The sequence below is a fragment of the Platalea leucorodia genome (assembly GCF_965183815.1).
Source record: "Platalea leucorodia genome assembly, chromosome: 6".
Taxonomy (NCBI): Eukaryota; Metazoa; Chordata; class Aves; order Pelecaniformes; family Threskiornithidae; genus Platalea; species Platalea leucorodia.
The window spans coordinates 16,455,030-16,743,387 of NC_138828.1; the positions used below are offsets into that span (position 1 = coordinate 16,455,030).

The window sequence follows — 288,358 nt, forward strand, 5'->3', positions numbered from 1 at the left end:
AGCCGGTCCCGGCGGGCGACGCGGCCCCGGCGGGCGCGGGGCTGAGCGGGGGCGGCGGGGGCGTGCGCGCTGTTTTGGTACATTACAACGCCTGCGTGACGCCCGGCGTTTGACGCGCGGGAGGGCGGGCGCCGAGCGAGCTGGCGGTTGCGGCCGTTGGGCGCGCGCGGCGGGCTGGAGGGGGGCGGGGGCGGGCGCTCCCCGTCGCGCGGGCTCCCCCGCCGCGGGCAGTGGGGCTGTTGACGGCACAGTCCCGCAGCCCGTATGGCGGAGGCGAGGCGCCGCGGGCAGAGGGTGGCTGCCGCGTCACACGCGTGTCACCTGCGTAGACGCACGCAGGCACGCATCCGCGGGCGCCCCGTCCCGCTCCTGCGCCGAGGCGGCGAATGACGGATGGTTGGTCGTCGCCTCGTTGCCGTAGGAAGGCACCCGCCTGTCCGGTCTGAGCCGACCCGAGGGCTGCAGGAAAAGAAACGCCTGTCGCGACCCGCCGACATCGTGTCCCGCGCCTGCTGAGCGAGCCGGCTTCCCAGCTGGAGGCGACGCCCCGCGCGGAGGTCGGTGGGTTCGTCTCCGTGTTAAATACGTCTCCGTTAACACCGAGCGTCATGAAAACCTCGCGCGGGCGCTCGGCCGGCGCTTCCCCGTCCCCCCCCGCCGCCCCGACGGGTCCGTTCGCGACCCCTTGCTCTAAATCACGTTAACGAGGAAATGATGACGACATTCATCACGAAACGCTCCGCCGTCACAGCTGCTCACGCCGGCACTGCCGCGGCCGCCTCGTTCCGGCGGGTTTCAAGCACACAACGGCTCTGCTGTGCGATTTCTAAATATTTAGGTAAGTTTATACTTCGCAGTCTCCGCGGATGCATTGCGGCTTCAGCGAGCAGCCCTGCCACGCGCTTTCTGCCCTCTGCTCCCGGGTAAATAAATGTTTATGGCTCAGAGCTCAGCTGCGATCTCCGCTCCTTCGGGAAGCGTATCTTGCTGTGTGTCCTGTGAGGTTCGCTTGTGTAAACATGTATACATCATAGCTGAATTTTTTGAATATGGAGGGAATGCGCCTTCTCCCACCCACAAGGCGATCCGAAATGTGCAGTTTAGAATGATGATACATTTTACTGCTTTACGGAAGTTTACTGGACTACACCTTGGTCCTTGCTCCCTTCTCAGATACGACTGCCAAATTGCAAAACCTCACTGCATTTTGCCCGTGCAACCGCTACAGGTTGACTGTTTTGGAAGAAAATAAATGCGTAACAGCTGTTCTTGTACAGCAAGCTGTGATTATAATGAGCATAGGATTTGATTACTGCACAGGAAGGATAAGATGAATACACTAAAGATGTAAAGTTAATGTTTATCATATAAATTACCTTAAATCGCTGTGTGGATACTCATTCACAGGTGAGGTGGCCCTAGTTCTATGACACGGTTTTTATCTGCACCATTCATAGATCAGAGCGCTTACATCTTTTCCCGTGTGGCTCTGAAAGCACACTAGCAGGAGCATAGGCCCTCTGATCTGAACACAGCAGAAGACCAGTCAGATGTCCAGTGTTTCCCAGGTCATTTTAGGTCCTAACAGAGATGGGCAGGAGGCTTTGCACCCTCTGCCTGGCGGTTCTGGCCCGGCTGGTTCATTACACAGTGCAGAGGCCTCAGTCTGCACCGGCAGGGCTAGAAGGCACAATTCAGGAAAGCACTGTTGCCAAGGAAAAGCAAAATGACAATCTATTGAGGCCAAAAGCTAAGCACTCAAAAGTTAGAGGCAGCCAAATTCCACAGTGAATGAAGTTGCTGCGACATCAATTGCTGCAGAAGCTGTAGGCAGATGCAAAGCAGGGGCAGGTGTAGAGGATGCTTGATCTGGCAATAAAATTCAATCCTGCAGTCTCTCCCTGCTTTTGCATCATAGTTTTTACATAGTTTTTCCCACCCCTCACTTTTTGCAGGTGGATACTAGGTATGAGTTTCTAATCTTGCCCACTGCCCAATTCTAGGTTCATTTTCCCAACAAGTTTCAGGTGTTTGCTCACAGCTGATCTAATAATTGGCAAAAGTTAGGAACCTCAGGTCCAGTCCTAGTCTCTGGAAGATTCTTCTCATTTTCCCTTCCAAAGGGTCACTCCTTGTGCGCTGTCCCAAGCCTAGCTCATCCTTCTCTAGAGAAGGAGAGACATCTCACTACATATTAGATTTAGAACAGTTAAGAAATAGAAAAAAAAAAAACAACTAATGTTTGCCAATGGTCATGAGTTATCACAGAAAAAGTTTAACTTTTGTCTATACTCATTAAAGGAAAAAGATAAGCTCTAGTAAGGCTCTGTTGCTTTGAGGCGATGCTTTACCTGAAAATCTGTTTCCAAGAGGTCTGAAGTTTGTAATAAATGTCTTTTGCCAACCGAGTTACAAAAATTCATGTGGCTCTCTTCTTCTGTAATCTTTTAAGATCATATACAGATATTCTAAGCTATGTATCAAAAGACTTGTACAAAGATATTTTAGCTGGTTTTGTTTAAAAGCTGTTCTTCAATTATCATGGTAAGCATATAGGTCTCGTAGATGAAACAGATTAAGTTGTTCCTGCTTTTAAATGAGAGCGCGCTCTGTAAGCCCTGCCCTGCCCCACCAGCGCAGAACAGGAAGGAAGAAAACACTACACGTGTATTGTATAATTGGCAGGACTCTCACGCGTCCTAAGTCTGTTTGCAAGACAGCATTGCTGTTGCTATAAGGCAATTTGTCATCCATATTGAGGCGTTTGGTCAGTGTTAGAGAGGGACAATTCAGTGTCTGTCATCCAAAACGACATCCCGCAACATTTCGCTTTCCTCATCAGGTTCCCATACAGATAATATACATATTCTAATTAACCACTGGGACTTGACCAGATCCCAGAATGGTCTGCCACAGGTGTACGTGTATTCTCCATTACATCGTATAAAACCATTTTGGGATATATTTAGCTGTGGCTTAGACACAGTACAGGAACAAGAATTTAGCTTCTCTCTGATTTCACATGATGAAATTTTCATTTTTGTTCAATTGCAAACATACCTCAGGGCTTCCAGATGCTTTCCTGCCTCTACAGGCCCTCGTGCTTCCTTCTGCATAACATAAAAGCTTCATGACATGTGTAGCTATGTGACACCAAATCTTCATTGCTCACAGGTAATCTGTTGAAATCAACAGGACTGTTTATGTGAGCAGCGACCAGTTTTCATGTCTGCAAAGATGCAGAAGTGGACCGGACATTTCTGGGTTTCACATTACGAACGGTCTTGCGTGGTTTGTAACTGATGCTGAGACGTTGGCTCCTCTTTGTGCCATATGGAGCCTATTTCTTTTGTGTACCCAGCCTCTTATCTGCACAACATACCTTGCTGTCTAATAACTACACAGTGAAGTTATTTTAGGGAATGTGCTGGGATTTTTAAGTTCCATGGTAGCAGATGTCATCTGATTATGCATTTAGACAGGAGAGATTTCAATATAAAGGAGAGGGGATCATGAGATAAAGGGAGCTTAAACGAAAGGAAGAGATAGTATTAAATAATTTAACTTGAAAAGAACAAAGATATTCAGAATGAACAAGATAAAGAGAGGTGTTAATTATAAATAGGAAAGTTGAGGAGAAAAAGTGGAAATATATGGGAGACAGTTTACAACACATTTATATTTCTCACAAGCGCTTAGTGGCATGATCTCAGATTTTCTCAGGCGCTTGAAGAGCTTGCTATACTGATACTATTAGCGGGTTTTCCTTATGGAAACGGGGTTCACAACTCTTACTCTGTCCTGGCCTAGGCGCTTATACTGTTTCAGGATCTTTTGGTTGTTGCTATTGGATATTTTGGTTGTTGCTACTGGATGTTATTAAATGCCTGTGAGCACTTTGGTACTGCCAGCTGCAGGACTTACTACCATTAGCATAATATAGTAGTAGGAATTATGTACAAGTTCGATGCAGAACAGCACTTAATGGGACTTAAACACCTGTATAGGTATGCTTTTCTAAATAGAAGCTATAAGATGATGAAAGGCTTTGTAAATCTTTGGGTTTATTTCTGTAATGGTATGATTTTTTTTTCCCCCCAGAGACTTTAAATGCATAATGCTTTTTTTTTTTTAAAAAAAAACCAAACTTGTAATAAAGGGTCCTCTTATATATTTAGGTATCCAACAAATAAGCAATTTTTCTTTTACTTAGGAGCCCAGTATGAAATTTTCATGCTCTAATCGTAGGCATTAGGAAGAAAATTTAAAAGGCAACAAACAGGGCTTTGCTGATCCCTTTCCTAGAACCTGCTTGTTCTTACAAAGAAATAGAACCTGGCTTAGTGCTGCTTCACTCATGATATTCTCTTGCCGCCTTCTCCTAGACCTCCAAGAGACCATACAGATGGGAGAAATTGTCATGTTTTGCACTTTTTCTGCAAAAATGTGGTTTCTCAGTAGACAGCAAGGCTATAATGCATTCAGAAGGTTGGATTTAAAAAAAAAAAGAAAACCAAGAAGCAATTGGCATAATAAAGCTGTGATTGAAACAAATTATGGGGTTTTTAACTGCAATTTAAAAACAGGAAGAAATTATATTTTTTTTTTAAACCATGAAAAGCTTTACATATTTAAACCTGAAAAATGAAAGCGAGAACATGAAATTACTTCTCTGGATGATTTTACAGTGAAAAACAATTGGATTTAACTTGTTAAATAAGACACTTCAAAGGTAACATCGTGATACTGTTATATCTTTTTCTCCTTACGCTTACAAAAATAGCCTTCTACTATTACAATAATCGTACCGAAACACCAAAAACATGAGCAGTTTCACTATAAAAACCTCTGCTATATTTTTATAGGGGAAAAGCAGCAGATTTGTTCCTGGGTGTGTATGCACATGTGTGCAGATGCAAATGTTTTACAATGGTTTCAGAGTAATTAACCACTCATAATGACAAGCGCATGCAAATCACAGAAAGCAGAAAGAGGAGAGCAATCATCCCAGCTGTGATACCTGTCACAAAGGTCAAGTTTGGAAGGAGCAGCCATCAGAGAAATCAGAAATACATGAGCACATATAGGCTTGAGAAAGAGGCAGTTGCTAGAAGAAGGGTTTGTCCTAAGGTTGCTGAAAGCTGGCTTTTAGAAACTTAAGCTTTCTTTTCTAGAAGAAGGGACAAGCCCTGCTCTTCAAGAGGAAGGACAGCCCATGCTCCAAACTTTGTATTCACTCAGCTGGATGGAAGGTGGGGCCTGATTTCTCCTGTGTCTGTCCCTTTTGATTTTAATATTACCCAAGAACTTAAAGGTTCAGAGAAACAAGGCAAATTGACTAGCTTGCCTGGGGGAGAATGCCAGAGGAGTTGTCTTTAGACTTTCTCTGATTTGTCAGTTTGACTTCATCATGCTACAGCACCTGTTGCTTCATACCTCTCAGATCTTTGCATGTCATTGCCATGTCCCGTCTTCACCACAGGCCAGGATGCAGATCTTCATCAGTCTCAAGAAAAGCCAAATGCATTTCCCAGACAAGAGCCATGATGAACGCTGACCATGGCAAATTTGGTCATTTAGGAGACTGCAGTCTCAGGATCACATGTGATGTGCAGTAGGATGATGCAAGTGTAAACACATCCTTTGTGCTTGGCTTGGCACGTTGACTTCTGCTGACTATCTTGAACGTCGAACCATGTTCATAACTTACAGCCTGACCACTCAGTCCTCACCAGCCACCGTGATTTTCCCCTGCAGAATGGAAACCAAGCAGCTTGTTACACATACTAGGGTACAGGTTTACAAAGGAAGGTTTTGCCTGCCCTCCCCTCAGTAAACCAGACCTATCCAAAAACGCAAGGAAATAGGGGAGCTTGCAGTCATACAACTTGATAGTGCTGTCATTTACCTGCGTTGAAGTAAATTCCATATTATTTGCAAATCAAGTTATTTGATCCCAGTCTCGTCTGATCTTTTGATTTAAAATGACTAGGAGGTGCCCCTGCAGGAACAGAAGTGCTTCTGTCTATGTCAGTCCTGAGAGGAAGGTGCATGTTTCCACCCATCTGTGTGGCACTAGACCCCTTTGCAGTGCTGGAATCGGGGTAATCTATTTCTTTTTTCTTAAATTGTTTATACCAGGGCAGAATTCAGAGATCTTGATCAGACTGCAAGACTTCTTCACACCGAGTACTGTGCAAGCAGAAACCCAGGCACATTTGCACTGCAATCAAGTAACTGTAGTGCATATACACATAATGGACCTCACTTTAATGTAGCCCTCATTAGCACCCACTGCAGTGATTAATACCATTGGTGATTCAGTACGAGTGGGGACCACCAGGCCAAAGCTGTCAGGAGATCCCCACTGGCAGTACTCTGAACTGAGTCAAAATTCAAACTCCTCTTCCACCTCCTGCAGACATCCTTACGAGCCCTCTCCTAGCAAGGCATGACGGCACATTAATAGATGAGGTCTGATATGTCTGATTGTTGATCAGGTTCACTTCTGCCTTGCTCCTCAAAGTTTCACAGTTAAGTAGAAAACTTCTCAAATGTGAAGGCAGACCCCAAAAATAAAAAAAAGTGGAGTCAGGAAGGGAGACAAGCTATTGGGAAATACACTAAATAATTGGAAAAAAAAAAAAACACAAAACAGAGAGGAAGAGATCCTTTAATAGCTATTTAATAACGTATCAGCTATTACATCTGTCAATACAGAAAAAAAAATGAGGGTGCTGACAACTCTTCATCCCATGATCTGCAGCATTAATGAGTAATGAAGTATTAAAAAACTGGGACACTTTGTGCCTAAAACAATATCACATGAGGACAAGGGAATAAAGCTGAACTAAAACAAAGGACGTGATTGTGTGTTGCTGGCAAATAATGACATAAATGAAAAACAAAAACATGGAAACAAATACAGCCCCTCCAACATCAAATACAAGGACAACATGACTGCCTCTTTTTTTTTTTGTCAGTAATCTGATACAAATCATGAAGTCAGCACTGTCTGATGAAAGTTTTGGATGCAGTTGTTATTCCAGAGGGGTCCAGCCCAAACTGCTTATTTAAACAGAGAGAGAGATAGTACGGGAACCAAGGATTAAACTGTCACTGAGATAGGAGTTTTGGTGTACATACCATCCCAAGGTAAACAGCACCGTGAAGGACATAGCCTGAAGGGAAAGTCTTGTCTATCCAAGCCTACTGTCATGTTGCTCTTCTTCCACTGTGAATTCGTGTCCCTTACTACTGCCTCACGAACTGGGAGGCAAGACTTTTGCACCTCTGGCACACCCAATGCTTGATTCGTGTCCCTTACTACTGCCTCACAAACCAGGAGGCAAGACTTTTGCACCTCTGGCACACCCAATGCTTGAACACCCACCGCTTGTTTCTTTGGCACAGCCAACACAGTTGCTAACCCCTCTCACTCCTCCCACACCTTTACCAGGCCATTGCTGAAGAGCTCTACCCCAGGACGCTCTGCCCTCTCTTTCCTATTCCCAAGGAAAGGAAGAGTCATTCTTTTGTGAACTTGAAATATTCCTACAACATAATCAGGTTTCACAAAGATTTCCAAGCAGCACTGTCCTCTGCCTGCCATCTATCCAGCTTATACCACACAAGTCATCTTAGGTCGATTTTGTATTGTTCATTTCACAGGTCTCATCCAATCTCCCCCATTTGCTTCCATGTAAGCGGCTTTAGTGCCAGAGCCTTGTGCTGTAGTAAGTGAGGGAAGGAACTCATTTTTTTGTAGGTGCAAGTCAGCAAGCGCAGTAGGGAAGCTAGAAACAAGAGCAGAGATGGGGAGGGATCATCTGGTTATTTTTTTGCAGCAGAACCTAAGGAGGCTGTATTAGGTAGGGCCTTATATTTCCTTCAGAGGATGTGCATTAAGCAGAGTTCTGCCCTGATCCCTTTAGGAAGTGGGAGAGTTATGATGGTGCCTTTTCCCTCAGAGCATTTCTAAGCTTTCCTCACAGGAAGCTTTCCTTGTGGTGCATTCTTAAGTAGATCAAATGTAAAGGAAAATCCCAATTCAGAATTAATTGGCATACATTTTTTCATGAGCTGGAGGGATTTTGAATTTCTTCCTTTTAGATGAACTTACAACACTCCTGCAATCCCACACTTGAAGTTGTACCTGTCTGTGTGTTGTGGTTTAACCCCCGGGGAGCTGGGGTTAAACCACAACACTGCGGAAGCATGCAAGCACAAGGCCTGCAGCAAAATACATCTTTCCAATTTTACCTCTCTGCCCTGTTACTCAGACAGATGCTTTCCAGTGTGGCGTCCATGGCCCACGTTTACTCCAGCTTGTTCTTGCAGTCTTCGCTGCCTTCGGTGATGTTCTCGCTGTGGACGCAGTAGCACAGAAAGCAAGCCGTGTTTGCAATTAACCATTTCCAGCATCCCTGCACACTCAAGAGGCAGCAACTGAAGCAGATGCTTTGGTGGTGTAAAAAGACTCCTGGTTTAAAGGGGTCCAGAACAATACTTCACAAGGAAATGCTTAGTACCTTTAGCTCCAGGATCATCCACACCGTGTGCGTGACTGCCACTATTTTATAAAAGAAAGCAAAGGCATTTCTACCATGACAGACCACTGTCCCCTTGAGTCATGCTTCTGCTCTGAAAAAATAGCTTACATATAAACATGGACAACCAAATGGCACATCCACTGCCTAAGTACCACCACTTTTTATCCAGACAGGTATTCACTTTTCATCTCCTGTCCAGCAGCTATCTGGTATAGCAAGCTTCATCTGAGTCACACAGTAATAATCACTGCTTATATACAAGATCCCTTGTGTACTGTATATTAATGTCTGGCTGGTAATTTAATGGCACCTCTAGGCATAAACAAAAGTTTATTAAAACAGTAAGTAAAATGTTCCTGAAGACTGGCCTGCATTTTTAATTTTCTATTCAGCATTCCAAAATACAGAGCCAGCCTTCTTATGCAAAAAGAAAGCTACGGAGTTACCACCAAGTAACATCATTTTGCACAAGTTAGACATAGCACGGCCTAGAGCAATAGGATGCTTCATTTATATTCACAAACCCCTTCTTTTCTGATTGTATTGGGTTTGTGTGGCAAGGTTTTGGTAGCGGGGGGGGGGGGGGGCTACAGGGGTGGCTTCTGTGAGAAGCTGCTAGAAGCTTCCCCTACGTCTGATAGAGCCAGTGTCAGCCAGCTCCAAGACGGACCCGCCGCTGGCCAAGGGTGGAAGGGACCCACGCTGGAGCAGCTCATGAAGAACTGCAGCCCATGGGAAGGACTTACATTGGAGAAGTTGATGGAGGACTGTCTGCCATGGGAGGGACCCCACGCTGGAGCAGGCGAAGGGTGTGAGGAATCCTCCCCTGGGGAGGAAGGAGTGGTAGAGACAACGTGTGATGAACTGACCACAACCCCGATTCTCTGTCCCCCTGCGCTGCTGGAGGGGAGGAGGTAGGGAAATCGGGAGTGAAGTTAAGCCCAGGAAGAAGGGAGGGGTGGGGGGAAGGTTTTTTAAGATTTCGTTTTGTTTCTCATTACCCTACTCTGATTTGATTGGTAATAAATAAAGCTAATTTCCCCAAGTCAAGTCTGTTTTGCCCATGATGGTAACTGCTGAGTGATCTCCCTGTCCTTATCTCAACTCACGAGCCTTTCATTCTATTTTCTCTCCCCTGTTCAGCTGAGGAGGGGAGTGATAGAGCGGCTTTGGTGGGCACCTGGCATCCAGCCAGGGTCAACCCACCACACTGATGATCTTTAACAAAGACAGCCAGGCAAAAATTTGGATTGATTATTAGGAAATGTGTACAACTCCAGGAAGCAGCAGCACATTGATTACTACTCAAACTACTTGTCAATTCTTAGATAGGAAGCCACATGACAGCTAAAACCTTAAATTCCTGTCAGTAGTTGGTAGTGCTCTCCTGTAGTAGGCAGAGTCGTACTCTGAACATTGGACATGTAAAAGTGGCACCATTCCTTCCCTACGCTTATCTCTTCAGTTGCACGAGATGCTTATTTTACAAACAATTTAGTGCTTTAAAGACCAGGTTTCATTTGCTTTTATCATAAAAGAATTCCTTGACCTCAGTAAAATGCATATAATACATACCTCAGCTATTACATATGTTATCACACGCTTACAGTGGGCAAGTAGATGGACACATTTTTTGAAAACATTTAAGCAGAAACTTAATCTGAAATGTGAAAATCGGTCTAAGTGATGGAGACATGAAAATTTTCGGTAGAAAATTTGTCCGTGGAGGAAATTCACTGTGGAGACGCTGACGAACAAGCAAGCAGCTCTGCTTTTAGCGGGTCTCATTTCAGTTCCCAGCCACATTTCCAGACTGCAATGACGTTCCCCCTCCACTCCCCCACTGTAATTTAGCATACGCTAAGGACCCTGAAGCACTTTCCAGCTCCCAGGGCACATTACCACCTATCTGCATACTGAAACAAGACCCAGCGGTGCCACTTGGTTTCCACAGAAAGGAAACGGGAGCATTCAGGCTGAAGAGAAGGTAGACAGACGTGCTCCAACAGGTCCCATCCCAGCCACCGGAGCACTAGGACTCTGGGAGCCTAGAGCAAATGCAGATGTTGCCAGCTCTTTGCTCAGAGCCTGGATACTTTTGTCATAACCTACAACATTTGCCTACTTGCCACAATCAAGGGACTTGGGCAGCTGAGAAGTCTCTTGCAAACAGCACCAGCAAGCGTTAGCAAGGAGGAGAAAGACTACAGGTATCTTGGAAGAAAAGCTCCCAGAATAAATCTTTTAATGCCTGTACAGAATAAAAACTTGGCTTGTAAAAGATAAAAGCATTTATGGCACGTCAACTGCTTTTTTGTTGTGTTCTTCAGTGTTATACACGGTTCAGCTTTTTTATTTTTAAAACACGTTTTTCTTATATTTAAGAGAGAGTCTAATATTAACAGATTTGCTACTGCCCTGTTAGCCTTAACCTGCAGAGACTGGTGTCCTTTATTTATAGCAAGATGATTTTAGCTTTAAAAAAACCTGACTCTTGTAGTTTTTACTGTCTTGTTTAAGATTAGATGTCAAAGCTTTGAGCATTCAGCAGTAAGCACAAGATCCTAAGTCTTGCACCAACATCTCGGGGTTTTTTTGTCTGTCAGAAATCGGTGGCACTGCTCATGCGAGAAAAAGCAAAAGGTAAGGGTCAGGCAACAACGCCAGTGTACCTGTGGTGCGCACTTTGTGGTATTTCACATTTCCAGTTAAAACATCAGGGCTGATACATTATCTGTCCTAAAATGCCGCCACAAAAATATTCAGGCATAATGGACTATATATGCAAAGAAGAGCTTGCAGGATCTGGCCCAGAACTTAAAATTAGGCAAATTAACAGTGCCATTGGAGCCTTCAGACCCGATGTGGCAGTAAGTCCCCAAAATCCTCATGGAGGTCAAGGGGTCTTCCACATGGGAGGGGAATTCCTATTCAAACCATTCCCTCACATGGGACATTCATTAGAAGGCTCTCTTTTCTATGCTTTTTTTTTTTTTTCCTAGAGATGAAGATGACTGTTTAGGACCCTCACCATTAAAGGCATGAGTTCCTTGCCATTTTGGTATTTTAATCTCCACAGTTGTGATTTAATACATTTTTAATATTGCGCTGCCTATGCAAGGTCCACTATGCATCACCCTGCATAACAACTGTGAAGACACAAGGGCTGAAATTTTAGCCCCAGTTCAACAGAGCACTTGCACACATTTAAGGTGCTGCAGCTGGTGAAGAGGCTGATTTACTTAAAATGCTATGCTGAGTTAGAGACCTATGACCTTATATCATATGCAACTTTAAATTGAGTTAATAACGGTTATATGTATGCAATGAAATAAACCACTGGCTTTTTCACTCCAGGAATAGAAAAGAGTAAGAAAAATGTTGGTCAGAGTCTGGAAGCTTTGCATATTCATACTTCTCACAGTTGTTAAGTGTTTGAAAATTCAGGTAATGAGCATACAATACTCTGGCTGCCTTTGTATTGCTTGGGGGTTTGCTATTCTAGTAATATCTCTACAGAAACCATTCTATCAAGTCAGGTTTTTTTCCCTCAAATTGAATTAGCACTTGTACATTGAAGTTTTCAACATCACCCATAAGATTTTTTGACTTGTCAAAAGAATCTGCATGGTCTCTAACCATGAATAAAAATGATTTCAGGTATCATCTTTATTTCAAGTTTTATTTCCTGGGATTAATTTAAGTGATTGTGCTGGTGGCTTGTTAAACAGCTGCTGAAATAAACAGACCATTTGTCTTTCTATGTAAACATATGGGTACGTGGTTTAATTATAGTTCATACCAGCCTTGAGAAAAAAAAAAAAAAACAAACAGAAAACAAAAAAATACCCTCTGTTTTCCAAACTGACATCATAGACCTGAAATTGTAAGAACTCTCTCACAGCACCAAAACTTGGCTCATTTTCCTCTTGCTGATTATGATCTTTTATTGTACAGACGAAAAAGAATAAAGTTCGGTAGATTATATATAACCTCATAACTTTTTTTAGTATATCCACGTGCTTACACAAGACATCCATGGTTTTCTCCTTGCCTGATATAACTAGGAGTAGCCCCATAAATCTTTACTTCAATATAATTCTCATTTTATGCTTAGCAGACCTAACCCTGATTTGTGTCTATTATTACAATCACATTAACCCTGTTTTATGGCTGTGTAACAGATCAGGGTCTAAACCAAAAACTGTAGATAAAATACAGTGGAATACACACCCCTTTGGCTTTAACACACATTTTTACTTCCCCCAGACAGCTCTAGTAAAGAAAATACCATTGCCAACAGGAAATAAAAGGAATAAATCATTCCAAATAACGCATCTTGAACTCTTTTGTAAGATTAATTAGTTCTTTTAAGATCCTTAGATATCTTGATTTTCTTAGCTATTCTCATTGTATAATCAAAAAGTCACAGGCTTACACGGAGATAAAGTAAGCAGAAGCAAGCGGAGCCTCTAGCACTGGAGTGGAAGTGGACAAAAAGAATCATTTCTGTAATAAGATTCTGGAAATTCATAGGTACATATAGGATCAGTTATCAATAGCCTTTTTATGCCTAGATAAGCACCATTCCTAGCAGTGTGCATGTGCAAAACAAATGAAATATTAATAAGCAGCACACAGTTGTGTCCAAACAGAAGGAAAGCTGCATAGGTAAGACTTGTTCCATTACATAGAGCCTCAGCTTCTCCCTCTCTACTATCCTACTTCAACCAGACCCCTTCACCAGTTTCCTATCCCAAGCTTTCAATGAAATGAAGCACACATGCTCACGATGCACGGCAGGTCAAGGAGGGGAGCGAAGCTGAGATAGCTGCCATCAAACACCCAACAACAGTGGCGGAGAGCAAGTGACAAAGGGAATACTTTATGACTAGCTCCAGTTTTGAGGCCATCAGACGACCTTGGAAAGAGAACAACGTCAATGTAACTAGGATATGGGACGTGCGAAGAGCCTTTGGGAGCCAGAGCAAAAGAAAAGCAATCATTGTCCCCACACCACCAAATGGACAGGTATTTCAGAGCCAGGAAACCAGGGTCCAGAGTCATCTGTGCACAGCCACTGCTGCTCAGATGACATCGTTTACTGGTGGGAAAGGAGCAGGTCTCCAGCAATGCAACCTAGCCTTGCAACTGCTCTCAAGGGAGAAAGAAAAGAGGGGAGGCAAAAAAAAAAAAAAAAAGAAAAAAGTAGACTAGGAGCCTTACAATTTCATTGCACAGGAAATATCTGGTCACCAACAACCATCCTGAGCTTGAATTCAATAAATATTCACTTTGCCCTACAGGATCCTGGTCCATCATTGCTTTTAAAAACAAAGCCATACCCTAGAGGCTGCACATACGTGTTTCTACCCAGACCTGTTCAGACGGCCAAACTTCAGCCCGGTTTCCTCCCCAAGTTCAAGCTCTGCTCCTTGGGAGAGCTGCAGGGGAAATAAGGATAGCCACATATGTAGTGTCTCTGCTGTTCTCAGTCACATACTAGACTTAGAAAGCAAACCAAAGATTTACTTTTAAATGATACATGGGTGATTATCCTACTTCAAGTAAATAGAATCTGGCATCAGTCAACTTATCACTAAACTGCTAAAAAATTCAGAAAGGCAACAAAAATTCAGAAGAGGCGCAACCATGTCATTGGCGCTAGCTGATGAAAGTAGCCATTCGTTTAACAACAAAAGTAAACTATTCCCATTTTCTCAAATCAGAATATAATTTGGGGGGCTGTCTATCTTGAGATAACCTATTTTTACCCTTAACAGAGGAACATAAAAATTCTAATCAGTTTTCAAACCTCAGGAGTCCAAAGAGAATTTGCATTTCTGCATAAAGAAGGACTCGCTACAGAAGAATAAAATGGGAACAATTTGGATTAGATGAACTCGGGTAGGATGCTGCTGTGGTCAGTTCCTCAACAGGATTTAGCATGGTTGGTAAGACCTAGCGTTTTTCAACCCCTTCTCTGGAATGATGCCAGCTGTAATTATACATTATAATGAGCAAGAATCTTGAATTCACAGTAGAGCAATGAACTTGTTTCTCCTCACCCTCAGTAATGTATTTCTGCCCTCCTTCTTCATCTTTCCTGTGTTGTTTTGTAGTTTATGTCAAACAAGTCTCAGTCTTCTCATTACAGACAAAAATCTCTGCTCGTTGAAGTGCTGAGAGCTAATTCTTGTTGTTCTCACTTGTTACAGAAAACCTCCTGCCAAAGGAACCATTTGGCTTAAAATATTGTAAACAACATCTCCTCCTCTACCTGCCACCACAGCTTGCTTCTAAAAAGTCTGTTTTCATAAACAGAACATCTTGTCTGTTCAAAACAACATAACTAGGAGTTGCCGTATCAAATACATTTATGGAAGATAGCAATAAAGAAATACCGTGACAGACTAATGATGACCTCCCACAAGCCAGGCACTTAAAAGGCTCACTTTCCTGCTTAGCAGATTAAGAAGTAATAGCTGAGCAGCACAGTTTCCTCTCACTTGTCAAGTGTAATACCTGTCCTATGGGCTACTGTGAAAATAAAAATCAGACACACCATAGAGATGGCTACCAAATAAGTCGATCTAACTCCGTGGGACATGAAATAGCCAGGTTAGTGCCAGCTTCCAGTGGACACCAGAAGAGACTGAAGGTAGACAAGAAAAACATGGACCTGCTTCTTCCATTGTTTACCTTGCTGAAACCTATGGATTTCTATAGCATTTCTTCCAGTTTAAAACCGGGGTGGGAAGAACCAGCTTTGTTAAGGAGGAGGGACTGGCTTTGCATCTATCCTGGTATTTTGCCTGGTGCTCAAGCATTAGTCTCTTGTACACAGCTTCCCATTTAAGTGGCAAAGGCAAGTTTAGAGACAGAAATGTAAAAAATGAGAGAGTAGTACACTCGTAGCAAGAGTGGAAGTGAAAATTTAAATAGTAAGAAAGGCTAACTTGGATAGTGCTTTGCAGAGGAGTAGCACCTGGACTGGTGCAGAATTGCAGCTAGGGCTTGGCCACCAAGTTCGCTGGGTTTGTGACAAACTGTCTGTGAGTCCTGCAGAGTTGTTTGGGTGGGCAAACACTGGCCTGCTCGCACCAGTGCCTCTGGCAGGAGGGAGCAGCCATACACCAACTGCACGGCCAGAGTCACGGGCAGTGCCCGCAGCACCCATCGGATCCAGTTTTGCCTCACGGTATTTCTTTAGGAGCTCACGTGCTGCCAAGCTAAGCCCAGGAGGATTAGGGGTGATGCCGTCTCCTTCCACATATCAGCTGTAACTTCTCATTTCACTGTCTTATATTCTGTAGCGATCCCATTGCATTTCACATCACATAGCACACAAATAGAGAACACCGTTCTTAATAATGTAGCATATTCCTTTAAAATTATTTGACAAGCACAATGAACAAATACAACTTATAGCTGGCTAAGTACTAGCCTCTTAAAATACAAATGCACACAAGCATGTGTCATGGTTTAACCCTATCCAGCACCTAAGCCCCACACAGTCACTCGCTCACTCACTCCCCCCCCCGTGGGATGGGGGAGAGAATCAGAAGGGTAAAAGTGAAAAATCTCAGGGGCTGAGTTAAAGACAGTTTAATAGGGAAAGCAAAAGCCACACACGCAAGCAAAGCAAAGCAAGGAATTTGTTCACTACTTCCCATCGGCAGGCAGGCGTTCAGCCATCTGCAGGAAAGCAGGGCTCCATCATGTGTAACGGTTACTTAGGAATACAAACCCCATCACCCCAAATGTCCCCCCCTTCCTCCTTCTTCCCCCAGGTTTATATGCTGAGCATGACATCCTATGGTACAAAATATCCCTTTGGTCGACTGGGGTCAGCTGTCCCAGCCGTGTCCCCTCCCAGCTTCTTGTGCAACCCCAGCCTCCTCGCTGGTGGGGCGGTGGGAGAGGCAGAGAAGGCCTTGACTCTGTGCAAGCACTGCTCAGCAGGAACTAAATCACCCCTGTGTTATCAACACTGTTTTCAGCACAAATCCAAAACATAGCCCCATACTAGCTACTATGAAGAAAACTAACTCTATCCCAGCCCAAACCAGCACAGCATGAAAGCTATTAAAAGAATAACTGTAATCATTATTTAAACAGGTCTATGTAATTCCTAATATAAGTAGGAGGGGTGGAAAATGCCTCATGCCCAAGACTTAGAAATTCACTGGCCTGTGGTCTTGCACTAAGATTACCAGCGTTCAGCCCAAACATTCAAACTAGAGGCAAAATGAAGTTCACTCTTTGAATTTGATTTATTCTTCCAGACTTCAAAGCTGGACAGAAAGCCTTGGTAGAAAAAGGTGAAGACTGAAATCTTTATTCTGTTCAGGTTAATACAGAAAGCGCTCGTGAAGTCCTGACCTCTCTGAAGTCCCATTAGCATTTCTGAAAGTAGCAGAGACCAACACCTTTCTGCTAAAATAACCTCTGCATCTGAGTGTGTGGATTTCTCATAGGGGGTCCCACACCCACCGGCCGACACCAGGTTATGTTGAGGCTGAAATGAATTCTTAGTTGGACAAAACTCATGCTGATGCTCACTGACATCCTCCTCCAGGTGGGAATGAGCAAAGCCATCTACAACAGACAGAGCTGGGGCTTTTCCCCAGAGATCAGGATTAGTGCTTGAAAATGGTAGAGCAGAAGTCTTGCCCTAAAAAGCAAACAGTTTTACCCCACGAACAGGAAAAAAACAGAACTGGAATGATGCTAAATCAAACCATGATTAAGACAGTGTTGTGCTTGGTATCTAAGACACTTGCAATGTCATTAGCTTCCAGGTACCTATATTTTGTTAGCGTGATTTGCATTTGTTGTTTATTAGTAAGAACAAATTTTTTGCTACTTTCTTTTGAGTGAGATACATGGGCAAGTCCTAGAGGGGTTTTTCTTCCTCCCCACTGGAGTGTTTTGAGAAGTTCCCACCTTTGTTTTCTACTTTCCCTGCTATATCTCCCTCCACCTTCTGAAGTTGCATGGGCTACTATCCATTCACCACTTTGATTTATTAAGATGCAGTTCAGGTTTTCACCTGTGTTATATGTTTTGCAACCATGAAATACGGATCTAAGATTCAAAAGCCACAGGAGCGTCAAGAACCTTTCAGACACTTTCTGCTTTCTGAAGAAACCACAGCAGATACTAGAGCAGCTCAGCAGCGCAGAGCTGTTACCTGTGACCTAAAATAGCTTCTAATATACCGAATTATTTTAGATTTCAACATTGTTATGCTGGAATAAATATAGAGCTCTTTCTACATTTTCATCATGTTCTGATAAAATCCCAGGTCTGACAGTGTATCTCGACGAAAGAGTCCACATGAAATACATTGCTAATTATTTATACACCTCTTCAAAGGCTCAGTGCTTCTACTTGTACTTCTCACTACTCTTACCTACCCAGGCCCTAAAGCTGTTTTTCAATCACTGAACTGAAACCCCTTAGAGTAACAAGTTTATAATAGAGGTTCATAAACCTGGCAGTGATTAACAGCACGGGTTAATCAAATTAGTGTAGAACAGGCTTTTCCCCCCTTTTCTTTAAAGGAAACTGGCCCCAAGTGTTTTTCCCTTATTGCTATGTGGAAATAAATTTGCAATTAACTTTTACTTATTGGTGTCGTAGCAGCCTCTGAAGACCCCAGCCAGAAGCAAGCACCGTTGTGCTTTTCAGCACATAAACGCATACCAGAAGACAGCAGCCACTCCGAAGAGCCGACAACCCAGCACCATCCTGTAGCCAAGCCCCAGCAACACCCAGGCACGGGCAGAGCCCGGCTCTGCCAGGACCAACCCCTGCCTGAAAAAGAGCAGGCAGCCTCATGCTTATGTGTCACCCCACTTGCTAAACAAGCTGCTTGATGATTTAAAATCATTAAGAGGAATTATCCTCCACTGACATCGGTTGGTCAGCTTCTTATGAAAATGAAAAGGATCAAGTCCACCTACTGCCAAACCTACTATGTTTAATTTACTCCAAGACCAACAGGACATATGTCTCCAGCATACTCTACACGGGGGATTAGCATCTGAATTCAGCTGTTTGCAATCAAACTCTCACTGAACATGAATTAGCAATGGGAAAGGTGGGTCTGTGGCAGTTACCAGGCTGGATGGCAGCTGGGGCTACGCAGCCTGAACTTCCCAAAACTTGGAGCCAGCAAGAAGCTTCAAAGAGAAAACAGCTTTCGGTGGCTGCTTTCTAAACCCTGAACACATTGTTTGTCAGTCACTAGCCACAGCATTTTTGTTTAGTTTTCTGGAGCATGATCTTGAAATAAATGGGATTAAAATCTTGATTTAATTCAGTTCTGATGGGGAGAAAAAGGAAATTCCTGGACTGAGTTAGCCAAGTGCAGGGATGAAAAGTAACTATTGAGCAAGTACTGAAATGTATGATATTTGCTTCACCTCATTGAGTCGGTGTTTTGTTTTCTTCTGTTAATTGCTTCCAGAAATTACAAACCCAAACCACCCCCAGTCCCTGTGGCTAACAGGCTGAGCCTGAACACCCAACACCTTCTCCTGAGACTCTCGCTGGCCGTTACAAAAACCCATGCTTGCTCAGGATTTCCTCTGTTATCAGCCGAGTTTATGATAATAAACCCATCAAGTTAACCCAGAGTAAACTCATCCTCCTGCTTGACAGCTCACCTTCCTCGCCAGGTCCTGGTGGCACACACCCCTCACCCCCTGCCCGTATTCACAGCCCGGCAGGGACCTCTCCTTTCCCTCCAGTCATCGTACTGGTCCTCAGCACTGGGGCATCCAAGAGCATTGCTTCACATACCCCTGATAGCGGCAAGTAATGACTGCCATGGGGTTACTGTGCTCCCTTACCCTCATCCCAACCACTCAGTATATATTTTTTTTCCTCCTGCCTAGATTTTCACGTTTCTATAGCACTCTGCTCTTTTGTTTCATTTCAGCAGCGGGTATGAGAGGAGATGCTTCAGCTAAACGCACACACACAGACATGTTTGTATCAGCAAGTCAGTTAAGTGTTTGGGACCTGAGGTAGAAGGTAGTGAGCATCAGTCCCCGGTTCGTGGCTGTGTTTGTTCCACACCTTAGACCAGCCCTGAAAGAAGATCTTCCTTTTGCAGAGGCAAGTATTAATGAAAAACAAATAAAAAAACCCCACCTCCTACAACACTAACTTCCACCACACCAGGGAAGCAAAAAACTTCATCCTGAAGATGTAGTGGTCTACTTTTTTCTCTCCAGCACTAAGTCCTTGCTCTCCTCTACTGCTTTTCCTCCAAAACATTGACCTAACTAACAGAAGTTATCCTCAGAAGGCATGTGCTTCCCACTCGCATCCTGCACTGCCATCACCTGTGATCCCACCATCCTCCACCCGCTTTAAAATGCTGTTCCCACTCTTCCCTTCATGACAGATTATAACAATTAGGGGCAGATTTAAAAAAAAAAAAAAAAAGTTATTTGCACATAAGCATAAACTATCAGTAGACTTCAACCAAGTTCTGAACAGCACAATTTTAGCAATCTGAAGTAGACATAGACAACTCGGGCCAAAGTTCCTTCTCTTTCAGCTAATCACAGAATTCATACTAGCAAGTGTTTGGAAACATGGTATAAAAACCATGAGCAGATAAAGACTAAATTTCTCATTTTTGTCCTCTCCAAAACTGTGGGGGTGTTTTATCCAAAAAGTGATGTTCCCCCTTCCTTGCTTCTACTTAGATGGCCTGTCAAACACAGTAAGCAAGCAAACTTGCACCTTTTACACAAGAGGAATTGGCAAGAACACCACAAAACCTAAAATAATTTCTTTGTTGACTTATAGTTGGGGTATTTTTTACTACTGAAAGTGGTTCAAGAATTCACATTATAGCCCTGAACTGAACAATTGCTATAACCTGAAGTCTTAATAATCTGATGCATGCCAGTATAGTATTTAAGGTCCAATTCCTATGTACATTAGCTAACAAACTAGGGAAGTGCAAACATACATAGGAATTTCTGCTTGCATAATACAAAGAGAGATGATGATCTCAAAAGGTAACTGTGTGTATACACTAAGCAACTAAGTTTTTATGGTCTCTGGTTTGTCAGTTACTTCTTTAACTAAAAAAAAAAAAAAAACCCAACAAAATACCCACACACAAAAACACACCACCAAAACAAGACTGCAAATTTCACTTGGCAGTTTTTCAATTTTAGTGGTAGTAGTACAGCCCAAGTCTCTCCTCTGGATTCAGACGAAACTCTTGTTTGACGGCTGGTCTTTGAGCTGGCAGGAGCTTTGCCATAAAGAATAATGCACCAGCCCAGCTTTCGTTTGTCATTTCCATGGCATTTGCTTTGCAGATGCCTGTAGCACCTTAAGTGCACAAAGTCCCCGAGTAAGGTGAAAACCAGCAACTGTTCATACAGATATAGAGATCTGTTGTTCTCCACCACTTCACGTGTAACAGCTTGATTTGTGTGAAGAAAAAAAAAAAAGGTATCGTGATTACAATGAAATAAAGAGATATGGCAATACCACACAGGATCAAGTACTGAATGCAGTCTGTCTTAAAACCAGCTGTAACATTGGGCTGCCTCTTTAAAATAGGCTGTCTTGCCAAACAGCCGTACAGGAGGTGGCGTATCTCAGCTCTCAGAAGAAAGATACCCAGCTCTTCCCAGGTCTGGTTTAGTTTCATAAAAGCATTGAAACATTTGGAGTATTCACATGTGTATTAATTCAGCAAAGATGCTTCCAATTCACCCAGTTATTTCTGACTTAAAGTGGAATAAATAAAAGCAAAATCTAGCCATGTACCTTTGCTGAATGAGTGTTTCTTCCCTCCCTCTTTGTCCAACTTCACTGCTTTCTACATGCATAGTGGTCTTGATACGGTCAGAGTTGACACAGCAGCTCCTACCGCTCCTGATGCACTGTCACCACCTCTCACACCACTATAACACACATGTAAAAACATTATCAAAACATTATCGAAAAAGATATTGTGTAGGCATGGGAGTAAGCCTGCTACCCCCTCAAAGATTATCCATTTTTATTATGCCACATTATAAATCACAATTTTCATCATGTATCTTAGGCATAGAAAATAAACGCACCCGCCCTCTAAAAATAAGATCCCTCGCTAAAACCCTCTATGGAAGATACCAGTCCAGAGCACACATTTACAGTTATATTATAAATATTTGGTAAAACTGGAATTTATAAAGGCTACGCTGACACAGCTTATCTACAAGATTGTGAAAACGACAGCCACGTGTAGAGAGCTCACCCCTGCTAAAACACAACCATATGAATATTGAACAACAAACCCTACACAAGCCTTCTGGCTTTTGCAGCAGGCCCCAAAGTAGCAGGGTTGCAAACCAGCCCTGCCTCCTTCCCTTCCCAAGCCAGGGTTCACCCAGCCCCCAGAGCCCAGGCTCCCTCCCACAGCTGGAGCACAATTCTGACTCAAACAAAACACCACTCTTTTCATCACCTTCCTTCCCTTACTTGCCTGCAAGAAGATATTCTTTCTACCCACCTGTTTTGGGTTTGCTTTTCCCCACCACCACCACCCTTTAGTGTCTAAAGCAGCTGGGTCTTGCTAACCAATGAACTTAAGTTGCTTTGGTCTCCAAGCCCATAACCCTTACTTGTCAGGTTCCTGAGCTTTTCTGGTCTTTCAGTTCATTTTTAAATATTCTGAGCAACTGATGAGTACAGATTGAACCATTTTCTTTCTAGATCAACATGTCTGCTGCCTTTGGGGCATTTTAATTTTTTTAACAAGATAACATGCCCATTATTACATACAAATCACAATATAGGATGCTGCAGCGTACTATGACATGCCATAAGGTGCCATACTGGGGTCATGGAAGGACATCAGGTGTAACAGAGAGACAAAGTAAGAATTAAATCATGTTTTGTTCCAAGACATACCTCTCAAACAGTCCTCACAGCAGGTGGGTCACAGCACTCTGCTGGGAATCTTGAAGAGGGCTTGCTTTTGGCTTTGGTTGAGAAGAGAGAGGAATTTTCCCTATTCCCTGGAAACCAGCATCAGGGAGATGCCTGCCCCGGGGCACCGCACCGCACCGCACCGCACCGCACCGCACTCCTGGCCCAGCCCTTGGGAAGGGGTCATCCCACCCAGAGCAAACTTTCAGTGGCTCCCTAGGACCTGACCCCTGTTTTACCCACAGAAACACGGACGAGCTCCAGCTGTGGCCAGCCCCCCGCCCTAAAGCATCACCTGGGGCCGCTGGGGGTGGAGAGAGGATCCTGGTCCTGAGCCCACCTTCCTGGCCTCTGGGCTGCCCCAGCCTCCCAGGAAAAAACAGGGGAGCAGCCCCTTGCAGCCACACGCTGCCCTTAATTTCCTCTCATGTCCCCCCCAGCATGCCCCGGCTGTATTCATACAGATGGGGCAGCAGTAATTCAGCCACCCGCACCCCTCCGCACCCTGTGGTGGGGACACTTGCGGAGCACCCCCGGCCGGACAGACGGACGAACCACGGGCAGGGCACTGTTGAGTGCATCCCTCCTCATTAAGAGCCATTCCACAGCTGTCAGCACTTAAAGCAGACAAGTTTTAATGGTTGTAAAAGCTTTGTCAGATCCGACCCCCTCATTCAAATATACCCACACACATTATTAAAAACTATATCAAGCTAAAAAAAAAAAAAAATCTCCCCCCCCCAAAAAACCCACAACAACAACAAAAAAGCCAAAAAAACCCTCCACCACTTTGGCATACTGCGGGCTAGAGCGTCTGGACCCAGCAGGAACATTTTCAGAGGCAGGCAAGCACGCTGGGAGCCCAAGTCACTGGGAAAGACAGGGATGCTGGGACCCGTTCAGAAGCGTTGGCTCCATCTCACGGGTGTGCAGCAACAAATTCACTCCCTCCAAGGAAACACGCTGGCCTAAACAAGAAAAACAAAACGCACTTTACACACAAATAAGTTCACTATGTCAGGGTACCTACCAGGCAACATAACTGTTAAGGGGTTAACAAGTTAATACGATTTGATGCTGTATTTGCTATATATACGTAGCAACAGACACATATGCAGGCATATGCATCTTGGTGATGAGACTTGAACGTTTTAAAATGACAGCCTCTCTGTGTTGTCCCAGGTCTCCCCTGTCAAAACAAACAGCAAAGCAGTTAACCACAAGTTTAGTTCATCCCAATTCAGCAAAATATCTAAAGCGGGATGTGTGGATAAGAGTTCTTCTGAGTAAATGCCTCTACCAAAGTTCATGATACAGACTATAAACTGAGTTGTCGGCATTTTAAACTCTGTATTGGGTTGGCTAGATGTCTCAGTTGGTTACTAATATCTCCTGCAGGTTTTTTTCTGGGTATTATTTCTTTTCTTTCTGCATATTGTCTTTATCTTCATAGTCCCGTTTTCTGATCTGACCTCTTTTCCGTGTGTATATTTGCAGTTCTTAACACAGAACCATTTCATCAGGTTTGATGTTACTGGCAAAACTCCCATTGATCGACTTGATTGCCTTTGGTAAGAGATTTCACTGGAATTCGATTGCTGTCTCAGGACTGCGAGAGATACGTGATAACGTAGTCTTAACAGGCTGTTTCCAATAGAAAATGTTGATATGAGCTGCAGAGGCATTTCAAAATTTGATTTCATTATATTAACAGTCTTCAGAACATACGGTATTTCGTTTATAAAAAGGGATAGGAGAACACAGGCAGATACCTGCCCATGCTCTGCGTGTGAAGGGAAGGGCTTTGATGTGTGCCCAGAGGCTGCAGGAAAGGTGGAATGCATTTCTACTGAATTTTAACCAAAAAAAAGAAGGGGGTGGGGGGGAAGTTGAGGATCTGTGATTAGCTTTGACTAAAACGTAGGCAAGCGTCTATGTCCGCATATAAGGTTAAGGTCCTCCCCAAACATTATCATTGCTCTTAGGCACAGATATATCTTTCGAGAATTAAAGCCCAGTTTTCAAGGAGGATGAGCCTGTAGACTAGGTCTGAGCTCAGCCTGCCTGGTCCTGCAGGGACAGATGCTTCAGCACATACCTAATATTTCTAGCAGATGCTGGTCCTAGTGGACCTTCCTCACCAGCCAGGGTCGAGTCCCGTCATGCTCTGATTGTGTGGACATTGAATCAAAGGGAGAAAACAGAATAATTCACAGACATTTTCCGCTACCCGTTCAGGACGCAGGAGGAGCCCACGCAAGACCTCACCAAAACTACGGAGACCAAGGAAAGCACAGAACATGCCACGGCGCACGCCACATACCACAGCTGCACATTATACACCCCTCACGTGGGGCCGCAGCACCCTGCCTACCTAAATAAGTATTTTAGCAAACTATTTAATGGCTCCGAGGTACAAACACCGATCCAGTGACACAACTGTTAAACCATTTTTAAAATTGCATCTATCCGTTGGTGACAGCCTTCTCAGAAACACGAGGTTTTTCATCCCCTTTTTCAATGCTTACCGCCTGTCATAGTTTTTCTTCCTGGCTGAAGAGGGAAGGCTGCTCCGTGGTGCCTGGTGAATCCTGGGGACATATAAAGAGATCAGCCAACACCTTGTGTGGTGGTAGGGGGAGAAAAGGAACTCAGATTTACCTCGAAAACACTGCAGCAGAAGACAGAGAAGACAGATATCCTGAAAGACAGCTGACGTGCAAGCACCACCTTTTGTCGCACCGGCTGCCTGCCACCAGCCTGCGGGCACCGGGCTTGGCTGCGCGGCAGCCACGCGCCGAACACGCGCCTTCTCATTCCTCCATTTCAATGGCATATGGAGGTAGAGAGGAATTTCGTGCTTAATTAGGGGATGTGTTTGGAATATGATTTGTGATAATACGTCTATAACAAGGGAAATTAATGAAAATAATTAATGAAGGGTAATCTAAGATACCAGGGTTTTGTCTAAATCAGCAAGAATAGAGTCCCAAGGACATTCACAGTGTGATTTATAGGATTTTTTTTTTTTAAATGATCCATGAGATCTTAATGTTTTCAGTGCAAGGAGCGGCTGGAGAAGCAGTTAGGAAGGGATCCCACCTGTGAGGCTATTTGTAAGCTAGGTTCCTGTGAGAGTTAAATCTGAATTTCTTACCTGTTTCATATCATCCAATATTTCTTTTCCATTAGAAGCCACTTTATGTCTGTGAATTTCTTTACAATTTTATCTTTATCTGTAAGGAAAAGCAGTGAAGTTTGCCTTGTATCCGGCTGCTTTGGTTTTCCACAGTGTTTGGACAGCAGATGTATCCCAAAAAAACCCCCAAACAAACAGAAACACGGGCAAAATCACGGCCTTGCAGGATGCTCAAGACCCTTGAGCTATAAAGTATACGATGGAAACTTGAATTACAATGGATGCATTAAAAATAACTTTTGTACGGAGCCATGGCAAGGCAAGCAGATGATGTATGGTGCTGGTATCAGCTGTTGTTAAATAGCACGGCACAGCATGGGACAGGAGAGTCACCGTTGCCACGCGTGTTAACCAAGGCTACGGATGGAAAAGGCCTTTCCTGAGGCCTCCAGGGCTGGCAGAGCTTCCTGAGAGCCCGAGGAGGCGTGAGAGCATCCTTGGTCTCCCCCGCCAGACTGGGCCCACCTCAAACAGCAACTCCAGCAAGAAGGAGGGCTTGAAATCTGTGCCGTGCGCCTGCCAAAAAGCAGGACCAAAGGCAGGACCTGCCCTCCACCTCCAGCCAGCTTTCACCCTCCCTCCAGGAAAAGTACTTTTTGGATGGTGCCGTGGGGAACGTGCGACGTACGGGAGCAGAGGAGAGGCAGCGCGAGCCGGACGGCTCCTGCTTAGCAGTCTGCTCACATCTTTCTCCCACGAAGAATATTCTGCTTTCTTTGTCTAAAATGTTGAGTGGTTATGAATAGTAAGGATAGACTATCTGTAATTATTTTTAAATTATTAATGGTTTTGTTAGATCCCTTCACTTTTACATTAGGTTTCTGTTAATGTAAGTTAAATCAAAATGTACTTCAGTTTCCAGGCAGCTCCCAAATGTATTTTTCATTCTTTCATAACATTACTTCAACTTCTCGATGAGGTGTCTATGATAAAGTTTGCTCCCGAGCCGGCAGACTCCCAGTCCTAATGAATTCAGCGAAAGGCTCGCCGAGCGGGCTCTCATCAGCCAGGCTAGATGGCAAATGAGGAGGCCGTCGGTGCATTGCCAGCGAATACCCTACCCCCAGCTAGCAGGTGCCATGCCCTATTCGTAAGAAGGACTGCGGAGGCCACGGGGGTATCGTCAAAGGCAAAGGGAGAGTTTATCAGAATAACTGAGTTAGTTACTTTATTGGCACTTTCCATTACGCTAAGGAGACTCGGGTTGCTACGCCAGACGCTCCTGATCAGAAAATATCTGCCGAGTGCCTGGCTCAGGGCTCAGACCTCGCAGGCGATGAGGAGCGGGTACCGCACGCCGCCCTGCCTGCATCCCTGCCCCAGGAGATGCTCTCGGCTGCGGGGGGGACTTCAGCGCCGGGCCACCCCAAGGCAGAAACGGGGTCTTCTCCGGAGACCCCCTTCTCCTCCCCTCGCCCCTTGGGGGTGCAGGGGGTCTGGCAGGACGATGCGGTGGCCTCTCGCCCGCCCGTCGCCCCACACCTTGCCGAGGGGAGCGGCGTTGGGGAGGGGAGCGTGCGGAGTTAAACGCGTGCATTCAACACAAACGCCACGAAAAATGCCTGGATAAATTATGCAGAGGGATTTCTGGATTTCTTTCAAGTAATTAAGTTTCGATTTCTTGCATTTATTTTAGTGCCAGGAAGCACGAGGCGCCACGGACGGCAAAAGTCTTCATTGATCGTTCCGGGCTTTAAGTTTGACTTCGTGACTTGACTTGGCTGGCGGCGGCGGCGGCGGGGGGGCCCCGGCGAGGCCGAGGGGCCGGCGGGGCCGTCCCGCCTCGGGAGGGTGAACCCCCCGGTGCCCGCCCAGCGCCACGCACCGGCCCCGAAACCGGATTTGGAGCGGGGGGAGAGGGGGAGCAGGAGCCGGGGCAGGCAGCGACGCCGGGCTGGGGCGGGGAGCGAGGGTGCTGGCGGGGAGCGGGGGTGCTGGGGGTGCGGAGGCACTGCCGGGGGTGCGGGGCTGCCCCGACGGGGCGGCCCGGCCCGGTGGCCGCCGCGGCTCCGCGGGTCGCAGCCGTCCGCACCCGCCGTGCCCCCGCGGCGGCGGGGCCAGGCCGCCCCCGGCCCCCGGAGCCCCGGGGGAGCGGCGGGGAGGCGGCGGGGGCCGGGGGCGGTGTGGGGCACCGGGGCCGCCCCTCCGGCGGAGCCGGGGCCGGCGCTGCCCCGCGCTCCAAACAAAGGTAGAGTTTGCTCAAAGTGTAGCCCGCATCTTAATGGATTAAAAATTCATAGGGCGCATTAGGTTCGGTAAAATATGAATGCGCGGCTTTAAATTTTAATCGTAAATCAGAACATGGATACATGAGAGGCGACAGTGATTTCTCCCCAGATGTCTGCGTGGGTCAGGGTGTGGGCGTGGGTAAGGGGCGGGGGGGCTCTGCTTTTATTTAGGCGGCCCGCGGGTGCGCAGAGCCGGCTGCAGGGCCCGCGGCCCCGGCGGGCCGGAGAGCTGCCGGGGGGCGGCGGGGGCTCCGCGCCGGCTGCGGCTCCCCCCGGCGACCCTCACGACACCGGGCGGGGGGGGGGGGGGGGCAGCTGGGCATCGCGGCGTCTCTCTCACAAAACCAAAAAAAACCAACAAAAAAAAAACCCAAAGGAGGGAAATGCAGCGCTTGCCGGGCGGCGGTGCCGCGGGCAGGGACCGCGGGGTACCGCGGCAGCGCGGCGCGGCGCGGAGATCCCGCGCAGAGCCGCGGGCGGGGGCGGCCGCCGCGGGGACCCCCGGGGCCCGCCCGGCTCAGCCCCGGGGCCCGGCACGGAGGGAAGTTTGCGCGGCTCTTCGGGCGCCCTGCTCCGCACCCCGCCGCACCCCCGTGGCGGCCGTTCGGAGCGGCGGGGAGCGCCCGGCGTTTTGGAGATGGGTTGTCAGTTGCTATTAAAATCAAGATTAATTCATATTAACGATATGCATTCTCAATCCTCCCGTGTGACAGCATACATTAGGACAACTATTGCGAGTAATTAAACTCAGTGCGGGAGGGGTTAAATGTATAGCGTGGAGAGGTTTTTTTTTTCTCCTCGCCCTTCTCTCTGGCGAAGTTCAGCCGGAGAGCCGGCGGGCAGAGCCCCCTCCGCGGCTCCGCGCCCCCGGCCGGCTGCGCGCCCCCGGACCTCCCAGCGCCAGCGAGGTATTTTCTTCTTGTTATTTTTATTTTTCCCCCTCCCCAGAAAGTGGGAGATTTTCCTCGTTTGCCCGCCCAGCCCCGTGCCGAAGCGCGCCGGGTGGCGGCCGCCGGCGGGGAGGCGGAGGCGGGAGCGGCGGCGCGGCCGGGCGCGCTGCGGGGAGGCCGGCGGAGGGGAGGCGGAGGGGAGGCGGAGGGGAGGCGGAGGGGAGGCGGAGGGAGGCCCGCTGCCTGCCGGCCGGCCCTGCCGCCCCACGGGCGGGCCGCGCCTCGCCTGGGCTCTGCCCGGCATCGCCTGCGAAGGCGCGAAAATATCACCGGTGGCTTTTTCTGGGGCGTTGGAGATGCTCCATGCTTTAGACTAATTAGACAAGCCAAAAGCCTTTTGAAGATTAAGCAAATTGGACAACCCTTGTTAATTAGAACATAATTTAAAGTTTGAAATTATATCACTCATGAAGTAGCCTAATTAGTATGACGATATGTTGATAGCCTACTGAGACACGAAGCGCGGAGGTTTGGCATGAACTCCTTAAAGGCTTGCAAGAAAATCCTCTTTCCTATGTTGTCATTAATAAAAGATTTCTATAGACTTCAGCCTTTCAACGGTGACATACAATTTATAGTACACACAATGCATTAGCCCATAGTGCTGCTCAATTTTTTTACTATTATGAAAACTAATAAATTCGTCAAGCTGAATTAAGCATACAAATCAGATGAGGCATAACAGATTACATATTGAAGCGCTGTGTCTCCCGAGCCTAAATGAAATTTCAATCTAATAATTCCTTCCTGGCCCGGCCATAATTTGTTTAGAGATGTTGTTCTACTTCTTTCCAAGCGCTATTCGCACCATAATTAAATGATACTCAAGCTTTTAACTTTGATTTATTTCATTTCTCCGAGCTGGCGACAGTGAGAGCTGATACAATGTAATTTTTTTTATTTCCCTTAAAATTACCAAGTCTGCTGTTTAGGTGAGAAATTAAACACCTAAGCACTTATTTTAACCTTCCTGCTGCAAAGTGAAATTCATGGAAATAAACCCGGCCACCTCCAGTAAAACTGACTTTCCCCGATTTCTTTTCTCTTTCCTTTTTTTTTTCCTCCCCCCTTCTTTTTCGAAGAGAGAGGCGGGGGAAGTTGGCGGGACAGCGGTGCGCTTTTGCAGGAGGATCCCTCCGGCTCCCCGCCGATGGGGGACGCCGGGGGGGTCCGACCCCGGCCGCCGCCCGCTGCGTCTCCCCCCGCGGCCCCGGCGCAGCGCCCGGCGACCCCCGCCGCCCCCGCCGCCCCGCCGGAGCGGGGAGCCGGGAGCCGTGCCGGGGCAGCGCCGGGACGCCCCGGGGCTGGGGGCTCCTTGTGAGCCCGGACGGGACTTTTCTCTTCTTCCCCCCCCCCCTTTTTTTTTTTTAATTTTTCATTTAAACGGAGGGTGGATTTGGGGCGGGGGGGGGGTGTCGCTCCCCCCCCCCCTTTTTTTTCTTGCTTTTTTGGCTTTTTCCCTCCCCTTTCCGGGAGGCGGCGGGGCGCGGCGCGGCGGTGAGTGTGGGAGCACGCGTGGGCGTGGGCGCGGGGGCGGCGGGGGGCGGGCAGGGAGCGGCGGAGGAGGGGGCCGGGGCCGAGGAGGCAGGCGCGGAGGGCCCTTCCCGAGGAGTTGGGCTGTAGTGACAGGCGAGAGGGGAGGGGAGGGAGGGGAGAGAGTAAAACCCACCGGCGCGGCGGCGGGGAGGGCACTTCGCGAGAGGCGAGGGCCGGCGCCGGAGCGGAGGCGGCGGCGGACGGCGGCGAGCGCCCGGGCGGGCGGGCCGGAGGCAGCCCGCGCATCCCCCGCGCATCCTCCGCGCATCCCCCGCGCATCCCCGGCTCGCCGGAGCCGCCTCTCCGGCCGCGTCCTCCCCGGCGGGGCTCGGGCAGCCGGCTGGGGGGCGAGTGGGATTTTTTTTTTTTTTTTTTTTTAATTTTTCGGGGGGCGGGGGCACGGGGGGGGCGGTCCGGGGCTCCTGTGGCTTTTCCGGGGGGTCCGGGCCCCCGGCCCCGCGCCCCTGCCCTCCTCCGGCGGCCGCCTGCCGGCGGGCCGGGCCGCGGCGGCGGCGAGCACCATGATGATGTCCCTGAGCAGCAAGCAGCCCTTCGGCCTCCCCCACGGCGGCGGCGGCGGCGGCGGCGGCGGCCTCCACGAAACCAAGTACTCGGCCCTGCACACCGCCTCGCCCTGCCCCTCCGCCGGCGCCGCCGCCCCCGCCGCCAGCTCCCCCAGCAGCACCGGCACCGGCGGCTCCGCCGGACGCGGCTCCGGCTCCGGCCCCGGCTCCGGCCCCGGCAGCGGCGGCTCCGGCTCCGGCTCCGGCTCGGGCTCCGGCCCCGGCGGCGGCGGCGCGGAGGCGATGCGGCGGGCCTGCCTGCCCGCCCCTCCGGTAGGTGCCCGCCGCCCGCCGCCCCGCTTTAAGGGGAGCCCCTCGGCGGCCCCCCGGATCCGCCTGATGATTTTTTCATGGCCGCGCAGCAAATCACCCGGCGCCGCCGGGCGCTCGCCCAACTTATGCATGCGGCGGCTCTTGCCGCCCGTATTAATTTTTATGACCTGGGATGCTGCGCGCGGCTGGTGCGTGTGTCCGTCCGTCCGTCCGTCCGCCCGCCCGCCGCTGGCTGCCTCCCTGCGAGCGGCTGCGCGCCGCGCCCGCTCCCTCGCCCCGCTCGCTCCCTCTTCCTCTCCCCCCCCCGCCCCCCCACCCCCCTTCTCCAGGATTTCTCTTTTAACATGCTGGGAAGGTTTTAGTGGCACGGCGGAGTGCGCGGGGAGGCGAATTCCCTGCTGAGCGTTATGTGTGCCTTCTATTTGCAATTGCAGAGCAATATATTCGGCGGTCTGGACGAGAGCCTGCTGGCCCGCGCCGAAGCCCTGGCAGCGGTGGACATCGTCTCCCCGAGCAAGAGCCACCACCACCACCCGCCGCACCACAGCCCCTTCAAGCCGGACGCCACCTACCACACCATGAACACCATCCCCTGCACCTCGGCCGCCTCCTCCTCCTCCGTGCCCATCTCCCACCCGTCCGCCCTGTCGGGTACCCACCACCACCATCACCACCACCACCACCACCACCACCAGCCCCACCAGGCGCTGGAGGGGGAACTCTTGGAGCACCTGACGCCGGGGCTGGCGCTGGGGGCCATGGCGGCCCCCGACGGCGCCGTGGTCTCCACGCCGGGCCACGCTCCCCACATGGCCGGCATGAACCCCATGCACCCGGCGGCGCTGGGCATGGCCCACGCCCACGGGCTGCCGGCCCACATGGGCTGCATGAGCGACGTGGACGCCGACCCCCGCGACTTGGAGGCCTTCGCCGAGCGCTTCAAGCAGCGCCGCATCAAGCTGGGGGTGACCCAGGCCGACGTGGGCTCGGCGCTCGCCAACCTGAAGATCCCGGGGGTGGGCTCCCTCAGCCAGAGCACCATCTGCCGCTTCGAGTCCCTCACCCTCTCCCACAACAACATGATCGCCCTCAAGCCCATCCTGCAGGCCTGGCTGGAGGAGGCGGAGAAGTCCCACCGCGAAAAGCTGGCCAAGCCCGAGCTCTTCAGCGGCGCGGAGAAGAAGCGCAAGCGGACCTCCATCGCCGCCCCCGAGAAGCGCTCGCTGGAGGCCTACTTCGCCCTCCAGCCCCGGCCCTCCTCCGAGAAGATCGCCGCCATCGCCGAGAAGCTGGACCTCAAGAAGAACGTGGTCCGCGTCTGGTTCTGCAACCAGCGCCAGAAGCAGAAGCGCATGAAGTACTCGGCCGGCATCTGAGCCGCCGGCGGGGGAGCGCCGGCAGCGCCGCCGCCGCCATCAAAAAAATTAAAACTCAATAAACAACAGCAAAAGAAAGGAGGAAAAAAACAAAAACAAAAACAAAAACCAACCCAAACCACCAACCAAACCCAAACCCGCCCCACCGCCCCCAGCCCCCCCCGCCGCCCAGCTTTCGGGGGACGCTGCCCCGCGGAGCCGCCGCCCGGAGCCGCCCCGGCAAGTACCGCTGGTTTCTATTCTTACCGGAGCCCGCCGGGGCCGGCGCCGGCGGTGCCCTTCCCAGCGCTCTGCCCGCCGTGCCGTGCTGTGCTCGGGACCCAAACTTGAACCTAGAGTTGAGGCTTGCGCCGCGAGAGACGTCTCAAAAGTATTTTGATTTAAATAATAATAATAATAATGATTTAAAAAAAAAAAAAAACAGATGGCAGGTTTTTCTGCATTTACACTGCGTATTATAAATATATAAATATATATATATTTTTACTGTGGTTATTATCCTTTTCCTTCTCTGAAGTTATAACGCTTAGGGAAAGAGCTGATCCTGCTGTGTTCACTGGTCTTCAAAAGCTATTATTAGATTACTGCCAAACAACCCCTTGTAAATTATTAATTTATCTCTCTAGCAACTTCATTTTGTGCTCATTCTAATTAATTACACCTCTTTAATCTAAGTCTTGATAAAAGTGAAAAAAAAAAAGGATAGTGAGAATCAAATATTTTGTGTTGGTAGGATTTATGAACGTGAGCTTTTCTCTTCTTCTTCTGAACGTCCCTTTTGGCCATCTGTAAATTGTCACCTGAACCTAAGGTATTTCTCTGGCGAGTATCCTTATTCGTACGGCGTCGGCACCCTATAGTAGATGTCCTACATTATTTGTGTAGCCTGATTCACTGTCCGAGGTATTTGTTTACCGCGTTACATATTTAATGGGGATTCCCATATTGTCCCCACCACACGCTGCTCCCGAAGCCAGAAAGGACGCGGCCGCGTAGGTGACAGCGTGGGGGGGATGTTTGTCGCTTCGGGTTTCTTGCCAGCACAATGTCCGTCTTTCTCGATTTCAAAGCTGTATCGCGACGGTGTTCAGACCGGCTCGGTTATCTATCTATCTATCTATCTATCTATCTATCTATCTATCTATCTATCTATCCGATTGCTTATTTATTTATTTATTTGGTCGGTCGGTCGGTTATTTATTACCTTTAATTGCAATACTTTTCCACGGAGGAAAGTCCCTTTTTGGAGGTCTGTTTGTAGAAAAGCCAAATTTCAATTGGTAGGAAAGGGAGCGAGCGAGCGAGGCTGCACTGCTTGTAAATTCACAAACGGTTTGGTACATTTCTTTTGGAACAACAACAATAAAACGAGGGTACTCGGTTGGGTACCTGTATGTATTGTAAATATTTCATTGGCGTTGACGCACATATAGATATATTCTTACAGATTCCGCTGTACCGCTGTTCTATCCGAGACTGTTTGAAGTCTTAATTTCTGTACATGACCCGATTTCGTTGTTTTTTGGGTTTTGGTTTTTTTTTTGGTTAATAGGAGGTTTATTTATTCTAGTAATGTACTAAGTTATTTTTAAATGTTGTTAAATCGTCTTTCATTAAAAAAAAGGAAAAAAGGATTTTAAACGTTTTATTGGCAAAGCGCGTTTGCTGCTTCTTGTTTTCCAGCCCAAACCCCTGCCCGAGCAAAACGCCGCCTCCGGGTCGCGGAGGGGCGGGGGGGGCCCGGCTGCGGCCCCCCGGGGCGGGCGGGGGGGAACGGGACGGGGACGGCCCGGGGGGGGCGGCGGCGGCAGCAGGGACCCCTCCGCGCCCCTCCGCGGCTGTGGCGGGGGACGGTGTGCGTGGCCGTGATTGTGCGGGGGGCGTTGGGGGGTGCCCCCGCCACCCGAGCCCGGCGGAGGCAAAGGTGCCACCCACCCACCCGCGCAATAAAAAAAGGGGAAAAAAAAAAAAAAAGGAAGGAAAAAAGTAATTTCCCCGCGTGGCGCTCACAAAAGCCGGGGAAACCCGACGGCGGCGGGCGGGGAGGGGGAGCGGAGATCATGCACCAGCCGCTATTAAATATTCATCTTTCCGCCCAGCCACCGGCTCCAGCTGCATCTTCAAAGCCGCCCGGGCACGCCGAGGGTGCCGGCCTGCGGGCACGGCCCGGGCGGTGGCTCCGCGGGCGCGGAAGGGCGCGGAGGCAGCGCCTCGTTCCCCCCGGCCCGGCCGGCGCAGGCGGCCCCCCCCGCCCTCCCACCCCTCCACGGGCCCCGGCGTGGCCAGCGCTTGCCGCTGCCGCTAGCCGTCATCGCCACCGCCGCGGCTCCGTGCAAGCCCGCGGGCGCGGAGCGCGGCTTCCCTTCTCCTCCCGCCGCCGCCGGGGCTGCAGGTGCGGGGCGGCAATTTGGGAAGGGGCGGCGCTGCCCTTGCGCGGAGCCTGCGCGCCCCTGCGCGCCCCGGGCAACCGCCGGGGCTGCGCCCCCCGCGGCGTGGGCAGCGGGGGAAATGCCTCCCTGCCCACCCCCCGCCGCGGGTGGCTGCCGCGCAGCCTCCGCGGGTGCGGAGGTCGTTTCAAGAGGCGGGGGGAGGGCGGAAAGCGGCGGGTCGGGGGGCCGCGGCGAGGCAGCCCGGCGGCGGCGGGGGCCGGCCGGACCCCCGAAAGCAGCGGGGAGCCCCCCCAAACCCGTCGGCAGGCGCAGGCGGCGAGCAGCCCCTGAACCGCCGCTTCGCCCTCTTAAATGAGCCATTCACTTAAAGGCTATTACGGGCGAATTAATAAATTACACAGCGAATTATTAAATCCAGATAATTACAAGGAATAAGTAAGTAATCATTAGTTATCTCAGCTAATTACTGTGGGTCAGAGCGAGCGAGAGTGTGAAATCCTCCTCGGGAATTGAAATTAACTTTGCACAGTGAGTCTCTCTGCTTGACATCCCCAGTCTGTAGGCACATGGCAGCTCCCCTGTGAGCTCGGCTTTCTATTTAACTTGGAGAGAATGGAAATAAAATTAAGTGGCGATGTGATAATAGGAAGCTGCTTAGAAAGCAAACGCGGTGGGTTTTATTTTTTACCTTTTACCGCCTGGAGATAGACTGCTCTCCAGTTGCCCAAATTAAAAACCTGGGGCAGTCGGGCGACTTCTCCTGTCGAAAGAGGAGACCTGCCCGTCCCATGCAGATGAGGAACAAACGAAAAGGCCCGAAAGAGGCGGGGGCGGGGGCGCGGAGGCTCCCTGCGAGCCGGGCCGGGCCCCGGGCCCCCGCTGCCGCCGCCCGGCGCCGCCGCCCGGGCCGCCGAGCTCTCGGCCACCGGCGCGCTTTGTTTTGGGAGACAATGAGCTGCCCAGCCCTGAGGAGGGGGGCTGCCTCCTCCGCTGGGCTTTCGCCAGGTCCCTCCGGGAGCTGATGTGTGTGTGTCCCCCCCCCGACACCCATCTCCCACATCACCTCCCGGCTTTCCTTCATGTGCTCCGGCTGCAAAGAGCGGCTCGGGGGGCGGAGATGCCCGCGCTGCCCGCGCCGGGCTCTGCCCGCGTTAAAACAACAACAACAACAACAACAACAACAACAACAACAACTGCTGCTGCTGCTGCTGCTGCTGCTGCTGCTGTGCGTGCGCGGCGAGAAAAAAAGACCTAGGCTTCTTTGCCTTTATCAATTGCAATTAGGTGGACAGTCTTCCCCCTCTTCCCTCGCTTCAGTCTGGGATGATAATTAAAATTTAATGAAGCCTGGGAGTAGCAGAGCTCTGTCTGGGGACTGTGGAATAGAATATTTTAACTGTACATTTACACCAAGTGTCTGGCTTCAAAGACGTGACTGCTTTTAATCTCGAATTAGAAAACCACAGACCTGAAATTAAATATTAGCCACCCTCGGCTCCCCTTCCTTCCCGCCACACTGTCACGCCTGTGTTTGCCTGCCTTGCCCCACGACACGCACACACCCACGTCTCGGGTCTCCAATTACACGCGCGTTAATAATAGATGGCTTTGATAGGGTGCGGATTTCCCCCCCCCCCCCTTTTTTTTTTTAAATAGGGTTAATGCAATATTAATTGCTCGTAGCTGCTATAAGAATGCGCCGCGTTTTTCCAGGAACAAATCGATGGATCGGGGCAGCGAGCGCGGAGCAGGAGGCGCAGCCCCGGGGCCGCCCGGGTGAGTACGGCCGCCGCCGGGGCCCTCCGCGCAACTCCCGCGCAACTCCCGCGCCCCGCCCCGGCGCAGGGCAGCGCGCAACGGCCCGCGGGTCGCTGCGCGGGGAAGGATGCGGGGCTCGCTGTTTTTTTCTCCCCAAATCCCTTCTCGGGGGCGGGGGGGGAGTGCTGCTGGTCCGGGGGGGGGCGGGGGGGGACCCCGGCCTGCGGGCCCCCCCCTTAGGGCGGCGGTGGCGGAGCCCAGCAGCCGCCCTGCTCCCGGGGAAGCCCAGGTTGGTTTGTGGTCCCGACGCGGTAGCGGGGGAAGGGAGGACGGGGGGACAACACTCCCCTCCCTCCCCCCCTTTATTGTTATTGTTATTTTGGCAGGTGAGACCCCCGGGCCCCCCGGAGGAGGGAGCCCGGAGCCCGGCGGCGCAGGAGGGGAACCTGCCCCGCGGCTGCGGCTGGGCGCGCCCCGCAAAAGGTAAATGCGGGTTTTGGAGGGAGGAGGGCACCCCGCAAGTAAGCGGGGCGGGGAGGCAAGAAAAATAATCCCAACCCACCGGCCAAAAAGATCCCCAAGAAAACTCCGCGGGTTCCCACGGCCGGCCGGGACCCCCGTCCGGCGGCGGGGCCGCTGCCGACCCGCCCGCCCGGCTCCTCGGGGCCGGGGCGTCCCGGGGCCCGGCAGGGCCGGGGGCTGCCGCCGGGTCCCGGGCAGGGGCCGCGCCCGCTGCGCTGGGGTGGGTGACGCCTTCCCTGCCCCAGGGCCGGGCCCCCAGCTGGCACTTGTTGCCAGAAAAATATTAAAAGCAATAAAATAAAATAAAAAAAAAAACAACTGAAAACCTGCCCCAAAACTCATCACAACGCCCAAACCAAAACACGGGAGGAAGAAGAAAGGCGCTTGCAGGAGCGCCGGGCGGCAGCTGGGCCAGCCCCGGGAGCGCCTCTCCGTGTGCCGGGGCCGGCTTCGCAGCTGGGCCCCCGCCTCGGCCCGGCCCCCGCCCCCGCCCTCCGCGGCCGCGGAGCCCGCGGGGCGCAGCGCTGCCCGGCCGGGGCGGGCACAGCCGCCCGCTCCCCTCCGCCCCCAGCCCCGCAGCGGGACGAGCCTTCGGCCTCCTCCTCCTCCTCCTCCTGCCCCCCGGGGGGGGCGGGGGCAGGCGGGGCGCTCCGCGCAGCCCCGCGGTGTTTCCGCGGCGGGCGGGGCCGGGGGCTGCGCGCCCCGTCCGGCTGCGGCCCCGCTCAGCGGCGCGGCGGGGCTGGGCTCGCCTCGCCTCCCCGTTTATACAGAACAGGATCATTTACATAAAGTCCTTAAGGCAAATAACTGTTGGGGCTCTAATTTATATCTGATCGAAAATTAGCCGTCATTATGCGCTCCATTAGCAGCGTCTTTAATGTGCTTCTAAGCACCATTTGTCAAGCGGCTTGTTAATATCCTTCAAGTCTTTAAAGTTGAGAGCTCATTAAAGAGTGCGCTCTGTTATTGATGTAATTTAGATGAGTTTGGAAGAGCAAGCGCGCCGCGGACAACCTGGAGGAGCGGGGAGAGGCTGGGGCTCCCCCCGGGGCCGCCACGGCCCCTCACCGTGGCGCCGGGCCCCGGCCGGGGGCGGCCCGGGGCTCGCCTCCCTGGTCGGGCTGGGCCGCGGGGGATCCCCGGCAGCGGGGGGGCCGGGGGGAGCCTCTTTGGGCTGAGGCGGGGTAAGCCCGCTTAATGATGTGCGGAGGCGATTCCGCCGCCTCTCCCCCGCTCCGTCGGAAGAGCATAAAGGGCAATAAATTACCTCCGCTGCTTCTCTGACACCCCGGCTACTCTGGCGGGCGGGCGGTTTCCTCCGCCGCCGGTGCAGACCGCGCTGGTGCAACGCGATGCAGCCGCCCGGTGAGGGCGGGCGGCCGGGGAGCGCCCCGCCGGCCCCCCCGGGGCTCCCTCGGCCCTGCGGGGAGCCTCCCCGCCCGAAATGCTCCCCGGACCCAGGCGGTGAGGGGGCAGGCCCGGCCGAGCTCTGCGTCCTCCCCCGGGGGCAGCGGGGCGCGGCGGGGGCTTGCGGGGAGGGTCCTCCCCTGCGCCGCCGTCCCCGGGCTTCCCCCGGGCGAAAGCAATAAAGCGGGTAATTAGACTGCTAAAGACGGATGTAAATAACGGGGAGGAGGCGGCGGTGACAGCCGTGCGGCGGGGCCGGTGCTCCCCCCCCCCCCGCCCCGCCCCGGGGAAGGGACGCGGAGCCCCGCAGCGCCCGCCCCGAGGCCGCGGGGATGGGCGCCCGCTGCGCGGCGGCACTCGGGCCGCGGGGGGGAGGGAGCCGGCCATCCCCGCTGCAGGAGGGGACTCTCCCCAGGCGCCCGAAAGGCCCCTTTGCCCCCGGAACCCCCCCGGACCGCACGGGTCAGGGCCCAGGGCAGAGGGGGCTGCGGGGGGGGTGCAGGTATCAGCAGCCTTTCCATCCCCGCTGCAGCCGGCAAACCCCGGCACAAACGCCCCCACAGGGGCTCTGAGCGGCTTTCCACGCAGGCCTGCATCAAAGGGGTATTTACCTCACCGCAGGGTCCCTGGGACACACTGACACCCGTGGGAACGGTCCCAGGGACACATTGACACCCATGGGAACATTTATCTCCTCCCCAGCCAGGAGCGTGGTGTGTGAGCAGCCGCAGGGCCGCGTCCAGCCCTCCCCAGCCCTTGGGCAGCGAGCCCGGGGGTCCCGTCTGCGCGGGGTGGGGTGCGTACAGCCCTGGCCCCCACACGGGAGCGGGCTGCTCCTGAAGAGCTGGACACATCTTCTGCAGATGGCAGGGACATCGCCAGCAACGTGAGCCCCCTCCTAGACCCACCGCCGCTGTGCTGGTCCCAGATGCTCTCTGGGCAGAGGAAGAGAAAAATGCCTTCAGGACAATGAATGAAAGCATTACCCCGGGTAGGCAAACATGAGGCACAAAGAGCCACCGGGAGGCTGATGCCTTGAATCGTACTTGCAGATGTGCTCATCGTTTTTGCCACCAGGACCATACCAGGGATGTAGCACAGCAGCACGTTGCCGTGCACGTGGCTGGCGTGTGTTTTCCTTGCCCGTTTGCATGTGGCATTTGGGGATGGAGTCCTCTCGGGGGGTGTGTGGGCGCACGTGCGTGGCCTGCTGGATTTGAGAAGGGCTCATCGCGTGGTGGAAAGGCCTTTCTTACCCATCTGCTCACGCAAAACCCTCGTAGCTTTTCTCTTGCTTGTGGTGCCACATTATTTTGGAGGGAAAGCTATGGAAGTAGGTGGGACAAACTTAACACTGAGAACATACTTTTTTGGGGGGGGCATTTTACAGGGAGATAGCTCAGTCTGTATTTACCAAAGCCATTAAAAACCATTACGTCAAACATAGCTGGGCCAGTCAGCCCATGCCAGATGGGGAGGGAAAGCCATGGCAAAGTCTCATGTTACAATGATGACAACATTTTATGGCAGCAGTGGTTACAGCTTTTAAGCAAGTGAAAAGCAGCTCAGTTTCTTGCCTCATTTCGTGGGCAGAAATGGTGGGTGTGCAGCAGTGAAGGAGCCGTGTACAGGTCCCAATCCCACCCCAGTAATGGCTGCGACTCTTGGGGGGGCTTCTGGCAGCGACAGGCGTGGCAGCGCCCGCCCAGCAGCAACGTGAAGCCCAACGGGCTGAAGAAGGACGTACTGAGGAGGGCTTGCGCAAACCTTAGCACCATGAAAGCCTCCATCCCACAGGTGCACACACACACAGTTACACACAAGCGATGCTATGCAAAAAAAAAAAAAAAAGCAAAAGATGTCACCTTTTGAAATCGGTTTTACATCCTGAGTTGTAACATTTCTTTCCTGACTGCTCTTCAATTTAAAAACACAGATTCTTTAAGAATACATTCTTAAAATGCAGCATCTTTAAAAATTATTGTGAATGGACATGCCTGGTGCCTTGATAGATAACTCTCCCAAGTTTCTTGTACTTAAATACCTTATGCGAAGATGCCCACAAACCCTTCATACTGGCCCTTCCTCACGGAGAAGTGGCATCGCCGTGGCGGAGGCCCAGCTAGGATCCCCTTGCGAATTGACGCAGCTCACCTGCGACGGCTGGGGTGGCTGCCGGCGCCCCGTTACCCTCCCACCTGATTGCAATTTAAACCACTCTTCTTTCAGCTTCCATCTGTAGGCAGATACGAGGTGGTGTCAGCAGCGGGCTGGGGATGGCGCACAGGCGATGTGTCCGGTCTCGTCCCTCTGCCCAGGTTAATCCCTGTCTGCTCAGGAAGGCTGGGGACATGCTCACCTCCCACGGCCGGGGCGGTTGTGTTCGGAGAGGGGTGACGGCCGGTGCAGCCCGGGCTGCGCGATTGCTGCTGGCCCTGCTGATGACACTTAAAACCCAGTGCTGGGGCTTGTGGCAGCACCTGTGCTACAAGAAGGGTATCGCCATCCTCCCGGTATAGCCAGGGAGACAGGGTCCCGGGAGGCCGTCTAGTGCAGCCCCCCCAGAGCCCAGGCCGGCATCGCAGGTCAGCACCTCCTGGCTGTGCCTACCCCAGGAAACGAAGCGGGACGGGGGCACCAGCCTGGCCACGGACGGCTCTGCCTCTGCCGTGCTGGCTGGAGCCAACAAACACCCTCCCGGGCAACGAGTGGCCATGGGCTGGGGACAGCGTCTGCTCCGAACAGGCAGTTCGGTTGTGCCCACACAGTTTTGAGAAGGGAGGGGAAGAAGAGAGGAGGGGAATTAGCAGTCACGCAGTGCCGCTTGGCCCCAGGGCTGGAGAGCGGTCCCCAGCTGGTTCTGCCGACTGGCAGGGATGCAGCCACCAGAGACCACCCACCACTTACCTAAAGCTTTTTCTTTTCCATAAAGCCTCTTCCCCGCTGGGGAGGTCGGGCTGTGTTTGGCTTGGATATAAAAGCCAGCGCCTCTCCCCTCAACCTGCTGAGCCGCTTTGTCCCCCTGAATTAGCCAGCATTACTTTTAACTCATTGAATAGTCTGGATTAGAGCCAGCCAGCCGACGGGCTCTTGCCCAGGCGCAGGTTTGCAAGTCAATGGCACCAAGACTTGGTGAGGTCCGGACTTTGCCAAGGATCTTACTGCCCGTCCTTTGGATGAGCCCAGAGCAGCCCCGCGTGCCCGGTGGCCCGCGCACGCGTGCCGATGAGCGGAGATGGGGCAGGAGCCAAGCGGCCGCTCCCCGGGGCAGCCCGTGGGGATGGTGTGCCAGGCAGCCTCGGGAAAGTGGGGAGAGGGTTTTACTTTTTTAGACAGCTGTTAAAATGTTTTCATTTAATCAGCCACGTTATGTACGCCTCAGTTAAACAGCTGGCATCTCAGCTGATATGCAGGGATGTGTAATTTTGATTCCTACCTTTCTGTTTCAAAGCTGTCTCGTTTTGAGCACTTTGATCCAAAGACTAAACTTATTGTGGCATATTTATGTATATGACATTTTCCTTCACTCCTTTATTTATTTATTTTTGCAAAACACATTGCTTACGAGGTTTCTAGTGCCACGGTGGCGGTGCTCTGTGAAGGAAAACACAGGGTCCAAACTCCAGCGCTTGCGCGTGCTGCAATAGTCCCCTTTTATACGCGTCGCAGGCTCGAATTGCAAGAGCAGCGGCAACGCGTGGAAGAGCGCATGCAGAAAAGGGGAAACTGTGCTGGGGGTGAGTCACAGCGTATTTAATGCTGCATCCCAATGGACTGGCTGCCTTTTTTCTTTTCCTTAGGATTTTTTTTTTTCCCCTAGAGTTTTACAATTCTTTCTGGGTCTTTATGGCAATTCAGTGCTTTTGCCCCTCTCTCTGGTAGTAGCAGGGTGCCTCATGGTGTTTAGCGTACTCATCCCCCCAACATCCCCAGGAGGCAGGGACGTGCTGCTACCCCATCTTACAGCAGAGGAAAACAGAGAAGTTTGAGATGGATGAGGAACTGTAAAGAAGTCTCCCAAGTCCTAGGAGAGCGCTCAGACCAGGGGACCAACTCTGCCCCATCTGACAGCACCTCCAAAGAGCTGAACCAGCAGCGTCCTTGAATATTGGTCTGGAGCACAAGTCTTATGAGGAGCGGCTGAGGGAGCTGGGGTTGTTTAGCCTGGAGAAGAGGAGGCTGAGGGGTGACCTTATTGCTCTCTACAACTACCTGAAAGGACGTTGTAGTGAAGTAGGGGTCGGTCTCTTCTCCCTAGTAATGAGTGATAGAACGAGAGGGAACGGCCTCAAGCTGTGCCAGGGGAAGTTTAGGTTAGATATTAGGAAAAACTTCTTCACCGAAAGGGTGGTCAAGCATTGGAACAGGCTGCCCAGGGAAGTGGTTGAGTCTCCATCCCTGGAGGTATTTAAAGGACGGATAGATGTGGTGCTCGAGGACATGGTATAGATGGACTTGGCAGCGACAGCTTAACAGTTGGACTCGATGATCTTAAGGGTCTTTTCCCACCTTGACGATTCTATGATTCTATGATTCTATATCTTATTCCCGGGACGCAGGGACTATGACATGCCCAACGAAACACCCGTTCACCTCGAACTACAGCACAAAGTGGTTTATTTCCCCAGCAGCAGCACAGCAGTCGTTTTTAAAGCTCGGCCTCAGGGGTACTGCAACGGGGAGGCAGAGCGGCAGTGGAAGGTCGAAAGCCGACTTCCCTCGCTTACGGATCTTTTGGTGGGTTTCTCTGGTGTCAAATAAGGCACAAACTCCGACTGATGCTTCTCCCGAAGATGGAGCATTAATAAAACCTCTTGCCCGGGGCAGGCTTTCTGGTACATGTGTGATTTTCTGCCTTTTCCCTTGTGTGGGACACACATGGGGCCTGTCCCCTCTGTCAGCTGCTTCGCTGCACAAAATCTGTGGGGATATATCCACAGTTAAGCTCTTTCCCTATCTGTTCCATTGGTTTGAAGCGGGCTTAAAACAGTTTTAAAACCAGTTTGAGGCTGGGGGCGGCACAGAGAGAGGTACAGACAGACAGGGACAGCCATGCGGAGCGTGGTCCCCCGGGCTTCCCTGAGGAAGCCAGGCTCCCGTCCGTGACGGAGGCACCTGAAGAAGAGACGCTGCTGAGGTGAACATTTCAACACCCGGGGTACCTCCTTCACCCTCTCCTGCCCCCCTGACCGCTTCTGTCGCACCAGTCCTCGTCCTCCCAAGGCAGCCGCAGCCTGAATGCAGCTCTGCTGTCGGAGGCCAGCTTTAATGAAGTGGGTCCTCCTGCACACGGACACCTGCGAACACAAACAGCCCCATTTTCCACATGGAAACGGAGGCTTCACTTCTGGAGTAACGTTTCGAACACCCTCACCAATAGTTGTAGAAGATCTTGGACTTCGCACTGAGAGAGCTCTGACTGATGTTAAGATTTAGCTGAGAAAACTCAAAAGGTTAAATTGAAAAAAATGTTACTCCTTAAAAAGCGACAGAGGCATTGCCAGGGCTATTCAGTTCTCACCCTTAGAAAACACTCTAATTCACACACCTCCAAACCCCGAATCCCTGGGAAGGAAACGCTGACACCAACCCTCCCTTCACCCCTCCGGACCCCTTCTTCCCTCCTTTGCCCTGCCAAATACACCTACGGGTGTCTGCGAGCGAGTTTTCTTGCCCAGAGGAAATCAGCAGCTGACCTGGCTGCTGGTGCCGAGCTGCTCCGCTGGGTTTTGTGCCAGGTCTCAGCCAGCGAGGTCTCACCCGGGTCCATGTTTCAGGCAGGACAATCTTTAAACTGTCCTTAGTCAAGTAAAGAAAAAAACAGAAGCCGTTTACCACATAACGGTACCCTGCACGTCTGAAGGAGGAAAAACACCTGCAAGTACGAGAAAAAGGGTCAGCAGAACAATTGATGTGGGTCGTTTTCAGCCCAGGCTTTCTAGGAAGGTGCTGCTCCACCTTTCCTCTCATTTCAAAATTACAAGCCTATCCCTGATCCGGGAAAGCACTGTGCTCAGATTAAGTTCAAATACGATGGACCAACACCTCAGAACATGTGTAGTTCTTTATTTTGAGGTATATGTAGGCATTTTTGGCTGGCGTTTCATCACACCTCAATCTTCTTTCTACTGAGGCAGAATCACTCTCATACGCTGTAAAACAAGGTTGCTACCTTACACTCTAGGCAGTAAGCTCTAACTAAAATGCGCACATGCAGCCCGATCATTTTTGTGTCAAATACCTCTGCAACGCCAGCTGTACAACAGTGTCACACGTATTAGTCACCGCATTGCCCTGCTGACACCCCCAGGTTAGAAGTACTCTGCTTTTCTGAAACTGAAAATACTCCCGGAGTACAAAACTGCCAGAAGAATATCAATTGCAATTACAAATCTAAACCAAATACGCAGTGTTGTGGCCTTTTCAATATTACATTTCTGTGGCAGGTTTTTCCATTGTGCATCATTCAGTCATGTTGGGACAATTTGTTAAATAATATAGAGGCACTTCATCATGCAACAACATTTGAGGTGATTTACAGTTCGGTCTTTTGCAGCACACCTGTAAATTGCTATAAATAATGCTAACCCCTATTAAGGAGACATCAGGGTGCTTCCAGGCTGGGAGAATTAATGGGGAGGCCGTTGTGGATGATACTGGGTAAAAGCACTGGCAGTTTACAACTGATGGGGTTGCTCTGATGTGCAGCTCCGCTAGCGCGCCCCGCGGCCGGGCCTGAAGATGAGGGTCCGAGTTTCTGAAGGGCAGAGTTTGGCAGGCATTTAGCAGCAGGCCGGGGTGCAGAGCACTGATATTGCAGGCTTAAGTACCTTCGTTTTTCTTGAGGGCGTGACGTAACTTTTACAAATCAGCTGTTTGCAGCAAAGTTTAATTAGAAATAGCTCATCATCTTTATTTCTCATCTGTATCAAGTCTTAATTCGGCAGGCATACAAGGTTAACAATGAAGGAAGGCTGCGAAGCAAAGTAGACCAAAATCCCAAGCTATAGTAATACAGGGCAAATCCTGCTATCTCAGAGGTTGCCGACACCTGAAAACTGGAGAAAACCATTGTGAAGTCAAGAATAAAGACAGATAAACAGAACTTTTCATATGCACAAAGCCAATGAGTTTACTCACTTTTCAGCAGTACAGAACCGTTTCATTTTTCCTAGGAACAAACTGGATGGTCACTCCGGAGACGTGACTTACCGTTGCTTAGTACGCGGTTTCAGACAATCGGAGAAAAGAGACGGCGGTTCCTCGTAAAGAAGAAACTGCACACGCCAGCTTTTTGGCAGGTGATGTGAGGGGTGGGTGAAGGAGCTTCTGCAGAACCCAATGCTAATCAAAATTGTGGAGACAGAGGGGAGACTTTGAATGAAGGCGAAGAAGGAAACAAATGAGTACAGGGGAAAGCGGGGAAGAAAGTGCAAATGGGAAAGGAATACAGCAGGCTCAAAATCTCAGTTTTACTATCATTTGTATGTGGGTCTCGACCCAAAGTGAGATTCTGACTTAGTTCTGGTGTGGATATCCATCTACCTGATCAACAGATTATTTTTTTTAATGCTTCAATGCTGCATGTAGAAAAAGGTGAGAAAAGAGGATCAAGCTCCTAACCAAGGAACCGGTCATGGTAAAACAGATAAAATCGTGAAAGTACTTTTCCCCCAAAAGGGTGATCATTATGCAGGGATGCAAAAGAACAGCTAAAAATGGCAGGACCACTTTAAACTATGAAATAAACTTTTTCAGCTCATAGAACCGTTATGAACACTTGTGTCTCAAAGGTGTTGAAGATGATTTACAGGTAGAAATTCAAAAGGCCTGAGTACAACCATCAGGAAGCAAAGGTGTAATTCAGGGCTACCACGTAATTCAGGGCTACCACGCGCAGATTTTTACTTCAGCTTGCAGTATCTGTGGAGGCTTTGAAGCCTTTGCTTCGGAAGTCAAGTGATGACCTGAGAATTGCAGCTTCCACTGCAGGAAAGAGCTTTAGCATACACCCTGAACAAACTTCAAAGGCTCAGAAACCAGTGGAAAAAGTAAAAGGACTTCAGCCTGTCTGCATTGAACACAGCTCTCAGGAGGGCTTCTTGACCTATACAATTGAGACAACGCATATGATGACCATATTTAAAGCAGACTATGTACATGCGCTGGTCTCACAGAAGATGAGAGAAAACCTAACTATTACATGAAACTTTTTGTCCATTCACACAGCTCCATGGAGCCACTGTAGCACTACAAAAGGCAGAAGAAAGCTTTGCTGTGTTGCGGAGGATGAATTCATGCTGCACGCAGCAGAGCCTTGCAGCCAGCGTAGGCCCTCTCCTCTGCGGGAGCGTAGCTGTTACTCGCCAGATGTGGCCACTTCCAGGGGCCAAATGCTCTGAACTACGCTGGGGATTTGGCTGAACCAAACTGGCTCTATTTTAGAGGTATGAAAGCCTCTTTCTGGCTCAGTCGCTACCACGACAGGCTCATCACGTGCAGCCCAGGAGTCTGGCCTTGGTTTCACATGCGCTTTCAGCTGATGAAGACCACTATATATTTCCAGCATCTTTTTCCTTTGAAAAAATAGTTCACTCCACTCTCACTCACAGTCCTGAAGATATTTCACTCATGTCTGATATTAAGAAACGTACAACAGGGACCGCAGAAATGAATCACACCGTCTGATGGTGAGATTAAACCCAGCAGCTTTCAAGGGAAAGTGCATTGTCTCACTGATGGAAATACTGCAGCTCCCTACGGTGGGATGTGGGATCTGGAAGAAACAGAGCGGCTGACTAAGGCAAGCATACTTTTTGCAAATATATTAGTTTAGGTTTTTTATTCTTTTACTTTGCTCACCTTCACAGCCTGTTTTTTATTTACTTTGCATAAACTACCAAATTTTCTGGCACAGATGGTCTCAGAAAGTAATTTTCTAGGCAGGTTCCACTATCCTGCAATTTTCTAATCGGGAAGAAGGAGGGAAAAAACCTAGAACATGACTTATACAAGCGACCCCAACCAGCAACACTGATTGACCACGACCTGCTGCGAGGCGGTTTGGCATGTGTGCATGCACGTGGCTTGTGCCAGCACAGCACTCCTGGTCCCCAGCTGCTGTCCCAAGCCTGCTACGCACAAGTTATCCCAAAGATGGTTCCTCGCTCTAACATCTTACAGCCTAACTGGCTCCTGCTGCACTTAAAATACTCACACTGATCCTGAACGTCTTTCCTCCCCTGCCAGAGTCCCCTTGGCTGGCCCGCAAGTTTGCGTTTTGGGAGATTGAGCTGGCTTGGTCCAGGCCGGTTTCACACAAGGGTTATCAACTCTGGCTAACGAGAACTTCTCCTACAGGCACATCAATAAGGCTTGTTCGTGGTGTTCCCCCTTAATTATACAGAGCACACGGTGCCAACACTGATTGTATTGCTTTTGTAGAGCCCCGAGCTCCGGTGGCGTGGTAGGTACACAGCCGCTTGGCTGACCTACAGCCATCTTTTTAAAAAAAACCACCATTTGCCACATAAGGGAGCTGCTGACTGCCGTTAGAGCCTCCGTACAACCAGCTCAGGAGCAGCTATGTTTTACAAGCCCGCGTGGTGTCCACTCACCGCTGGCTCTGTGCACATGATCTGTAGTTGCTGGCGAGGCCAGATGCAGCCCTCCCCGCCCCCGCACGAAGAGGGCACGCTAGCGCTGGATTTCGGCGTGACAGGAAGAATTCAAAGTGCCATAAATCCTCGCCCCTTTCTGCTTAACTGTCCCCACCTCAAGCAGTTGTTTAAGCCATTTCTGCCAAATGCACGGCAAAACGTGAATGCATCGGTGATGTTGCTCCCCCAGAACAGAGGCTGGGAGAGGTGAAGTAAAAGCAAAGGCTCTAATTCATCAAAATATTCTAATATCACAGAGCTCCTCTGAGAGTATCAGGGCTCAGCAGATGTGAAAGCTCATTGCAATTCAGAATGTAAAAGTTAAAGGGGCTTCTGAGAGAGAGTGGGGCCTGGAGAGTGAAGCCAGGTAATCCTGAACTTCCCTCATCATAAATAAATTGTTTTAATCTGTACTGTGAGCCTGGCATGAGCATGGCCTGCCCAGAAAGCAGACAGCAATGCCAGGGAAACTGATTTTCTGGTACTCACATGGAGAGTGTCTAATTTTCTCAGCCAACCGATGCTGAGGAGCCGGGAGGCAGACAACTCTTATGAAAGAAAACAGGAGAAAATAACAGTGACCACCATGCTTCAGGGAGGGCTCTTTGAAGATGTTTTAGAGGCACCACTGTGGTTAAGTCCAGATTCAAGCCACTTCAATTACAAACAGTGAACTTGTGGCCAGATGGGGCAATGTTTTCTGAAACAGTCCAGGAAGAGCAGGGAGCAATGTTGCCAGGGACAGAAGAGGTCAGTGTAGGAGGCAGCAACCTTTCAGAAGTGATATTCCTTTGTACACGGATACGTATGTCCCAAACGGGGGGCTAAATGTGCCAGTTCCGAAAGCTGGTGTTGAAGGAAGCTGCCTCCCAGAGGCAAGGCTTACCTCTCGTCAGTCTGTCTGGGGTAGGAGATCTCAATCCTAGCTGGGTTCAGAGCTGATGGGGAGCCAGGAGCTGTTGCCACTCCCAGATGCTCCTCCTAGGACGCTCAAGTTCCCAGCCCCTGGGTCTTTCGTGTGCTACTGAAAATCTGCTGTCCACGGGTTTTGTCTACCCATATTGCAGGTGGCCAAGCTACAGAAGTGATCTGGAGAGTGGGTAGCTGCTGGGACAACTTGAGACTTCCCCCCGCCCACCCACGATCCTACAAAGAGCTGAGCAGTTCCTCTGGGGCTGCACACCCTCAGCTCCCAGAGACTTCAGGTGGGGCCATCGCCAGCACTTCAGATCCCAGCCGGCTTAGCTGTGCTTGAAAGCTGCTCTTGTCGCAAAGCTGCTGCCTTTCACGTGGCAACGAAACAAACAGGCAACTTCATTGTTAACCTCGCTGAAACAAACCTACTCATTCAGCAGGGATGGGGACAGGGGATTTTAGTTACTAAATTGCTTTCTCACCCATTGAGATTAATTCCTCCAAGCCAGCATTGCAGCAAGTGGCTATGAATCTGGGACGGGCTTTGTCCATCCCACAGATGAGCCGAGATTAAACAACAGGCTTTCAATTAAAGGCACGCTCGCACCTTTTTCTCTTTCTCCTCCTCTGCTAAACGGGCTTGAGAGTTCACTTGACCAACAGCCATTCAGGACGTTTATTCTGTAGTTTTAAAAACTAAGCCTTAAATGTTTAGAAAGAGAAGTTTCTCTCCTAAGGTTAAACTCCTGGCAATGTGCTTTACCATCACAGCTGCTGGGCTCCTTCATGCTCAGCATCACTCTTCAGCGATAGGCCTGTGTCAAAAGAAGACTCACACAAGGAAATGTTCATTAACATGTTTATTTGTTTATCTTCAAAGACAGCACATACATTCTATCTACTTGTAAGCATAAGTGTGGCAAATATAGAGATACCATGAAGTTATGCTGTCAAGCAAGACACAGTTTTGGAAAAAAAAATCATCCTCGTTCTCTTCTTTGTAGGAGCTGTCTTCAGAAATACCTGACTGAATCGCAGGACAAAGTCCTCGATGTACACCACTTCTGAAGGCTGATGAGTTCTCACCTCATGTGTAATAGCTGAATCTCACATAACTACTTAAGACTTTAACCTGTTTCTTGCATTTTTACAGGTATATTATTGTTTCTTCCAGTTACGTTCTATTTTTTCCTAGCAGGAAACTAAAGTGTGGCTTTAGTAATACCTATCATCAATCTTATTTATTCCATCTATTTCTAGGTAACTATATATAGTGTATTTCTTAGTCTATATTCGGATGGCCTATTTAGAGATGAATGGATTCCTTCCAGAATGGCAATGACCTTTCTGTGACTCAAACATTAATTTTCTAAATGGCTTCACAGGTGAAATACCTTATATATCATCATAATTAACAAGATATACCCTATTAATGGTCAGAAAACATGCTTTTCATAATTATAAACAGAATCCTTTCTGAGATACAACCTTCCCCTCCGCTATGAATTTTTAGTCAATACCATCTGATACATCCACAGTGAAACCTACTAAAACCCTATTCCAAAAGCAGTCTTAGTTGCCAGTCTTGCATACCTTCGGCACCCACAAGACGTAGATTTTAGAGACATCAATATTATCCTTCAGAACTATTCAGAGATTCATCTGCTATAATATGTTTGACAAGTCTGTTTTGAAACAGGCAACTGGCATTCTAGGCTAAATTGATTTACCTGCTTTCCTAACTTCATTAAAGTCAACTATGCCTATAATTTCTCAGAGCACAGAAAAACTTGCAGCTGCAATTCATACTCTCTCATGAGTCCTCCTTTCTGATTGCAAAGTCTTTAGGGTCAGGGGATTAGAGGCTTTCTGGAAAAACTTGGAGGAAGCATTGCAATGATAATGAACCAGGCAGAGCGGAGAATAATTCTGTGCCATATGAGGAGCTCCTTGAAGAAATTAGAGCACCCCTCATGTAAAGACACAAAGGACAAAAGTTCCATTATACTAATTTGAGCTCTGATCTCAGCAGATCTTATGAGCAGGACTATGTCTGACAAGAGATCACCAAAGAAAAGCGATGTTGGATGAAGCGTTGGTCATTCAGAAAGTGGTGATTTTTCTTCCAAAGAAATACTGAGTTGATACTGCGGCCAAGTACCAGTGAGCACTGGGCTTTCAGCTGGATCATGCGAGGCGTTGAACCGAGGCCTGCCCATGACTCATGGAGCTCTGGCTGCTTCTGACAGCCGAGAGGTTTATTCCAGGATCCTGTCCAAAGTACAGCGCATGGAACAACATTCTGCCTGACCTCCTCGCCCCCGTAATTTGAAGGGGGAAGCAGAGCCTTTGTTTTCCCACTGAAAAAGTCTGCAAGGTGCAGAACAACGCCCGCGTTCTGCCAGACAGATAGTTACTCATCAGACAAATTGTTACTGGGATGGGAGGCAGGTACATTTAGCTCAATAAACATAATTTTCTCCTGAAGCTCCCTGACTGATGAACACAACTTGCATTTACATTATTATAGGGTGATAAAAGTCCCCTTATTTTTATTAAAAGCTTTATGACTAAAAACTATCATTAAAAAGTATGGGAGAGCTAATGCTCTAGAGGATTAATTTGTGACCATTTTTTCACAAGCATGCAAAAGTTATCACTTAGTAACGAGTGCAGATTGGCAAAAAATAGTGATGATCATGGATGCTATTTAATATAACTGCATAATAACTTTTGGGACACATACACAGAATGTTCAGTTACTGCAGAAATGTACGTGAGGCTCAAAACCCTTAAGAATTTAGAAACTAGCCCTTGAAAAATTGATAATCGTCTTTTCTACAATGCCTGCTTGGTTTATGTCATTTTATATATATATATTTTTTTTTTTACTATGAAGGATAAATTGAAATATGCCATTTCTTTCAACAATATTCTGACAAAAGAAATTCCAAATATTTAAAAATAGCAACCTCTTACAAGCAGTCCTGCTATACTTGTCAAGATTAGATGAGTTTGCAGATTAATGTGATTTTCAGATATTATTTGCAAAATTGTGCTGTTTTTCTAATGTTTTTTGTATTTCATATCAATAACATTAAAATATAAGGGGTAAACTGGATATTATTGTTTACATTTAATTCGTGGTCCTGTTTCTCTTCCTGGTTTTCATAAAATGTTTACCTCTTTTTAACACTCAGTAAAGAGATTTGTATGCTTATGTGTGCACATAATTGCTTGTAGGAAAATTCCCATGCAACTTTTCAGCCTTGTAAAAACATTCTAAATGAGCATTGTTGTAATAAGCTTGGTGTTCAGACAATAAAGACCTCTAAGTAAAAGAATAAAATTATTGAGGTATTTGTATTTACATTGCATGTACACAGCATCTTGACCAAAAATGTTCTACTAAGAGCCAGTTAATGATACATTCTTACCATACCTCAACAGGGAGAAACCGTATTATCACATGTCAACTAGTTACTCCAATTGCATTCCTGAAGAAAACCAGTGAATTGAGTTATTACTATGGCAAAAGCTACTGCTTGCTCAAAGACTGTCATAAAAACTGATTACAGGTCTAATGGACCTCGCTTCAAACTCTGAATCTGGAAACCTCTGTTTAAAGAAAGGAATGGTCGACTATTGGGATTCATAAAGCTTTGTTTATGTAGTTTGAAAGAGCAGGTTTTCTAATACATGAAATTATGAAAGCTTGCATCAATTTTCCTAAATAAAATTCAAAGGTTCCAAATCCTGCTTTTACATATATTTTGCAAATAACTGCCATCTTCTGTCCTCTCTGTCTTCTTCAGGCCAACAGTGATGGTAGCTGGAAAATGCCCTCTGAGGACTGTGAAGACCACAGGAGTCAGAGTGCTGTGGGTCATGTGGGGAACCCACTGCCAAGAATTTCATCAGCTCAAAATGGGAGACAATTCTCCTCACACACTCCAAAACCAGTGCTTCAGATCATTTATCAAAAAGAATCCAGGAAGAATTTTAGTTTACCTGATTGTGTGAATGAACACAGGCTTTGCTAAAAGGGGAACTTCAGGTTCAATTTTGAAAATGTGACATACAGGTCAGATTCCACCAGATGCACTTTCGTTGTTAAATATAGTTTTTTCAGCTGTGCCTATACATTGATGTCGCACTTGAGACAGTCAATGGCATTTCAAATGCTTTGATTGTACAGGCTTTCAACAGTTTCATCAGTGTGCTCAACCAGATTTTAAACAAACTTAGTTGTGTTTTGGGTCCAACCTGTGTTATAGATTAGATCAAAATTGCACCATAGTGTGCCACCCAGGCTGGAGGTATTCTATTCAAGTTACCGTTGAACCGCAACTGTTAAGCACAGATGCTAAAATCACTGATAGCCCTATGAATAAAGCATCAAGCTTGTAGTTCATTTTTTCTGAAAGGGACGATAATCTGGGATTTAAAGAAAACTCTCCAGACACATTCAGAACATGATCTTACAAGGTATTGAGCATCTTGGATTCCCATTCAGTAGGCATAAAGGATGTTTAATATCTTAACAGGAGGATCTTGACATTTTGGAAGACAATAAGAATTAGGGGCACAAAGTGCAAACTTTCTATTCTATATGACTCTTTTTCTTTTGTATTTATTTCAATGACACCGGCTATTTTTGATAAAAACACGTAACACATACTGAAGTCACACTTCAGTCATAAAAGAACTTAGAGCTCTCAGATATTTATACTGCAACACTGTGCTCCCCTTTAAATGACAAAATTCCTACCGAAATTCCTACTTTGTTGCATGACTCTTCAAGGATCTTCCTGTACTCGTTATACAACTATCAGCTTCTCTGTAAGTAAGCAGGCATTCTCTATAATGAAAAACAGCAAATAAAAAAAAACAGTAAATGTTGTCAGTTTATATAGACACTTTGATATCTACATGTTTTATATTTGGGTTTAGCATCTGGTTAATAGATTCGTTTCTATCTCAAAGGCTTATTTCTGTAAATTAAAAGCAATTATATGATCAAAGGCAATTGAATTCTAAAACTGGGAAAACAAGTAAAAAATCTGAAGGAAGTGTGAATTTGTTCATTTATGAACAGGAAAAATATTGTTATTTGGACAAAGTAAAACAGAGATGATGTGCCATCGCCTGTGAAAATCAGGTTAAATTTTGATTCCAATGACATTTTGCAAAAATCAGCATATTGGTATAAAGACTTTGGATTAAAAGCAAATACTGTACCAGGAAGAATCTAGAACTGGTTTCTTTGGAAGAGGCTCACAGGGGCTTTGAAGCACTTGTTTCTATATCAAGCTCTGTTATTAAAACAAAACAAAACAAAACAAGTGCATTAGTGCTTTAGATTTACAACATTCTTAATAGTAAAAAAGCCTAGAAGGTTTATTTGAAAAACACACAATGCAGTAAAAAGTCACAAGAGAAGGAAATCTAAGACAACACAGAGGTGAGCCCCATAAGATATAATCCTAGAAATACAGAACTGACAGGGGATTTCTGTTCTTATTTCTTGCACTCCCGTACAGCAGTTCTCAAACAGGCTGGTTTTGCAGGACAGGTCCAGGTGGGACCCCAAGGAAGATGCATTTGGGAGAAGATGATGGCAAAGACAGCACTGAAAGGTGGCAGGCAGTCAGAAGACTATTGAGGGGAAGAAGTGAGCAGTGCAGAAAGCAAGAGCAGGGTGTGGAGGTTGGATAAGCGAGGTTGCCTGCCACCTCTCAGCGTGGTCCTCCTAATGGGATGTGATCAAAAGAGCAGGTGGCTGGGATGCAATGGCTTAACTCCGCAGCTTTTGGTAGCCACATGCGTCCTTTGCTCCCGTGAACTGTCATGCTCAGCCTTGTTCCTTCCTTGCTCCATTTCTCCACCAAACTCCCACCTCCTCGCTGGACTTTCTGCTCTGTTCCCAGCGACTCTCCAGCAACATGCCTCCCTCTGCCTGGTCACAGCCACACCATTCCTGGGGGATTGTTTCCTATTTTGGGAACTACTGATCTGGTTCACCTCCTCAAATGAAGAAAGTGCACATATATCTAGTCCATCCCTGACATCTGTTTGTCAAATCTATTCTCAAAGGCTTCCAATGAAGGCTGTTTCACAACATCCCTAATCTCTCTGTTCCAGTGCTTCACAACTGAGCTATAAGCTCAGTTTCTTCCCTAATATGTCAGATAAATATTTATTGCAAATTAAGCTGATTTTATTCTTGTTCTACCTTTGCTAGGCATGAAGAGCAAAGGAACACTGTCCTCTTTTATAACAACTCCTTACAGCTTGAGAGACTGTTTTCCTTCCTCTAATCTTCTCTTTTTGAGGCTAAGCAAATGCAGTCTTTTCAACATTTGAAAGGAGCTCGTGCTTTCTGACCTCTGTATAATCCTTGGCTGGATCCTCTTCAATTTGTCACTACCTCTTGGCACTGTGATGCCTAAAACTGGATTCTGTCTTTCAGTCACAGCAATACCAATTGTGCTTATATGGCATCCCAATTTAATTCATGTCCAAAATCAATACATTAATCCAGTTCTGGTGGAGATGAAAAATAATGTTCAAAGCAGTGTCTCTGCTGGTGCAATGTTTGGAACAGATGCAAACTACTGGACCACTCAAGACTCACTAAAATTTATGTTTCATCATATCATAGGCTTTTATTAGGTATAATTGCTAACTAGGACTTCATCCATAGTTGTACGCAAGTAAGAATGGGATAAGTAAATCTATGAAGAATATCTGAGAGTTAGCGTAAGTTATCATATGAAGTCTCATTTTGTAGGAGGGCAACACGCTAGTGGTTTACTTTGTATTTAGCAATGTAGTTATTCCAGGTAACATTTCCTGAAACCAGGCCTAAAGTACATCAATAGGAATTCCTTTACTAGCAGACCACGTCTAAACAAAAAAATCTAATAAAACCTAATTGAATACAAGGGGCTCTGCTCACGACTGCACAGCCTATAACTTCTCAGTTTGGCTTAGGAACTGTTTCCTAAAAAAATGGTGGGGATGTGTACATGACAGATGGAGAATTACAGCATAAATTGCTTTTCTCATGCACCTTTTGGCCTTTTGCCTTCACACTTGGACACTGAGTTATTATTGTCTGATTAACAGTTCTACCCTCCCAGCAAATATGAAGCATATCAGGGATAACTGATGGAACACTGAGCCATAAATGTTTTCTTGGCATTTGTTTGGCCTGTGTTATTTGGGAACAATAAAAGCATCTCATATTCATAATGATAATACATATATACCACCACAGATCACACCATCAAGCATTCTCCTTCTATCTTATTGTGTTGCGCAAAATGCAGAGATAAACATTAATATGTATTAATAGTATGTAAATATAATTAATCATAACAGGATGTTCCTGACATATTATCACTGCTGTTGATAAAATATAATTAAAATTGTCTCCTCAAATTTTCAGTGCAGCTAGAATTGGCATCTCTATTCTTGCTGTTTACATGTATCTATCTAAAGATCGTCACACTTCTAAAAATCTCGTTATTTCATTACATTCCTGGGAGAAAGCTAGGCAGAGTCGCTAGACCTTTACACAATATAACTAGTGAAAAGTCATACAAAAAAATGAAAGCCACACCTACAAAGACTGAAGCTAAAATAATCACTAAAGTCCAGAGAGGACAGGAATTTTAGGCACCATTCCCTCAAAAGTTTATAAAGAAAATGAAACAGGCAATATCGGTGTTCCTGAGCTTGCATGCCCATGCGATGGGAAAGCATTCAAATCCAAGTTCTGCATTGTTCAGAGACTGTTGGACTTTATTAAACAGGAACTCCACTGAAAAGCTCCACAAACTGATGAATAATCATAAGAGGACTATTGTTTTGGGGAGCTGAAATTGCTTTGAAAAAAAAGAAAGGCGGTATTTTGAGGAGATGACAAAAGTAAGAATGAGAGTAGCATGCAGAATGTGACCCAGAAACCATTTTCCACTGTCTCTTCCAACAAAAGAATGAGGTAGGATATGCTGACAGTAGCAGGTGGTGGGCTTGGAGACAAAGGAAGGGGTTCTTTGTGCATTGCCAACTCGTCCTTGGAACTCCCTGCTGCAGGATGCTGAGGATGCCCTCATCTTCTGCAGGCTCGAGAAGTGACATGGCACACAACTAGGAGAGAAGTCAGTACCCCCTCCTACTCTTCCACTACAGCTAACTTGCTTAAGTGGCATAAACTCCTATAATACCACACCTCAAACACAAGATAGCAACAGTGCTGTTATGTTTTTACATGTATTTAGGTACATGCATGCAAACAAGACCATATCTGCAACTGCTGTTAATGTGAGTGAGCTCTTACTACATTGTACATAGAAAAGTAGTAATATAAGGCAATGCAGTGTTTTCATTACCTCTCTTTTCCTTTAATACAATTAACTCCACATCTTCAGGCTCACTATTAGCCAATACTGTACTTTCGTCACAAAAGGGAGAGAGAGAAAGCAAAACTATCTCACCATATTCTTTATACCTTCCCCATGATTTGGCACGGTATGCTAGATTATCAATTTGGCATAATGCAGCTGATGAGATATAATCCATTATTGTAATTTAAAAATTACTTGCATTTTTAAAGGTCACACAGCTGTTTTCAGTTATATAATCTGTTGAATGATGTAATGGAGTAGGAATAAAGACACAGCAGCAAATGATACGACTGCCGACAACATGCATGTCCCACACTTGTAGAAGATCATCCTATTTCTTTTCTGTCTTGATAAACGAAAATTGATGCAATGCATTTTTAAAAGCAAACCGGGCCTACATGTTTAGCCATGTATCCTGACTAGGTTCACTTGGAATGGAGGCAGTTGTACTTAGAGGTTTTATGAATATAAAGATTAATGAATTTGTACAATTTGGGCATGCAAAGCATTTTTATCAGGCATATTCCATTTAGAATAAGCAGTAAACCATATATAAGGGTTGTGTCAAAGTTTACTGAATGGGGCCCTTGGTAGCTAATGTAACATTTCTCCAACAAATCAAAGGTATTGTTCTATGCTCACATGAATATACAGTAGCCATTACCTTAAATTTAAAACTCACTGTGAGCAGCAAACACACTGTGGGGATATGAAGGCCATATTGTATCAGTGGAGTCTGCAGAGATTTTCTTCATATGGCTTTGCCGGGTTGAAATATATGTTGCAGTTGAAAGCTAAAGGGATTACTTTTGAATAGTCATCACAAAGGTTGATTATATTCGTATATCATTTAGCTGGACCCTGCAGGCTATTATTCCATTAGCTGTGCTGGCCCTGCACTGTCAAAAAGTTGATCATATAATGTAAAAAGGTTACATGCTCTGTTAAGGTATGTGAAGTAACTTGAAACAGTAATCTTTTAAGAGCACTACAGCTTTGTACTTGAAGGTAGATTGCATTTAAAATAAATACCCGCAAAATGGAATAAATACAATAAATCTACCTCTGTTTCCTATTTTTCCTACTTTGAATAGGCCGTATATAATTTGAGTAAGTTAATTGTACCAGGTAAGATATTGGTTATAGAGTATTTTTTCAACATCAAATCCGAAGAACTATACCTCAAAATAGCTGCGTCTTTACGCGAAATGCTTACTGAAATTATGTTTCTGGTGAAAACGATTTGCTGATTATGTTTCCCTTGCACATACAAACACACACACATTTTCTTTCAGTGCTTAATAAAATGGATCTTCAGATGGTTCCATTATGTGGATGCCTTAATATTATTTTATGCTAAAACATGGACAGCGCATTAGATTGAAAGCATCTTACTGTTCCACAAGGCAGAGTAATCATGGACTATCCCTAGATAGCAAATGCTCCCATTGGGGAAACAATACCAACAACACAGGCTAATGAATCACAGTAGTTATTAATCATGGGCATTTGCAAGAGTCATATATAATAGAGATGAACTCTCAAGATTAGAAAGGTTAGAAGGTGGGACCGAGAAAAGGACAGGAGATCATCCAATTGCATTTTAGAATAAGTTTACGGACGAGTATTTGCTTCACTACAGTTGTGCCCGTGCTTGCTTCAGTCTTTCTAAGCAGGCAGAAAAAGAGAAACAATTTCATCAGCTCAGTTCACTTAGCTTTCAGATCCTTGTAGGACAATTTGGCAAAAATAAATAAATAAATGCATACATACAAGACCCTTAGGGCTTATGGCCTAGTTAGAAATGAGACAGTGCTTCTTTTATTAGACAAAGTTGTTTAATTTAGATTGTAAAAGCGAGAGTTGGTTCTCTTTTCAGTATACTGTATATATTATTCAGGGCAACGAATGAGTCTTTATGAGTACAAATGGAAGCCTTTAATGAACTACAGCAAGCATTTGAGCAGGTAGGCTTCTCTGAATAAAGGCTTCACAGATGGGTAAGTTTATGAATGAGAAGCAGAATTTATTTTATATGCTTTTAAGGAGCCTACTCAGACTATGGCACTATAAGGAAAGCACAAGGTTTTTCTGGTTTGGATGAGAAAACCTAACAGGAATATGAATTTTTCCCTGCCTAATAACTTCCATTGTTTACTTATTCATATTCAACAGTCCTCAGACAAGTTAATCTTCCTCTCTCACATAGTTTGGGCACGTGCCAGACATTTGTACAACACTGGAAATCCCTCTTGATCTTACATTTTTCAGTTCTTTTCATTGTGAAAATTATACACTAGGCTGTGACAATATAGCATAGCAGCATCGTTTGCACAAACCATTTGTTGAATATCAACTTTAAATAACAGCTCTACCAGGTTGGATTGTTGACTGTAGGTAGAAAAAAGGGATTTTCTCAAGGCCAAAATATGACACCGTGTCTTTTGTGTATCTGGAAGTCAGATCCATCACAAAAATTCTACACAAATTTTGGTGACACAGAAAAATCAGCTTTGAAAAACAGTCATCAAGAAGATCACGTCAAACATGAAGAAACCTAAACAAAATAGCAGCCAGTTTTTAGTTTATAGTTTTACCTTTGCTGTCAACAAATTTTACATGAAATCCACACTATTAGTTTAAAGTTTCAACAGAGCATCTCATCTCTGGCTCTACTCCAACCCAAGGTAGGGAGAAATTGAGGAAACCATGTTTCAGATTCAGTATCTTGAAACTTTCTCAGTTGAAGGCAAAATTTTCCAGCAACACAAAGCAGGCTGAGCATCTGGCTGGCTGGTTAATCCAGGTTTCCACAGTGCAAAGGAGAATTCCCAGAAGGCCCGGAGAAGGGTTTCTTTTCCTTCACCCCCCAGCCAGGTGCAGAATAAAGATCACAACTGGAACCTACTTGCTCTCTCCTAAAGACAGGACAAGCCCCGGGGGAACTCCCCGAGAAAGCAAATTTCTGAGCAAAGGGGGGCTGCTCGCTCTCGTGGTAGAAGCCGAACTCACCCTTGGCTGCCTGGAGGAGTTGGTGAGGAGAGAACATACACGCAGTATAAAAACACTTCCACTCCCTCTAATATCTGCTGAGAACCATGAGCCACCACTAAAGACTGAGCCCAAAAGCTACTTAGAAATCTTTATGAAAGGAAATCCTTATCTTGCTTACAGAACTGGTATTTTATAGTCCTGGAGAACTTTTACCAGCATTTTTAAAGATATGCCTATAGGCTTTTACAAAAATGTGTATATCTTAATGATACCTGCACAGAAGTTTTTAACACACATCTTTAGAGTTATGAATGAAATCTAATCTCATTGCAAAGGGCAAAGAAGCAGTAAGCAGACTGATGTTTCAGACAACATCATGATCGTAACGGAAGCAGCACATTTGTTCCCAATTTGTGTGCAGAATTATCATCACTACATTCATTTTAAAGCAAAGCAAGAAGCAAAGCAAGGTATACCACGTGCTCAGTAAACAATTACAATACAGTAGATGTGAAAACACAGATTTCAGGCATAGCAATGATTCTAGGACCAATTCATGCCCAGATCAGTACACTGAAAAATTCTTGCTGTCTTCCCCCAAATCGCTACAGTCCTTGTCTTGTAAAACTTTAAAATTTTCCTGTTTGAGAGCCCACTTTATGCACTTACTATGCAACCTTCTTGCATGGCTACACATAATACCTCATATCTTATCCTTTACTCATACAGAAATACTGCATTAAGTCTGTTAAGCACTTGTTATAAAGGCTTCATTAAAAACTGCAAGACAGGATAGCAGGACAGTTCATAACTGCATTTTGTAAACACCATCTTCTACCTATTGAGCAAAATATGTCACTGAACAGATCAGCTCAGTATTTACAGCACTGGTAGTGTGTAATTTTTATTTCTGAATATGCAGCTTGATGTGTCTTCAAAGGATCTGGCTGTCAGAGAGTGCTTAGCACCCCTTTCTCTGAAATTCAGGTCCCTCAAAGGTGTCCCAAAGGGAGGGAAAGCTGGAAAGCTCAGATTACTTAAACACTTCCTCTTGCTTAATTATATGCCATTAGCATACTGAGGTTCAAATACAGTATCAGACTGCTCTGATTAGAAGTATCTCTGATTTTAGTTCTTTTTGCTTTTATCTCTGTATTTTGACATGAGTGCTCTATGTAATTTTGTTAGAGAGTTTCTTGTTCTGCAGATCTCATTCTTTATGTTCTGATTTGGCTCCGCTGTTTTCTGGCCTCTAAAGACTTACCTACTCTTCTATAATTATATGTAAGAGTACTTCATGGTTGAGGCTTCTTTATTTCAGCATCTCCAGCGACTACTCTGCCTGGTGGCTCACAAACTGTATATCATCTGAGGCCTCTATAAAGTAGGTTTTTTTTTGCCTGGGAAACTGTCTTGCAAGAGCTTAGCCAAAGGTATCTTCTGGGTACAGAAACGGAAGCCAGTGAAGCAGAGAAAATCCAGCAATGCATCTGCTATGAAAAAAACGATGCCAGGGAGATTTTTTTTTTTCTCCTTATCTGACTTTAGTTTTACATCTTCTAATGCATCTTAGGCATGAGTGCATCCTCTCTGGCTAAGGAGATGTAGGGGAAGCATCTGGAAGATTATGTTCTTTAAAAAGAAGATACAGAATTCCCTCATGGAAGTATCAGTTTTCTTGTGACTGAGGTTTTCTGGGGAGAATATAATTCTCTGTAGCAGCTAAAGTCCTCCTCTAAGACTGAAGCAAAATGCTCCTACTTCTCTCTTAACAAAACCAAAAACCCAACAGAAAAATAGCTGCTGGAAATTAAGGTCCAGGTTTATGCAGGGTCCTTGCATTCACATGTGGTGACATGGATATAACGCTATGTGAGATACCTCTCTCACGGACACTTTGGAGAAGCTTCTTTGTCTTAGCTTTCCTTGCTGATTTTACCAACAGAGTGAGATCAGACCTACTTCTCTTCACCAGGCATTGGGAACAATACATTTCTTGATCAAAGCAACACTGAGTGTTGGGTTTCTCCCTCTTAGTTTTTGGAGTTATGGCCATGTTCTTTCAGACAACATGGGACAACTTGAAAGGCCACTACTTGTATTCTTCTGTCTTTGCAGATAAGTAGAGAACTCCAGCTTTCAGGCCAGTCATCCGCTTCTTTTGATGAGAAATAGATTCACATGAAAAAAAGATTACACTGAAAAATGGAAATGGATTTTCTGTTTTATTAGCAGTCAGCATAAGACTTGCGAGCTACTTTAGAAAGTCATAGAACTACAGAGATTTTTAAGAACATGCCAGTAGAAGCTAGAATTTAAAAATAAATGCTCTGGCTAGTCTGGGACCAATCCTCAAGTGATGCAACCAATGCAGCTTCACTGAAGCCAGCATGGTTATGTCAGCTTTGCCAAATTGCTTCAAAACAGGTCTTTTTAGAAAACACTTAACTTCAGTAATTTTAAATTCACTCTGAATTATGCCATAGCAATCACATTGTTTTGCTCTAGGAACAGCAGAACTTCGAAACATCCACCAGCCAAACAAATGTCTTCATAAAGTAGAAGATGTCGCCCTGCCACTCCGCTCCTCGACTGCAGTGTCAGGGCTGAGATGAGAACCACCACTGGATACTCTCAGTGTAGCAGAGACGTAAGGAGGCTGAAGGGAGGCATGGACTTCCAGGCCTGAGGGAAGGAGAGCAGTGACAGGTGACCTGGTTTCTCTTGGACCTTTCCCCCAACCATGATGCAAGGGGAGAAAAGGAAACAGGGCTGTTTCTGTGTTGCTGCCATAGGTTAGACTGTTAAGGGAAGGTTTGACTCTCAGTCCTGTCCCTCACAAAGGCATTGACTGAAGTGGAAGCAGGCACCATTTCAGTTACAGCTGCTGCCAGTTTGAAATGCCTTCCTAAGATGTGGTAAATCATGTGAAGTCACCAGCTGAGAAACAAGGAAAGAATTATTCCCCAGGGCACAAGTCTGAGAGGGATTCTGGCAGACTTTTTTTTTTTTTTTTTAAACTGTTCTCACAATCCAGGAAACCTGTTTTGAAATTAATATAGGTTTGAAAATATCACAATTTCCCCAAATTCACAAAGTGAATGTGGAATTTAAGATGATTGCAGCTATCTGCATCTGCTACAGACCTGGGGACCCCTTGACTGTGCCATCATCCCCTTCATGGGAGGAAGTGAGGGTCTCTTTGGTAGCTGGATAAATCCCAAGCATTAGGTAGAAGACTCTGGGTAACAGTAATTTGACAATTTAACGCCAGACTGTCCTCAGATGAACGTTTGGTGCTTTGACAGGAAAGCAGGTCTTCCTGATAAAAACAATAGATTTGCAGCTTTCCCCTTAAAATCCATGCTGGAATCTGTACATTCTGATCAAATCATGTTCCAACCTCATCACAAAGCTCACAAGGTATAATAGACAACACTTCTTGCTATAAATTATAATAAGACACCCCTGCTTGGAGGTTTAAGAGTCTCCAAGCAAAGCCTTGTTCCATCGAAGGAACATCGAGGACTGCCCTTCTTCCAATAGCAGAGCCCTAGTTTGATCCTGGTGTGTAAATTCATTTATTAGGCATACAACTAGAAACTGTCCTTTGGCTTCTTCTGGTTTCTGTTTAGATCGTACCTATTATATTATGAACCAGCTAAGAAGAATATTTGTAATATGAAAGAATAAAAATGCCAACCTTTCGCAGAGGCTTTATTTGAACTGAGCATTGCTTTGTGGTGAACTCGGCAGACCGTGCTAGAGCAGCGCCAGGCCAGTGTGCTCAGTAACACTAACAACCACATCCTTTACGCGCATCTTCAGCGATCACATAAACTCAGCGTGCACAAAGGGAGCACGGTGGGTCACATGCAAGCCTGTCAGGCAGATGGCAGCGGGCTAACAGTCTTGGAAAGGTTTACTTGCCTGACTGCAAGTCTCTCTGGTGAACTGCTTGCTGTGGCTCTATTTAATTCTTAATCTTTGCTTCTCTGTTTAATTCCTAGCTGCTTTAGAGACCTGTTGTAACACAGCAGTTAAAAAAATATTCACATGTACTGTCGGGCCTCCCCAAAGAGCACTAACTTGACACGTAGGCCGTGACAGCTGGGCTTGGACTACTAAGAAATCTAATCCAGGGTTTCCATCATCTCAGTTGTTGCCTTTCTTTCATTACAGTTTGACTCAGCCCCTAATGGATTCAGCTTTATAAAATCAGAAAAAGAGGAAAAGAAAGCAATTTATTCATGTTTCACTAGAGCTCAGAGAAGACATGAAATTTCTCTAAAAATGCAAATTATTTTGTGCCACACAAGTGAGACTGGGCAGCTAAAGCTCTTAGAGGAAGGCTCTTTCCCAGGGCTAATGTTTTTATACCCAGTGATTGAATAAATCGATCCCTTTATTATCACATCTCTTTTACTCTCCTTTTTCTTCAGAAGAATATAACCAAAGGTACCAAAGCGCCCTTTTTAATTCTAAGAAAATTGATTATGCGTGTTAATTTTGTTTTTAATCCCAGACATATCAAAATAAACACCATAGACATGTGTAGCAGAAATCAATATCTCTTAAGCATCAAGTTGGTAAAAACAAGGATTTAGTAAGAATCCAAGATGTAAAAGACTAATGTACAAACTAAGCCCTTATTTATGTAATGTGCCTTTATACAAGCTCAATATAAACCTGAAAGAAACTATTTCAGAAGAGCAGAAATGGTTTACTTGCACTGCATCAAAAATGACCCCATAAGACCTCCTTTACTGAGATAGCCCAGATACTTAATGTGAACATATGTTTTTAAAGGATTTCTTGTCTTATGTCCAGTCATTCTTGTTAATTCATGGGACAGCATACTGCAGATGTGCTCTTTTTTATGTTACATAAAGCAAAAATTACATTTAACAAGTGTAAGGTTGGTCATAAAAAATAAATAAAAATAGACTCTTAAAAGCTGGGAAATCACAAAGTGAAGCTATCAGTCATTCTTATTGAGAAGGGTGAGGACAATGTGAAATAAAACTTGCACATCTATGAACAGACATTCCTAAAATGCCAGCACTTGGCTGTTATTTCACATTCTCTATAGGTTGCTTTCATCGGTCCAATATTTCTTCCTTTAGGGTAAGCTGCAATGCACATTTTCACTTGATGCCCTTTCTAGTCACTGACTTCAATTTTAATAGTAATTAAATTAAATATTTTGAACCTATCTGCAAGTTTGTTTACTTGAAAGAATAGAAAACAAACTGAGTGGTAGTTTTTGTGTGTTCTACTTCTGGGTAAGAACTTTAACTACATATTTGTTTTAACGGTAGTATTCTTCATTCATGTAATTGTTTAATATGCAAATAAAATAACTTTCACAATGATTAGTTTTCTAATACTAACCCAAATCTAAGTACCAATCACCTTATTGATATGTACACTAATCATACTGTTATTACTGGTACTTAATTCTATACGGTTTTACTCCTTCCTGAGTGCAGATGAGATAAGCAATGCCTCTTCAAAAAAGGAATATTCTCTTCTACTTTTTACTGACACTAAAGATCTTCATCCCGCATACATCATTTGTAGCCAAGTACTATTCTCCCCAAAACCTCTTCTGAAGTTGGCATAAGATGACATATTCAAAGACTTACTACAAGGAATTTCTAATTAGAAGCTACTCTTAGAGATTCGGTACAGTATAAATTCAAGCCAAGACATGGAATCAAAATGGCTTGTGAGGCAGCGAGGTCAGATTTCCTTTTATCAACACATAGCGGACAGACAGAACTGTTGTTCCTTTGGACCACTCATCACCATTTGACACTACCAAACAATTGCTGTCTCAGCTCAGCAAAATGGATGTAGTCCACAATAAGTCAACAGTGAGACTTTAACACAGTTGGAATCTTTCCCCAAAGTAGGCACTTCTGCAGTAATGCAATCCCAGCACCAGCCCTCTTACTTGGAAAGGTCCACAAGGATTAAGTCAAAGTCTAGTTCTCTGTAACACCTGGGTACAGCCGTGAAGGGGAAAGATCAGATTAGACAGTACCAAATGCCAGCAACATGCAAGTGACTTGCACAGACCAAGATACTTTGATTTGAAGCACGACTGAATGTCTCATTTTGATGTGTTACTTATGTTATTGATAATGTTACTTGATTCAGATCAGAATGACTACATCCATGGAGGCACATCTGCACATTAGCTAAATCACTTCTGAATTTTGGTCAATCTTTCTTACTATTTCTTACTAGACTATTCCACATGTCTAAGTGAAATTCAGAAAGAGGAATCATTCTGTGGTCTTCTAGGACGTTGTTAGTCTAGTGATCGCTGAGTAAGTTCACCTATATTAAAAGTACAGGCTTCTCAAATACACATCTTTTTGATATATTTACATTCACATAACTGTTTGTAATGGCAAAAAGCTTCACAATTAATAATTATATGAAAAGGCAAGTTTAGTATGAAATTGGTTTTCCTATTTTATAGGAAAAACATGTCACAGAGAGCAATATTTACAACTCAGTTCCCTGGGAGATTTTAAGTAATGCTGTAGCACAACCGAGTATTTTATTATAACTTATTCTGAAGTTTAATTACACACATGCACACAAAGGATTTACAAATAAATAAAGACTACAGCTACAAACATTTTAAAAGTAGTTTTAGTAGAGAAGATTGAATTATGAAGTGTGAGAGATTTGTTTTGAAGAGTTCTGAATCTGTTTACGGACAACTAAATTTATTAAGACAATGCTAATTAATTATTTTGTATATAATATGTTTGCTAAGGAAATACCTATTCACCTAAAGTAAGGGTAAACATCACTGCCAAATTAGTGGTTTGGGTCTGGACTGAATCCTAACTTTGTAAAACTTCATTAACCATTGGGGGGATAGGTACTAAATAGTTGTAATTTTAATAATCTGAACCAAATTCTTCCATTAGTGGCAACTGAAACCTGGTGATTCTAATGAAACACTTTTTGTACAGCTAGATATTTCCTGTAGAATGTTAGGTCAAGGTTTTTACCTCGCGCTGAAGTCACCAAGGGAATTCAAAATCTTAAAACTTGTATTCCATCTGTCCTCAATTATACCAAGATTATGGTTGAAGCTTACTTCTAAAGACGTTATATAAAAAAAAAAAAAAAAAAAAAAAAAAAAAGAGAGAGAGGGGGAGAGAAACGAAAAACACACTAACTACATCCTCAATAGTCTTAAAACAGACCATAAAGAACTATCTTGAATATAAGGGAGCTATGAAGGGAATAATAAGCTACTCACCCAAAACCGAATCACTGAATCAGGCATCAAGGAGTGCCTGAGAATCTCAGTTTTTCGATTTCTCAGTTTACAAGCTTGAATCAATACCGTCTGAATTTTTAGGATCATAGTCCAACTGTAGCATTCACATAACATAATCTTTTTCACTGAAGTATTAATTCCTACCTTAACGGAAGTCCCTAATGCTTTATTTTTATGGTTTCTTCAAAACTTCACTACTTTTAGTGTCTGTCCTAAAGCTACCAATGAGCCAGTTCATAAAAAAGAAAAAAAAGTCTGTTCTTGAGTCAACATTATCCTTTAATTTAAAAGGTCTTCTAACTTGGTGTTTATTCATCTGTGTGTGTGTGTGCATGCACTCTGCTAACTATGGTGGGATTTGGAACATGCACTAAGTATTTCATTGTACGCGGAGCTTACACCAGCAAGCTTAAAAGGATACCTATCTGGATTTTTTTCTTTTTTTAATATTGCATTATGATGCTACTTAACTTACTTGAAAGCAAAGAGGCCTTACATCTGTAGACAAGGCCTTAATACAAAAAAAGTTATATAATATCAATCTAAGGTTACATGTTTACTTACATACTTTTATGCATTGTTCTTTTAAATGTAGGTCTTGACTATGTAAAGAAAGTAAATAGAAAAACCAGCAAGCTTAGGACACTGTAAAATGAAGGAATAAAAGTTAAGCTATTGAAAAAAGGACATGAAATTTTCGTTCTTCAATTTTTTTTCAAACATTTAAACAAATCATGACATCTTAATTCAAGCATACATCACACACTTGTGAGAAAATCTAATTTGGCAAAAATGTAATAAGTCAGCTTTAAAGATAACTTTGAAAAGCTCACACAACATACCACATCTTCGGAAATTTTCAAGTTAGCAAGCCTAGAACCTTTCAGGATTCCTTTACAAAGAGATCAGCTGGGGCGGGGGAAGGGGGAAGAGTAAAGGGTCACAAATTGCATTTTTCATTTCTTTCAAATCCCTGCCCTCCTTTTTTGGATGACCAGGCAAAACTCTTAGAAGATAGAAATGTTTCCTTCTTTGAGTGCTGATGCTTTCCATTGTTTCCCTACATTCATGCATTCCTAATTCTTTCTCTCTCCCCCTTTCTCTCAAGTACCCAAAGACTTCTAGGGTAGCTTCACTGAACGATTCCCTTCATTTGTTTCCCCAAAGAGGTTCAAATTTTTCCTCCATTGACTGATCAATAACTAACACAGTGGTACCTGCCTAAGTTGGCAGACAACTTAAAGCAATGTCCCTTGAGGAATAAGCTGCTGCTTCTACTCCCAGTTTGCTTAGGATGTTATCTCTAAATTCAAATAAGGACACTTTGCTATCAAGCCAAACTGCATCTTTGATTATTTAACCAGAAGCTATGAAAAAAAGAACTAGGGGTGAAGACTGAAGTCCCTGTGAGGAAAGAAATGCAGGGAAAAGATGGAAGAGAACCCTGAAGACAGCAAAAACGTGAAAAGAAGGATGAAGGAAGAAAGAGTGGAAATGCTCATGAACGATACAGCATTTTTTTTTTTCATACGACTAATGAATAAGACAATACAGTGAAGAAACAGCAAGTCACTAAAGGTTTACTTAGCACATAAGGTTGTATTCTGCCACTGATTACTGTGGAAGCTTTGCCTGAACTTTTCAACATGCAAGAAGGAAGGTACAGATGTCTCTAACATATAGCTCATAATTAAAAGCAGAATCAGGGCCTCTGTAGTTTGACATGCCTGTCAGAAATTCCCTTGGATAGCACAGGAGAACGCTGCTGTTTTGCAGTCGCTCTGTATTCTGCTCATTTGCCACTGACACAGAAACCTCCGCACTGTTACAACCCAAGAACATCAACTCAACACTCTCACTGCACCTACAAATAGCTGATGACTACCTGTTTTTAAACTGAACTCTAATGTTAACTTTCACGATGCCAAGATATTGGAAACAATTTTCTAAAATAGAAAAGCTGGAAGATTTCAGCGTATAGGCATAAAAATACAATTTAGTCCATTGCTTTATTTTATGAGGACCACACAGAGCTAACAAAGCACAGATTTCAGGTCCCACATCTCCACAGACTGCATTGTTTTCCGATTTCTGTTTGTGTCCTTACAATAAAATAGTGGGAAAAAGCATGATTGCATGCCTCTTTTATTTTTTTTTTCCAGAAAAAAATACACACACAAAAAAAAAAGTTAAAAGATAATTTGAGGAATAAAAGATAACAGCAGAATGATGAAATGTATTCTTGGGATGGTGGTCACTAAGGAAGACCTCCAGCAGAGAACAACATCAGTGTCTTTATTTTCTAGGTAAGAGCGAGAGGAACAGCCCCAACTTGAAACACCATTGGAGGAGGATTAGAACAAACTGCGAAATGAATTGGGCAAGAAAGTGGTATTTGCTCAAGAGGTTTAAAGGACATGTACATAGGTATTGCTTAAATCAGCCTCAATACCAGAATAATATGAAGTGCTAAAAAAGACATTAATTAAAAACAAGAATCTTCCATGGGAGGAGAGACCAGTAAAAAAAAGTCTGACTTTCATACTAGGCAAATTAGCTACAACTCTAATAAAGGATATAACGATAGATAAGTGAATTAAAATGGTATAATGAGGAAAAGAAATCAAGATAGCTTTTGTAGAGGTCTCATGAGATTATTGTTCTTTTGAGGAATGCACAAGGATCTGGATGAATATTACCCGGTTGATTAGATTTCCAGAATGCTTCAGATATCTTCTCTAGATTAATAACTAGTTAAAGGTAGGAAATAAAAGTAAGAATAGGTGGATTGATTTTCACTATGAAGACAGATTAGTAGTGAATTCAACAGGGATCTAAGGCAGAATTTGTACAGTTAAACATTAAAAAAAAAGAACACAAAATGTTAGTGAGCAGCAAAGTGACAGAATCTACTGCTGATACAAAATTACACAGGGTAATCAAAATAAAAACTTTAAAGAACTTCAAAAAGATTTTGTGACTGGGCAATAAAGCATCAGATAAAATTCAGTGTTGATAAATGCAAATTAATGCACATGTGGAAACCGGTCTTTTATGCACAGGGAGATTGCAAGCTTCAGCTTGATAGAAAGATGACTGATGGTTGGATATAAAGAGATGTACGTATTTTCATGAGCTCCATGAAGAAAAAGAGTGAGAAATGATAACTCGCTATTTCTCATGGAGCAAAAGTTGAGGGGCAACAACTGAAATCACAAAACAACGGGCTAAGGACAGATTTGGGGAAGCTATTTTTTAGCTGTGAAATACATTTCACCTTTCTTCTGTTATCTTTTATTCCTTGAGTTCTCTTGCAACTTTTTTTTTTGTGTGTGTGTCATTTCTAGAAAAAAAAATTAAAAGAAGCATGCAATCATGCTTTTTCCCATTATTTTATTGTAAGGACACAAATAGAAATTGGAAATTGAAATGAGGTGTCTTGGCTGCCAAAGTTACGCAACAGTTAGAAATACACTGGACAAGTTCACGGACAAGTACAGGAAAGCCTATTAAACATAGTGGGATCTACATTAAACAACTTCTTCAGAAAGTCTCTAACTTGCAGGCTGCTGAAGATGCGGAGAGAATACCAGACAGAAGTATTGCTTCCAAATTTCCTATTCTTGTATTTTTTTCCCAATCTATTAGCCACTGCTAGACAGATACCAGACCAGATAGACCTTTGATCTGGCTTACTACGGTCATTTTTTCAGTATATCATGTTAGTATTAGAAACGCATGATCTCTAATTGTGGAGATTAGAAAAGGGCTAATATAAAACACCTACATAGGAACTCTTTCACTGGTTTGCTGTATGAAATCAGGTTTAACTTACCTCTGCTAAACACTATCCCAGGGTTTTCATCACTCTCTAAATTTCATATTTTTGGCCACTAAAACTCATTCTATTAAACCCGACATTTTCTGAGCATTAAGGCCTATTTGGCTTCCATTCAAAAGCTACTAGCAAATGATGGTTTGTGAGTACTGATCTTTCCAATATATGGAATGACTCTTTTTACTTGCAAAAATAACATTAATTCTACCTGTTGTGCTAATGTAAAGGCATTCAGACTGTTTTTCTACAGTTTTTATCAACAATCGAGCATAACAGCATTGTCATAGAAAGACTGGACATTAAACTGTTAACTTAACACTTTACACAAGAGCTAGATCCCTTGCTCTATATACTGAAATTGAGAGCACACTACTAGTTACTAAAAATCCCAACCCAAGCACTGATATTTGAAAACAGAAGCACTATTTCCTAGAGCGAGTGGAGTTTACAGGCTAGTCTTCAGCTTGCAGATCATCTGCAGCAGCCCTGTGGGAGGATAGTTTCTATAAATAAAATATTTGTGAACAGCGGTACTCACAGCATTATTACAAAGTCCAAAAAAAGATATCAAAGGGCACTGTTGCATGTGTTGAGCAACAAGTCTGCATTTTTTTTTCCTTAACAGTTGTATACTTCTATACCATGCCCAGAAAAAAAGAATTTTTAAGGTAGTTTAAAATAGAATGCAGGACACATTTTTTAAAAACCAGTGATATGACTTTTGTGTGTACATGGAATTAATTTTACCTACTGAATTAGTTATGGTTGTTACCATTTTTACATATTTTGCATTTGACTGAGGATACATTCTGAAATCATTGAAAAAAGAGAGTTTGGGTGTAAGCAGTGGAAGAGTGAAAGGCCAGGGCAAAGGTTGAGAAAACCTTTTAAAAACAAGGGAACAGTTCCCTCAAATTTGGTGAACTCCTGTGCTGTCCAGGCCTTTGCACACACACACTGGCTCTTGCTCAGGCTCCCTCATTCCTGGCAGAGTGACCGAAAGCAATTGTGGCAGGACCATAGAGACTGGCGATGGGTAAAGAAGTCCACAGGAAAATGAATAAAGCTCTAGTCTGTATCATCTTCTAACAGAGTCTCTGTCAACAGCTGGAAAGTTCACAATGTGCACCTATCGCCATGCTTTCAATTATTATATATCTATTGTCCTCTTCTGTGAGGGACTTTGATCCACTAAGGAAGCATTGGTCTATGAGGCCATGGGAAAGAGTCCACAGAATAGTGTTTTTAATTGAAATGTTGTTACGAAAACTGCACGGTAGTTTGCAACACATCTTGAGGCTTGACCATGCTATACTGTTCAAATAACGCGGGAACCACCTTGACTCCCCATTTATGTGGGGCAAGCCCAATTCCTAAGTGTTTGTTGCGGAAGTGGGGAGGACGTCGGTAGGTACAGGCTTCATGTTTTCTCTGTTAAGCAAAATGATAAAGGCTTCAGGATTTGGGTTATAATATGGCAATGAAAAATCCTTCTTCCTATGCTATTCTTTCTAGTACTGAACAGATTCAGTTTATAGAAGCTTGTGTTTGAATGGAAATGCTAAATAATTCTTGGATAATATGTTCATAATAGATTTATCATTTACATTGAAAAAAATGTGATAGACTAGAAACCTGCATAAATGTATGAAAACAAGTTCATCAAAATACATCACCCAGCACGAAGTATATGCCAGCAATGAGTCTGCCAGACACAGAGGCAGTAATACAACGGGATATGCAATCTTAGTTCTTTGTAAACAGAGCATTACACTGAGCTGATTAATGTGAAAAGCATGGATGATCCAAGAACACACTTTGGGATTAAATATTACTACCAGGCCTGCACATCCTTCGGTGAAACCTGGCAGGATTTTTAATCCTTGAAAGTACTGTTACTGCATCACCGTCTAGACCTTCAGAGATGCTATCACTGGGACAAATACAAGTATCTGTATTGATCTTGCTGTTTCCTCCCACGCAATGTCATTAGCTTCAATCAAAGACTGTAAAATATAGTTGAACCTTGATTTTGCATGACCACCAAGCATAAGTCTTATGGGTGGCAGTAATTTATGACAAAATTTTATGCCAATCTCTGGGATTTTTAGGATAGCGCACCATGCAAATAGAAATTATTGCAAGCTAATAGATTTGCATGCAGATTTGGGTCAGATTTTTCAAAGAATCTCTGGATCTCATGAAGTTATCGGTACCAGTATTTAAAAAAAAAAAAAAAATCTAATTTTCTTCTGCTGTACTAATGTAAAAATGTTCAATTTGGTTCCTAACAGTTATTGTCCACAACTGAGCATGACAGCATTGGTCACAGAAGGTTGGACATTAATCTCTTAAAATGATGTAATTTTTATTTTATTTATTTATAGGAAGTCCCTACCACAAGCTCACAAAAAAGAATCACCCCGTTTTTGCGATTAATGTATATGCTGACAAGGCTATCCTTGTGGCTTCAACAATGCATTTTCCTAAAACATAGTTGTTGCTATGTCCATTCTCTAGTAACCACAATATCTTTAGAACAAACCTATTCCAGCAGGCTTCCAGTGCAGATTTTGTTTCCTGCATATATTTCAGTGTTGAAATAGGACCTATGCAGAACATTCCAGGATTATATTATTTGAGCTGAGGGTCAAAGCTGCCTTGTATTCCTTTGGGTAGGATGTGGGAGTTGGAGAAGACTTTAGCTGAGCATCATCCCTAAACAGTTTTGGTGGGGTGTATTTTTTTTTTTTTTTTTTTTTTTTTTTTTTTAAACAGACTTGTGCCTCTTGTTCCCCTTCCAGTTACTCTATCTCTGGTGTAGTATAGTATACATAATTTAAATAACCAGGGAATCTCTCTGGGCTCAAAACCACCTGCTGGCTTATATTAGCTAATTAATGGTGATTTATCCAAGTTACTAATTTGAGTGGAGCTGATTGCCTTTAGGAATTTTGAGAACATTGTAAGAATTTTGATTATAATTATGCTTATTTGATGGGCAGTCGACTTAAAATACTTAAAAAAAAAAACTTGCCTGCCAGCTGATTTTTAACTGTGCCAAACGAGTGACTTTGTGTTGTTTTCTACTTGTATTCAGGTAGTTTGTTTACTCTGCTACTCAATTTCATCTTTGTCTGGCTCCCTATAATTTTCTCTTTTATATTAGGGTTTATTTGCCTAGCTTTGAAACAATGACTGCTTGAAAAATAGTACTGATCTTGAACCTGCAGAGCTTAATCATTTTCACAAAAACTAATATAGCAGATTCATTTTAGCCAAACTTCTCTGTCATGCTGACCTGATTCCCAGGGCCTGAAAGTGTGAATTTAATGGTGGTACAATGTCTGAGGTAAGAATATAATAGAAACCTCTCAGCAGTATATCTATTGGATCAGTGTAATTTCTTTTTTCTCTACTGGTCTCAATGTCTCTTAAGGCAATCTAGTCTGCAGACAGCAAAGGAGGCTAGCCTTTTCTTTTACTGTGATCCCAGCGCTACTTATACTAAACAAAGAATCAACTCCCTAGATAAGGTATACAGTAGACATCTGTTAAACACATAATCCTAGAGGAAAATTTACTCTATTAAAAAAATTATTCTTTTTCTGTGAATTTAAGAGGGTATTACTACGAGGTCTATCCTGAAGACCAGAAAATAAAGTTATTACAATTTGGCTGCATTACTATTGCTTTTTAAACTTCGGGGGTGAGGAAGTTTTTCTCTTAATCATTTTCAGGTACTAAAAATGAGAATTATATCCTACGTTCTCTAGAAAGTAACGAGAACCTGGTGGTAGATACGTTGGCTTCCAGTACACATTTGTAGATGAGAATTTAACAGAATTAAAATAATCCACCAAACTGAAGCAACTGTTTCCGATGTAACTCATGCATGAAAAATTCTACTCTTGCTGGATCTACTATCACGCAAATGCTCACGTTGTGCAAATTCCTTCTACAGAAACTTGTATGATAAAGGAAACTTAGGATATGACCCAGCATAAGCATGCTCTCACAGATTCTTCTTTATACAAAGATTTCTGACAAAGCCTTGTCTACTGCTGATGAGATGGGGAAAATTGTAGACAAGCTTCCTCAAAGTCTCAGTTAATTTCATATGAGCAAGTATATAAAAGCTATCATTTGCAGAAAGTTTCCTTAAAACTGGAGTACTACATTTAGGCATTTAATGTCACATATTTGGCTGGAATCCAAGAGGTGCAAGATAATAATAAAATGGTCCTGGAATAGTACTTTTGATTGGAATCAGAATCAACTGTACCTGAACCATTTTGGACAGACACTTTTCCAACATACTCTTTGAAAACTTCCAAAAATACACAGATTTCATTCTCTCCCTAGGCTTCTTATAAATAAAGTATATATTTCCATTGGGAGTTATGGGTAGTCAACATCTCAAACTGCTTTAAATATTTAGGTATGGCTTTCACTGCCTAATTGTAAATAGCCGATATTAAGGAGATCTGACCTTAGGTTTCAGTAAGCTCTTTTCTTGAATAATGAAAGATTAAGAGAAGAATTAATGAATAACTGTGCTTTTCTGTGATTATTTAAGAAACAAGAAAAAAAACACAGAGAGGAAAAGTGAGTTTTCAACATTTACAAAGCAAATCGGTGGCAAAGAGGGAAATAAGTCGCGATCTCATACTGCACAACCCTCAGTGCCTTATCCTCTCCAGATATGACTCTCTATGTGCTTTTCTGATAGTCCGAGTCCTTCCTGTGGTGTCAAATGTTGCTTCGTATGAAAATTGGACTCCATCATTTTTGTTCAAGTTAGGCTGCTCTTTATTGCTAGGCTTTTCCTCTCTGAATAGTGTTCAATGAAATAAAACAGAGAAATTCAGAGTAATTTTTTCACTGTTCATTCATTAAAAATTATCTTACTGTTAAGTAAAAAGTGAGACAAGGGACAGAGGTGTTACAGTCCACTTCTGCAGTTGAACTTGTTCAGCTACATCACAGTAAAAGCTACAGAGCTTCTGTTGTCTTCTACAGCAAAATAACTAACGCTACTGTTAGTTTTTTCACTACAAAACACACACCTGTTTTGGCAGAGAAGACAAAGCCAACTCTCCCTCCAGTTTCTCTACAATCTTTGATCTCTTAATTCCCCTTTCTCCTTCCCCTTGATGTTCTGGTCTCTCTGATCTCTGTTCATCACTACCATCTATGTCTGTATAATCTCCCACTCGTAATAACTTTAGGACAACCAGAGCCCCATCCTTCATTTCTGGCAGACACGCATTTTTTTTGAAATAAAAAGCTAGGCAATCTTGTGGTCTCATTTTAGACCAGTTCGCCAATGATGTTCTGCAGCTCTTTTTGATTATGACCACCCAAATTCAATGAGCAGGTCAGTGAATCATGCCTATGAACACCATATTTACAAGATTTTATAATAATAATAATAATGAAAAATATGTCCAAGAAAATACAAGGGACTCTTCGTCACATCATGCCATATTTAAAGTGTTGTCTGATTTAGCTCACTCAATTGCTTGTTGTGAATGGGTGAGTTTTTCTTTGTATGTTGATAACATAATGCTCAGTTTTAATTTTTGAGTAACTTTTTGATGTGTTTACTTACTATGTGTCCAATAAAAAAAGCCTAATCTTTCAGTAACTAATTGATGAAGAGCATAAGTAGCTAAACTTGAAAAAACATGAGATATATGAAGTGTTTGCCATCATCAAATACTAAAGCAAGAAATGAAAGTACAAGTTACATACAATAGCCTCAAAACCTGCTGCATTCCACATTCTGAAAAGCAATTTATTGCTATATATGGCATTGTGATACCTAGAAAATGCATACTTGTTGATCATCCCCATTATTTTTATCCTCCTCTCAATTCCTCCCCCACAAAAATGAATATGCTGACTAATCAAATTAAATATTATTTAGCTGAAGAGCCACTGTTGAATGGAATGAAATGATCTTTATATCTCTAAAACTAACTCCTTCACAACTGGTAAAAACAAATTGAGCTCAGATGCAAATCTCTGAGCAAGGGAGGAACCAAACTGCCCATCTGTAGAATGTATTTTATTTAGGCTCTATTCACATTTAAAACATCTAGGACTGTTTGGTATTTTGAACATGCTATATTCTTCAGAAATAAACTGTGCAGCTTTGGACTTATTAATCATTATTTTTAAAAAGACTTTCTTGTGAGAAAATACACTTTAACTCATAGGTACTGTCTTGTGCAATGTACTTATTAAAACCAGCACATCCCTGTAGCCCAGAGGGCTGACAGCTTCCTCCAAAGCTGTACTGCTGCTCTAAGCTAACCTCCAGCGGCTACTCGAGAGCGATGCAGCCTTCATCCCCTCCTACAGCCTCTGAACATATCATACCTACAACAGTCTCAACCTCAGCTATCCTGAGAAATGCTATTCCTAAGGTGGCTACTGAACTTCACTTCTATAGAGAGGCAGTTTGGCTGAGCAGAGAAGAAAAAAAAAATCACCTATCATTTTCAAAAAAATTTCAAACAATTTTATGAAAGAATAAGAGCATGGATTCAGTGCAACTGAGGGCTTTTTTCCTCCTGCTCAGACACAGGTAACATTTGTTTCCATTATATCACTCAGCCGTGACTTTTTATCTCACATGATGAAAATATAACAGAGAAATAAAACTGCCAAACTCTGAGCCTTATGACTGAGACAGGGAATGCTTGCAGACAGCACTGAAGAACAAAAAAGCGCTGAACAAATTCAGTTCAAAAAGACTGATCATATCCTGAGGTACAGCTAGGGCTTTTTTGTTGTTGTCTGTTAAAAGTGGCATAAAATCTTTGGAGATCTTTTTTCTCCAAAGATGATATTTCTCTAGTTTACTAGATACACTGTTTTACTTTGCATGAACACCCTCTTTGACATTAAGTTCAGCCTTCGGGCTAACATCGCTTATCTCTGTTTCCAAAAATCCTCATATTTGATTGTCACATTTATTAAGTCAGACTCTGAACCAACTTCCATCATTCTATAGCCCTTTTCTCTTTCTCTTCTTCCTCCAAAATGTAAGCAGTCAAATAGTTTAAACGCTTGTAGGAAACTGGTGAAATTACAGATCCAGTTTAACCGTAAAGTATTGTACTCAATTCATTTTTCAAACAGTCACCTGAATTTCAAGTCTATAAATATTTGTAATTTCTAGAGGCCAAAAGACATGGACAAATGCTCAAAGATTTAATATTTTACAACATACACTCCCCCGCCCCAATTTTCTGTTTGCTTAGTTTACCTTCAAAAGCCTTAATTTCTGGGCTATAGATCCCTTAATATTGAGTACAGGGAGAAAACACCACAGACCGAATAGAATTTCTGTCAAGTTCATCTTACTTGTTAAAACTTGCCTAAAGTTGAATTAACACGGAAACATTTTTAAATTGAAAAATAAATTTTAATGAAAAACATACTATATCAGAAGACTTGGTGGCAAGAGAAACCATCTTGTGAGTGCATATAAAATGTTGAACAAGAAAATTTATCTCTCGGTTGGTATCAGCCAGTGGAAAAAAGCATTTCAGTTACAGCATGTGGTCATCTTCAGATGCTAATTACCAGAGGTTCTAGGACTCAAAAATGCATATACCAGAACATTTTACCTTGAAGTAGCTTTCAAACAGTTATTATACAGTGCACTATTTGGAAAACATATCAAGGCAAGATTGACTTGCCCTTGGAGAAGCAGGGAAGTTTCATAAAATGAAGAAGAACAAGAAAGTAGGAAATAACCTCCACCCCAAATTCTTACTTGCAAGTTACCCTTGATCCTAACACTACTACTTGTAAGCTGCTCTCAATGCCTTTTAAACAGGATCTGTGCGCCACTCTCCAGAATGATTTGCACTGGAGCCCCTCCCTGACGTACGTCCCAACTATACAAGGATGTCATATTCGGGTTTTCATAAATAACTCCTACACAAGGGTTAGGAGCTTCAGTATTCCTCACAATACTAGGACTGAGCACAAAGGAGTCTTAGCAAGCATTCAGTAATTGCACCTCTCTTTCTCATATGGTGGAAGTTTATCAGCATTTGCAGAAAAAAACATGTTCACCAATGTATGCACACACACATGCAAGTACCTATAGCTCCCATTTTGTTTACAATCAAACAATTCACGTGAAAAAACCCCGAGGAATAAACCAAATTGCTGCTAGACACTCTAGCCTCCCACCCTTTCTAGCCAAAGCTGCCAAAATCAGCCCTTAGGTTCTATGCAGAACGGATGTTGAAGGCACTGTGTGCTGCTGCTCCCTTAAGACAGGCTTGTCAGTTTTTGGGCATGCAGCCCAGGGAATAGCAAAAGGGGAGGCCACGGATTTAGAATACGTGTGTTTGCTTCACTTGAATATTTGCATTTGAAAATGTCTATACTCGAAGATAAAAACCACAGAAACCCAACAAAGCCTTGTACTGTGTAGTCAGCACATTCATGAAGTGCCATTAATAGCAGCTTAATATGAGGTCATGTACCTGGCTTAAGCCCCAAGAGATGATGCTCTGGAAGGAAGCACTGAGACAAAGGCTGAAAATGCAAAAGATTGCATTTACTACTTGTAGTCCTGGCAGTCCAAAGCCTGATAATGGGAAGAGATGAAATGGTCATGGGCTGGAAAGCGGACAAGGGTCACATAGGACGCATCCTGTTCAAGCAGGATGAAAAGGCTGGTTTGTTATTCTAGCCAGAGAGAGGAGAAAAGTAGAAGGAGGGAAGAGCATAGACTGCAGCTGTGAACTTTGCTCCCAAGAGGCAAAAGTGGATTTAACTCTCAGTCTTCATAGCCTGCCCTCACATTAAAGCTGAATATGAAGCTGATTCCAGGCTTTTCAACAATAGGCAAAACTGAATATTGTTGCCCAAAGAATCTGTGGGATGACAAAATTAAATATTTTGGTAGCCTTGAAATGGTTTCTGAGGAGGAGGAGAGCAGGGATAAGAAGAAGAGAAGAAAGAACTGGAGAGCTTCCAGGGAGGGAAGGATGAGGGGATGAATTGGGGTAGGCAAGGAATATCTCTCTCTTACTATCCTTAAGTCAAGAAGTACTTTAGAAAGCTATTCTATAAAAAAAAATTAACATCTTAAAGCTGATTTCACAGATGAGCAAACTGAGGCACAAAGAAATGAGATGATTTACCCAACCTCTCTTAGCAGATGAGTGTTTATTTTAAAAGAAAATGCAAGTTTCTTTATTCCCAGAAAATAATTGCTTTTTCTTTCTCTCTCTGCTAGGCCACAAGATCCTGTTACTGGCATTTCACAGCCTTATCTCCAGAATTACAGCATGTTGAGAATGCTGCTGTCTGTATTCTCTGACATGAATGAACAAATATATGTAAAAATCACCTCCATCATAATGGCAACTCAGAAACCATTGAAACACGTGGCTACAGTGGACATCACACAGTCCATTCCTCAAACTGTTATAAAGTTTTTCCCAGTGGCTAATCAGAACTTCCAGTAATTGCATTTTTCCGGCCCACTACTTTTAGTTCAACCTATCATGGACAAAGAGGAAAGATCATTATTTATTTTCTCTCCCTCTTCAAATTCTACATGTCTCAAATCTGCTATTGTGTCTTCCCTGGGTCTCTTCGGTAGACACAGAAGCTCAAAATCTACCATTAAATTAATCTTTTCTTTTGGTCACGATTTTTAGCTCCTTTTCAACCTTTCTGAACTTTGTCCAGCTTGTCTGCATACTTCATAAAGCATGATATCCAGAACTGCTATGATACTAAATTGAGACCTTATCAGTGTTGAGTAAAGCAGAAGGATTACTTCACAAGTCCTCATTTTTTAATACCCTAGTAAGATGTTTGCAGTTTTTACAACAGCTTAACATTGTTGATTCAGGTTCAGCTTGTGATTTATAGCAAGTCTAGATTTTTTTTCCCTCTCTACAGAACTGGTACTTGCTCGCTTTTTGTAACTATGCACTTGATTATTCTTGATTATATATACTCACACATACACACACGCACACTAATGCCAAGAACATTACAACGTGTTTCTCAATTTGTCAAGATCCTTTTGAATTGCAATACCATGAACCAGAATGCTTATGTTCCTTCTCTAGTTTGTGCTACCTGCAAATGTAAGAAACATACTCTCTATTCCAGTCTCCAGATAAGGAATGAAAATACAGGACAGCACAGACTCAGATCCCTGTAGAAGCACATGCTAAACAGCCTTCCATTTCTAACAACAGCCACTGATAGCTTTTAATAGTCAGGTTTTTTTATAATCATTATTCACCCACTTGATAGTAGGTTCATGTAGTCCATGCTTCCTTACTTGCTTATAAGTGTTGCATATAATACTATGTCAAAAGCTTCAGACAGACTATATCATATATATTCTCCTTATTTTAACTTCTTTACGCGGAAGTCCCATTGCCCTGTTAATTATTTTGGCTTGACGCAATTAGTTTTGGCAAATCCATTTTGGCTGTCGCACATTTCCTTGTTTTCTCCTAGGTATCTATTAAGCATCTGATTGTATGTTCTGGTATTTTTCCAAGACAGGATCTTAAGTTCATCTGTCTGAAATTCCTTGGTGGCTCCTCCTCTTTCCCTTTCTAAAAACAGGCATCAGGTTTGTCTTTTTCCACTACTCTGGAACCTGACTTGACCTCCATGAGTTTTCAAAAGGGGCTAATGACCTCAAGATTGTTCCAGCCAGTTTTTTAAGTGTTGTAGGATGAAGTTTCTGAGGCCCATCTGATTTGAAGATCTAACTCCTCTAAGTACTCTCTAGCCTACTTTCTCCTCTTCTAGCCTTGGATCTTGCTTTTTTTTGTGGCAGATATAAACTCTGTTTGCCACATGAGCAAACAGCTGACCTTTACAGTGAAGATTAAAGCAAAAAAAGCATTAAAGCACATTGGCCTCCCCTAGGTCATCTATTAAGAGTTTCTCCCCTCTGTTGTATAGCAGACTAATACTCCCCTTGAGCTTCCTCTGGCTAATAACGTACTAATAGTCTGTTATCCCTGATGTCCCTTGCTAACTGTATCTCTACCACAGTTACTCTTATTTTATACTTCATCAGAACATGAGCCTTTTCTCCTCTGCTACATGTTCTACTTTTTCCATCACACTTCATTCTGTGTGATTAAAAAAAAAAAAATTAAAAAAAAAAATCAAACACTGGCCTGTTGGTACATAAAAGGAGATGTTCTTTTTGTCTGCACCAACATATGCACTTCTGCCTGAAAAATGTCATGGTGTTATGAATTTTTCAGTATTAGCAGGAATAGAGGTGCTATATAAACAATGCTTTAACCATTTATTGATTGGTGCTTTAACAACATCTGACTCTGCTAAAATCACAACTAGATGACTGGAAACTCATTGTTTTATTTAAACTCGATGTTGCACCATTGCCAATATTGGAGACTTGAGTTTAGGGATAAAAATTGGTGCTGACAAACAAATTCACTGGAAAGAAAATAATATCAAAATTAAACGTATCTCAGCACTGGACTTTTGGCATGTTTCTCAGTACAGCTATTGAGAGGCGGGTATAACAGAAACAGTTCCCCCAGTGCCTGGCAACGGTGAGGGGACCACCTGGGTTCTGTGGTCTCAGAAAGTGCAAGGAGAAGGGGAGGGAAAACTCAGGAAGGAGGGGGCGGGGAGGGAAATGTTATGAAGGGAGATGACTGCCATGGCAAGTGAGAATAAGAGGGAAGGAGAGGACAAATATTTTGCTACCTTCGGGGCCTGAAAGAGCTCCTGGTATCTCTGCCCTTCAAACGTGAAATTTATTACTTAAATCCCTGAAATTATTTTTTTCTTCTCCAAAATACGTCTGAAAGAAAACAATAAGAGGAATGAAGCAAAAATAAAAGCTTAGCCTTTTAAAGCTTGTTTAAATCCTTCAGTTGAACTATGTCTAGAATAAGGGTCCACTCCTGACCCTTAGTGCAGTGAAACTATTCATATGGGCAGGGATTACTCACATGAGTAAGAATCACAAATGTATTTCCCAATACACTTACACACAAAAAAAATGGGATCAATTTTTTCTGCGTGTTTCATGGATGCAATGTGAAACAATGAAGAAAAGGCTTCAAAAGTGATCTTATTTCTGTTTATCTCAAGTTGGAAAGAAAACATTAATAATTTGCAAACCAACAAGAATTCAACCTTGAAATGCCTCTGGTCATCAATTGTTGCAAGAAAGGAGAAACAAAATGCAAAAGAAAACCAAGGATTACATTTTAAAATCAAGAAAAGAACAGCTTCTATACAGAAGAAATGTTTGCTTTATACTCTGCACAGATGCTGTACAAGCAAAATTCTCAGTATATTAATATAAACTGTCTGAAAAAATTCGACCCGATTTCATAAGACCAGCAAAAACAAAACAAAGGGAAGCATGATGTTTATGGGCTTTTTCCTCTAGCACAACCATGCAAGCTGAGCTGTGAAACTGTGATGGAAATATTAGAGCTGTTGTGCCTGAAAAAACGCAGTGATCATTTCATTCTTCCTGTCTTTTAATGCTCCAGGGTTTTGGAGACGAATAGGAGCAATAAGTTCACTTTGCAGAATTAATGCTGTAATTCTTTATCATAAGAGCGGAGCATTACCTCAATCTGATTTTTCTACAAAATGGTTCAAAGTCTATTTTTAATGATGGCCCTAATTTGTTAACACCTTTTAAATTATTAATCCCCTTTATATTCAAGTAGTTATTGCATGTCATAACAATGTATCTATGCAGGGAAATTTAATAGTATTTTCTGCATGTCAAGAAAAGGCTTGTTCTGCAAAATGCTATTAAAACTGATAATGAGCTAAATATTTGCCATAGCAAACACTGAAATTACTATATCAATCAACTTTGGGTTCTCTTATTCAATAAACAAAATTTAACCTATTAACTTTGCCTAATTTTAGGCAGGAAAATGCTTGTTTTCAGGCATATCTTGCCCTTGACTTCATATCTTTATCATCTGATAACTACATTTTCCTGGCCAATTAAGCCATTGTTTTGAATCAGATGTAGTAATGTAAGCCTTTTATTCTGTCTTGAATGCAACTATATTACTAGATCCTGAATGCGATTTTCTCTGAGCAAATTTAGGCTACATTTTAAAGCACTCATATATCACAGGAAAATGATAAGCTATGTTCCTGAAGACACCTTTCACATTAAAGGGGGGAAAAAAAAAAAAAAAAAAAAGGATTTATAAGGAAGTCAAAGGGTAAAATAAAACCTTATATTGCAAATCTCTTAACTCTTCAGATTTCAGTATCTCCACAGATTTGTCAACGTGGCAGGATGTTTGTGTTAATATTTTAAGAAAATAACTCCAAAAATATAAAAACTGCATGCAAGCATCACCACTGACAGGCACACGAAGGAAAGCATCCTCTTTCATGAGCATCTAAAGCATAAATCTGAATGCTGATTGAACACCTAACACCCGATTCAGTGAAAAAAGAGGCAGGTTCCATCTCTGAAGAGTTCACATAAGCTGAAATGGTTTATTGCACAAGATGAGAGCCTTGCCTCAACCGCGTCTGCGGGTGTGTGATGTTGCTGCTCCTGCATAAGTGGCTATATTCACCCGCTCGCTTGCTTTTGTCGCAGCAAATTGGTGTGTGATCAAGAGGGATCAAAGCGCACCCTCTAGAGGCTAAAAGCAACTCCCGGCACGGCTGCAAGCCACCCGCTCACCTCGGCCCCCTACCCCAGGGTTGTGTTTGGCCCTAGATCACCTCTCGCGAACCAAACGACCGTAGGCGGTCACGAGAGGGGTATTAAAACCAGCAGTTTTGCACTGGTGTCTTGATGTTAAAATGCTAGAAAGGAGCGTTCTTTTGCAAGGGCATCCTGCACAGCACTGCTGTCCAGGGTAGTAGGGGTGCACAAACAAAGTGAAGAACAAGATTTTCTTACCCCTGCCTGCAGTAAGGGACACATCTTCCTCAGGCTGGACTCCATCATGAAGTTCGTAATAACTTCAAAGAAAAACATATCCTACACTTATGTATCGTAGGGGAAACAAAGTGGAGTCAAAAGGCATGCTCCCCCAGTTTTGAGGAAAAGAGGTGGATATACTAATTCAGTAACCTGTGGTTCTTACTCAAAGACATATTTCTTAATATAAAATATTTCCAATGAAATGATGCAGAGCCCCTCCTGAATGGAAGTTAATTGTGCTCTAAGTGTCATTTAGGCTCCTTGTAAAGGCTCATGCTCGTGGCCCTTATTCCTCAGCTTACAATGAAATTATTTCTTCTTTTCTCATATTTCACACCCTGCTATACCTCACTGCTGCTAAATAAAGCACCTGTGTGAAAGAATACCAATTTAATTTAATTAGGGGCAAGAACAGTATTAAGCTATTTTTTCTATATAAATTACACAACGAGTTGGCCTAAAAGTACCAAAATTCCCCTCAGAACAATACTGTCGTGTTAAATCTCTTACACTTGCTCTCCACGACAGTACTCTGTTCATTAAGAATCAATTTTCTGTTAAAGATCTTATTTTTCATAATGATTAATAAAAATGGTGATTTTCAAAAGGATACCATGGATTGGTCATAAATACATGTAATGTCTGAAACTGTTTCATAGTTTCTCTGGTTAGAAAGACGCAATTTTCAGGTACAAGTTTGCAATCATTCATGTATAAAACTGCACTTGATGTAACCAAGGTTGAGTTCATATCAGGAATTTGTGTGTAAAAACAGTTAAAGGATAACAGCAATCATCCCCCCAGTGAGCATAACAAAGCCAGAAAATTCTGAATTACCTTAAGGTTAAATTTAAAAGAATCTCAAATTTACAGAAAGATCGCTGCTGAAGGTTCAGAAACATTCTCAGTTTCCTTGTAGTGACACGCAATACATAAGAAACTACCATTAGTGGCTGCAGTTTCAGTTAAAACTGATTTAAAAAACACACTTTGTAGTTTCAAGTATTTCTGCTTACAGCACCGCTAATATGACAGGAGAACGAGGAAGAAAGAGTGACTTTGCAACAGGGGAGTGTTGCTCACTTCTATCTCACACTGTGCCAAGACAGAAGTACGCCATCGGAGGGACACCACGCAGAGCCATGCGCCACCAGCCAGCTAAACCCAACCCTTTGAGGCAGCTACAGAGACTGAGCCACTGTGGCTTAATCTGAGATTGTTCTAAGGTCCAGGGTTTTTAGGTGATTATAGTTGCTAATAAGGATTTGTTAATCTTACTTTCACCATATAAAAAGTTGGCTAAAATCTCAAACTAGAGAAATAAAATTGTGTATAGCGAAGCAAACATGAAAGAACGTGATAGGTCTCAGGTACGTATGAAAACCAGGAAGATTACCATGTAGGCAATTGCCAAACATATATATATATATATTTTTTTTTTAGATATATATATACACACACATTTTGTGCGGTCTGGAGGTACAGCCTGGACAACTGCACCAAAATCAGCCAATGGAGACAACTTTGGAATAAGGAAAGAACTATGAAGACTTAGGATTAATCCAAAAACTGAACTGAACTGAATTTGGGGGGGGGGGGGGGGAATTAATAATCCATTTTAAAATCAAAACTGTCATTTAAAATACTAAATAAAAAACAAAGTTTCAGCTAACTCTTGCAGCAACCAAACACATATCGACTGCTAACACCTCAGCATCACAATTAAAGAACACTGATGGAGGGAAACTTTTTTCATCCGTTTCCAGGAAGCCATGGAGCACAATCCTTCAGTCTTCTAACTAATGATTACTTCAGAAGCTCTTAAGCCCTTGTTTTATCCATGGAGACTGAGATTCTCAGGCACATAGGAAACCTCAGTCTAGTCTAAATAAAATGCAACAGCCTCCTTAATATCTAGACCACAAAGTTCTGTGTACACAGAAATTACAAGGTCAGGAAAAAAATGTTTTCCCTGTAACTAAATGTGACTGTTTCTGTTGGACATTAGCAGGTCCCACGCATGCATCCTTAGAGGCAAATACTTGAAAATGCTTACAGCTAGAGAGGCACTGAATCATAGAATCATTAAGGTTGGAAAAGACCCTTACGATCACCGAGTCTAACCAAGACTCAATGATTACGAGAACTTGAATACAAAGCTCAAGTTTATGGAAATCAATAATGGACAACATATCTCATTTTAAGTCTGACAATAGGCAATGTTCATAGACAATTTTCTTCTTACTTTCCATTAGCAACACTCCTCTCTCAAACATCCCCAAACACAGTGTCATCTCACAATATAAAAACCAAACCAGTACGTGCCTCTGTAGTGCTTGGTGTACATCTAAGCAGGGGAAAGAAACATCCTTTTTCTCCAGAGAGGCTCCATCTATCCGTCTGGAGCATTCACAGCAGAACGAGATGACTGAAACTGGTAGAAGAAAAATCAAACACACCTCTGTTTCACATGGAGTGAAAGAATGTATGGAAGACCAACTAACTGCCTAGCCATAACTGCTTCCAAAGGATACTCTTTCTGTTCGGCTATGATGAAGCCATTTTCCTGAAGCAATGTCTCCTTAAGCAGGATACTGGCTGGATGCAATTTGAGTGGGTTTTATCGATCATTTGACCTATTTGAAGACTGATGCTTTTTGTACTCTCTTCCCTTAGTTATAACTTCTGCAGAAGACAAACATAGTCTCAGACTTTTTTCATTAATGAGTCCTATGCAAATAATAGCCTTGCCAGCTTCTAACTTTGGTAGAAACTTCACCATAGAGAAATCTTACTAATGGAGGCAGCTATGGTTAATCTTAGTTAGGATAGAAAGAGGGGTGACATTTAGAAAAGAATTTGACTTGGCTATTAGAAGAGGTTCCAAGATCAGAAGAAAAATGCCTTAATTAAGTTGCCATGGGAGGGAAAAAAATTGATGAAAAGGGAAGGCGCACAGCAGTACTGTAATTTTATTTATTTGAGGATACGGATTCAATTACTGAACTCTGAACCTGGAGAAAAATCAGAGTCTGGTTTTTGAAGTAGCAAAACATACAGTCTAGAATAGATGAAGAGACTGTTCAGATCTCACATCTGCATTTCTAGAAGAAACATCCTCAATCGTAAATAAGGATCTAAAGCATTTCATTTGAGTTCGGTTGCATCTCTAGTAAGAGTTGAGGTATGAGTGAATTAACTCAATAAGATCAATTCAGAAATCTAGCTGCTTTCCTCCTTTGGAAACTTATGTAAGGAGAAGAGTCCTGAATTATGTAAGAGACTTTGAATAACGAAGCTTCCCAGCACTTAGAGACACCATTTAAGAATAAGCAGCAACCCTTCCCTCCGCATTGGTCTGTTTCTTGCTGGTGAAGCCCTTGTTCTTCCTGCTCTTTTGGAGCGGATGCCAATCTACTGTGCTCAGCTGAGTGATATGGATTAGTCCTACTGGACAATATAACTGGAAAATAAATAAAAAGGAAATAGGACCCTTGCATCTTTCTACCTCCTTCCATCAGTCATGCTCATAGGAAGGAACTACATTCTGTCATATCTAATTAATACTTAGACTAAGTAATCCTTCTAACCATGCTTTTCAGAAATCACTATAGAATTTTCTTCTAAACCCCAGCATGTGTCAGATAATTCCTTTCTCCAAGATTACTGAAAAGACAGAAGGAATGAATCTGAAGTCCTCATTGGATAGAATAGATACAGACAGACTACAGACAACTTTAGACATAAAGGAAAAACTTTCTAGTTTTTTCCTTTTCCTGCATCATTTTACACTTTAGAGCAGATTGTCCACAGATGCTGTGGAAGGTCCATTGCCAGATATTTTTTAAGAACAGGCAAGACAAACTTCTCTTAGAAATTACATAAATACAGCTGCTCCTACATTGGGGCTGAAGAAGATGACTTCAAGTCCCTTCCATTACTATTTTTCTATGATCCTATGTTTATTGTCCTGGCTCATTAAATTCCACAGTTCTGGAAAAGACTAGAGATGCTGCTGCCAAGGTGATTTGGGTATCTTCAAATTAACCCCACAGGCTTTGGCATTGAGAAATAGAAAGACTGCCAACTGCTCTTCACATTTTCCCTAGCCTGCCTCTGATCCTTCTAACTGGCATCTAGTCAAAGTAAGACTGAACTTGTACACCTTTGTGTTTAAATGAATCAAAGTCCCATAGTTTACAGAAACAAATGTTAGAACCAGATAATTTTAAAAAGCAGATTGTACCTACATGGAATCTGAATGTAGCTTTGACTGTCCTATCCATGTATCTCTAAGTAAATAAAACCTCTGTCTCCATGCCTTATCGTATTCAACTCCTACATCTTAGGTACTTGCATCTTCACAAGTGGTGAAGATTCCAGCTTTCTCCATCAGAAGATGATTCTTTACAGACGGTATTGAGGACAAATCTTTTTCTAAGATTGCCGTTAACATGTATCAAAAGAAACCAGGGAGCACACACAAAGAAGGTGGCCGAAAGGTGCTTTACAATATTGGAAAACAAAAGAATTGAGTGAAAATTAATGATAACTATACTAATAAGCTTAAAATATTGTAATACAACTGGAAAGTGGCAACAAAGTAGCAGTTTGTTGTTATTTAGCTTACAATTTCAAAAGATGCAAAACGTTTGCTACTGTGTCAGCCTTATTGACTGTATTCAGCTTTAACTGTTCTTACTCAGACATAGATAAGCTGTTAAATGGTGAGAGCCCCAAGTAGCAGGCGAAGTAATTGCACATACATAATGGCTAACTCAAGGGTCCAAGGCTCAGCTAGGCAAGTTAACAGCACATTATACAATTATGTCCGTAAGAAGTACTTTAGCAAACAGCATCTGAAGAAATGCCATACTGCAAATGCCACAATATTGTTATGACAATGAATAGCACACACGATGGTAGTCTCTTTCTGCAAATATCAGATGTCACAGTACACAATTTATCTGCATCAAAAAGATGGTTTCAAACTTGCACTGTAAGGAATTGCACTGTTCCTGAATTGATACTCAATTCACTTTGGAATTGAAAGGGATGGAGAGATGTCATGTGCTGCGTTGGAACCTCCTTCCAGCACTTCCAAAAGACTTACGCTGATGTCTTCTTCAGTCTAACCAAGGAGGGAGAGTTAGTGTCCTGCTGTTTTGATTCTGTGGTGACAAAACTGGCATGAAGAAGGATTTATACTGCAGTCTGCACAGTATTACTTTATGCTGCAGATTCTGCATAGTATTACCAACTCCAGATGGCTCAGGGAACAAGGGATTTAAGCTGAAAAAAATGTTGCAAGAATGTAAATGTAGAACTTACATTTAAGTTCCTAATGATTGAAATGCAAGATCCTGGATCTGCTGCACAACATACTATTGTGGACCGAACTGTACATTTTAAGGTAACCCCTAAAAATCATAGTAGGACTTAAAACGAAATAAAAAATACCCTGAGTATATGTAGCCTACAAAACAAAACAACAAAAAAAAAGAAGCAAGCAGCTGTAAACGCTTTTACAAGGTTAGGGCTACCTCAAAACCTTCCAGAAAACAGGGAAGCCTGTGAGATGTATTGATACAGAGATGTATTTTTGCATGTACATAATGATGTGCTTATATATATTCTGTAGGTATAACCGAGGATCAGATTTCAAAATGCCCTGGAAAACCTAAACATCTGGGTGCAAAAATCCTAGATCTCTTACTCAAACAGGAAAAAATACTCTGAAAATAAACACTTATTGTCTCTTCAATCGAAGGTTAAAATGGATTCACTGCTGACTTCATCCATTTGCCAATTGTTGACAGCTGTCAATATGGGCATTTGATTTCTTTATCCAAGCATCACAAACACTGCATTAGTATCTTCAGAGAAAGATCTTGACTGTGAGCTGCAGTTTCACTGCCCCAACTCAATTACTGCATTCTTGAACTGCAATGTATTCATTTGTGGGCAGTGGGGCAGCCGGTGGGAGGGTATTGATTGGAGTATAATGTCATGTGTAGCAGCTAGAGTAAGATGAAAAGTGTTTTCTGCTTAATGGGTTGGTATTAAGTAGGTGGGAATGGCTTCTAATTAGCCAACAATTGCTGTGTTTCTCAGTTTCCCTGCTTTCCCTCCTCCTGTCGGTCACCAGCTGCCAATCTCTCTCTCCTTTTCCCTTTTTGTGTGGAGTTCATTGCTCACTGCAGTGAAAGCCTTTGTTTAAAAAAGAGGGCTCCCAGGGTCTCATCTGCCAGGGTACAGCTTGCTGCCTGCGATGAGTAGCAACTGTCAGTTTATTTTATCTCAACCTTTTCATCATTCTGCTGAAACTGGTCGAGTGAAACCACCTGAGAGACCTGAGGATTCAGTACCTACAAGTCATTAGCCAGGACTGCTCAGTCTCTCCCCACACAGCAAGTCAACTGAACACTGCTTAAAATCCAGTCCACTTTAACCCCATATTTTCCTATGGACGTATTGGAACTCTTCCTGCATCTTCCGGATTTTAGTTTCATGATCGTTCCTTAAAAATACTACAGCTATGATTAGTGGGTAATATATTTTCCAGTGCTTCTCAACACAAATGCTCAAGCAACACTCTTTAGAAATACAAAACATAGGACACTAAAATCTATTTATTAGAACACCTTCAATCGGAACCTCCCTCTTATCTAGGTTATGTTCCCCAGCAAGAATATCATACCTAGCAATTCCCCCAATTATTTGAACCTCTGCTTACTTGGAAGTTTTGGATAATGCATCTCAGATAAAAGGGACAAATTTTGCTCATAGTTACACTAGTGCAACCCCCCTCAAATCAACAAGATTTTTATGGGCGTAACAAAAAGCAGTATTTCCTCCACAATTTTCAGCATTTTGCAACATTTTCCTCTCTTTGCATACAGTTTCTCTCTCTGTCTGTATGTATACGTGTACATACACTCCACATCCACCTTCCAAACAGCCAATATAATTGCAGTACAACCATTAAAAACTTATCAAAGTATGTGAGAGAAAGAAATATTTTATTTCTAACTAAAACCAAATTAAATTTATCTAAAACAAATTTCAAAGTCATTAGCCTGAACAATTTTTTTCTGGTAATCACAGCTAACTTGTTGCAGTCATTACTAACAGTTTTAATACAGCAACTGAAGTATTGCTTTCTTCTATGTAAACAGTGAGCCATTTCGAGATATATAAGAGATGACAAGAACAGAAACCCAATCATCCTGCAATATACCAGTTGATTTCCTAATGCTTAAAATCATCGATGCTTCATCTCAATTCTCTTCTTAGTGCAGCACAAGTGTGCATACTTGTATGAATATCAACACAATAAAATATAATTTGCTTTAATATTAGTCTCAGAACTGGGCTAAAGGTACCAGTGAGGATAAGCTCACTCTTGGGGAATTACAGATCTCAAGATGCTGTTCGGCAGATTGAAAGGCTCTGGAGTCAAAGGACTGGGCTCCATAGCACCCTGAAGTGACATTTTCTACCAGAAGAACAAAAACGTCATGTAAACAGAGGGCTGCAAGTGCTGCACCTGGGATAAGAAGTCAATGGGTAGCCCAGAACTACCAACACCATGCAGCATGCATTCCTCTCCCCTCCTGGCTCCTACCAACTATAACATTCTGATTTTCCTTGACACTAGCTACTGGAGCATGATCTGGAGCTCCTATTCCTCAAATTCCTTGGGTGCACAACATGAGCCGAGCAAGACTACTATATGGCATACTCATCCTCCATTTTTCAGATTCAATTTTATATCAGCAATGAGTTGAGTGCACAGTACTATTGCTGAGATGCCCAGTTGAGACGCGTAGACACAATTAGACAGCTTGATGTCTATGTTCATGTAATCTGTATATATCAGATAGTATAAAATACACCTTCACAACAAAGACAGTTTAAGTATTGGCTTTCACAGACATTATCATTAGCATATGAATAAGCATAAGGTTTAGGTATGAGAGGTGCTGGGCACTTGCAGTTTCCATTTTAACAACTGCTGCAGAAGATTAATTCCCCACAGGAGCTGACACCAGCTACATTGTGTTTGACTAGCACTAAAAAATACGCCAGAATTTTAAGGAAAAGGAATTGTATTAAAACACTGTAGCAACCATGGAAAAATATGAAAAAAAACTTCGATTCAGAACAATTTCAAATCGGCCTCCCCTGATCAATTACTCTATCTGATACTTATTAATGTCAGTATTATAGGATAGTAGCTACATGCTCAAAATGATGTACTTGGATGACACACTATGGAAAACACTGTATAATTGGCTCTGTGGCAAGACTTGTATGAGCTCTTAAATGGGAATATTCTGTATTACAGATAATATGGAATGCTTAACTGAGGGAGTAGAAACAAGTGGATGAGCCTAGGGGCATGGTCATCTACTTAAGCATGCATTTGGGTCTTCAGCTAATTAATCACCTAGTTGTACACTTAAACTTTGTCAATCCATTCACACAGGTGATTAAGATCTCTTTAAAGGCTATTTTGATACTTCACAATTTTCTATTAACTGACTTACCAAATACTCAATACGAAGTGTGATTCCTTCCAGTGTATTCTCTGATCACAACGTAATAAAAACACAGAGCATGAAGAACAGCACGAAAACGATAAGTATGAAAAAACTAAAACACCACTCCCAAAAAACCCCAATTGATTCTGCTACAAGCATAAAAGATGTACCTTATTAGGTATAGGTTGAGATACTAGCTACCGCATATAGAGGTAACTGACTTCTCCTCCTTAAACACTGACTGGAAACATACATAAAATTGGGGTTTGGAATGAAGGTGTGGGGCCAAAAGGGGAGAGAGAATAATTTGCAGTGTAAAAGTGAAGAACAGAAGAGAAAAAAAGAGAGAAGTAGGGCACAGAACAGACAGGGAAGAAGGAGAAACAAAAAGAAAATAACTGTTTCAGAAACTGTTCAAAAACATAAAAAAATATTCCTGATGATTACAGAAAAGAATAAAAAGAGAGGTGGATTTTTTGGGCAACAGAAATATGGTTTCATAAATTCATTAATTGTGGGAGTATGACACTTCACTTTTTAAAATAGATTGGCTCATTCTAAATGTAAATCATTTAAATCTTGACTATCTTCAGACCACAGAGTCTTAATAAAAACAGCAATTTGTTGCTTAAACATCAGAGGAACATAAAAGGATATGTCTAGGCAGGGGAAGGCATCTCAGAAGAAAAAGCCCCAAAGATGCAGAAAAGAAAGCTGGCTTGGGAGCCCAAGGAGAAGGAAGGTGTTTGATACACTGACTGTGACTGCTTAGATGACCTAAGGGTTCTGTTACAGAAAATATGCACTGAATACAGTTTCTTTGTCTTGGCTTTGATTTTCTGTGTCCAAAGATTGTTGGGGAGCTTTTGGTAAGGAAGGGTTTGCAGCAGAGAACTGTTTTCATGTTGGCCTGAGGTCAATCTCTCTCAGTTGGCATGTTTGCAGACAGCACCAATAAAAGGTTCTTTATGAAGTCTAAATGACAACAACCTTCTCAATATTAAACAAAAACATAAAAGTCTGCTCTTTGGTTTTTTCTGAGGATCAATTTTCCCTTTTGAGAACAAGAGTATAAAACCACCAGAGACATCTCTGCTCGTGTATGCAGCAAAGGAAAGGGGCCTATGATGGGCACATGCGGAGAAGCCCTAGGGCCACTTCAAAGTATGCCAGCTGGTTATTCCTCCTTTGGCCCTGCAACCATCAGGGGACTGCCAGAGCACAGCAGCTGCCAGCTGTTCTGCTTTATGACTCTTCTCTTTGTCAATGCATTTCTTATGCTCTGGACTGCAGGCAAGCCTAAAACTTCTAGGTGCCTCCAAATCAAGGACTTCTCCAGAAGTGACCTAATGTGGTTGGGCAAGAGCTTCAATTTCTTTTGCACCATTCAAGTGTCCTGCAGAATCAGAGCAGGACTGAGCCTCTGCCCTGAGAATTGTCACTTTTTAAACTGGTAAGGAACTCTACTTTTAGTAGAAGTACTGACAGTGCAGTGCACAGAGCTATACTAGTTCAGTGCCTAAAGCTACACTAAAGGGTCTGACAATATACTGTAGTTTGAACACCACTTCCAACATTTTTTTTCCACAAGAAAGAACAATTCACCTTATTTAGGGAACCATTTTCTGCTGATCTAGAAAGCTTGTCTGAGAAAACATAGCTGGATGCCAACAATGTTTAGCACAGGATGTGTCTAAAGCAAATGCATGAAATGCATAGAAAGTATCAGGTGGAAGAAAAATCTAGATGAGATCCAAATTCTCCTCTGGTTAAGATGTTTTTATATAACTGTAGATGACAAGAACACTCACAATCACATTAGACAGGATGATGGTGAACTTTTTGAAGTTATAACACCACTTAGACATACAAGAACTGCCAACTCCTAGCAAAGACTATGAAGAAACTTCTCCTAACACATTATTCCATGGTTAAACATTAAAATATTCTACAAACTCTCCTCTCAAATCTGGTACTGCCAATCCACAGGCTTGGCCTAGATAGGATCCCGTCTAGCAATTCCCAATTATTTAAGGCAGTATTTAAAAAGAAATCACAGGAAAAAAAACCCTGGATAGTGCATTTGTACAAAGCATAAGAACACTGAATATCAGCACTCCCTATCATGTTTTTTCAGGCGAACTTCAGTCATTGGCAGAAAACAGAACAAGCTACTGCACTCATGGCAAAACTGACACGGATGTTTAAATGGTGTTCTCAGACTCTTCATTGAGAATCTGGTGCATCTGGCCACTGACCACAATGTCCCGAAAAACCTCCCTGTCACCCTCAGTTCTTCACTTGATTCTTTCCGTAGCCCAAGCAATAATCACTCTCACTTTCTAAAAATATCAGAGTATATCACTAAGCAGACTTAATCAAATACTGAAAAACCAAATCCCAATTAATAATAAATAACATAAGATGTACGAATCACGTAAGCCGATTTTCTGAAACACACCTGTTCCATGTCATCAACATCCATATGTAAGCACACTGTTTTTCAACACTTACTTAAGGTAGCTTGCATTAATATCAAAGGTACAGCAGTACAAAAAATGACTGAGGTTTTTTAAAATTAAAAGTGAGATAAGCTAAAATTCAGCAACTGATGAGAGCTAGGTGATGTGAATAAGAAAAGGCAGCACAAGTTTAGTAAATTTTAAGGAAAAAGAAATAATGACAGAACCACCTCTACTTTTTTTTTTTTGCTAATCATTTTCCTAAATGTATATATTTTGGCATTTCTAACCACAGTATTTTTCCAGAGCAAATTATTCAATTTGATAAACCCCACAAAAATGTGCAAAAGCCGCCCTATGAATTTCAGCAGGGGACACTGAAGCATTTGAGCTACGTTTGAAACATGACTGTTAAGAAGTGAGCCTTTGTGCCTCTGGCATGGGGACAGCCTTGGAGGCTGTACTTGGTCACACACCTCCTTTCCATAATTTAAAATCATAGTTCTTATTTACCAGTGTGAACAAGTGTATAATTCCCTTATTTCATGTTCAGTTGTATTTTCTGAGAAAACACCAAAATCCGTCTCTAAAATCCTTTCAATTTCTCATTATTTTTGGTCATGTCAGCAATATATTCTGAAAAATTAAGTAAACTCTCAGTTTATTTAACTTGCTATTGACATAAATCATAAGCATATAGAGCTTGAAGCAGCGTCCATTACAGATCCTGCCTCCAGACTCCTGCACACTGAAGGGACCACTGAGAGTGAGGAGGGGCCCAGAAGGACATTGGGAGGCACGGCCATGCTCTCCGCCTGCCAAAATGAGGGTCTGAATCATTCCCACCTTCTTCACAGCAGTGATTGGGAAGAAGATCATCGTTTGGCCTGTTCAAATTCAGTCTAGCTACTTTGTCACTGACAGCGTACACATTTAATGATCTTTACTCAACAAGTTAGTTACAAAACCCACTAATACACTGTCAAGAAGAAATGTGTTAAAAGAAAATATTAAGACTGCATGGTAATTTCAGTCACCATACAAGCCTATATATTTGCCTTCTGTAAATGCTAACTGCAGAATAGACCTTATTAAGTAATAAATGAGCCAAACAATATAACAGACACAGAAACAGTGGCTTTGAGGGAGTGCACGCACCTGCACAATTCCAGTAGTCCCACGAGTATCATGATATGCCAAAATCTATGACAGAGCTTTAGATATGAAATATGCAGTGAAAGGAACCTGCTAACACAAGCCTCTGCTTTTCCACTGACATAATATAAAAACTATTTTATGGATGTATATCTGCGTAAGGTACAAAGACTTGCTATTTTTGTAGTTTTGATCAGGGCACCATTATCTTTTCTTTCTCTTAAATGTTCTCAGATCAAAAAATCTGCTACCTCCGATGAACATTTACTGGGCAAATACAAAGTATAATTTATAATGCACATTCCTGATGAAGACTGGTTTTCATTTGTTAAAGTACAGTCAAGCATTTTGGGTACAGTGCCATAGCATAACAGTTTTATTTAGCATGCATTTGAGGTAACTAATATAATTTATTAATGGAGGAAAGACAAGAATTGTAATGTTAGAAGTTTTTCTAGAATTAGTGTACTTCAGAAAGAAGAGACAGTAAAAAAGTAGTTTATCACATTATGAAGCAGGTTGTTCTACTGACGGACACTATTACCAAAATGGCCCATAAATTACTTGGCTGTGGGACGTTACAGTATAGAAATGTTAACAGAATTTGTTTAGTGTAATTTTTGATGTCATATCTTACTTCTGACTTTACCATTCTTTAGGATAATCCTTTTATTAATGCATGACAAAGTCACACACAAGCTCAATCTAAAACGCACCTGGTAAGATCTCCATTCTTCAGCACGTTAACAATTTTGCACTAGCCACATCTTTTACAGAAAAATGACTATAAAACACCTTAAAGAGCTTTTAAAAATGTGAATTGGTAGGATGACCATTTAACTTTTTACACAACAAAAAGGACACATTCACATTATGGAATATACCATTCCATACATCTATGAGAGGGAGCTGGAGAAAGAATATTGAGGGACTACATACTTGAGAGTAAAAACAAAAGCTCATTGGACTGTATTTTCCAAGCTGTAGTTTTAACTGGTGCATGGATTTTAAATCATGTTGATGGCTGCTCAGGTGTGGGATGCTAGAAGTAGTCCTGATCATGCTGAAGTTGATTGTACAAAATAATTCCATTGATCATAAGACTTCACAATTGGATGATATGTGTAAGACACAATCATTTATCCTGCATTTGTAGCTATTATAAAAAAAAAAAAACAACAAAACAAACATGGAAAACCTACAGTAAAATATGTCAATTTTGCGAAGTTCTCCAAAGTCAAGAAATGTAAATCTAAATTATGGTCAAAAGCACATAACATTTCTCAAGAAAACAGCTGAAGACTTTTTAGTATAAGGAAAAGAATACATTTTAAATCTACTTTTAAAAGTGTTTAGGTGATTTCAAGCATCCAAGGTCTCTTGCTGAGGCACAGCCCTGCCAGATGCAGTGACCTGGACTGATATTTGCCAGACTCACAGAAAACACAATTCCTGCTCAGCATTTAATGTAATCAATATCCAAAATCTGATCCAAAATTTTCCTGCCTTCAGCACCTTTAATTATTCTTCTCCCTTCTAGAAGGCGGGAAGTCAGGAGATTATTTATTGAAAGACCTATGAAATATTTTCTCATCAGACAATGTTAGTCATGCTGTGGGTTCTTTTTTAGGCTTTAACGTGGAGTCACAAGCCTTTTTGCCTGCTTACTCTCTGCTGATAATTATTTTTTATACATGTGACTAAACATAAAAAGATCAATAAAAATGTATTTGTTCTTGCAGTGGCATCTCACAATGGCATAAATAACTCTCTTGTACGTGAAGTCAGGTAACCGAGTCAAATGCAGCAGATAAAAACACATATTCCTTTGCATTTATAAACACTGTTTTCTGACAATCCCATCCCTTTTGTCCATGACAACTTTGGTCAAAACATCCATTTTATTAATAAATGTTGAGGTAAATTGAGTAATTAATGGTTCTTCCTGCCTGGTTATTGAAATGATTGATTTAGAAAATAAGCCTTGGTTGAAAGACATAAGGTATATGGCAGTACTTGAATTTAAATGTCATTGTTCCTCCACTAGCCTAAGTATTTCTTTTGCCTAAGAATACAGAAACTACTCTTATTTTTTTGTCACAGAAAAATTATTCAGTCAGAATAGTTAGAAATAAAAACTTATTACCTTCCTTCTTCTTTTCATTAAATTCCCCTACGGATTAAGAACTACCACTGTATCTTGTCTTTAGCTGTTTTATCCTCAAAAAGACTGAGAAAAATCTAGTAGATTATCGATGTTGAGCTGTTTGAAAGAGCTAGAAATACTGTTCTATTATCACAGCAAGAATTTCCAAAGTGGTGAGTTCATCATAGGATGCACAGACATTCTCCTGGAAGGTAGGATAAAGGCTGTACCTGAAACTCAAAGCCAGTGAATTCTAATATTGAATTGGTGCCAGGTCATGTTTTGCCAGACAAAGATATTAAAAATGTAATGCCAGTACTAACGAGAGATTTGGCACACAAAACATGAAGAATGTTACAGATTGTGCTGACAGTGTGACACTATGTTTTCCTGGATGTAATCTGGGTATCATGAGAGTAAGCTTGGAACACTAATGAGAAGAATGATATTGAACTGGAAGAGCTACTAAATATGCAGTAGCCACAGGGTTCCTGGAGTGAACTGGAACTAAAATGAAAACTGTAATACTGAAAGTAACAGAGGGTAAACTAGGCAGAAATACAGACGGAAGAGAATCTCAGCAGGCAAAACTTGTTTCTGGTGCCATGCTTGCCAGGACATAAAGGGCTTTTCTAATCATACTCTTTTTATCCCTGAAGTACTGTTAAAGAGGAGCATGAAGCTTGAGCTTAAAGGGGCACATATAATTTCAGGGTATAAATGAGTTTCACAACTGGCTGGAGAAAGCGATGTATAAAAGTGGAACAGAAAACCTATTTAGGTGCAAGAAGTAAAATACATGTTGAAGATAAAAAGATCACCCTGTCTCTTCGAGGCTCCTGTTTTTTTGCTGTTGCCATTGTTGATTTTTGTTGGCCTCCTATTTACATCAGCTAGAGCTAACGATCCTCATATGAAATGCATATAAAATTGTTTGACGTTGGATTCTTCTTTGACCATCTCTGTTGGAATTCTTGGCATCTGCACTACAGGTCTAGAAACTTACTGCCCCTTCCAGGAGACACGCACCCAATTAACTCTGCCAGCCAACAAAATTTGTGAGTGTACTGGTTATTCACTTATTGGGGCAAAACCCATAAATACACATAGTCATTGAAAAAGAAACACATTGCCATCAAGAAATAACTGCCCTGTTACCATCACTGGAACTCTAAGCAGAGTGCTATCTAATTTGTTCTCTCTTCAGCATGCCAATCAATGTCCTCGTTCCACAATTCTCAGCTGCTTCCAGTGTTGCCTCTGGTATCCTGGCTCCTGTTAAACCACTAACATCTTCAATTACCAGGCTATTAACCATTTATTTTATAAATAAAATTCACAATTGAAGTTATACTTAAGCGTTACAATTCTATGAAAGGAAAAGATACACAAAAAAACAGCAGACAAGCAGTTCTTTGTCTTTGAGAGTTTGATAACTGAGGGAATTTGGACACAGTAGCTCTGAAGCTCCATATTATGACTTTGCCCCAGCTGTTACTTATTTCCACTGTAGTCCAGATTCACACTCTCCACAGGAATGCAGAGAGGAAAGTTTTAAGGTGGACTAGACTTATCCCTTTTCCTTCCTCAGTACAATACAGTTTAATACTGCCAATACTTGGAGATAATGCCTAATTCAGTTTGTCGTGTATTAACAGATAGCACAGGGAACAAAAAGTAAAGAAAACTTAACCCATGAAGAAAGAGGTCTACTCCACACAGAGTCCACCTCTACTCTTTATCTGAGACAAGAAAACACAGTGAAGAAATCATAGAGTTGCTTTTTTTTTTTCCCCTTCCCCTCCAATGTCAAGTATAAGGATGCCAAAAATAAAACAGCATGTTCTTCTGAATTCAGAACTATGTCCACTATGTCAAGCAGAAATTACTTCTTACTTTTGGTAACAGGGAACTTATTTTTGGATGCACTTGAAAAACTAACTGCAAATGAAGATTATTATGTTTTTTCTTTCTTTGAAGATTAAAATAATGATATTTGACTAAACTAATACATCACTGTTTGCCCGTAACTGTAATATCTTGGAAAACAGCACTGAAAAAAGTAAGTTACGATCCATAGCAACTACAACTATCTGTTTCTGCCTGCTATATTGTATTTAAACCTATTTAATTCAGCCTTTAAAATAAGCACACAAAGCAGTAAATCTAACCTCCATTCAGTACAAGGATTAAACCCAGGAAATAATTTAATAAAACTCTACAAGAAAAACGACTTAACTGTTGAGGACAATACAGCACTAATGTGTTTCGTAACCAATGTCTTACCGACTGTAAGAGGGTCAGTGCACATGTCACTTCTGTTCTCCTTCCATGCCAGCAGGTACTTGAGGCTGACGGGATCTTCTGCTTCTATATGGCTGTTAAATGCCACCATCAGTTTATGAGCCTTCGCAATGCCACAATAAGTCTTTGTTTCATCCACTAAGGGCAAACTATTTAAGGTTTTAGCTGCCTCAGAAGCCTGACTGAAATATTCAAAAGCTTCATTATAGTTCCCCTAGTAAAGAAGAGAAAAAAAGAGAAGAACTGTAAAAGCTACTTGTAGTCACCTGTATTTTACCTTGACATTAGAGCCTGCTCCTCTGGCACCTCAGAGATGTTGCAGCTGAGAGGCCCACCCACAGAGTGACTCATGGCATGGTATTAAGCAAATCACTCTCCCTTGCTGTTTCCTAACTTCTAAAATCCAGATAATGCTGCTCATATCTTTCTCAGGAACTGAATTGTTTTTTGTTTGTCTGTGTAGTATTTTGAACATCCAAATCTAAGTATATCCATGCTAAGTATTAATACTGATTCCGGCCAGGCCATAGAAATCATTGCTATTGTTTCATTAACATCTCTGTGGGAGGAAAGGTCCTAATTTACTATTGTGATACTAAATTTTAGAAAAGAAATCTTAAAAATGGAAAAAAGAGGATAATGAAATGATGCACCTAAAGCATGGAAAAGAACAGAAATTAAAACCTACAGATTTATGGTGGAAGAAGGGATATACCAAAACTCAGGCATATTCCTAATCACAAGAAGAGAAACAGTAGGAGAAATATAAGCCAACTGTTGCTACATAGAAAACCCAAACAATTTACCTCTCTATCCTGCAGAATACAGAAATCCAACATTCATGAATCCAGTAAAAAGGAGTATAAACTACAGCAGATAATACATTAACAGGAATTAAAAAAAAGTATAACAAGAACTATTTTTTATGTGAGAGATAGAAAGAAAACTCCTCAACTTCTTGACCAAAGAGAAATAAAGAGAAAACTAGGGCAAATCATGATAGGCTGAAGGATACTGCTGAAAAGCCAAAATATTTCTTGGTATATTTCTTCATCCTTTGCATATTTCTTCTTTGCCATGAAGCTACTTTGAGTTACCATCAGAGATGGAGTCAAAAGAAGGGTTGCAGGAGCAAGCTTCTAATTTAAAAAGTAGCATACCACCAGACCTAAACAGAGCATAAATAAAAGATTTGAGGAAATCTAAAGACAAAGAGATTGAATTGCTGGGAAATAAGTTACATCTCTCATTAAAACTAGGTAGTTTTAGGCTTGAAAGGTAGTACATTTTGTGCTGGTATTATACGTGGCAGTGTGCAATAACTTTATGCTCTAGTTTCAGTATTGTCTAATGTTTAATTATTATAGAAAAAGAATCAGATGACAATTTTGCCAAGATTGTTGAAAAAGGTAAAAAAGGAAGGTTTTTGCAAGGCTTTGAGGAATTTCAAAGGGACCTTATACTACTACCTGAGTGGTTATGTGATAGCAAATGAAATTAATCCTTTAGAAAATGAGAGGTAATTCATACTGCCTGAACTGTTTGTAACTTTTAGTGGGTTCTAATTAACTCAGGCTCAGGAAGGCGGCCTTGAAATAACATGGGCAGCTCTGCAGTGGCTTCTCCTAAATGCCAAACAGCTCTAAGATCTAGTAAGGTCAAACAAAATATCAGGATGCATCAAGAATGCGGTGGAGAAAGCAAGAGTAGATACAATGTATGTAAATAAACAAACAGTATATTAATAAAACTGGACAAGGTAAATATATGCCAAACAGCAAATATAAACCAGGAATAGACTGAAAATTGCTACCAACTACAATAGGAGAATAGGCATAAATTGAATATAACTGAAGAGCAAGAAATTAAAAAATAATTGCAGATAGCTCTCTCCTCTTTATGGATCATTTATGGTAATAATCTCGACCATAAGCCTACTAAGAAAAAAGTTGGACATCCTTGTGAAAAAAAAAAAAATCAACAAACAAGGCAAAAAAAGCTCTTCCTGGGAGCAAGTCGTTACGGAACTGTTCGTCCTTTACTTTACTCTGAAGGAATTCATTCTGGCTATTGTCAGAGCTAGACAAACTTCTTGCGGCAGTTTCTATATGTTTATCATTAACACAAACTATAGCCTGCCTGCTCCCTGGAAGATGCCTTCCATTGCTCCCACTGGTGAGGAATTCTGCTGCTCTGATGGCACAAACTTCCTGACTGAAAACATTTTCAGAGCTGTCTTACCCTTTCACACTCAGCTTGATTTAGCAACATTGCAATTCCCTTCTGCATATAGTACAGAGACCAGGAGGAGAGACTCCAATTAATACCTGTTGCACTTGGTACCACTTTGTGGGATCAAAATTTGTATAACTGCTAAAATGTGCCTGTAATTAAAAAAGGAGAGAAGAGGAATAGAAATTCAGGTAGTCTTTAGGCTTTAATACACCGGAGAGCAGAATTAGGCCTATGACGACACAGCAATGAATAAAGAATGATAAGCAGTAGGATAATAGATAAAAAGCAGAAACATCTACCTACCATACTCATGAGAACTATAACAGGTTAAGTGATGCAATTAGTGAGAGGAGTGCAGCAAATCTAAGAAACTTGAGAAAAGTGAAATGAGAAATGACAGAGTGTGTCATGTTAACTCCATCAGAGTTTGTATATTAAGTAAGCAACCTGCTTAACAAACTGGGAGAAATTAGACCTAATACTCACGCATAACACAAACCCAGGCATTTTTGGAAACAAGAAACGTATGGGTAAAACAATCATGATTAGAAAGCAGGAACTGAGTATACAACATTAAAGAAAGACAGCGATGGAATAGTGAGATGACAGAACTGTAAAGATACAGCAACAGAGTGGACAGAGCAAAGTGAATTTGGTCAAAGTCACTTTGGGAAGAACAGTAAAAGCTGTATCTCCAGTTTACTAAAGGTCCCCAAGGATAGATCTGGATATAAACAGAGATATCTTTAATTTGATGAGAAGGACAGTACTACTGCAAATTGTATCACTGGGGGAAGTACAGAGTTGAATAAAAATACCCTAATAATGACTTTGAGAATACTGGTGATGACAGCTGACACCAAGCAGGCAGTGATCCAAGAGAGGAAATGTTAATTTAGACTCAGTTTTGGTAAACATTGCTGACCTTGCAGAAAAAATGGTATAGAAAATAGGGAATTGTAAAACTTTAAGAGCTTTTTTTTTAGCATGTTTAAATTACATATTTTATGTAAGTTAATAAGATTAAGTCACTACATTTCTTTCCTTCTACACCATTACCCCAGTTGAAAGCAGCAAATTCTGAACCAAGAAAGAGAATTTAGAGAATAACCAAAAAGAGGTTAATTCTTAAAATACCAGTTCTCATAAAATTGATTATTAGCAATGGTGGCAGAAGCAGTGAAATATAAAAGTAGCTAAACAGAATTTAGTTAATTATTTTTCAAATGTCGAGTGGAATGATTAAGCACAGTGTCACATCACCCTACTTTCTTCTAAGTTTCATACCCATTTTAAAGTTACTTTATCAAGTTCTCAAAGACTTTAAAACTTAGTTTTCAAGGGGAAATTTGTCATTTATGCTAAGAACATATGTAAATAGAAAACTCTCAGGCTAATTTAGAGATTACAGAGTAAGAAATTTTTCTACTGCTTATGAAACAAAAACGGGCCAGCAACTTTGGGAGCGGGAGTCCTCTGTAAGAGGAATCCAGTTATAAAAAAAAAGGCATTTGGGGGTAGTGTAAGTGAAAAGGGGCAAGTAGCCTGTTCAATATATTACACATAGAAAAGAAATGGTGACAAAAAAAAACAGGCAACAAAAGCTAGAAAGGGTGATTTTGAAAGGGTATTTCTATTTTTATTTTGTTATAATGAAAGTGTTTCCTAATTTCCACATTGTCCAGTCTGCAGAATGAATTTTTTTATTACTTACTGTATCTAAATAATTTCAGGTAGCATTTCAGCTCTAAAATAGGTGCTAAAGGGCTCAACATGAATCTTTCACTTCTGCAGCAATGTTTTTAACCCTTCTGATTTCAAAAACCAAGGGCTACTGCAGTGCATCTAGATGCAGTAAAGGACAGACTAGGCATGGACACCACTACCCAGCCAGGCAGCCAGCAGAACTGCTGCCTTTGCAGGGTCCACCCCAGAGGAGAAATTCAGAGACTGGCACATGGGTCAGAAAGAAGCACTTCAAAAGACCTTAGAAACTATGATAAAGGGAGTTTCTTAGTTACCTCTAGCTTAATATTGTCTGTCACTGCCTATCTATCAATTTAAACAGGCCAAATCAAAGCCATTACGCTGGATGGAGCCATATAGAAGAGAAAGCCCTTCCACTACCAGCACAGACCTTTGCCAAACTATTTGCGGCTAGTGCCCATTTAATAAATTTGGCTGAAAGAATGTAGAGAAGAAACCAAGCTAAGATTAAAAACTGCTTATTAGTATGCAATATAGTATACATTCATTTTAAAAAAGCACAAATTTCAACATATGGTACAATAAAATTTCATTTGTGTTAACTGATGACTCTTTATGGGCATATGTGGCCCCAATGGTGATTTGGATGCAGATTTTTCACAACACTGAAAGTTTGTCATGATCTGAATTTGGAGTTTTTATTCACCCATTCTAGAACAAAACTCTATGTGTTAAGTATGGTGTGAAATTTTCACCTTTCCCAAAAACTTAAGGCACATTTTATTTAGTCACACAGTATCTTCTCCTTTGGTAACTCTTGCAAGATACAATACCTGGATCAAATCCTTCTGGATCATCTCATACGCAAAACCAGATTTTTACCATGAATTAAACCCAAATGTTTGACATCATTACTACAACCAGTACTTACTCTCTCATTGTGAACATTCCCAAGTAATACACATGCATCCACCAGGCTTTGGCTTAGATGAGCGTTCTCAGCAGCCTTCATAAACTCTCCCAAGTACTTAATAGTTTCAGCCACTTTTCCCTGACTAAAGCAAAGGACAGGGACAAAATTAAATATTCACTCAGATGGCTTCTCCAAATGCTGAAGATCTATCCCCCTGTTCTGAAGTAACTTTACTTTGTGATGACTCATCCGTGACTCAACTTTATTTCCAAAACAGTTGTCTAGGCACTACCTGCGCTGAGACCAACGAGACCAGTCCACACAGAACCTCTGAGGGAAGAACTGGATCCTTTGAGTGAAATAAAACAAAATTCTTCTTCAGAATATTGTGCCATATTTTAAGGCCAAGAAAGACAATGCAGGTGATGATTTTACAGAGGTTTTGGAGTTTCCATTGCTTTAATATTTTTTCTGCTGAGCAGCTGATAACACTTTCAATACAGCCGGACTTCACATCCTGACAAAAAAGGGGAAGAAGGTAGGAGGGCTAGATTTTCAGTAAGACTTTTTGTGCTCCTGTCATTCAGATCTGCCATTTCTTGCTCTAGAGCCCTGGTGGTGCAGCAGCAGCTCCATAGCGGTGCTGTCTCTTAGTTCTGGGGGTGACAGCCTTTCCCCGAGTGTAATGCTGCACTTTGGCTGGGTGGATCAAAGGTTGCTGGAGTCACACAGGCAAACGTATAAACTGTGGATTGCAGGTGTCACCCCCAAATCCCAGTGAGATCAGAGCAACCTGAGGTCACAGTTGAATCTAAGTTGAAAATTGGCTAATGTACTTTGACAATAACATTTGCAGATTTCCTTTTTTTTAATAAAGCCAGTCATTTTAACAATATAAGATCTCTGCAGTATATACAAGATAGAAGATAGACATCTGGGTTTGCTTGTGAGTAAGGCACTGCGCTTTTTCCCTTTAAGGCTGAAGTGCTACTGCAGCTGACCTCAATATTAGCCGTGAACTTGAGTCACTAATGTAGGAGTGTAGCATGCTAAATGTCAAGCCACCAAGCAAGACAGAAAATCCAGTCTTAATTAAGAAACTCACAGAAATAGAAGTTCCTGTAAGTGATAAAGAATTGTGATTTATTTTCTCACCATTTTAAAACACCTTCAAGTTACATTCCTGCAGCAAATGACTGACTGGGGTTTATTTACATTAGAGTTTTTGTTATAAACTATATTAGGGATATGTGCTTTCAAAATCTGGCAGAAGTCTGCAATTCCCTACCTTATGATATCAGAGTAATTATAACAGGGTAGCGCCTGCCATGAAACAGGAAACACAGCAAAGCATGGCTGCAAATTTGCAATATTGCAGTCATTTTCCGTATGTGACTGAGATGAGCTACGTTGCTACAAAAGGATGCTAAAACACTACAAACTAACATGCTTGAAATGTTCAACTATATGCTACGGTAAAGCTTAGCTGTCAATAAGCAGAGTTGGATTTATTAAGTTTCCTAATTTAAGTATTTTAATATCATGATAATATTAAATATACTGTACCGTAAACATTTGCCAAATGTCAAAAGGCTTCTAAATTTTAAAATTAGAAACACATTTTTTTACACCTGTTTTTTTTTTTCCTAAGAAGAGAAAATCAAATGTTTCCCCACAGAAATACAGCATATGATTTATATAAGTTAAAGGACAAGGTTAAAGTGTTAGACAAATATTAATTCCAGTTTTTCTAGTTTTCTATATGCAGTGCACAGGTGCAACTTGAAGAGCATATTATATGGTATAATCATTAAATCCATTCAACCAGACCTTTGAGAGTTAAAAACATATATTCTGAGGAAAAGGACTCCTCGGTCCAAGGAATTAGAATGAAACAGTGCAGAATATTTGTGTATCAAGGTGATTCCAGTTTCCAACTGGGAAAACAGGACTGTTAACACCCACATCCCCTGACAACTGTCCAATTATGTATATCACACTTGGCCTACTGTTTGCAGTAGAAGTAATCAATAAAGGATGTGGTTGAGTGAACATAGATTTTGGTTGAACCAATGCATGAAAACTTAATCATTTACTCAGAGTGGAGAAATCAAATAGAGCAGAGATGAAACAGCCACTAAGGGGTTTGTTGATTGTGCCACCAAGTTTGTGGGCTAGAGGCTGAAAGTAATAAAGCAAATGGAATCAGTGACAGGAGAAAATGTAAAAAGGTTTTCTTAATTTCATGAATTAATAGAAATGTTTTGATGTATTTTTGGCCATTTTTTATATTTCACATAAAAACCTATGCACCATGTATAGAAAATAGGAAAATTGCTAGGGCATACAACCTCTTTCAAGCAAACAGAAATCAATTTGATACATATCAGAAAGATATTTCTCACTGTTAGAACTTCACTTATGCCAACTAGCGATTGGTTGGTACAGCTTAACAATTTTTCAAAGGAAGTACTTTAAAAAGCACTACAGCTTGAGATATTTAAAGTATGCTAGAAGGATTACTGAAACACTTTATCCTGTACAAGACCTGATAACATGATAAACAGGTCTTTCCTACTCCAAGGGCTAATATTTTACAGTTCCTTCAAAAATCTACATGTTATTTTATACAGCCATATACTTTCTATCTCCTTAGACATCACCTTCCTAAATGCATAAAATGTAATTTCCTAAAGATATAGTCATTCATGATCCCACAGAACAGTTATGATGACTTCAGCAGAAGAGATTACATATCTACAGCAACTCATTTTCCAGTTTCATGCTAAAATGCCCTATGAGATTTTTACCCCTATTAGACTTTTATGAAAATATGCACCTTTTATAGGATCACTCATATGATTGAATTGGATGTATAAATCATGTGTCCACAAGAAGTCATTACCATGGTGGACACTGGCAGAATAAGTCAAGAACATGATGCGATTATGTCAGATTTTTCGCTGGAAAATGACATGCCTAAATGCACATGATAGAGAATTTCAGTTTCCCATGGTCTGTGGAAACATCTGCAGCAAAGATTTCACAAAAAATTCCAAAGCCATAGACAAGTTCTCAGCGATTCAGGAGGGCTCAGCCCTTTCTTCAATTTGTCACAAGGCAATCAGTGCAAATTCTCACAGATGTTATGATTATGATGCATTATCTTATGGAAAGTTATCTTTTCTTTGTAAAGACATTATCTATCAAACTTAAAATGATTTACATGAATCTAGCCTAGATCAGGTAAAAATATAAGTAAAGAAAAAGTGATCAAGCCGAGTATGGAGATTCTGTCACCAACAGTAATTATTCATGCATTTATCCAATATTTTCTGAACAGGCTTGCCAGAAATTTTCTTGTTTGCTATTCATCAGACAAGTTAATATCCAAAAGTTTGGTGTGAGAGTAAACAGAAACTTACAATACTTTTTTTAATGTCTCTCTTTACATTGGCTTTTCAAACCATTTTTCTATGCCCTTTCCTCCTCCAAGGAAAAACTAGTAGAGCTGGACCAGCATGATTTTGTTCGTGAAAAATTCTGTTATTGAATTTTGAAAAGTAGGTTTGTCTGAAATATCCAGAAAGCGTTCTATTAGAGAGCATTACATGGCAAAAGGGAATTTATCTAGAGGGACTACTTAAGACAAAGATCACAGAATCACAGTATAGTTAAAGTTGGAGGGGATCTCTGGAGATAATCTCCACCCGCCTTGCTCAGAGCAACTAGAGGAGGCCTGCGTCCACTGGAGTTTTGAGTGACTTTTGAAGGATGGACACTCCACAAGCTGTTCCAGCATTTACCCTCACGGTAATTTTTTTCTTCTTCTGTTTAAATGGAATCTCATGTATTTCAGTTTGTGCCTGTTGCCTCTTGTCCTGTCACTGAGCACCACTGAGACGAGTCTGCCTAAGAGGTATTGATAAGATCCCCGTGAGCCTTCTCTTCTGTGGTCTGAACAGTCCCAGCTCCCTCAGCCTCTCCTCCTTGGACGGATGCTCCCAGTCCCTTAGTCATCTTTCCAGCCCTTCGCTGGACTCGCTCCACTATGTCCCCCTCTCTCTTGGAATGGGGACCCCAGAATGGGACACAGCACTCCTGGGGTGACCTCACCAGTGCTGAGTACAGGCAAAGGATCACCTCCCTTGACCTGTTTGCAACGCTCTGCCTAATGCAGCCCAGGATCCTGTTGGTCGCCTTTGCCATCAGTGCGCCTTGCTGTCTCATGGGCAACTTGTTGTCCACCAGGAAACCCAGGTCCTTCTCTGCCCAGCTCCTCTCCATCCAGTCAGCCCGCAGCCTGGGTTGGTGCCTGGGGTTACCTGTCCCCAGGTGCAGGACTTTCCATTACCATGGAACTGCCATCAGCCCTTTTCTCCAGCCTGCCAAGGTCCCTCTGAATGGCAGCACAGCCACCTACCTGGTGGATCGACCATTCCTCTTCAATTCTGTATTGCCTGCAAACATGCTGAAGGTGCGCTTGGTCACACCATCCAGGTCATTAATGGAGGTATTAATCAGTATTGGTGCCAGTATTGATCCCTGAGTACACCACTAGTGACTGGCCTCCCGCTGGACTTCATGCTGCTGCTTACAATCCTTTGAAGGCTGGCAGCTCAGCTAGTTTTCAGTCTACCTCACTGTCTATTTATCTAAGCCATACTTCATCAGCTTGTGTATGAAGATGTTATGGGAGATGGCGTCAGAAGCCTTGCTAAAATTGAAACAACATCCACTGCTTTCCCTTCATCCACCAAGCCAGTCATCTTATCCTAGAAGGCTATGAGGTTGGTGAAGCACAATTTCCCTGTCTTAAATCCAATCACGTTCTTGTCCTTAACATGTTTGGAAATTGCTTGCAGGGGTACTTGCTCCATCACCTTCTCAGGGATCAAGGAGAAGCTGACCAGCCTGAAGTTTCCTGGATCTTCTCTCTTGAAGACAAAAGTGATGTCTGCAACCTTCCAATCCTCAGGAACGTCCCCTAGTTGCCACAGTCTTTCAAAGATAATCGAAAGCAGCCTTGCTTTGGCCAGCTCCCTCAACACTCATTTCAAATGCTGCTTATGCTATTTTCTCATGTCAGAGACACTTTACAGTCTACTCAGCTATTTTTGCTGCTTGTGATGTAGTAAAAGTAATAATGGAATTTATCCATTTCCACTTAAAACAATGAATAAATGGGTTTTATGGAATGGCATCTCCCCATCTGTGAGAGCTCCTTACAAAATTGCCCCATGAAGACAATGGATGAAAACTTCCCAAGTCTCTATGACCCTCAGTCATAGAGTTCAAGTGTTCAAGAAGATGTAAGGCACGCATATACAGATTTATACATCTTGCCTGAGACGTTTTTAAGGATTTGGAGCATAAATCTAGAGCTGTGATCCTTTGAATTTTTTGTCAACTGAATGTCAGAATTCAGTTCTGATTCAATTCTAGTTGCCATTACTGAAACCTGGTGGGATGCATACCATGACTGGAGTGCGGCTATCAATGGCTACAGGCTGTTCAGAAGGGACAGGCGAGGAAGCAGGGGTGGAGGGGTTGCCCTCTACATCAAGAAATGGATAGAGAGTGAAGAACTGTCTCTGAAGAATAGCCATGAGCAGGTTGAAAGCTTATGGGTAAGAATCAGAGACGGAGACAACAAAGGGAACCTTGTGGCTGGTGGCTACTACAGGCTGCCTGATCAAGGTGAGCCTGTTGACAAAGCCTTCTCACTCCAGCTACAGGAAGCATCGCACTCACAGGCTCTTCTCCTGCTGGGGGACTTCAACCACCCCGACTTTTCTGCTGGAAAAGTAGCATGGTGAGCTGTAGGCAATCCAGGAGACTCCTGGAATGCATTGAGGATAACTTCTTAAGCCACGTAATAGACAGCCCTACCAGAGGGGATGCGATACTGTTGGTCACAAACACAAGCGAGCTAATCGGTGACATCAAGATTGGAGGCAGCCTGGGCTGCAGTGATCAGGCACTGGTGGAGTTTGCAGTCCTGAGGGATATGGGTCAGGCGAAGAGTAAAGTCAGGACCCTGAATTTTAGGAAAGCAAACTTCCAGATGTTCAAGAACTTAGTCAATAGGACCCCCTGGGAAACTGCCCTCAGGGACAAGGGAGCAGAACAGAGCTGGCAGATCTTTAAGGACGCTTTCCATAGAGCACAAGAGCTCTCAATCCCCACGTGTAAGAAATCAGGAAAGGAAGGCAAGAGACCTGCACGGGTGAGTAGAGACCTGCTGGTCAACCTAAAGGGCAAGAAGGAAATGCACAGGCAGCGGAAGCAGGGACAGGTATCCTGGGAAGAGTATAGGGACGCTGCCCAGTTGTGTAGGGATGGGGTCAGGAAGGCTAAGGCGCGGCTGGAGCTGAACTTGGCAAGGGACACAAAGAATAATAAGGGCTTCTACAGGTATGCCAGCCAGAAAAGGAAGCTCAAAGAAAGCATACTCCCCCTGATGAACATCACTGGCAAACTGGTAACAACGGACGAGGAGAAGGCTGAGGCACTCAACAAATTTTTGCCTCAGTCTTCACTGGCAACCTCTCTTCCCACACCTCTTGAGTGGATGGACCGCAAGACAGGGACTGGGGGAGCACAGTCCCTCCCACTGTAAGAGAAAATCAGGTTCATGATCACCTGAGGAAACTGAACACACATAAAGTCTACGGGACCTGATGAGATGCATCCCAGAGTCCTGAGGGAGTTGGCTGATGTAGTTGCCAAGCCACTCTCCAGGATATTTGAAAAGTCATGGCAGTCAGGTGAAGTGCCTGGGGACTGGAAAAGGGGAAACACTGCACCTGTTTTTAAAAAGGGTAGAAAGGAGGACCCTGGGAACTACCGACCTGTCAGCCTCACCTCTGTGCTTGGGAAGATCATGGAACAGATCCTCCTAGAAGCTATGCTAAGGCACATGGAGGACAGGGAGGTGATTCGAGACAGCCAGCACTGCTTCACCAAGGGCAAGTCCTGCCTGACCAACCTAGTGGCCTTCTATAATGGAGTCACTACATCAGTGCACAAGGGAAGAGCTACGGATGTCATCTATCTGGACTTCTGTAAGGCCTTTGACACGGTCCCCAACAACATCCTTCTCTCTAAATGGGAGAGAGATGGATTTGATGGGTGGACTCTTCGATGGATGAAGAACTGGTTGGATGGTCGCATCCAGAGGGTAGTCGTCAACAGCTCAATGTCCAGATGGAGATCAGTGACAAGTGGTGTCCCTCAGGGGTCCATACTGGGACCAGTACTGTTTAATATCTTCAGCAATGACATAGACAGCAGGATCGAGCGCACCCTCAGCAAGTTTTCAGATGACACCAAGCTGAGTGGTGCGGTTGACACACCCAAGGGATGGGATGTCATCCAGCAGGACCTGGACAAGCTCGGGAGGTGGGCCCACGTGAACCTCATGAGGTTCAACAAGGACAAGTGCAAGGTCCTGCACCTGGGGTCAGGGCAACCCCCGGTATCAACACAGGCTGGAGGATGAAGGGATTGAGTGCAGCCCTGCCAAGAAGGACTTGGGGGTACTGGTGGATGAAAAGCTGGACATGAGCTGGCAGTGTGTGCTCGCAGCCCAGAAAGCCAACTGTACCCTGGGATGCATCAAAAGAAGCGTGGCCGGCAGGTTGAAGGAGCTGATTCTGCCCCTCTACTTTGCTCTGGTGAGACCCCACCTGGAGTGCTGCATCCAGCTCTAGAGTCCTCAGCACAGGAAAGACATGGACCTGTTAGAGTAGGTCCAGAGGAGGGCCACAAAAATGATTAAAGGGATGAAAAACCTCTCCTATGAGGAAAGGCTTGGAGAGTGGGGGTTATTCAGCCTGGAGAAGAGAAGGCTGCAGGGAGACCTTATTGCAGCCTTTCAGTACTTAAAGGGGGCTTATAAGAAAGATGAGGACAAACTTTTTAGCAGGGCCTCTTGCGACAGGACAAAGGGTAATGGTTTTAAACAAAAAGAGGGTAGATTCAGACTAGATATAAGGAAGACATTTTTTACAATGAGGGTGGTGAAACACTGGAACAGGTTGCCCAGAGAGGTGGTAGATGCCCCATCCTTGGAAACATTCAAGGTCATGACGGACGGGGCTCTGAGCAACCTGATCTAGTTGAAGAAGTCCCTGCTCATTGCAGGGGGGGTTGGACTAGATGACCTTTAAAGGTCCCTTCCAACCTAAACTATTCTATGATTCTATGATTCATAGTTGCCCAGACTTTTATGTAGAAAAGTTTCTCAAATGGCTGAAAGGTGTTGAGACATATAATGATATTTTACAGGCTGAGTTGTTTATGCCTATCACGTACCTAAAGCTCTTCAAAGCAGGCACATATGTAAGGCATTTAATTTGGTTAACGCTCTCAGGGCATAACTACCAGATGGGTTTTATAAAAAATACCACAGCAGCCATTTTCCAGAGGAAGGTTTTACGGTTGTGTCTTTACTTACACAATAGATCAGCAGTTAAATCCCTGATCCTAGACATGAGAGCGAGTTCCTCCTTCTCTTGAATCAATCAGAATGTTCCTCTCCTAGGAGAATGCCTTAAATACTAAACTGGGGGGTCTTATTGCTCTTAGTTTCCCCTCTCGTTTCTCCTTACCTACTAGTTTTCCTCTTTTTCAAATTGCAACAACCAGAAAGCAGTGAGACTGTCCATTCCCAGATAGCTAGAGAATGCTCCCAGAAGGTGTGGAGTACAGATTTGATGCAGAAGAACATCACTAGCCACTCCTTCTTTAGCTCTGCTTTTAAGAAAAGAATTTGTACTGGCATGGTCTTTCAGATGAAGTTTTTAGAAACCTGACCTCAGAAGGATCTCCAAATCTGTAATTTTTGAGTAAATAAATGTGTGTGCTCTCATTCTAGAATGCCTAAATCACAGAAAGAGGAAATTAATATACATGGCTTTCTAGGAATATCCTCTTGGGTATCTTAGGCCACCCTCTACCCAGACTGCTGCTTTTTGTGAATACAAGGAATCCATGAATGCTACTGAGAGCTCAGACACCTTTGCACTCATTGCAAAGTCACTCATTGTAACAGCTGGTGTCCCAGGAACTAAATCTTTCTCAGTTAGGTTTAAGACAGTTTTTAAAACAGTCTGTTCTGTGGCTTTTTGAACGTCTTATCCCATGTGCTTATTTAGGATGCTCAGAATATGAATAGCCATGAATTATGTATCAGATTGCTGAAGAGAACTGTGATTGTAGCTGGTCCCTATATGCTCTGAAAGGCCAAGAGGCAAAGCATCTAACTCAAACAGGAGAATTTGCTCTGCACGCTGAAATAAACCTGGTGACAAGTCCTCCTCTGTAAACAATTTGCCAGCCTCTGTCATGCATCATATGCACTGAAGTCCCTAAACATAGGATGAATCAAGGGTAAGCTGCAGCCTTCACTCTAATCTCTTCTTTTCCTACTTCATATGATAATTGCATTAGAGTAATTTATGTCAAAATTATTTGTGTAAGAAGTTGAAGTAGTTTCAAACTAATTCACCTGGAAGAAGGTTTTAATACCAGATGCTGAAACAAAAACATTGAAGACAAGCATCTTATCTGCCACAAATTTATATCTAGTTACACATGCACAAACCAGAAATGCCTCCACAGAACAAGTGAGTGCAATAAATGGAAACTTAGAGTTCAGAAAAGATTACACCGAGACACTTAATTAAGCTTTCTACATTCTTCAAGGTTTTCTGTATTTTTTAACCTGGAAAATACACCTGGATTTCTATTTTCCAGTAAGGTCCCTCCCAAACTTGTGGGAAAAAAAAATTAAGTCCCCAGAATGTGGGGAAAAAAAGGACATATTACTGTTTACAGGTAAAGAAAAGCTTGGATCATACACTTTAAAAAATGTGTACCAGTTTAAAATAACTTTTGATGAAAGGGTCACTTACTGCAAGAAGGGCACTGCTTAAAATTTAAGCAGTCAGTAATGGGAAGCGACAGACCTCTAACAATTTAAGTCTTTCACAGTTGAATGAATCTGCACTGACAGCCAGACAAGGATGTGCTAACCTACCTTACCAGGATCTTGGCTATGGCTGCATATGCTCTGCCTAGGCCAGCAGAATCACAAAGTCCTGTGAAGATTTTTACAGAGGTGTTCAAAAGCTGTGAAACAGGAAAATAAAACCCAATAAATACAATGCTAAGAATTTCTCTGTGTCCATATGAAACAGAAAATTAAACACAAAATTAAAGTTTTCTCACCTGTACATTTCTTCTTTAATTAGTTGTAATGGGACTAGGTTTTTGATCATTACTTATAGTTGTTTGAAACTACTCAATAATTACAAATTAAAAAGATACAACTTGCATTTAAATCCCTGTATTTTGGCACTTTACAAAAACCAAAGAGATGTTACCTCATTTGCAACATAAATTTCCTTATCCATAATTTAAAAGATTTTAAGAGGCTGTACTTGAATTTCTGTTAATCAATACCTTAAGATGGTATCCTTTGCATTCACAGTGTTTTAGAATGATATGCTGATATACAACTTAATATTATTTTTCTTTCTTTAAACTGCCAATATGACAACTTTTCTTAGTACAATTCAGATGCTCAAAAAGTGAATAAATTATAGGTTATAAATTTAAACTATGCTGCCTTAAAATACTGTAGATAATTTTGTTATTTTTGTGACTAATTATTCACGCACACAAGTAATTTGTTAACATTCATTTGGAATGTACTCTATTATCATGACCCCTCCCATAACTGAAGGCTTACAGCTGCTGCATAAAAACATACCATCTTAATTTAATTTAACACTGACATCACCTATATTGCATAATTTCTCTTTTCATCCATTTTTTTTTCCAATGGTGATGACGGCAGAGTGCATATAAAATTAAATCCTATTCTTTCCTCCCCCCTCTTTGTTGCTTGACCCAACCTATTACACACATGAGAAAACAGGAAATCTCCAAAGACTATCTGTGGAAATCCTTTTTGCACATTTCCAAGAAAGAAGTGGTGAATGTCATTTACCAGCTCTGAAGGGGGATGGGAGATGCCCAGGGACGTACGACAGTATCCTGCATGCCCCAAGATGCCTATTTATACTGAGGTAAAGGATAGGGCATTTTCTATTAAGACTGCCTCCCCTGTCATTGGCAAAGTGCATGGTTCAAAAGAAGACAACTTGCGTGTGCTCATGCTATGGATGTCACCATTTCTATCACTGTTTCCGCTACTCAGATTTCCTAGTTCTTGAAGGAGTTTTACTATGTGCAGGAGTATCCCTGGACAAGGCTCTTATTTTTTAGTTATATAAGCTCTGTGTGCACCAAAAGTAGCATTTATTAACGTGCACTGCACGATTTATCGTCCCTCAAGAACTTCCTTAACAGTTATGTTCTCGTGTACATCAGCATTCCATCCTATACTTGAAGGTCATCGTCAATTGAGTTGTCAATGCATAAGACATGACAAAAAGAGAGTGCAGGCATCTCGGTTAGGAACCTGTCACATCAGTTCTGAACTCGCCCTAAACTGAATGCGTACGCAAAGTTGTCAAGGCCTGCAGTGTGTCCTTCTAATAATCCAGGCTGGTAACAGAAATGCACACCAGCGTCCAAGAAACAGTTCTCGGTTTTGCATTTAACTCAGAGGATCTACAACATTTGTTGCAATAATCATGCCCATATCAGAAAACCTGCCATGAGAGTGTCAGAAGGTTTCCAAAATTTTATGTACTGGATGGAAAATTACTCCTACTTTAAACTGGCCTCTGCAATATGAAGCTAGGACACAGGGCCTCTAGAGGTTACTATTTGGCACAGAAAGGTTACTTAGGCACTTAAGGCTTAGGCTGCTGTACTTTTTTCCTATCAAAGATATCACAAAGTCTAAGAAGTACAGATAAAACCAAGGAAAAACCATAGCCAGAGTAGCTAAAGTAAAAAGTTGGTTCACTGCATCTCTGCAACAGCTGCTAGAAAGAAGTAAGTAGGGACATAAATAAAGCCACTCATTCATATTGATGAAAAGTGCTCATTTTGGTCCCAGGTTACTACTACTACACACAAATCAGATGTTTCATTCTAAATAATGATGAAATAACGATAATTATATCATCTACATGTATTTCAAATAACTCCTCCAGCTTCAGATACTATGTAGGGACACAGAAAGGGACACACTCTTGATGGAAAGGAGCTGTGTAGTGCCCCTGTATGCTACAATTGCCCAGCATCCATTGATGTGGAGGACGTGAAGAGGGGCCTCCTCACCTATGGTGCACGCCTTACCTTCAACGTACAGGATAGAAAAAGAAGAGGAGGTAGGGCAGGATAAAATGCTGGATTAACATGTAAGCATTAGAGGATTTCACCTAAAGTCTCTTGCAATTACAGCACACTTTTAATTTTCATTTAAAGTGAAAAATTATGAAGCTTACATGCTGGCAAATCAAGTGGAATTGACACAGTGATGTCTGCCAGAATCATAGAACCGTAGAATGGGATGGAAGGGACCTTTAAAGGTCATCTAGTCCAACCCCCCTGCAATTGGCAGGGACAGAATCTGTAAGCAGCCTGAAAACAACACATGGACATGAAAACTTTCCTGTTTATTCTCATGGGGTATGAACAACCAGTCCATCTAACTGGGTTCTTATGAATACCATGTAAGAGAAGACATGCATGTGGAAGAGAGTACTGAGTGGGCATGGCTGGGCCAGTCACCTATTAGCTCTCTGACAAGTGGATAAATATTGGGAACACATATCATTTGGATCTAATGGAATTTATAGGCTCCCATGAAAGTTCTTCTACCTTTAGACAGAAGTATAGCCAGAAACGGGTCTTTTATACACATTTTGGCCAACCTGTGCAGAGGACAGTGACATCCAAGGAAGAGGTGGAACATGTCAATAATTAATGCTGAAAACTCAATACTGCTGCATTTGTGGTCTTAGAGAATACAGCTGTCATTACACAAACAAAAAGGATGGAAAACTTGTTTTCGATAACAGAACAAAAGTCTTATTACGGTAACATGCTTCTGCTTCAGTATTCTATGGTAAATATTGTGCGTTAAAATGTCATCTTGGTAATTTTCTTCATATTAAGGAAATGTAAATAAAAATATATAACATTGTGTAAAGAGATACTGAATGGGACTACATAAGCATCTATACTGGTAATGTACATTAAAAAGAATGTGTTTGGGTATTACACAAATCTGGCTGAATTTCCTTCTCAAAACTCAAACTTTTCAGAGATTTAAAGTTACTGAAGGGACAAAATGTCTTGGTTTTTTTGTTGTTGTGTGGTTTTGCTTTGTTTTTAAATTTGCTATGTACAAAGAGTTCCGAGGAAGGAAGCTGTTGCTATAGATTTATTCTGATCATGCTAGGCTCCATTATAAACATAAAAATCATAACAAATCATAAAAATCATAAGAACTGCACTGATTCTGGTCACAAATTAGTTTTTGGCTCTAGGTAACCAAGCACACTGACTGTCTCAGACTTCCGACTACTGTGGGTCCGCAGTGGAAATACTGGTTAAAAAACCAAATAAAATAAAAACCAAAGTCTAATACAGAAGTGAACAGTGGGTTTCAATCACTTGTTCTCATTCATGCAGGATGTGGGAAGGTGGCAGGGTGAAGACTTCAACTTTGTCTTCCACATTACAGACACGTCCCACATGCCATCCACTATTATTTTGGTGTGTGCAGGGAAAAAAAAAAGAAGTAGCTTTTATGGCTCCAAAACAGAAATAAAAAAAATCAGGAAGCATTGTACAATTTCCCTTGTTTTCTTGCTTAGCACTAAAAGCTGGATGCAGGTGCACCTGGGAGGAGGACAGCTACTGTGGGAGCATCTATTTACAAAATCAACTCCCTTCCCGGGGTGTTTGTAAGTCTATTGTGGCTACAATTAGTTACAGTGTAAAAATAAAGTAGCAAGCTCTACTTAAATTTTCAAACTAGAGCCTATTTGTGGTACAGCTCTTGCACTAATTCTCTAGATAGTGGTGAATTTCATGTTTACCTCCTTTGCCAAGAAAAATATTAGTCAGATCTCAGGCCCAGATTTGCTACTCAGTTATCTCAGCGTTATGGCAGTGTGACCCTCCTGGGGTTATTCCATTAATATAAAACAGATACGCCAGCTCCTCCCCCAAGACTCCCCCTCCCCCAAATCCCACCCTTCATTTTTTATTGTTGTCACACCTGTACTTCTTTTATATGTACATAAAAACACGCACACACCTCATTGGCATACACTGAGGACTCAGATAAAAGGACATCGGCTGTGCTAAACGTTTGATACATCTGGGGATAATGGACAAAAGAGTAAAAATCGAAGGTATGAATTTATGTTGGAAAAGAATGTCTATTCAACTCAACACAAGATTAATGCTACTACCAGTATTTCAGTATTTTGGTAAAATACATTACTCTGACAAAAACATGATGGGATAATATTGATTTATAATACTGTAACTTTAAAAAACACAAAACCATAGTTCTGCTCTCAGCTTTGCACTTGGTATTGTTGTCAAACTTTATTGGAAATACATTTATTTTGATTTCTGAAAATCTAGCTGTGTTTAGCCATTTCACAGCTGGTGAGCAGTAAAGATGCTTCTGCCTCATTTACAGATCTTGAACATGAATCAGACAATCAGCTGGAACATTAGTCAAAGAGATCTCTAGCTAATGATTTCTGACAGGCGCTGCAGTAACAGGCGAAGGCCCAGCCTGGCTAGCAGCATCTGACAATATTTTTCTGGAGCCAGCAATAGGTGTTGGTAGACAGACAATGCAATCGAGTGAGACTACTGGCCTCATACCACTTAGTGCCTCTTAAATACTTCCAGAAAAAAAAAAAACACATAGCTCTGAGAGTCACTAAATAATCACTTCCACGCAGTCCAGTGAAAATAAAAGACAATAGAACTGTATGCATAGGCATTTTGCAGTTCCGTGAACTCTCTCCCATAGCTCCCCAAGAAATGCGTATTTTAAAATGCCTAAAAAGTGCAGTCTTTATTACCATAATTTGAGTGCTTACACGCCTGTGGCCATCCTGAGAAAGGCCAAAGAAGAGTTTCACAATAAAAACCTGGATGTATTCTTATTTTGGCCAAAACAGTGTGAGAGAGGTTGGGCAGCATAAGAAAACTGTATTGTTCAAATGTATTGATTACAATGAGCAGAGCTCACTGATCCCAGGAAAATAATACACCAATATCAACTGAACGGCAGGCTGCACCTTGTTAAACGCTAAATGTATTCAGGCACAGTGAGCATCCAGGGTAGAATTGGTACAGCATTCTGTCTGCATGCTCACAGTTAAGGGATACTGAAACTGGGTGCCATGCTGAGGAAAGAGGGAGCAGTCCTGGATTTGCCAGAACTGTTAGTTCTCCCTCTTTTCCCACAACTGAAATTCACCAACTCAAATTCTGTAAATGTGAATGCTATCTCTTTGCCCTTAGCCACATCCAATTACACTGGACTGCACTGTTTTGATAAATACATGGGAAAAAATTAAAACAGAAATGTATGAAATTTGTCACTGTTCCTACAGAGACAGAAAGAATTTGTCTGGAGTTGGCCAATCTGGTCTGTTCCAGAACTGCTGTTCCAGGGACTTTAATGTGGGTATTTGGATAACGCATAGCATAAGCGTGCATCTCGGAGCAAGGGAATTAGGGACAGGGAGGGATGTAGGAGAACCCACCCAGAAGTCTGGCCAAGTCAAACATCAAAGCGGAGTACCCTTGTTCAAGACCTTCCACAGGCTCTTGCTAGGACTGGGCTATCACTAAGGTCTTGCTTCACTGACACTCCCTGAGGGGTAACTGCTCCGTCCAGTCCACGCTCTTCCCTCCCTTGTTACGCTTGACTCTTAAGCGTAATGTTTACCTTGGTGCTTTATAAACTTGCATGGCAATATGTGCTTCAGGATACTCGTGTCTGCATCCGTTTGAAGGATCAGAGAAGGGAAGACAAACATTTCACTCATTCCTTAACAGTCTGTCAAGATAAGACATAGGGTTTTCTGCCTGTATCAAGTCTTACTTGTATGCTTTGCATAATATTCAGAGTATGCACATTTTGCTTTGATTCTGAACGGATCATATGTAAATACAACTAACTAATTGAAAAAGTTCCTTTCCCCAGAGACATTTCAAACTTCTATTGGCTTCCATGCGGTCAGGAGTTTACTCTGTATGCTTCATTTTGCTGCACAGGAAACTTAAAAGAGATGAAATGTACAGATGATTGAATAAATGTTAACTTCTGTTCCCATTCTTCTTATTTCTTCTGTATTACTGTTCTTAATTCTGGCCTTCTGATTCTCTACACCTACAACTTTCTAGGAACGCAGTCATCATTTTATTATTTACTATACATCATAAAGGCATTTATTGAAATTAAAGGGATTTATTAAAATAAATAAAAAAATAAAAAAAAAGAAAAAGAGCCAGGTCCTTCAGAGCAAAAACCTATGCAAACATCAAAACCAGGTATTTTAGTTTGTTATTATTGTACAATTTGAAATCTTTACTGCAAGAGACATTACTTTAGTAAAGGCTGTTGCAATCTTTATTTACTACGGGAAGGTAATGTTTTCCAAACCAGCCATTGTTGACATATTTCTTCAAAATAAAGCATGGCTTAACAGTCTGGAGTGAAGAAGCTTCATCTGTTACCCTTTAACAGCAACATAAGAGGAAAAAACAGTTTATGTATCCTTTCCATCCTGACAGATGTGACAATAGCTGGAAACACTGTGCCTGCCAAGAGCTTTTATCAAGTATGTTATAACAACTAGTAATAAGTGTAAATAATAAATGGCTACGATCTTATGGGAAACGGTGGCAATACTAAACAATTTTTGGTGCTTGCTGATGGGAGTCTGCTAGTCTTGGAATTCCCTGCCTTCCCAGTAGAGTTTTGGCCTGACAATAAACAACAGTTTAATACTTTATCTAATCCCAGCCAGGAGGTAAGTTCAACAGCAAGCTTTTGCAGATGTTCACATCCAATAATCTATCCATAATTGATGAAACAGGGAGGTCAGATGTAATGGTTGCTACTATTCCAGCAACAAATAAATGGTTATTGACAAAACAAGGCAGTGTGGCGCTGAGTGCTGAGCAGTGACAAGCATGAAACAGTGCTGAGACAGAAGTAGCGATGTGAATACAGCCCTTCATCTTGAGAATTCCTCAATGTGATGCGTGGCATGAGGGCCACTCTGACACATAAGCAGATGGAGGTGACTTGTAAAGGAAAAATGAGATTCTGCAAGTACATAAAAGGCAGAGGCGGAGAAAGAAACAAGGAGAAAGGGGTGGACAAGACTGGAAATTTGGGTAAGTGCAATAATGTGAATTGTGAATGTTTTGTATAGCAGCACTGTGATCCAGATGTCTGGACCGCTTTTATCACACTTGTATCTACATGAATGTACTTGGCTGTCAGATTGCTGTAGCCTCCTAAGACATTAATATCATACTATATGCATGTGCATGCTTAAATGCCCATTGCTCTTAGACAAAGCACCTATATTTTGCTTCACGCTTGTTAATGTCTTTAGTCCACCCATGAACAGATATTTTTACTTACACAAAGTTTTCCTAGCTAAAAGGAATCAATCAAACCCTTACATTTGCATAACACAATGCAAAAAAACCCGGCAGAAATAAACTAGAAATGTATAAAAAAAATTAAGTCAGTTAAAAATCATTATTTTCCTGCATACCTACATGGAAGTTAAGGAAAAGTTCTCATTCAGCTGAAAACCTCATATTCTTTAAGTTTTAACCCATGTAAGAAATACAGTAAAAGGATTAATAGACTGTTTTTATTGACTGAATCAAACTTGAGTCATTTACATGCAAATAGACACTTGAAATCTTTTGCATCCATTTCAGTGCTAAAAGATAATATTTTTACAATGTTTACTGTGTAATATTCTAATATGAAAAACAGCAGAATGAAATGGTGGCCATTATTGCTATATGTAGTCATAAAAAGATTTCAGACAGAAATATTTTAAATATTAATATTACTAAAATCACTTAAAGCACCAAGGAATGTTAAATCGATTTATTTAGAAGTACAATTTATTTCACACTTGGCTACCAATTCTTTTGATCAGCTCTGAAATAATACATAAGCTGAAAGCAAAACAGCAAAACAAATTGCTTCTAGCAATGAAGCAGCAAGCTCTAGGTATTATACTGGCACGCTTCAGTGTTTTAACTTCTCAGGTTATTTATCTATCAAAGGATAAATTTTAAATTCCTTAAGATCTGATGCCTGAATCAAGACCTCCTATTCTCCAATCTAGCCATCGATGGTTCTGATCAAGCAAAGCTGTTAAGCATTTGCTTACACCTGAATATATGAGTTGTTCCCTTGAAGTCAATGGAAATAACTGAATTGAAATTTAAACACGTATTTAATAAGTAAATTGCTGTAGCTTGAACTATACCAATTTGAGGAACCAATCTAATTTTAAAAGCCTTACTTTATAGAAATTTTTTTAAAGCCTGTTCATTTGAACTAAACTATACAAAGGAAAACAAAACCTCTCAGATTATGAATATATTTGCATTTAAGTACTGAAATTCCTGAGTTTGTACAGCGTGGGTACAAATGTTTCATTTCTCAAAACACATTAAAAGTCTGACATCTGTAAGTATATTAATCTAACAAAATTAATGAATTTCTTATCCAGTTTTTCAGCCATTTGCTACAGCCCTGGGTATAATATGTGCAGTTTCACTAATGGACATACTACTGACAGTTCGTAAGATCTCTCATGCTATTGCTTCTCAGATAATACAAGCTATGAACTAAGACATGCTGTAACTATGTCTTTCCCTCAATTATATAGAGCATTTAGGTTCCAACGTTTAGCACACCTAAGTTAGAAATCCAATACAGTCTGAAGTCCATGAAGTAAATAACCTCTATAACACACAGTTGTACTGTTCTGTCTTTTTTGTTCCTAGCCTGTGGGAATGAAATGAGTGGAAATTTGTACATCAACAGTTATTTAAAGAAAAGTATATTTTTATTAGCTACTCTAAAAAAAGTTTCAATACAGTAGTAGAAAACGTCTGTCTAAATCACATCTTTTAACTGACAGAAGACAGTTATTAGAGTTTTGGAAACCTCAGTCAGGGCAAGTGGACTAATTGTAACCTTATATCCCATAAAACAGACACTGTCTAGCTGTGGTCACAATCTGGCTCCTGCCTTGCCTGGGAAAGCATAAGGAAGAGCCATCTCCACTGGCCATACCTAGCAGAGAATAGCAGAGATTGTTCCATCCCATCAGCTCTATCAAAAAGATAGGACCAGAGCGAAGGCTCCACGATTGCCAACTGCTCTGCCCTCCACGCCTTGGTGAAAAATAGATGCAAAGATATTTTTATTCCCTTGCAGAGCAGTCTAAGGAGTTTTTATGGTTTTGTCCTCAATGATTCAACATATTAGAGCTAAGCAAACCTCCAGTAAGGGACAATTTACTTCTTTTGAGTTCAAGCATAACAGCTAGCAACAATTTCATGGAAATGATTCATACAAAGGATTCTCTTGTCCTTAGGATATCTATTGTTATTATTAACGCAGAAGCATGTAAATATTCTTATTAATGTTGCACTGCAGCCCCCTCTAGTTCTTTTGCTAACTCATACATAGTGTGTGTGTGTGTGTGTGCGCGCGCGTGTACAAGTGCATGCGTGTATAAGGTAATAATAAAACTTGTCATTTTATAATAGATATCCTGAGTTAAAAATCTTACAAAAAAAAAATAGAGTTTGAAGTTTGGGAAATGACATTTGATGCGTTAAATGGCTTGACTTCTAAATTCAGGATGTTTAATATATATATTTTAAGTAAGGCTACATAAACCCTATAAATATATATAAACCCAGCAACTTCCATGCTGTTTGGGAATTAAAAACAAACATGCAAACAAAACAATGTCCTCCAGGCATAGCTCCCAAAATCGGGGTTTTAAGCTTTTTGTCACCAACTTGTATTCAGATTCCCGAGAACAGCAGTGGTCCGATAGTCCTAAAATTCTGAAAAGGAGCTACAGATTTATCTAACGGAACATGCAGCCAAATCTACAGCTCACTGCAGGTGTCTCACTCTTTTGGGATGTACAAATGATTAAACTTAAAATTGTAATGGATGAGATGAAAGTCCACCCATTTGTGGTGTTTTGGTAGCCAGTCTTATGGAACATGAGGCTCCCGAAGGGTAAGGTTGATATCAACAAGTTACCAGTGCATTTATTTTCACTGTTCCTATGGGAAAACATGGAAATCTTATAATCCTATTTCCTTGTCATCAAGCAATAATTTTTTTACATATTTAATATTTTTTTCTCATGCTCTATAGTTTTTGTATAACTTGACTACTGTAATTCTGCAGCAGCACTGCATTTAAGAGTGTTTTCTTACAGAGGGTATTCTTGTGGTACGTTTATCTTGACAAAAATCCAGTTTACTGAGGGGAGTTATTCTGATGCCATTAACCAAGCAAAATACGATTTGAACCACAGACTCAAAAAGAAAATGATACCATGTTCCAAGGCAATAGTAGTAGACACCATATCACCAAGGTGCAAATCTGCGTGGTATACAGAAAAGTACTGAACGAAAATAGCATCATTGCATCTCATGGCTACTCAAAACATTTTCCTTGTTTTCTTTTCAGGTTTTCAAGAAACTGGCTAAGACAGGAAAATGATTATCTAAATTAAACCAACAGAAGAAATCCTTCCTTCACTAAGAGACTGTTAACTTTCATATCCAAATAAAAAGTTAATTCTTAAAGTGAAAGAAAGATCTAAGTGCTCAATTAACAGCAAAAAAATTAATTGAATGATCAGACATTCACCTCTTTCCTGAAGTTTCAGGTCTTCTTTAAGATTCTCAACACAAATAATTTCTAATTTCTTAATTCTATCAGTATTTGAGTCAGTATATTTTGTCAGGGCAAAGTTCACTACCAGTACTAATTGTTCTCACATAATTTTGTTTGCACTATCTTCACCAATGCCTAGCAGCAGCGGGACCTTTCCGAAACACGAAATTTAATCAGTTTCAGAATTGGCTCCCTAATTCTAGACCTTCAAGAAGAAAACCTTTCTCTGTACATAAACCATTGTCAGTGTCAAGATCAATCAGATGTGCCTACCTTCCAAGATGACTCAGAGTTTTGTCTGTTTTTTTATTCCTCAGATGTGAAAAAGACAAAATTTCTGTATGAGTACAGCTTTAAGAACAATTTAAAAATTGCTTAATTAAAAGTGAAGCCTTTAGGAATGCTAAGACCTTTTCTTAAGCTGACATGCTAAAATTTTTTTCAAGCACATGACGCCATTTACTAAGCTGAAAAAGTTACACTTCATTACTAATGGCTAAATACCACTTACAGATGAATAAAGGACAATCTGGCTGATTTAAAAAGAAGGAAGTTTGAAATAATTTCCATTGAATAGTATCTTTTGATGTGTTTTGCGAGTCTCCATTTAAGTGTTTCCTTTTTTAGTAACAGTAATGAAAGCTTAAACCTAAACTCAGTGGTCTACCCAGACACCATTGACAGAAAAGTGTCTTGAAGTTCAGCCTTCCAGCAAAACACTAGAATAGTAAGTAAATCTCAAAGGAATGATGGTCATTCTTCTCAACTACCTTTCACAACGTTTGGGAGAAAAGAGGATAACATTCAGTTGGCATTTTGGAGTTCTTTTACTTGCTAAGATCCTCCTTGATTCACCAAATTCATACACAGATATGTGGCATAATCCATATAATTAGATATAATAGATATAATTAGATAAAATATACCATGTGTACTAACTTCAGTATATCTGCATCCCAGACACATTTACTTATATCCTCTCTAGCTGCATGAGTTGAGACACGATTTTCAGTTGTTTTGACATAGACTTTTTCAGAAATTAACTTTATGGTCATAAATCACCTCTGATTACTTTAATAGGGTCATTTTGAATGTGAAGATGTCTTTGTAAGTTCATAAATTTTCTTGATCATTTTATGCCTGTGGCTTGTATATCGTAATTCTGACAATTCATGCACATAGCATTATGTCATAAATTACCACATTTATTTTGGCACGAGTCAGTACTCATGAACACTGCCTCTATTATTTAAATATGTAACATATCTGAAACACAGGATTCAATATCCAAAATAAAGGAACACTTAGGAAAAAACCCTAATGCTCAGACAAGGGATGAGGACTGGAATTTTCCTGATGATTTGGGATGCAACTCTAATTGAAAGAGAAAAAACCCTTGATGCCCAACTCTTTGAAGCATTCTTGAAAGCCCAGTTTAAAAAAAAAAAAAAATTCCCACATCAAGCATTAGATTACAGTACCTTATGCAAGATTTCTCATGACACAGAAGTGTTTCACTTAACTTGTTATACAAGCCTGAAGAAAAACAAGTAAAGAATAACTTTTATTTTAAAATTAGCCTAGATGGAGAACTCTCCCTGACAAAATCTATAATGTTTAAGATAAGATCTATATAATGTGAACTATTAATATTTTCTGTCATATTTTGTGGAAAAGCCATTAGGCTTGATTATAAACCAGGTGATATGAAAAATATTATGAATATACCACACTGCTATTAAACATAATTAGTTCTCAGGCTTTTAAACTTGCACACACTTACGTTTTTACATCTGAGTAGGTCCACTGAAATCAATCATATATATCAAATAAAATTAAATCAATTTATACAGATTATACACCAAATCAAATTATGTTAGATTATACACCAAGCACCTAGCAAATAAAAAACCTTCTCCAACAAAACTAGCCCATTTGATACAAAGTGACTGCGTATTTTTGATATAATAGGCTGCAGCTTAATCATTTCAACCTTTAATTACTGCATCAGATAATGAATATTTTGAACATATGCTTCTCCACTCTGCTAGAAGACATGAATGAAAGAGAAACAAGTTTATATGCATGCTACTGTGTGCACATGTTGGGGGAGGGAGTAGCACGCTGAACAGCAAAGGGAACCAAGTGGCAACAATTGGAGGAAATGGTATCTGTAACAGCTGCTCCTTTCAGATTCCCCTAGAAGGAGACTGCCTGAGGTGGACCACAGCACAAAAGGATAAAGAAGATGAAAACTGATGCAAAGCAGGAAAATAACTGCTGAGACCCCTGAGTCTACACCCGAATAGTCCCAAGCTGTGTGGCAAGACCTCTTTAGCATGCTACAGAAGCTGGTGATGAACTACATATTACCATGAGGCAAACTGGCTCCTAGCAGTATTGTCTGCATGTTATGTGTAATGATAACCAGTAGTCCTCTGGGAACGGGATGCAATGATTTCATCTCTGTAAGCATCTGAGCTCCCCTTGGATACAGAGACCATTAAACTGAGAACAGAAGGGTAAATTTTAGGCAATGATTTCTAATTGGAGAGTGAAGACAACTTGTGCTCAACAGTACTGTCAGCCACTGATATTTTACTGCTGTCTGTATTGATCGCTGTTAAGGACAAAAGGAACTAAAATTTTACCCCTTTTTCTTAGTCTCATAACACACGCTATTTTCTGAATGAAAGTACTTCATACATTTGTTATGTAATATTATTGGAAATGCCACTATGTTATAATATAATGTTATTTACACTGAAAAGTGTTGGTATTTTTGTTACTGTTGAAATAACATTTTATGCTCTTAACATAATGTATCATTTATATTTTGTACTTTCCTTCCCTTTTAACAAAAAGGCACATTGCTTTCCTTACCTGTCAGGTGTTTTTGTAAGACTAAAAACAATAGGCACAACCTATTATGTGTATATTTTAAATTAATAGTAGCACATTACAAAATTCAAGGTTTCAGAATCTTCCTTAAAAAAATACTAATTCTGCCTGCGACAAAAAGAAATGGAACTTCCAAATGATTGCTGTAACTTTTTGGCAGGAAGCATGGGGGAGCAATGAAGGGAAAGGAGTAGCTATGCAATGTAAGCAAAATGGATCCTGAGCAAACAATGCCAGGACATCTAATATTTTTGACACTTTCAAGGGTAGTTTGATCCTTTGTATATCACTGATACTGTGCAGTCCTGTTCATGAATTAATTTCTCCTGTGATGGAGAGATCAAATATGCATGCACATTTATTTAGCACATTTGTTTATCTTGCTGTTCTTCATCATTCACACAGCTTATTGTGACTCTCAGAAACTTAACGGAAAAGTTGATCAGGTAAGAATGCCAGCACACTTGTCAGTCAAAAAAACAATGCAGATAAACTTGAGTACAAAAAATTCAGCTCTAATCTATCCTACTGTATTCTTGGAAGAGATCAAATATCCTCTTCTCATTGCTGTTGCGACTATTAGATATAATTTTATAAAATTATATGTAGCTTTTTAATTTTGAAATATTTTCACATGCAGCTACAGACTTTGACTGCAACTGATGCGAGAACAGGTCCTCACCTTCCAGCATTCAGTTGATTTATACAGAAGATAGGCCTATCAGCGTTGAAGAATAATGTATAAAGATGGTCAATAGCTTTTGGAAAAATCGTATCACAAATCATTAAAAGCATGCAAGAGGATATTTCAAGACAGAAATCTAGAACCCCTCCTACACTGCAGAAGCCAAGCAAGCAATATTGAAACCTATGCTGAATTCAATCTGTGACTTCTATTGGTCTATCTCTGAAAAAAATAAACCATCACAACAAATAACCACAAAGAATGACCTCTATAAAACATATTCATTAATAAAGTACTGAGTCACTGCAGTTAAAGGAACAAACAGAAATAGAAATAGCAAATATCCAGCTGATTAACTGCAATTATCTTGGACAAAATATTAAACGAAATTAATTTTCCACACAATATTTTTAAGAGGATCATGGAGGACTGTGACTTCTCTAATAACTGGCACACACTGACCTATTACGAACTAGAGGAACCCTCCTTCCAGACTAGAATTCCACATGTAGAATTCTCATTGTCTTAGAATTATTATGTATGGGAGGCTCAAGGGAAATGTGAGAAGAGGAGCTTGGACTCAAATATCAACAGAAGGGATTTCATCAGCTTTTCATACCAAAAGCAATTCATATTTCTTCTAAATTCCCGATGTTCTGAAGAGTTCAACATGTGAACTGATATATTTTTAATCATTGCTCACAAATATGCTGTATCAAGCTAGTTTGCAAAACTGGTGTTTTATACAAAAAACCTAACTAAATAAAACCTGTTTTATATATGTATGGATACAGGAATAGGAAAACTAGTCACATATATCCTGAATTGTCAATTTATATCCAAGCATGGAAACCTGGACTCCATCAGTTCCGGAATTTATTGGAACCATAATTGCTTAAGCCATACCGATTCCTGCCTACAGAACTAGATACAGGTATAGAAGGTCTGTGAGCCAAGTCTCTCAAGTATTTTCCACTCTCCAAAATGCCTAGGAAGATGCCAAGGAGGCAGAGAAAGGCATTGGGAAAGCTAAAGCAACTTTAAAATAAACTTACTGATAATGCTCTCTGTTGTTCTTCAGCAAAATGATATGCTAAACTTAAGCAATACGCAGCTTCTCCTTCTATCTTCATATCACCTCCTAAAGAAAGGATGAAAGTTAGTTACCAGTGTAACCTGAACAAAATTATATTAGTACAGTCAGTGTTTGCAGGTTCTTAAATAACATACAGATGTTTAAATACTGTAGTAAGTTTTTCATTCTCCTTACCCTTGCCATTTATCTGTTTCGAAATATATATAGTGGTAATTAAAAATAGAGGCTATGGATTTAAACAAAATTCAAAGTCAGAGAAACTATCCTCCAGTAAGTAATGCAGCACAATCAATTTAACATGCTGTAATGTTCTCCATCATGAATTGTTTAATAATACTTAGTGTCTTCACATTAAAAAAAAAATTATAGTAGCCTCTCTCTATATGTTAATATATAAAAGTAGCTACAAATATATAATACAGCCTAATATATAAACACAAAATATGTTGACCGACACACTTCGCTAATGTGAATCTTAGTGAAACACCAAAAGAGAACTATCAGTAGACCAGGTTCGTATTTCTTATTCTCATGGCTATTTTGCAAGCTAATGTAGGCTAGAATAGCTAAAAAAAAGGGATAACCTATACCTACAAGCAGCAATCATACAAAATTCTGCATAGGCAGTTGCTAACTGAGGTGCATCACGCTTTTCCATGCCACGTTTTATTTCACTAATACTGATCTAACAAACACTGCTTACTGGTCTTTTTATATTGCTCCCTCAATAGAAAATCATCCATCCATTCAATACTGAAATTTATATATATTAATTATACAAATGCTTACTGTATCACACTATATTCAAAAATTTCCCTCCAGAACATGAGTATCCATGAAAAAAATTGTAGATGAAATTATATTAAAAATAGCCAAAAATCCAGTCTTTCTGTTGCTCAATATCCATCTGCTCAAACACAATAAAGAGTGGGAAATCAACCTGAAGCATAACTGCATATCAAGATATTTTGTAAAATACATAAATAAATATAGTTGCAATGAAAAGGGAGATTATCTACTTACAATTGTCAGGCTAGTAAATTCTTTATATCCAAACACACAGAAGCCTACATCTAGTTCTGGAACTCTCTGAATGTTATAATTGCTGAGGCCACAGCAATGCTCTATCTATAGCACTTAATATGTTACATAAAATTATGAAAAGCCTGTAACTCAAAAACCTGCTAGTCTTTTCCAATATTCAATATCCCTTAAAAGCCTTAATAAGGCAAAAGGATACAGCAACACAGTTTCACAGAAGTGCAAAGTTGCTAGGGATATAAAAAACTTCCTTCCTCACTTAAGAAGAGTCTGACAATCTAAAGTGGGTAATATCTAATCCTAATTCATAAAATACACAAACATAGATGATGGTCTAGAAGGACAGAATGGATATTACAGATGGCAGCCAGAGCCAATACGGGTTTAACTAAATTGTTAAACAGATAGAGGCTGTAGGTCTGGAATGGCGACCAGAGAACTTGTCTGAAAGGAACTTCTAAGGCTTAAATTTAAAGAGAACAATGGCAAGCATACTGTACATAGTGATATTTACTACATGGCTCAGGAAGCTATGGAAAGTGAGTGATTTAAAGTAAGGGCACTGGAACATCTGCCTGGACAAAGTAAGTTTTGGAAAGGCATCAGATCCATTTTGACAATCTCTTCATTCCCATCAGTTTTCACTAGCGATAGGAAGAAGTTGATGAGAAACTTCATCAGCAGTCCTTCTAGTTACTACAGTAAATATTAGTTTTACTGTAGCTGTGACTTAAGCATGTATTACAGACAACAGCGGCAGAAAAAGCTAAAAGCTTGTATTTGATCAACAGATGCAGCTGGAAAAGATGGAGAAGTTTTTGGGTAAACGTGTCCTTCTTCAGCTGATTAACTGTATTGGCATTCTCAGTATTTGGGTACATACTCCCAAGAGAAAAGATCTAAACATGCAACTCACAAAACAGATCTACTAACGTAAACTGCAGATAAAAACAAAATAGGTTATTAAGTGGTTTAATTAAAAGAAAAAAAAAATTAGCCAAATACAATCATATACTCTCACAAATTAAACATTTGGAATAGAAAGAATTGAATTCTTGCCCCCAAAATCTTGTTTGGTTTACTCCCCAAAAATTACCATATAAAAGCATTTAGATTTCAAAGGGCGTTTCAAAATATTATTCTTCATGAGACAAGGCAAGATGAGAAACTTTTGTTCCTTAGAAATAATATAATCAAAGAGAATATAAGCAAAAATCTGAAATAGAAATAATTCACTGGCACTTTTTAAAATAATAAATGACAAAGTTCACATGGGCTTAGATGCCTGAAAACTTGTTCATTTTTTACAAGAGTATCTGCTGGTCTAATAGAGATTTCTTTTTAGGAACTTGCCTTAGCTTCACCAAATACATTTTATACTTTTCTGTAGATTGCCATGATATACTATCTACCTGTATAGTCATATATTTATTTGTGGCAAAACTTATTTTAAAATTTGGAAAATTTTTTAAATTTTTTTGCCATTTTTGGTAGTTTAATTCTATCTATCCCAACTACTACTCAAAGACTGGCTAACAGATTAATGTTGGGCATACATTATTAAATTTAAAAAACTAATGTATCTGGTGATAAATATTGAATTAATATTATATATTAATTGTATGTACAATTCATATGCAAAATACACCCCTTAAGGAATACCATGAAAGGCTCTTGAATTGCTGTGAATGCAAAAAGATGATTATTTGAGACCTTCCTTCTATCCTACTTCTGAGAAGCACTCCAATAATCATCTAGGATAATCATCTAGGAAAAGTAAGCCTGTAAAAGTGGACGTTTAACAGCATCTTTTGAGAAACAAGCATTAAGATATCTGAAAAATCTGCAAAATTATGTGTATTTTCATAAAGTCAACTTGTAAGATTTGCCTTCTCTTTTCCATTCCCTCTCATGTGTAAGAAATGCTCCAGAGTATGGTATTTCTAGCTGATCAACATCTCGCTTTATATATGACATTCAAATGCTATTCTAATTTCCCCCAATTTTAAACCTATGCACACATAGACAAAGCTTCATACAGCCATTATCTAGAACAAGAAGGCAATCAGAAGTAGTCAGCATAGATTTATGACAGGGAAATTGTGCTTCACCAACCTCATAGCCTTCTAGGATAAGATGACTGGCTTGGTGGATGAAGGGAAGGCAGTGGATGTTGTTTCAAGGCTTCTGACGCCATCTCCCATAACATCTTCATACACAAGCTGATGAAGTATGGCTTAGATAAATAGACAGTGAGGTAGACTGAAAACTAGCTGAGCTGCCAGCCTTCAAAGGATTGTAAGCAGCAGCATGAAGTCCAGCGGGAGGCCAGTCACTAGTGGTGTACTCAGGGATCAATACTGGCACCAATACTGATTAATACCTCCATTAATGACCTGGATGGTGTGACCAAGCGCACCTTCAGCATGTTTGCAGGCAATACAGAATTGAGGAGGAATGGTCGATCCACCAGGTAGGTGGCTGTGCTGCCATTCAGAGGGACCTCGGCAGGCTGGAGAAAAGGGCCGATGGCAGTTCCATGGTAATGGAAAATCCTGCACCTGGGGACAGGTAGCCCCAGGCACCAACCCAGGCTGCGGGCTGACTGGATGGAGAGGAGCTGGGCAGAGAAGGACCTGGGTTTCCTGGTGGACAACAAGTTGCCCATGAGACAGCAAGGCGCACTGATGGCAAAGGCGACCAACAGGATCCTGGGCTGCATTAGGCAGAGCGTTGCAAACGGGTCGAGGGAGGCGATCCTTTGCCTGTACTCAGCACTGGTGAGGTCACCCCAGGAGTGCTGTGTCCCATTCTGGGCTCCCCATTCCAAGAGAGAGGGGGACATAGTGGAGTGAGTCCAGCGAAGGGCTGGAAAGATGACTAAGGGACTGGGAGCATCCGTCCGAGGAGGAGAGGCTGAGCGACCTGGGACTGTTCAGACCACAGAAGAGATGTGATCAATGTGTACAAATTCTGATGGGAGGGTATCAAGTCAGTGGTGCTCAGTGACAGGACAAGAGGCAATGGGCACAAAATGAAATTCCATCTCAACTCAACAAAATACTTCTTTGCTGTGAGGATGTTAGAATGGTGGAAAGTTTTCCAGAATGGTTACTGAGTCTCCGCGTGTGAAGACATAAAAACGTGACTGGATGTAGTCCTGGGAAGCCTGCTCTAGCTGACCCCGATGATCTCCAGAGGTGTCTCTTCCTACCTCAGCTGTTCTGCAACTCTTATTTTTTTAGTTTAGGTTTCAAAATATTCACATATATTAAGATATACAGAAGAAATCTTGTTTTCTTATGATAGTTAGTACTTGCAAAAAACAGTTTTCTATGTAGAATGAAAAGGTAGTGATCCAGCAGATAATATCACTCAAAAATTGCCAAATCAACAGTGACTAGCCAATCAAAATCAGTGAGCTGAACTTCCATCGGTGACCTCACTTTCTGATTCTGTGTTCACTGTTTTATAATATTATTCCCACATGGGTTTTTTTTGGAGATAAAGCTTTCAGGAAGCTAAAAGATTCTTTGTTGTCAGCAAGAAGGCATTTTTGCTTTAGTGAGTTCTGGAAGTGTATTGATAGCACTTGTCTTTGAATTTCATAGGAAATAAACACCCAGTCAAACACTTCACAATTTCTTGGGAAAATCATGGCATGCACATCAAATAAAGGAATGTGAAAGTGTTATTTCCCACCTACCTTCTTTTGCCATTTTTAAAGCCTTTATTAGCGTTTTGATGGCCTGCTGGTGTTCTTTATTTTCTAGCATTTTGTCTGCTAGTAATGTATAAATTCTCCAGAGATGCTCACACGCCAGTGAATTGTAAGTATGGCCTGTCTCATCCTTCCACGTCGAGCCCTCTGTTAGCTGATAAAATGCTTCATAATGCTCAGCAGCTTTCATGACATGACCTAAAAAATGTAATTCATAATTACAATCAGTGTAGTCAACAAAATTTTTTAGAAGTTGTTAGTCTATAATAATTTTCCCATTAGAAAGTAAGTTGCAGCCCATTGTTTCACAGATTTTTCAAGAATCTTCAATATATACCTTTACAGATCACTGAAAAATACCACCAAATCTCAGTTACCAGTAATGCTGTAATTTAAACTTATCACATTTTAAATTAGCTTTCCTTTGTAGATTCACAATGTTGGGGGTGTGTGATCCCAAGGCTGTAAAGTCAGAATTTTCCAGAAAATACAGCTATTATAGATTCACGAATATAGCCTTTGTGGATCTCGTATTTCAAAATCACATCTATGCATAAATAATCACAACTCAAACTGTTCCTCAAGTTTCTTCTTCCGTCATGAAAACCTGTGCTGAAAGATTTGAAACGTGGAGAACAGAGGTATAAAAACTGTGGGAAAAAATATTAAAATAAATTAATTGATGAAAAAAGAATTATTATGCAAAGTACTTTATTCAACAGTTATTACTAGGCCAACACTGGTGAGTTTATGTAGTAAATTTACTGGAGGAGCATTAACCACTAATAGATTCATTATTAAGCCTGCAGTAATACAATTTAAGGTCTTCAAATATAAGTTACTCAAACATCTTTAAGGCAAAGGAAAGTCTGAAGATAAAGTTCAATTCATTTTAACATGCAAGCAGTTCCTTCCTCCCCTCTACCTTCAGGTAGATTTACCTCTGTGTGTACATGCAATCTAAGAGATTTCCATGCTTTCCGGATAACGGAAATTCAAAGCTTCTTGAAAGAACACGAGGAGCTTTCCCTTACAGATAATGGGTACAGAAAAACTGCTAGGAAGCAGGTAAGATGAGACCATCAAAACACACACACACACACAAAAAAAAAGGCATTCTGGTCACAGTACCTTGTTTTACAAAGAATGTTCTATAGCAGGGAGAACTGTAAATGTGACCCTTCCTTCCTAAGTTCGTGTGTGTGTGTGTGTGTGTGTGAGATGGAGGAATCTTGTCCCATAGATCATCAATATATCCATTCTATTTCTATTAAAAGCTGAACCAAACCATAAACTAAGTTTGTTTAGACGTGTTTGCAATTCACGCCTCTTCTGAAACACTATTTATACGGAACGATTACTGTTTTGCGGACTGTTGTTACGGTGCTGCATTCAAATTACAAAAAGAACCAGGAAGGAGAAAAGTTGTTTCCCAATTGTAGGAAAGGAAGGGAGAGAAGCTTGGAGAAGGGCCGCCTTTAAGCATTCTGAGAGAAAAGGAGGCTAGTTCCCCAGGCCTCCAGCCAACCTAGAGGCAGCAGAACAGCTCTGACAGATTCCTCTGATTAACTTCATTTAGATTTGTCTTTTGCATATGTTACCCTTTTATAACCATGCTTTCAACATTACAATATAAAACATAACTCTTTTCTTTATTAGAATTAAATTTATTTTCATATTAAGCTTCTCTGATGATTAAAATGAGTTCAACTAAAATTGACAAGTACAAGAAACCTCTCTTTCAAAGAAGCAACTAATTGAATTAGTTTCACAGACAAATCATTTTAAGGCTCTACAACCTATGATTCATGTAAGAGTCCCAGAGGACACAACAAGAAGTGAAAGGGGAGACAGCAAGCTTTATTTAGTTCCACTCTAGCTAGGGACAGATGTCAGAGAGATGGCCCAAAACATTGGAAAAAAATGTTATTGCCAGAGTAGCTATCAGATCCTGTAAACAGGCAGGAGAAGATCTATACATTCTTTCCAAAATATCACATTCTTGACATCAGACTGAACAAACAGAAATGCAAAGTGAAATTATCATGACCAGTACAAGCTGTTTAAGGATTCACTGACAGTACCTGTAACAGGAGACACAGATGTAGACTTCCTAAATCCAGATGAAAACTTCTGCCCATTCTAAAGCAGCTTCCAATTTGAATTTGGGTTTCTGCCTATCCAGTCCAGCTAACTTCTTAGGGGAAGTCCAATTCAGAAGTCAACAGAATTCCAGTTATCCAAGTTGCTAAATGCAGATTTAAGATATTAATTGAAGAAGCTGCTGTTGGCTTTGTGACAAATGATGGAAAGTTGAGTTGAAATTTAATGTTAATAGCTAGATCTAGCAGTTTATCCACTTGGGTTCTCATAAGCACATACAGACTCCTTCTTGGAATTCTCCCCAAAGTTTATTAATCAATTGATTGTCCTTTTGAAAGGATATCGCCATACATTTAAGTGATCTAGTTTCACTACTGGATTCTTTGGAATAATAAGAGCTTGACTCAAGCGTAACTCAAAAACTTCTAGTAAGAATGGGAAGCAGCAAACAAGTGAATGGTATCACCTGGATACATAATTTGAACACAGTATCTGAGTTTCTTCTAAGACTCTGTAACATAATCTCTTAATGGGACACATCATTTAGGTAAATAATATGTGCAACCTTCAGAACTATTGTTTAGATTGTTAGAACTATCAGGTATGGTAATTCTTACTCATGCTTCCTCACTTGCAGTATCCCCTTGGGAAAGTTTCTGTCAGACTAGAAATTGAACTCATATATTCCATGTACCCCATAGTTCTTAAGAGTTGACCTAACCATAAGAGCTGTGACCTGACATCCTTTTTGCCAGATCTCAGTGAAACCTCTGTAGAGGTTTCCATCTACATCAAGCTTCAAAATACAAAAGCAATGTAATATTTTTGGTAGTATTCAAATGGAACTAAATTACATTTGGTTTCACTGAACCACCAAGAGTGATTATGAAGTAAGAAGTAATACAATCTGCTCACAGAAATACCAAACAGAAGACTCTGAGCAAAAAAATTAAAATACCTGCTAGTTTCCTAAACAAGGGAGAGATGGAATTCCTGACCTGAAAGCCCTGACGTGGCTGGGAATTTGCTTACTGAAGACTCTTTCAAGTTACGCTAGCTATTTGGAGACCTCTCAAATTCGTGGAAGGTAAAACATTTTAGACTTTGGAATTAATTCCTCCACCAAAATAATCTGAAACCACTTGTTCTCATTGGCAAATGACATATCAGCCTATTTCTTTAATCCATAATGTTTCTGTGAACCTCAAATGTTGTGGAAAACTAATGTTTTTTGGGGGTGGCAAGTTTATACACTGTCATGAGTCAGTTCAGTTGGAATTGATCTGGCCAGTTCATTCCAATTCTTAAACACTGAACTACTGCAGCTGTTGGGCACAGACATAGGTAGATGCTGTCTGAAAATCTTGAAAACATTAAAAGAAAGTAATAAGCCAATTACAGAACATTTCTGAGAGTAAGAGTATTTTTATCTCACCTGAGCAGTGCCAAAGCAGAGTTTTAAATTACTTTTGTTATCAGCTGAAAGAAAAAGGGGGGGGGGGGGGGGGGGGGGAAGCAAGCAAAATGACAGGAAAAACAACAAATAGGAAAATAACTTGGAATAGTTTGTAGAACTGTATCTTTTCTATCTCTAGGAATTCAAAGAGAAAATCCAGAAGGTGTTTCTAGGAAATCCATATTTGAAAAATCTATTTGCAAAATGTTACACAAAGCAGTATAGCTATTTTCAGTTGGCACCATTAACAGCAATCACATATTTCTTTTCCCACTGCCATGGAGAAATTAGCTCACTGTATACTACATGGACTTTGAGAATCTCTAATATCTCTTCCCTGTTTATAAAAGGAATAAAAAACCAGAAACTTAACTCTTATAACATATACGCTACCACTACTAAAATGTTAGAGTTTAATGTAGCTCAGGGCATAACAAAGAAACCTTATCAGCAATAGTTTAATCCTAAACATAGGAGGTAAAGATTGTCACAATATAATTTTGAGAGTAAAGAATCAGTTTTAAACAATTATATAAGACATTACTCTGCCACTAAGAGTATCAAATTTTAGAAATTACTCTTATTTTCATAGCAACCACACATGTATGCAGAAAGATTTGTGCTACAGTTTTCACTGAGTTCCTTAGAAGTCAAAAAAATAAATCTATTCATTCAAGCAAAAGAACTCAATGTAATTTTGTAAATACTGAAGAGAAACGTTTTCACATTACCTAAAACTTCCTTTATAATTCCCCTTCCTAAAACCCACTCCAAAAGTATACATTTGTTATATCAAAATAGATATCAAACCAAAGGGGTATATATAGAGACTACTATTTTGCCTTTTTTTTTTTTTTTTTTTTTTAAGTAGAAAGATTGACTAGATATTAACACAAATGGGTTTAAATGTGAAGCTGCCATAAAAGCAGGCACATAAATGTAATTCTCCCAGCCGCTATTTTGATGCACATTTTTGATTCCATGAATATTTTATGAAATGGCCCAAACTAAAGCCATATAACATTCCTGCATTACTGATGCTTGCGCCCGTAAGCTACAAACATTAGAGGCATGATTGAGTGCATTAAAATGAACTCATTCAGCAGTGCATTGATTACTTGAAGGAGAAAAAAAAAAAAAAAAAAAAAAAAAGAAGTTACTCCCACTTAAGAAAACAGCACACAAATCTGAAGTTTTCAATACTGAAATTAAAGAGAGCAAATTTGAATCATGTGGTATTTAACAAATAAAAGCAGTACAAAACTATCTAGAATTCTCTATATACAGTCCTGACATTAATTAAGTGAGATGTTAATTAGGTCCACAGATTGCTTCCAGTAGTGTACAGGTAATTTAAAATGTCACAATCTGCAAAATGCAGTGACTGACCTGTACTAGCTCCATGCCTCAGCAATACTGAGAGCACCTAATGATTTCCTTTTCTATCAGCTCGTACATTTACCAATGAAAATAATGCCACAGAAACAATTGCACAAAAAAGTGACAGGTCTGTTAGGTACATTTCTTGGGCAGCACTAGTATATGCAGAAAGCACATTTAATTCTAAATTGTAAACAGTTGTTGAGGACTTTAGATTAAAATACACTATAACATACATAAAGATTTATTGTTCCTTTAGGTTGTTGTCTTAAGCTAAAGTAGAATATTTTCTAGAACTAGGACATCTTTTGTAATCAGTTATTTCACTGTACATGTGGACATAAAATCTGCTTGAAGCAGCAGTTAATAGAAGCAAAAAACCAAAAATGTTATTACTATTTTAAAAGATATAGGCTTACATTTCAGTTTAACTGCTTGAACTACTTGTATTATTTTTAGTTTCCTATGTTCAGGTAGGTCAATTGTGCTAGCACTATTCATGCTGAAATAGTTAAGAATCTGTCACAGTTTCCAATGTGAGCCACTATCTACAGAGGTTGTTTAAGTCTTTAACAGAGATGTGTTGGGAGGTGAAACAAAAAACTCACAAGAATCATGAAACAAGGCTCTCATTCAATAAATAGTTGAACCACCCTGGACTCCTGAGGTAAAATGAATTGTACAGAAGTCACTGTGACTGATCTCAGATGCAAGAACCTGACTTTATGTGCCATCTGCAAAAGCAAGGCAAAAACTATGGAAGAGATTTAAGCTAAAATTTTGTGGTTCCATAATTCTACAAGATTTCTCTAAAACACAACCAATCATCAGACAACAATCAAGGTGAGTATTTTTTAAAATAAAGGATAAACAGTTATTTTAATTTACTATACAGGAGCTGATAACATTTTTCAGAAAGATTCCACAGGGAGTTTTAGCAAAATGACATAGTTCATAAGAATATTGTAATGAACACGCTGGCTCATCATGGGGTATTCTGACAATATCCCCAATTTGACAATACACCATTAGACCTCTCCCTAGAGTCTAAGCTGCTCAAGGTCAACTGAAAGCATGCCTGAGAAGTAGGAGGCTTGAGGACATAAAGGAAAAGAAAGGAGATAAAAGGAAAGTTGAGCATCACACAACCCGAGATATGGCATTGGTGGACCGAGACTGCAGATGCAAAAAGATGGTATTTTATGTTCCCTTGTCTGGGTCAAGAACTGCTAAGCTAATCCTTGGTATTGCAGTTTAGAGAATGATAACATTATTTCTGCTGGAATTAGTTAAGCAAGTATTTGTTGTCCGAAAAGAAAGACATAACTATAGGAATCCAGTGAGCATTAGATCATATATAGTCTTGTCCTCTGAGGACCTAAATTATTTGCCTTAAAGCTCAAATACTCAAAATATACCTATACAAACCTAGAGGGCAGGGCATATTGTAGCACCCACAGTAGAACTGTTCACAGTACGTTATATCACATCATCAATACATTATGACATTAAAAATGCTCTAAAAACATGTTGCTTAAAGAGTTCTTGAAGAGACACCTCACAAGCTAGGGATAATAGTAGTTTCTCTGGTTGCTTGTCTGTCTGCTCTCTAATCCCTTCCCCTGCTGCTGCCAACACTACTGAACTGCAAAGAAGGAAGGGTTTCTCACAGGCAGCTGAAACGACAGCTGCTTTGGGGATAGTTTACTATGGACCAGCAAGAGGAAAAAAACCCTGTAATTAACTGAAGAGCACATTACCAGAACAGGAACTGCTGTGAGAAATCTTGTTCTTGCAGGAAAGCACGAAGAGTAAGTTCAGGAGGAGCAGGCACTGTTGTAGGGGAGACTGGAACTAATGTCCTCTTCTTGCCTTTCTTCCAGTTACTGCACAAGCCACTGTACCCTCAACATTCTGAGTTGGCTCCAGGCCTTCTTAAGTTACTTCTAGCTATACATGAGATCTCTCAGATTTTCTCCAAGAGACATACAGCTACTCTCCAAACTGATTGCAGCTACTTGGAGTAACTCTACAAAGAAAATCTGGTGTCAATTACATGATTTCCCCCAAAACTATATGCACACAGACATCACATATACTTCACAAAGAGTAAAAATATAACACATGGACATATACGAAAGACAATAATAAATCAAAGACTGATTTCATACTAAGTGTAACCCCTAACTCTGAAAGTTAGAAACATACCTATAATTACTGTCTTGCTATCTGAACTACATTATGGCAGTGATTTTTCCCTTTGCTTTAGGCGTAACTGTGGAAAAAATTATCATATTTCAGGCATTTTCACGGAAGTTTAGGTCCAAGGTGGAATCTAGAATCTTTGAAGACTTTGAAACACTGTAATTGCACAAACTGGTTTAGCAGCATTTTGCCCATATGCAAACTAGAATAAAAAATGTATTCTTCCAAGATCAGTGTCCAACTTCAGGAAAAAAAAAACAAACTGACAACTGAGCAGGTCCCATATGAAAATTCCACTAACTTGTCTGTCCTACATTCATATTCAAATGAATGAACACAGAAAATTTTGGCTTACAATTAAAATCCCTTTATCTTTTGAGGTTGACATATTTTATGAAAGCAATATTTGTCAGATGCCTTCTTCTGATTTGTTTGATTATATATAAACAAACACTTTTTGATATATGTCAATTTTAATCTAGAGGAGAACACTGCAAATAATGTTGAACACTAGCTGAATGACAACACACCCGTTTTAAAGAGAACGTAATTCTTGCTTCACAGTAACAGTCAAACCTTCTTCTTTCGTGTTTGTAAAGCATCAAAGTGCTTTCTATATGCAAAGGCTACCTAAGATGCAAAATGTATTCAGGATGCTCACAGTGTAGGGCTCCGGGCTCTGAATAAGAGCAGGCCCACACTCAGTGGGATGCTCACACTTCAGGTTTCACAAATATTTCAGCGTTTATAGGCAGATATCCAAGTGCCGGGAGGGGAGGGAGGTGAAAAGGCAGTGATGAATAGTGAAGAATGGCACACGCTTTGCAGTTCTGTTTTTCAGAGCTTGAGGGGTTTTTTTTTAGCTCAATAGAACCAAATGAAAACAAGTTGTATTACTATTTAATCTCAAAGAGTAATATGATCATTATCTTTTAAATACAGAAAGTGACACTGAAGCAGATTAGTTTCACTAAATTACTTTTTTGCTAACCCATGTCAAATGCTTGCCTCAGTTTAAATGTTTTTGTAGTGATTACATTTTATTCAGATTCTACCCCATTCCCCTTACTTCTCACAGCTTCCAATAATAAATTTAATATCAGATGCAACACTCCAGCACTGGAGCTGTTCTGTTGTGCAGATAATCTACTTCAGAAGGATGCTCTGAGTAGCAGGTTGGACTAATGATCTGCTGAGGTCCCTTCCAACTTGAATTATCCTATGATCCTGTGAAGAGCAAGATATATTTTTATTAATAGCTTCATAATGTTTGCTTTACCTGTGACTTCTACAGACTATTGATAATAGCTGAGGACACGCAACTCCATCAGTTCTCAGTCCCACTGAGAAGGCACCTCTGGAAACAGTACCTCCTTTATCAATTACTAAAAGGAAACACTGCCTCCAGGAAAGTTTATGATGACAACTGCCGGTTCAGCTGCAGTAGTCCAAGACCTTGCAAAGCTTTGAAGCAAAAAAATCTGTTAGTGAGCGGGCAGCTTTGAATGAAGCTTCATCTCAGTACTGCTCATTAAGCAGTAAATAATTAAAATACCCTGGAAAAGACAGGTAAAATGCAAGCAGCAATGTCAGTAATAGACATGAAAGAGAAGAGAGGGAAAAAGAATTTAAAAAAGCAAAGAAATAATTCATTTGAAGTTTTAATAAAGTTTCATTTGCAGTCTTGTTTAAAGATATATCAGACTTTAGGGATGTAACCTAATTACATTTTTATTCTAAGCTCTATTCAAAGACCTTGGACTTTGAATCTTTAACACAGATCAAACATAGTGTAATTTACTCATGGCTATCAATACTTTAAAAAGATCTCTTCATTAAATGTCATAGTCTTATGAACATGCACATAAAGCAAATAGAGCAACATTTGATACCAAAAACATTAAGAAAGAATATGATTCTTACAGAAGTGTGTATATAAACAATTCACTTGAGTGCTACACATTGTATTCGTGTACATAAAGTGTTTTTTCTAAAATATTTCTGATACGGTATCTTTCATAGTTCAATGTAAACAACAGCAATACTTATTCAGTAATTTTAGGATGTATTTAAAAATGAACTTTACAATCACCAAATACCTAAGAACAGAAACAAATTTAAGATTTTTTTTTTTTTAATGTGTCAAAACTTTTAACGAAAACACAAATTACAAAGTTTAGAATTAGCACTACTGCACTGCTGTGAGTATTTTGAAGAGCTTCTCATTACAAAGTAAGAGTACAGACCTGTCCCCAGGTGGTATACCACAACTGAAAGATTCTCCACTTGAAGAATTAGGGTAGGAAAGTGGCAGTGATGGTGAAAGGATTAAGGAGGTTTTTGGAAAACCTGCTTACTTCTTCCCAGTGTAAAGAATATTATTACTTTCCTGTGCTTAATACTAAACCTTGATTTAAATCATCAACTGAAGGTAAAGCATGAAGAAAGTTTTTCATTTTCACAGTATTTATTTTCAGAAGGGAAAATAACAACCCTACAGAATTCTCCCTGAGTTCTCCTATTTGAAACATCTTCATTGCCTACCAACGCCTTTTAAAAAATAAGAATAAAAAAATAATTATTTGAAGAATATTTTTTATGAACTCAACAGGCTCTTTTTGCTTTCATGTTGCATGTTCAGAAGCTTCTTTCAGACTTTAAGAGTATACTAATTTGAACTGAAAACATACCTGATTTCTATAACATCAATTCAATACGGTACCTGCTAGTTCAATACTAGTAAAAACCCTGTAATAATAAGATGTCATTTATGGGGGAACTACATTCTGTGCTTGCATAAGGATGAGCTTGCATAAGGATGAGCTCAATTATTTAATAAACATTTTAAATCTGTCCTCCTCAACAATCTACATGGATTTATGGCTGTTTCTGTCTGCCACTGACTGACAGAGAAAAGCATCGTACCTGAAGACTTTATCTCCTAGCAATTTGCTGCTTAAACTTTTTAAATTATGCTCTACAATCAAATTTTCCCAGCTAACTCATGTATTCAATTCTTAAGCAACCGGAAAATACTAATATAACTGCTTTGTGAAATAGTGTAAGTGCAGAATAACAAAGAAGAGTTAGCATCAGTTGATACGATGAAAATCAATGACTAGGAGTGTTTTAAATGGTCAAACTGGATATGCAGAATTCCATGTCCCATTAAGGAAAGGCTTATTTCTGTCTTCAAAGTTCCCCCATGTGGAGAGTCTTTTTATGTATATGTCTCTACATGAACTTAAAGACAAAATTTAGCAACAGGTATATGTAGCCAAAGATATAGGATTTGGAGATATGTGAGTAATTTTTCAGGTCTAAACTATTCCTACACTCCTTTTTCTGAAAAAGTTGTTTGGAATAAACAAACACAGCTAGGAATAAATCTTAAAAGTTAGCAATCTGGGATATGCAACCTGGGGTGAGGGGGGGATGTCATGATAAATCAATGGTATTTGGTTACTACTGGATATGGTCTGAAAAATTAAAAGGACCAAATGAAACACGCTACCTGCTCTCTCCAAACAATGAACGGTACAAAAAGACATTTTTAGGTTAGTCTCCAAAGGAAACAAGCCTATGTGATCATCCTGTCCTCCAACTACATTTGGAGCGAACTTCAACCACATTTGGTAAGAAGTGGTAAGAAGTCCACAGGACAATAAGTTCCCACCAGTTTTTAGAAAAATAGTAGCTTAAGGATAGACATTGATCCAAATTCCAGACAGACAGCAAGACAGGCAGAATGCTGTACGTATTCTAGCGGGCAGCACGCTGCTTGGCCAGCCAGCAAATAAGTACTGGCCCGTCAGCAGCATGCTCCCATATAGCTTTCAGTTTATCACAGCACACACTGAACCTTACCAAGTCCAAGTTATTACAGAAGCATTCAGGAAATGGTATTGTATAAACACAGACCAAAATGGTGGTTCCTGCCTCAAAGGATATATAGCCTCTAAATCTCTAGAACTGTGACTCTCCTTCAGACCACTGCCATATTTTGACTAGCACTCTGGCTTCCTATGAAAAAAATTACATAGGCATTTATACCTTTAAATCTCTCTTCTCTTTTGGTCCACACTATGAAAAATTCCATCATAAAAATAAAGAGAAAGGAAATGACGAGGCTCATCTTTTCTCAAAAATCACAAATTTACCCAGGTATCATTTTAAACCAAAAGAAGTTGCTTACAAAAAGGAATTTCTAACACAAACACAAGGACAGATGAAACGAGAAAGGCCTTGGGTAGCTATTAGCTGGTAATTCAAGTTGCTTTTGTTCCTGAAGAAAGAAATGGGATCCATTTTAGGTTGCTTTCTTCCAGTGTTGGTCCTGTGCTTGTGAATACAACAATAAGGAGACCTCTAGGTACTGGCTATACACCTCATGGTGGAAACACAACAAACATTAAATGGGCAGGTCGGACAGTTCAAATGCAGCAATACTGTCATCAGCAACAGTTCTGCACTCCACAGGCAGTAAGGAAGACATTTATCACTCTTCACAAATGTTGTCCCACTGGTTTGTTTTATTTACTGGCTGTTTCTAATTTTGCAATCAGATTGTGAAGCAGCACTTCTCATTTCAATATTTTACAGCACAATGAAGATTTGCTATTTAAGCGGGCTTGGCAAACTTGCACCACAGATAACAATATAAAGTTCTATTAACGTAGAAGGTGCATGTGGGCCATCCATCCCATAGGTGAATTTTATTCTGGCTATACTTAGGAACCTCCTAGCAAAAGGCACTACATGTTTATGTAATTAAAACAAATTTGCAAAATGCGCACACACAAAAGCATAAGACATTTCATAAGCAATTTTAACTTCTGCCTTTTTAAACCTTTTTAGTATTTCATTTTGCAATATTAACATTCCTTTTTTTTTTTATCTGAATATAAATTATTTCTGCCTGAAGGCAAACCAATTGGGGAAATTCTGCTTAAATGTGCATGTTTCCTCTGCATAGATACTCATGAATGTACACTGAGTTTCTCTCAATTATTTATACATTACAGTTTTTAATTGAAAAATACTTGCCATAAAAAATTCAAAATACAAAATCAACAATTTCTTAGCAATGGATTAAATAGGACCTGCTAAGAACAAGAAAATAATCAGTTTAGACTTATGTTCCCCCCCAAAAAAGATGATGTTATGAACTGTCTTTAAGTTGTTGTTTACCAAATATATCTAGTAATTAATACTTAAGCCTCAGAAGCTTGACTCAAATGCCCATTAAACTCAATAGGAATCTTCCCAGCAACTTCCATAATGCCTTGATTAAAAACTTTAATTTCAACAGTACGGTAAAACGATAGAACTCCTCAGTCTTAATCCAGATTGTCAATGTCTAAGAACTCTGTGGGGTTTTTTTCACAACAAATTAATTGAATTTATTTACAAGTCCCTTGTGTTCAGTAGGCCTTTCAACCAGAAAAGTCTATATCAGATTCTAACATATGAAATAGACTATATTTTATCCATGATTACAGATAGAACAATTACACCTTTCTCATCAATTAGGTCCAATTTATTAATGTTTTTGGGGTGGGCATGGAGGGAACATAAGCAATCAGCTCTGGCATAACACTGCTCTGACTGAAAAGCAACAGGAGTGTAACATTGCCTATAATCAAGGCAGAACTGGATTAAGGCTGAACACTTAAAAACCCTCCAGTAATTGGCAGAATATGGCACATTTTTTGAAATGTCTAAGCTTATTTTAGAAAGGACTAATGAGACCCTGAGCAGGAATGCTTTAAGACTTGCAATCTAAAAATCACATAAAGACAGACAAAATTGGGTTTATGGATTAGCTGTACATTATAGGGATCAGCACTGAGGTATCTAACATAGCTATTTGCTTTGCATTCTGTCCCTTTCTCTTACTAGTTCTGCCTGCCATTAGTCTTTCCGGTCTGTAAGCATTTCAGAAAAAGTATTACCTCCACTTCTGTTGATCCTTATGTGCTAGCAGAATATAAATCTGATGACTAATTCAAAGTCACCACTGCATTGAGATTAACGGCATAATTTTCACACATCTCTCAGATCTCATACCAAGGGATATGCAGTTTCTGGCATGGCGCTGATTTACATTTGGAATTCGCTGTGAAAGTTTTATTCATTGAACTCTACTGTGATACTTATATGCCTTCTCAAAACCAGTTATTTAAATATATCCAGAAATGTTTCCAAACACTGCAACCAACAGGTATGGAAAGGTGCATCTATCCTAGAAAACTCTTATCCTTCAAAACAGCATGGCTGCATGCAAGCTGCCTGTTAGGAAGAGTCCCTGCAAAACTCAGAATTACCAAACTGTGCCCATGAATAATTACAGGGCAGGCAAGTCCAAGTTAGCTCAATCTAAAAGCATGTGCAGGACTATTAACACCATTTTAGCACTAGCTTGTCCTCCAATGCTCATAGACATCCCCGTGCACTGCTTAATTTACTCATGCAGGAAAGCAACCATGGCCTGCGAATGTCTGCCTTTGCTGCTAATGTCTGAAAGGTAAGCGTTGAGATCCTTGCATCATTCAAGGGTGGGAGGACAGATATTTATAAGATTGTAGTAATGAGGTTTTTGTTGTTTCCTCCAGAGTTCCTGATGTCTCTCTTCCCGCTCCACTGTCCCACACACAATGTACCACTAACCTATCTTTTTGTAAGAGTGCGCCTGAAGAAGAGAACAGTCCTGCATCTGTATTAGAGAAACACCATCAGATATGTTAATTAGTCACCTTGAAGCTTCTCCCACAAATGCAGAATTGCTTGACATTAAGATTGAAATGTTGGTATCTGAAGTACTGGCTTTAAAACACTGGCTGCATTCGTATGTATATATGCATATGTTTCTGTATATCAATGTGTATGTATATATGCATGTATGTACATACACATCTATATACACACACATTTATACAAACACCTGTATTACCTGCAATGGCCTTAACGGCTGCTTTTAGAACAAGTACACTTTCAGATATCTGTTTTTATTATGCTTTTCAATAATATAGAAATATACCATATCTAATTTTGTTATAACCTATTTGAAGCAAATAGCTCCTACGCATACAAGTTCCTTGTTTCCCCTCCTGGACTGCTTTTGTTACTGATACAAGTTATCTGAAACTTTGGGATGCATATATTTAAGGTCTACATCATTTCATGCATGAGAGATGTTAACTATTTAATACAAAACAGAAAGCACTCAAATATTGTAATGATGAGGACTAGCAGTGTAAGAACCTATACAAACTAGCACTAGCCATTATGTCTATCAGTACACTCAGACTGCATTTCTTCTGCAAGATACAGTGTAAACCTGAAGTTCACAATTAACTTTAGTACAATTTACACCAATATAATAGAACTATCACAGACTGTGATAATCTTCTTATTCTCCGATATGCAGAAAAATGCACACATTTATAATGACTGATATTATTCCTATGCTTTGAGTGTGTTTTTAGAAGTAAAAAAATTTTTTTTTAATTAATTTTTTTTAACTGAGATTCTGTCACAAAGCCTGTGCTTACTTGAATGACAACTAATACTGGATTTAATGCGAGGAAAAAAAAAATTAAAATTTTGACATTGCTTTTTCAATGTGTATAAAATGACACCGGCACATTTAGTAGATATATGAGAAAATGACTAGTAACCAAACTAATAGAACAATTTATCATCAGCCCCCTGAGGAAAGACCAACTACGGGGTGAGTACAGCTAATTGAACAGGGTCAGAACATGAACACTCCTACAATAATCAGTGAGTAGCATCTCATTTGGGTAACTTGTAAACAGAGTTTTTAAAGGAGGAGGTTCAAATCTCATTCTTCAAAGAATTCTGGCTAAAATCATGTTTGCTCCCAGCAGAACGTTCCATTTATGTCTGTAGCAGGCTACTCAATTATTATTTTCTTTCCCTTATGTACTGCCAGCCACTATGGACTGCCAGCCACCAATCGCCTGCATCCAAATATCATGACTGAAGTCTACACTGCCGACACCTCAAATATTTAGCTTTGAAGATTAATGAACATCAGATTATATCCATCCTTTAGGACAGGGACCAGGCTGAAAGCCAAAGAACTTTAAATTTGATTACACAAAAAATACCCAGCAAATTTATTGATTTGCTTCCAAGACAAACAACAATCTTTACAAGTACATGTTTAACTTTGTACTCCCAAGCAATCAGTCCTAAGCATATATAGACAGCTTCTGTGCACAAGTAATAAAAAATACACTATTGGGTGAGAGAACTGAAAAGCACTGGTACAAGATATTTAAAAGGATGCATACACAAACGTCTAAGACTAACTTCTCATTCTTGTAAATAATTCTATCTTCCTGGCTGCACTATTAATCAATGCAGTTAATATAGATACGATGATTGAAGTCAGATGAAAGTATCATGTAAATGTTAGGCATCATTCACATACCTACACACATCCCTGTACTTATATAGGTACGCATACATATTCCTATATGTATATATTAATGCACACATACATGTCTATACATGGGTATCTATTCCTGTATATATGTGTATCTCCCCATAGGAAGCGGGCACCTGACTCATTCAGTTCACAAACAAATTAAATTACAGCATTATAAATAACTGAACAAAAAAGACCGTTTAATTTACAAGCTGTATCTATCTGTTCTAACATCAAAAATAGCATGTTTAGAATTTTACTTATAACACCATTAATACTCATGCAGTTTTATACAATACCAACTCAACATCTGCTCTTACACTTTTTCTGCAATCAGAACTTATGATTTCATTTTTCACCCGCTGAAAATAAAAAGTGCGTGGAATACATCTGCTGTCTTTTTCTCAGTGGTCCCTCAAAGCAAATCCTACGCTTACACTCTCAGCTTCTTCATTTTTTCACCTCTCTCCATGGAAATAAAATATTTGCAAAAGACAGATCCTACAGATGCAGTGGAGGTTTACCATGGGCAGTGAAAATGCACCTTGCTTTATCTCTCCTTCCCAATGTTAATAAGAAGCCTCTCTTCTGAAAGTTTCTAATATTTTACAGCAGGAGAATGAAATTTCCCCTCCTCTGAGCATCTCAAAGTGTATTTCATAACTTTACTTATATGTTTTTGTAATGGGCTTAAAGATATTTAAGTATTCAACAACTTTTGCTTAACACATCATGAAAGTAGAAAATGTTAAATTTTTTTGAGGCTCATGCAGACTGCTACAAATAGCTAGGGATGTTTGTTTTTATGCACCTTCTTATAATTCTATTTTTTAGTAACTGAAGGACCAAGTGAAAAGGTTGCAAAAAATCCAGCAACTTCAATCATTTTACTCTACTGAGTATCAGACAGATAACCTAATTAAGCATTTTTCACTCAAAATGAAAATGAGTTGGTTGTGACTGGCTGGGCTTTAAGCAAGTGCTGTCTACTGGGAAACTGGATTTAGCTTAACTTCAGTGCCTGGAACAATACTGGAATAAGTAGTTAAACAGATTATTCCCAAGCGTTTAGAGAAAACATGAAAATATTATGGCCAATGCCAATACATCAAGAGTGAATGTCATCAAACCAATCTTCTATTTAAGTTAGTAAATTCTTTCTCACTTTCATATAACTTTCTTGTTAAGTGTTAGGGAAGCATAGCTCACCTTCAACTATTGTTAGGTGAGTGCAAATTGGCTAGGAAATCCTATATAGACGTTGGTTATTGGTAGTTCCCTGTCAGTGTGGGAGAAGGTACTCGGTGAGGGTCCACAGGTGCCTGTCCTAGGTCCAGTTTACTGCTTAGTATTTTCATTAAGGATCTGAATCACAGGATAGAAAAATGCTTTTTAAAGTGTTCAAATGATACCAAACTAGGAAGAAGAGAAAGCACGTTGAAGGACAACTTCAGAATTCAAAACAGTCTTGACAATTTCTAGAAACCGCCTACAAAACACAGGGTGCTACCCAGTGCAAAAAGAAAGCAACATGTTGCATTTAGGCAGAACTAACCGGTGATCCCAGAATGGGGAACAGAACAGCTACTTCACAGTTCTTCAGAAAAGAACTTAGAGATTACTGAAGATCATGAACTGAACATGAGTATGCAATTTATGCTGAAACAAAGAATGTAGATGTCATACCTGAAAACACAAATAAAAATACAACTTGTAAGAAAAGTAATCCTTCCATTTTATTGATCGTTGGTATGAACTCAAATTTTAAAAACTGAATCCAGCTCTGGGTGTTGCAGGCAAGAAAGATGGCAACAGAGGAAGACAGTGTGAATGACCAGCAGTCTAGAAAGGAAATATTGAAAAAGGTGTGATGATTCAGCTTTAAGAGAACATGGGGAAAAAACAGGACAATAACCTTTCAATAAAAAAAAAAAAGAAAAAAAAAAGAAAAAAAAAAAAGGTTTTATGTCCAGGTTTTTGCTTGGAAATTAGGCCATCTTTCAAAACACACCCATTCTGTCAGACATTTACTAGAATTACACTATTTCCACAAAATATTTCAATTTTTGTGAATCTTCTTTTTTCCTGAGAAAAGCCATTCTGTTTGAGAAACCAGCCACAAGCTGAGCTCAAAGTTGGAATGGTTTCAACCCACAGAGTCAAACTTAAACACAAAAATGTAATGACTGTACAAACCACATATATTTGAAGCAACGGTTAGGCATCCAATGCACTTAGGAATTAGAACTGGAAGACAGATTTTATTCAGTTACTTGAGGCTCACTCATTGCTTGTCTTCCCACAACATGAAAGGATTTTATACAAACATAGGAAAACACCTTTTTTATCCCCAGACTGCTGTACACACAGAAACCCCTCTGCCATGAAGGGTAACACATGTTTTAAAATATAGAAACAAGATTCATCTTGATATAAGAAAGTAATATTTTTTACGGTGAGAACAATCATTCACTGGAACAGCCTTCCCAGGGATGTGGTAGAGTCCCCATCGCTGGAGGTTTTCAAGATGCAATTGGACAGGGTGCTAAAATAATCTCATCTAGGGTCCCTTTCCCATGAAATGTTGGGCCAGATGATCTTTCAAGGTCCCTTCCAGCCTGGGCTCTTCTATGATTCTAGTTACTTCTAGTAATATCTTTTCTAATTTCAGAGACCCCCAGTTTGAGCATACAGATACATGAATGGAGAAATAGAGCTTGTGGTAAGGTGTAACTCTGAAGCAAACACCTATGTGGCAGTCACGTACAAAAAACCAGGGTGTTATTTTCAGTCAAAAGAACCAGAAGGTAGCTTTGAAACTCTCTTGTCAAAAACAAGCAAAAGGAAATAAGGTCAAACCCAAAGAACCTTTGTGCTAAACAAATGCTTCCTTTAAACTTGTGTTTTGATATTCATCTGACTGAGTACTTTCAACTGTAGATGGAATGTCAACAGAGGTAACAGGTCTGTGAATAATTACAGACTTCTTTGTCTTCCTATTCACTGCTCCAAAAAAATTAAAATTGCAACAGTTCTAAAACTTCTTTTAAATGATGGTTACAAATAAGTTTTACACGGAAATACTGTGCCCTGTGATGAAACACAAATTGCCAAATATGACTGACTTAATGCTGATACAGTGTAGCTTTATGATCTCAGTGACTTACCTTGTTCCTCATTGATGAGGCCCATATTTGCATGTGCTTGTGCCTCTCTCTTCCCACCATCAATTTTTATTAGTTGAGCAGTGTTAAAGCATTGCTCGTAAAAGTAATTACTTAACCATTTGTCCTCAGGGTCACTGAAACAGTAGGCCAAGTTAAGCTGGTTATCGTACACCTCCTCATAGCGCCCTTTAAAAACAAAAATTGCAATCAAAACGTTAGATTACTGTCAGCTTTCAGAAATCTTACATATTACAGCAATAACCATATAATGAAAATGAAGAGCTATTTGTATTTCCACCACTCAAATACCACCGAGTTCTCCTACACATCCACTCAAAGAAATATGATAAGGAGACAATGATAACCTTACAAATTCGGCAGAATTGAAAACTTAATTTAGCAAAACCACAATAAATTGCTCTCATTTCTGTATGCAAAACCAAAATGCAGTTCAATAAAACATGCAAAACCTGAATAAGATACGGCTAGTCAGAAGACAGAAGCTAGAATGAGCAAAAAAAGCACACAGTCACTGCTGGAGAAGCGTTTGTCTGAGCCACTGAGACCTGAAAAGGCATCGAGAGCTTTCAAAACAGGTCGAAGGTAGCAACTGTGGTGATGGAGATAAAGAACCAAACAAAACACTCTGCAAACACGATCCATTAACTCATACCATTTTAAACGTTCAAAGTAAGACTAACAAGAAAGGCTTTGAGTTTTCATGTATATTCCCATTTTTAGTACCTTATCACTCTGAGAAATTAAGGACAAATTGAAATTTTACACCTTGCCCTGAAAAAGACAGTTCACCAAGGTATTGCTCTCAAAACAAATGTCGAAAGCAGGGGAGACTCAGTCACAGATCTCTTATGATCTGAAGAAAAAAACCCACATTTAGTTCCCGCTCTTTATCACCTCAGACAGCTAAATGAACACATACTATCCCTAAAATTTATAAAAACCACTACAAGTCCGAAATCTAAGTAGCATTATAAAATTATCAATGTTATTCACATTTTAAAATTACAGAGTGAGAGCTTCCACAGAATTAGAGTTATTTCTCTCAGAAAAGCACCTTAAAAAAAAAAAAAAAAGAACAAACCCACAAAAAAAAAAATGTTCTTTGGCTTATTCCAAAACTGTAGTAATTTGGAGTAGAGACCTAAAAATACCTGACAACTCTTATCATACTGCTTCTCCCTAAGGGGCTTTTGAAATATATATTCCCTACACGATGCTGAAGAATCTGTGAGATTATGAAGTACAGCATGAACCTATATGTTTCGCAGCTAAATTTATCGCTGGCTAAACTAAATGAATTTTCTTTCCAAACTCTGCTTGTGTCAGATGTGAAGGGGAATAGTCAGCTAAAATTCCGTTGCAGTTTTGGTTGGCTACTTACTGTATTTGTGGCTGTTAAATGAATGCAAGCCAAACAGCCAGTTCTTAAAAGAATTTTCACATAGCTGGGTAAAGGAGGAGTTAAGAACCAAAAGTCTTGCAGCAGGTAAGTGACTGTTTGGTTAAGCTAGATGTGCGAACAGAACTGCTTTGCTTTTGGGAGTTCTCCAATTTGTAAGCTTTGCTCAACAAAGAGAGAAAAGGGGGAAAAGAAAGACACCCCCCCCCCCCCTCCCTTATTCCTAGGTATGGAGCACTGCACAAAAAGTCAACTGGGGAAGAAAAACCTGATTTCAATACAGGCAAGAACTCACTTGAGGTCCAGATCTTTTCTAAGTGTTGTAAAATGATGATACCATATCAAAACACTTTGGTCAAAAGATGCAGTTAAATTCTCTTATTTTGTTATCTGCAGGAAGAATTAGGGAAAATCCAACTTTCAAAAAAAGACAGAATTTATAATTGAGAAATTAATCATCTATGTGAGTCACTTCCATTGTTTGGAACGAACAGCAGCAATTACTCAAAAAAGTACTTTGAATGCATCACTAAGCCACACAACAGTGTTTCCTCAGCCTCCTCTCTAGTATGTTCTGTCTCAAAACTAAAAATGACAAATTACATATGGTCTAATAGGAAGTGACCTAAATCTCTCATTCTGTCTGTTGTCATGGCTAAGTTCTTTGACTTCACAACATCTTGATAAGGCTCTTCAGTGTGTTGCACAACACAGTAAGAACTTCATTCTGTCTCCTGAAAGAATCTTGTTGCCACCTAATCATGTCTGCAGTCTCCAAGAGGTTTATCTAGTATTTGTTTCACCTCTATTTTTATTCATCTTGGCCATTCTGGAGAACGCTGGCTGAATTTTCCCTGCTTAAAATTTTCTGAAATCAAGCTGAAATGTCTTTTCCCCATTCTTGAACACTCTCTGGTTTTGTCTTTTGATTTACAAATTCATCCCTCCTCTTTAATGGTAAGCAATACCTTTTTGTTGCTTTTGCTTTTTTGTTTATTATTTTGCTTTCCTATTTATTTTCCTCAGAGTTTTTCCTCCATGAAGTGATACCTCATATTTCTACCTTTTTAATAATTCCCATTAAAATATATAAAATTATGATTTTTGAACAAGTTTGTGCTACACATTTCTAGTATTTTAAATAAGATAACACCCCTTCCAAGAAATGAGAATATTTCACAATATCTTTAGAATCACCAAAATAGAAATATCCCAGAAATTACATCTAGATTATCTTCTTACCATTTGTACCTAAGGTTCGACACCAAAACATCAGCTTAAGTTTAGAAATTTGGCTTTGAGAGGAACAATTATCAATATATAGACTTCACGTATTCCCAATCAGAACATTCTTCATGGCTGTGAGATTTTACGCCTTTTGTTCCCCCATCTAGGCTGAAAAAGTACCTCTTAGGTACCTCTTCTTCAGAATATCCAGCAGTGTACATCATATAAAACTTATTCATACATCAGAAATTAAGACTATTTCGGTACAATAGCCACATAAAAATCTCTGCAAGTGATACTGGAACGGAAGTAATAAAACTGGTTTGGGCTCAATATACATATCTCTATCCATCTGTGCGTGTGCGCACATATATGCACACATATATATATATATATATGTAAGCACATGTATAGATAAAAAAGTTGGATTCATCCAAACTGACCAATTTAGAGATAGATGTGGGTTACTTTGGATCCCTTTACTCTCAACGAAGAAAAGCAGATACTTCTTGGCTGTGATTTGTCTCATCCCAACTTAAACTTCTATTGCAGCACAAGGGAGCACTTTTAAAAATTATCTCCAAAGTAAAAGGCAGAGGTTCCCATGACGATTACAAGTACATAAACAAATAACTACATGAACAGAGAAATACAAAACCTAATTATAACCACTAAGATAAAGATAACAATACACATTACCTATAGATTACAGCTAAGTCAAAATGAACCTAAAGATAGCGGAGGATACATACACATGGTTACAATAACACAGTAAGGGGAAAGATAATTGGATTGTCATTGGGGTAGAACACTAGGTACAGATTTGTTGCCTTTGAAATCTTTGCTACAAAGTATCAAGGCACTAATGCTACATAAAATTACGCAAATAACTTCAGGTACTGCCCTGCAAATCTCAAGAGATGGAACTGACCTGAGGCGGACTATTGCTACTGCCACAGCTTTGATTGAATGAACTTTAATGTGACCCTCTGATGACTATCCTGCCGGTGAATAACAATGAGAAGTGCACACAGACAACCATTTCTCTGTAATTGTCTTGGACAGTGGCTGACCAGATATGCTGGTCGTAAAATAAACCCCAAAAGACAGACTTTTAAAAGCTGTATTGTCTTCCGGATTCAAAGGCTGATTTACAAATCAAGAAATTAATTGAGATTATTCTGACAGTGGTAAAGCTAGCATGTCAGACTTAGTAAAAGTGAACTTTTACCTCCCCAGGAGAAGAAAAATATTAGAATAGGTAAATACTCTCTTATATAAAATCTCCCATAGGTTGTTCAGTTGTTAAAGCTTTGACCTCTCTGATTTTGTATAGTAAGTTCTCTACAACTGATAGCAGAATACATGTACACAAATCATCTTTATGTATCTGTCGATTAAAAAAAAAAAATTTATCTGCACCACTTATCAAAGAGGGAATGATGGCACTGGAATGTGATACCAAATGAACAGAAAGAGAAGTCTGAATCACACGAGCAATTGCAAAACTGTTGCTGCAAGACAAATTCCTGTTTTTAAATAAGACACAATTAAAAAAACCACATAAATAAAGGTTCAAAACCTGATCCCATTAATCTTTCAAAAATTACATTAATTTCATAAAACATTGGAAGCTAAATTCAGGTCTTCCAGAACATTTAAGTCACAGGATTGTGAGAACACTGTAAAGATGAACATCTACCCAAAATGGCAGCTACACAGAACAAACAGAACTCGATGGAGCAGATGGTGAGGCCTGATAGTTCACAGTTTTGGACTTAATTGAAGATCTGAAGCAGGGCTAAGAACACATCTTATGGGCAATTATCCAACAGAACATTTTTTTTCAATGCCAAATTACCAAATTGAAGGCAGTAATATTTCACAAGAATTAAGCATAAACCAAATTAAAAGTCATGCTATGTTGCAGTATTTGTTTTATAATATTTTAATATTTTTATGTTTTTGTCACAGAATATAAATCCCAGAAAATGGACTTATTTCATTTTGTTTGATCTGAACTTTTCAAAATATTTTATTTTCATTGTCCTTTGCAATGGAAAACAACTTTGAACCTGGGTGTCTGTGCACAAAAGGAAAGTATCCCTATCAAAAAGTATCCCTATCCAACCTTGCTGAGATCTTTTTGTTAAACAGGAGATTAAAAAAAAAAAAAAAGAAGAAAATCCCTGTGACTTGAGCGTAAACATTAAACCCCATATATTAAACACATACAGCATTTCCTGCTCTGCATCAGGATCTCTTCAGGTGCATCTCCACCATCAAGTAGGACCTCCCCTTGCTATGCTCAAGCCATAGTCCCCGACTGGCCCACTGAACAATATCTTCGGCTGTTCCTGGGCTTTTCTCAGGATCTGTGCCCTTGGCAAGCAAAGGCGTGCGTGGAACAGAGGATCATTCAAATCCATTGTCCGCACGTTTGCTGTGCTCAGCTAGGCAGCTACGAAGTAGTGCAATGCGCAGGGGTAGTGAGGTGGAGTTTGACTATGACAATCCCAAACTCATGAGAGATGAGAGAAAAGAAACATATAGAAGATCTCCAAGCCATACCAGTGTGATTTAAGTACAACTGCTGCCACATCTGTATGACCTCCCTTGTGACAGGATGTAGTGGAAGAAAGGAAAAGAAGTACAGAAATGGTCTTTAGAGAACAGATGAAAACAACATCATGAAGAGATCCTGGCTTGATATTTTACTTGAAGAAGAAAAGAGAGAGGCTGTTGTTCTTGTTAATGGAAAATAGAACTTGTACTCATTTTTAAAATACAGGTATCAGAAAGAAATTTTTCAACATCCATTTATGGCTCAATATTTTCCACTCAAAAAAACATCAGTTAGTCATTTGTTCCTGCCAGCTGAAGGCCATATAGAAACTTTTCAACAGCTGGTAACACTCATCTTCCAGTTCAGTTAGTTGTTTTTAAGCGAGTATGACTTGACTATAACTGACCATTCACTCTTGAAGACATATAAAGGAGTGGCCTAAGATCGATTAAGTCACTGGGAGTAATTTTTGATGTCAGAACGAGACACCATTAATACTGGAAGTTTCATTTTTCTTTTGCCAGAGAGATCAATATCAGTGACCGCCTCAGCAAGACAGCTGATTCTGTGAAGACTTCACACACAGAAAGATCCAGGATGGAGGCTGTTGGGCCACAAAGAAGCATGAACGGTAATAGAATATGGTGCTGCAATCAGTTTATTTCCACCTGGATCAATACACAGCGAAGAATCAGTCCCATTTGCTTGCTCAGGACAATCACGCCTCTACACCTATAGGTTGAGGACCACCCAATCATTCCTTTTTCCAGAAAGTTTATCCATAAGCTAAACTCACACACAAATGAAGAAAGGTTGCTGTGGGGTGGCATGCTGATGCCACCAAGTTTCAGGCAGAGCCTCCGTTTCCTACGTGTCATGAGGCAGGGTGTACACAGAGCACACGTCTCCCAACACTGCTAGGTACATAAGGGGAATGCATTCAATGAAAGTACAATCTATACAAAGATGCTAAGGAAACGGTCAGGATATAATTTTGCCAAGTAAGGATAATGATATAAAAGATTCTATTATTAATGATAATGATACAAGGCAATTAACTGGTAATCTGGGATGCTAAAGGGGGGGCTCCAAGCCATTGCAATGAAAACACGCTACTGAAATTTTCTAAGAACCGCTGATTCTGTTGAAGTCAATGCTAGTTCTACAACTGGCTGTATTTTGAGAAGGCTTGGCTTCTTTTCTGGGTAGAATCACTTCACTTTTTGCAAGATAGTTACAAAAAATAATAAACTCCTCCATTGGTCTCTAGCAACCGCTGTGTTTTTTCCTGTGATACAATATTAAGTAGAGAAGGACAAACCTGCTTAGAAAACAAAAGTGTTCCTTTCCCCACCCCCCTCAAATCAAACAAAACTACACCTCCTCCAAGTAAATATTAAAAGAGGTTTGGTATGTTTATCCTTTTTCTTTTTTAATGTATAACCTCTTTCCATTTTTTTTTTTTTTTTCAAAATAGCACGGGTAGTACGGTTATTGCAATGTTTCTAGCCCAGCCTAAGGCATAAGTGCAAAATCTTACAGAAAAGCTTTCCACTGTAAAATGCTAAACTCTGTTTTCAACCGTAAGTACCTCAGACAAAGAAAGATTTGCCAGTGCAAACACATCAAATACTCATGCTTTCTTCATATACTTATGAAAAGTAATCTTTTACAACAACAACAAATGATAACTCATACTGTCAAAAGTTTTCTCTACACTGACACGAGGAAAAAAGAGCCGAGTTAGCACTTCCTTCTAATTCTGCGTGTCTGATAATCTCTACAAGGGTCAGCAGCCCGTAGCACATGCACAGATTCAGCATTTAGCATACAGCATACTACAAAGGTTGCATGGGGTCAGGAACCAGGAGCAGGTGGAATCTGAGAAAGTCAACAGCTTCCAGGTCTTAACTCCTACTCTCCACCAGCTGCCCCAATAATCAACTAATAAGTAGCGTCTTGCCCCTTTGAAGGCATGTTCATACCCGAGTATAGGTTCCATGCATTGGCTTTGGCACAGCGAACACCGTGATCTGCCACTGTAGCGCTGACTGCTCAACACCCTTTTCAGCCACTGAACTGTGGCATTTTCCCTGGTTTTGCTCTGGCAAAGTAGAGCCGATGTCTGAGGCATCTCTCCCTTCAACTGTTCTCGAGCTGTAACTTGTCTTGCATCCCCTTCAACTTGTACAAGTAAACCAGCTCACTCTCGCAAGCACTCATCATGTGAGCACTTCAAGGCCTCTGCTAGTTCTCGGTAAGGATTCAGTTAGGGTTCAAGCCTACATTTAATTCAGATGTAATCTGAAGAGCAACACTTTTCAAGCCCTTCTGAAATAATATGGTGACCTCTAATTTGACAAAATTTCTATTCTGAAATAACAGGTGACCTCTAATTTGACAAAAAACAAATTTGGCACACTAATGCTGAGAGGTCGGCCTCAGTCTAAAACACATGATTGATGCTTTACAGTATACTCTGCATGCCATCAATCATTCTTCTGGTAGGCTCAGTGCTAACTAACTAACTTAAAGTAGCTACACAATAATTCAACGAGATGATTCAAAGAAGTGGCTTAGCCTAACGAGCATACAGATGCAACAAGTAAATTAGCAATGCATTTCAAAACAGTAAGACAGACCATGGTAGCCAAGAAGTGATTTAAAGAATTGTGCTGGTTTTGGCTGGGGTAGAGTTAATTTTCTTCATAGTAGCTAGTATGGGGCTATGTTCTGGATTTGTGCTGGAAACAGTGTTGATAACACAGGGATGTTTTCATTACTGCTGAGCAGTGCTTACACAGAGTCAAGGCCTCTTCTGCCTCTCACCTCACCCCACCAGCGAGCAGGCTGGGGGTGCACAAGAAGCTGGGAGGGGACACAGCTGGGACAGCTGACCCCAACTGACCAAAGGGGTATTCCGTACCATATGACATCATGCTCAGCATAGAAAGCTGGGGGAGGAAGAAGGAGGGGGGGGGACATTCAGAGCAATGGCGTTTGTCTTCCCAAGTAACTGTTATGTGTGATGAAGCCCTGCTTTCCTGCAGATGGCTGAACGCCTGCCTGCCGATGGGAAGTAGTGAACAAATTCCTTGTTTTACTTTGCTTGCGTGTGTGGCTTTTGCTTTACCTATTAAACTGTCTTTATCTCAACCCACGAGTTTTCTCACTTTTACCTTTCTGATTTTCTCCCCCATCCGATTGTGGGGGAAGTGAGTAAGCAGCTGTGTGGGGCTTAGTTGCCAGTTGGGGTTAAACCATAATATTCATACAGTAAACTCTGTGCAAATACCAGCTTAAAGGTTTTAATTTCACTTTTAAATATTTTTATCTGAGGAACAGCAACATTATAATGAACTGTTCTCCCAGGCACACATTTCACTGAGTCCTGTTCAAAAATTCCAGAATATAAGTAAAAGACTTCTTAGTTGGCTTTCCTTTGTTGCTACTTCTTCCCCATGACCCACCCAAACACACAGAGATATAGAGTCAAATTTTGTTTGGGTCTTAGACAGACAAAATGGACAAAAAGAATTCTACTCAGTTGGCACACCTCTGTAGGGTATGGTCATCATTTGTTCACGGGGTGTCAGCAGCCAAAGGATATTTAGTTAGCAACCCTCAATGTCAGACGAGGATGGACTGTGGCTTCAAACTCTCCCTCCTGCTAACTTGCAGAACAGTACTGAGTAGGGGCCAGGGAGCTATGGCTGCTCAAAGGGATAGCAACAACAACATGCCAGCACTGTATTGTACCTTTCAAGGACAATTATACCTTTAAGTGAAATTACTCTGAGCAGTACAATCAGGCAGGCAATTGGGCAGGTCATTCCATGGCCTCAAAAAGCCTTTTTTTGAAAAAAACACCAACATTTTCATACCTATGCCAAGAAATAACTGTATTCATCAAATGCTGAGCTATGTAGATACATTGCTTTGGCATTTATCCTGCATTCTTCTGTAAAAAAACCCTACAACTATACATATTTAAACAACAAATTATCTCCTTTTTTTTTTTTAAGCTACTGAGACCAGAACTAGTAAAAAGAAAGGTTAGTCCATAATAATGAAGAAGAACAAGAAATAATTAGAAACAACTCAATTTTCAAGTCAGAAAAATTTACATTATTTGCCTCAAAAAAGACCAAATAGAAATGCAGTTAAGTATTGCCAATATTTCTGCTAGTGTTTTTGGGATAATGCTGTACCTAGGGCAAAACAACTCTGTCAGCTGTTTTTCTGAGAAGCTGCAAGGATTAATGCTAGCTCTCTATTTTTAAATAGTTGGGAGGTATTCAAATACAATGACAATGAGATTAAGTTGGACAGAAAAAAAGATATTTTCTTTGCACACAGTATAATATTGGCAATAGCCAATTTAAAAAAAAGATGACTCCTGTATGACTTGAAGCTCAATCAAAATGTTCCACTAAAAATGAAAACAGAGAGAATATTCACTGGCGTATGTAAAGGTAAATGGTCTGTACAATGTAACACTGGTAAATAAAATATCAGTATTTTCAAACCTAGCAGTAAAGAAAATAATTGCTCTTAGATTTCAGCCTCCACATTGTGATGGGCAGCACTGATTCTGTTCAAGCAAACAATTTATGTCCAACATTATAGTGTCCTATAACTACAAACTATCAAAAAAAATGAAAAGATTAACATATTCCACCAACAAACATGGGAAGTGAACGAATACCTAGCTTTCTCTATGCACTATGGTTAACAACCATAAAACTCTAAACTGAGGAGCAGTTCTAAGTTATATTCACAATTAAGACAGCAACACTCTATGATCCAAAAATATCAGGTGAGAAAAACTAAATAACAAATAAGAAAATGATTTGCTGAATTAGTAAGTAAAGTTTTGTTTTCCATTTACCATTTCAGGTTCAAAACCAATCCCCTCATAAAGTTTAAATTCATCAACAAACTTACAAGTAATGAAGATTTTTTTTTTTTTTTTTTTTTTTAAAATACCTGCTATCTCTTCTTCAACACAGCCGTTAGCTCAGGACAGCATACCTGAGCCCAACAACCTTTCAGCCATCCTAGTATTAGCAACACCAGCCACACTGTGAAACTCCCACAATTTGCAGCCCTAAGTATTACTTTCAGCCTTTTAAGCTTGAACTGTGGTGGCTGAAGAGCAAATGCAGGTCAGCTGCTGTTGTGACCGCTACATCATGGCAAGTTCCAGCTGAGGTGAACTGCTGAACACTTCTTAAATGGTGTCAACTAGAGTTGTCAGGAGATCATAAGCCAGAGCCCCAAGCAATTTGATTAGAATCAGAGAGTAACTGGATTAGTGGAACTACTGAATTAGTATTTGATGAGCTGTATAATTCATATGTTATCTTCACAGCGCTACTAGCTCTAACACCTGCAACATGAATTAGCATCCACCCCTTCATGTGCCAGGTGATTCAAGCCTCACTTAAAAAAACCAAGAGATTTATGCAAAGGTTTGCATTGAAACAGGTGGAAAAAATCAAAACTAACTATATCTTGAGCTAGCAATTCAGTAAAGATGCTTGCCAGCTCTACTGGCACATTCTCATTATTTCCTCTTCTTTCATTTTAACCAACTTCAACAGGCAAAGTTGGGAGATATTCTCTCCTAGAGGCAAGATACAATCAGTCAGAGAATTGGTGGTATCTTGTCTCTGTGAAAGGTGAAAGCCTTCCAGAGCCCAGCGCGCAATGAAGGCTGGGTTCAGTGAGAGAAAGGGCCCCTGCCTTTCAGAGGGGCAGAAACTGCACAGTCAGCAGCACCTTGACTCTCTGGGAGCGCGTTTGCCAACTCTGTTGTCACACATCAGTTCGCAACACTGAAAAATATCATGCACTGCAGGAAGGCAAAATGCTCTCCTCAAGCAGCTGCAGGAAGCAGGCCCATCAAGATAAGGCGTTATCTACCACTTCTTGAACATCACAGTGCTGGCAGTATGCTTCTGTCAGGGCAGCCTGGGCGCCAAACTTCTCTCCTGTACTCCTGCAAGCTACGGGGGTGCCTATTCAGGTTTTAGTCACGCTCCAGACAAATCTGAAGATTCCTTCCAATCACGGGCTGGCTAGACTGCCTGCCTAGAATTACAGTGAATTAAATAAAGAAACACAACGTTGGACTTTCATAGTAAACATAAAATAAACATTTTAAATGAATATTTTTTTAAATGCTGAAAGGGGTTTTCTGTTGTTCCTTTTTTAAACAAAGTTGTCTGTTTCTAAATTTCAGTCAAAAAGCTTAGGTTCCAAACTCACAGGCTTTATTGCAGATTTTCATGTTTGTAAGGTTCAAAATGCAACTTGAGACAAGCCAACTAAAGTGAAATGAGTTCAGCCATGAAACAGGATTGCAGTTAGAGCTTTATCTGCCTCCATCCCTACAATTATTCCAGAGGAGAAAGACACGGTAAGTTATGTTGCTATTTATAGTAAAAGGAAATGATAAATATGAGCGCTTAGTAAATAGTAGGCAATAGAGAAAATACAGTAATTTGGAGTTATGTGTTCACTAATATCTAGTAATTCACAGGTGGCATGTTACATCTGTGTGCTGCATTTTATTTGACATGTTCACAATCCTTTTTAAGTCGGTCACAAATCCAAACACAGTTAGCAGACAGGTTATTTAATAAAATCAGATTTATAAAACTATTACTGTGTGCAACAGCATTTCACCTATTAAATTTTTCTAATACAAAACCAGCTACTCAAATCAATAGAGAAAGAAGAACAATAAATAATGAAACTATGAGAAAATAATTGAGATGTTATCAAAGCTATAAATACATCAAACATTTCTGATGATATCATAACGCACTCTACATGTTTTTCGCTTTTTCTTTTCGCCTTCACAAAACCTCTCCTGATATCTGCAGTTCCTAATCATTTATTCTATAAATACAGCTTAGTTGACTAAGGCTGAAATGTGCTAAGATGCGGTAACGTTTCAAATTCATACATGAAACAATTTGGAGGCTTCCCCCAGGCATTCGCGGCTGCGGCTCCTGCTGCTCTGCTACCCACAATCCCCCCATTTACCTGCTCGCCGGGCTGCCTCAGCCCTGGTCAGGAAGTGGTGAAGCTGATCCAGCTTATCAGGCTGCTCCTCCAGGGACTGCTGCTGCCATATGGCTGACCCAGGCCCCGCAGCCTCCCTCAAGGCATCCCACTTCTCTATCAGAGTGAAGAGCTCGGAGAAGGACGCGTGATAACCCTGTCGCAGCATGTCTATGCAGATGTTCTGCTTGTATGAATTCCTGTTACTGGGAATAAGAAAGATAGATTTTAAGCCTTTAAACCTGGATTCTGTTCTCCACCTTACCAAATAAGCACGGATAACTCAAACAGCTCTCAGGAAGAGACCTCTGCAGTTCAGCAGCGGGGAAGGGGTGTTTTTTCTCCCCCTCAAAAAACATTCTGCTACAATACGATTACGCATGTCATACCCTAGGATGGTAAATATGGCAATAATGAATAAGTACCTATATACATATATATTGAAAACATATTAAAAGTATACCGGTATTCTTTAGCTGGTATTGGTAAAAAAGGCCGACTGATGGGAAAAACTCCCCATGTTTACATTAGCTCGTGAAAACACAATGAACTCTTAGTTTGCTTTAAAACAGTGCACAGGGAAAAATGAGGCCCATTCCACATGTCAAAACAATGTATATGTTCAATAGTTTTGCTGTAGGACATGATGGCTTAGTTTAAAACGTCAAACATGCTATGCCAGAAACATAATCATTAGATATTATTTTGCTTCTGTTTAGCATATAACTTCAGCTGGGACTGGTTTACCGATGCAAAAGTTTGATAATTTCTCCCTAATTTTAAAATCAAATGATGCAATGATGAATTTATATCAAAGTTATCTCATTCATAAACTCGAATAAGATATACATATCAAAAAGTTGTGTAATCAAATATTCTCTAGAGGTAATATATCTTTTGAGGTATTATTTATGGAAATAATCAAAATATTTCTTTTATGTGGCATGAAACAATCATTGTGTCCTATCCTGGAGAAAACTATGAGTCCAAGGGGACTGCCTGCAGCACTAAAGTATAGATGTAAAGGTTTGCGGGCGTAAGTATCTGTGTGAGAAAACAAACCTTCGTCCCAGTAAAATGGCAAGGACCCAGATGTGTTAATTTTATTTTGTGTATTCCATTAAGTTTCCAAACTGTTTTCAAGACTGTCTTTTTAGATTAAAATCCATTTAACTTCAAATTCTCAGCAGCTTTAAAATACAGATGGAATTCTGAAAACTGAGATTTATAGTGTACGTAATAAATTCAGATGACCTCATGCTAAACAGCAGCCTAATGAGACTAATACTTCTAGCCTAAAAAGAGCTGCTGCAGTTCTTTAACAACGCTAGTAAGATGGAAGTGATGTAAAAAACTTCTTAGCTAGATGTCAATGAAATGAACAGTACTGTGAGATGTAAGAAGTAAACAACCTGCATTATTTTGTATTTAATATGATTAAAATAAAATCTATTAATTACTACATAGATGCACATTAATCCTTCACATGTATTTTTTACATTTCAGTTGCAGAACTAACACAAAAATATTACAAAATCCTGATATGATTTAGACTAGACAGGATCGAATTTATGTTTAATATGTAAATAGGTGGGTTTTGAGATTGAAAAGCACACATTGTTCACACAGACAAGGGAAAACATATAACTATTCTGTACCAGAAAACATTTGCAACGTTTATCTTAGAAAAGTAAATGAGAAATATATTTAAACATTTAAATCTGAATTTGCCAGAACATGCTATATTTGTCATATATCAAATGCACGGTATATAGCTTAAAAATATTGTAAAGATACTATGTTAATAACGTACAATGTATTCTCTAGTCTATGTGGAATACTTTCTTTTTGCTGTTTTAAAATTCTATCTAACTAAAAAAAATTGAAGAATATAGGTAAAAAATTCCTACCAACTTCTAAAGGCATAGGACTGAATCCTACAGTAATATATCTCAGAGCAGTGGACTAACAATCTGCATAGCAGACACAAATACATGCATATTTATTTATATAATGTGATCTATATACGTGTATATGTGTGCATGCATTAGATCATTAGATGTACTAGAAGTAAACAAGAAATTACTGCTAAAAAATCTTAACAGGGACTAAACAAAATGTCATTCAGTTAATTTTTAACATTCACTAAGCACAGTACCAATATTCCTATAAATAGAAAAACTGTGTCCATGTAACATGTTATTTCCTGCAGACTGATGCATTTTACTTGAAGTAAAAGCACATTTTCCCCACGAGACAGCATTATTAGCAAACCAATAAAGGAAAACAAAACATACAGTAAAATAGGTCAGTTTTAAAAATTAGTGTTAATATTCTTTTAATAAATCCCATCCCAATTAATAAAGAAATCGAAATAACGCTGAAGTAATCACACGGTATAGAGCACATTTTTTCTTAGGCAAAGATAACTGATTTTAACTCACAAGCAATGAAGCTATCTACTGTATAACCGTTCAAATGTAGAGGCATAAAGATAAAAGTTCTCGCTCAGTTGTACTTAAAACCAGAAAATACACAAAGCACAAAATAATTCTACTATTGTTTCCTTAAGTTTCTGCAATATATAAGCCACTAGTGACTGATCACACAGAAACAATAAAATAGGGCTAGAAATGAATGATATTATGGGGATGAATGGTATTTGTGACACCTAAGAGAGCTTGACACCGCAACGAGTTCTGAAATTGTTTCAGTTATCAAAGTGGTTCCAGATGCAAATGCCAGTGCCCTTTTTTCCAACAAACAGTGCTTTCGAACAGAGGAGTAGTGTAGGCGACAGCAGTAAACTTTTCAGGATATCTTGAGATAAACTATAAATCCTCAATCCTCAAAATCCGTTTCATACTGCTTTTCATGATGTCATGCAGCATGTAAAACGAGAGGTTAAACAGAACATCTCGTGTTTTACATAAACGAAGATTACTTTATTTCTAATATCAGTATCAAAACCTGATACCTAAGTAAACGTACATGATTTATTTTATAAAATCCAACTGCTAACGGTACGTTTCTACTACGTTAATAAACCAGCGTACACTAAACCTTTTGAACCTTACTACTTCATAAATTATGATACATTATTAAACAAGTAAGTTTGTTTTCCTGCACTGCGTCCACACCGATTTCAGGTTTCCTTTGAGCAATTATGCTACTTCGAGAAGCGAAATGAAAAGGGGCTGGCCTTTCCTTCGGCCGGAGACGTTCCAGAGGTTTAATGGTCTCTGGGGGCATCTACTGGAAATCTGCAAAACTGCAGGCAGGCCACGTCCCCCCCGCCGCGGCCGGGGCGGCGCGGCACGGCTGCAGAACAAAGGCAGGCGCCGGCAGGGGTTAGGGGCCGGGCGCGCGGCAGCGCGGGCAGCGCGCGGGGGAAGCGCGGGGCTGCGCCCCCCGCGCTGCCGCGGGCTCTGCCTCGCCCCGCGCCGCGCCGCGCGCGCGCAGACCTTGCCCGCGCAGCTGCCTGCGAGCCGCGCAGCCGGGAACGAGCCGGCAGCTGCGTAACGCTAGCCGCGTGCCGTTTTAAAATTGACCCGTGATGCGGGTGGCAACCTCGAGTCCTCCTTCCCCTCGGAGTGCTCCTGTCTGCACGGTCGGAGAACAAGGTTTCAGCTGCACTTTTTAAAACAAATTGTTTCTAATGACATCTGGAGCATATCCATGTATTTACGGTCAAGACAAAGAGACCAATTAATCTGTTTTTCATTTCAAGCCGATTTGTTTTATTTTTTTTTTTTTTAATCCGTGAAATTCAACAGATGAGAACCGCAATGCTTAACACAAACGCAGACGATGCTGAGAAGGCACCGTTCCTCTGCCTGTGCGCTCCTCTCTGTCATTACTGAAACCCAGCTGGTGTTGCCAGCTGTTTGTTTACGCAGGCCGGGTAAAAGACTGAAATGAGGTCCACGTCGCGGATGGGGCTGGGTACCCTGCGTTCGGCCTACACCAGCAGTTACCGCGATGCAGTGTTTTGTGCGCGGGGTGCTGAGCAATTCCGCGCGCTGCCACGCGTGTCTGTGTCGCCGGGGGGGCAGGGGGCACGCGTCGGAAGAATTTTCAGCACCAACTGAATAACTACCAAAAGTTAAAGTTGCCGTTGTAGGGGTACCCTGTTATAGACGATGATTTCACGTAGTGTAATATCACCCGGGTGGAAGCAGCTATTTATTGCATGTGGATCTGTGAGCGTGAAAAGGCACTGCTATTGTTAACACCGTGCTTGAAGCGCACCTGGATACTGCTACAGGCATCGTCTTAAACTATACAGCTACTTATATAATTTTCTTATACAGATTTCTTTTATTATCATCATTGCTATTTTAAAACAATCAAGAGTCATGCTGAGGAATCACAGAAACCCGATTCGAATCTGCCATTACCAGTGCAGAAATCATAAATGCTAATGGTCGTCAGCGAGGCTAATGAAATGGCACTGTTGTTGCAATCTCAAGGCCCTTCCCGTGTTATGGTATTGTACTTTTACAAGACTCTTCAGCAATGCTGGGAGACCAGGACAGTACCATTCTACATTTCCTTTACCTTAAAATCCTGCACAACAAGGCTATTTGTATTCTACGCTATTTTACACTGAAAGAGAAAAAAGAAAAAAGAAATTAAGAGGCCAAGAGGCAGGTACTGGTGTTAGAAATAATCAAACCAGTCAGTATAGCATAACAGAATTATTTATCACGAGCTTAATTCTCCATGCCTCCCGTCTGGCGTGGTCCATTACAGACATGCAAAATAAGTGCAAAAGTCTACTATTTTCAGATGACACATTTATTTTTTTTATATATCAGGGTTCATATCTTTAGATTTTGTAGGATTTAATTAGCACTATAGGTTAATGCCAGCTGCTGATTACAATACAAGTGTACTGTAGCAATCCCATTTTGTAAAGCACAAAATGGCATGGATTAAACAACGATAGTATATAAAATATTAAAGTGTACTTCCAGTGTAAAATAATTACTCCACCAATTATTATGATGTTTAAAAACTGTATTCAAATAGGTTTCATCCACTTGGGATTTCCTTCTGCATTTGGCAAGTCAATGACTGATATAAATGCCTTAGATAAGGACCACAAAATTACGAAAAAATAGTCAAGATATTTTTGCTTAAGTTTATTTAAACAAATACATATTACTTTATTTCCCCCCACATTTCCTGTCTATAAATCTATGACAAAATTAAAATTAAATCAAGTACGTGAATACTTAAACACTTTGTGTTTAACCTGTATGCAAATACACACAGCATAAACAAGGAGACAGCAGAATTTCCTCACTAAAATTTGAAAAATATTTGCACTAAGTAAAAACAAATACACTATACAAAACGCTAAAAAGTCAAGCATGCCATAAGAGTTTATAACTTCAGGCTGCTCTGCCTAAGAATCGAAAGAGGAATTATTATTTAGTTATAGCTGGACAGCCAAAAAACATAACAGTTTTGCAACACCGTTAGTGACCCACATCGAAAATATAGTTAAAACCTCTGCAGGGCACTGCTGAAGATAAAAAGCACTTATGCAAATACTTGGTAAACATGGAAGCTGAAGATTTGACTATTGCATTCAGCGATGCTACGATCCAGGTTACAGTGGTATAAAACCATGTACTCGCACTGTTGAAATCTACATTATCATGTGTCTGGGCTGCAATCCACCAAAGTTAGGTACATAGCTAACTTGAAAATATATCTGAGTCATCTGAGTATCTGAGTTCAGTGTGAAAATTTACATATATAGGTACTTTGGTGAGTCAAGCCCTCAGCTGGTCAAGGTACTCAGCACATTTTCACCACATACTGCTACTGATACACAGCTATTTGAATCAGGGCACTGCCCTTTTTAATCCTAGTTTAAAGACTGTCTGTTTAAATACTTTCCTTTTAATGAAATATTTACTGGATGGTAATATGTTAAATTGTAGACTATAGCAATCTCATTAAAGAAAGATATGAAAGTACAGTAAATGCCATTAAGTAGTAATAGATGGTTAGCTTACACATCAGAATTTTTATTATTAAGGCTGAGAATTAAATTATATTGCAGTGACGTGCATGTTTTTTAATTCCAAATTATAAAGCTGAAATAGCTAATGTCCTAATACAAAAAGCATAAAATCCAACAACCCCCCAAATGTAATAAAAAGAATTTCCTACTCTAAATAGTAAATAAAAAATATTGCATGACAATTTGTACGTATCATGAGAGGGAATAGCATCTACTTGAAATTGACTTTTGTAACAATTCAGATTTTTTTAAATAAGAAAAGATTTATGGAGCTATGTATTCAGAACTATTAATAGAAAGATGAAAATAAAGTATATCAGAAAATAAATATCTAAGTACTTTATACCATATATATAGGTACAACAACTTTCAGCATAAGTAATGCAGTATTTTTCATCTACTGCCTCACAGTCCCCGACTGTTGTCAAACCACACTTTAACCTAAATCATGCAATCAAAGGTGGATGCATAACCTGTCAGTAGGATCCCGCAAAGAACACGTATATTGAACTTGCTTCCTTTTGTTCAAAGCCACACTGCCACTTTAATACTACATAAAATGAAAAATTAATCAATTATAAACATCAAAGGATGATACAGAAAAAGTATTTTAAAATGAATGTAAGTAATGTAATAATTAAGAATCCTCATTAACCCAGAAAATGGAAATATAAATTTAGCAATGAACTTTTGGAACATTCTGTCCCTAAACATAAATGCGAAGAAAGCATTAAAAAAAAAGATAAAAGTGCTACCCTTATAAAAATGTCCTTCATAAAAGAGCACACACACACCTGTGATTATTTCAAGCACAATCAGAAAAAAACCCATTATCTTCATTAATCTTTCTGCTTTTCTTTCTAAATTAATTATGTTCATTAACAAAAAGTAATTCCAACCATATTTTATGGACTATTATTTATCAAAATGAAGTATTTCTCAACTTTCCCCTTTTATTTCAGAGCTGACCTAATGGAGTGAGAGCCAGAAACTTCTGAGGTTGGAACCCTTTCCATTTGACGTGCATGATATCAGAGAAGTCATTGCATTTCTCTGCAGGTTTCTTTCACAGTGTGTAAAATTAGCTTTAGAAAAAGATAATCATAATTATTTACGTTCTGTATCTTCTCAAGCTGATGCTATAAATTATCATAAAACCCTATACAAGGCTATGCATTTATTATACTATTGCTATGAACAATTTGCACAGTATTTTTGCTTTTGTTTATGATATCTCATTCAAGTCCCCAACAGAACTTACTCAGTAGTCTGAGGACAAATAGACCACACAGAGATTAAGAGGAAAAGAAGAGAGAGGATTTTACACAATTCGGAAGGATTCACTGTGAGAATTATCAGGAAGTCACGATTGTACCAAGGCAAATTAGACTGTCTGTCTTTATTTCAGACTCCTTTTGTATGTTAGAGATGCTTCAGCTTTATGGAGTGTTTTAAAAATAGAAGTCAGTTGTGTATTGCTTGTACATTATCTTCAGTACTAAATATTGTTGAACTACTGAGAAATGAAGGCACTAGAAAACCGTAAGACCAAACTTAGTAAAAACAACAAGCTACATAAAAAAAGAAAAACTTCAGCTCACTGTGTTCTTTTTTATTAAAGTATGTCATGTATTTTATCTTTGCAAGAGTTTGATGAGTTTTTGCAAGTAAAATTCTGTTTCCTCTATACTTGCTAATAGTCATGAGAATCTGTAGTTTGCACCTTCCCATTAAAAATGTATTGTATTTTTTGAAATTATTCACCCCGCCTTTTATCCAGATCATGTCTTTGAAAGGAGGAAGTAGATAATAAATGGAATAATTCATGATTTCCCATTAAATATGAAACTTTCTTTTGCAGAGTTTAGAAAATGAAGTTCTACATAATGTACAGAAGTTGATTAGAACTTTTTTTAACCTTTTCAAGAAAAACCTTTCACATTACACAAACGCACAGAGAAGTTTCTTTAGGAAAGGCAAACCATTCACTTCCCACACAGTTCTGCTCTTTAGATCACTGCCTAATTACACTAAATAATATGTTTATCAGGCTTGAAATTCGCAGAGATTATTCATTTGACCAAAAAGAATGTGTGCCTCTAAGTGCTAAAATCTCTTTTTGAAAGTTGTTTAATAAACATTGAATCCTGGTCATGGCAGGCAAGATTGTTAGGAATTATTCAGACAGAAAAAAATACATATTTAAATAATATTGTGAAAGAAATTTAAAATTTATCATCTAGCTCACTAAGTGACTTGTGCCATCTCCCTTTCCACAATCAGCAGGGAGTTTGGGATAGAGTGCCTTAATTTAAAATTTCTTTTACTATGAAAGGATACATTTCTTTGGTTCTCATTTACCCTTTTCCATAGTTTTTAGTATTTGAAAGTGAAGAAATATCCTCATAAAATGTAAATGAGTTGACACAACATTCCACCAGTTCTCAACCAGAGTAATGTGAACAAAGGTGGTCATAAGGTGCTTGCAGGTCATATCCAAAGATTGACATCAGCAAGAACAGCAAAATCTTGTTAGGACCTGAACATGCATGGGAAAGAGCAGTTTACTTCTTTCTCCTTTTGCTGCTATGTCCTTCTTTAACTGCCTTGAGCTCTCCTCTCTCCTTCTGTCTTCATGGTGTTCATTTCTTCTTCACAGAAGAAATGGAATTAGCTCAAATCAGTGCATCACTAGAACCAAGTACTGTGCAATCAAGGACTGAAATACAACGGAAAGCAGAATCTGCACCTACACATTATCTGCCTGTGTCTGAAATTGCCTTTTGCAAGCTTTCTAGTAATACAGCTGCCCCTTCTCCTTCCTTGCCTTAACCCCACACCAACAAGATATTTTTCCTAACCGTTATTCTTGGCAGTGCCCCTCCGCTGTCCCTTGAGAGCCTCACTCCGTAACACAGACATGGTCAAATCCGCTTTACAACACAAAATTCCCAAGCCTAAATTATGCATGTTGAAATTGGGAAGCCCCAGTAAAGATTTCAGGTTGTGAAAAAGAAAACATGGCAATATGATAAGCTGTCAATGAAAAAAGGTCCCAATCTATTTGTTGAGTAAAAGATGTCATAGGTCACCAATGAAGTCACCTTACTAATTTATTTGGTAGAGGTGAGAGCTACTAAAAAGTCTGGATTAATCAAAACGCCAATCAGCTATTTGTGTTCAGCTTCCTTAAAGAACTGGTCCATCAACGAAAAAGACTAGAATAAGGACAAATAGAAAAGCAAATAAGTCTAAAACTGCGCACCAAAATTCTCATGATTTAAATAACTTATAAACAGAGGACAAGATCAGAAGCAGCCCAGTCTAATAGTAGGGCTTACTAATCCGTCATAGCTATGATGAAAACAAAGAATAAAACACCCTTCAGGCTAGGCCTTCTCTCCATCAGCCCACAAACCCCTTTCTTCTCCCTCGGTGGACTCTCCAGATCATCCTGGCCTCTAATCAGTTGAGGAAGTTTCTTCCCCTTTAGTCTGGGAGGACAGATGGGGTTGAATATTCAGAGACCAACTGGTAGAAGTAGTAAGGATGTAGGAAAGAAAGCTCTAATTTCCACAAACTTATCCTGAGCACTAACACTTAATCCCTCATTAGTTTTCTGATGTCTTTTTTCCTTAACTCTACCTAGCTGATATTGACACTGAAAACAGCAGAAACTTGGAGGGGAGGGCAGTAAATAAGCTGTCCCTTTTAATTCTCTCACTGAAGAATGGAAAAATAATCTTCTATCAGATGGCACTAACAGCAGATTTAAAATGGATGCCAGGTCGCTTTTCTTCTGGACTTGCCAGCTTCCTGTAGAAATGCTGCCTCAGGAATTAGTGAATGCACCTCTCTAAGACTTCTACCTGATCCTTTTTAAGAGCTTTAAAAATTCAATAGTTCTCAGTGTGGGATTCAGCGCTAAATGTACATGTCTACATCTGAGCTGGTCACCCTAAGCTCTCTATATAAGCAATGGAGAGAAATAGGTGCTTCAAAAGTACAATTCACCTTATTCTAAAGCAGTTGTCTGAATCCTGAAAGATGGTGCTCAACTAACCAAATTACTTATCCTTAATTATTTCCATTGATTATATGGGGTGGTTAACCTAGTCCTCTGGCTCAGCTAAACTTAGGTGAAAACCCCTTTGCTCTTTCAGAGAAGGACAAAGGTTTACGGAAGCAAAGGATTGCTACTATATTCACCACTTATCACCCCTAGAGCAAAAGTACTGTATTCCAGTTTTCAGTATACAATCTGCAAAGTAGTTTAAGAATTGATCTTCCCAGTATTAGCTGAGATGGCTGGCAATTGCTCTGGGGGTCACGGCCCACCTGAGAATGAAGGCCTTTGCCTTTTTGTGTTCCAGATAATCTTGAAGTGGACCAGCCTTTTGGTGAATTCTAAGCAGAACAACCTGCTATATCTCAAAAACATCTGATCTGATGCGTATAAGATAATCTTGTCTCCTGCTCGAAAAAGTCATGTCAGAGCATGTCTTTGCTGACACAAATTTATCAAGGCAAGCTTTCCATAACACGCTGATCTACCACTCACAAGACAAAAACCACAAATACAAATTTTCTGCATATCTAGGTCAGCCCGTACTGTCTCTGTATAATAATTTAGATGCCATCTGACTACTAATGAGTCTTGAGTGAGGACACTAGAATTCCATCATCTGATTCACAGAAATACATCCAGTAAAATCACTGATGTAATATTTTGTTGTTATTACTAAACAAAGCTGTTCCTCTCATCAAAAAGATTTCAAAGTCTCTCTTTCTAGTCTTTAACTCTTTTTTGATGATATGGCCGTCTTTGGACAATTGTCATTCGTATGAAGAGGAGGGAACTGTTACTTGATCTTTCTGGCCCTGACAAAAAGATCAGGAAACAGGAATGACAATATCAAATTCGGGTCCATTCTAGGCTCCAAACTCATTTGAAGATTCAACCCTGGAATCAATCTCTTGATGGAAAATGCCTTACTCCACAGTTCATCATGAACTTTTTGACTCTTAGATCAGTCGTAAGGACAATTTTTAATTTTTACTGCAATCCGATTTTGAGCCATTAATGATTTGGTGAGTCAAGCCCAAGAACAGAAACTATCAGGGAAAGCACACTGAAAGCCAGTGGAGTCAGCCAACCTCCTCATAAGCTTACAAAAGCCTAATTCTGTGGCAAGAAAGCAGTCACATTCTTCATTAATGGGAACCTTTACTTTTTTCCCATTTCCAGCTTCTTATACCACATTCACTTCTTATTTGAAGTTAAAGTCTTAGCAAAGGAAACAAAACAAAATCAATGAAAAAACCAAAGCAATATCCTGTTTTAATACAATTAAAGTACTATCTTTTGTAAGCACTGTTTTTTCTTCCTCTTCTATCATATCACCCTGGGACAAAAAATTATTACAAAGAAAAAAAAATGAAAAACATCTCCACATTTTTCCACAGAAAAATGAGATTATAACATAAGCACACTTAATGGAATTCTTCTCATTTGCTGAAGTTTGGAACAGAGTACAATAATGTAGAAGGATAACTGCAACCTTTTTTTCCTTCAACTATGAAGAAACTAGCTGATCTTAATTTTAAAGAATATTGTGAAGGATACAATTTTAGGGAACAGCTTTAAAGAATGTTGCTTGTTTCCATAAATGTGATACTACCCATACAGTCCTTTATTTAGGAAGTAATAAATTTGTTATCTGCCTAACATGCACCAAAAAAAAAAAAAGGGTGTTTAATATTAAGCAGGAGTGTGGCTACAAGAATTTGTCTTGACAAAATAATGACTGACTTATTAAGTTAACCTCCATATTAAACAAAAGTACAGATATTTAGGTGGCAAAAGAAAGATATCCTGTTTTTTAAAAAGAAATGTAATAATCTACTTCTGGAATGGAAGCAATATGTTTAAAAACTACACAACATATTATAAGCCATTTCTCACACTTTTTTTAATAAAAACATCTGTTGTCTGCTGAGACATACAAAGCATAACACTGATTTCAGTAAGATAATTTACAGATATGGCATTGCCTTACTTTATAAATTGGTTTAAAATTACAGTTGAGGCATTTAGGTTTTTATAACTAGATTAACCCAGTACTACTATAACTGTGTAGCTGCTAGTTTGTTACCATTTGTTTGCTCTCAAATGATTGTATCAGGTTTATGGAACAGCATTAATAAATTACATACTGTAGAAATTTTGTAACTGCTGAGCTATTATCAAAAGCTAAAATTCTGAGAATAATTAAATACACAGAACATGAATGTAATCTTTTAAAAGGTATACTTAAAAAATCTCCATAGAAATAAGCCAGAATACACACGATATTTCAGTTTAATCTTCTAAGAGGCTTTGATAACTTTGAGAAACAGCATGTTACAAAACAGTAAGGAAACACTCCACTTTGTGTAGGTATTGCAGAACAGATGATAAAATTCTCACTTCATTGTGGGTTTCCTTGCTGGTTTCCTTTTCCACAGCCTCCAGACTCAGGGTCTGGATATAAAAAGAAAAATTGTATAGGGGGGTTTTGGGGGTTGTTTGTCTTTGTTTTGTTTGTTTGTGTTTTTTTTTTTTTTTTAATAGCAGTAAAAGGCTGACCTGATCAAATCAGAGCTGTAAAATGCTCTTTGAAGCCCCAAGGCCTTCCTAAAATAGCAGTGACTTCTTGTGTAATCACAGAGAGCACACGTCTGTCCCTAGCATGGTATGCGTACTGTGGAAATCCACTGGGGCTAAAGACTGAAACAGCTCACTGGGAAGGCAAGTCAGTCTGCAAAAACTGCTGTAGCGTAATGACTACAGCAGCACTGCATAGCTGGTACAGAACTAGGGTGACAATAAGTGAAGGTACTTATTTCTGTGCTTGCTCCCTGACGTCTGATACTACTTCCCCCCTCACAGAGCAACGACGCTACTCTTATTTCAGGGGACAGGACCTCTGTCAACACAGCATTTGCCTGGGAAGGATCTGGTCCTTATGTTGGTCCAGCTCACACAGAATGTGCCCGAGTCACAGACCAATCTTAGTTTCCCTCTCTTTAGGCAGAGAATATTTAAACTGGCTATGACACCTAGCATGATTAGTACGATAGCATGGTCAAAGGTAACTGTCCCACATCAACCATGTGTACTCACAGAGCAGTGACATGGCACTTTCCGCTGCCCACCTAACTCACTTTTCTGTCACTGTCAGGCTGCTCTCTCCCACAGACTGTGACCATGATAAAAGAGTCTCTCTTACAGAAACAAAGAAACAAACTGAACTTTGCAAACCTTAGGATGACATACTGAGAAGGTCCTGCCTAATCCCATCATTGAACTAATCTTTAGTCCATCATCTTTGAACTTATTCTTAATTCAAATAAAAGAAGTGGGGTATGAGTTTGCTTTAAACAGATTGCTCTCCTAGATCATCAGACCAGATGCATTGCAGTCTTTGTACCGACAGTCAGAACACTTATTATCTTTATCATGTTATCATTGTAAAAATAAAGGCGAATCAAACATGTATGACAGGAAAGGAAAGTGTGTCTGCTGGCTGAGTATTATATGGTATGGTTTTAGGACACTGCTGAAGTTATTACCCTTTGACTCAAATTTGGTAATTTTCTAGATTTTCATTTGAAAGTTTTTAGGGAAGGTTTGCAGGTATATTTTTAGGCTAGGAAGGAGAAAAGAAGCATGTTTTGCAAGAAACTAGCTGGTCGAATTCCTGTCTGATGGATAGGATGTTTTTGTGCTGCAAGGGTGATCTTGCAATATTAATTGTTGAGGTGCCTAGAGCCCTTGTATATGCATCTTTTTATTATTTAAATATTGAAATAAATAAATCATCTCACTTAAGCAACCAGCAATTCAGATTTGTTAGAATTCTTTCATTAATTTTGATGGTGCTGAACCCCAGATCTGTTGAAAGACTCAAGAATAAGTCAGTCGTAGTCTCTTGTAACTTCTAAATGTAAATACCTCAGCTATAAGAAATCAAAAGTTATCTAGATTTCTTTCATTCATTGGGTTTTTAAATAACTAATGGTGTATTAAATGCTTCACTACAGAAGTCAGCACTTGGGCTTGTCTAAATAATAATTCAAAATTACAAGAATGTGTATGTTGGTATACTAAGCTTCCACCCCAGAGGAGATATTTCACAGAGGCTCAGATAAAAAAGAAAAAAAAAAAAAAAAAAGCGCACAATTTCAAATATAATTACTGACACAATCTTAACAATAATGTTACAAATGTGATATAACACTTTGGTAAATATACAAATCAGTAAAATCAATGAGTTAAATGCTTTGATATATTTAAGATCAGGAGAAATGAACCATCATTATTTAATATCAACTTCAATTTTTAAATGCCAAGTTCCACTAAAAAGGGTAGGGCCTAGGGAACTTTAAATTTAAATGATTATGATGACTAGAAACAAAGGAAACAATAAACTTATGGATGTTAAAATGCCTCAAAAAAGCCAACTTACGCAGCAGCTTCTTGTTTTGACAACCCTTTGATATTCTTCGCCAAATAATCATCTATGCCATCTTTGTCTTTGATCAAATGAATCCTAAATTTAAATGAAAAAAATTAAAAGAAACACTGTGAGGTGCTAACATAGACTTCTGCAGCATGTATAATATATTAGCATTGCCAAGTAGAGCTAAATACTGAAATATTGACAAAGTAATATATCAGACATTCTATAAACACATACAAATATCTTTTTAATTTTTTGGTCTGTAGCTATTTCAGATCTTTATTTCTGAAAGAAAACAGAGCTGGTATTAGCTTTCAAGGTCCTGGTTATCTGATATTTCTGTCTAAACTAGAAGAAACTGTGTATTAGCTAAATCAATAATAATTGATTAAGCTATCCATATTTAAACTGTTTTCTAAACCAGAACCATTACTTTTTTGCATTAGCAGTATGGACCAGAATGGTCCAATCTATTTTGTATTTAACTTTTTCGAATTTAAAAAAAAAAAAGAAAATCAACAAAACCAATCCCAAACCCAACTCAAAATGTTTTCCTTAGTGCAGTGCAGACTTTTAATACTGCTCTCAGCTTTCCACGGTTTGAGCAGCATATTGCAAAAAGTGGTCCACTAAGGGGGTAATCCAAAGGGCATTAAAATAAACAGCAAATTTCAGGATGCACGCATCCAATTTTAAAATGTGAACTACACATCATTTCACCTTTTATTTGAGCCATCATCTCTTTGCATCTCCACTGATACACAAGAGATGCCTTGAATTTTAAAGGATAATATGCACTTACTGACCGTAAAGTGTATTTAAATAGATTCTGATATCCCAACTGTAGAGGATATTATCTTTATAAAAGTAATGTGAATTTATTTTTATTCTTCATTAAAAGAGCATAAAGATTGTCTGGTTAATCACTCAAAGATAAAAGAAATTCAACATTAGTGTTCCACATAAATCTATTACTTTCCTCTTTCTCTGTCTGTATTACACTGCTGTCTTCCATTACAGGGATGAGAGTAAATTCTTTTCATAATGTTCGCTAATATAAGCGTCATGCTCCTTATTGCTCTGAGAATACCAAAGACACTTCAAGAAGTTCATTCAAATGAAAACAAAATAGCTAAGCAATGTAGAAATATTTTGACATGTCTGTATTTAAAACAATGTAATAGTGAAAACTTCCAGCACAAATAGGGCATTTAAATTTGTTCCAGAATTTACTACTACTGAGCTGCACCAACAGAGGCTTATGCTTTCAAGCTGCACGTAACACAATCCATATGAGTTGCTGCTGACCATGCAAAATGTACACCTTATGGTTACTGCCATAAAAATTCAGTTATAATCAATACCAAAATTTAATCAATATCAAAATTTTCACACCAGAATAGTCACAATTTAGGAAGATATATAATGTCATTAGGATAATGAAGATAAGGTAATTATTGTATATTTTAAACTGATGTAAAATTTATTTCAAGATACAACAGGTTTATATGAGGTAATAGAAAAACTGAAAAATAGTAATTAAATGTGACGTATTTAGTAGACGACACAAAACCCCCTGGCTGACCTTTGTACTTTAAGACTGCATAAATGAGCTTTCTGCACATCAGTAGCACATAGAGAACACACCAGATATGGGGGGGCAGGGAGGGGGGAAGTCCAAACCCCCAAACTGAAACAGTCAACTACAATAAGCAAATTCCTAGGCATCACTATCAGCTTGCTGCAATTTAATCTACACTGCAGTTAAAAATAATCTCAAACTGGAACAAAGGAAAGCCTGATGCCTTCTCATTATCTTCTCAAAGGTATTTCAATAAAAAACAATTGGGGAAAAGCCCCTAGAATCATATACAATTTAAAATGTCACCTGCCTTACAGTTAAGGTATAAATTTCTGAGTTCTCATTGGTAACACCCTCTAACTTAAAGACAACTACAGCCAAGGGGAAAAAAAACAAAAGCAAGAACTTGCAAACCAGTTACTGTTTACATAAGTTCTGCAATACCGTGTATCGGACTGATGCAACTACAAATGCAGTCATCCATCATAAAGAATTTAAGTTACTAAAAAAATATAAATACTTTTCTTATCCTGGCTGTTATTATCAATGATGTTAATGTAGCAATAACATAGAAAAGACAGACAGATGATACATAGGAAAAAAATACACAGTAGAAAATTCCATTGACTCAAATTATTTAAAATGGCTTGTTATATGCAATGAGAATTAAAACCAATAAAAGTAATCAGTGTGAAGAACTGAGACTGTGACTTGGAATGGATATTGTTTCTTAATAGAGAAATGAGGTGAGGATGGCACTGGCTAAGAGGCATTGTTTCTTTTCTTCCTGTTGTCACTTGCTTTTTCCAAACTGTTTTAACCTTATTGCTCCAGTGTTTCCATGATGATTCACTGTATTTCATAAATAGTTTATAAAAAAGTCTACTTCACCTGTAAATTGGCTCCTATTTAATTTTAAATCATGCACTTCTTAAAAAGAAATATATTTTAATCCAATGGACACCTGTCCCAGAGTTAACATTTTACACCATGTGTTGCTATAACTGTTACTAGTCCACACAGCAAAAAATCAGCTACTGATTTTTTTCTAGAAATAAACTTCATGATAAATACACCTGGCTTTTTAATCAAAGAACAGAACAAAGTCGCATAAAGGACCAAACTGATTCTCAACATAACTTTCTGTCCCCACTACCTATTCTGTTAACTCAGACTCCAGGTTTCTCAAAATTTCCTATCAAAGAAAATGGCAGAGCTTGTCTTGCTCTAATCACTAGCCATCTACAGCATAGTCTAGACCATTATAGAATCACACATTTCTTTTCTACAAATAGGCACAACTTCTATAGGACTGCTACGGAATAATCTTCTTGAAACTCCCCAAGTACAGGGAAGAAACAAGACTCCTACCTCTGGGGTGAGCTCTCCAACAACGTAGTTACTCGAAAAAGTGATTGCTGCAGAACACGGCACCAGCCATAAAAGATTTAAAAAAAAAAATTCCAAGACACCACTGCATACCCTTATTCTATCAATGTGTGAGAGGACAGCTATCAGTATTAGCCCCTCAGAAAGACTGGGCCCAAGGATACTATGTTTCTAGATCCTTACTGCTTTTAGATGCCAACATGCAGCTGCTGTACCCTGAGATGCCCCGGACTTTCAGCCAAAGGCTAAGGGGAATGCTGGGGGTGGGGGGAGAGGAAAAAAAAAGAAAAAAGACAAAAAGAAAGACAAAAATTAAAAAAAGACAAAAATTTAAAAAGACAAAAAATAAAAAAGACAAAAAATTAAAAAAAAAAGACAAAAAGAAAAAAAGAAGAGAGAGAAAAAAATAACCACAATTCTTTCTGAAATATAGGAAATTCCAGGAAAAAGACTGTAGGAGGGCAGAGCAGAGACCGGTACTCACTGAGTGAGACAAAAATGTATGGGTACAAGTAACTAAGAGGAGAAAGGAGTGCAACAGAATGGAAAGCCATGCAGGCATGTGCAAGAAGATGGCTTGAAAGTATTATGGCATTGTTGTTAATTCTCTCAGTTATTAAGTACAGGATAATGTTTTTCAAGCCAGTTTTATTCATTATATTTTGAGACATGCAAAACTGTTTTGTGCCCGAATGAAAAAAAAAATCTTGTTTTTTCATTCAAATAAGTACATTTTCAATGACCTACATTTGTATCAATGCTAAATGGAAATAACTTCCTATGGCTCTTGAAGGGGTTTTGAAAAATTAGGATCAATTATTTACCTTAAACAGAACACACTTCCTATTTCATTTTTTTTCCCTTTTAATTATGAAACTTTCCTAAGAGGGAATTTCCTTGCCCCTGATTTTTGCAGTTTTAAATATTGCAAAAAAGCAAACATAATTTGTCACCTCAGCATAGCTGATTGAAGCTATTCACAGTAAAAAGGGTACTCTGAAAGAAAAGAGGTACATACCTTGCGAAGTCTAATGAGGGGCAAACAGTCTGCTCTATGAACCTGGGACGCTCCCTTGGGCTTTGTAGGATCGCTTCGGGCAACACGTTCATTTTAACTAAAACAAACAAACAAAACCAACATTACTTGAAACAACGTCTTCACAGTGATGCAGTTTCTTATCCTTCTTGTGCTGCTTCCCAGACACCTCTCTTTTATTGCCAGTGCATTATGCGTAAAACCGGACTCCAGTTCCACACAAATCTTTTCAGGCCTCAGCATTACTTCAGTTGGGCATAATGCATAGGAATGGTCATGATCTTACTTTCAATGGTTTTCTCTCTTTCATTTACACAGGGGCAATTGATTCAGGAACCTTACTTGCATGTCAGTCCCTGTGCTATCAAGCTATCCAGGTCCAAGTATTCATAATATTTTAAGTTAATACATAAGGCGGAGAAATGATTGAACATGCAGTGTGCAATGCAACAATAGGCACTGTATTAATGTTCAAAATAATACAAAATTGTAATAGTAACAATCCTTTGAATAAAAACTGTAAGCAATGCTATACTTACAACACAGGGTTTTACTTAAAACAAAAGCTGAATGCCCCACAGTTATGTAGAATTGTCTAGCTTGTCATTTTGAAGTACATAAATGCTAATAGGACTTTTTTGTCATATAGAGCTACTGTGTTTTTTCCCCAAGTATTCAGCCTACACTTCCTACCATTAAAGTTTCAGCTGCCAGTTCCTTCATTTTGCATGTCTGTGATCTGAAGACGTTAGCAGCAGGAGCACCCTTACTTTTAAATTTGGTTTAATGTAGGTATTGCATGCCCTGCTGGTAGGCCTCAAGGCACAAACTTTTAATAGGGATGGGAAAACAGAATATAATGGGGGGGGAGAGAATTTAACTATTTGCTATATTAGTGAAAGGAAATTTATTTTACAGGAAATAAATGTTAGATATGAATCAACTCGATACTGAATGATCAGCCTCAGACTAACAGATATTTTATATATTAGCCTTTCATGGGATCAAAAGCCATTTCATTGATGGAATATTTTGCTACAGTTATAGTGAAGCAATTTTTTACTTGTGTTACTTAGAATGGAATAATAAAGACAATTATAGGTTGAAAAGATGACAGGATATGGTATTTCCCCTAAGTCATTCTTTTAGGGCTTAGTACTAATGATAACATTTGTTACAGAAAAAAAGAAAATATTATTTGTAGATAAACTAACCTACAATTGGAGGCAGCAACATTTTACACAAGTGTGTCATGGAAAAAAAAAAATCAATAGAATAAAAACATATGGGTAATTCATCACTATAAAAGATTATACTTCTTACAGAGAATGACAGGTTTGTATCCAGAAGCAATATAGAAAGGAAAATCTCTTTTTAGGAAAATGCTATTCAGTAAGAAATAGCAATTAAACTTTGGAACAACAACACTGAAGCCCAGAGAAGATGCAAAGCTTTCTACAAGCCTCTTAGTTTTGAGGTATTAGGTGAGAAAAAGCAAACGGACCATGTCTTAATGGCAGCTGTTGAATTTGGCAAGGCAGGAGAGCTGACCATCTGCAGCTATAGGGCAGAAAAGGCAGGGATAAGCAGCTGAAAGGAGACCCTGAAAGCCCTGGTAGAGCCACTGCAACCATGAAAAGCTATCAATGGGCAGGTGTACTTTGTGGCATGCTCCAGGTTGCACCCACATGGGACCTGGCTGGAGCACACAAAAGCTCCTCACTGGCCTACATGCTCCAGCTTCCCACCCCACAGAAATCAAGCGTATGAGAAGACAGGCTGGTGTGCACACAGGTCTCACACTAACATGAATCATAGAATCATCGAATGTCCTGAGTTGGAAGGGACCCACAAGGATCATCGAGTCCAACTCCTGTCCCTGCACAGGACAACCCCAAAATTCACACCATATGTCTGAGGGCATTGTCCAAATGCTTCTTGAATATTGGTAGGCTTGGCGCCGTGACTACCTCCCTGGGGAGCCTGCTCCAGTGCTCCACCACCCGCTGGGTGAAGAACCTTTTCCTAATACCCAATCTAAACCTCCCCTGGCATATCTTCCTGCCATTCCCTCAGGTTCTATCATTGGTTGCCAGGGACATATGCAGACATTTTTCTGGGTCCACTACTGCCTTACAAGGATTAAAACTATTGCCCTGACTCCTATTTCAAACTCAAAGCTTGGGAATGAAAAAAAAAATCTGCTTCATAATAATGTAAATTTTTTTTTTATTTTAGAGGTGGGAGGTTGCTTTCACAGTGAAATGGATGGTGTTTTTCCCTCATTTCTAAGGTACCTGTAATCTTTACAGGTAAATTACAACCACAGAGACATACGACAGAAGGTATCAGCAACACATCCTTCTGAAACGCGTGCTATTACACTCACATAAATTTCATTGCTGATCACTTAAAGACTGCTAACCCCTTTAAATCTTACTCCTTTATCATAAGGCCCAAGCCACATCTCATTTACTTAATCAAACACCCACAGAATTCAGCGAAAGACAAGGCAAGTGCAGTTTGTTTCTGAAGAAGTGCTGCATTTAATCACACGATCAAGGGAGTCTCCCCACAGGCTGGAATCGCTCCAACGTGCGCTGAAGCAAAAGGTAAAACGCCAGTTGATTGTAACGGCCCTTCCCGGCACGTTTTAGGAAACCTAGCTCTTCCCACGCCTTTTCTGAGGCATGCATAAAGCTAACTGGAGGCTGAGGATTTCCCAGAAAGGGAAGCAGCCTGGGAAGTAGGCACGGCTACATCCAGCTGCCTTTGCGGACGTATTTGCTGCTACCTGGCACCTCATAAAATAAAAAGAGGTCAGACTTACAGCCACGCCGCTTTATTACACTGAAAGTGCTGATATGATGAATAAAAAAACCCAATACATTTTTAAAATCTATAGCCAGCATGATAGATGTAATTTGTTCCAAGTAACCTGGATGAGGTTATGGCCCCAACCAGCACTCGATCCATATTCTGAACCTCCTCCGGCCTTGTGGCTACCCGGCTCCGCTGCGGGGAGACGGCTGCCCCTCGCTGCCGCCTGGCCTTCACCCACCGCCAGCCAGCTACACTTTTTTTTCCGCTTCACCTGTTAACCACCCCCATACGCCACATACCCTCAACCCTTGGCTCTGCTACTGTCTCAGCCTCTTAAAGAAAAAAAAAAAAAAAAAAAAAAAAATTAGTTGAACTTTCCGGGGGAACGGACCTCTCCTCATGGCGCGGCCGCAGGACGAGGTCTTCACTGACGTGCCCGCCGCTCCCGGCGCGTAACGGCTCCGTTACGCCCCCGCCCCCCCCGCCGCCCCAGGCGGGAAGCAGGAGGGGGCCACCAGCGGCCGCGGCCCGGTTCCCCGCCCCGGCTCGGCCCTGGTGCCGCCGCCTGAGGCCGGGCCGCTCCGTGGGACGCCCGCGGCCTCGCCATGGCGACGGGGGCGGGCGGCACTGAGGGCCGGCCTCCCGCCCCGCCGCCTCCCCCCAAGCCGGCGTCGTCTGGCCCCGCCGCCCCCCTGGGGCCGCCCCGGGGTGAGGCACCTCCGCCCTCGGGCTCTGTGAGGCGGCCGGTCGCCTCAGGCGCAGGCCTGAGGAACGAGCCCAGCGATGCCCTTCTGGCAGAGGCCAGGTGAGCCGCCAAGTCCGATTTAGACCCTGAAAAATGTGGAAGCTGTGAGAAGTCAGCACAGCTCGAGGTGTTCGGCATTAACGGCTGACAGAAAGTGTTTGTCTGCTTTCTTGGAGCTCACATGAGCTCCAAATGAGCTTGTCTCAAATGGGAGCATCTCTCAAAGCTAAGTTTCTGAAGTCGGCAAGCAAGGAATCAGTGACAACATCCTATCGATACTTAAGGTTTGTGGGCTTAGATTATAGATGAACACTTGCAGTGAGCAGTCTTTTTTTTTTTCAGGACCTCTCATCTTCTCCGACGTCCTTCAGGACCTTCGAGCAATGGAAAAGAGCAAGTAGAAAAGATTAGACTTAATCTCTAAGTAAGTGACATAACATGAAGGCTTTTGGTTTGTGGAAAATTTTGTCACTTTTTGTTGATGAGAGCCTGCTGCTTAATTTACTGTAACAAAGGAACTGTTCTTGTAAGAGACTGATTGGCGAGGGAGTCTGGGAGCTTATAAGAAATGGAAATAGCGAGAAGGAACCAATGAGCTTTTGGTAAGTGCAAATGAAAATGATAAGAGAAACCATAATTGGGATGCTAAGGAATACAAAGAGCAGAGATTTTTCAGTAGCGTCTTTTTTACTGTTGGAAACTTGACACCAGCAGAAGAGGTCATTTTTTAGCCCAGATTTGACCTAGTTTTTCTTGCTGAAACTGGTTGGAAAACTGGAATGTCAAAATCAATTCTTATAATCTATTTTGGAAGGATCAAGTGGACAGAAAGCACTTCAAAAATGGCATTACCTGTTTCTGAGTTGATGGCAATCGAAAGGAAATGATCTTGAATGTTTATGGATCAATGTTCTAACACAGAAGTCAGAAGTTGACAGGGTACTTAGCTGATACCAAATCACACTAGAGAACAGCACGACCTATACCTTACCCACCTACAACATATAGGGAAAACACTGCTGTACTGCAGTGAATTTCAATCTGAGTGACATATGCTTGAGGTCTCATGCTGCCAGTGTGAAAATGTACTTGGAATTTCAAAATATTTTAAATGTCAGTTTCCTAACTCAAAAAGGGTTGCATCCAACACAAGGGAATTCTATATTAGACCTCATCTTGTCAGATGAAAAGGAATTGATCACAGAACTAAAAATTAGCCATAGCTTAGCTATAACTGATAATGATTTCATCACATTTGTTATGTGCAAACAGAATTAAGTCCAAACCAATAATATATATACTTAATGCTTTGAAAGGGCTAATTTTATAAAGGTGAATACTATTATAAGGTAAGTCTGTTGGGAGAAAGAACTTACTCTGAAATGGGAGAATGATAATTGGAAACCGTTTACGGATGTTAGCCCAGATAGCCACAAAGCCATAATCCCACAACTAAGGAATACATTTGCTGAAAAGCCAGGGTGGTTTACAAGGAAAACATCTACGAAACAGAAGAAGGAATGTGGTATCATACATGTACACTGGAAGCTAGGAATTGTAGAAAATTACTGGGGGAAGTAAAAGGTTATAAGGGAAATATACACATGGTCAACAGATTTAAAATGAGGAAAATGAAGTTTTTTTTCAAGTATAGAATATAGAAAACGATCTGAATAGCGAGAAGACCCTATTAAGGGATGAAGATGTCAGCTTTAACCATCATTAGTGACAAACTTGGAATGTTAAAGCATATACATATTTCTTCTGTGCATTTGGGAAGCTGGCAGCTGATGTAGTTATGTTGCATGGTATTGAAGAGTTGTTTTCTATTCAAATGATAATGTAGGAGGATGGTTCAGCTTCAGTTACTAAAAGAAAACTCGCATTAGAGAGTTTTGAATGAATATACCAAAAAGTTCTATGCACTATCAATGTTCATATTCAGAAAGTTTTGGAACACTAAGACATTTATATAAAGAGGGTAAAGCTAGTATTGTTCTAAGACTTTAAAAGAATAAATGGGATAATAGTAGTTTATCAGTGTGACATTGGTCACAGGCAAAATACGGAATAGCCAATATAAAACTCAGTTAACAAAGAATTTAAAAGAAGACAGATAATTCCAATTAACATGGGCTTCTGCTAAAAAAAACCAAACGTATCCTGGCAGAAAAATAGAGCCTGGCAAACAGACTTTGTATTCTTAATGAGGCTGCAGGTTTCACATATTGATGTAATTTAATTAGACTTCAGTAAAGCATTTGACTTATTATTATATGGCTTTTTGGATGAAGCACTTCAATGACACAATTATTTGTATCCTATACATAAACTTACACAGAAAACTTGTAAAAACTGAGAAGATAAAACAGAAGATTTAAAATTACTGGTAATATTCTGGAATGATATCTGAAGTATTTCACAAGTACCCATTTTACACCATGGCAACATCTTCCGCGTTAAGCATATATAATTCATTTGACATGGAAGCAAAGTAAGAATTTTTTTATGGAGATGTGTTCAAAGGATCCTGCATGACAAACAATATGTAACTTAGAGAGCACACACTTTAGCAAAGAATCAAAGGCAGTCTACATCTATATAGTAATATGAAGAGGCAGTAGCCTTTCTGTGGTGAAGGATGAAACCAACTCTTATTACAATGCTGTGCTGTAGCACCAATATAATTGGTCTCGAAATGTTTGGCCTGCAAGTCCTGAAGGGAAAGAGTGTCTGTCCATGGAAAAAAAATAAAATTTCAATTGCTAACACTTTTTGTTCCTATCATTGGGGTAAGTTTTCTTCCAATTCTGTAAGCAATGATAATGTCCAAGGAAGGATAGTATTTTATAGCATACCAACTTTGCAAAACCTGTGTGAAAACTTAATTTCTTTAAGCAAAACTTGGTGTTCAGATGTTTGCATATTCAAAAATGTAATCTAAAGTGCAAAAAAGTGCAATATATTGATCATTTTGAGTAGCTGGTACCCTTAGGAAATGTGTTTGTACGGCTTTAATGGTTGCGTGAAAAAGGAATTGCCAATATACTGTCTCTGCTTAAATGCAGTGAAGCCAAAAAATTACCAGAACATATCTAGATACTCTTGAATACTGAATACTTGAATACTGCTCATAAAACTAGTTAAGAACCTGTGCACTATTACTTTAACTGTACTAAAAAAACAAAAAAAAGTTTTTTGACTCCTGCCTAGCTGTCCATCTTTGGTCCCTGGTAGTTTTGATTTTCCTATTAACTGTTAACCTGCCCGCTGCAGAAAAAAAACAAAATTGAAGTGTCCCCACTCCTCCACTCTAGAAGAGGGGAAAGAGAGAGCTACTTGGTGAAAACTAAAGTGATCATGGAGAAAAATGTGAAGAAAAAAAAAAAAAAAAAAAAAAAAAGGAGAAAAGGTCCAAGTGTCTGAAATACAAAACCAGGGAACTGGAGGGGGGTAACACTGAGCACGCTATGAGGCAGCAGTCAGTGTACAAAGATGTACAAAGTACACAAAAAGTACAAAAGCCAGTGCTGGCTGCTGTGGGCTGCAGGTGTGGAGACATGACAGGCTGATGGAACAGAAATAATCTCTGAAGTTGCCAGGATTTCTTTAGTCAAACTTCTTCCTCCACCGTGCTCAGGGCCAGAGTTAAAAAGAGGTGAATGAGGTGAATTCTGCAACTCTTTGAGACCTTGGATGGCATACTAATCTAGGTACTGATTTGGCATGAACTTTAATCAAAAGTTGACTGTGGCACTACTGTTGTTTTTCATACCAAGTGAAATACACAAAAACTAAGAAAACCAGAGAATTTCTGGAGACAGATCCAGTAAATTTTTGCAGTCAGTACTTCTAACCTCAATTTTCAATGTTTTGTGTGAACTTTCTTTAAAGCCAAATATCAGGAAACCTGTCATCTCTCAAAACAGATTATCTTTCCATAAAATGATTCATTTTCCTATGCATCTTTTCCTTATACATGTGAGAGCCAAACAGCATTTCTACCTTTCTGATGTTCCTACGTTAGTGAAATGTGTCTCTTGCTGTTCTAAGTAGTTATCATAGGCCAAGTACCACCAGAAATGGTTTTCTCTTACACACACACGAGATGCTTCCCTGGGTACATGATAATGTTTTTCTTTCACAGCAGACTCTTCAAAACCATATTTAGATACCTTACTCGTAATCACTCTGTACATGAAACCCCTCTGGTTTCTTTAGAGATGAGCGTGAGGATGTTGTGGACCAATCTGCTAGCACAGAGCCCAGTTCTGCCATGTATTGATCCGCTGCTTTGATGACAGGTAGTGGTGATGCTGCAAAGCTTGCTGGTCAGGTACCAGCATGAAACCAGCACTTGAAGAAGCAAGCGGGGTAAATACAGAGCCCTCACAAATAGGGGTCCTGGTACAGGTAGTAATTAGCCAAGGAAGTCTGTGCCAGGCAAGACCTGGTACTGCTCTTTTTGACAGCAATAAAGTATCACTGAATATAAAAGTTACTTTTCCCACAAGAGCCATCTCTTTTAATTTCAGAGGCAGCTGGAATACACAACTAAACTGGAGAATTTGCCTCTGATTTTCTCTTTATGGCAAATAGGTATTTAGATCTGAATAAGTAGTATCACACTGACTAAAGATTTCCACTGTTTTTCTAATACAGCACTTGCACCCTGTTTAACCAGCCTCAGCAATGTCTCTACATCATGTATCTCCTTTTTTAGCTTTCTATTTGAGTGATGGGATGGAGACAGCAGTGCTGATGAAGATCAAACAAACTTAGAGTGTAAAAATTACTATAAGGATCTCTAGTCTTGCTATTCATTATATACATATTATGCATCGATATACTAGATCATTGTCAAGTTCCATTGCTGGCATAATAGGCTGAGGAAAGAGCCAAATATTTGACAGAGAATGCAAGTCTCTGAAATCTTTACTTCACGGTTTTTGTCATGTTTCATCTTGCTGTAGCTTGCAGCTGGTATTTAGATGGAAGTGTTCCACAGTAGCATTAGAGCAAAAGGATTAGATGCCATAAGCTTTTGCTTTATTAGGATTTCTGTTTCTCTTTGCTTATGTAATTTCAAACACTGTAACGGGAAACTAAGCAAAATAGGACTGCGTTAACACTACTCTAACGTGCTGGTGAGCATTTATTTAGGTAAGTTGTTCCATTCACTTCAAATGGAACCTCTTATATGACTAAAAACTTGCTAACATAAGTAGCAACCCTTCCCAGTTTATCTCTAAACAAATAAGTCTAAGGCTGATATAGTTAAAATGAGGATAAATATAATTATGGTTTACTCAAACAAGCTGTGATTATTTCAGTAACAATCTAGTCTGAGTGTTTATGAAAGTATGGAATGTGCCTTGGTAAAAATAGGTACTAGGGAAGAAAATATGCTGCAAAAAATGAGAAAAGGTATTTATTTTTTTATTTTTTACAAAAGTAGCATTTCCTCAGCCATTGAAATAAGGGCTACAATGGGCAAAACATTCTCCTCTTCAGGCTTTATTGTTCTGCATGCCTAGAAATTTGAGTTTTGTGTTGTTAAAAAGAGGGTAGAAACATATATTTGTAGTCCTGGAAGGTCTGGAGATACTGCACTTTAATTTTATGGCTATTACAAATAATAACTGGATTCATGGTAACTTAACGCATCTCAGAAGTGTCTAAGTCAGTATTTCTTTAACCTGAGAGACATTTATGGGATAAACAAAGGTGGCATCGTACAAAGGTTTTATTAGCATTTGCCTGAGATCACCTAATAAACTTATTTATGACTGATGGAGTTGAAAGTAATACTGCTTTCCAAAACTCATGCTGTTAAGTCTTTTATATCACACCATTGAAGCCCTATATTCTACATGCATTACAAAGAAAACTGCCCCAGCATGCACTTTATATGTTTACTCTCACTCCCTTTCCTACTCCCTCTCTTTACAATAAACTGCAATTTATCCTGTTAATATCTCCTCCTCGTTCTGTGATAATGTTTACTTATTTCAGGTATTAGTACTCATAGATTTATAGGTATACATCAGATAGATTTTCACCTACCGAAACATTTGTAACATTATCAACTTATTTGTTTTGCCTTCTTTTGAAAGCTGCCTAGAAAGATTTATATAAAAAGTTAATCAAACTACATCACTGACTCGGCTCATCAGTAAACTTTTTCATCACCATAACAATATCTATGTGACATCTAGCTTATCATCATGAATTATGGGGGAAAGGATAAACAACCCATTAAGAAATTAAAGGCCCACAAAGGTGCAGTTTGATAAAGGATAAAAAGAACCCACGGGGTACGTATAATAAGATCTCTCTCCCCTGAAGAGTGATTGTTATCTTTCTTTCATGAGCGTCAAAGACCTGGAGCTTCTCAGTGCCTCAGGCAAGTGAGTTTGAAGGTCTTCTTCATGATTGAATGAAAAATAGTAATCAGAATTAAGTTAAGACTGTTTATCCTATAGAGCATTTTTTAAAAAATGCTTTATGTGTTGAAATGATATTAGAAACTGATAGAAACAGCCACTGTAATCACATTTAGAAAACTTTACCATGTTTTGTGTATTCAGTGTGTCATTGTCTGTTTATTCTTGTATATGTTGGGACAAGCTTTGTTTCACGGAGAACTGAGCTAAATAGCTCTAATACGTTAATTTGTATAGTCTTCATTCTGTAATAGATGGAAGCCTGTGTAAAAGAACAGTGACTTAGAGATAAAGATGTCTTTACAACCCCAGGAGAAATAAGGTATTCTTAAATAAGTTTTCATTTCCTGAGACAAAATATGCAGCCAATATCCTTACTGTACTGTAATTAATTATGCCTTTCTTTATACTAATAAAAGACAGTAGTATTTAGAATCTTTCAGATTCCTCTGAGTGAATTTCATGATTCTGTATGTGGTGTGACTTGTGGCTGAACGAGAATCTAACTAAATCAAAGGAGGTGCAATCAAAATGAATGACTTAAGTGATGACAATAGAATTATCCTGTACAGCTCTCTTCCTTGGCTGATAGATTATGCTTAAATTGGTGAAAAAATCATTTGAGATAATCAGAAAGACTGCCAGCAAAAGGTGCTCATATTAAGTTGTGCTGAAGGATAATATTTTTCCTCAGTAAGCCGAAACTCTAAAGTTTTGCACTTGGTCCCTGAAGATTGTTTATTCTTAATTGCTATTAAACTCTTCTTCCATTATTGTTTTCTAGTTCTGGCCACACCTGTTGATTGCCTCTCATCTTAAACGCTGATACAGACAAGTAACTACATATTATTTACAGATAACATTTCATGATGGCGCCTAGCCCTGAGACCTTTGTGCACTACTGCAGTGTAAATGATAAATAACAATATGTTAAATATGTAGAACAGATGTCTTTTGAGGTCAGAAATTCTCTTTCTGGCTGACTTCTGGAACACTGTCAGTGACAGGCAGCATTGCCTTTGGCTTGTTTGCTGTTGGCCTGTGATTTATATAACGTATTCAGGTGGGAGAGTACCCAGCAGAGGCTCACCTACATTTTAAATGCTTACCTATTGAGGTTTATAACTTAAAGTAGCAGGAGTAGAAAAGGCACAGAAAGGCCATGTCTAGGAAAATAATCTGTTGTTGTTACATAGTCCTAAGACAACATTTAGCGTATCATGCCAGAGATAGTTCAAATCCTTTGGGCTCAGTAGGTCTGGCAATTAATGGATGTTTTTGCTCCATTGTGTAAACTCTTTTGTATCCATAAGGCTAAGAAGTGTTGCTCTTTTTAGGTACAGTAGATGAACTGAACTTCGGAAACTTTGGGGAAGAAAAGCACTTTGTAGGCATACACTTCCACATTAAGTACTTCTAGGTACTTGCCTCCAAACTGAACTTAAAATTATGCATTGTGGTAAAAACATTGCATTATATTAATGTAATTTTGCCTTATCGTCCTTACCAAATTATTTTGTGGAAGTTTCTGATATATTGAATTGTTGTTATCAACCAGCCGCAAAAGTGATACTGAAATTCTAATGGAGGCCATTTTAACATTCCCTATCAGTGACATGAATATAGGCTTCATTTATTAATTGTAGCTGATTAGCCACAAGGCAAACATTTAATTAAACCTTGAGAGACAATAACATTGCACATAAATTATCCATTTAAGAGCACATAGGTCTTTATATTTCATTAAAAATTGTTTAACCAATAACCACACATCTTAAGCTCAATCTGTATCTGCACAGATTTGAAGTCAGAAAATCCCCTAGTGCATTGCTGTTTTTTCCACACATTTATTTCTTGATGCATTTTGATTTGTATTTACTTACCACTTGTTCATGCTGCTTTCCCGATTAGTGAGACTGCCACTCAAATCATGGATTAACAATTGACTAAAAAAGTCCTACCAAATTATTTACTTTTAAAATTATTTCAAAATAGTCTAAAAGGTGTGTTAGGTGCTCATGGGATTCAGAAAAGCAAAAATCAAAACAAATACAATGTTATATTGCTAAATATTGAAGGCTTCTGCTTTGAATTATTTTTGTCCCTATGCAGCTATTTTCTATTCTTCTAGTACCGAATTTTTTTTTCCTACAAGAATACATGCTTATTGTTTATATGTTTTTCTGAATGCTGACATTATATTAAATGCATGTTTGAGTATGAAATTCAGATGCAAGCAGCAAGAAGCCTGCTTAACAAAATACTATATGAGTCTTCATACCCAATTTTCCCTAAAAGCCCCCATACTTCCCATGAGTTTGAACAGATCATTATCTGCTCCATGAAGTAACTCTAAGAAGTGGGAACACCCTTAAAACACTCGTGATCAGCCGTAAGCTTTGTGGGCAGGTCATTTTTCTTCAGTGTATGTTTTTCTACCCACTACATTTTCTGAATAATGTAGACTGAGGCAAAGACATCTGACGAGTAGGTGAGGGAAAAAAATTACCTGATAAAAAGAAAGGTGGTTTTGATAATGTAGTGCACTGAGTCTTACTTCATATGATTTTAAGACTTACAGCCCAACCTCAAAGTTATAAGACTTTGATACTAAGTTCTATTTCATTAACCTGTAGTAGTGTATAAGGAGCATAGGGAAGCATGATGTGAGGTATACTTGATTTTACTTCAGTGTGTTTATATTTATGTAAAAAAATTACACAAGTAGCAAACACATTTATGTGTATCGGACATTGCAAATATTTTCTGAAAGTAAGTCAAAGGAGATTCATGTAAATGTCAATGCCAGTCCATATGCCTGCCTTCTTCTTTACCTGGCTTTTGTCTGGGTAGGCAATACTCTGAGCAGGGATCTTGCCTCTCTGTTTTCAAAGTGTCTTATTTTGAGGAGTACTGGGAAAACAGCTTCTGCTTAATTGTGGGATGAAAGCACTTCTGAAAATCAATCTTGGGCACTGCCAAAGCTTTGCAAATAATTACTGCTACTACTAAGACATTAAAACCAGATGAGTTACTGTTTCTCGTAATAGACATTTTTTAAAGAAATTGCTGAGCTTAAGTACCTGAACTCCACCAAGGGAGCCAGTACATCTACACCTCTTAGGTCAGATGGGCCCTCTAATATCCCAAGCTGGCCTCTTTCCCTTCAGGCTTAGGGAGAGGCTCTGTGACTTCTTTCCTAAATTTCCCCCCCCCCCCTTTTCCCATTTTGTTTTCGATTTGGAAAGCAGAGGAAAAAAAACAGCTAGAAATCAATTATCAGATAAAAGCAAGCAGACAAAAAAAAACCCCAAACCCAAAAGCTGAAATACAGTAGATTTGCACAACTGTCTGTGAAGTTAAATGTAGGTTACTCCATTCATGTACGAAGATATTTAGATGGCAAATGGAAACTAGCTGCTGTGAAGCACATCATGTTCATATATAATTGAAGCACCCGAGAGTAAAATACTGAGGCACAATAGGTGACAACTGATAAAAACAAGAGAAGTATAAAACAGGATACAAAACTCTGGGGAGCACAGAGAATATCTAACAGAGGCTGAAGAACCTACAATAACTGTATCTAAATTACCAGATAATACAAAAATAATAACTGAACTGATGAAGCCAGAGAATGCGGTGAAGTACTGCTGAGGCAGAGAGCTTCTGTTGGAACAATACATTACTGGAATCAGAAACATTTGCCTGATTTTCTTCACTACCATGCAAAGAGAAGGAAGATTTCTAACTTGTTGCAAGATGTCCAGAAGAGGGAAGCAGAAGTTCCCCAGCATAAGCCACTGTCCCTGTGTCCCTGGAAGAACAGCTTCACTCCTTCTTTATGGATCTGCCTCAAAACAAAGTGTTCAGAGATGGAGGTGACATTTATTGTCCCTCAATCTGCAGGGACGTCTAAGTGTAACTCAAGGTAACACTGGTCCAGTCTAGCCTTACCCTTTTTCTGCTTGCTTATCTAGCCAAAGTAACATCTGTTGGAGAGTGAAATTGAAGACAGTGGCTGGCAATGACAATTCAGGACCATAAATCCTGAAAAAGACATATTACAAGCTGAACTTTGATCTGTGTGCAGTTGCAGTAGGCTTTGACGTAAATGCCTTTGTCTTGTGGTGGCCACGTGGCCAAAGCTGTTGAGTCACATTCTTTTCTAAATGTGAAACAGAAGTTTGTATCAGACAGTTTCTTATGAATTAGGCTTTGGGAGAGCACACTGTTTATTGAAAATGGATGTTCTTGGCATTGATTCTTCTGCGGACAAACTTCACGCTGTTGTAACTGCAGTACACATATACGTAGCATTTTTACACGACAGTTTCGTCAGATGCAGAGAATTCAGGCATATTGTCTACCTTGCTCTATCCTGACCATCATTTTTCCACAAATGTACAGGCTTTCTGAATTTTAAATCTCAACCCCAGAAAGAAGAGAGGATGAAGCTATGGGCTCCTTTTCTTGGGACTTGACTGTGAATTCAAAACCTTTATAACAATTCGTTACATTTATGTCATAACAACATCAGTCTTTAGCTTTGCCTTAAATGTTGCCAGATACATGTTCTTGCAGGTTGATTAATGATAATTTGTTTGAACAATGTTATTTAAACAGTTTCAGCTAAGTACATAGCTGTATGTAGTACATCTCTGTCTTGAAAGAAGCTGAACTGAAATTGTAGTTTAGTAACATGGCTCAGCTGGGAGATGGATTATGGCAGTATTCAAGATAATAGTTTGAGTTTACTGCAAGAAAGATTGGAAGCTAACATCTATAATGAAATTCAACATTGTCTCCTGGTGGATGGTACACTGTAATGTCAGCACCCATCTGCCTTTGATCTTGGATTTGTTGAGAGGAATTTTTGGTCTCCAGAACCCAGTATAGAGGATTCAGCCAGGATGTGCCTGTGCCTCTGCTCACTGAAGGTCAGCAGTAGCTGGTAAAGCCATAGGACAGCATCCCAAAAAATGGAGTTTCTCATTGCTGTGGACAGAATTGAAAGAGCTGGCTAGAGCTGCTCAGTCTGATGGGGGAAAGGGTGCAGATGCGTATTTGGAACTGGCAGCAGCATGACTGCCTTGCTAAACCAAAGCTAACCAAAGAGGAAGAGAAAAATGGTAGAATTGGCTTGGGACAGTGGTGTTGGGTAACAAGTTTGGAAATCAACAAAATTCCTCCTATCTGCTTTGCAGAACCAGCGTTTTCTGCTGTAACACCTTAAAGGTCAGGGTTAAGAATCTTGCATAATGTAGGTTTATAATCACCTACATTGTAATTTTATAATAACCTAATTTTGTAATTTTAACAGCTGCCTTCTTGTCTACCCTGTAAACTTTGCATCTGAACTCTCACTAAAGCCTCATAGTGAATCCTTACCCTTTTCGACCTGAGCAGAGTTTAGGCACTGCCTTCTGGTCTCTGTATACAGTCTTAGCATGCAGTTTCCCTGTCTTGCACGCTCCTCTGAAAGCTGGATCCCTGCTATCCAACCAGAGAGGACTCATTACAAAGACAAGTTCCCCAAGAGCCTTCAGGAATTCAGTATTTCTTTTTTAAGTTGCAAATTAATTGGCATAGGTTCTTGAAGTACCATAGCAGAGAGATATGACGACTGAAGTGTATGAAATACAGGCATTGCAGAGACCCTACTACTTGATTGTTTTTAATTTGAACAATATACAGAGCTGGACAAAAATATGTAACACATAGATAGTTACCTGGCTTTTCAAGCAGGTGTTTCTAAAGACCTAGTGATGCTCCTTCCTTGCACCTAGTCTTTTCCTTCAAGTACTGGTGTTTCTTTCTCTCATTTACAGCTAATTCTTGGTTATTCCTTGAACTCACAGCAAAATTGGCCTTCTTCCTATAATAGCAGTCCCTTGGTTTTGCCTTCTTTATCTTAGTAAATTTTTCTCAGTATGTTTACATCATCTCTTGAAGAGGGACAAAATTCTGTACCCATACAGATAGTGAGTAGGCAAGCAGGACTGCAGGGACACGCAGAAACACTGGAAACTGCGTCCACAGCCAGACGTGCCCAGAACAGCAGATCATACTGTTTATGGCACGGTCATATCTGTATGGAAGTTAAATAAGAGTTATGTATTTTGTTCTTCCAGGAAAGATATAGTTAAGGTCCGTTCACCTCAGATAACTTATTGGTGTACATGAAAACACATCAAGACACCACTTACAGTGTCTAGTACAGGTAGTGGCAAAGGTAGGATATCAACATAAAATTGTGGCTGGCTTATAAAAGAAAATGAAGCAAATTCATTAAATAATTAATGAAATAAAATGAAAATCATACATATGTTATTATATAGCCACTGATTGCTTAATGGAACAATTTTGATTTAAACTTTTTAAGTCTTTGCAGAGTATCTGCTTCATTTACAAGTGAAGAAGCTCTAATCAAACCTGCCGTTCACTCTTAAAAGATTCCATTCAGTTAGGTAGTTTCTTATCCAAAAATCTTGTATTTATTTTAAAAAGTGAAATAATCTCTCATTATTATACGGCCAGTAAGTGGCAGGTTAGAAAAGCAGTGAACTAAGTCTTTAGAAACATTCACTTTCTGTTTATATTTTTGATGCTGTCAGCTGTATTTTCACTAATTGATAATAACGTATTGCAGAATAAATAGAAGTATTATACTTTCGTATGTTTGCATAGTTGAAGCAGAGGATAAATGTAGCTGATAATTGTATGTATGATTTAAAAGTTAAATTGACTAACTATTGTTATTTTTCCTGTGCATTAAAACATTTTTGGGAATGCAAATTATATTTACCTGTACAAATGAAACATTTCTCCTCCTTTTTAAAATATTGCTACAGGATTTCTGTAGCAATGATTTAAGACACTATAAATAACAACAGCAATACTGCACTTTGCAGTAGTTACTGTAGAATACTCTGTTTTACAAAGGTGACACTTAACATCATATTTCACCCAGTAAAAGTCAGTTCATGTCTTAAAATTAATATGCTGAAAAGTGAACATGCAAATATTCAAGTGCACAGTTACAATTATGCAGATAGAGAAACAAGTGTGAAAACCTAGACTTTCATGTCTATGTTTATATATGATATATAATCTGCACACAGCTGCAATTCAGCATGGTGTTATTATAAAAGGGTGAGAAACCCTCAAATTTTCTGGATATGCATCTTATTACTAAGGCAGAGAGTGGTAGCAAATACTGAGAAATAGAAATGTATACAGGTAAGAATATGTAGATCTAAACTGCTATATACAAAACATCAAGTAAAGTATTACAGAGTGTTTTTATTCTTTGATAGACATCTGAGCTATAATCCGTAATCAGTAATCATCAATCTAATTACTTTTGCCTGGCTCACAAACACACTAGCACGCACAGCTTTCTACGCTTCCCCTGTTATTTTTTTTTTTGCTATTACAACCATTATTGCAGTATTAGTTGTGTTGGTAGCGGCCAAGTTCCTTCAATATGGGGATACATTTTTCAAATGCCATTCTGGGAATAAAATACTGACCCCACTGCATGTTTTTCCTCCCAAGATTAGCCCGTGTTTGTTCAAATTCAAATCCAAAATGAGAAATACTGTGAGTTGGACTTGGCCATAATCTTTACAGAAGATAAAGCACTTGACTGCTTTAATGTTTCTTGATTGTTGAACCTGATTGTTTGCATCTTCAGAGTAAATCAGGTAGTAAAAACTGCAGCTGTGATTCACTTTTGAGTGCACGTGGCACGATTTAAGTTATCATACCATCATAGTTAAGGTTATGGACTGTAAGTTAGTCTAAAATAGTGTCCTAGATGTCTTTATACCCAAGAGCTTTGTGTGCTGATGAGAGACTTCTTGAACACACATCGCTTACTTTTCCATACAATTTTTTGTACTTTCAATCATTCTGCATCTTTCCTGCACATATATCCATGGTATTTTAGTCCTTATTTTCTTTTCAAGCATTAGCATCATAAGCGGAATAAAGAGCCGATGTCAGGTGTCAGTTTGCATATCCTTTTTTGATTCCAGTCTTGTGCTCTGATTCAGGCATTCCCACTGCTTATTCCAGTTACATCTTTTGAACTTCCTGTTGCCATACAGATAATTGGGTATCTTGCACAGTCTTTTTCTGTACAGAGTAAACGTGCCACTTCTGGGTTATAAGTACAATCTACGGTCAGTTCTTATGCAGTATTTATGCATATCTTTCCAGAAAGATTATTTTGATGCTAATTTAGGCCACTGAAGAGCAGTGAGCCATCACAAGTAAATTAAAACCGGTAGACAAATCACATCCGTTATTTCATATTTTTCAAAATGATGACAAAAACGAAATGATGTGTGACTAACACATCTATCTCCCCCCCCGCCCCAAGCCCTTCTCAAATCCTGTCAGTGACATAGAAGTTTGCAATTTTTATGGTTTCATTTCTGTGAACTTTCCCAGGGTTCTACTATTTATGAAGTGGCAGGTACTTCTGGAAAGTAGGGGTTGATGTAATATGTAAGAGTAAGAAGAAAAATGTTGAGACACACAACTTTTTCCACTTTGTTTGCCAGAAATTTGCAGACACAGCTGGTAGAAAATCTGAAATTATTGATTAAATATATTATTTGGCAAAGACCATTGTGTATGATATTTCAAAATTGCTTCAGCGTTATGGATCAAAATACAGTTTAAAATTGTCCCAGTGGAATAATCGGAAATTGTACGTTATACTATTACTGCAGCACTGTAGAAGGAAGCAAACTGTGGCCATGTAACAGAATTTTAAAGTTCTGGGTTTGTTTGTTTTCTAAGGACATCATTGATACAATAATGCAAATAAGTCTGGTAATGTGACCATGCAAACCTCTTGATTTGTTTTACTTTTTTTATAGTTATGCATTATTCATGTTGCATTAGTATATGCACTGTTTATTTCCCTAATTGTAACAAGCACTTAATTAATTACACTATAACCTCTTGAATCTATAGGCCAACTGTTGCGTCTTTAGTTAATATTTTAAAGTCTCATCTTTTTCCATTTTTCCTTGTGTCTTTGATGTTTTGTTTCCTGCCCTTCTTGTTTGGGTTCTCTGTGGAATAGTCTCAGAATAATCCTGCAGTTCTCTTTTATGACTGAAACTTTGCATTTTAACAGTTGTCTGGAGATAGTTTCTTCCTTGTGAAATATCAGTTTTAATAACAAGAAAAGAAAAATGCCATAAATCTGCACTAACCACATAAAGCTGAAGTCTCTGAGAGACTGATTAACATTGAGACTCTACACAGGTTTTTCAATAATTAGAGGATGTGCTTGCATGGAGCCACGACTACTCTGGCCTTGATGCCGTTTCCCAGGGCAGACAGCAATTATTACAGCCCACAGTAAATTTCCTACATTCTCTGCCTCCAGCCACTGAAGATCTTTTTGGAGTAAAGGTCTCTTAATTTTCTACGCTCTTGTCATCAGCTTGGATTAGCAACATGTTCTACTTGTTTTCTTCATTTGGTTTAGAAACAATTGACAGCTGCTTTTCTGCTGCAGCATTTTCTTTGCACCTGAGGTTGAAGAGGTCACGATCATAGCTTTGATTATATTAACATAGTAGATAACAGTCTTGGCAGGGCAGCTAGAACCAAACTGTTTCCACTGTCTTTGAGCTCAAGTGAGTAACCCCCACCCAGCACTCCCAAGCTTTGTGGTGTAGATTATATTTATTTATTGTTCTCACATTTTTATCGCCTTCATGGTTCACAAATGAATTATTCATTGAGGTGGAGGGCTCTTTCTTCTGTGGTACAGTGTCTTCACCTCTTGTATATGTTCTGTGGTTATTTTGACTGGAATTTTATTGTATTATGAAAACATAGACTATAAAACTGACTCAACTAATTTAACATTAAAAACCAAAAAATATACTTATAGCTAGTAAATTAAATGCTGAGTGGTTAAATTTAAAGTGGTTGTATTGCTCTTTAATTATACAGGTGAGATGTATAGTTATTAGTAGGGAGAAAATGTCCAGATTGCTTTTTGTAACATAACATTAGACTGCGCCGTGTAAGATACGGAGCCATTGCTATACCGTGCCGAGCTCGGATCTGACCAGAAGAATGAGCAGACTCACATAGTATGCCTTCATGGGTAGGCAGTTTCACCCGTGGCATCTGGCATGCTTCGTAATTTGCCTCTGCATCTGATGTTGTCAGCTCATGCTAAGCCTCTCCGCAGCGTTATAGTTAAATATAGTAAAGGAACTGTTTAAACAAGAAGGGACTTCAAACATTCACAAGATCCACTGTAACAGATTATGCTTTTAGTGCAAATTTGTATACATTCATCAATGAATGAAAACGGACCTGAAACTTATCACGAGGTAGACAAAAAGATGTGGAAAGGGAGAGTCCTTCGCATCTCCTAGCTGTTTTTCATTCCCAGCCGAGCCACAGCATGTAAACGTACATAAACAGCTATGTAAAACAGAGCTCGAGCTCTCCCCCAGCACACTGGTGCAACTGCAGAACTGCAGCCCTGGCTCCTGGCTGCTTTACGCCCGTTCGATTCTGTAGCAAACATTAAGATGTTTTATGTGTGGATGCAAGGAGCATTAGGGTTCTTATTGCTACTTGGATATCTTATCAACATATATGTGTAGGTTTGCCCTAAACAACTAACAGCTGGGTGGCTCAGTGCAAGCTGGGTGTAATGCAGACAGACAGTAAAAAGAACTGAACAATGAAGAATAGTCTCCAGAAAGAAGAAAGGAATATAACTTTATGGATTAGCAAACTGATTAGAAATCCTTTGGAAAAGGCAGTATGTGGAAACTGAGAAGGGCTTTTCAGAAAAAGAGGAAGATTGAAATAAAGATTGATGTTGAGATAAAGATTGAAAGAGGAGGAGAGGAAGAATAAACTTCTACCATGAAACTGGTAATTCAATGAAATACAAATGGTTGGTGAAGAAAGATCAGGAAGCGCAGAGGAGGAGGAAAGATTTAAAGATAGTTAGTATGGGAAGAAAAGAAGGCATAACGTTAGTGGAAGAAGGTAAGTTATTAAAAACCTGTTGAATAAACTTCTGGAGAGATAATAGAGGAAAACCACTGTCAGGCCAGGTATTGACTGAGAATAAAGAGTGAAAGTGCAGGTAAATCCAACTGGATATCCAGTGGATGGATATCAGTGTTGCCAAGTACAGCACCTCGCAGTTTTGAAGAAAAGGTGAGATGTCCAGGGTGGATTTAACATGTAAACAGACTTTTCATTCTTAGCTAGTTTCAGTAGGACAGGTTTGAGTTGCGAGCTGGGAATATCCTGATGAAAGGAGTACCTTCTTATTGCTCTATCTGTTCCACGTGTTAACAAGATCAGTCAGGCACCATTTAAACAGAGTAACGATTTTATCTGGCATTTCTCTTAAGGGAGGGGAACATGAAGTATCCTTTTAGCATATCATCTCAGCTGCAAAAAACATTAATAGTGGTTGCTTTGATTTATGTATTTGGGTACCAGGGAAACTGTGCTGTGTTAGAAGAAGCTACTGATGTTTATGCTTCATCCTTTTCTAAATAAAAATGGAGGAAAGAAGCAGACTCTGAAATGGAGAAGAGTGCTCTGCCTAAGCCACTTCAGAAAGAAGAGAAGCTAGCACTGTTGCCTCCAACAGAGATGAGAAGAGATATCCAGTACTAGGTAAAGAGAAGGCCACAAAGTAGTGTTGCTTGGAGCTGACCTTTTCTATACAGCATTGCAAGAGCTGAGATAAAGGAGTGACTGATGCTGGAAGAAGAAATTCTGTCTGAGAAGGAAATTCCAGCAGAGCAGGTAGACTTAAAAGAGAAGAGTTCTGTTTAAGAACCCCCATGTAAGATTTTGGTGTGACAAATATTTTTATAAAAAACTTCATACCGCTGTTTCTGATAGGTTATTTGCTATAGAATGTGATCAGTTATGGCTACTAGAGGAATTAAGCAGAAAATTTAAAATTATGACATTGATAAAGAACCTTCCAGCAAACACTCAAACCCAATAGCCACATTTGTAGCTGTAAAGCAGTGGTTGCTCAGCCCAGTTCTTCAAACTTGTTTTGCCAGGGATAAAGATAAGTCAAAGCAAGCCGTACAAATCTCATGCCTTAGCATGGTATTAGCTGCCAGAGCATCAGAGGAAATGTGACAAGCTGGCAAATGCAGAGGTAGCCTGTTTCTTCCTGCCAGAGATGGGATTAGCTGAGCTGAAGGTGACTTAGAAAAGTGCAAATAATGTGACACTGATAAATCTCTTTTAGTCCAAGGTCTCAAATGAGATTCCAGTTAGAACCCTGTTCCAAGTGGAAAGAACTTGTGCTCCTGCACCACATGCCCTGGACTTCATGCCTCCAAAGTTGTCACTAAAAGGTGTCATTCCCATGTACTGCAACTTCTTTCTCCAGGCTTTAGATATTTACATAACAATAATTCCAAAAATTGAACCCACTCAGGAGTTTAACTCCATCTTGCAGAAACATTCTCCACCTTTCGTCCCTAAATATGTTATTTTGTATCCTGTACTTTTAAATTTCATGCCATTGAAATCAGTCCAGCCTTCAGAGTGATTTTCTTCTCTGAATATTTGGATCCTTCTCTGTGTTTAAAACTTCATCTCAGCTTTGACTCATTTATTCCTAATTGCCAATACCAATTTTGAACGTATTACCTGTGATTTATCCCCTTAACACTACTTTGTGAATCCTATACATAGTCTCTTTTTAGCTTAGCTATTTCTCCTTCAACATTGTATGTCACTGTCTCCTCTCCAGTGAATTCCCTACATACTTTCTTGTATAAATTCCACTGTAAAAAGTTACTCCCATGTAGCATTGTGTTAGGCTCCATTCTAAAGTGCAGATAGGAAATCCTTTGCATTTCTTTTGTCTAGAAGGAACATTGATTATCTTAGCAAAGACTAATATTAGGTATTAATCTGACATTCATTTCTGTAATTACATGCAGTATGCTTCACAGCTTTCTGTGTATACATTCCAAATTCCACTAGCTCATACTCTTTAAATTAAAAGTATGTTTTAAAATAGTAAATGAGTAATGTTTAGAAATGTAGGGCTAGATTCTCTGCTAGCATAAAGCATTTCTCTGTTAGCTATGCCATTTTTTGCCAGCTGAGAACATGGCCTATGACCTCCTTTCACTTATTTTATCATGTGATGGAAATGGAAACAAATGAAATAATGAGATTTTCAGATTTAGTCTCTAAATAAATAAACTCAGAAAAACAGATGTTTCAGAGTTTATGCCTGTCAAAGAATATTTTTAGGAAATACAATATTTTTACTTTCAGGATGGTTCATAGCGCATTGCTTTTTAGTTGTGTTATTGAAATTGTAATTAATAATACATTTCCTAAATAAGGGGTGTTCTAAATGGATTAGCATATATAAATATATATGTGGTTTTATATGCACATAATAAGTCTAGCAGCTCATCACTGTACTGTATTCCAGATTTTAATAGAATTTTAAAAGGGCATAAACATTTTTATTTAGGGTGCAACAAATAATAAATTAAAAAAAAAAAAAAAAGCTTAGTATTGAACCATAGAAAGCTACCTGGTTTTGAAAAGAGGTAGAGAGTTCGTATAACTGTTTCAGAGGGTAAACCAGGAGTAAGTGGAAGCGGGAGAAGGAAACACCCAAATGGGGAAAATTGTGTCATAATTCTGCACTGAGACGTCATATGCTTTTTTCATAGGTCAGAGACATGTTATCGCAAACAGAAGAGATCTGTTTCTGCCTGACTTGGCAGGTATTATGTTATGCTCTTATGAGGATAAATAAGGGATATTACATAAACAGTGCAGAAAATGTTTTAGTAAAAAATTATGATACTGCAGTGTGGTATTTTGGGGCAAAAATAATCATTAGCAAAGTTTTTGACCATACTTGCAACTCCTGCTTTTGTTTCAGGGTAGCAGGTAGGATCTGCAATGGCAGAGACAGTGCATGTATTAAATACAATTAGGAAGAAAGTTTTCAGACTAGAACACTGAATAAGGCCCTCGTGAAAGCGTAGTTCCTCAATTTTGTGTGGTCAGATCAAGGGCTGTGCTTCCACAACCAAGGTAAAATGTTTCCAAGGATCCTGGGCAAAGGATCCTCTGGACTCCTGCCTCGCAAAGCTCGTGCTGCACCCTTCTTTGTGGGCTATTGCTTCCAGTGCTAGCTGGGTTTAGCTGACCAGGGATGCTGGCACATGATAATGAAGTTATGTCTTTACTAGGCAGACAGCTGCTCTGAAGTTAGGATGTTATGGGATTCCAGGAAGTTTTGGTTTTTTTTTTTTTTTTTTTAAGGCAAAACAGGTAATGATAGAGTTTGATGTTAAAATTGATGAAACAGACTTGTTCAGAAATATGGGCAGGAAAGAAAACAATACACCAGGGTAAAGCAGCACTTAAGACAGACTGATCAGAGGGAGCAGAAAAAGATATAGTTAGAACTGAAGACTGAATAAATTCTCAAGCTGTTTAGTATTGTTCTGGAAAAGTATGGCTGGCTGTGACAAAAGTGCTCAGAAGACTTCACAGAAGAAGGGGTGGCCAAGGTCACATTTGAGACACTACAAAAACATTACATTGAAAGCAGTTGAATTTTTGTCAACAGGAGAAGCAGATAAAAAGCCAAAAAAAAGGGGGGGGGGGGGGAAGATATCATATCACAGAAACAGGCTAGTTGTATTTTTCAAATTTGAGTTAAGTTTTGAATTTACCCCAAAATATACACAGACAATTTAAAAATTATAAATAAAACTTAATACAAAAGTATGTTAAATTTCTTCTACACTAAGACATGCACTCTCTCAAAAACTTAACGTCTAAAAGTATAGTTTCTGTAGATGTTTTCTCTTTAACTTCCATATTGTGTTTGCTTAGTTTACCAGCCAAAATAAGTTTTTGATCTTTTCAACATTGTAGATCCTGTCTAACAGATGCAAAGCTATATTCTTTTGGTTTCAGAAATAATTTTCAACAATAGAAAACAAAATTCAGATCCAAGAATGCTTTTTTTGTTTGTTTTTTTAGTGATGCTGCCAAAAGCACAAAGAATGCAGTCAGCCTCTTGAAAGCAAAGTAACTCCCAGGTCACTGCTAGTCAACGCTTCATAGCGTTCTCTTCTGTGGATTTTCAGACACGTAGGACTGGCTGTCCATTGGTGACATTGCTGCCATTGCTCTGGAGCAGAGGAACTACTGGGGGTGTGCATCACACACACTGGGACCTTTGCTACCTCCATGTAAGTAGCTTGCAGCGTCTTCTGCTTTACTTGTTTTTATGAGCAAAGTTACCCTCACAATTACAACCAGCACTTTTGTTGCTCTTCTCAGCAGAGATCACTCTTAATACAACTTCTAAAATGCTCTTTCCAAAGTCCTTAATGTTAGGCTAGAATAAAAATACCCTTAGGATGGTGAAGAGCAACAGGATGTAAAGAAATGGGTTGAAAATATAATCCTACTTCTTTAAAAGAAATATATCCTTCCTTAGAATGCTATAGTCAGATCCGACAAGCATATCTGGGGAAGATACACAAGATAAAGAGGGACCCTGTGGAAGGCAGAGAAAATTGTGTCTTATTACTTGATTGTTCCCAACTGTAGCATCTAAACCCCTTCAAATTATGCAAAGTTAAGACTGTTGCTTGTTATCCATAGCACGTTAGAGAAAGAGCTTACTTTTTCTTCCTTGGATATGCTCTGTGTTGCTAATTCTGTTGCTAATTCCCATAATTGTATTGAGTCTCATTTATGTTTACTTGTTAAATATACTAAGGATTAAACATAAAATGATCTAAAGTTTAAATTTTATTAATTTTATTAACTTAAAAAATAATTTTATTTTAAAATTCTTTGCTATATGAAAGGTTTTTCTCCAAGACTTCTTTCTTGGAGTTTTATGACTGTGTGAGCTTTACAACTTTACTTAAGGAAGGGTCTCCGACTTCATACCTTCAAAAAAAATCACCCCTGAAAATTTTGGTGGTAGCTCGCTAAAGAAACAAAAAGGCAAATAGCAAGAGGCTGCAATGGTGTGTATGTGTTAATATGTATGTATATATAATTATAGTTTTAACTAAATATTTCTCTACTGCGTAGATTTATGATATTGTGTTTATGACAGAGAGAGACTTTTTCTAAAGGAATGCTCCAACAGAAAGAAGAGAGAATAATTTTACTGAATCCAGTGAGATTCAGTATTTATTTCTGTTGCTTGTGACATGAATTTCATAACAAATCTGTGTATATGTGGTGGGGACTCAACCCTTTCTTTTGATTAAGAGCCCCATAATTTTAAGGGTAACAGTTATTGGTGAGATTATTATCATAGAAAAAAGGAGATTTTCCTTAGTAGCTATAGCTATTCACATGAAGCTGGGTTCCACTATTTAGATAAATGCCACTTGGCAATGTGCAGGCATGTTCTAATTTATTTGAAATGATTTATGCTAAGTTTCTTAATAATGTTCTGTCAATAGCTGCTGTGCAATTACTTTCTTTCTAGTTTCCAAACTATAAGGACTCTGACCTCTAACTGGCCATTGAGGTCACACATCTTTTTGTTCCCTGAGTGGGTGAGTGTAATCTCTTGAACCAGCTATCTTTGATTCTGTTCTCTGCTGTAAGCTTAAATTAGATTGTTTTTAATATAGTTAAAAGAATGTTTCTTCTTGCCCTAGACCCTTTTTTGATTTTGGTATCAAGAACATTCTGAACCTTCCTTGTTAAAATAATATCTGAAGAAAAATCCCTTTAATGGATTACAGTAATTTGCCTTGCTAAAGAAAATTGTACAGAGTCTCTGTAATGTGTCATACTGTGCTTTAGTTTCTGGACCAGCACATTTATGAAACTTCACCCTTTTTTATTCCTAAGAGCAGGACCGACTGGACAGACATACTGGGCATTCATCATTTTTCAGGGGACTGGTACTGTGTATATAGTCCTCCTGTTCTCTGTGACATTGCCCCCGGAGTCCATGCTTGGATCTGTTCATAATCATCTAGACAATTGAGGGCAGGGAATAGTTTCTGTAAGAAAGGCATAAACTAGAAAGAGTTGACTAAAAGAAGAATAGCTGGAGGTCTGTATAAACATTAGTAGTATGAAGGAAGTGGTCAAGGAATGGTTGCTCATTGTCTCTTTCAGAGCAAAAATTTGGGAAAGAAGAATGTCCTGCAAACTTTTAGATGTAATCTAATCTGCTAAAAAGATTAAGAAACTACCATCATTCATAAAAAAAATCTCATAAATTTGGGGATATATTTGAACTTTCCTTTTTGGTCCTACTGCAGTTCCCATACAGAAATTTATTTTGAAAGGATCCATAAAGATGACCCCTGACAGATTCCATTGTACTCATCACTGTATGTTGTTCCATAGCACAGTATCACCTTAATTTCTTTTTCACATGATTTGAGTGATAAGAATACAAAGTGTGCACAAAATCAGTACCCCATCTTTCTTAAGGGAATCATATATATAAATATTGTGTGCAATTTTTCTTTGCTATTTCTGGAGCACCCCAACTTTATATGAGCTTAACTGCATTATTTTATTATTTGCATTCTATTTTGTTATTTAGTAAGTCCTGCTTGGCATGAGAAATAATGAGAAGGCTTTCAGAATGCACATTAATGCAGGAGTTTTTTTTCTCTCGCTGACATTTCCTATAGACCTACTGTACAAGTGTCGTCTGGGAAAATAATATTTGTCACAAATGTATTAGCATGAGGAGTAAAGTAGAAAAAGATTTTAAACAAAACCAAGTTGTTGTGTGTTTCTCTTTTTTTTTCTTAATGGAAGAGCTATATTTATCACACCATTGCTAAAATTGCAGAAATCATGGTAGAGATCACTTTATTACTGACCACTTGGGCAGTATGTGGCCAAAGCTTTGACAGAACAGTCAGTACAAAGGGTCACATAATACTATGCAATTCTGTTTCAGCCTGGAGATTTGAAAGGAGGATCAGCCATGAAATAGGAGGTCTTTTCCCATGCTCCATCATCTCACTGAGATTTAAATAAAACATTGGGAAGTGAAACAAGTTGAGAGTTCTTTGGAGAATGTAAGGAACAAACCAAGTAAGCAAAGAATCACTGCTTTGCCACCAGCAGGGCACTTGTCTGCCAGTCTTCCTGAGCAAACAACTTCCTGCAAAACAACTGGTAGGCAATACAGTCATCCTTATGGCAAAATACTCTTAAGAAGTAACTTTAAAATATTTATTTTTGTACCTGGCAGTTTGTATATCTCTGTAAATTGCCACAACACTGTTGAACGCAAAATCCACCAGCTACGATCTCTTCCGATTCCCACCTCAATTATCAGCTGTTGCTCTATCATCAGTGGAAGAAAATTGTCTAGAAATCAAGTCACTATCACCAGTCCAGCTCTTTCTACGGAGGCTATCAGAGGTAGGAAAGTTTCCTATGTCAGATGTCTTTTGTGGTGAATCTGACAGAAATTGTCAGCTTAGCACGAAACAAACACTGCTGCATCCAAAGTCATAGCAGAGTCAGGATTTTACCATGATTAAGATTTCAACAGCTAAAAGAGAAATGCCCCAGCTTCTGGGTGTCTTTCTATTCAAAATGAACGCAAATTGTTTCATTTTGAACAGAGATGATCCAAATTGCACACAAGTAATTCTGCTTTCAAAATAACCAAATCAGACACCACTGAGCCAGCTCTGTTGCCAAGAAAATACCTTTCTTCTCTCTCATCTCTTTCTCTTGCTTTTAGTCCACTCTCTTTTCCTTCTGCCACTCAGCTTTTGATCCAAGAAGTCGCTCAGCTCAAAGGAAGTAGCCTTCAGGTTGATGTTTTGAAAATTTGCTGGGCCTCAGACAAGCGGGTGTAACAGCTCAGCCCCTAGGAGGGGTTAGAGATGAAACAGTATCCAGTGGAGCCCAGATTTCTTCCAATCCCCTTCTATCCAAACAGAGCGCTTAACCTATACAGTCACCTGAATGATGAGGCCCTTTATGTTTAGCACCTTCTCTGGATAGTTTAGTACGAAGTAATTCCATTAATGTTTCATACTCTTGTTTCATTAATTTTTTGAAGGAAGAATGTATTATTAAATGTTCAGTCCCTTCTCTCTTATCAGTTCAATTAAGGTACAGGAGGTACATCCACAAAGATGTCCTCCAGCAAAACCAGAATTAACATCTGATATTTTGAGGATTAAGAAGGCTGGGAAAACCACAAAAAACAAAAGGTTTTCAAGCTCCTCTTATGCATAACACACAAAGGAAAAAAAGTGCAGTTACTCTTCTTGAAGACAAATGTTTCAGCTTGTTGTAATTGTAAATTGTAAATGTGACATAAAATTCCCTCTTTAAAATAAGTATCTTTCTTGAATAGGGCCTTTCCCAAGGGTATTCAGCCTTTGCTTCCCATGAAAACCTTTGTCTCTGCTCTCAAAGCATAAGCCCCTCTCTTCACTTCTTGCTAGTTTTCTTTATCCCCTTCACATTTCCACCTAACTATATTAAAATTCCAGTGCTGCTACCTAATTGTTCCATTTCGGTCATTTTTAATGCTGTTTATTACCACTATTTATTTACTTAAGACATCCTATGACTGACTTAACTGCATGAACGGTGTGTTTCCAACAAACACCATGTCTATTTATTTCTAAATTTTTGTGTGTGATATAGTTCATTCTACTCACCATAATTCAATTGACTTTATAGTTAGATGATACAGCTAGATCGAACAGCCCACCTCAGCACAAGAATGCAGTTTAAAACATTGACAGTTCTGTAAAATGATAGTCTACTGCATAGGGTAGTTATGGTAGATCCAAAATTGCTGGGAATGGGATTCTCGTAGAGAATCTCGTGGTAGAGAGACTTGAACTGGGACCTGACAGCAAAAAGTGCTCCAATAGCACTTTAATAAAAGCAAGGTTCATGAAAAAGCCAGTTTCACTAACTCTTACTGCATATAACGCAGCTGGGTAGTGGTACCAGCTGCTCGAGTGTCTGACGCAGGCTGTGCATGAAGGGAATAATTCTGTCCCAACAAACCCTCACATCAGTCTCCCGCACAAAAGTAACTTCACCCGGGATTGTGCCGTCTACAACCTTTCACCAGGGCTATAAGGCAGGTTGTCAGGGTTCCCCAGAATTGATTCCCTCTGTTCGTGCTGGGACTCCAGAAACCTTAAATTCTCCCCAGTCACCCCCACTTCCCTACACGTGACGCGTGGTTCTTTTCTCTATCATTCCTTCATCCTGTATAGTGCAAGCAAAAATGTAGAGTATTTTGGGGTTTTGTTTTTTTTTTAATATGCTGTGCCTAATGAGAGCCTATATTCCTGTGTGTATGTTACACAGTGTTCTGTGTGATGCCAATCATTCCTTTGACTTTCTTGCCATACTTGGGAAAAAGTTTCTGATTAATGAGTCTTTTTACCCATGCAAGGAAAAAACGAAGAGATAGATACCATTTAAACCCAGTGAGCTGTGGAGGCAGGCAGAGGAATCAGCATAGTGTTGTTTATGTGTTTGACTGACTTATAGCTTGTTACACAACTGAAGTAGTGAAGGAATATTCTTGCTTTACCTTTTAGTAGAGCACTGTGCTGTACAATGTTTTCATCTACTGGAAATGTTTTTTATAAAGTATGGATAAAGCATGTATATTTAAAAAAAAAATCCCACTTGCGTAAGCCTGTACATCAATGACATAGATGGAAGCACTTTATGAAACAATGTATTAACTCCGTAAAATACAAATGAAAACTGTATATTAATTGTTTTATATGCCCTCCTGTACTCGTGTTTTATTAACTTTTTAATATTACCATGTATCACGCTAGCATGTGATACTCTTCCAAATAAGGTACTATTTTTGCTTGGTTTATGAAAATAAATGAGCATTGCAGATTAGCAGTTTGATTTTGCATGAAAGCACATAATGTTTTTTTCTTGTATTCCCTGATTGTTTCAAGGGCATTGTATCATACCATAAAGCTGAAGACTCTTTCATCTTTCTTCAGATAAAGTTGCTAATTACTTTTAATTTTACATGATATTTAAAGACTTTAAAATTTATTACTACTATCAGTACCAACTCCTAACATCATTCGGAGTAATGAGACACTCAATAACTTTTTTTTTTAAATGTTTCTGTTACAAAGTACAGTGATGACATACTCCACTGCCGCCTCATCCCCTTCCCTGACTAGAATTTTATCAGAGTACAAATGTTAGGAAGCTCAATGAAAATACAGTTTAATGCAGCCAGTTAAATTGCCTGAGAGGAAACAGTGAATACAGCTTTTTTAAAGCCTTTCCCCTCAGGCCATTAACTAAGAAACTGGTCACTAACTGCTGGTAACAAACCATTTTGGAGAGATTATTGCTATTACCAGGATTCAGTGGTTTATGGCTACATTTTGTTAAAGACATTAGGAATTGTAACATGGATGGGCCCACAGTATTGGAAAAATCATTCTTTTCCCTTGTGATTAACAACAGTTTTTCTTCCAGTCTAAATGTCTAATAGTGGGTTCATTATTTGTCATATCTCTCAATGCTGTAAGAAAGGCTTTTCATTATGGCCAGGATTCAAATGAAAAGAGTGAAACTGTAATACTGACTTCTGGGAACATATGACTGGTGTAGAAACCACCACACGTAGGCTAGATTTCAACTATTTCCAAGAATTTTAGCTGCCAGTGAGAACTGGTTGACAGAACAATATACAGTAACTTTCCCTTCCTGTGATCAGCTCTTTCTTGGTGAAGGCATCAGCACTGCTGAGGAAATAAACAAGGTTATATATTCATTTTATATAATGATGTAATGTAAGCTTAGGTGTAAGAACGGGGTTTTGATCAGTATGTTTCTAGCACTCTCCAGTTAGTTCTGGTTCTCAATTATTACAATTTACGTAATCTATAGTATCAGCAAAGATGGGTCAGCCTTAGTTGTAATGGAAAGTGCAGAATCATAGGAAGTTCTGTGCTTAATTAGGAAAAGTTCTGTGGCACTCCAAAAAGCTTTCTTTTATTCTTTTTTTAAGGAACTCCACCAAAGATATTTTGACAGCTTAGTTGTGTAAATGATATTGTTGAGTTAGAATACAGATTACAAACACATTATTTGCATGGGAAATGTGTTTTTCACTCTATCCCCCTCCATCTTTTAATTTTTTTTAAAAAACATAGATCAGAACATATCATTAGCTATGCTTCTTAGTGAACCTGACTTTTCTTGAGAAATTTACATCTTTCTCTCATTTTCTGTTAAGGTTTCTTACCCTGTTTTCTCACCTAAAGAATTATAATGAGGTAGAGTGAATGAGATCTATGGGGAAAGCAGTGGACCTAGAGACTAAAGGTAAAAGGATGATTGATGGTATGAAATTACCATAAAAGTACAATCAGGATCAGATTTTAAAATGAATTTTTAAGCAGCCTAAGAGATACTCTTTGATTTGTAGTCTGGTGGAATGGATAATGTCTCATTCAGTGGATAAAGTTTCTCACTGTGTGACTTGAGCCTTGTCTGATCTTTCTGACTGGGAGTAAAATGGAACCAAAGCATAAAGTGGTTTTTAATGCTGAAAATATCAAACACAATATTCTTAATGTCAAAACCTAGGCGTAGCAGGTGAGAAAAGAAAAATAAATATAAGAAAATTATAGTGTTAGTATTATTGTATTAGATAAAGACACTATCTTCTTAAGCACCCTCTTGATCTCTAAAAATATTTTAAATATAAATAAGGAAAGGGTCAGATCTTTATGTTGATGTGAAAAACGCTGGAATCTTTAAACAGCTTAAGATTTAAGTATTTGTGAATTTAAAAAAAAAAATCAGTAAAGCCTACCAAAATATTCAAATACAAGACAAATACTGTAATTTATGTCTATTTGAGCAATGCATGATGTAAGTCTTGTGATGTCTATGTAACTAACAATAATTTACAGTGCATTCAGTGGGTCAATTAAAACAGAGCTTAGTGGGTATTTAAGAGTGTACACTATTTGGTGAAATTATTCCTATATAATTGCATCAAATATTAAAATAAATTTAGGGAAGTTTTAAGTTGAAATTAGGACATTTTTATCTTTCTAATTTAGTACATTCACATGAAGCAACTAATTGGCTCTGTAGGATTGATGTTAGAAATTATTACATTGTCGACTGGCTTTTACTTTTAACAAAATTCTTGCATCTGTGAATTTGTGTTTTTTCTCCCCCCACTCTCTAGTTTTATTTATTTAATTTAGAGGATTTAAATACCATGGTCACATTTTAAAATAGGGATTCTTTTTTGTAAGCTAATCTGCTCTTCTTTCATGTAAAAGGAAATTTATGATTAATTTTCTTTCTACTATATACGTAATAAAGAAGGACGTGTATACCATTTACGGTATAACCTCAAAGGATTTCTTTTATTATATCAATCCTTATTATATGGCTGGATATTGTGATATTAAAATTACAGACAATATTTTAAAATAGTTTAGCATTATAAAAAAAATCCTAAGATTTCCATCAGTTGCGTCTTATGACAGTTTTCATTTTTTTCCCTCCTACTGACAGTTCCGATAATGACTTTAATCATATAGTCTGGAAATGGAGCAGGTTACTGAACAGCAACAAACTCACTGGTCAATGTCGGTGTCACTTTTCTGGGAGCAGGACTTTTTGAGCATCAAGGAACTAATTTTAACAGCCTGCCGGAAAAGTGTTAAGTGCATTAACTCCCTGTCAATCACATTTTTAGCATGCTGGCCAAATTATTATTATTTGGCTCGAGACATTCTATTGAAACTTATTTGTATGGTATTCCTATCTGTGTACCTTATGTGACTAATGATGATTGTTTATGGAGAGGTGCCTGTCCAATTATTTTTGAAGGAACACAAGAATGCAGAATGACTGGAAGCATCAGGTTTTTGCCAGAGAATGCCTCAGGTAAGAGGAGAATGGCTAGAGGCTATAAGGAATCACAAGAGACAAGTCAGAGTCGTAAATTGGGAAACTGACATATCTCATCTAATATACTTGCTAACTAGGCCTTTAAAAACCTTGACATTTAACTAAGTTTGTGGAAAAGTTATAGATTTTGTCCTTTTCTATTGGCTATAACTCATTAATATGATGAACTGAGGTGTTTATAATCATTAGCAGCATTAGTAGACTCGCATGTGGGATCATTTAGAGATCCAGTTAAGCACCTAACAACTGCTCAGTTGTTTATGTAGGTTGTGCCTTTTTCAAAGTCAAGTCAGTCAAAAATGATATTGCAAGTTATTTACCCTTTTGGTACTTCAGTGTGTGAAATGGGATGAAAGAATGCTGGTATTCAGCTGAGGCATTTAAATAATGCTTTGGAAGTCCTGGCCTGCTTAGAACAGACTGCAGTCTTTACTGTAAAACGGAAATTTCTGATGGTTTCAAGAAAAAAAAAAAGGTAGTATAAAAACAAACTTCGCAGTGAATGCTGCCCATTAACTGAAATTGATTTAAATACATTAGGGACTTAACTTTTTTTGGTGAAAATAAACTTTGTCTTTACCCATTAACATTTCAAGAATAAGACATACTGTGTAATTAAATACATAGCCTGCCCTGATTCTGATCCTATGTGTACAGATTTTTATATGGGTGAAAAAAAAAAAAGTAATTTCTGTGTAAAAAATAAACCAACAAAAAATCAAGCCATAGACTTCTGTGAAATGAACAACAAAAGGAACTCATTGCAGTATGAAAAGTGGAGATGATCACAAAAAAAAGCAGGAGGAGGCACTATAGCACAATAGGTAGAAAACAGTATGTTTTAATTTCTGAATAGCTTTTCTGTCTGAAGAATTAATTTAAAACATACTTTGCAAGCAAGAATTTTTGTGCTTAGGAATTGCTATAATTATTCCAAAAAGCTGGGAAAATGTGGAGGGAGCTAGTCAATGGGGGTGGGGAGAAGCTATTAAGGATTGTTTTCCCAGAGCAGGAAACTGAAATTCAGCAGGAAATGGCATTTTGACAAGCACTTTGTATTTCCAACCACAATGGAATCTTGCTCATTTATTGCAACCGGATAACAGTTAATTGAGGCAAAACCCCCACCTTAATCTTACACGTGAGAAACTGGATTGACTTTTATAGGATTTGAGTTAACTCTTCCAGTACTAAGAATTCATTACTTTTACCTCATGTGCTTTGGAACATGAATAAATTATACTGTAACACACTACCGTAGGAGAGAAAATGACTACTACGGTTCAGATGGTGTGACGTTTTCCATGCTACCCCCATTTTCAGCAGCCTATAAATTTCTGAAAACTTCCGCCTGCCAGGTGAAATTTTCATAGTTTCGGTCTCTGTTGGATGAAAATCATTTTCTGAAAGTTCGAGGGACTTGTTCCGTTATTTCTGAATACGCATGAATAAAAACATATAGCCCATCAGGCAAACATTCTTTCTTCTGCACTATCCTGTTGTCCAAATGGAGAGTGAAAAAGGGATCATTTTATGTGAATTTGTGGACTGCAAATGAATAATTGCATCTCTGCATTTGAGTAGCCTAGTTACCTTTGAAAATAATGAAAATCTTAGAGGAATTTCCTTTTTTGTCCAGCGTGCTGCTGAATTCCCGAAGCTCTTTGTCCTCAGCACATTTTTCTTGTGATAATTACACAAACTTGTTAAATATGTGTTCTTTAACTGGTCACTTGTGATCAACAATTACTTGGCAGTATTTTGATTGGTCTGCGATTGCTGAAGACTGTGTGTTGGGTTACACTCAAGTAAGACTTCAGAGGTAGTGAAATGAAATTGCAATGTTCCGGTAGGTGTTGGCTCCTTGAAATGCTACATTCCATCACGCGTCTGATCTTTCAGAGGGACATGTTCAGATGGCATGGTAATTTTCTTCCAGTTACACTGGAAGGCATTATCCAGTTCGTTAAAGAAATAAGCGTAAGCAACTTTGAAAAGACATTTATGCTTGCAAAAAATACAATCTGACTGTTCCAGCTGTTTGTCCCACCCTCTTCAGCTGAGGAATTCAGTTCCACAGGTGTTCTAGTTGGAACTTTCACTGAGGCAGCAGACTTGTAAATATTAGTATTTATACCAGAAACTTGGCTACAAATTATTCCCAGCCACTGAAGAAATAGTAAGCGTATGATCTCACCCAATGTCCACAGAAAAACAGTAAAATATTTTAACAGAGTGCCTGCAGGTAGTCTGCAGGACAAGAATGATTGTAAAAATGATTTGGTATATAAATGCTTTGGGTAAGAAAGGAAATAATTCCTATCTCAAGGGGCTGCAAATTAGGCAAGCAGTCAAGGCAAAAGACAGGCAAAATACACACGAACATATATATAAGTGTTTGTGTGTGCTACTGTTCCCTTTAAAGTTCCCTTACCTTTTTTGTGAACAGAACATGAGAGGTGTGTGAAGACAACTGTGAAACCTTCAGGCAATCTGTTCCCCAATCTACAGATATTGTGTTTAAAGAACAAGAATTTTACTATGAAGAGCAATGTATAGCAGTAAATACACAATATATAGGCCTGTACTAGCCTCTGTCACTGAATACTCTGAAAAGACCTTGGCAGATCTCACAACTTGTTCCCACTTTCTTCTGTCAGAGAATATTTTTCCTATTACTAGCAACTCAACATGAGGAACTCGTCGTTCTTGTTCAATATAATTCCTCCATCTTCTCCTAGGTCATGGGCAGGAGGAGACAGGAAATGACAGGTATCCCAGACATACTTTGCTGTGCTGTTTCCATCAGTATCATAATGTATCATCATTCTTCATGGAGCTCCCCTAATTCTTGATTAGATCTTCTCCAGACATCATTCTCATTTGCTAGCCTGAAATGAATCTTTCTAATATTCTATTTTGGTGTCATTCAGTTGGTGTTTTATTTTTCCTTCCTAGTAGGTTCCTCTGGTGTCACTTCGGTATAAATTAGCAGGCATTATAAGGTGTCATTAGCATTGTCTTTTGGTAGATGTTAAAAATCAAAAATCTCTCTGAAAACAAAAGGTCTAAGCATTATCACTCCACCTGTCACCATCTTCGTTTCTCATCGGTAAAATAATTTTCTTTGCCAGCAGAACCATGACCGTCATAATCAGCCCCTCCCTGAGAACCTGTAGGTCATGCAGATGCCACCAATATTCTTGGAGGGGCTCTAACAGATAACCTATGGCAAATTAGACTGTGATGGGCTGCCCCTTCTTGTTCTTTTAGCTTTTAGCTCTTGGTTTAATACTTCAGCAAACGGGTAGCAGAACAGAACATTTTGGTGGGCATCCGTTCACAGGTCAACCCCTTAGCGTAAACATTTTCACATCAGCCTTTTAAGATAATATGCTAGTCTGGGAAACGAGGCAGCTGAGAAACAGTCGCAGAGCCTGATCTGCTGCCCCAGCAAGGCGCGCAACCGAACAGAGTGACGACATGCCGCAATTGGCACCAGAGCTTGTAGGACAAGTGACACGCACTGGGGTTTTCTTAGTTCCAAGTGCAGTGAGGCTGCTTTGTCCTACAAACCTAATGACGCTTCTGTCATACTCAGCTCTGGAGGTGGCGTCATTAATTTAAATAAAATGACTAAAGGTGTGTAAGGGAAATATCAACTGCGATCACTAGAAATAAACCCTTCTGAAGAGACAACCTGGAAGGGAGGACATCTTTTCTCCAGAATGAACAAAAGGATGAGGAAGAGTTGCTTTCTTTCCTCCTTAACAGTATTAAATGTGTTAACAGATGACGCTTAATTGATAAATTTGGACAAGAGATTGGGAAAATTGTTTCTTTTAAAATTCTGAATGTAATCTCCCTTTCTGCATTTACGAAGCAAATGTATAAACAGAAAAGAGGAAAAATAATATTCCGGTTCCTGTAAATTCTTTGCATTTAGATTAAGTCATTAAAACACATCTCCATAAATGAGAATGGATTGTTACATCTTTGCCTGGGAAGTCATGGGAACCCCATTATGCCAAGTTTACATGCTGGGTCTAAACTTGCAGCTAGCCTTTTCTGTAATGCTGTAGACTAAAACCTCAGTCCCCAACTTGACCAAAATTCTAGTTCCAGCCCCAAGCTTCATTGCTTAAATAATGTATCTTGTTTCAGTATTATTTTACAGCTCTTATATCCTGCTTTCTATTGGTTAATTAAGAGGAATAAGTGAGTAAAAGTTAATTATTTGGAGTAATAGCAGCAGTAAATTAAAAAACAGATATGAAATGGTTTTGCTTTAGTATGAGGTACTGTCTGTTATTGTGAAGGTCAGTGAAGTTAGCAAAGAAAGCTAATACAAGATGCATACAGTATATTAGTTAAATTTGTAAGAGCATTTTCTGGAAAGGTGTATATATAAGTCTTCGAGTAGAAAGTATTGTTAATAAAACAGCAGCTCAGTACATTCAAACCCTGCGAGCGTCTAAGTGCTCTAAATGCATTGGGCTGCCCCTGTTGTTTTCAGATTGGCTGTTCTGTTCAGCATGCAGGCTTAGCGCTGCGCGTGTAACAGCTGCTGACTTCAGTGGGGCCTTTAATCCTACACATGAGTATATGTCTTTCTGCTTTACAATTCCAAAATTTATTTAATCAGATCTGAGACATGTGCATCACTGGACATGAGTGGAATAATTATAGAGAAGGGACTGGAAAAGTACATGGAACATTCGTATTTTTAGCAAAATAACACTTGCGGATATACTTTATAACTAGTACTTACACTTAGGGTGTATGAGAAGAGAACAACAGAGCATAACCTGTTCTGTATAAGTCTTCCTTAATTCTGTCATATACGAACATTTAAGAGTGAGGAATGGAGAATCAGCAGCCATGGCCCCCTTGCGGCATTGTGACTGCCCCTCCAGCCTCCACGCACGGGTGGAGCTGTGGGTTGATGTTGTGGCATGGGAGAATGGAGAGACAGTGCTGGAAGCCGGATTAAGCTGTATGCCTCCCATTCCCAGCAATGCCTCTCGTGTACCACCATGCTATGTCCTTCAGTATTTTGGGTAGGGAAAGAGGGAGAGTCCTGTAGAGCCTCAGAACTGTGAATCTGATGCAGGGAGAAGTGTATGAAGGCACAGATGGGAGGTTCAAGATGGAGCTAGAGGTGAAATGAAAGGTGAGGAGCGAAGGCATTGAGGAAGAGAGCCTTTGGACCTGCTAACAGAAAGAAAAAAAAGGAACCTCTTTTGTAGTAGAGAGTCATAACCAGGCAGGAGGCAACAGATAACCTAATATATCTTTCCCCATAGTAAATTTCTGTGATCTGAGATTCCAGATAACTTGTTTTGATACATGATACATACATTAGTTATTATTATATGGCTTGATGTTGACCCACTTGCGTCAGTGAGCACTTTTGCTCACTTTTATTCTGTATATCCAAAACATAAACCAGTATTTCTGTTAAGCAGCTAATCCCATACATTAAAAAAAAATATGGCATTTGACTTATCTCATATATGCAGTCCTTGCCTACGGGGAATCAACATGACCCAGGGGCAACAGCATGAAGTTTGGTTCCATTCCTGACTCTGGTGGACTCTGTCACTAGCTTGCAGGACAAGCTTATACTAATCACATAACATTCAGTGTCTTAGTTTCCTCATCTGTAGGACTTGGATAATAACTTTCATTTTATTGGTAAATATAGAAGAACACTTTAGAGAAATAGATATTACTATTTTTAATTGAATCAATTATGCCTGAATCCCAAGGTATTTACTAAGGCTAGGCAACACCTTTCACCAGATGAATGAGGCCAGCAGGCCAGACAGAACACAGAAGTCCATGTGAATGGAACTATTAATTCAATCTACTTATTTTTATCTTTTTTTTTTCCCCTTCTCCTATAATGGTACAGCTAATACTGTTGTGCTTGAGAAATCTAGGCTTAGCCATTTGAAGTAACTATTTTGAACATAATTGTTCATAAATAACACACAAGCATCTTTGCAGTATCCAAGACAAGAAACATCAAACACCCCTTATTCTGTTTGGGTCAGTTCCTTCTCTCAGAGCATTCTTGGCACATGTGTAAGTAATCTTTCTGGTTTACAAGAGAGTACATTGTCTCATTTTAGTGGTGAAAACAGTTTTAGTAGCCTTCTTTTCTGAAAATAACTCTGAAACTCTGACATCTCCATTAGATTCATGTCCATTTTACTGATGTTCTTCCAACAGCCTGTTACGTTTTCCCTCCTTTTGTTCATTTATTGCTAATAAAGCAGCCCCAAGAGTCACTTTAGCTGTGTCCCAAATTATCTTTAGTTGCATCAACAGTATTATTTAGATTAGAGTAATACTTAATTACTTGTGCTTTTCTTTTAATCAACACTTAAGTGATCCTTTAACAGGCAGTTATTATATCCTCAAAACTTTCCATCAGTGTTTCTGTCTGCAGTCTTTGAGATACAATTGCCTGATACTCAGTACACCTGGCTGTAGGAGGTAGCATTTATTTTCACTATTGATTAAGAGTAAATGATTTCTCAGAAAAGAATTGCAAGGAGCGTACATCACTTTTTTCAAATTGCTCTTTGAGTGAGCTTAACTGAAATAGAACAGACACTTTGCAAATAAAAAAAAAAAAAAATGACCCTGATATGTGTGTCATTTTTTTATGTTTGTAGGCCTACACCTACTGAATGCTTAACTTTGAAGATCACAAAGGATCAGAATATATAAACATCACTTTTATAATAAACTCCAACTCTTGTATTCCCTATTGCTTTCGGCTCAATCTAAATACATTTTTTTCTTGTCTTTGTAGATCCAGGGGATGGTTAAGAAGCTGCAGCAAGTTTCTTTTCTTTCCCACTAAAATGGAACAGTTAACAACAGGTAACTACAATTAAATGACTGTAGTTTTCCTTAGCATGCACTTTACAGTTGGAAAGAAAGGCAATGAGTAACTTCTACAAGCCACGTGTAATACTGTACAGCTTTGGTACTTTAACTGTTTGCTTTTTCTATCTGACTTACGAAGTATTTTAAAGATTTTACTGGATTTCATTGCCACGAGACTAAGCACACTGAAAATTTCTAAGCAGAATCAACACTTAATGTGTTAGTGTTACACAGCAACAGCGTCCAGTTAACGCTTCTGGCTTCTGCATCCAAAAGTCATAATACTGAATGAATGTAGAATTATAGTCTTCAGAGCATATTTTTGTCTCCCTTGCACTGGAGTAAAGCAGGCACTTCCATGAATTATTATGTGAGAATTCTCTCGTGTTTTCTTCATACACGTGGGGTAATTTGGGGAAAACAAGGGAAGGCAACTGGAACTTCAGTTGAGCTAACCCGCAGCCATGCTATTGAATAGTGATGTTAACAACTGATGCGTTCACTGAGATTCTGGCAAACATCTTTCTGATGGGTATGTGGAGTGAGAAGAGCCTCTGACTGCCTTTTTTTTTTTTCCCCAATGAAATGTATGCTAGAAACTTGCGTTGGGATAATATTTAAGAAATTGAGTGAAAGTTTTTAATGAAAACACACAGAATGGACTTAAATTATATGATTTGAAGATCATTTTGGCTAGGCTATTTGTCACCCTCACATCAATTTTCATCTGTTGAGTCCTTGGGGAAGGCAGAGATACAAGGCCAGCACAGTGGGAGCCCTGATAGTCCTGTATGCATTCAGTGCACTGCCCCAGGAGGCTGTCGTGACCTGAGATCAGAAGTGCAATTTAAAATCAGCAGGCCCAGGTATGTGAGTGCCACGAGGCCAGATCCATTTCAGGAATCATTTCACTGCAGTCAGTGAACAGACACGGATGGTGAATGTTCATTGCAGTTTACACTTCAATGCAATTAACACTTTTTCATGTGAATGAGTAACATTTTTAATGTGAAGAGGTTACTGTGTAACCCCATTTTTATTTCATACTTTTTGCCATATGCTGTATATTTTGTCCTTTTAAATAGTGTTAATATTCTCTTTGACTGCATTATATGCAATAGCGCATCTCCCTTTTGATTTATAAAATATGCTTATGAGACTAAAAGCATGTATGGTATTAAAATACATTAGACTGATAGAGCCGCTGTCAATTAAGAGACTCCTCCAAAAATGCAGTTTATGGGCTCAACAAAGTCTCTTCAGAAAGATCAGCCCTTGAAGCTTCTGGGGGAACAATCTGGGGCTTTTTTAGTCAGCAGGGAGCTGAACTCTGAGCTCTCACTGCTCAGCACAGTTCATAGCTGCCTAAATAGCTATATAATTCAAGAATTTCATCTCATCTGAAGTGTCAAAGTAGAATACAAATAGAGAAGTGACCTTTAATCAGTAACTCAAACCATAAAGCTCATGTATTTGGAAACAACCTGGAAGCAACGGCAAGCTTCCCTGTGAGCAATCCCACCACAGCAAGCAAGCACGCACATCCTGTACTACATGAAGAGACGTCAGATTGAGCTCGGCTTGAATGCATTACAGGGTGGAGATGAATCTCTGAAAGGAAAAGTTGTGGTTTTCTTTTCCAAATAAATGTATGAAGGAAACACTCTTGGCTCCTGATATTATTATTTGTCCATCAAAAATAGCCAAAATCCTAGTTTGCACACATTTCCAGCAAAAATAGGTCTCTTCCATCAGGTATATTTTACAAAAAGCCATTTCCTCATAATAAAAAGCAAAACCTGTAGGAACCATTAGAATGTTTGTTGTCTCTCTAAAATGCACTTAGTAGCAGTAACTTCAACGTGGGTTTTATTGATTTTCATTTAAATAAAAGATTTTTTTAAAATAAAATTTTTGATGAAGACGAAAGCAAATTCTTTTAATGAAAAGATTGAAAAAAGATCCCATTCAACTAATGCACAACACAAACTACTTTAAAATTATAATAATAAGAGAAAAGAAAATTTTCTAGTCATTTTTCAGACACAGTTCCCACAAACAAGACATACACAAAATAATCCTTTGTAGCTGTTGCTTAAAGATACCCCTGGCTCCAAAAATCTCTGTATACTGGACCAAAATATGCATGCAGTGCCTGGTAGCTTTATTATACTTAAAAAGAAAGAAAACTACAGAAGGATGTGCAGTGTAGTATGACTAGGAGAAAAGAGATTTTTAGATTTTTCCGCGTTTTCTCTGTGAGGCTGTGTTGGCGGTGTTCATATTAATTTAATTTTGTGACCGTGTTTCTTCAGTGCATATTCAGTCCTGCTGTAACAGATGATTTGGGATTGCGTTGGCAGAAGAAGCTTCAGCTTTCATTTTTACATTCTGCTGTTGGTCATTTCAGGCAGCATTCAAGGAATGTGCATATTAAAAGAAAAACACTTCAAGCACATAGCTGCTCTTGCTTCTTGTTACTGTATGAGGGGCGCCTTCATTTACATCACTGGAATGTAGAACTAGTTTCAGAAGAGTAAGATGAGGCCCATGAGGCCCGAGTCCTCGCAAGCTCACAGCCGCATCTAGTTATTCATCAATGCCAATGGGTTCTGTACGCGCAGAGAGGCTCAGAGAGGACACGCTTCCACTGTACAGACCCGGGTAAAAGACAGCTAAACAGGAAGACTCGTGTCGTGCCCGTAAGGGTACAATAAATAAAAAGAGCTGGTCTGTAATACACATCTCCATTTGGACATTTCTAAACGGGTACGGTGTTCATCAAGCGTCTTTTGAATAGCGGATGCTTTTGTTTAAAGAAAGGAAGCCTGTATGCTGTGAGAGCTCCTGCTGATTGCCATAGTGCTGTAGGTGAATAAATCCCGTCTACTGGCTATAAGTATCAGAAATGCTCGCTGAACCCAAGTGCTGTCCACAAGATCCAGAGTCACAAAACTGTACTTGAGAAGGAATACGCAGCCAGAGCACAGGTTAGTATCAATGCTCAGGGGAATTAGAAGGTAGGGTATTTGCCTAAGAGAAAATTCTGGCATTTCTGAATTTTTGTCTTGAACCAGAACAAGAAGGCAGCATTTCTAAATTTGCAACTGAATTCTCCCAAACCTCAGGGAGAAAAGATTTGAACAATTCAACATAATATAACAATACAGAAGCAATCCATAAAAAAAAAAAAAAAAAAAAAAAGATAATGCAAATAATTAACTTTTTTTTTAAAGTATCAACAATTTGAAGGTAATTACTGGAACTGTGAGTACATTGACATCCAGAAGGGCTGTGCAAGGTAGTTCTGAGAAAAGGAAAGCGGGCCTATATTTGAGTAGCACTCAAAACAAAGCCTCATTACCTACAGCTGTTCTTCCACTGGAAGCAGTAACAAAGCGCAACTCATCTTCTCCTTATGACATTTCTTTTAATGTCTGTTAAATGGAGGAGACTCCAAAGTTTCTCAATGGAGTTTCTTCTGCCAAAACACACACACAAAATCCTCATAAAAATCAATATTAAAAAATGAGGAAGCAATCACAAAAGACCCCTACAAAATACATGGATGCCCAGTTCCACGTTTTATTGCACGGTAAACTGCTGCTAGAGTTTCTCAGCAGGAATCATCAATATAGCCCCAAGAGACCAAATGACATCTTTGTGACTGGCTATTTATCTCTATCTCACTTATGTCAGGAAAATTTGTACTAAAAGCATAACAAATGATTCTTGAATTTGTAATATCTAATTCATATGATATAACTAACTGCTCAGTGATATATTAATGTCAATCTCAGTTAAACCGGCCCAATTTTATTTCAGTTGCTACCAGAAATGAATGTCACCCTTATAAACTGTATTCATTTTGAATGCATTGAGTATAATGCAGTACAACGTTACCTTCCAAAACCAATTTACTATGGTTTTAGTATATATACGTGTTAGTATGTTAACCTGTACCAGCTCTTTAGCCAGTCAGGAGTTAAACCACTAAGATTAACAAAAGCAGATTTCGAAAGCTTTTGTCGTCAGCTGTATCAGTGTAAGAACAGAGCATGAAGCTGTGAACCTTTTTTTAAGCGGGGGCAGTTGCTGATACAAAGCAGTACAAGAGAGCACACTACCGCAGTTTGAGAAAGAAAGGAGAGGAAAAACGGTCACAGCAAATTTCACTGAAGAAGAATAAGCAAGAAAAGGCCTGAAACGGCCATATTCTTGCTGGCCCTTTTATGTCATTCTGGTTCATATGTGTTTACAGAGTTGTGTCATAAAATGAATAAAGATCACATACTTGGAAGAGTAAAGTTACGTTCTGAGGGAAGGGAGAAGGGAATGCGTCCTGTGCGGGGGAAATGTATGTAGGCAAGGAAGGAGGAACACCTGTGGAGAAGAAAGTGGGAGCCATGAAGAAGAACTCAAAGGCTTAAAAAAGAGTCTGTAAGACACGTAGCATGAAAGAGGGGAAAAAGAAATCTTAGGGGGACAGGACAGGCCAAAGACTGAGAATGAAGGACATGGTTTAGAAGAAGGAGAAATGAAGCATAGCCAAAGGCTATTTTGGTCGTATGAAAAAGAGAATGAAAATAGGTGGCAAATAGGATGAATGAAATTTTTAAAAATATTAACATTCAAAGGATCCCATGATAGTTTTTTAATCAAGATGCTCATATAGAGCATGGCTCTGACTGCAAGCGTAAACTACGGGCTGTCCGCAGGATGCCCTGTTGCGTGTAATTGTCCCACCACACAGAGGGGCTCTTAAGCAGCCTTTGCGCGTTCTGGTTTAGAATTATGATTTCTAAATAAAAGTTTCCGAGTCTTGAGGTTGCTGAAGTACAGGTGTAAATGAAGCAAAAGGTTCTCTCTTTGATGAGACTTAGAAGCTGCAGGCCAGTTTCTATAAGATTTGGGATTTGCTCTGGCTTGCAGAGAGATGGAAACTATTAAACAGCAGCATTAATTTTGAAAACAGGACTTAAACGTTTTTGAGCTTTTAAGCAAATTGAAATAATAATACTGAGGTATATGACTTTTTTCTTGCATGTCTTGGGCAAATATTACTTCTGAGCCTTATTTAATGCTTCAAATACATACATAACATTTCAGAACTGACCATTTAGCTGAAAGATCAAGTTAAACACACATATCCAAGACAGTGTGGCATAGCGACTGGTTTAAGGCCTGGATTATTAAGTGCTGTCAAGATTTTCTGGTGAGTATAAAGAAAATTTCAGCTCTTCTTTAACCTTAAAATCATCTCCCTCCCTTCCACAAAACAAGAGAAGTTTCCCAAGTAATTGTGTTACAGTTTTCTAGGGCTCATGGGGATTGCTGACGAGCTTACTATAGCTTGCAGGATAAAAGAAACTGGCCACTTCTGAAAAAGGTTGGTCCCTGTTTCACTACATGAAAGAAGATAAATTGGTTGCAGGTAGAACACTGAGATACGAAAATCAAGTTTTAGAATCTTTGTCTTAACATGAATATGCCCAAAAGCAACACCCAAACTCTCCTCATGGTACATTGGGTTTGCATGGCAAGGTTTTGGTAGAGGCGAGGCTACAGGGGTGGCTTCTCTGAGAAGCTGCTAGAAGCTTCCCCTATGTCCGACAGAGCCAATGCCAGCCGGCTCCAAGATGGACCCGCCAGAGCAGGTTTGCTGGCAGGACGCGTGGCCCTGCGGGGTCCCAGGCTGGAGCAGTCTGTTCCTGAAGGATTGCGCCCCGTGGAAGGGACCCACGCTGGAGCAGCTCATGAAGAACTGCAGCCCATGGGAAGGACTTACATTGGAGAAGTTGATGGAGGACTGTCCGCCATGGGATGGACCCCACGCTGGAGCAGGGGAAGGGTGTGAGGAGTCCTCCCCTGGGGAGGAAGGAGCGGCAGAGACAACGTGTGATGAACTGACCACAACCCCCATTCCCCGTCCCCCTGCGCTGCTGGAGGGGAGGAGGTAGAGAAATCGGGAGTGAAGTTAAGCCCAGGAAGAAGGGAGGGGTGGGGGGAAGGTGTTTTTAAGAACTGTTTTTATTTTATTATCCTATGCTGATTTGATTGGTAATAAATTAAGCTAATTTCCCCAAGTTGAGTGTGTTTTGCTGGTGACAGTAACTGGTGAATGATCTCAACCCACGAGCCTTTCATTCTATTTTCTCTCCCCTGTTCAGCTGAGGAGGGGAGTGATAGAGCGGCTTTGGTGGGCACCTGGCATCCAGCCAGGGTCAACCCACCACACATGGTGGTTTCAGGACTGATGATACCACTTCATAAATGCTCTCTGCATGCCGCAGCCTTAGTTTCCCTGCAGTTACCATCTCTACTGTCTTATGAAACAATCTCCAAGGCTTTTCTGCATAACTCATTTGCATGGTTGCTGGTCCAGCATATTACCTGCTCCAGGTGTGCATTTCCTCAATATCTTAGTTCGTGCGTGATGACTTGCTGAACAGGGCTTCACGGGTTGTTGATCGCAGAGTGCAAATGTTTACAATCAGTGAGGGCATACAAATATAAAGAATTGCCACAATTTATTAGGTGAAGTTTAAGTGACTTCAAGAATCAGATCAAGCACATTTTCCTCTATGAACACGATGAAGCAATAAGCGTCTCCCCTGCCCTGCCAACTGCAGAGAAGCTACTTTTGTTTTCCATTTTATGTTACATTTCAGGGAGCCTATAGTGACTAAATGCCTTTCATAGTTTGTGCTCTATGTTTATCTCATGAAGGTTTACAGAGAGTAAGAGTCAAGCAGCTATGCGGCTCCTCCAGCAAAGTGTCAGGGTAAGCAAAGGAAACCTTCACTGTCCCCCAGTCAAACTTACATTTTTGCAGACGTGTCCCCTCAGACCATAGGTTTGCCACTAAACTTTGCACGCCAGTCTTGGACGTTTCCATTCTCCGTTCACATTCACGCAGCAGAATTATTTAGACAAGCTGCAATTTCCCCAATTTGGATTGGGAAGGAAAAGCGCATGGTGCTGCCAGGCAGAAGATAATATCTTCGTTTTGGTGGAGGTTTCAGGCTCTTCAGAGAGCCCGTGGTTGTGGCTGTCACTCTCTGCCACACTCAGAGGCTTTTTTTATTGTCCCTGTCAGTTAGCAGCCCAAGGTTACTGCCAGCTCTCTGTCAGTGCTTTGATTTTTGTCAGCTATGGCCAGGTCCTTTTAGTTATCTGCTATCTTTTCAGCTTTGTTCAGCCTGAGCTCTACTTGTCTACTAATTAGCTCTTTGGAGATTTCCCTTTTAAAACTCACTATCACAGAGGACAGGAACCGTTCAAAAGTTTTGTGCTTCATAGAAATTCCATATTCATCCACATCCCATACAGCCATCTTTTTAAAATTAAAAGTGGCAGGTCAGGCCAATTTAAGGTATATAAGCAGCACAGCCTGTAAAAAGATACCTTTAGGTTCTTGATCAGGTATGTAGATGAATGACAGAAAAAGAAAAAAGGTTTCCACTGAAAGGACCAAGGTGTACAAATAAAAAAGAAACTATCATTCTGTGTAACATATTCTCATTTTCTTTATCTTCTGGTGTGCAAATATTGTGCTAGCTGAATATAAAAGTAGCACAACTTTAGGGTACAAAAAAAAACCACACTGTAACAACATCAAGAGTGGTCTTACATCAAGGAGGGCCCTGAGGATGTCTTTGTTGTCAACTTCAGAAGAAAAGAGAGGAACAGAAGAGGAAACTGGCAGAAGGAATAGATGCCAAAGAGAACTCAAAGGATTAGGTCCGGGTGAGGTGATCGGTATTCGAAAACAGTCTGCCTTCTGGCTCTGATCTAAGGGAATAGGCTGGCAGCAAAGCCAGAGGGCATAACAGCACAAACACACCTTCAGCACACTGCTGGAGGCTTGCCTCAGTGCCTTAAAAATTGTGGTAGCAATTAGAAATAAAGGTGTACAGGAACAATAGGCAAAAGTGCTCTATTTATGAATAAAAGTCCTCTTTTTACATAATACTCAGTCTACTTGTATCTTTTTTTCCTTCTTTTTTGCCACTTAGAACGTTTTTCTTGCAGTATCTCATCGATGCTGTAAGTTGTGCCTACATTGCACTTACATAGTGTTAATGCCTGGAAGATGAAAGTAAAAACCTTTGAATATATTAATGCTATAACACAGATGTCTTACTTTTTATACTCTTTTTTTAGAAATATGGTGTGGTTAATAATGATGCAGATTGTGCTGGATGGATGAGCAGATGAAACAGGGGAATACAGATTAAATAAAAATTTCTTCAAAGCTTACGTTTGCTTCATAATTTAACTTCTGTACTTGTCATGATAGTAGTAGCTAGGTGCAACCATGCATAATCACATTGTTCTAAAATATCCTGGTGAAACAGAACAAACCTAATCTAAACAGCACTGCCACACTTGTTCAGGTAACTGGACAAAAAAGTAATTAGGAAATATCAGCCTGGCTCCATGGTTGATGAGAATTAGAAATCCTATAGTTACCATAAAAAGTACACAAACTGTTTTACAGTTGGGAACCAAACATTTCTTACTGAAGGCAAGGCTCCAAAAAGGCCATGGAATAATCTGTCCAGACCTCCTTTTTTGACACAACATCCCATGCAATTTGTGCCTGCTTTCTTATTTTTCTGCTCTCATATTTGTCTCATGCATTGGACACCAGAAAGAAATACAGATTTGGCAGCTTTTGCTTTGCTAATGGGGCAGCTCCCTCCTCAGGTCACTGCTAACCTGGGTGACGTTTGGCCAGCATGGGGTAACTCTGCCTCCCCAGAGCACTCGCACTGCTGCCTGAGAGCTGTTCTCCTTCTTCAGAGCTCAGGTTTTCAATGGCCCAGGTGTTACAAAGGGTCACTGGTAGAGAGGATCTTATTCTTTGAACTCACCACGTACATGGGGCCTTTGCTCCTGATGTCTGGCCAGACTGACAGAATGACAAACACTTAGTTGTTTCTTGTTGTTTACATCTGTGGACATTTTCAGCCTCTCTTAAAACTGCCTTGTAACTAGTCCAGTTGATAGATTTGGAGGCTTTACACGTTTTGTATTTCCTGCAGGTTGAAAATTTCAGACATGTTCTGTTACAATATTATCATTCTGCTGTTTTCAAGGTTGGATACACACCATGATCTTTTCCTTGTTGGATTAATCTGAATTAGGGCATATTAATGGCATAAAAATAACACAGGTATTTTAGCTGCATGCATTGAAAGCATTTTGAAGCCACTTCTACTGGTTTTAAGAAAAGTTCTGGCTAGTCATGCTCATTTTCAAATTGATTCGCAATCTTCAAATAGCAAAATTGAACTGGCCAAATTTTGCATTTGAAAAGCCAATTCATGACTTTCATAATTTTGCATTCCATTGATAACAGCAGGTTTGGTATGAAAGCTACCTGGTGTCCTTTTTGGACAAGCGACGGCCCAGACACTTTCTCATTGGCATCATGTTATTTGTTTGTCCCTACTTTCTGAATCTAGCATTTGTACATTAAACAGCTGGTCACTTGCTCCTAGAGTTACACACTGGATACACCAAGCTGAAGCAGTTATGTCTGCATTGCATCTTTGTTCAGCTGACACCTTAAATGCTTGGAAGCAATTTAGTTCAGTAAACTTACACATATTAACAGTCTCTTAAGTCTCTCCTTCCTCACTAGGAAGATGACATACTTCGACAGCAAGCTGTCCCTTGGCCTTTCCAGGTTCAAGGTATACTCGTCACAGGCAGCAAGTGACCCCTGTATGACACTGTTGGCAGCCATTGCTTCTCTTGGTTTTCTCGTATTTTAGTTATGCTTCCCTAGCTTGCTCTTAGAGGCAAAAGGATGTTGTAGACATGATCTACCTTGAGTTTCTGCTAACTGCAAATTACTATACCTGAGCATGCTGATCACCCCCGGAAATTATCTCAAGGAGCCCTCTTAGCATATTTGGCTGGCAGCATTAATATTTTTTTACAGCAAATTTAATCCACATTGTCTCTCTCAGCCATCCATTTCTACTCTGTAGTGTGGAGATTAGGGTAAGTAATTGCTTGCTTAATACAAAATTGCCTGGTTGTGAGACAGTCTGTGCTTTTGCCAGCCAACTCAGATATTATTTCCTCAATTGCAGGCATCTGTTACGGAGCTCATCTCAGTACCACCCTGTATAAATGAATTGCTCTATGCAAATGTATTTTGTCAGTTTTTTCACCAGCTGTCATGCTGCTTACCCAACTCAAGGGCTGTGTCTCTTCACTGGGTTTTTCCACTTGCTTATACTGAAAGCGTTTAATGAATCAGTTGAATCATTTCATCTAGTGCTAGTACTACGTGTCTGACAGACATTACAGTCCTTGAAGTACCTCTCAGTAATCTTTTAATAGTTTTGTTCCAAGGTGCATATTTTGCTTTGACTGATTTTATTTCTTCTTCTGTGTTTATTTTATGGATTGTTTGTCCTATTATAATAACTGAGGCAACGCATACCCTGCAGTTGAGCAGTGATTCAGCTGGCCAAAAACAGAATGAGGATTCATACAAGATGACGATTACCAGTGCATTTGCAACATGCTTGGGAATTTTCTGAGAAATGCCTCATTGGCTGGGCACCGGCGGATTGGCTGTACCGGACAGTAACAGAAAAAAGAGGGGAGCCCAAGAAAAATAGTCACTAGAAGCGCATTACTGTCACCGTCAAAACAGTTCAAGCTGAAACCTGCTCCTACGAAAGGAGAATGCCAACAGTGGGGAAGTTCTAGAGAGAACCTTATATCTCTGGCCTTAATGATTTAAAAAGGTATCCCCTCTCCTCCAAAAAATAAAAGTTTCCTACTGCTATCTTGAGACTGTCTAAAGATCAAGACTAGAAAAAGAAAGAATACAATGGAAATTTAATTGACTGAAACTGGTGTCAGAAATTAGGTTTAACTAGCGGACAACACAATGAAGGGTGCACTATGCTGCTCCTTTCCCGTAGCCGTCCTACCCTCCCTGAGCAGGGGTGTATTTCTGCACGGAGAACAGCAGCTCCTGAGGATACACCGTGCGTTGTGGCTATAGGAAGGACTACAGGCCTGTGCCTCCCAGTCAAGGTTCATGAATTCTGTGAGTTCAGCAGAATCACACCTGTTGTTGGAATAAAATGCTTCTAACACTCTTGGCCATAAAGAAAAAATCCAGAATATGATCTAGAGTTAAATAAAATCACTGATACCTGCCTAAGTGTGCAGAGAACTCTTAATATTTGTATGTGAGAAAAACTGATTTATTAATCTTATTACTGTTTTAAATGGCAAACAAAGCCCATCCCAGCAGAAGGAGAACAGAACTAGCCCTCAAGAGGAGATGAGACCCAAACTACTACTCCTGTTATTCCTAAAGAACAAGGCCACTCTTTCTGGGGAAGAGGAGCTCTCTGGTTATTGCTCGAAAAGCTCACCTTCACCCTGAGCGTGTGCGTACCGAGGGCCACAGGGTCAAGGCAGGGAAGAGAGCCACGTCGCAGAGCTGGAACCGGGGCCCTTCCCGTGTCACAAGGCAGGTACGGCTCCGTCTTGCCGTACGCCATCCTTGTTATTGTGAAGGCAATGGCACCAGAGCCCAGTTACCAACCCAATGGAGTGACCCAGCAGAAGGGCAGGTAAAAGCTGTGCCAAGGAGATGATGCTTTCTGTTGCAATCACTTACTTGAGTGAAACAGCAACATTTTTTTATGGGCATGAAACCCACATCTGAAAACAAAGGTTAATTTAAAATATGAAACAAACCACATCCCCATTGACATGTTTCTTTTCCTCTGCCCACAACCATCTATTTTGCTGCAAGAAGACAGTAAGAAAAACAGCAAAGCCCCCATAAAAAATTTCACGTTGTTGTTCTACCTGCCATATTTGAAGTGCAATACAGGCCATTTACTGGGGCCAGGAATAGCTCTCTAGGGAAAGGACAGGCAGACAGGATCATGTTAACACTAAACTCGCTTTCTTCCCAAGAACTTCATTAAAGAGAACAGAGAGCATTTCTTCAAGGCTTTAACAAATACTGAAATCCCTAAAATCCATTTTTGAGGGATGTAACTATTAGCATCAGAGAGGCAAAACCAAGACAGAAGTTTTGACTAAACATCTGTTAGTGGTCTTCATTTTAGGTCCCTTGCATTTTGGATGTCCATGTCTGTATTTCCTCCTGCTGTCCTCCTCCTGCTCCTCCTTCTTCACCAAAAGAGGCTGGGCTTCCACAACTACAGCTAAGAAGAGTTGAGTCACAGTGTCACAGAAAATTAAGCTCAAATGATTTCAGGTAGAAGCCCAAGCGTTAAAAGTTTCAGTGCAAGAAACTGGACTGTCAGCATCTTACCCAGGTCTTTGAGTTTTGATTTCCTCTAGCTCAGCACTCCTGCACCAGAAATTCGCAGTGCTGCCACCATGTATCTCTGTGAGTGCAAAAAATCTTTTATGGAAAGGCCAAAGGGCAAACAGCCACTGCATAAATATTTTGAAAATCAGTCTCTGAAGTGATGAATGGTTATGGGGACATCTACAGTCTTTCAAACAGACAAGAACCTACTTCCCTCATTCTCTGAGCTTATCAGGCATGGATCAATCCAAACCAAAATCCTGCAGCTATGGCTAGTGCTTTGATGAACCCAGGGGCAACAGGCCCTGCAGTCAAGCTCAGCATTACAGTGATGTTGTTATTTGGCTTCAGCTGCCCAGACTGCAGGCAGGGCCTCTTTTCATCCTATTGCAAAAACTTCATAGACGTATCCTAAACAACAGCTTTTGCACCACTCTCTCAGAAATAAAGAAAGATAATGTTACAGAAGTCTCATCTTCCTCCTCTCATGGTTGGTTTCACACATTTGTGCTCTATCATCACACATTTTTCCTATAAAAATTAATATTTTATTTTTTCAAAGAGTGAAGCTGCTCTGCAAGGTGAAGAGTGCTGTGAAGAGAAGGCACAGCGGGAGTTTAAGCAGCTTGGGAGTTTTCCACGGCGCCATTTTTTTCCTGGCTGTGAGTGCAGCAAAACAATTAAGGTCCTTGTAATTAATAAAATATGAAATCTGTGTAACTTCTGACTATGTATATGCAATGATACATTAAAAATGGTGATTCACCTGGTTTGTACTGCAAAGCTGAAGTGACACACTTTACTTTTTTTGAGCAGTTAAAAGAAGTCCCTCAGTAAATACAATATATATGCTTGACTGTTTTTTTATTTCCTAGGTCATCCAAACTTCACTCACATGGCACTACATAGCAGGTAATATTTTCGCGATTTTTTCTTTGCTGATTTGGTAAATCAAGAAGGGAGTCTCTCTGTATTTTTGAAATAGCAGCAAGAATTTAAAAGCTTAACAGTGGCCTTGAGCAGCCCCTCTAGCAGACTAAATGATGCAACATAACTTGAAGCTGAGGTCCCCACATTTGTTTCCTTCTAGACCTGCTTTAAAAGTCATTTGTGCTGTAATGTTTACAGAAAGCCCCAAAGAAAACTGTGAGGTTAGTAGAGACTTGTGGTTGCATTTAGCAGTCTACATACGCACATGGGTATTTCGCAGGTTTTGTTGTCCCATGCACCATTAACAAGTTTGCTGATGATACCAAACTGGGAGGTGCTGTTGACTCTCTTGAGGGACAAGAGGCCTTGCAGAGGGATCTAGACAGATTGGAGCATTGGGATGAAATTTAACAAGTCAAAATGCCAGATTCTGCACCTAGGACAGAATAACGCCAGGCACAAGTATAAATTGGGCACAAGAGGCTGGAGAGCAGCCCTGCAGAAAGGGACCTGGGGGTGCTGGTGCACAGCAGGCTCAATATGAGCCAGCAGTGTGCCCTGGCAGCCAAGAGGGCAACCCGCATCCTGGGGTGCATCAAACCCAGCATAACCAGCCGGTGAAATGAGGCGATTACCCCGCTGTATTCAGCATTGGTGCGGCCTGACCTTGGGTACTGTGTGCAGTTCTGGGCCCCACAATTTAAGAAGGATGTGAGGGTCCTTGAATGCGTCCAGAGGAGGGTAACAAAGCTGGTGAAAGGGCTGGAAGGCATGTCCTGTGAGGAGCGGCTAAGGACTTTGGGCTTGTCTAGCTTGGAGAAAAGGAGGCTGAGGGGTGACCTCACTGCTCTCTACAGCTTCCTGAGGAGGGGAAGCGGAGAGGGAGGTGCTGATCTCTTCTCCCTGGTACCCAGTGATAGGACGCGTGGGAATGGTTCAAAGCTGTGCCAGGGGAGGTTTAGACTGGACATTAGGAAGCGTTTGTTTACCCAGAGGGTGGTCAAACACTGGAGCAGGCTTCCTAGAGAGGTGGTCAGTGCCCCAAGCCTGTCAGTGTTTAAGAAGCATTTGGACAATGTCCTTAATAACATGCTTTAACTTTTGGTCAGCCCTGAAGTGGTCAGGCAGTTGGACTAGATGATCATTGTAGGTCCCGTCCAACTGAAATAGTCTAGTTTAGTCTATCCTTGCCATCTTGGTCTCTCTTCCTTTCTGTGTTTTATGTCTTATCTCACAGATCCCAGTAAAGCTGGGGAATAGGCCAACTCCAACTGTTCCAGCAGGGCCTAGTGATTTCATAAGGATTTCACTTGAGCAGAGAAGTCCACCTCTGTGAAAGTGTGAGATATGACATCAACCTCCTGAATGCTGTTGCTCTTTCACTTTCATTTCAGCAATGCAGAAACCACTAAAATAAATGCAATTTTTTGTAATGAAACTCCTGTGCCTGTGGTATTTGTGATGGAACTGAGATTAGAACTTTTAGCTCCAGTTGTAGTTTTCAGTTTTAAATCTTTTAGCAATGCTTGTTCCCTATAGAAGATCTGGCAGATCCCTAACAAATACTACCCCATTTTATAACAATTGACCCATAGTTTAGCTTTTATCCTGACAAGACAAAAATCCTGGTGGTATCTGGCAAAGTCAGGGAGGATAATATAGATGGCTATAGATGGTTATATAGAAGGGTTTGAATTCCAGAGGAAATGAGGAGAGGAAAACAAGCAAACAGAAGATAATCCCAAGCTAAATGCAAATAATTAATGGAAGTTGCTAGGAGGGGAAAGAAAGGAGAAAGTGAAGAAGTAGGCATGTTATACCTGTGTTATACTATTGCTCTAAAAAAGGAAGGAGCTTGTTCTCAGCCCTGCGGGACCGATGCATTTGCCTGTCAGCTTGCTGTAGGTGAGCAGAAGGGCTGCGGGTGGTCAAGGCTGTTGGCAGTGCGTGATGGTGTTCCACCTCCAACCTCTGCCTGTGCAGTGTGAAGAAACGCAGTAGCCTGACATGTACCAATTAGGTGACGTTTTACACCCCGACACGTAGGCAGTCAACAAAAAACACTGATACCATTCTGAAAGTCATTCTTATTCCAGAAATGACAAACTAATTAATTGTCAGTGGTGGTCTACATGGCAGTAGACAGCAAAGAGTAATATGTTCTTTTAATATTTCTAGGTAAAACGTGGCGAGCCCTCATGGTACAGAGCACAATGAGGTGTTACAACAGTCTGCAGATCAGAACAGAATGGAAAGGGATCTCCCAAATGCAGGACTGAAAAGTATTGCTTCACAACCAGAGGTATCATTTGAGAGGAGCAAAATAAAATGACAATCACTAGAGTCAACTCTCTGCAAACTCCCATTTGAGTAGGCAATCAATCAGCTACCTTCTGGCAATCACCAAATATTATAAGGCCAGTAAGACTCGGGGTCACCACAATTCTTATACAGCCAGGCATTATCTTCAGCTCACATGCAAAAATCAACCTGACACAACAACTTGTTATTAGAAATATATTGAATATGGACCATGTCTAGAACAGAGTCATAACATGACACTTTTGGGTCCTGGGCAGGTGGGGCTTCCACACATTTTCCCTCTTGCCTCATGCCTGAGCCGGTCTGCATTACAGCCTTCTGCCAGCACAGGTGTGTCAGGGAGCAGTGCGGTGAGGTGCAAGCTTTGACTAAAGCAGGTGATGCTTTGGCGGCAGAGGTCATTTGTGTAGCCACAATCTATTCTAACAAAAAAACTGCTTTTATCAGCCAGGAGCACATTTTTTAAATCAAAGGGATGATTTTTGGTTGGGTATTTTTTTGGTTGTTTTCTGGAAATAGCATCCTTACTTAGAATACTTTCAATATAGGCTTGATTTTTTCCTAGCATAGCAGCAGCCTGGAAGAGAGTATGAAGAAGCAGCTCCTTTGTTTGGTGTGCATTCCTTCTGGACAAAGCACCTCTTGTGCTATTCTGAACTGCCTTGAAGGAGGCAATTCCCACTGCCCAAACCTAATCACCAAGCTGAGGTACCTTCAGCCTGGAGAGCAGGCAAGCACCCGAGTTAGGCACCTCTCTGATGAATGGACCGTTTTACCTGCAGTCATTTAAAGCACTTCTGTATTTCATAATCTGTTTCACCCAGCTGTTGTCACATGCTAGTGAGCATTATATATGCATCAGTGCATTCCTGGAGAAGGGAAGGAACCCATCTACATTGACAAGCACTAGATACCACAGTCCAACATCATGCAGTGGTTCCCTTTCCACATGCCAGAACACACACAGAGGTGCAGTGTCCAAAGCCACATTTTCAGGATCTCATTATGATTTATTCCCAGCTTTGCAAATGACTGCAGTTTTTTAAATGGCACTAGAAATACTCCATTTCCTGCTGTGTGTGTGATTTAACCTACCTACCTCCTGCTTCTAGACCAATAGATAAATGGGATGTAATACACTCAGCCTAACGCTAATTCAGAATTAAACAACGTCCATCCTATGGCTCTACCAGAGAACTTTTACATGCGTTTTATAAGAGGAAGAGGACATGCCTTTTCTGGCAATTAGAAAAGCATGCAGGGATTTACATGTATGGATGCATCAGATAACAAACCCCTTCAGAAGTAGGAAAGTAAGTGGGGCATAATCAAACTACGCACAGTTTTATCCATGTTCAAGGAATATGCAAACTAATAAGCAACATGACGTTGGATTTTCTTGTACCAATTCTCAGTAGTTCCTTAATTCTCACCCTACTCAGGGAAGAAACGGATTTTTGAAAGAGGAAAGGGTCAAATTGTTTTTCAAATTAGTAAAAAAGAGAATGCAAACACTTTCAAGTTAATCTAGAGAATGGATCACCTTACATGGATTCCATCTGAATGTCCTTCTGGTGACACAGGTGTGTTGTCCTGGGCATAACAGCAACATGCTCAAAAAGGTAGAGGAGATCTCAGGACTCAAATTCATAAAATACAGAGATTTCATATCTTCCATATTCAGTTCTGGTGGATTACAACTTTAAAAGCTTTTTTGTCTCCCAAACAATGTAGTGGAATATGAGAAGGGTGAAAAGTATAATTAATACCAAGTAGGATATGTAAAAACGCAACTTCCCTGTGCCAGAGAAGCAATGAGTTTCTACCTGGTCCCTTTTGGGCTAAGCTGTTTGATCAGCTTCCCTCAGTCTCTGTGGATGTCCTTATACTAGTCTAATTGAAGGACCCCTGTTCTCTTTTTATTTTTGCTCTATGAAAAATGCATTGGAGATGTCTTATAATGAACTTTGATATGGTGAAATGATAATAATGTCCTAATTATATATAAAAATGTAATTACACTTGCTACTATTATAGAAAAACTCCCTTTATAATGAAGTGTTATGTTAGAAAAAAAGATTTCATTATAGGCGGATTCCTTTACTTGTTAATTTGGCCTGTGATTCATCGCTTTAATATTAAAAAAAAATTCTCTCTAAGTTACTTTTGATGTTTCTCATTTAGGGTTCATTTCTCTGCTCTGGCACCTTAAGATGCCAAAAATTACAAACTTATTTAAGATATACTTAAAAATGCACTAGTTCTTTAAAAGGAAGATGGGAAAAAAAAGGAGTAAGAGTCCTTTTTCTGGTAAAAATATTTTCTAATGGAACACGGAACCAGTTAAATACCATGGCTGTGTTCTCGCTGACCAATTGCCTTTGCTGTTAAAACTTTTTTCCTCAACCTATTATTAAAGAAAGGTAGTATCGAATACCTAAAATTGCTAATGAAAGGAAGGACAGCATTAAGAATAGACCATTTAGAAAGAACAGTTCAATGAAAGAAGCGTCCAAGTCACTTCTGAAATTTGCAATAAAGTGACAGTCCTGAGCAAATTCTGAACAAAAAACAAACAAAAAAAAAACAAAACAAAAAAAAAAAAAAAAGAGCAAGAACAAACATAATGTCATCTCAGGTCTAATATATCAAAACTGGTATGAGTTCAGAACAAAAATATTTTCCCTCTTGTACCATGAAAAAAGTACTTCAAGTGTTTTTATGAGCTAGCAAGTTTTCCTCTGCATTATGCCGTAGCTTGCAACTAATACCCTGTTTAAAAGCCAGAGAGGGAAGGTAATGGTAAGGCAGTGATTTGCTAATAATTGAAAAAGATAACGGCAATTTTTTGGAACAGGAAATAGCATTTCCCAACCCAAAACATAAAATGGTTATGAGGTGATAGAATGTCTAACCAACTTCACTAAACTACATAGTCACTGTAAAGAGACATCTCCTAAGATTTTTTAAATTGAAAAAAAGGATTTTTAATAAAGCATACATCCCAGCTTGTATCATCTTCCCCAGTCCAGAGCTTCAGTTTCCTTTTGCATGGAAATCCCCTGCCCCATCCCATTCTCTCTTTCCTCCTCTTTGTTTTATTCAAGGTGGCCTCACTAAGGAGGATCTTCCCCATTAGCCAGCAGCTCTCAGGGCTCCAGCCCTTGCTGGAGTGGGTAATGGATCTGCCTTATCACAGTGCATTATAAAAGTAAACAAAGTGTGAGGAAGAGGTCTGTACACCTGAAAGCTTCTCTGTATTGTCAAACTATACCAGAGACCTAATGGAAGATACTACTTTTTCCTACAAGCCTTGCCTCATTTCTGGCTTTAGACCATCACAGCTGTAACATCACTAATGACAAAATTTATTTATCTATGGATAAAGGTAAGGTATTCTGTATGATGCTTACACTGCATCATGCTCTCCACTCTTGCTCCCTTGCCAGATACTTATGTGGAAATAGCTTTCTGCTCTCTATTTCACATCTGTATATGCCTTCTAGCCTGCATATAAAGATAGAAAGACTGAAGGCCCGTCTGCTTTGTGGGCTCAGTAGTGCCCTGCACTCTTGAAAAGCTGGCCAAGGCAAGACCCTCAATCCTGTGAAGGTTCTCACAGAGAACATCTAGGTAACAAGAGTTTTGGTCCACATAATTTTCATTGCTTCATTTTGCTTATCTGAATAAAGAGAGATCCAGGAGTACTTACTATTTAGCAAATATAAAAAAAAAAAAGTGAATTTGAACATAAATATTCTAGCTTTATTGAGACCACATCTGTCCATCTGCATGGTTTTACCTGCATTGGTGAGAAATTCTGAATGTTATTTTCCTGGCCCATGATATAGGTAGTGTCTATTAAAGTCATATCCAGTTACTCGTACCTTGTGGTGACAGAATCGGATCTGACATTTTGTTCTTATTCTCTATATAGCCTAGATCTGGCTAGTCCAAATAATTGGGACAAAATTTCAGTATTTGCCTCTCTAATATTAAAAAAAAAAAAAAAAAAAAAAAAAAAGGTGGGTGTGGGTGTGTGGAAAACAGACCAGAAGTTTGGAGGACTCGCCAAGCTAGAATCTGGGCATTATACTCTAGAAGTTGTTCAGCTGTTTCACCCTGCCAAATTTAAGGAGATTCCACCAAAAAAAAAAAGATACTGGGAAAAGCTTCAATAAAAGAGACGTTCTTGCCCTACGTGAAGTTAGTGAGGAACAGGCAGTTGTTAAAACAACATCCCTGGGGACGAGGCCACTCTTTGTGCTGTGCGACACCACTAGCTCACATTCCAAAGGATGCTGTACCATACTGTTACACTGCTATATCACTAGACAAGACTATTTCTTTCCTGGTTAGAAAATCAATGTTTTAAAAATTATTCCCATATGCAAACTGAAATAATATATTACATAGAAAAAAAAAAAAGCATTCTGATAGATACTAAGTGTGAGTGGTTGGTGTAGATTCAGATATACAATATTGTACATTTTTCTATAAGTTATAGTAAGTCCTGGTCATGATATAAGAGTATTTAGCTCCTCTAGAGCATCCTTTCAAAACATCCTGCTAATGAGTTCTTACAGCAGCCCCATTAACACACTTAGTGATTCATTTCTTCACAGTCTGCAAATCAGATTCTCATCTTAATATGCATTTAAGCTTATATAATCCGTTCCATGAAAATAACTTAAATGAGACCCTACATCTGGAAGCCTGAGAGAGGAAGGGACATGTCCAAGGCCATAGAACAAGTCAGCTGTAGGACCAGAAGGAGATGGGCAACATCAACAGGGTGGACTGTTGTTCCAGCTGTCCTAATAGCAGCTAGTTCCTTTTCCAGTTAAAAAAAACCCCAAACCTATTAGTCAACCTACTTGCAAAATCAGCACAAGCATTTGCATGTCTAATGGCCTAAGATTTGAGGATATTTTTGGTTTTGCAGTTGGAGGGTCTAGATACAGAATTAAAGAAAAATGAGATCAGCTTGAGAGGTGGTACTGAATAGATGTATCCCTAACCTATTGCATTCTATAACACTATTCTCTCTTCGGGGGTGGGGAATAAAAATAAATATAAAAATAAAAAAGGGGGATGTGAGGAAGGGCAGAATAGACATTTTTAAAAACAGAGAGACAGATGTAGTCTGCAATAGAGCAGCGGCACCCAAGGAGATGCAATCTCATGCACTACCACAATGCAGAACTCCCCCCGATTTTTTTCTTCTTTGTCAAAGAAGCACTCACATGAGTAACTACAGATGAAGCAAAATTGGTTTTATAGAGGAAAACTAGTCACAATTTTAATCACAGAAAATGTCTGAATTAATAAAAAGGGATCTTTATTCTGTCCCTTTTCAGCACCACGACGAGTGTGTTGGGGTTCCTCTGATGTTTTGATGGAGATGAGATTTTTGGAGTGTTATTTTGATCATATTGAAGTTATTGGAAAATAAGGGCCTTATTTTCTGCTTGGTTAAAAACACAGTGAAATATTTTAAGAAATGCCTATTTGAGCCTTAATTATGTCCCTGCTACTCCTGGCTATGCAATGTCTGATTCCGAACAGCTATCCAGTGGTGGAGAGAGTCCTCTCAGCCGGCTGTGCTTACTCCCAGACCCTTGCAGCATCTACCTCAACATACTTGCCTGGTAGCTGCAGTGATGGGGCCCAGGCAGGTCTAGTAGGCCATTGGCTACAGAGCTCAATGGCCATTTAAATCTAATTTACTGACAGTACTTCTGGCATTCAGAGATGCTAATGTTGATGTACAAGGCAAGTATTTCTTCTGTTAGCAAAGCCTCACATAGCAGAGCAATCACAGTGATTTCTGACAGAAAGCACACCTTTGAAGACTTTAAGATCCTTGCAGCCTTTAAAAATTTCATTCTAAGCTAGCCAGTTGCAAGATATTTCAAAAGCTGAAGCTTCCCATGATCAAAGGTGCTCTTGAATAACACTATTATGTTCTCCTCCTTAAATCCTGTCTACTTGGCAGTGTTGGTGAGGAATTCGGCAATTTATTGCTTCTACTAGTGAAGCATATTGAAACATGCAAACTGCATGCATATAACTCCTCAACAGTGTCACATACTCTGCTGACATCTCAGGATCTGACAACACGTAGCAATATTTTGAGAAAAACAGATTGCTGTTTATTGCACCATTTAATTTAGGAAGCAGAAAAGTGATCAATGTTTAGTAATACCATTGTAGGCAAGACAAACACGTAGCTGCCACTTTGTAGTCATATACTTTGAAAGTAACATCTACTGGAAAATAAAATTGGGGACCAGATTTTCAGTTTCTGACTTAAAAATTTCTTACCCAGTTTTGCTTGATGTCTTGTCTAGAAAGGCAGGGTGTATTCAGACAGCCATTGGCAGGTGCCGAGGGTTCACCTTATCTTCTCCTTAGTGTATACAAACACAAGTTTTGCATTATAGAAACCAGATGTCCATTCAGGTTTCTCACATACTCAGTTTTGCCAATAATGAATGCCGTTAGATGAGTTTGTGGTAGACCATACGGCTCCTCACCTGTGTTTTATCCATACTGCATTTGTGAGCATAAAGTAAAAACATTCAGTGGGACAACTCAACTGTCCAACTTATGCCAACATACGGCCCCACCTCAGCAAGGCTGGGCCAAGGCTGGAATCACTAGATGGTTTTAGTTCAGAGTCTCCTTTGGGGGGCCCTTCTCTGGCACTGTCAGAATATCTCAGACAGGCAATCTTTGTCTCAGTCTCCCATGCTTTTATTTGTTATAAACTTCTATCTCTCTTTTTGTATAACACAGATGAATGTGACTGTGTGATTTGTCCACAGAACCTGCGTGACTATTCATCCTTGCCATTATGACAAACACAGCTTCTCTTCTTGCCAGGAGGGGAGAAAGAGAGTGGGACAAAAAATAGGTATATTGCAGCCTACTGCTGGGCTACAATTCCTATCTGTTGGCTCAAGTTTGAGGAACAGCGAGAACAGGAAGGCAAGAGCCGTTCCCACCAAGAAAACGAGCTGCTGGGAAAGCTACCAACTAGACTCAGCCTGCTTTCTTACACAGGTCTGTGACCTACTGCTACCTATTTATATTCTGTTGTAGTTCAAGCCCTGATCTTGGCTTTTAATTCCTTGGTTTCCTCAAATATAAAATAAATAATTTTAAAAATGCAAAATAATAAGCACCTGTGGCCATTTCCAAAAGATCTGAATCAGACCCCCATATTCTGCAAGCAAAATGAACAGGCAAGCAAACAGCAAATAATGGGCTATCTTCTAGCAGTCGGGATAAGGAGATTTTTAAGCTGCAGAAGAAATCATACTCTCTAGCAATAATGTCTGACTGGACAACTGATCTATCATAAACCAGGGCTTTGTCTAAGCAAAAGAAATACTTCACTAAAGGCTCATATTGCTTCTACCTTGCATGCAAAGAACAGCAATTCTGTGTAGCAGAAGCAATTGTATTTTGGGGGAAGCAGAAAGGGTAATAATTGCCTCAGTGTTGCAATGACAGCTGCATATATGGCAGTAAGGACAATAGAGAAGCACCGCTAACGCTGATGTCCTCATTCAGGGAGAGATGCTGAGCAAGTCAGGGAAACGATGCAGGCCAACCAGTGCTGTAACTGTCAAAGAGCTGGAGACGAGCATTGCCAGCAGTGACTGGATCAGGGGTGCTGAAGACACCTATTTACTCACCATCTCAAAAGAGGGGTGGGAACAACAGAGCCTTGCCACCATCTCTAGTTGTTTTGGCAAATTTACTTTTGCAGAGTAGACTTCTCTCATCTTATACCATTTATGATGCACGGACATTATCACAGTTATTTCTGCAACAGCTGCAGCTGAGAAGCAGAGAAGAGAATCTAGAACAATGATACAAATGATGCAAACAGAAATAAACTACTACTACAGCCACAATATAGTGTCCTAGGCAAAAGAAAGAGAAATGCCTTAAAGACTACTTTCCTAGACAGCTGTTAGTTTTACTTGAAATAAACCCCACATATTCCCATCCTACAAAGAAATTAGAAGGCATTTTCTATCCTACTGACCTTCTCAAGAAAAAACAAACAATACCTGGGAAAAGACTACAGTTTGTGGTTTCGAATTCCTGGGGTTTCTTTACAGAGTAATTTCATGCACATCACTTGTAGCTGGTCCAGCAAGGACCAGCCACCACTGAATGGACAGAAAAAAGCATAAAGTTTGTGGAGGTGTGGGGGCGACTTCAATTAGCTCAGTAAGGGAGCCCAAGTCATTTTCTAAGTCCTGACAAATCCAAACACTGTCAATGCATACAGATGACCAAAAACTTGGAAGGCTGTAAGGAGAAGCTCAACAGTGTAGCAGAGACAGTCACACACACTCATGGCTCTTTTAAATAAAGCTTTGTGCTCAGTGCTGGAAAGTCACAAGACACTTTCACTCATTGTGGTATGGAGGAAGCACTCTCTTCATAGCAACACTAATGAATTTGCTGTAATTTTAAGTTCCTCAGTATGCATAATCACTTGTATGAACAATTACTAAATTCCATTTGGAATTATTAAGACTGTTCAAACAGTGAAGCCTAGTCATCTTGATTAAGTGCAGCAAAATACCCTGTGAAGTTTGCAAAGAAGTCAGGTAGCTAAGTGATAACTTAACTGTTTGACAGCTGGGGAAATCATGCAAACAAGAAACATCTCATTAATATTACTTTATCATTCCAAAATAAATGAAAAATTATATATTTGGGCAAGAAAAAATATTGTAAATCAAAAAATGTGGAATGAATGGGAAGGTTCTCTTAAGGTTGCATCTTGAAAGAGAAGCAACAGCAACAATCACCAGGATATATACTGCTAATACAGGAGCTCCTACGGTTCATCATAAAGCTGCAGTGTTCAAGCAGGGCAAAACGCTGTTGTTGATAGTAAACCCGGAACTCAATAAAGTCTGCGCAGAAGCTTTGCTAACTTGTGAAGGGTTAGTCATTGTCAATGGGTTATTCAATTCCAATTATTTCAATCAAAGAGTATTCGTTTGCAAATGCTGATTTAACACCCACGATGAAGGCAGGAATTGTACAGAGTCCCAAACACATACTGATTGTAAAACCAAGATCCATTTTAGAAAGTATTAATTGAGAATTCCAGTTGCAAGTAATCTCTTGTAGATTTTCACAGGGCTCTTTTTCTTGTTGCAAATAAAACCATTAATATGCCTGTAATAAACTGGAATGTCAATTATTTTTAGCCAATGTAATGTCATAAAAAACAGCCATTCTGCCCCAGGAGCTGTACAGACTGCAGACTGAGGCACTACACAGCAATGTGTAGCAAACAGCAACATTTAGCTAAAGCACTCATCCTGCCATTTTTAAAATTCTCTTGATTTTGTGTACCGCCGCCAACTTCTTATTCAGAATTACAGCAGCTTGAGTCCTAGTCTTTGGGGAATATCTGCAAGACATTTCAGTGTCTGATTCTTCAAGTAGCTCATTAGGGTCATGAAAAGCCACATGATGAAGGGGCAGTGCCATGCTTGAAGAGCTAGGGGTTCCTGTTGTCTTGAATTATTAACAAGTCAATATTTAGTGGACTGTTCCTGCCTGCCTGCCTACAGCAGGTGGTACCCCACCGCCTTTCACTTGGAAAGCATCTGCTTGCTCCGAGCCTCCCCAGAGCTTGCTACAGTCATTTGTTCGATTTAAGACAGACACTGTCATTATTCCGTGCAGCACTTCACAGAAATATTTCCTACTAAATGCTTGAACCATCTGAGCAGCACTAGGCAGGCTGCAGGCTTCATTAATAATGCATCCCTGCTTATCAATAGATTTAGACAACTGGTATTTAGAAGCTTCTTCAGAAGGAGTGGGTTTTTTTTCACACCAGTTAGCTTCATTCTGTCAGTTCCTTGATATAGACATTACATCCAACTGAGTTCTGAAAGGCAGAGGTGCTAAAATTGTATTTGAGCTGCTCCCTTGCTTTGGAGCGCCATTTGACTGATGTAACTCTTAAGATCAACCCTTCTGTTGCATTATTTTTTGCTCATTTCAGGGTTCAGGGGAAGGGGTGGAGGCAAGGTTACATTTACATTAAAACAGAAATTTGCCTTTATCTTACTTAAAAATACATGGAAGCATTGGCTTTGCAACAAATTCAGCTTCCGCTAAACTTCTCTGGGCTCAGCTCACTAATGAGCTAAGAAGATTCAGTATTAGTTACCTTGTGTTCTGCAGAGGAGTGGCAACCACTTGGCAAAGCATTCAGGATGCTAAAAACAGAGTAAAAAAGTATCAAACTGCTGCCTGGATCAAACAGCAGTGTGGACAAAATAGCTATTGCCCAATTTAATATAAGGAAAGGGAAAACAAAGATATAATTCCGTTTTGGAAAAAAAATAAAATAAAAAAAGCAGCCTTGAATAGCTGTGTCATGACTACAGGGATGATACACTCGGATCCGTTCTGGTTCTGCTAGTAAGCCTTTCCTCTGGATCAGGTTTCCCCTCCATTACCCCCTTGGTGAATCCTGTGAATCCTGCAGCCTTCAGATGGATTTCTGCAGTGCAGTTTTCTTGTTTGGGCTGGTTCTATTTGATATCTACAAACCATTTGGGGTTTTTTTGTTTGTTAGTTTGTTTGTTTTTTTATGAAGCACTCGAGCAAAGGGTTAGAAAAACATAATACGTGCAGATCTTACCTACACTGTCATCTTTATTAAAAGTTTACAGAAGTCTCTTTCAGCCCTGTTACCTTCATCTCTGCATGAGGAGAAGCCGCTATTTGCTGCGGTTTCTGCCCATCCATCTCTACAGATACTCTTCTCTAGTTGAAGTGAACAATCCACTCAGCAGCTTCACATTTTTTGGTAGACCTGGAATGCTTCAGTGGTTGCACATCCTCTTTGTCTCTGGCTTGCACAAGGAAGCCAGTCTACACAGTTTTCTTTCTTTCTTTCATTTGCTATTTGCTTGACATAATTCCTTGATTCTTCATAATAGGAAATTTTTTAGGGTTTTTTTTCCCCTTCAACTACAGGAATGAATTAAATGAGACTTCTGCAGAAAGTATGGAAATATTAACGTACAATAGCAATGGATGAAGTTTGCTGTCAGGCTAGTTGCAGATTGCTTTTACTATAGATGGGTTTCAATGTAGAATTGCTGGTTGCTAATGAACTAACCACATATCACTTTTTCTTCTGGGCCAGTAAGATTCACTGTGCGTGCACAGATTAATCACACATACACATTCAATTTAATACCTCTTGGACCTATCGGAGATACTGTGTACATAAAGAAAAACTCCATGTGAGCAGCTATCCAATCTGCTGTCCAAGGCATGGCTTATTTAAATGCTCTGGCTGCTGGCAAATAAAGGGCCCAGTCCTGTAGCCATCGATTTGAGAAATACTCAACCAGCACCAGAAGAATTAGATACTGTTTGTACACTGTACTTTGTGAATAAACACTTATTAAAACGTTGACACTGGCACATGACTGGGGGCTGCTATACACAGTCTCAGCGTTTCCTGAAGTGCATGGGAAGCTAAAGTTTGTCCAAAAAGGGCAGAATTTGGCTGTAATAAATAGGATGACATTCATACTATAAACAAGGGAAGCTGAGCTGTAGCTGCAGCTGCTGCTGTGCTTACAACAGAAGTGCCCCTTTCAAATATCTGTCAAAAACTGAACGTGAAACCCAATTTGTGATGCTCCAAGGACAGAATTCGGGTATGAGGAATAAAGCCACAGTTTGGAAAAAAAAATTTGTTCTAATGGTTTTATGCAAATATTTGAGAAGTGAAATTATTTCAATCACAACTTCTAACTCCTTTTAATTACACAATGGATGAAGCTATTCATAATGACACTTATTACAGGGGATTGAACATCCATGCTGAAAGGACCACTTTGGAAGGAGTTTGCATCCTATCCCTGTCCACAGCAACTAGGTCACACATGATTTCTCCAAAGATGTAAGAGCATATTTCAGAAGGATGACTTCTGGATCAAAAGGCAGTTCAATCTCTTTGCGTCTTAAATCGTCAGCCTAGCTAAGAGGTGCCAGTGGTAACTAATTCGCAGCTCTGTCCACCAGTAGCTATGCTGATGTCAAAAACTTGTTTAATAAATTAAGGATGATTATTTAAGTAGAGGTACTGTAAGGTACAGGGAGTCAATGTATTAATTATGTTTTTTTAAATTATTATTTTTAATTTTTTTATTTTGAAGCAATAAATTCCCTTATGCCATCATTATATCTCTCTAACAGGATAAAATTCACCTGTCATGTAGAAAGTAAACACAAATCTTCAGCCCTATCTATATACAATCTTGATACATATCTTGACATCCTCAGCGGACAGAGAAAATGCAGTAGGCAATAAGCATGTGCAAAAGCAATGAAGGAGCAAAGAAGCCGCAAAGAAGCAAGAAATTGTGCATGGGCCTCTGTTTTTACAGATTCAGTGCCTCTAAACTGAAGCTGGAGCAGTAACCACCTAGGAATAGGAACACCAGGCTTCATACTTTGGCTTGGAGATGGAGAACACCTTCTAAGCCAGCCTGTTCTTCATCAGAACAGTACAATTCCTCTGTCCCACCATGGAAAATTATTTCATCATCAGGCTAGTCTGATTTTTCAACTGGTATCAAATCAGAATAAAAATTCTAATTTTTTACAGACACTTATTTTCTTGCTTTGTGCACAGTTAAAAAAAAAAGAAACCAATAAAATAAAACTGGTTTAATATTTTGAGAGAGATTTTAAATGATACTCACTTTATCATGGCTGATGAAAATGACAGTAATGTCAGAGGGTAACAGGTTGCTAATAAATACAATAGTTTAGGAAAGTGCTATTCTTGTCATGGAAAAATATATTCTGAGAAAAATAATACCACTGTAATTCATTTTTGAAAGCTATAGAGACTTCCTGGATGAGGAATGCAGTTATTAAAGGCAAAAGTACACAATATGTTGTAATGAAATGGTTGGGCTCCACACTTCATTAAACGTTTTGTGAGCCATCTGGGAAATTCCAGCTCTCCCTGCCTCAGAAGGGAATGTTTTACGTGGTTGGATCACTAGAGGGAGCACATAGAGCAAGACTGACAAACAAAAAAAATACTGCCTTGGTGCCTCCAGCCTGCAAGCAGGGCTGAACGTGGGGAAAGATTAACCAAGGGGCTACCATAATTTGTATTTACTCTTCCAGCGCAAGAAGTATGGTTACAGGACTCATCGAGAAAGACCTGAACACTTCCAGCTATCAAAAATAAGTTGATATAGCTCTGCTGAAGTTCTTTCTGAGTGACAGAGTTGGGAAAAAGCTGACAGACTGTGCATTGCACATGTCCATTGGAAGAAAACATACTTGTCATACGAGATGCTGAAAAGCTTAAAAATTCAGAGAGCACAGTAGGGAGTCTTCCAGAAGGATTCAAAGAACTGATATGTTTTGGATGTGTTGACTGTTTGATTTACAATATTTAAAGGTAGAAAATAAAGGGGGAAAAAAAATCAATTAAATTTTATATGAACCTTAGAGGAACAGGAGCTAAGGAAGGGCTGAACTGCAGATGTACTGGAATATCTATGATATTTGCATGATCATTTCAAAAGCTCATCATTTGTGTAAAAAGAAAAAAAAAAAAGAAAAACAAACCCCTAACTCTGTGCTTTAACATTATAAGCAGTATTGCTGAAATAATACTGTTTACAAAGCACATTTTACAGTTTTAGCTCACTTTAATCCACTATTCCTTTTAGATGAGCAATAAAAACTACATTACAGACAAAAGAACCAGTGCAGAAGAAACTGCACTTATATCACAGGAGCCAGTGAGCTGCCGAAGTGTGGTGTCTTCCTTAAAAGAATTTACAATCAATGCTGTAAACTTGAGGTATACACCCAGCAGAGTGTATAAGGCAAACATGAAGATACTGTTGTACAATGTTACAGAAATAATATGTAACATAAATAGTGGAATCTTCTCTTTTTGCTCATTGTTTATCAAAGCCTGCAGCCTATTCACTTTACTGTTTTCCCTCAACTAGAATTACAGTATGTTCATTTGAATACCATAGCGTAAAATAGAGATTGAAATTTTAAATTAATATTTTCATTGGCAAAGTTTTTATTAGTGTCTTAGAGTAACTGCAATAACAATTATCTCTGCCTGTATCCATAGATTCACACTCGGAAGGCCCCGATGGATATGAATACCACCCAGCCCCAGAAGCATACCATCTGGCACCCCCAGGCTTCACTGAGACAATTTTACATCGAGTCCAGTGAAACTTTAAGTAAAGACTGACTTCAGTTTGAGTGACGTGCTCCCCAGTCCTTGGTGGAAGGAACGGTACTGTCGCACGCTGACACAGCGCACTGAGTGGTATGCATGCACGCAACCCAAAGTATTTCAGTCTTAAACTTCTCTCCTTGAAACAGCAATTAGGAATTTTAGCAGTGAAATGCTATTAATGGTCAACAACCAAGTCTACCTGTCAGCCTCCCTCCTGCACCCCCTCACAATCGTGTTCGTGTACGAACAAGCAAGCGTAGGGGTGGGCGCACATTTCTACACGCAGCAATCTCATCTCTGTGTGGAACTCTTGCTGGTGGTCCTGCAGGATTTTGTGGCAGGAGATAAACCCAAGTCCTAAACTGTCAGTAACCTGCTGATCCCAGTAGCATTCATTTCTAGGACATTCATGACTTTTGATGTTCCATGCATAATTTTCTTCCTTTAGGCACAATGTTTATCTCAGGCTATGAATGGTTTCTCTGATTGCTTACTGTGATTATTTCACTGATAGAGAGCTCACTGGTTGCACCATACCTGTTTGGGTAAGAGGCTATAACACAAGGCTATTCCTATCCTAAAAGTAATAAACTTTTTCTGGTATATACATACATAATACAACTCACTCTCTCTGTATGTGCAGATATATATATATATATGATATAATAAGTCTGAAGTATATAAAGATTGCCAAGTCAATCACTCACTAACTGACAAAAATACTTAAACAAAGGAAACACTGGTCTAGAGGTTATTTGTACAACCTTCGGTTTCTCCATGAAACACCACTACAGACAATCTTAAATGTCATTTATGTGTATGAGGTGGGTTTTCCTGCTCAGTTGTTTAAAGCCATCACACATCCCTCTACTTTGTGTGTGCATGCTCCTTGGAAAAGAGATAGGATGAGAATTTTTCCTCCTTGTTCAATTTTCGTTTGCAAAGCTGAAGAGCTCTGCGGGGAACTGAAATGAATAGTAAAGTCTGGTTTAACACAGCTTTTGGCCATTCTTGCTTCAGTTCTGTATCTTCTTTACCTCCAGGGCATAATTCTTCCTCCTAATCAATCCCCTTTTGCATTCCTTATGGATTCTCTTCTTACTTTTAACACACAGTTTAAGTTGACTATCATTCCGGGGAGATCTATACTCCTTCCTACTAGTACCATCTTGCTTGCTGCTAAAACTTTTTTGATTCAAAGTTATTGTATGCCTCCTCCACATTCAAATACGTAGGCTTCCCAGTACTTACTAAATACCCTCAGTTTTTCAGTTTGCCTTTCTAAGGCCCCAGAAGTACAGATTTATCTTTTACTTTTCTCAGAAAGAGAACCAGACCAAATTGAATCTGCTCTAAGTTTAGTTTTTATGTTCAGCCCCTTTAGATCTTGCTGTTCAGTGAAACTAAGCATAACACACCACCATTTTTTGCTGGTTCACTGATTTTTTTGTAAAAAGATCTACCTTGGTTCACTTCCAAGAATATCTGAGGTGTGACTTTATTGGAAAATAAATTGGGAAAAAAGTTACAGTATTCAAATATCCAGTTTTTCAATAGATATTTTTTTGTGTCTTAGTCTGGGAAAGTTAAAGTCTCCCATGATCACATAAATGCCACTACTACTTACTCCCCCCCCCCCCCCCCCCCCCAAATGGATAGCATTACCCCATGCTGAACCTTGGATATTTCTCAGCATCCCTCTTCCTGGTGGTCCCATTTTTTATCTCACTCCCTGTGTATAAATTTCTCACTTTCCTAATCAGTTTATACCTTTCAATTCTTTAATGGAGAGTATGTCATGGCTACCATATTTCTATCACTACTACAAGATTTGGTTTTGTATCCAGTACTAGGAGTTTTCATTCCTTTATCCTATTGTTCAGGCTTCCAGCAGTAGGAGGAACAGCCAGTGCCAGTGATGCAGCCAGTGTACTTGATATATCCTTTTGTTTGCCATTGTTAAACATCACTTTTTTTCTTCATTTCATCCTCATGCAACTATGCCTCTTTCCCTTTTACTGTCTGTAGCAGGCTTAAGTAGTTAAGAAGTTTAGCAGTGTTCTTCCCCAGCTTCCTACTTTAGAGCTTGTTATACCAGTCATGTCTGCCATCAAGCCAAGGAAGCTCTTTCCTCTAAATTAACTGGAGTCTCTTCTTCGAGGAAAGAAGCATAATTCCTACATGCATCACAGAGGCCAAACACTGTCATACCTTCATAAAAGCATCACACCCTGATTTGTCAGGATTCAGGTCAAAAGGCCTGAATCTACCTTCTCTGAAGGCCGAGTCACATTTCTCGTGAGCTTCAAATGAACTGAACAGAAATGAGGGTTGATTTTATGGGAACACCATATAAAAGCAAGTAATGTTTACAAACATTATACTTTATCACATGTGCAGCATAGGGATTACATCTCCCATTAGGGGAAACCCAAAAAGTGATCCACCCCCAGTCCTTGCAACGGGGCCTTCATACTCCGTGACTGTGCTTCTCTGCGCACCTGTTTTGCCACTACTGTCCCATTGGCCTCTGTCTATTACCATTTCATTTAGGAAACTAAAATTGGAGAGGTGCAAGAGAGTAGCAAGGGCCCAGGGAGAATCTATTATTCTTCTCAGTCTATTCAGAATTTTTAAGTGTCCTAACAGCAATTAAATGCAGTTAATATAAATATACTGCCTGGTGGCACAATACATTAAGAAGGTAAAATCTCAGCCAACATAGCATCAATCTCCTTGCTCCCACATCTATCCCTAACCTTCTGCTCTTCCCAGGAGAGATACACTTCTCAGAAGTATCTTTTAATAGGATTAGGAAAATAGTAGGAATTAATTTCATGCTTAAGGAGTTGAGGATTAAACCCAAATGTAAAAGGAAATAAATGTTGCTTCAAACTGTGGAACAGTAATGCACCTTTTTTTTTTTTTTTTTTTAAAACGTTAATAAGAAGTCAAGATCCTACAGGACAAAGCCTCTTGCCATATGAAATCCACATTTTGAACAGCTCAGATAAGAAAACATCTGCAGTTCCATGAAACCTTAAAGCTCTCTGTGGTATTTCCATCATCATTGCTCTTGTCCTAAAAGCATCTGCCTTGACATCCCTTACTGCTGGTGCCACCACACACTCACAGGCAATAGGGCACAGTCTGGGCCTTCTTTGGCCGAGATGTGAAAAATCAATTGGATCCCCAGCAGATGGAATCACTGGTGCAGAAAGTGACGGAACACTAACAGTTATTCTGTGATACCAATGTCTTGACAGAAGATACTGCAAACACATACGCTACAAGAAAAAAAAGGGTGATTTAATTTACAATAACTCTGCACAGTATTGTTATTTTGGGGCTCTGTCCTACAGAGATGCTACTATTCACTGGTAAATTAAGAATTTGTCTCCAAATATTTTCTGTTCACTGATAATACATAGATATATGATACGGTATGATACACGCTGATATATGACATTATCACATGACGATAGTGAAACACAGAATATTTCTATTCCCTTACCGTTATGGATTAAAAATAGACAAGACTGGCAGCAGAGCCTTTACATACTCTGACAGGAAACACGATTTTTATTTCTATTCCAAACTTGTGTGATTCCAGGTTCTATATGCTTATTTTACTAAATAATGTCTAATAATTACATCCTGCGCATAGTATCTATAATATACAATTTAATCCTGGGTATCGATAAATCCAGCCCGACTCTTCTTTATTTCCATTTTTTTCTTCCTTCTTTTTTTTCTGTCATTCTCTATATTTTCTGCTGATTTTATCAGCATCTTCTCACCTCTCTCTCTCTCTCTCCAATTCTTTGTTTCTCTCTTTCACTTCACATATTGTCTTATATATCTGTGCTAACATCCAGCTGAGCTGCAGGAAGGATTTTTTTAGTGTACTCTCTGTTTGTGTCAGTGCTATTATAACATGCTCAAGATGATATATTACACTTGAAAGCTTCTAGTGTAAATATAAAGAAGTCATATTATCTATTCCCAAAAGAATGTTAATCATAACCCTTTAATCATAGTGATAATCATATACATATTTGGAAAAAAAAAATTGTATGGTTGAGCATAGGAATAGATGTCAGAAGATACATGTTCTCGTCTTGGCTTTTGCACAAAGTCTTGTGGAAACTACCTGATTTTGTTTTCTAGTATAGTTCACTTGTCAAAATACATGAATAATACTGGCCTACTTGATTGGGCGATGCTTGATTCAGCTAATGTTTATGAAGGCTTTGAAAACATCGACTATGCCAGGCTGAAGAGGTGCAAATAATTATTAGCTGTCAATTATGTTTTATAGAAAACACCGTGGCTGAACACTCATCAAACTAGTAAATTGGTAGAAAGAAGAAAAATAAAGAGAAGAAGGAGGGAGAAGAGTAAAGATTGATTTGAAATGGAATATATTGGAGCCCGAGTGTGATCCAAGGCAACAAACTTTTGCATGAAATCTTCCCAGTCTGCACAGCTGCCTCTCACCTGAAGCGTGAAACTGCAGCGTACACACAGACTGGTCAAAATGAAACCTTCCAGTTTTAAATTCTCCAGCTTTCTGTATAAACTCTGTGCCGTAACTATACTGATGCTAATGGTATGAGGTCAAATAACTTTGATCTATAATGACAAGGGCACTAATTTAGTGGAAAAAATAAACTTTCGGCAACCTTGAACACTCCCTATGCACCACTATCTGTGCTTCCTATCAGACTTATAATTGAGCACACTCTAGCGGTCTCTAGCATGCTGAGAAAGCTGTGCACACAAAAGGACAGTCAAACAGAACAAATAGGTTCGTACATTTAACTGTGCGATATGACACAATGGTTCAGCTGTGGACAACTCACCCATGGTCTTCTAGCGGTTTGAGAACCTTTGGCCTAAAGACTGATGACGTTTGATATTTGCAATTTCTATTTTCTGGAGCTTGCTTCTCAACGAGATTATATAATGCTTTATAAACTGGCTAGGGCAATTTATGGAAAAAAAAATGCACGTCACTGGATTAACCAGTTTGAGATCATAATTTATCTCTAATGGCCTTTCTTTGACAACAAGAAAACAAAAGAAAATTAAAGCTGATAGGGCTGTTCTAGTAATGTCAAAAGTTGGCATTCTTTATCAGTCTTTAACTTAAAAGCGCTCCTTGTCAGAATAATGATAAAGGCATCATAGAAATTTTGCTTTTCATCTGTCTGACATATAAATCAATGATCCAACCCAAATCATTATATATATATATATATATATTTTTTTTTTTTTTTAAGAAGTGAATATAAAACAAGCCAGCTTGTCTACATTTTATATTCATCTTTGACAGAGTCAGTTATACCATTTCTCTAGGCACTCACTCATGGTTGAAACTGCTCCCTCCTCCCAGTTATAACACTGACCCCGTTTAGAAAGCACATCACAAATAGATGCACTGAAATCCGTAGCCTTTTCCAGGGTGTGAGCTGACATAATGGGCGGCTTTGCCTTCTCTTGGGAGCCAGCACTCTCTTTATCACTAGGATAAATGACCTGTAGGAGAGGGATCCAAGGCTAGACACTCTATTTCCTTATAAATGCCAGATCAGATCATAACACATTACTGTGACTCCCTGTGTTAATGACCAAGCACTTCGATTTGCAGGGAAAGCATGAACACGTATCAGACTGAAGCCAAGCTCTGTGTATGTCAGAGTACACTTTCTGAGCAGGCATGCTACTTTTAAAACTTCACTTTCCCTTTCAGTACACAGCTTTGAAATTCATAGTTAGAAGCAGACCAAACCACTTACACTGTCAATAAGCGAGGCTTACCTTACAGCAACTGCAGTCTGTTAGAAACGGTGTAAATGACGTGTTTTTCACATCAGGGAAGGGTGGGTTTCAGCTCTCGAGGGGGCTCCTCTAGGATTCTTCACTTTGGATTTTTTTTTTTTTTTTCAGTCCAGGTCCTTGTTCCGCAGGGTGGGCAAATGCCAGCAACTATATATCCTTTCTCAGAAGTACAAGGCTCATGTCTCTATAATCGTGGGAGCAGAGAAGGATGTCTGAGCCTAAAAAATAAAAAATGAAAACAATTATTTTTTTCAGGCTTGAATGAATCAGAAAAAGAGAAATAGAACTATTCCATATTTTGAAGGAAGAAAAAAACCCAAACCCTACTATGGGAACAATTAAAAAAAAAAATAAGAAAGAGGAGGAGAAATAGAGAAGGAAAATAAAGATTAGATGATAGAATATGGGACAGAGAGAAAAGAAGATGGAATCAAAAGCAAAGGACTAGAAACAAAAAAAAGAGGAGAAGAGTTCAGGAGGAACTAGAGGAAGCACTAGAAAGAAAAACATTTACTTTCCCTTTGATGCATCTGTTACAATTAACAGAAGTCTGAGGAAAAAAAGGAAAATGTTAAATATCCACAGAGAATAGAAAAGCTTCCCAATGAAAAAAACAAAACAAAAACAGAAGAAACCTAGAAAATGAGCAAGACAATACATATGCAGGGAAGGAAAAATACAAAGGTGTAATGTAAGGACATAGGCCTTCACATGGGTCACCAGTTCAACCGCCCTGTAACTGTAGACAGCCATATTACGGAAACCTAGATCAGAATTGCCCACCAGATATTCAGTTCATATCAGGCCATGAAACACTTAACAGAGCACTGAAGTAAACAGAACACTTACTGCACCAAAGTAACATGTCTAGGCAGAGAGCAAACTAGAACATGGTATCTTAGGTCCCCACAAAAGAGATATTTTAGGTTAAAATTCTCAGAAAAAATCTCAGAAACTGTACCCCCATGCTCTACAGGAAAGCCAGGAAAATGGTCATTATTGCTAGCTTTTCGGACACCCTGACTTCCCATACAAAGCCAACAAGACATATGAAAGCAGAGGATAACAGAGACTTAAATTCAAGCTCCTTTGATAACACAGCTCTTAGGATACATCATTCTTCTCAATGAAGGTATTCACAAGCTTATACCTATTCCTCAATGTTATCTTCAAACACATCCTTAGATGTAGGAAAATACTCAAACGTATTGCCAAATTAGGGGCATAAGCGTAACAGTGTTCATTTCTGTTCATGTCAGATGGACTATAGTTACTGCCAAGTCTGAGAAATCTGTGAGAAAAGGTCTTGATTCTTTGAACTCTTACTCCTAGGCTGTTTTCAGAAACTGTCATTAACTGAACTATTTAAAAAACCACAGTATTCAACTTAAATACCTATTGCAACAAAGAGCCACTAGGGCAATGGACCACGCAGATTATCTGTCTCCTTCCTTGGCCAAGAATATTAGTTTCCAGCTCACTATGCTTTTATCTATGTTTATCCTCTAAACTCAATTAATTGAAATCACATCTTTGTCTTCTACTACTTGGAAGTCCTTCCTATTGTTTCCATCTTAAGGCAACTTCTTAGTGGAGCCCGTTTTCTTTTCTATGAAAGTGGCATAAGTAATAGTGGACAGAGAAACAGAACAGCTTTGGTAAAGCTGGTTATAGTCAGTGCATTTTAGCTCGCTAAGTCTTAGATTCCCCAGCACAGAAATTAAGAATCAAAATGAAACTTCTCCAGACGTTACTTTTTCAAACAGCAACTTAAACAAAACCACTTATTTTGCTTTAAAAGTGGATGATCATGTTTTCTCCATACACATTGCATGATGTTAAAGGTAAAGCAAGACCAAGTTCTAAAAAGAAATTTTTAGCCGATATAAACAGCTTTTTAAAGAAAGTCTCACAAAAGTGTTTCAAAATTATATACACCACTACCAGATAACAAATTATCAAAGCCTTGTGGTTTAGTCTTGGTTTTTTGTGAAGATGATAAAGAGTTGTGCTTGCTCTCTTTTCTTCCTGTTGCCTTTATACAACCACATGGAAATTCCTCTTAATCATATTTATATGGAACAAAAGATTGCCTTCAATTTTTAGAAAGTTGGATTACCCTTTCTATGAAGCTATTGAAAAACCACAGTCACAGGAAGGTTTGGAGACAGCAAACAAGAGAGAGGGAATTGAAGCTAAAGTGAACTTAACGTAAAAATAGAAAATATTTGGAATCATTATTTCTGCTTTACCATTTATGTTTACTTGCAAGTGAATGTTCCTCTCTTTCCTTAACATGTTCTTGGTGTTTAAAAGGGTGCATATGTTAGAAATCAGTTTGTATTTCTCAGAGAAAGACGGTAGCATTTATATATCTGCATATCTATGTCAGAAGAGTTAGAAGCATGAGTTCCATATATCGACATACTCAGACATATAGTTATTTATTTAGAGAGAGCAAGAGAGAGAGAGAGAGGCAGGCTTCTTGGTCCCACAAACAAAAATTGGGTATAAGGCAAAAACATTTCCCTTTTCTACACAATACCAACCGCGTGTCTGGTTTTGAGCAACACAATTACTCTTCCCTAGAGTCAGCTGGAAATAGATTCAGTAACAACGTCTGAAGAGTACAGAATATAGATCAGTCCTTGTTAAGTTTATATTTGATATGAGTGTCATGTTAGAGAAAATGCACGAGCATAAACTCTCCTGGCAGTAGATTGCCATTATTAGCTTTTTCCAAACAACGCCGTGACACCCGTTTTCAGGCGTCCCGATGAATCAGAAGTACCTTCGAATACATTAAAGAGTGAGACACAGAAGCAGGCAGGTCAGAGGAAGAGAAAGATCTATAGGTTGGATCCTTCATCCCTAAGAAAAGAAAAAAACCCTATACTTATTCTTACCCTTGGTAAATTACCAGGGTTTGTTCATTTTTGCAGCATTTTGCTTCATTCTAAATTGCTGCCTCTATTGTGCTTTCCTTGATACCTCTGTATAAAGGCTATTACCATTTACCACCTGACATTTGATTGAGCATAAACTTCTGTCATTTATATTGGTGGTAATATTTTTCAAGAATTTTCTAGCTTAAATTGTTTATTACTTTTTTTTTTTTTAAAAGAAAAGGTTAATACAAGTGCTTTGTTTGAACTTCAGAAACATTCATGTTGATAGCATTTACCAGAAATATAAAAATTAGCTAAATAACAAAATACAGTAGTTAAAACAGGATTTTTTTTTCCCAGCAAAAAATTATTTGCTAAGCTTGTTATATAGATATTTTAAACATGGGTTAATCGTGCCTGTCTTTTTTTAAAAGAGACTTGACTTTGTGGAAGGGATATTTATGCAGGGTAGCTGTGATAAATAAATAAGCGCTGGAATTTATAATCCTATGGATGATTTGCTGATGCAAACTGAGTACAAATGGATTTCAATTGCATTTTTTTCTACTGGTTCTGTATACACTTGATAGCGTGCAAAACTTCACACTAGCAATTTGCACATGTAAGGCCACATATGCATACACACGTTACCCAGAGTGAATCATGTCAGAAAATTAGACTTTCAAAGTTTCCTTTTCAGTAGTAACAGAGAGTGCCCTGCATTACATAGGCTGGAGACCCATTATACTCAGCTGTATCTAAAAAAGACAGCTTCTCAACTAATGAAACCATCTCTCTTTTGTTCACTCTACAATACGATATAAAGGTGATCCTTTGAATTAAACATGCACAAAGCAGCAGTGAGAGTGACTAATCTGAGTTAGGCTAAGTATCCACATGAACCTATGGAAATACATGTTTCATAGCTGTGGACAAAGATAATGGCATGCAAGGAACTGCTATTCCAGAAAATGATGTAGCCTTTCATCCTTAATAACCAAATAAAAAATGGGAAGTCAGTACTTGGGAGCTACTCTAGCAAGCAGATCTCCAGGAAACAAGGTTCCCCACAGACTCTTCCTTGATCTTAAAGCTTAACGTGAAACATTTATATGCACGTAGCACCTGGCCAGAAGACGTGGGAAGGCACTTTTATCACACTGGCTGTATTTCTTTCTTAAATAATAGATTTCCTCTTCCCCCCCGCCTTCTCGGAAACAGAATACATGCTCAGTAATGTTTCCGTACTTTTTTTTTGGTGCCTTTTTTTTTTTTTTAAAGCAGTTTAAAAACAACTGGACAATCTTGAAAAACCATTAACACCCCTCAAACTATCTGATGCTGAATTGCATCCCAGTTTTTGACAGCAAAAATATGTAGTCAATATAAGTTGAGCATTATTTGGATGAAGAAGTATTTTAAAAAAAAAAAAAAGTGTTAAGGTTAATTGAATGCTAATCTGCCACCCACATTTCTTTGACATCCAGTCACGTGGATAAATGATGCACAGACTAACCAGGTCCAACTGAAACTACACAACAAAGCAGTTGAATTATGTAGAATATTTTCCCAAAGGCATTCCACAGGCGTGAAGAACAGGAGTATGCGAACCTTAAATTGTTGCTCCAAACTACTGCCAGCTTCACAATGGTTGACTCACTTGTGTCTTAAGCAGGAGTTAATGTATCAAATATATAATATGTATGTGAACCTGTACAAATTGCAGCTATATCTTTGTATTCTTCAAATGATTCTTATTTTTACCTACATCTTTAATGCAGCATGCAATCAGTTACCTATGCAAACCTCCACTATAACAGCATAAAGCAGCCTCTATGTACATGCTTCCACTGAAGCAAATCGGAAAACACACTTTGAATAAAATGACAAGTAGCTTAGTGCAATGCTTATTCACCTTTGACTGCATGGAAAATGAAAGGGGATTTCTGCACAGATTTTATTTTTTTTTCAGTATTAATATTTTGTTTACAAATAATAAATCCCCAAATATGTTATCCATTAAGACCAGCATCTGTTGAGCACATGGGCTGAGAAAATAAAGCCCTTTTTGTTTGTGCAAAACAACTCCTCACATCTTTCTCAAACAAAAAGCTTTGATTTTGCTTCAGCTTTGCAAATAAGTCCTGCATTTCAGCTGAGAGCATACCAGAAAAAAGAGTATATCCAAAACCAGATTACTCAAAACTGCAACTGGGGTATTTGTTCATTTGAGTTCCTGACCGTGGCTCTATTGCTACTGTGATACAAAGAGATTTTTCTGTGGTTTAAATGTGAGAGAACACACATTTTAAAGGAAACTGTAAAAGAAGTTTATACCTACGTTACTTCTGTGGTCTGGGACATGCAGAGACTGGACACCAAATTTTACCCTTAAACCACCTCTTGCTAATTACATCTCAACTTTTGTCCCTTTTTCAGGATTCTCAGGGATTTGAGAAATAAACGTTGAAAAGATCACAGGAGGAAAAACAGCTGTAGAGACCGCATACAACTCGGGTAGTAACAATTGCAATTAGGTCCAGACAAAGCAAATGAGGAAATATTGGAAGATTTCACTGTCAACCATCATTTTCACTCCTCACTACATCAGAAATCTTTGCTGTAAAGTGTGAATTAGACTTACATCACATAAGTTTAGGATTTGAAATGAGAAAAAGTAGAAGCTCTCTTCCTCTGCAACAGGAACAGAACGTGAAATAGGAAAAAAAACATTTGGGGTTAGTACAGCTATTATAACAGCACTCATCTCTCTAGCTGATTTTTCTAGATTTGCATATGTGTAGGAGAATAACAAATATTCCTCTTTTCTGCCTTCCCTCGTGTAAGGGCGTATTGTTTCCAGTTAATATTTTGGAACCCGAGGCATGGGAAATTTTCTGCACAAGCCAGCGGGAAATCAGCACTCCCCCTGTGCTCTCTCTGATGCTTTGAAAGTCTTTAAGAGTGCTCACCATTTTCTCTCCACTGCTCAGGAAAGAAACTTCAGAAAAATGAGCAAAAGTGAGGCCACTAGTTTTCAGTTAGACAGTTTTGAATTTGGGCAGGCTGAGCTACCGATACGAGTTTAGCGATAGTGAACAAGCCATTGCGACTGTAGGCACTGGGGTACTCGGTCATCCCTGCGAAACGCTGCCGTGTTCTTTATGCTGGTATGTGAAGAAACATAGATGCTTTGGAATAAGATTCAAAAAAGCCCAGCATAATAACCAGGAAACCCACTGTATTTTGTGGCAAATGAAGGGAAATGAGCATGGCCCCAACCCAGAGAGCTACAGCTTAGCAACTAGAGCATTCTTCTGGGACACAGGCCTAAACCCATTTAGTCAGACCAAACCCCAGCTTTACTGGGCAAATATTGCAACCACTGAGCAGCTGAACAGAAAGCAGCATTTGCTTCCCTTTCTCGTGTATTTTGCAGAACCTACTCTAAGAACAGCAGAAAGCAGAGCACAGGAGCTGGGACAGGCAGAGAAACCCCAACTTTAGGAAGAGTGAGAATCCTTAGAGATGCATCTTTCCAGTACCGTCTCATTTGAGGCAGTTCAGATCGTAGTCCAAAACAGAGCTTTAGATGTCTAGGGACTTCTAATGTAAATGAACGTAGGCATACATAGAAACTGGGCAAGTCCAGTGTCCAGCTGAGTAGAGACTTGTGAAGGTTCAAAATTTGGACACAGGCATGGAGTAGACTTGTTAATGAAATACATTTATAAAGGATTTGAAAAGCCAACAGAAAATAGCAGTGCAATATTACTTCAGTGGCATGAAAAGGCATTAGCAGTAGGTGGACTAGGTTCCATAGTAAGAGTTCTTACAGCAAGAAAGACTGTTTAAAAGACTTAACTTGAATGAAGACAACAATCAGTTTTGAACTCAGAAGAAGGAATCAGCTGTCCAAACAGCAGGCACCTAGGTGAACCATAAGTCCCTGATGTGAATTTGCACCTAAACCATCACCGCTAAAGTTAGCTTATTTGGCTTGCTAAATGCACTTATGAACCCATTTTCTTTACAGTGAAAACAGTTGCTTAGCATGAGATTATTTCCCACCCTCATTAAGCATGTAGAGAAGGAATTGCAAAGTCCTGCTCCACCGCTTTTACTGACAGTCCAAAGGCTGGGTCTTGGTACAACCTTTCCAGGTGGAGACAGCAAAGATTGCTTCATAGCAGTATTACTTTCTAAAAAGGAACTAAGGAGGAGCTGGCAATGGTATCCAGCCTCTGCACAGATCAGTCTGTTAACTACTAGAGACTGCAAAGGAGAGGCCAGGTGCTCAATCTAATTCTTGGTACTAACTCAACTTTCTCCGTGACCCTGGGCAAGTTGCCTATCAGTTTCTCAGTTATCCAGCTATAAAGTGGGAATTCCGAGTACCTCCATGTTTCCTCACCATCTGCCAGGTCTATTTTCATTGTAAACATTGGGCAGCAAGTGTCTTCTATTATTCATAGACTAAGGCCAGACGGGACTAGAACACCTTCTCGTCTGACCTCCTGCATACCAGAGGCTATTATGCATATGTACAATACACAGTGGGGAGCTGATCACAAATGGGGTCTCCAGGTGCTCTTTCAAACCAAGAGAAATAATAATATTAACTCAAACACAGCCATCACCTTCCTCTATAAATCCAAAGTGCTGGGCCTATTTAGAATTTTGAAGTAATTTTTGTTATTTTTATGAAGCTAGCAAACTTCTGTGTGTTTCTTCCTTATTTTGAAAGTTGTTTCAGAAGACAATTTTTAAAAATGGAAGTTACTTAAAGAGTTCATAAACATTAGGCTATTTCAGAGGCAAAATACTTGAACATTCCAGCTCCTGAACTGATAATGGCGTGTGCTAATGCACCTAGCACTAGTGAAATTGTTTCTAAATAAAACATGATACAGCTTTAAGAGAAAGTGAGTTCTGGAAATCAGTTAGACTGTCTGGGCATGATGCATAAAACCATATAAATCAGATCTCCTTAGATTAACTTAACCTACTCATCAACATCTAAACATTATACAGCTTTTCCAGGTAAAACACCCATATTCTCCTTGTTGATGTAAGTCAACAAACAATGAGTAACTCAAGCTTAACCAAATCATAATCCTTAACTTTCATGCATTTTCAGGTAATGTCCTCAGTGGCATTATTTGCTTTCTGTAGGCTTATAATGGCATATTTAAATGGCACTCAACTCTGCTTAGGAGAGGATCAAAGAAAATTCGGCTTAATGAGAATTAAGTTTAGTCCTCTGGTTTCTGCTGGTATAAAAAAGAAAACTGCACAGCTACTCAAAGTAGTAGCAGAATTTTCATACCTTACATCTTGATGGACTGGAAGAAAATAGTGCAAAAGAAAATACTGTGGCAAGAAACATGACAGAAGGCATCACGCACATATTATAAGATCACCTGTTTATTCAGTTTATAATTGTATTACACGCTGCCATCATGTCAGCTCTCAGAAAAACACCATCATCTTGACAAATACAGTAATTCACATTGTTTCTCATCCAAGTGTGTGTGTGTGTGTGTGTGTTTGTTTTTCCTCAGGCTTTCCAATCCTTGTTTAAGGAACTATGATCATCTCAGTGTCGAAATTCAATTTATCAGATCCAATATATATTAAGGGAGTGAAATATAAGGGCTCACAGCATGTAAGAGTTCAAACAAGATGATTTGATCATCCCCTCTGGACTTAAATCCTGTGATTCTGTGACACCTAGCACTGAAGTGAATGAGCTGGAAGATATGCTGTCCGCTTTCTGTCTCCTTATAATACAACCAAGCTGGTTTAACTGTAAGATTTGAGACAGAATGTAAGACAGTCCTCGACTGCACTCCCTTCTCATTCAACAGATACGTAGGTATCTTCTCCAAGAACTTCTTTCAGGAAAGAGTGCACTGAGGAAAGGAGGTAAAGGTCATTATATCTGAAGATAAAGCCTACCTAACTTAAATACAGGTAGAACAATAACTTGGCTGGCAGGGAGGCTACATTCGGGGAAAATACCCTATGATCAAGGGCTCCAAGAGTTAGAATGGACCCTGTTATGCAGGATGGGATGAGGGAAACTGGAACTGGAGGTGGAGGAAATGAAAACTGCGAGCAGAGGGGCAGCATGGTGCTACCCGGGGTAAGGGCCTGACATCAGGAGAAAGCAGGAGCTAACAGGAAACTTGTAGGTTTTGGAGCGGTATCAGCTCATCTAATCTAACCCTGGAGAGTACTGGGCTCAGAAGACAGCAAACCAGGGAGAACCAAACCAAGAGTAAGCAGGAAATTGGAGAGCGCGCTGAGGTATCTACGAACAAAGAGAAACGAGATGAAGGATTCAAAGACGACGAATATTGGGATAAAATACAGTGGCAGGGAGAAGGATGAGATGGAAGACCGAAGCAGGGAAATGAGGAGTAATCGGACAAGGTTAGAAAGGTTCAGTCTTTGAGGAGCCGGTCAATTGGCCAAGGCTTCCTTCCCAGGGACTTGGACAGTATGGGAAAATTTCTCGACTCCCAGCAAAAGGTTAGGGAATCCCCAGGGCACACACCCTTTCTTCCTTTCTACTGACAGTCAGTATAAAAGATAACTCTCTGCTACTGCTGGCAATGACACAGCTCAAGTAGCAGATGGTTGTCAGATGTATCCAAAGATTGCCATCTTGCTGATGACCCCTGTGGGTGTTGTTATGATTCCACAAAATCTAGTTTGGTGTTTTCAGTTTGCTTTTCTAAAAACCTAGGGAATTGCACAAAATATTAAAAAGAACATTATGCTTGTGAGAAAAGAAATTGATAAGACAAGCAGTATCCCAAATACAAATGCCTGTTCCTTCTTAATGTGCCCTCTTCTGTGCATACTCCTTGTGATGTACGTTGCTCTATAGTGATCATAGCTGCATAGCCAAGACTGTTATTGGCCTTATAATTTTGTCTCATTTCTTTTTCTGTTGTTTTTTAAATAATGCAGAAGATGGGTAGCAAATTAAGGAGATCAGAGAGAAAAAAAGTGTATTTTTAGGGTCAAGACAGTTGAATGCTGCCTGAAGGATGAGATCCTATGTCTGCCTCTATACATAACACAAGGCAGGACTCTGAATGGAAACCGTAATAACGTGATGATCACTAATTCTCTCACTTCTTACACGCCCCATGTGAAACTTCTGGCCAAGTTTGCTGAGTACTCACAGTTTCAGCCAAAGTTTAATATATTATAATTGTTTTCTGAATACCTAATATGGTATGAAAATGCAGAGCGCTTTGAAAAGCATTTTCAAGACATCTCACTGTGACCACCAAAATTAATAGCAGTTTGGCAATTTTAAACTTCGTCTCACAACACTGTCCAGGTTGCCCAGTAACACTGCTTGTTTTTATATGGATATTGTAAAGTATTACAAAAGTGTCCACAAAGAAATTACTAATTCAGTCATCATCACAGAATATGAATATTGTACCTCATCTTTTTCAATGAAGATAAAACAAAGCATTGAATGCTGATGAAGTAAAGACCATCCCAGCTAAGACGAAAGAAAATGCTGACATGGCAAAAATAAGTGGAGTATGTTTGTATACATAAACACTGTATTTCTACTTCTATAGAAAGGAGAAAACACAGGATGCACAGGCAATGTTAAGTTTAAAAATCAAGTGTGCTTGATTTTGCAGCCTTAATAATGCTTTGTTAATCCAGATTTTTGAATGCAATACGCTATAGATAAGCTCATCCATGTAGTTTTCAAGAATTTATAGGGAAGAGACGAACCGTCAAAAAGTTGAATTCAAGTGTACCATTTTGTACCAGTTTGGGAACTGTAGCCTGACGTGTTACTTCACAGCCAATGGCAGCACAAAGTTCTGTCAAAGATTTGGGCCAGACTAACAAGAAATGAAAGATTAACTTAATTAAAAAATACCGACTAATTTTCTGGCATTGAAGTCATCATACTTCATTCCAGTAAGAACAGAATCAAGCAAGTTCATGATTTTCCATTTGTGATCTTCAGGCATAGCGAACTCAGCGGAGGACATGGATTTTAGAGGTTTTATCCATAGGCAGGAGCACTCCCCCCAAACCCTTACAGTTCCAGATAAAACCAACTGCAATAGCATTTCTGGGAAACCTACCCCTCGATGACAGTCGGCAAGCGCGCGGGGGTCTATTTTTGTCAGGCGCGCCAGCAGCCCGCGTGTGACCTTAGCTCCTTGGCTGTGCTTTGAAATACCTCCTTCCCTGAAAATTCAGTATGGGAACGCTCACGGGTGCGGGGTCATCGAGCGCCTTCTCGTTTGCCGCCGGGAGGGTGCGGGTTGCCCGGGGCTGGGTGCTGGCAGCTCCTCCGCCCGCAGGCGGCGGTGGCGGGCGGGACCCGCGGGGCGGAGGTGACGCAGAGCAACGGTGACACCTAGCGTGGGGCGGCGGCGCGGGCGCGCGCCGGGCGGGAAACGCGAGCGCCGCTTGCAGCGCTCCTCCCGGCCGCCGCCACGGGGGAAGCGCTCGTTCCCTAGAAAAAGCTCCCTTCTCAGAGAGCTTTTTCATAATTGCGCCGAGGATACCACTGAAAGGGGTGTTTGAGATAAACGAGTGGTCCCGTGTGCTTCAGGGGAGATGGGGACCGACACAGAGACACTCGATTTCAGAGCATCCTCTGTTTTGACCATAGATGCCAATTTAAGATGACAAACTCTAACAAGTCTCCAGTCAGGGTGGTTTGTTTTTTTTTTTCTTTTCCCCCAGATCAGAAAAAATAAGGGAAATCCTTGACACCACGACAACCCCTGTGTCAGATTAAAAATAAATAAGTAATTAGAAAAAAAGTCAAGAACTACTTACTGAGGAGGCTATGAGGTATTTTCTGGGCACATGGGCAAAATATATTTTTCCCCTTCCTATCTTGGAAAGCTGAATCATTTTTGCTGTTTCTGGAAAGCTTCATTCAGCCTAATACTGACACTTGCTGGGGAAACATGCCATGGAAATGCCAAGGCCAAATGGTTAAAACCTGGCACGTAATAATCAGTTGAAACCAGAGCCTTACAAGTGGGAGTGCTGAGCAAACGCACAGGCATAACGCTGCCGCTTTGTGCCTTAGCCCTCCAAAACTTACACAGGCTACATGAGGAGATCAAATTATATATGCTCTATTTTGCAGACCAGATTTTTAGTACACCCATACAAGTCAACCCAAAATTTATAAAAAGAAACGATGCTTCAGTAAAATGTAGTCCTACTCAAGTAGTACTATCCTTGACAAGTAGGAAATAGTACGTACGTGCCAAGAACCTTTTGAGGATTCGTTCAATGCAATGCATCCATTAGTACATGACATCAAGTCCTTGAGAAGAGTGACATCGGAAATTCCTTTAGCCAAAACCAAACTTGTCTTTTCTGAGCATGTGAGCCCTGTATTTATTTGTCACCCATACAGCCAGTGAGGCTTCTGCTTCTTTTTGGTTTTGTACCAGAACAAAGTTTAGGAGGCCTACAGTCACAGGTTTTAGTAAAAGGCAAATACGGCTGTGGTGGTTTAAGCCCTATCCACACATCCCTGCAAGCCCAGGTTTGTGTCTTTCTAAACCTGCTACTCCCAAATCTGATTTACAAGAAGGAGATACATGCTTTTCCTTCAGTGTTTGAAGCTAAAATACTGGGCTTCACATTACAACGGCAGAGACTCAAGCACTTCCTTGACTCAGCTTCAGAGGCGGAAAGCCCCAGCAGAGATGCAGCAGAGAGAGCTGCAGGTTAAGGAGACAGTTTGAAGGACCACATCAAGATTCACCAGAAGTTGTCTGTTAAATCCCGAAGTCAAAAAATCCTCAGTGACATTTTTAAAGACAGCAACCTGGCTTGCTGTATCCTATAAGATGGCAGGGAGGGAGAAGGAAGAGTTTCAGAAAACTCTGTATAATGTATTGGGGGGGAGAAATCCACTGCAAAACATATTGCAAGGCCTATCGACAACTACCTCTGTTTGGTCAGGCTTAGCATCTACATCACAGCAAGTAGTACTGTTTTCTGACTATACAACTGCTTTTCTTTTAAGCAGTACACATGTTCTTACTATACTGCCAAAACCTCTTGCACTCAAGGAGGCCCAGAAGAAATATTTTCAAATACTTGCTAAATCCCACTGCCTGAAAAGATTCTTACGCAACTCAACTAGCAGATTTCTTATACACAGAACACAGGTAGGCTTCTCATACACACGTCACAGAGCTGTGCATATGTGGGGACAGAAGCTGTGAAAAGAACACAGCAACATGAAAACCAGAAATAACCATAATAGTGAAACCTTTCCTTTTCCTCCTAGAAACTAATAATAATATTAAAGCACGTGCTGGGTAGCAGCAGTTTGTCCACGTGCCAGGGGAAAATAAATAAAATAAAACTTAAAAAAAAAAATTAAAAAATGTCTAAAGAGTTACACAAGCCAGGCCCTTTGAGAGAAAAAACAGCCCTCTGAACAACCAAACACTGGGTCCTGGCATTAGTTTTTAGAGTTGTTATTCTTCTCCTATATGGCTGCAGTAATCTTGAATGTCTACTTACCCTTCTGAGGCCCATGCAAGAATCTATTTATAATTGTGGGATACCAGTGCTAGTGCATCATGACACATGGCCTCTGTTACTGGAAATGATCCTGTCTGATTTACTAGCAACAGAATGAGTAGCTGACATATCCTATGAGAACAAGTACAATTCTTAGAGAGGAAGTAGTAAAAAGAAAAGAGAAGCCTTGAGATGCATTCAAAGGTACTCAAAACAACAACAACAAAAAAACCAAACCAACCAACCAACCAAAAAAAAAAAACCAAGAAGGAAAAAGTCTCCCTTTTGAATGCAATTGTCCAGATTTACAGATAAGTAATGGAGTAGAGAGCAAGCCAAAGACCAAAGTGGCTATCAATTCTGTTACATCAGGCTCTTGGATGTTCTAATCAAGACAAGGGTATACTTTTTCAAAGGTGAAAAGCATCCATAACCACAAAAATAAAAGCCAAGGGAATGAGACCTGGCATGTGCTTTAAAAAGACCTTGCTCACAAGACTGTCCATCACCACACAGAAACACCACAAAACTACTAGAATAAAACTCTTAATACTGATTTTGCCAGAAGTTTGAGAATTATTCTTCCCTGCAACCTATCAGGAGGATATCCTCACAGAAGCAGGAAAAAAAAAAAAAAAAAAAAGGTCCTACTGGAATATCAGCTGACACATTTTTGTCTCTTCCACAACATTCTCTTCTCTATTCCCTTGAGTGCTGTATCAGTCAACACTTTATAACATCCACATTCCCTTATCAACCATCAGACACTAGCGTTCATGGCACCCCCTTGCCAATGGATAGGCAAGCTTGACAGATGACTTATTTATTTTGGAGATTTGATAAACTGTGATTCTTGGCTCTTGGTATTTCTAAGTTTGGGAACAGCTTTATTTATCACCAGCTCTGAATTAAGGCTATAAGACTTCTATGAAAATGTGTAGATGGTCCCTTAGAGGAGAGCTGTGCAGCACTGCAAATGAAACAGTTAAGGACAATATCTGTTTAATAATAAAAACAATTGAGCTAGCGTGCTAAGGAGTAAGCCACACCAGTACTGATATGACTGGAGTGTTTGCCATGCTTTGTGATAACAGGAGTCTATTTATACACTTTGGTGGACAGACCAGACACTCTGTGCTAAGCACAGGTGAGGGTGAGTAAGAATACACAGCTATAAGCAGTCTCACTTTTTTTAAACTATATTCTCAGGTTACACAAATGAAACATTTTCAAGGTGTTTTTCCTAGAGTTTAAGTGAGTCAAGGGAAATCCACAGCATTCCACAGTTGTGAATGCTTCCGGGTATTCAAATGTCACCCAGTGGGAAAGCTACCTTGCACTGTTAGCATCAGCAGAAAACTCCTACTAGGGTTTCCAAAGGGCATCCCCACATCACAGTGACTACATGGATAAAGACAGCTATTCCTTCACGTATAGCATTTCCTCCTGACTCATCTCAGTACAGTTCATCTATAGCATTCGGAGCTGTGTATTCAGAGGAAGGTGCTATTTCAGATAGGAGCAATGAATGAACTGCTTTTGCAGAGGTCAGTGTTTCATGATAAAGAAGGCTGTTGCTTGGACAGAGCAGAGTATCACTATAAATATCAGCTTCCTGCAGTTATTTCTTTTCTTGGTAGTGCTTGATATCTGGAGTGCCAGATTAAAGAACAAATGTGGTAATTACACCCTATATTGTAAAATCAATAAGTTAACAAGTGTCCTTGGGTCTTTTAGTCTAATGCAAAGTCCATATTTCCTTGTCTACAGTAGAAGATATTTAACAAGGCAGTTCATATTGCAGGAGTCAACAGTAGTCTGGAAAGTGCTTTGCCTCAGTTTGAAGATGACATGTTCATCAAAGAGCCATTTCTCTACAGAAAACTTCCGGTTAACTCAATGTAGGCAGCCCTAAAGACAGTACTGATGGGTTTTGCAACCAAGATATTTAGGTTATACAGCATCATCCCATAGGAGATTCAGGATTTTTCAGGCTAAGAAAGAAAACTTGCAGCTTAAGTAGATCATTAAACAAAACATTATCATCAAGGATTAGCTGCATCTTCCGTTTTGCCAGGGTTATTTGGCGTTTGTTTGGGTTCTGCTATCATCTTGCACTCTTGTGCAAGCTGTCAAATTTGTGTCAATAATAAGAAACCTCTTGCCTGCAATGTTTCCTTCGTCCAGGTGAATTTGATACCCATTACTTTGGAATAGGGGCTGCACCTCTTGTTTCCATTATGGGTTTTGATCAGATGCGGATTTGGCCTAGAAGGTGCCACTGCAGTAGGTGCATGTCCACATTGCCGGAAGTTCAGTCAGGAAACATTTAGCTTTCTACTGCATTAATTCTGCCTGTGCCTCCCAAGAACTGTTAGTAAGAAAGCAGTTTCAAACAGGCATGGAAAGACTAACGTCAGGAAAAGTTTTAGAAAGACAGAATCTGTCAGGACACAGTAGTAGGATTCAGAATAGCTGATGCTATCCTGGAGGATCAGTACTCTACAGCTACCTATACGTTAGAGGCTGGTGGACTTTAGCTTTAGGCCTGCTACAGGAGGTGGGCCAGAAGCTAGTGATGATACTGGGGATTTCTCCTTCTCTCCCTAAGCCAGCACACCAGAGTCCCGGCAGTCCTGACTATGGGTATATGCACACATCTCTATACATGTTCTCTTGATAATTAAGTTGTGGCCCGTCTTTTAACCTATGCTTTCTGGTGTTAACAGTAATTCACAGATGGCTCTCCAGCTATCAGAGCCAGCATTTCCCTGTCAACAAAGCATTATTATTTATTTATATTTAAACACTGATGTGATAAATCTTTACAGTCCGATTTTGGGCCAGGTACTGTTTTGTAGGCACCTTCTTCCCCTGTGGAGAAGATGGTAATTTGCAGGCACATAGCAGATAGTTACCGAACATTAGAGAATTACCTCAGGACAGGCCTGCCTAGCACCACGTGCTGCTTCCACATGCAGAGCCCAGTACGGGGAGGCAGTTTCCCCATTTGCCTGTTAAGCACTTGCATAACCTACACAGACACCGCAGGCCAGACAGAATCACTTTATCAGCTCTGCACTCAGCTCGCGGATTGAACTACTCAGCTCTAGCAGATTCCCCGACTCCCAAAAGCTGCGGCTCCCCAGCACATTTATTAGGAGCAAAAAAGCCTTTCTGAAGGCCCTCATCTTTGTTGGCTCCAAGTCTCATTTCCCAGCCTCTGTAAAACCCATGACAACTCAACAGTGCTCTGCAGCTGCCGTAACTTTAGCCAAATGTATTTTTGGCACCCTACAGGGTGCCTCTTGAGGAACTCGAGCCAATTGTCTTCTGAGCTGCTAAAACCCCTGAAACCTCCACCTACAGACCCTTCCCTCTGCCCTGTGTGTACTGCCAACTATAACGAGAACTTTCATCTCTTTTTTCACACAAATACCTGACTTCTTCCTAGTTCTATAATGCCTAAGTTACTATGCCATTGCATACTTGATGATTTACCACCTTCACATCATTCATAGAAGATTCCATGGAATCCAGAAACACCTGACACTTATTAGAAGAAAGGTGTAAGGTATGATGTTGAACTGCATATAGGGACATTACAACACTTGTTGTAGAAGGCAGGACACTTTGCACTTTCCGAAATCTACACTGCTCTGGAGACTGAAAATTCCCAATTTCAGTAAATGATTAAAATATAGGGCCCTTTGTGGGACACCCCCAAGGTGCTCTCTGTCCAAGTCATATTCCTCACCCACGCCTCTTACTCCCAGTCCAACCCATGCTAGAGCAGGGCCTAAGAAAACAACCTTAAAAGGAGATTGTTTTGAACGTTCTCATGGGGCTTCATCTGTCCAGGTAAAAACCTTTTAACACCACCTTGATTTTCTTTCATCTGGTTTAATAAGACCCAGCTTCCAAGGAATTTTTTTTCTTCCCCCCCTAGTTTCCTAGTTTTTTTTCTTCCCCCCCTAGTTTCCTAGTTTCATCATGACTAAATAGACAAATTTTAAATATCACCATTACTGTTAACTGATAGCATGCTTTTCTATTTATCCAGAAACAAACCAGATAACCGTCAGTGTCAACAGAATTCGAGTGGGTCACAGCAGCATATTTTTCCCCAGGCTGACCCAGAGAACACAGTAAATTTCTCTCCTCAACAGTTTTAAACTGTCCTCTGGCATTATTTTGGCTTTCTCTCCATGTTATTCTTTTTTTAACTCAGAACAACTTTTTCCAGTCATCCAGAGGAATCTCCAGTAAAAACAGACAAGTCATGAGTTGATGTTCTTGATATTTTTGAGGTTAAACAAGCATTTTTATTTTTATTTAGAGTAAATCAACACAGTTCCTACAGTTTGCAGTGGAGACTTCTGATTGAACTGAAACTGTGTGTCACATGCTTTATGAGGCTGTATACACATCTCAGTAAAGAGGAAAAGGAGGGCATAAGACTTATTTGTCTTTACATTACAAATATAGTTTAATTTTAGCCAGCTATGTTTTCCTTTGCAGTCAATAATACTCCTTCCACATCACAGTTTATCCTTGGATTTACAACCTCATGTAAAAAGATCCCACACTTTCACAGATACACACAAGTTTGTAAGCTTTAAAACATACACACGGGAACGGACACAGCGCCAGTGAACATGGACATTACCAAGAAAGGGGTCATGTATGAAGAGGCAATGGTCAACAGTGGCTTAATGGACGACCACATGACCAATGGAACTAAATTCACCATAAAAATTCCTTCTCCAGCTGGACTGACTTGCTGTTGAAGTGAGGCAGGTTTAATGTTGTCTACTGCAAGAATTAATTTTTTACTTCACAGTTTCTTCTAGCATTCTGTTATGGAAACAGTTCCTTCTTCCAGCTGCCTCATCGGTTAGGGCCCCAGATAATATACTTTCAAAAATCATTTTTACCTAAACATTGAAAAACTTTAATTGGGCTGTTGCTTCTGACTTCTGGTGGTCTAAGATCAGTTCCAAATACATGAGAGAAGTCTGAACCAAGAATTCCTGGAAATGAAAACATTAATTGCCCTCAATGAGCACAAGAATCTAAAGAGAAAGAAAAGGTAGTCTAATTAAAAATATCACTTCTTTCACTATTCCTCCCATAATTAGGAGGAACTTCTTAGCAGCTGTGACAATTTACCATTTACTAAAAAAAATAAATTACCCTTTTTGAAGGCCAATTCTTTTTTTTTTTTTTTTTTTTTTAAACTGATACTTACTCCCTCTCCAATAAATTCTCAGAGAGCATGAATCAATATAGCTCCATGGAAGTGTGTTGTACAGATTTACTATATTCAAGGATTTTTTTTCACCTAGCGTCAAGCTGCTTGCCAGTCACATTGTCAATGAACACACTGGATTTCACAGTGTGGAATACCCCAAGATATATTTGGTGTTTTGTTTTAGGAACAGTGGTGTTTTATGTGGCAATGGAGTGTTTCCACACAAGTAAGTCTTTGATCACCGACCTAATAATCCCATTTCATCCATACTACCAAGGTGAGCATGATGAAGGAGATTAAAATAATTTGTTTATCCTAATAAAACGGAACCTGGATTGCAGAACATAATTTCTAGTAAATTATCATAACAGAGAAGAACTACATGTGCTAAAGGAATTGGGTGGCACAAGAACAGACAGACACAAGTTATAAAAAAAAGATGCAAAGTTAGAAATTGAAAAAAACAAGTTTCTAATAATGAAAACAATGATGAACTGAAGCAAAAATCCCTAACCACTTTAAGGGAAAAACTTGGGGAGGGGAGAGGATAATGGAAAATAAAGTGACGATGTCAGATGAAGAATATGTACAAGCAAGGGAAGGCTAAGAATTTTCTGTGGATATTTTTCAGTTCTCCGAAAGGAGCATGAAGACAGGACAAAACAGCCAAGATCAAGTGATGACTCAAGGACTGGTGTTAAAAGGTAAGCCTAGGGACGTTCCACAATTGGAAGCAATTTACAAAAAGGAGGAACTGTCTTTCAAGGATAGCCTCTGACTGGTTCCCCCCAAAAACCCCAAACCACCACCTTGTTGGATCAAGTCCACTACAACCAGTGAGAAAAAAAGATGTAACAGGAGAAATAAATCACATAAATGTAAAAGCCTTTGATTGCCTAGTCCTGTTCCACACAAAAATAGGAGCAAATGTGACCATTTACCTCTCAACCTCTTTTTCAAGCTACAAGAATCCTTCAAGTTACACTGGTGTTTTCTCCCTGAGCCATTTCCAGTTTATGGAAATCCTTCTTGAAGTTTCATTTCCAGGGCGTAACACAGTGTTCTAATAGTGGCTGAACTAGTGCCAAACACAGTAATGTTTATCACTTTATTCTTACAAGAATTTCTACTGCTTATTATACACATTTGTCCTAAGTTCTGGAGCTTAAGCAAAGCTGATTAAGGAAGGCATAGGGTTTATGATGCATGAAGTTACTGCTTTTGAGGAGAAATCTCACACACTCTTAAGTTCAGCCAACAGCTCCTAAATGTCTGACTTGTATGAAATATCTTTTGGTTGCTTAGACAAGGGCAGCCTCAATCATTTCCCGATTCATTTCCACCTGTTTCCTCACTTGTAAGCTCCTATTCTTTTACTTTTTTTTGGTTGCTTTTAAATATTAAATAGCAGAGGAACAAGAACAGGGCTCACTAGAAAGACTCTTGACTGATGAATGCGTCTCATTTATACTATAGTCCATATTACACATTGCTTATTCTTAACAATACTTTCTCATCAAGTATCACACATTGCAAAGGCAAAAGGTTGGGAAAGGGCTAGGTACCACCAATTATATGTGGTCATTAACCTTCATTAATATGGCACTGGGATGCCTTTGTAAGACACAAGGTTGAATAAAGCGTTGCCTAGGGAAGAAGGTAAAAGACCCAGAACCGTCTCTGAGTAGAGACGGCCAGGTACAGTGAGGTATTTCTAGGCTGTGCTCCCAGTGCTCTGAGCTAAGGCAGGGTCCAGTACATTCACAGCATGCTTAGCTGAAACTTTTCCTTCCTCCTGGAATCCAGCAATTCCAGGAGGAATTTTTAGTGGCTTTGAAGGAATCAGCACTGGCATAGGCTGGCTTCTAACACCTGCTTGAGCTCTAGCAACGATAAATTCAAGCTCTCTCTGTAGAGGGCCTTACAGCTGGTCTGCATCACATTCACAGTTCTAGTAATAGAAACATGGTGCAGAATGGTTGAAGCTAGCTTGGGATCCATTTAAAGGTCCTTCCTTCATCAACCCTAGCATCCTTGTTACTGGCTTACTGTTGTCAACTGAACGTTGACAAATATTGCAACCTCTCAAGCTGCAATCTCACCAGGGAAAGATACAAAGTTACTTTTGATGGGTTCATTTCCTCTGAATGGATGGCTGTTGACCTTCACTATGTTTTTTGCATGATAGCTTATTAATTTTTTCTCATATTTTCCTCTCATGGTTCCCAAACACCAGGATGAACATTGGTAAAACACAATCTCTCCCAGCCTGTTGACACCATCCCATAGCTGAAAAACCATTGCTAGCAGCTGACTCACTAGCCACGGGTTTTAAAACTCTCAGATATACGTTTTCCAGATCTGTATATTTAAAAAGATTTGATGTCTAAATATCTTAAAGGTAAAGGAAGCAACAGAAGGTAGCGCTCACAGACCAGGCTGGCAAGGTTTAGGTAAGAGTTGAGTGATACAATCTGTATTGCTTTTCCCTTGTGACTGAATGGAAAACTAGAAGCTGGGTTTACTGATTGCATGTGTGGCAGAGTCAGAAATAGGAAAGATCATGAGGAAGAAGAGTTTGGGAAGATTGCCCACGGAGCACTGGTAAGAGACTTCTGGACAAAAGGTTTTTTTGCATTGAAGGCTGTTTAGAATGAGACTTGAAAGTAAGAGCAGTTTCCCCAAAAAAATGTGTCTTTCTCTATAAAGAAGATATGGAGTTGTATTTTAAAAAATTATGGGCTTTTTAATTATTTTTTCTTCCTAAGAAGCAGCCTGGTAGGGTGTGGTGGTTTTTTTGTGTTGTTTGGTTTTTTTTTTGTTGTTGTTGTTGTTTTTGTTGTTGTTGTTGTGTTTTTTTTTTTTTAAAAAAAAAAAAAAAACACAGTACCCAGACCATAAATAGTTCTAATCACTTCAGCTAGGCTAGCCACAAGGTTGGAATTACACATGTGCTTCAGTATCTTGCCAGATCACTAAAAGAAGGTTTACTATCCTAAAGAATTTAAGACTATGTTCTAAAAATTCATACAAAGTCAACTGGAGGTAGCCATTTTAGCTACAGCCTGCTTGCATGCACATGCCTTTACCTGCTAACGGAGCTTTGCCAAAAATTTCAGGGCCCAGCATTAGTTTGCATGTTTTGAGTCCCCATTACTATATAGAAAAAACATGCTCAGAGTAATTTTTCTATTATATAGTTTACATGTTTTCTAAAATAAGTAGCTGTAATTGCTGAAGTCTTACAAGATTTTGTGTACAATTCAATTCTATTTAACTGACATTGGTTATCTAGAGCTTATTTTTGCTCTCTTAGGCCTCTTCAGTGTTCAGCTGGCATCTAATCCTAGGGTTAGGACCTGGAATTCGTTCCCTGGCATACCTGGCTGCCAGCTGGCTGGCATACCTAACTGTTTGGATGGCAGGTGTCGTCTTAGATTGCTCTCTTCTCTTATTGAAAGTACTTTTTGATCCATTTCCTGCATTTACTTGTTTGGAAGAAGGGCAGTATCCTTCCTGAAGAACCAAAGATGGAAGTTAAGAGGAGACTGTAGAACTCTAGAAACTGCTGAAAATACTGCCTGGAAAAATCTTTGAATATCAAGTGTGGGTCTTAGCAAGGGCATGATAATAATCTTCAACAACAGACAAGCTGCTGCAACGAAGAAAAAGATTAATTTGTTCACTGTGCCCATGGCAGACAGAAAAGAAATAGTGGACTTACACAGGCAAACAAAAAACCCCACCTCCTCTTTAATGGCACCATTAGTGAAGCTCTAGAACAGATTACCTAAAAAGTTGTAGAGTTTCTGACATCAGAAGTCTTCAAGGACAGATGAGAGAAGTGTTGTCAGGACTGATGTGGGTACAGCACAGCCTGCCTTGACTGTGATCTCATGAGGTCTACTAGCCTATTTTTCAGTAAATACTCCTTTTATTTTTTGCCATATCTTTAGGTGAATGAAAAGTCTTAAGAAAATAAAATTGGCTGCCCGCCTGACCAAACACAGAGTGAGGTTTGTATCAAAACTCATATAACCTGCAATTCAACGAGCTTTCAGCAAAACGTTTAAGCATATTCCTAGTATTAGACACACATTCTTGCATGAGACTTTGATGACTGAGGAAGAATTGATTTAGGCATGTTTCCTACAAAGGCAATATTTCATAATTTGTTTTCTGTAAAAAAAAAAACAAAAAACAAAAAAAAACCCAAAAAAACCAAACCAAAAAAACCCAACAACTAAAATAAAAACAAACCCCTAAAACTTTAACAGAAAGTCCCAACAAACGATGCAGTGTATTTTTTACTTCTTGCAGTCTCTGCCTCCACATTGGGAAAGGAAATGAACGCTGTAGCAAGTAAAAGAAATTATAGCTTTTTCTTCATTCCTCCTACACAGGCATTAAAAAGAGGGGGTGTGTGGGAGGAACATAAACATGTTAACCCATTTACATTCCCTTTGCTCCATTTTCTCCATCCAAAAATCAAATAGAGGTCAAGTGAAACATGAGAAGCTTAAGCCCAAAAGCAGAAAAATCTCAAAAAGTGTCAGAGGTTTTTACGGGAACGAGGACAGAGTGAGTTTAAAAGGCCTTCCAGACTGCATCAGTTACATTAACATCCACAGATTAATTACCTTACCTGCCCAGAACTTTAACTATGTACGTATGTTAAATCACTAGTGATCAAAACTTAATGATATATTGTTGTATATTGTATGTGTCTTCAGAGCACATATCAGTAGTTTTAATCCATACCACTTAAGACAGAAAAGGTTGCACGCTCTAAATTTCACTTTTGTCACCACTTACATATGAAGTTGAGATACTCCAATATTTGTTTACAGACAAAATATTTTACCTAACTGCAAACACTGTGTAAAAGTGACTGATCCAGCACATCTTTGACAACACGTTTAATGTATGACCAGTTTTCATACACTTATTATTTTCCTATAATGCTATTGGGTATCAGAATTATTCCCTGCAATCACAACAGATACGGAGCTTATCCAGGAGAACAAACTTAGACTGCAGTCCACAGAAAAGTTAAAATCTAGCAAAGAACCTTGTTGTTGGCATGACCACCATAATAACTTATTATAAAAACAATGCACTTTGTCAAGTTCATCTTCAGCAATTTGCTATGAAACTGAAGACTACATTATACTTATTGTACAGTATAAATCAACTATTTGTTTATTAGAGTTATTTTTTAAAACATCAAAATAAATTACATTTTCCTTTTTGCATTAATTCTTCCAGGTTCTTTTTAAAATAAAATGTTCATTTTGAACTATGACAGCTAAAATAGAGATATCTGACACAAACTTAGCTTTCCAGCCTGCGGGCAAAATATAAAATTGTTGTTAAATTGGAGCAGACCAGAAAATGGATGGTGAAACTCGTCTGTGAAACTTTTGCTAATAGCAAACATTTATCCCATGACAAGGATTGTAAGTAGCAGCACATGACACGGGATGTGTTACAGCAGCAAGATTCAGGAGCATTTTGCTGAGTGAGTCTGAAGACCAAATGCTTCTGGTACCAAGATATGTGGATGTTACACCATCAAATACCTCACTTCATTATCTATATTAGCAGCACGCTTTCCATGTGATGAATAAAACTCCAAGTTTTATAAGCTCCTTAATGTTCATTTAATTGATCTTTTCTGTGTTC

General features: G+C 40.1%; 2 protein-coding genes across 2 annotated transcripts; one reads left to right on the top strand and one right to left on the bottom strand.

The window, feature by feature from the left end:
* Positions 1 to 30,945: 30,945 nt before the first annotated feature.
* POU4F2 (POU class 4 homeobox 2) lies at positions 30,946 to 32,636 on the top strand (the record flags this gene model as incomplete). The annotated part of the gene is made up of 2 exons (XM_082314968.1): positions 30,946 to 31,260; positions 31,695 to 32,636. 2 exons carry the CDS (start codon positions 30,946 to 30,948, stop codon positions 32,634 to 32,636), a joined length of 1,257 nt encoding a protein of 418 aa, XP_082171094.1.
* Positions 32,637 to 43,653: 11,017 nt separating this feature from the next.
* Positions 43,654 to 190,722, bottom strand: TTC29 (tetratricopeptide repeat domain 29; the record flags this gene model as incomplete). The annotated part of the gene is given in 14 exon segments (XM_082315042.1): positions 43,654 to 44,132; positions 44,362 to 44,588; positions 54,529 to 54,575; positions 54,577 to 54,602; positions 102,422 to 102,653; positions 107,313 to 107,436; positions 117,340 to 117,431; positions 132,883 to 132,968; positions 137,671 to 137,883; positions 156,455 to 156,640; positions 168,724 to 168,947; positions 183,292 to 183,375; positions 187,275 to 187,371; positions 190,548 to 190,722. Coding segments are annotated over 14 exon segments (2,292 nt in total).
* Between the last annotated feature and the right edge of the window lie 97,636 nt (positions 190,723 to 288,358).